Here is a 265,008-nt window from a genome sequence, read left to right as displayed (position 1 = left end):
TGAAAATGGCCATACTGCCCAAGGTAATTTATAGATTCAATGCCATCCCCATCAAGCTACCAATGACTTTCTTCACAGAATTGGAAAAAACTACTTTAAAGTTCATATGGAACCAAAAAAGAGCCCGCATCGCCAAGTCAATCCTAAGCCAAAAGAACAAAGCTGGAGGCATCACGCTACCTGACTTTAAACTATACTACAAGGCTACAGTAACCAAAACAGCATGGTACTGGTACCACAACAGAGATATAGATCAATGGAACAGAACAGAGCCCTCAGAAATGATGCCGCATATCTACAACTATTTGATCTTTGACAAACCTGACAAAAACAAGAAATGGGGAAAGGATTCCCTATTTAATAAATGGTACTGGGAAAACTGGCTAGCCATATGTAGAAAGCTGAAACTGGATCCCTTCCTTACACCTTATACAAAAATTAATTCAAGATGGATTAAAGACTTATATGTTAGACCTAAAACCATTAAAATCCTACAAGAAAACCTAGGCAATACCATTCAGGACATAGGCGTGGGCAAGGACTTCATGTCTAAAACACCAAAAGCAATGGCAACAAAAGCCAAAATCGACAAATGGGATCTCATTAAACTAAAGAGCTTCTGCACAGCAAAAGAAACTATCATCAGAGTGAACAGGCAACCTACAGAATGGGAGAAGATTTTTGCAACCTACTCATCTGACAAAGGGCTAATATCCAGAATCTACAATGAACTCAAACAAATTTACAAGAAAAAAACAAACAACCCCATCAAAAAGTGGGCGAAAGATATGAACAGACACTTCTCAAAAGAAGACATTTATGCAGCCAAAAAACACATGAAGAAATGCTCATCATCACTGGCCATCAGAGAAATGCAAATCAAAACCACAGTGAGATACCATCTCACACCAGTTAGAATGGCCATCATTAAAAAATCAGGAAACAACAGGTGCTGGAGAGGATGTGGAGAAATAGGAACACTTTTACACTGTTGGTGGGACTGTAAACTAGTTCAACCATTGTGGAAGTCAGTGTGGCGATTCCTCAGGGATCTCGAACTAGAAATACCATTTGACCCAGCCATCCCATTACTGGGTATATACCCAAAGGACTATAAATCATGCTGCTATAAAGACACATGCACACGTATGTTTATTGCAGCACTATTCACAATAGCAAAGAGTTGGAACCAACCCAAATGTCCAACAACGATAGACTGGATTAAGAAAATGTGGCACATATACACCATGGAATACTATGCAGCCATAAAAAATGATGAGTTCGTGTCCTTTGTAGGGACATGGATGAAACTGGAAAACATCATTCTCAGTAAACTATCGCAAGGACAAAAAACCAAACACCGCATGTTCTCACTCATAGGTGGGAATTGAACAATGAGAACTCATGGACACAGGAAGGGGAACATCACACTCCGGGGACTGTTGTGGGGTGGGGGGAGGGGGGAGGGACAGCATTAGGAGATACACCTAATGCTAAATGACGAGTCAATGGGTGCAGGAAATCAACATGGCACATGGATACATATGTAACAAACCTGCACATTGTGCACATGTACCCTAAAACCCTAAAGTATAATAAAAAAAAATTATAAAAAAAAAGAAAATGTTTTTAGAAAATTATCATGTCGGGGGGTGTTGGGCAGGGGGAGAGAGAGCATTAGGACAAATAGCTAATGCCTGCAGGGCCTAAAACCTAGATGACAGGTTGATAGGTGCAGCAAACCACCATGGCACACTTGTACCTATGTAACAAACCTGCATGTTCTGCACATGTATCCCAGAGCTTAAAGTAAAATAAAAATAAACAAATATAAAGAAAATTATCACGTAAGCAAGCTTATAATTCTGGTATTAGTTGACATTTGTTAATAGTATCTCTCTCCTTTGTTCTCAAATCTTAAAATCTTGAAATATTTATTGTGTCACTTATTTCTTTAAAAAACAAATTTCACAGTTTATTCAGCTGTATTGGAAAATGTCATTGTTTCATAATGGTGGGCTCTCTATTCTGGAGGCTACCGATGGAGAATACTCATTCTTAGGTTGATAACATTTTAAGGGGGTAGAATTGCATATTGCTGTAACTTGTATAACATTTATTTCAGTGTGAAGTTTAAGTCATAAAAATTAGCAGAGAAAGGCAACACTCATTAATGTTCTCTCGTAAGAAGTGTCTGTGTTACCATTTTCCAGACTGTGCTAACCTGATGAAAAAGTGTGTGCAGTGTCGAGCAGTAGTTGAACGAAGAGTGCCTTTCATTATGTGCTGTGGAGGGAAAAGTTCAGAAGATGCCACTGATGATATCTGTAAGTCGATTGTCTTAAGCATTTTCATATTTTGCTTTTTTTTGGGACTTGTATAAACACCTCTTCTACTGCCTTATGTCTGACTTGGATCCGCAGTGGAACAGGTATTGTTTTCTGGTGCTCTTATTATATACAAGAAACCTGAAGTTCTATTTTTCTGTGATTATAGAACTGTGAACATCAGTCTTTTGAGAAACCTGCATGTATGCTATAAAGAATATTGTTGTGTTCTTGCATAAAGAAAATTTGTGCTCTATTTTTAAGATGAAATTTAGTGTGTTTTGTCAAGGGGTGGGGCACCATATTACAATTTATTTTTCAGTTTACTGAAAGTATTAACCTGTTTCCATTATGCAACAGGTTTATTTACTTCATTTAAGTATTTTATGGAATGGTAATTATTTGGGACAGAGTAACTATAGGTAGACAAAAATGTAACAGTGAAAGGGTGGAAAAATGAAAAATAAATGATTTGCCCTCAACATTTTCAATAGTACAGTTGTTTCAAAGTATTTTTTCTCTTTGCGTTAGATATTAACTGAATGGTTTCTTTGATTTCTTTGTTCTCTGAACATGTTTTATGAGCAGATGAGGAAGAGCATTAGTGTGTAGCCACTTCTGTCTGAGGCTTTTGTCTTTGTCACAAATAGAGCAGAATAATAAAAATCTCAGGGACAGATTAACTAGAATAAAAGACCAAGAATCTAGAGAATAGGAAAAGTGAAATCAAAGATTTCCCTCCGTGTTTGCATACTACAGATGATGGCCTTTCTTGAGTTCCTCATCTCAGATCAGTAATAACAAGGAATTTTAGTCATAAAGAAAGGAGGCTAGATTTGTGTACGTCCTCATAAAAATCATCTAAGAGACTTTAAAATAATTATTGCTCCCAAAGCTGGCCAAAACCCTGCTGGTTACTTTCTTGGTTCATATGATACAGGAGCAGAGGAGGCAAGCATAAAATGTATTGAGGAGCTTGCCAAAGGAAGCACATAGAGCCTTGGAAGACCCAGAAGTCTGTCTGGATTGTGCTCTGGCCGAGATAAATATAATTAGAAATTAATGTGCAAACTGTTTCTTTTTGGAGTTCATATATGGAAAAGTGTAACAGAATGTCACTACTGTATCTGTTGTCCAAGTATGAGAAAAATTTTTGAAGAGGATTGTAATAATAGTTTTATGTTTTTAATAAACAAAACAGTAATATTTTATTTTACAAATGTCATTCTGTCAAAGCAATAATAACTGAAAATCTTTTTAAATCTATATTATAGCAAGTGGGAATATTCCAGTATTACAAAAGGACAAGGATAATACCAATGTCAATGCAGATGTGCAAAAGTTGCAGCAACAGTTACAAGACATTAAAGAGCAGGTAATAATGATTTCATGTAAACAGTGACGCTATGAATGGCGCTGAATATTTTCCCATAAAACTACTAGTGTTTCTGTAATAAGTATGGTTTATATTAGTGTATCACTTGTATTATTTGAATATTCGCAATGAGTAATAATCTGATTAGAGGGTTTAATCAAGTACTTTCCAAAACAGGTAACACACAAATGGCCAATTAATATGAAAAAATGGTCCAACCAGATTAGTGATCAGGAAATGAAAACTAAAACCACAAGGGAGTTCTTTTTCATAAGTATTAGATTGAGGAAAATGTTAAAGACTGTCAGTATCAAATGTTAGGCAGAATATGTAGCAGCCAAAACTCATACACTGCTGGTGGGAATATATATTAGTAGAAACACTTTGGAAGACAGTTTGTCATTATCTAATAGAATGGAACAGGTTATTGTTTGGGATATAAACTTGGAAAAAACCCATACAGTTGGTATTAAAAGTCGAAGGTAGTCCAGGTGCAGTGGTTCTTGCCTGCAATCTCAGCACTTTGGGAGGCCAAGGTAGGAGGATTTCTTGAGCCCAGGAGTTTAAGACCAGCCTGCGCAACATAGTGAGACCGCAACTCTACAAATAGTAATAAATTAGCTGGGTGCGGTGACCTCCCAACTACTTGGAGGCTGCGGTGGGAGGATCACTTGAACCTGGATGATCGAGGCTGTGGTGAGCTGTGATCATGCCACTGCATTCCACCCTGGGTGACAGAGTGAGACCCCATCTCAAAAAAAAAAAAAAAAAAGTCAAGGATAGTGCTTTTCTTGGCAAGAGATGGCTGAGAAGGGGCACAAGGGAAGAAGGGAAGTTTCTAGAGTCTGGATGCTCTGTTACTTGATCTGAGTACCAGATACGTGAGTTTGATCAGTTTGTGAACTTGTATTAAACTGTACACTTACGAGTCGTGAACATTTCTATATACATGTGATACTTTAATAGAAAGGGGCCGGGTGTGGTGGCTCACGCCTGTAATCCCAGCACTTTGGGAGGCTGAGGCGGGCAGATCAGTTGAGGTCAGGAGTTCAAGACCAGCCTGGCCAACATGGCAAAACCCCGTCTCTACTAAAAATACAAAAATTAGCCAGGCATGGTGGTGCACGCCTGTAGTCGCAGCTACTCTGGTGGCTGAGTCGGGATAGTCGCTTGAACCCGGGAGGTGGAGGTTGCAGTGAGCCGAGATCATGCCACTGCACTCCAGCCTGGGCAACAGAGTGAGACTGTCTCAAAAAAAAAAAAAAAAAAAAGAAAGGAAAAATGTGTCTGTACACATATACACCATAAAGAAAAGCAGGGGAAACATAATGCAAAATTCACAATAGTAGTCATCAGTGAGGGATACATGGAAAGGAATGGGGAGGATTTATAGAAGGGCTTCAAAAATAAGAGTAACATTCCATACTTTAAACTGGGTGTTGGTTATGTTGTTATGTCTTTTTTTTTTTTTTTCTTAGAGTCTCACTCTCACCCAGGCTGGAGTGCAGTGGCACAATCTTGACTCACTGAAACCTCTGCCTCCCAGATTCAAGTGATTCTCATGCCTCAGCTTCCCAAGTAGCTGGGACTACAGGTGCACACCACCACCCTCAGCGAATTTTTGTATATTTAGTAGAGATAGGGTTTTGCCATGTTGTCCAGACTGGTCTTGAACTCCTGGCCTCAAATGATCTACACACCTTGGCCTCCCAAAGTGCTGAGATTACAGGCATGAGTCACCATGCCTGGCTGTTCTTTACATCTTATATATATCAACAAATATACTCTTTTATTTCTACCTAATATTTAATAAAAGCAACAATAAGATAAAAAAATTAGCAAAAACTTGTAGGTTTGTTATGTTAAGTAAGACAGCAAGTATTTTTTCTTTCTGGCCATACCTTACCATTTGACCAAGTTACTAAATCTGATTCACAGGCTTGAGCAGTTCTTTAGTTTGGCCAACTTTAGTTTGGCCAATCACATCAGTATTGCCATGCAGTTGTTAGAATCATCACTCCTGTGTTTTCTATCTGAATTTATAAGAAAATAACATAATCAGTAGTTAGTGGCCCAGGATAACTAATGACCCTCGTGGTAACTAATTAAGAATTGGTCAGTTGCAGTGATGTGTGCCTGTAATCCCAGCTGCTCAGCATGCTGAGGTGGGAGAATTGCTTGAGGCCAGGAGTTTGAGATCAGCCTGAGCAACATAACAAGACCCTGTCTCTACAAAAATTTTTAAAATAAATCAGCGGACTGTTATGACACATGCCTGGAGTCCTACCTACTTGGGAAACTGAGGCAGGAGGATGACTGGGGCCCAGGAGTTTGAGGCTGAAATGAGCTATGACAGTGCCACTACACTCCAGCCCAGACGGCAGAGTGAGAAACCATCTCTTTGTAGGGGGTGGAGGGAAAGAATTGAATGTATGAATTTATTAGGCATTTAAACCCCCATCTGAGAGATGAAAACTTTGATTAGGCCAGTTTTTCTTTTGAAATCCAGCATCTAGCAATACTTGTTATAGAATGAATAAGTAAAGATCAATATGAATTCAATGGTTCTTAATGTTATTTGGAATATATTTGGCTAGTTCTAATTTAAAATAAAACAGTATATCTAATACATCTAATATAATACATCTAATATAAAATAGAAACATTTTTAAACATTTGAAGCTCCTAGCATCTTGATTCCTTTCCCATAAGACATCTACAGAATAAGCTGAATTTTGAACACATCTTCTATAAAAAACATTTTATATTCTAATTGTGAATTAAAATTGTTCTTAACGTGAAAAGTGACATTTATTGAACCCTGTATGGATCCTAAAAGAATAATTCTGCTCTACTATATCCAAAGTTTAGCATTCTACCCAAGTTTATACTTTCTTAAATAATCCTCATCGCCATATTTTATCACTAGAGTATTTAAACAGTTTTATCAAAACTCATCTTATGAGGAATGATGGGATTTCTTATAGGGACTCCCTTCAAGGTTATTAAAAAAAAAACAAAACAATCAGAAAACATTCGAATAACTCTCCTCATTTAAATCTCCAGTCTATTACCCCAGTGTGTCTTTAACAGATAAAATTTAATTTAACTTGGTATTAAGGATATACTAATCTCAAAGTATAACTTAACACAGGCTGCACAGATGTGTCTACTTTTGGAAATAGGAGTTATTCAATATTACAAAGACCTCCTGAAAATTGAATAGACATGAAATTATTAATGACATTATCAATCTATTTTGCTTTTTTTTTTTTTTTTTTGAGACAGGATCCTACTCTGTCTCCCAGGCTTGAGTGCAGTGGCACAATCATGGCTCACTGCATACTGAAACTCCTGGGCTCAAGCAGTTCTCCCACCTCAGCCTCCCAAGTTGCTGGGACTACAGGCATGTGCTGCCACACCTGGCTAATTTATTATTTTTTGTAGAGATGATGTCTGTGTTGCCCAGGTTGGTCTTGAATTCCTGGGCTCAAGCGATCCTCCTACCTCGGCCTCCCAAAGTGTTGGGATTACAGGCATGAGCTACCGTGCCTGGCCGGCTTTTTAAAACCTAAAAAGATGGGATTTTCTACAGCTTTGCTTCTCAAAACTTTAAGACAGAAATGTGACAGTTTGCTTTGGAGGAGTGGGGCTAACAATTTAGGCTACAATTCCTCTTACAATGATCTCTGGTATTCTCAAAGTTGGTAACAGTTGGTAACAACATGTCATATAGGCTTTAGGCCTAGTTTTTTAATGAAGACCTTTCTTTTTAATTATTTCATTTCCGTGTTATTTGGGAAAGCTATAAATCAGAAAGAAGTATTTATTATACATTAAGGCAAATATGATTTTATAAATGTAAAATGTGTTTTGTGAATAAATAGTATTTCAGACATATACCTGACATACTTTTACATTCTTTCAAGTTCATGAAATTTACATTTATTAATATGTAACTAAGGCTAATTTGTTTTAATTCAGGGGAATCTACATTGATAGTAATAAAACTCTTAGACACAGTGTCTAAGAGCAAGAACTCTGGGGCCCTGAGTTGATTCACTCTAGGGCTTGCTTTGAGGAAGGTTTTCAATCCCGCTGAGCCTCGTTTCCTCATTTTCCAAGTGGGAATGATACCAGGACTGAGATTGTATCCTATCTAAGCATAGTGCCTGACAAGTGTTCTCAGCTACTTCTCAGCACTGCTCCCCACCCTGCACCATGTATTGCATAATACATTGCCTTCTTTTTATGCAAGAGCAGCTGAGTACCTAGATTCAGGGAATTTCAGTTAGACTGAATGGAGCTATTTTCATCCATTTCCTATTACATTTTGGTTTATATAGGTTTTTTGTTTGTTTGTTTGTTTTGAGACAGAGTCTTGCTCTGTCGCCCAGGCTGGAGAGCAGTTGATGCAGGATTTTTCTCAACCCCTTTGTCAGACTTGCGACAGAGGTGCCCTGCTTACTTGGCCACTGTGCCCAACTGCTTGCGGGAGGGAGCACATGAACGAGCAATTGCAGGATCCATGCGGCGGCACCCAGGTGGGGGTGCCTGCGACTCCAAAGCCCCTGAGGGCGTGTTAGAGTGCTTAGTTCTGCTGTCCACAGACAGCGGTGTGTTATCAGCTCAGTTGGCCCCTTGCCTCATAGTGTGGGGTAGCTGCCCTCTGCCAGTGAGGGCAAAGGGCCAGTATAACAGCCTTATTTTGGGTACCCACACTCGGTGTGTCCTGAGCTCTTGTCCAGTGTTCAAGAAGAATGAGGTCACCTCGACACTTGAAGGATGGTGAAGACAGAGAGTTTTATTAAGTGATGGAAATGGCTCTCAGCAGAGAGGGGAACTGGAGTGGGGGTGGGACGGGCGGGTAATCTTCCCCTGAAGTCTGGCCATCTCTTCCCTGAAGTTAAGCCATCTCTCCTCCGAAGTCCAGTCATCCCTCTGAAGTCAAGTTGCCTCTCTCCCCTCTACCACCTGAGTCTGGAGTCTTTAAAGGCACAACATGGGAGGATTGGGCAGAGTGGGCTGTGGGTAGTTTTGGAAAAGGCAACAATGGATTGGTAAAAAGACATTATTTAGAAAGAACCAGTTGGGCTGGGCATGGTGGCTCATGCCTATAATCCCAGCACTTTGGGAGGCTGAGGCGGGCAGATCACGAGGTCGGAAGATCAAGACCATCCTGACCAACATGGTGAAACCCTGTCTCTACTAAAAATACAGAAAAATTAGCTGGGTGTGGTGGCATGCACCTGTAGTCCCAGCTACTCAGGAGGCTGAGGCAGTAGAATCACTTGAACTCGGGAGGTAGAGGTTGCAGTGAGCCGAGATTGTGCCACTGCACTCCAGCCTGGCGACAGAGTGAGACTCCATCTCAAAAAAAAAAAAAAAAAAAAAAGAAAGAACCAACTGGGAGAGAGTGGGCAAACAGGAATAGAAGTTCTCACTTTGGCCTGTGGGTTTCAGGCTTTTCAGCTCAAAGATTGGGTTTCACTGGGGACCTGCCCTTGTCTGCCTAGAATTTCTCTGCCTTCTGCCTCTATCATAGTGGCGCGATCTTGGCTCACTGCCAATCTCTGCTGCCCGGGTTCAAATGATTCTCGCACTTCAGCCTCTTGAATAGCTGGGATTACAGGCGTGAGCCACTGTGCCTGGCTGTGTTTTATATATTAATAGTTTTTAATCTTATGTAGTACCTTTTATACTATCCTGATAATACAACCAGTGTTTCTATAAGGATGACATTTTAATTATTTAAAAATGTTAAAAAATTATTTTTAAAAACCACCAAAATATTATTTGACTAAAACAACTAAAGAAAATTAATGATATATAACTGTCTGTCACTTTCCGAATATAAAGTGTCTAATTTATTACTTTGTTATCTCACATTACAGACAATGTGCCCTGTGTGTCTGGATCGTCTGAAGAATATGATTTTCCTCTGTGGTCATGGAACCTGTCAGCTCTGTGGAGACCGCATGAGTGAATGTCCTATCTGTCGCAAGGCTATTGAACGAAGGATTCTTTTGTATTAACTAAGACACACGGTGTATTTTGTTAGCTAATGTATCTAGTCATGAGATCTTAATAGGCTTTTGATCTAGTTGGAAGTTCTGATGAGTTAATTTCTAATATCATAGTTTCTTTACTAGAGTATAATTAGGCTGTAAATATACCAGAACAAAAAACCCTACAAAATGGTGTTGGAAATCGTGTTTTTTGTTTTTGTTTTAAATTTGAAACATCAAATTCTTGTAACTCATAGGATAATTTACCTTTGGCTTCTAAGAGGAAAGTCCTTTAAGGATATCCTTTTTTAAAAAATTGCATTTTTCTCTTATAATTTGTAAATTTGTTAGATCTCAAAAGACCTAATTCTTTGTGATCAGTTATCCTTCATTTCATTGTGGTTTTACACAGCGAGTTGATAACAGGTTCTCTGAAAAGTCATGCATCAAATAAAAGAGGCAGGTCAAACAATTATGTCACATGGTAAATTATAAAATGACAGTACAAGTTCCAGATAGTTAAGGGAATACCGAAGGGATGATTCTCTTTTTAAGATAACAGGAAGTTACCCACATGTTTGTTTCTGAATTCTTAGAGTAAATGGAAGCATAGAATGAGGGAATAATGACTTTGCATTTCTCTTATTTTCTAGATTCAAAAGTGAACTGATTCACTTGTTTAACATGAATCAGATTACCAGTTTCAAGATGACTGATAGACAAGAAAAGGAAAAATAAGCAATAATAGTGGGCAACTGAAGAGAAAAAAAAACAAGAGTATCTATTAACTGGCCACTAACAGTTACGTTTCTTATATTAATTTATACACTATTTTGTTCAGCCAGTGTTTTTAAAAAAATCTGTGAAAAGTGTACTTCAGGTTTTCTGTGATTACTTATCTGGGCTTGATCTGACCAGTGAAATGACATTGCCCTATTTGGACCTCTGAGGTTCTATTTAGCTTTGCTGATGTACTGAATAGTACCCCAGTGATCTGCAAAATTAATGCCTTTTCCAAGAAAAAAATCTTTTCTTCTTTGTATCAGTTAATTCTGACAGTGTTACTGATTCTGTCTTCATCATAGGCCTTATTTCCATTATCTCTTTCTTTGTAGTATTTTTTACTATAAAGAAAACAGTCTTTGTATACCTATAGATGAGAATATTATTTAAACTGCCAACAATATCCAAGACATGGTCAATAACCTAATTATAAATACTTTAGAAAGAGTGACCAGGACATGTATAGAAATGTCTGCTTACCTATAGACTTTAAAAACAACGACAAAAAACAAACAAAATTTTTAGAGCATTTAATCATTTTTTTTCTCCTTTGAATGATCTCCTTTGTACTCTTATTGTCTCCTGAGTAAATATACACATAAATAAGTGTTTGGGGGTTCATTGCTGCTAGATTATATCAGCTGTTTACATAGTGTCTACTATATGCTGTTGATAAGCTTTTTCCTAAAAATAGTTAACCTCTTTTGTAGTTTTTTTCCCTCCTTTAAATCTGGCTAGCTTTTCTTACTTCAGTTTTTATAGAACACCAACTAAATTTGAAAGTATGAAGTCTCTAGCCCTCGTAACACTGTTTCTGGCTGTTTAATCCTTGCTGCCTTTGCAAGTCCTGGTGAAAGCAATGGGGAGCTTTGCTAGCTGGTTTTGTAGTCTCAACAATTCCATGTCCGTGTTTAGCTGAGTAACTGCTACCATTTAGAACAGTAAAATTTTTATAGATTTCAAATTTGAAAATTTATATACACTCAGTTATCTAGTAAGGGGCCACTGACACTGATTTTAAAACTATTTTGAAGTTATAAAAAGGTAGAACATCTGACTGATGATGTTCACATAAAGAGACAGACAGACAATCTTGTTGCACACATGAAAACAGCATGTCGGGTTTTTCCTTCCATGCCATGGGCTACCCATCTCTTCCAACTAGATCACCTGGTGAGGAGGGAGCACCTGGCTGACTCATGCAGAGTTTGGCCAGTCAGAGAATTGTGTGGTCTCTAGCTCTACTTTCTTTAAATAAACCCTTTCTGTTTTCTGAGGTGCAGTGCTAAAACAGATCCCTAAAAGGTAATAGCATCTTCCAGACTAGTTTAATTACTTCCTTTATAAGAATATGACATAAATTTTTATTACAGAAATAATGTCATTATAATTTTAGTGCTAGTACTTGTGGGTTTTCTGTATTTGTATCACCTTGAAATTTGTTGCATGAATAGAAAATACTTCTTTATTCATGTTTTCAATCACCTAAAATTATTTTAAATTTATTTTGGGTTTGTGAGATAATGATTAAGAACTTCATCATTTCAGTGACTTTCCTCCAACTCTCTGAATCTGCTACCTCTTATTATATGTCCTTTAGCAGTACTTTTCCAGTTAGGTTCGTTACCCTCCTCAATAGCCAAACCTCTTTATCTTGTGCCTCAAAAGAGCTTTTACTTTTCTTAGAAACATTTATAAAAAAGAAAAAAACTGACATGCATTCATTCAAAAAAGTATTTATTGGGCTTCAGGGATTAGATACACAACAGTGAAAAAATGGCATCTTAACACACTCAGAATTTATTGTGCAGCAGTTGTGTATTTTAAGGAATCTGTAGTTAAAAGGAAGAGATCCAAAGGTCCTGATAACATTTCCTAATGTTTCAGAAGAGTTGTCATTGAGTAGTGTTTGGATTTCCTCTCTGTACCCTTCACCCTACCATTTTCTCCTTCATTCTTCTAAGATTGTTAGCGTTGTTACTCAAAACATACACATACAACATACCAGATGGTGCTATTCTAATGGTATTTGTTCACATAATTTAACATTCTGACTGCTTATACTATATACATATTTAATTTTGTTGGGAGCAAGAAGGTTTTCAAGAAAAGATAATTTTGTATTAGTGTAGGAATATATTAGACAAATGTTTAGTTGGTCAAATTATGCATAAGATATTTGTAACTTTAAACATTGCAAATTGACCAGCTAGCTATGGAAGCATAAAATTAATTGATAATTAGTGTTGGAAATACATTTCTTAAATTTATATTTTTATGGTGTTAGCCTGTAAGAGCATGTTAGCATATTGAAATGCATGCTGCTTAAGATGTGTCTGGTTCAAATATCAAAGCTTGCTGGGTCATTTTTACATAGTAGAAACGTACTGTCTATGTGTTGCCCAATTGCTGTTTGTCTGTTCTGAATTCTGGACCCTTTTTGGACTAGGAATTAGTTAAATTCATGAACTAAGAGAATTAGAGATGGGGTAGAGTAGGATCAGGACGGTGGGGTTACAACAGAGTGGAAAGGAAAGTCAGCATTTGAGTGTAGAGAAAAAAAGAGGATCATATAGATGTCATCAAATTATAGGCTTTAATACAGGTTGCTTTTTTTTAATACAAAAGGAAAAGCACTTACCCTGTCAGAATGTCTACCATGTTTTATAGTAGTAATTTGTGTAAAAAATTGAATTTTTGAATAGTTTTTTGTATTTTTTGTGATGAAAAACTCATAACAAAATTTACCATATTAACTGTTTCTAAAGAATACAGTTCAGCCATGTTAAGTACATTTACATTGTTGTGAATCAGATCTCCAGAACTTTTTCATCTTGCAAAACTGAAACTCCATACCCATTAAACAACTACAACTCCCCTTTTTGTTTTCTCCTCAGTGGAATAGAATTTTGACTCCATATAAATCAAGAAACACCTAAATTCTTTAGTTGTTTGTGTTTGCAAGACCTAAGATCATGGTAAACATTAAGTTCTTAAAATTTTTGGGAGGGACAGTGCACCTCTCCTCTGAATTGTTAGCAGTTAAATTGAGTAGGTTTTAAATGTCTATTAATTGGAAGGGTTTGTTATTTCATTTTGAGCCAGAGGGGAGAGGCACATTTTAAATATCAGAATTAGATTAGCTTTGAGTTTGTACAATTGGGAACATAATAGATTTTCATAAATTATGTGTGCCTTTTTGGAGATGTCAGCTGTCTTTATGTCTGCTTGTAAAAGTTTCAAAATATGTTTTCCCTCAAAAAGGCAACGTTACTTCATTTGCTTGAATATTATGATAGGAATGCTTACTGATATTACTTGATAGTCATATATAGCCTAGGAACTTTAACGTATATATAACTATAGCAGTATTAATAATGATAGTTGTACCTCTTTAAAACATTAAATTTGAGGAAACTTTAATGCTGTCTCGTGTACATTGCTTTACTACAGTGAGGGGGAATATCCTTTAGATTGAGCCTCAATTTACTGGTTAGTAGTATGTGAAACTCTGGTATAAAAACGTGAACTAGACAGTAGAGCCGATGAATTAAAATTGTAAATTGCTACATTGGCATTTTCTACCTCCTTTTCTGTCAGAGTATTACTTTTTCCAGCATTTATTCTTATTTGTGAGTAAAGAGGAAATGGGAACCTGAGGTTAAAATTGACATTTTTGTTCCATTGAGAATTTAAGCAGTAGGTACAGGAGAAGTGACTTGTCACATTAATTTGGTGCCTAAATCCGCAACTACAAGTTATGATTGACATGTACAAAATGTCTAAGAAAGGTAATATGCTGAATATTTTACTTTTCCTGTATAGTCTGCATGATTTGTTTCATAAACCCAGCTTATTTCCTCCAAAAAGCAAAATGGTCCTGTAATTTTTAAAGTAAAATAAACGTGCCATTTTGTCTGCAATCTATAATTTCAGGAAGTTTTTGAAAGTTCTGACTCAGGGCTTTTTAACAGTTCAAGCAATTGTCAGTTATATATTGGAAACTCCATCTGTGTAATTCTCCAGTGCCTTGAAAGAATTATTAACTTGGCAACACTATTAAAACTTTATAAAAGATGGTCTTTAGTGCACGTGTATCATTACATACACATTTTAAAGTCATATTGCTTAGCCTGTTAATAATGATTCTGCATATGTGCTGGGTTTGGGTAATTCTTTAAAGGAAGTTTTCTAGATTTGCACTTGATGTTTGTTTTTTAAAAACTGATTATTTATGGCCATGACACTGTTACCAGAAAAGTAATTCTAATTAAGTTATTATGCAAAGTCATCTATAAGTAGCATCTGGGAAGAGGGGATCGAGGTCACAGTTTGCTATTTTAGTATGAAAGGAGGATCTGTTTGGGAAACATAGATTGTCTTCCCCTCAAATGAGGGGAAAAAAAAGACCCTTTGTTCAAATGGATTCTGTTTTAAAAAATTATTTTTAAAGGAAATCACAAATTGCATGTCATTCTTAATGCCAGTCTTATAGACTAAATCCATAAAATTGTTTTTATGTTCAGTATGTTTATGTCATTCTAAATGCAGTAAATTCAATGATAGCAGTTCAGTTGACTCATAGCAGTGTTTTGTATTTTTTCTAATTCTTTAGCTTTCAATATTGGATTAAAGCCTTGTTTGTGAATATAGTTTCTGTATGTCAAATGATTTCTTGCTTATTAGCTTTTGTTAAAGAATGCTTAGTAAGAGCTAAGCTTTTAAAAGTAATGCAAACATTTATCATTAATAAAACCTACGGTGTAATATCATATAATGCTTTTCTTTGATCTTTTGAGAATTATTCTTTTATAGTAGTATACATGAATTTTGATTTTTAAAGCATTTAAAAACAAATCTCAATACATTAAAAAACTTGTTATTGTTAAAAAGGAAATTACCATGCCTTTAAGAAACAAGGATGTACATCTTCAACTCAGCATAAGTGTCCACATCTAGAAGGCTTTCATTGCAGTTGTTTACAATTAAGGTACCTCTATCTAAAGGGCCAAAGAAGCTTTTCATATTTTAACACCTCACATTCTTTCAGGATTAAGACATATGAAAATAGTCTGAATAGGATAAATTTGATAGGAAGTAAATTAACCAGTCTGGAAGATTCAGCTTTTTTCTATAAAAAGATTATTCCTCTTCACAACTCAGATGTAGATTTCATTTTCAAGAGGTAGACATTTTAAAGCAATGATCTATTTGATTTTTAGTTTTATGAGTAAATCATTAATTGTATGGTTTGGGGGTTATTTTATTTTCCATGTTAATATAAGCACTTATTTCTGAAGTTATTGAGCGGTCATCTAGCTCCAGTTCAAAAGATTATGTATATCTGATGTTTAAGAGGGAAGACATCTGAAAAATTATCTTTTGTTTATTTGAAAAAAGCATATATATTCCAACTTTAAAATTGTGAATTTATTTTGAGTAACCTCTAATTAACTGTATTTTTTCGTTTCTGTTGCTGTATAATTAGAAATTTCATGGCAATATTTTTTACTAAATTGAAACTGTATAGGTTTTAAAAATAAAGACATTTTACAAAACTTGCTTTATATTTTTTATTGTTGATAGTTTTTCATTGTTCACAAAGGTTAAAATTATTTGATAGTCTTCTAGCACAACATTTCCCAAATGTATTGACAATGAAAACATTCAAGGCCAGGCGCAGGGGCTCACACCTGTAATCCCAGCACTTTGGGAGGCTGAAGTGGGTGGATTGCCTGAGCTCAGGAGTTCGAGACCAGCCTGGGCAACATGGCAAAACCCTGTCTCTACAAAAAATACAAAAGTTAGCCAGGCATGGTGGCACACACGTGTAGTCCCAGCTACTTGGGGGGCTAAAGTGGGAGGATCGCTTGAGCCCGGGAAGTCAAGGCTGCAGTGAGCCGAGATTACACCACTGCACTTCAGCCTGAGTGACAGAGTGAGACCCTGTCTCTTAAAAACAACAACAGAAAACCCAAAACATGTAAAGGGTGCATAGGCGTTTATAAGATATAATGAGTATACAGATAAAATAGAACACCAAGAATAATTTCTCAGATAAATTATTTGTTGAAGAATTTCATTTGGCAAATACTTTTTCCCTTATTATAAAACTCGATGAATTCATTTTTATCTTATTAAGGCCAAAAAAATGATGATAGACCTTATCTGAAAATGGAAGACCAGACCTGTAAGAGATCATCGGTGAGGAGATGACGTGGGAAGGAGGCCATCAGGCAGTGCTGCCTTTGCCCATAACTCAGATGCGATGCATTCAGGCTGCAGGTACCACTTCATGCTAGGGCTCTGCATTTACAGTTAGAGCAGCTTTCTGAAAGGCAGATTTCCAACATAATATATTCATTATTTTTCATATATTTGAAAGTATTGTCTTCCCTCCTGTGTTCTTTCTTTCCACAAAACATTAATATTAAGAGTATGACACAGAAAGGGAAATACTTTTATAGGTGAGGTTGCCCTAATTAATTTAATAGGGAAACCAGAACCAGCAAGCATGACAAAGATTTTGGAATTATCAAAGGAATTTAAAACAGCAACAATTAATATGCTATGAGCTCTGATGAAAAAAGTGGACAATTCAGGTAATTCCAGCACTTTGGGAGGCCCAAGCAGGGGGGATTGCCTTGAGGCCAGGAGTTCAAGACCAGCTTTAACAACACAGAAAGACCCTGTCTCTACAAAAAAAAAAAAGCCATCAATTGTGGCATGTGCCTCTAGTCCTAACTACTCAGGAGGCTGAGGCAGGAGGATCACTTAAGCCCAGGAGTTCGAGGCTGCAGTGAGCTTTGATTGTGCTGCTGTGTTCCAGCCTGAGCAACAGAGCAAAAAAAAAAAAAAAAAAGACAGGTAATATAAGCAGAGAAATGGAAGCTCTAAGAATCAAAAGATTTTTGAAATAAAAAATGCTACAAATGGGAATACCAGAAGACTTTTTAAATATTTTATTTATTTTTGGAGATGAAGTTTCATTCTTGTCACCCAGGCTGGAGTGTAATGGTGTGCTCTCCACTCACTGCAACCTCCACCTCCCAGGTTAAGCAATTCTCCTGCCTCAGCCTCCCGAGTAGCTGAGATTACAGGCGCCCACCACCATGCCCAGCTAATTTTTGTATTTTTAGTTGAGACGGAGTTTCACCATGTTGGCCAGGCTGGTCTCAAATTCCTGACCTCAGGTGATCTGCCTGCGTCAGCCTCCCAAAGTGCTGGGATTACAGGCATGAGCCACCACGCCCAGCCAGATTAAAAAAATTTGAAGCAATAGCGACTGAATATCCCAAAGATAATGATAGACACCAAACCACAGATCCAGGAAGCTTAGAGAATATCAGCCGGGATAAATACCAAAAGTCAAAACATTACCATCTCATATTCAAAGTACAGAAAATCAAAGACAGAAAAAATCATGAAAGAACTCCAGGTGGGGTTGGGGTGTTGGGGAGGGGCCTTGTTGATAGAGGAGCAAGGATAGGTATTATATTGAACTTCTCCAGAAACTATGCAAACAAGAAGAGTAAAAGGAAATAATTAAAAGGTTGAAAGAAAAAAAGTACCAAATAAGAATTCTGTATCTAGTGAAATTATCCTTCAAAAGTAAAGGAGAAGTAAAGATTTTCTAAGAGAAACAAATATTGAAGGGATTTGGTGCTAGTAGATTGGCCTTAACAGAAGTGTTAATAGAAGATCGTCATAGAAAAAAACATTTTTAATTTTTGTTTATTCATGTTTATTTTAATTTAGCAATAAATTAAAACATATGGCCAGGTGCAGTGGCTCATGCCTATAATCCTAGCACTTTAGGAGGCTGAGGTGGGTGGATCACGAGGTCAGGAGTTTGAGACCAGCCTGGCCAACATGGTGAAAACCCATCTCTACTAAAAATACAAAAATTAGCTGGGTGTGGTGGCAGGCAGCTGTAGTCCCAGCTACTCGGGAGGCTGAGGAGAATCACTTGAAACCGGAAGGCAGAGGTTGCAGTGAGCTGAGATCACGCCACTGCACTCCAGCCTGGGCAACAAGAGTGAAACTCTGTCTCAAAAAAAAAAAAAAAAAAAAAATTTTAACCAGAAAGAAAATTAACCACAAAGAAAGGAAGAGAGGAGTTATAAAACAACCAGAAAACAAAGAACAAAATGGCAACAGTCAGTTCTTATCAATAATAACATGGAATGTAAATGGACTAAATTTCCCAAAGAAAAGACAAACCAAACTCAAAATTTGTAGAAGGAAAGAAATAATAAAGATCAGCACAGAAATAAATGAAATTGGGACTAGGAAAAAAACAAAGTTGAATAAAATGAAAAGTTTTTTTTTGAAAAGATAAAATTGACTGACTTTTAGCTAAACTAAAAAAAGGGAGAGAAGACCCAAATAAAATAAGAAATGAGAAAGGTAATATAACATCTGATACCACATAAATACAAAGGATCACTGGAGAATATTATGAATAATGATATGCCAACAAATTGGAAAACCTAGAAGAAATGGGTAAATTCCTGGACACATACACCCTACCAAGATTGAGCCATAAAGAAGTAGAAAACCTGAACAGACCAATAACAAGTAATGAGATTGAAACCCCAATAAAATCTCCCATCAAAGAAAAGCCCAAGGACCTGATTGCTTCACTGGTGGATTCTACCAAACATTCAGAAGAAATATTAATACCAATTAAACTCTTCCGAAAATTGAAAAGGAGGGAATACTTCCAAACAAACTCTATCAGGCTAGCATTACCTTGTATATTAGTTTGTTCTCACGCTGCTATGAAGACATACCCAAGACTGGGTAATTTATAAAGCAAAGAGGTTTAATTGACTCACAGTTCCGCATGGCTGGAGAGGCCTCGGGAAACTTAGAATCATGGCGGAAGGCACCTCTTCACAGGGTGGCAGGAGAGATAATGAATGCTGAGCAAAGGGAGAAGCCCCTTATAAAATCATCAGCTCTCATGAGAACTCACTCATGATCATGAGAACAGCATGGCAGAAACTGCCCCCATGACTCAATTATCTCCACCTGGTTCTGCCCTTGACACATGGGGATTATTACAATTCAAGGTGAGATTTGGGTGGGGTCACAGAGTCAAACAATATCACCCTGATACCCAAGCTAGACAAGGACACAATAAAAAAAGAAAACTGCAGGCCATTATCCCTGATGGACATAGATGCAAAAATCCTCAACAAAATATTACAAAATACAACACCACATTAAAAAGATCATTCACCATGGTCAAGGGATGCAAGGATGGTTCAACATATGCGTCATGCCAGACCCCTACTGACTCCAAAAGAGATGGCATCGTGTCTGAGAGGCCCAGAAGAGACCTGGAGCCAGTAAACGAGGCAGGGTTTACAGAGGACTTATATACAAGGCAGTCCAGAGGTGACAGGGTGGACAGGAGCACTGCTACTGTTTGTAAAAAGCATACAGTTTATATGGCATTTTCACGTAGCAACACCAACCTAGCAAACTTCATTTAACCCAGAAAAGGGGCCTTGTTTCCTTGCACGTCCTGTGTTCCAAGGAATGGGCAGAGGGGTTCAATGTCCTTCATAAGAAGTGAATCTCTGGATTAGCCACTACTAGATTCCTTAGCTTGGAACTCTGAGCACACATTCTTCTTAGACCACAGGGTCATTCTCAGGGTATGCTTAAGTTACTGCTGTCAGGTGCATCTGCCATACAATACACAAGTCAATAAACATGATACATCACATTAACAGAATCAAGGATAAAAATTGTGATTATTTTAATAGATGCTGAAAAAGCATTTGATAAAATTTAACATCCCTTTATGATGGGTATTAAAGGAACATACCTCAAAATAATAAAGGCCATCTATGACAAACCCATGGCTAAACATTGTACTGAATGGAGAAAAATTAAAGGCTGAGCAATTAGGCAAGAGAAATAAATAAAGGGCATCCAAATTGGAAAGGAAGACATCAAATTAGCCTTGTTCACAGGCGACATGATCTTATACCTAGAAAAACCTAAAATCTTCACCAAAATGTTAGAACTGATAAATGAATTCAGTAAAGTTGCAGAATACAAAATCTACATACAAAAATCAGTAGCATTTCTATATGCCAACAGCAAACAAACTGGAAAATCAAAAAAGTAATCCTATTTACAACAGCTACAAAAAATATAAAATACCTAAGAATCAATCTAACAAAAGTAGTGAAAGATCTATATGAGGAAAACTATAAAACTGATGAAAGAAATAGAAGAGGACACACATACGCACACACAAATGGGAAAACACTCCATGCTCATGGGTTGGAAGAATATTTTTAAAGTGACCATAGTACCCAAAGCAATTTACAGATCCAATGCCATTTCTATCAAAACATGAATAACATTCTTCACGGAAATAGAAAAACAATCCTAAAATGTATATGGAACTACGAAAGACCAAATAGCCAAAGAAATCCTGAACAGAAAGAGCAAAGCTGGAGACGTTACACTACCTGGCTTCAAAAGTTATTACAAAGCTATAGTAATCAAAACAGCATGATACTGGTATAAAAACAGATACATAGACCAATGGAACAGAATAGAGAACCCAGATATGAATCCATACATTTACAGCCAACTCATATTCAACCAAGATGCCAAGAAATTACAATGTAGAAAGGACAATCTTTTCTGTGAGTGGAGCTGGGAAAACTGGATAACTATATGCAGAAGAATGAGACTAGGCCCCTATCTCTTATCATACACAAAAATAAAACAAAAACGAATTAAACACTTGAATCCCAGACTTGAAACTATGAAACTACTAGAAGAAAGCATTGGGGAAATACTCCAAGACATTGGCCTGAGCAAGGATTTCTTGCGTAACACCTCAGAAGCACAGGCAATCAAGGCAAAAACATACTATTAGGATTACTTCAAGCTAAAAAGCTTCTGCAGAGCAAAGGAAACAGTCCACAAAGTGAACAGACATCAACAAAATAAAACATTTACAAACTATACATCTGAAAAGGGATTAATAACCAGAATATATAAAGAGCTCAAACAACTCAATAGCAAAAAACCAAAAACAATTTCATTAAAAGATGTGCAAAAGATCTAAACAGACATTTCTCAAAATAAGACATACAAATGGCCAACAAGTATATGAAAAAATGCTCAATATTACCAATTATCAGAGAAATGCAAATTAAAACCACAATGAGATATCATCTAACTCTAGTAAAATGGCTTGTATAAAAAATACAGGCAATAACAGATGCTGGTGGCTGGGTGTGATGGCTCAGGGCTGTAATCCCAGCATTTTGGGAGGCCGAGGTGGGCAGATCAATTGAGGCCAGGAGTTTGAGACCAGCCTGAGCAATATGGTGAAACCTCATCTCTACTAAAAATACAAAAATTAGCCAGACTTTGCGGCATGCACCTGTGTCCCAGCTACTCAGGAAGCTGAGGTGGGAAGATTGCTTGAGTTCAGAGGAGGTTGTAGTGAGCTGAGATCATGCCACTGCACTCCAGCCTGGGTGACAGAGCGAGATTCTGTCTCAAAAAAACAAAAAATAAATAAATGCTGGGAGAAAGGGGAAGCCTCAAACACTGTTGTGAGAATGTAAATTAGTGCAGCCATTATGGAGAACAGTATAGAGGTTCCTCAAAAAACTAAACACAAAACTTTGATATGATTCAGTAATTCCACTACTGGGTATATGCCCAAAAGAAAGAAAACTAATACATATCTGTACTTCCGTGTTTATTGCAGCACTATTCACAATAGTCAAGATATGGAATCAACCTAAGTACCCATCAATGGGTGAATAAAGAAAAGGTGGCATATATACACAATGAGCTATTATTCAAACATAAAACAATGAAATTTTGTCATTTGCAGCAGCATGAATGGAACTGGAGGCCGTTATGTTAAGTGAAATAAGCCAAGTACAGAAAGACAAATATCCCAATGTTCTCACTCACATGTGGGAGCTAAAAAAGTGGGTCTCATGACATAAGGAGTTAGATTGGTGGTTGCCAGAGGTGGGGAAGGGGAGGTGAAAAGCGGGGTGATGAAAGGGAAAAGATATATAAATATACTATTACCGCTGAATTATACATGTAAAATTGGTAAAGATAGTAAATCTTATATGTATATTTTACCTCATTTTTTCTTTTTTTTTTTTTGTGAGACGGACTCTCGCTCTGTCACCCAGGCTGGAGTGCAGTGGCGTGATCTTGGCTCCCTGCATCCTCTGCCTCTTGGGTGCAATTCTCCTGTCTCAGCCTCTCCAGGAGCTGGGACTACAGGTGCACACCACCACACCTGGCTAATTTTTGCATTTTTAATAGAGATGGGGTTTCGTTATATTGGTCAGGCTGGACTCGAACTCCTGACTTCAGGTGATCCACCTGCCTTGGCCTCCCAAAGTGCTGGGATTATAGGCATGAGCCACCACGCCCAGCCTAACTTTTTTTTTTTTTTTTCAAAAAAGAAATGGAGCCCAGAAATAGACCCACCCAAATAGTCAACAGATCTTTTTTTTTTTTTTTTTTTTTTTTTTTGTGACAGAGTCTCCATCGCCCAGGCTGGAGTGCAGTGGTGCGATCTTGGCTCACTGCAACCTCCACCTCCTGGGTTCAAGCGATTCTCTTGCCTCAAGACTCCCAAGGAGCTGGGACTACAGGCACGCGCCACCACGCCCAGCTAATTTTTGTATTTTTAGTAGAGTTGGGGTTTCACCATGTTGGCCAGGATGGCCTCACCCTCTTGACCTTGTGATCTGCCTGCCTCAGCCTCCGAAAGTGCTGGGATTGCAGGTGTGAGCCACCACACCCAGACTTTTTGTTTTTCTTTTTAACTTTATTTCTATGAACTCTGCAGAGAAGTATAGGCAACAGGTCTTTAACAAGGAGCAAAGACAATTAAATGGAGAAAGGATAGTCTTTTCAAGAATGGTGCTGAAACAACTGGACATCCACAGGCAAAAAAAAAAAAAAAATTTAGACACAGGTCTTACACCTTTCACAAAAATTAACTCAAAATGAGTCATAGACCTAACTGTAAAATGCCAAGATATAAATCTTCTAGAAGATAACACAGGGGAAAATCTAGGTAACTTTGGGTTTGGTTATGAGTTTTCAGATACAACACCAAAAGCATTATCTACGAAAGAAAAGCCTGATAAGTTGTACTTCATCAAAATTTAGAAGTTCTGCTCTGTAAGAGGCATTGTCAAGACCATGAAAAGAGTCTGGGCACAGTGGCTCATGCCAGTCCTAGCACTCTGAGAGGCTGAGGATCACTTGAGACCAGGAGTTTGAGACTAGCCTGGACAACAGAGCAAGGCCCAGTCGAAAAAAAAAAAAAAAAAAAGGTTAAAAAGAATAAAAGGAAATTAAAAGATAGCCATAGATTGGAAGAAAATATTAGCAAAATTCACTTAATAAAGACATCCAAAATGTACAAAGAACTCTTCAATCTGAATAATAACAAAATGAAGAACCCAATTTAAAAAATAGGCGGCCAGGTGCAGTGGCTCACACCTTTAATCCCAGCACTTTGGGAGGCTGAGACGGGCAGATCGCTTGAGGTCAGGAGTTTGAGACCAGCCTGGCCAACATGGTGAAATCCCATCTCTACTAACAATACAAAAATTAGCTGCATGCAGTGGCGGGCACCTGTAGTCCCAGCTACTCGGGAGGCTGAGGCAGGAGTATCGCTTGAGCCCGGGAAGTGGAGGTTGCAGTGAGCTGAGATTGCACCACTGCACTCCAGCCTGGGTGACAGAGCGAGACTCTGTTTCCAAACAAAATAGGCAAAAATGTTTGAACAGACAACCTCCCTAATGAAGATATAGACATATATATATCTATATATATGACAAAGAAGTGTATGAAAAGATGCTCAGAACCAATGTCATTATGGAATTGCAATTTAAACCATGAGATAGTACCACCAACCTATTAGAATGGCTGTAAAATCCAAAAAATGAACAATACCAAGTGCTGGCAAGGAAGTGGAGCAACAGAAACTCTTATTCATTGCTGGTGGGAGTGCAGAATGGTACAGCCTCTGTGGAAGACAATTTGGCAGTTTCTTATAAAACTAATCACAATATTACCATACAATCTAGCAATCATATTCCTGGATGTTTACCCAAATAAACTGAAAAACTTACATCCACACAAAAACCTGCACATGAATGTTGGTAGCCCCCAAAACTAAAAGCATAATTGCCAAAAACTAGAAGCAACCATGATGCTCCTCAATAGGTGAATGGTTAAAGAAGCTGTAGGTGCTAGCTTCAGCAGCACATATACTAAAATTGGAAAGATACAGAGATTAGCATGGCCCCTGTGCAAAGATGACATGCAAATTCGTGAAGCATTCCATATTTTTAACATAGGGTTTTTATACAAGAAAAATAAAGTGAATTAAGCCTGAAAAAAAAGGAACTGTAGTAAATGTATAGGATGGAATATTATTCAGAAATAATATTCTTAATTATGTGAGAATATTATTTTGTATTCAATTATTTTGTACGCATTAATCGACCTTTTTTTTTTTTTTAAACCTGTCTTCACCTTCCCCTGAAAATACATTTAGTTAGAAGAAATAAGACCTGGTATTCGGCCAAGCATGGTGGCTCACGCCTGTAATCCCAGCACTTTGGGAGGCTGAGGCAGGTGGATCACCTGAGGTCAGGAGTTCGAGACCAGCCTGGCCAACATAGTGAAACCCCGTCTCTACTAAAAGTACAAAATTAGCCAGGTGTGGTGGTGTGCACCTGTAATCCCAGCTACTCAGGAGGCTGAGGCAGGAGAATCGCTTGAACTCGGGAGGCAGAGGTTGCAGTGAGCCAAGATCACACCACTGCACTCCAGCCTGGGCGACAAGAGTGAAACTCTGTCTCAAAAAAAAAAAAAAAAAAGACCAGGTATTCAACAGACTAGTAGGGTGGCTATACTGATAGCAGGGTTAACATTAATTGGTTGTACATTTCAAAATAACTACAAAAAAGCTGGTCGCGGTGGCTCATGCCTGTAATCCCAGCACTTTGGGATGCCAAGGCAGGAGGATCACCTCAGGGCAGGAGTTCAAGATCAGCCTGGCCAACATGGTGAAACCCCATCTCTACTAAAAGTAAAAAAATTAGCCGGGCGTGGCGGTGGGCACCTGTGGTCCCAGCTACTTGGGAGGCTGAGGCAGGAGAATGGCTTGAACCCAGGAGGCGGAGATTGTAGTGAGCCAAGACTGTGCTACTGCATTCCAGTCTGGGCAACAGAGCAAGATTGCATCTTAAAAAAAGAACAACAACAACAACAAAATAGCTAGAAGAGATTAACTCAAATATTCCTAGCATAAAGAAAAGATAAATATTTAAGGTGATGAATATTCCTATGTAATTATATGAAAGTATCCTGTTAGCATATGCACCTTGAAAATATGTATATCTAATATGTATCAATATTTAAAAATAAATGTCAGAGGCCGGGCGCGGTGGCTCACGCTTGTAATCCCAGCACTTTGGGAGGCCGAGGCGGGCGGATCACGAGGTCAGGAGATCGAGACCACGGTGAAACCCCGTCTCTACCAAAAATACAAAAAATTAGCCGGGCGTGGTGGCGGGCGCCTGTAGTCCCAGCTACTCGGAGAGGCTGAGGCAGGAGAATGGCGTGAACCCGGGAGGCGGAGGTTGCAGTGAGCCGAGATCGCGCCACTGCACTCCAGTCTGGGCGACAGAGCAAGACTCCATCTCAAAAAAAAAAAAAAAAAAAAAAAAAAAATGTCAGATTGAAAAAAGAGTTATCAGGCCATAAAAAGACATGGAATGGCTGGGTGTGGTGGCTTAGGCCTGTAATCCCAGCGCTTTGGGGGGCTGAGGCGGGCAGGTCACGAGAGCAGGAGATCGAGACCAGCCTGGCCAACATGGTGAAACCCTGTCTCTACTAAAAATACAAAAATTAGCTGGGTGTGGTGGCGCGTGCTTGTAATCTCAGCTACTTGGGAGGCTGAGGCAGGAGAACGGCTTGAACCCGGGAGGTGGAGGTTGCAGTGAGCCAAGATCACACAACTGCACCCCAGCCTGTTACAGAGCAAGACTAAAAAAAATAAAGACATGGAAGATTGTTAAATACATATCGTTAAGTGAAGGGCACTAGGTTAACAGGCTGCATGTGGTTCTGATTCCGATTATATGACATACTGGAAGAGGTAAAACTATGGAGGCAGTAAAGAGACCAGTGATTGCCAGAAGTTCAGGTAGAAGTAGGAAGGGATGAAGAGGCTGAGCACAGAGAAATCTTAGGGCAGTGGAACAATTCTGTGATACTGTAATGGTATCAGACATACCATACAAGACATCATGCGTTTGTTAAAACCCATAGAACTGTACAACATAAAGAGTGAAGCCTAATGTAAACTATGAGTGTTGGTTAATAATAATGTGTTCATATTGGTTCATCCATCGTAACAAATGTACCACACCCATGCAAGATGTTAATAATTTAAAAAACTCTATGTGGGGAAGGGGATAAACGGTAACTGCTCAATATTTTGGTAAACCTAAAACTGTTCTAAAAAAAACCAAAGCCAAGCATAGTTTGAACCATGCTTGGCTTCTTGTATAACATACCATACACAGCAAGCATTTTTTTCTGTTCTTTAGCAAATTGTTATACTCCTTTCTAAGTCTGATCAGCTTCCAACATGTCATCTTTGTGCTTTCAATGTCATAAAATATCTCCCAGAGTCCCTTTAATGTGAATTTTTTTGCCTTCATTGCTTTCTTCAGGTCACTTTCATCCTTTTTGTCACACTACTTTCCTCGTTTATGTTGATCAGGCCACCTTCACTGAGTTCTTCTGGCTGTCTATAGTTTCTCTTACGGTGGCAGTGTCAATGTTCCCATGGTCATGCATGTGGGGGAGGAGGTAAATGGGAACTCCATGCTCACCTATTTCTTCTATAACCCCATTTATATTCTATTTGATTTTCACTTCCAGCATTATCACTTTTCATTGCTTTAGCGAACTTTTATCTTAGAGGCTAAATTACCTGTTTCAATTATCCATTTTTGTAAAGCGTCACTTGGGTTTACCACTGGGAGACGAGGAGGCAACAAAATGACATTCTTTGCTGTCTGCATGTGAACTGAGTAACAGATCTGCTTTGGCCAGTCACTAGTAGAGTTGGAAAGAAGGATGTAGAGTGTCAGTAATCATCATATGCCTGTTATTTATGTATTGATTTGTAGACTGGAGAGATAGCTGCAAAGTTTGTATTTTATGCAATCACTTACAGTTAATATGCCACGGTAACAGAAATCTAAGCCATGATGTTGTGGTATTGGTGTATTTAACTAAACCGTGCTAACTGAAACGTGTACATATAGTAATTGTGCAAAACACAAACCGTAGTTCTTTTATAAAATCCCATCTACAAATTAGTCTTTTAGTTGGAACACCTAATCTATTTACATTTAATGTAATTGTAGATATAGTTGAATTTATATCTATAATCTTACTGTTTTCTATTTAGTCCTGTATATTTCTTTTTCTTACTTCTTTTGAGCTAATTCAATATTTTAAATTCCATTTTCCCCTTTGATTAACTTGTTATGCATTATTTTATAGTTATATTTTAATGGTTACCCTAAATATTATAATATGTATTTTTGAAGTTTTAAAGTCTTTTTTTAAAAATTTTATTATTATTACACTTTAAGTTTTTGGGTACATGTGCACAACGTGCAGGTTTGTTACATATGTATACATGTGTCATGTTGGTGTGCTGCACCCATTAACTCGTCATTTAGCATTAGGTATATCTCCTAATGCTATCCCTCCCCCCTCCCCCCACCCCACAACAGTCCCCAGTGTGTGATGTTCCCCTTCCCGTGTTCATGTGTTCTCATTGTTCAATTCCCACCTATGAGTGAGAACATGCGGTGTTTGGTTTTTTGTCCTTGCGATAGTTTGCTGAGAATGATAGTTTCCAGTTTCATCCATGTCCCTACAAAGGACATGAACTCATCATTTTTTATGGCTGCATAGTATTCCATGGTGTATATGTGCCACATTTTCTTAATCCAGTCTATCGTTGTTGGACATTTGGATTGGTTCCAAGTCTTTGCTATTGTGAATAGTGCCGCAGTAAACATACGTGTGCATGTGTCTTTATAGCAGCGTGATTTATAATCCTTTGGGTATATACCCAGTAATGGGATGGCTGGGTCAAATGGTATTTCTAGTTCTAGATCCCTGAGGAATCGCCACACTGACTTCCACAATGGTTGAACTAGTTTACAGTCCCACCAACAGTGTAAAAGTGTTCCTATTTCTCCACATCCTCTCCAGCACCTGTTGTTTCTTGACTTTTGAATGATGGCCATTCTAACTGGTGTGAGATGGTATCTCATTGTGGTTTTGATTTGCATTTCTCTGATGGCCAGTGATGATGAGCATTTTTTCATGTGTTTTTTGGCTGCATAAATGTCTTCTTTCGAGAAATGTCTGTTCATATCCTTCACCCACTTTTTGATGGGGTTGTTTTTTTCTTGTAAATTTGTTTGAGTTCATTGTAGATTCTGGATATTAGCCCTTTGTCAGATGAGTAGGTTGCAAAAATTTTCTCCCATTCTGTTCACTCTGATAGTAGTTTCTTTTGCTGTGCAGAAGCTCTTTAGTTTAATTAGATCCCATTTGTCAATTTTTGCTTTTGTTGCCATTGCTTTTGGTGTTTTAGACATGAAGTCCTTGCCCATTCCTATGTCCTGAATGGTATTGCCTAGGTTTTCTTCTAGAATTTTTATGATTTTAGGTCTAACATTTAAGTCTTTAATCCGTCTTGAATTAATTTTTGTATAAGGTGTAAGGAAGGGATCCAGTTTCAGCTTCTACATATGGCTAGCCAGTTTTCCCAGCACCATTTATTAAATAGGGAATCCTTTCCCCATTGCTTGTTTTTCTCAGGTTTGTCAAAGATCAGATAGTTGTAGATATGCGGCATTATTTCTGAGGACTCTGTTCTTTTCCATTGGTCTATATCTCTGTTTTGGTACCAGTATCATGCTGTTTTGGTTACTGTAGCCTTGTAGTATAGTTTGAAGTCAGGTAGCGTGATGCCTCCAGCTTTGTTCTTTTGGCTTAGGATTGACTTGGCAGTGCAGGCTCTTTTTTGGTTCCATATGAACTTTAAAGTAGTTTTTTCCAATTAAGAAAGTCATTGGTAGCTTGATGGGGATGGCATTGAATCTACAAATCACCTTGGGCAGTATGGCCATTTTCACGATATTGATTCTTCCTACCCATGAGCATGGAATATTCTTCCATTTGTTTGTATCCTCTTTTATTTCATTGAGCAGTGGTTTGTAGTTCTCCTTGAAGAGGTCCCTCACATCCCTTGTAAGTTGGATTCCTAGGTATTTTATTCTCTTTGAAGCAATTGTGAATGGGAGTTCACTCATGATTTGGCTCTGTTTGTCTGTTATTGGTGTATAAGAATGCTTGTGATTTTTGCACATTGATTTTTGTATCCTGAGACTTTGCTGAAGTTGTTTATCAGCTTAAGGAGATTTTGGGCTGAGACAATGGGGTTTTCTAGATATATAATCATGTCATCTGCAAACAGGGACAATTTGACTTCCTCTTTTCCTAATTGAATGCCCTTTATTTCTTTCTCCTGCCTGATTGCCCTGGCCAGAACTTCCAACACTATGTTGAATAGGAGCGGTGAGGGAGGGCATCCCTGTCTTGTGCCAGTTTTCAAAGGGAATGCTTCCAGTTTTTGTCCATTCAGTATGATATTGGCTGTGGGTTTGTCATAGATAGCTCTTATTATTTTGAGATACATCCCATCAATACCTAATTTATTGAGAGTTTTTAGCATGAAGGTTGTGGAATTTTGTCAAAGGCCTTTTCTGCATCTATTGAGATAATCATGTGGTTTTTGTCTTTGGTTCTGTTTATATGCTGGATTACGTTTATTGATTTTCATATGTTGAACCAGCCTTGCATCCCAGGGATGAAGCCCACTTGATCATGGTGGATAAGCTTTTTGATGTGCTGCTGGATTCGGTTTGCCAGTATTTTATTGAGGATTTTTGCATCAACGTTCATCAAGGATATTGGTCTAAAATTCTCTTTTGTTGTGTCTCTGCCAGGCTTTGGTATCAGGGTGATGCTGGTCTCATAAAATGAGTTAGGGAGGATTCCCTCTTTTTCTATTGGTGGGAATAGTTTCAGAAGCAATGGTACCAGCTCCTCCTTGTACCTCTGGTAGAATTGGGCTGTGAATCCATCTGGTCCTGGACTTTTTTTGGTTTGTAAGCTATTGATTATTGCCTCAATTTCAGATCCTGTTATTGGTCTATTCAGGGATTCAACTTCTTCCTGGTTTAGTCTTGGGAGGGTGTATGTGTCGAGGAATTTATCCATTTCTTCTAGATTTTCTAGTTTATTTGCGTAGAGGTGTTTATAGTATTCTCTGATTGTAGTTTATATTTCTGTGGGATCAGTGGTGATATCCCCTTTGTCATTTTTTATTGTGTCTATTTGATTCTTCTCTCTTTTCTTCTTTATTAGTCTTGCTAGTGGTCTATCAATTTTGTTGATCTTTTCAAAAAACCAGCTCCTGGATTCATTGATTTTTTGAAGGGTTTTTTGTGTCTCTATTTCCTTCAGTTCTGCTCCAATCTTAGTTATTTCTTGCCTTCTGTTAGCTTTTGAATGTGTTTGCTCTTGCTTCTCTAGTTCTTTTAATTGTGATGTTAGGGTGTCAATTTTAGATCTTTCCTGCTTTCTCTTGTGGGCATTTAGTGCTATAAATTTCCCTCTACACACTGCTTTGAATATGTCCCAGAGATTCTGGTATGTTGTGTCTTTGTTCTCGTTGGTTTCAAAGAACATCTTTATTTCTGCCTTCATTTCATTATGTACCCAATAGTCATTCAGGAGCAGGTTGTTCAGTTTCCATGTAGTTGAGCGGTTTTATGTGAGTTTCTTAATCCTGAGTTCTAGTTTGATTGCACTGTGGTCTGAGAGACAGTTTGTTATAATTTCTGTTCTTTTACATTTGCTGAGGAGAGCTTTACTTCCAACTATGTGGTCAATTTTGGAATAGGTGTGGTGTGGTGCTGAAAAGAATGTATATTCTGTTGATTTGGGGTGGAGAGTTCTGTAGATGTCTGTTAGGTCTGCTTGGTGCAGAGCTGAGTTCAATTCCTGGATATCTTTGTTAACTTTCTGTCTTGTTGATCTGTCTAATGTTGACAGTAGGGTGTTAAAATCTCCCATTATTATTGTGTGGGAGTCTAAGTCTCTTTGTAGGTCACTAAGGACTTGCTTTATGAATCTGGGTGCTCCTGTATTGGGTGCATATATATTTAGGATAGTTAGCTCTTCTTGTTGAATAGATCCCTTTATCATTATGTAATGGCTTTGTCTCTTTTGATCTTTGTTGGTTTAAAGTCTGTTTTATCTGAGACTAGGATTGCAACCTCTGCCTTTTTTTGTTTTCCATTTGCTTGGTAGATCTTCCTCCATCCCTTTATTTTGAGCTTGTGTGTGTCTCTGCACATGAGATGGGTTTCCTGAATACAGCATACTGATGGGTCTTGACTCTTTATCCAATTTGCCAGTCTGTGTCTTTTAATTGGAGCATTTAGCCCATTTACGTTTAAGGTTAATATTGTTATGTGTGAATTTGATCCTGTCATTATGATGTTAGCTGGTTATTTTGTTTGTTAGTTGATGCAGTTTCTTCCTAGCCTTGATGATCTTTACAATTTGGCATGTTTTTGCAGTGGCTGGTACTGGTTGTTCCTTTCCATGTTTAGTGCTTCCTTCAGGAGCTCTTTTAGGGCAGGCCTGGTGGTGACAAAATCTCTCAGCATTTACTTGTCCGTAAAGTATTTTATTTCTCCTTCACTTATGAAGCTTAGTTTGGCTGAATATCAAATTCTGGGTTGAAAATTATTTTGTTTAAGAATGTTGAATATTGGCCCCCACTCTCTTCTGGCTTGTAGAGTTTCTGCCGAGAGATCAGCTGTTAGTCTGATGGGCTTCCCTTTGTGGGTAACTTGACCCTTCTCTCTGGCTGCCCTTAACATTTTTTCCTTCATTTCAACTTTGGTGAATCTGACAATTATGTGTCTTGAAGTTGCTCTTCTCGAGGAGTATCTTTATGGCGTTCTCTGTATTTCCTGAATTTGAATGTTGGCCTGCCTTGCTAGATTGGGGAAGTTCTCCTGGATAATATCCTGCAGAGTGTTTTCCAACTTGGTTCCATTCTCCCCGTCACTTTCAGGTATGCCAATCAGATGTAGATTTGGTCTTTTCACATAGTCCTATATTTCTTGGAGGCTTTGTTCATTTCTTTTTATTCTTTTTTCTCTAAACTTCTCTTCTTGCTTCATTTCATTCATTTCATCTTCCATCACTGATACCTTTTCTTCCAGTTGATCGTATCGGCTACTGAGGCTTGTGCATTCGTCACGTAGTTCTTGTGCTGTGGTTTTCAGCTCCATCAGGTCCTTTAAGGACTTCTCTGCATTGGTTATTCTAGTTAGCCATTCGCCTAATTTTTTTTTCAAGGTTTTTAACTTCTTTGCCATTGGTTCGAACTTCCTCCTTTAGCTCGGAGTAGTTTGATCTTCTGAAGCCTTCTTCTCTCAACTTGTCAAATTCATTCTCTGTCCAGCTTTGTTCCATTGCTGGTGAGGAGCTGCATTCCTTTGGAAGATGAGAAGCGCTCTGATTTTTAGAGTTTCTGGTTTTTCTGCTCTGTTTTTTTCCCCATCTTTGTGGTTTTATCTACCTTTGGTCTTTGATGATGGTGATGTACAGATGGGTTTTTGGTGTGGATGTCTTTTCTGTTTGTTAGTTTTCCTTCTAACAGTCAGGACCCTCAGCTGCAGGTCTGTTGGAGTTTGCTGGAGGTCCACTCCAGATCCTGTTTGCCTGGGTATCAGCAGCGGTGGCTGCAGAACAGTGGGTATTGGTGAACCACAAATGCTGCTGCCTGATTGTTCCTCTGGAAGTTTTGTCTCAGAGGAGTACCCAGCCGTGTGAGGTGTCAGTCCGCCTCTACTGGGGGCTGCCTACCAGTTAGGCTACTCGGGGGTCAGGGACCCACTTGAAGAGGCAGTCTGCCCATTCTCAGATCTCAAGCTGCATGCTGGGAGAACCACTGCTCTCTTCAAAGCTGTCAGACAGGGACATTTAAGTCTGCAGAGGTTATTGCTGCCTTTTGTTTGTCTGTGCCCTGCCCCCAGAGGTGGAGCTTACAGAGGCAGGCAGGCCTCCTTGAGCTGTGGTGGGCTCCACCCAGTTTGAGCTTCCTGGCGGCTTTGTTTACCTACTCAAGCCTGGGCAATGGCGGGCGCCCCTCCCCCAGCCTCGCTGCTGCCTTGCAGTTTGATCTCAGACTGCTGTGCTAGCAATGAGTGAGGCTCTGTGGGCATAGGACTCTCAGAGCCAGATGCGGGATATAATCTCCTGGTGTGCCATTTATTAAGCCCATTGGAAAACTGCTGTATTAGGGTGGGAGTGACCCGATTTTCCAGGTGCTGTCTGTCACCTCGTTCTTTGACTAGGAAAGGGAATTCCCTGACCCCTTGCGCTTCCCAGGTGAGGCAATGCCTCGCCCTGATTCGGCTCATGCATGATGCGCTGCACCCACTATCTGGCACTCCCCAGTGAGATGAACCTTGTACCTCAGTTGGAAATGTAGAAATCACCCATCTTCTGCGTTGCTCACGCTAGGAGCTGTACACTGGAGCTGTTCCTATTCGGCCATCTTGGCTTCACCCCCGAAACTACTTTTAAAGTCTAATGTGAATTATGACTTCACTTTTCTAAAATAGCTATAAACTTAGAAATGTAAAATTTCACTTTACCCTCTTCTAACCTTTTACATTGTTATTGTTACACATTTTAGTTGCACATGTAATTTAAATACCATATGATATTACTTTTTTTTCTTTTTTTTTTGAGACAGAGTCTCACTCTGTCGCCCAGGCTGGAGTGCAGTGGTGTGATCTCGGCTCACTGCAAGCTCTGCCTCCCAGGTTCACACCATTCTCCTGCCTCAGCCTCCCGAGTAGCTGGGACTACAGGCACCTGCCACCACACCCGGCTAATTTTTTGTATTTTTAGTAGAGATGGGGTTTCACCATGTTAGCCAGGATAGTCTTGATCTCCTGACCTCATGATCCGCCTGCCTCGGCCTCCCAAAGTGCTGGGATTATAGGCGTGAGCCACCGCACCCAGCCTGATATTATTTTCATTGTTTTGTTCAGTTAATACTCATTTATATTTAGTCATATATTTACCTTTCTGGTGTTTGTCATGATTTTTGCATTTTCACATTTCCATCTGAGATCGTTTTCCTTCTGGGAAGGAAAAGGGATTATAATTGTATTTTAAATGCAAAAGAAAACTGCTGGAAGCTTTTAAGCAAGGGACTGACATAATCTAATATTTTAAAAGATCATGTTGGGGCCAGTGGTGATGGCTCATGCCTGTACTCCCAGCACTTTGAAAAGCTGAGGCAGACGGATTGTTTGAGGCCAGGAGTTCAAGACAAACCTGGGAAATATGGCAAGGCCTTGCTGCTACAAAAAACAATTTAAAAAATTATCTGGGCATGGTGGCATATGCCTGAGGTTCTAGCTACTTGGAAGGCTGAGGCAGGAGTTTGAGTTCAGGAGTTTGAGGGTGCAGTGAGCAATAATTGCATCATTGTACCCTAGCCTGGGTGACACAGTGAGCCCCCAGCTCTTAAAAAAAAAACAAAACTAAAAAGAAATCATGTTGCTTGCTGTGTTGAGAATGAATTGTACTTGAGAAAAATGGAAACTGGAAGATCAAATGGAAGACTATTGAATCATTCTAAGTAAGAAATTACAGCAGCTTGGCCGGGCACGGTACTCATGCCTGTAATCCCAGCACTTTGGGAGGCCGAGGCGGGTGAGTCACTTGAGATCAGGAGTTTGAGACCAGCCTGGCCAACATGGTGAAACCTTGTCTCTACTAAAAACACAAAAGTTAGCTGGGCATGGTGGTGGGCGCCTGTAATCCCAGCTAGTTGGGAGGCTGAAGCAGAAGAATCGCTTGAACCCTAGAGGTGGAGGTTGCAGTGAGCTGAGATTGCGCCATTGTACTCCAGCCTGGGTGACAAGAGCAAGACTGCATCTCAGAAAAAAGAAATTACATCAGCTTGGATGATGGTGATAGCAGCGGAGTTGGAAAGAAGTAAATGCATTCAGGATATGTTTTGTATAATAAGTGGAGCAGATATGACTTGTCATTGAATTAGATGTAGGGTATAAGGAGGAATTAACAATGACTAGAGTAACTGGGTAAACAATGGTGTCATTTAACCAAAATGGTGAGTGGTGGGAGAGGAACATGTTTGGAGAGTGACTGAAAAAGGATTAAGAGGAAAAATAATGAATTATATTTTGGCTACATTTGGTTTGAGATTCTTCTTAATATGCAAATGGCCCAAGTAGAAGTTGTATTTAAGATCCTGATGTCAAGGGAGATGTCTGGCTGGAAAAATGTACTTAGAAGTCACTCTGGTATAAACAGGAGTAGTCCAAGTTTTGAGGAGTCTGAAACATACAATTTTGAGAGCCATCTTTAAAAAATGTAAATTATGAATAAAATTTAATACAAAAATGAATATCTAAAAGAGAAAACTAACCACAAAATAATTACAGAAGCCTTAGAGATTCAGGTTCTTTCTTCTGAAATCTCTTTAGGCAATTGGCCAGAAATGCTTTCTAATTGCTACTTGGCTACCCATCCCTCACTAGTACATTCTGCCAGCACCTCTAACTATTCACAGAAGCCTATGCAAGCTTAATATTCATTAACATCATGGTAATTTTGTAAATCTTCCTCTGAATACAAACATTTTGGGAAAGAGTTTGGCATTATATATTAAAGTTGAAGATGAATACCCTGAAATCAAGAAATTTCATTCTTAGATAAGTAACTAACAGAACTGTGTATACACGTGTAGCAGGATGCCAATGTACAAGAATGTTAGAGCAGTATTATTACAACCAAAAGTTTTAAACAACTCAAATGTCCCTCAGCAATTAAATACCATTAAATGATGGTAAGCTCATGCAAGGGAATACTATGCAGCAATTTAAATGAATGAATTACAGTAAAATGTCCTAGAAGAAAAAAGAAAAAAGAAAAACATTTTGAAGAAATAATACCCCATACTTCCCAAAATTAATAAAAAAATTAATCTATGCATGCAATAAACTCGATGAAATTCAAGTAGAATAAACCCAGATAGGATAAATTCAAGCAGTAGAGATGCACAATTAGGCACATCATAAACTGTCGAAAGCTAAAGAAAGAGAATCTTGAAAGCAGGAACACAGAAGCTACTCATCATCTGCAAGGGAGTCTTCATAAGATTAACAGCTAATTCTTCAGCAGAAACCATGGAGTAAGGCAGTACAGTGACATAGTCAAAGTACTGAAAGAAAAAACCTGCCAACCAAGAATTCTATATATGGCAAAACTATCCTTCAAAAATTAAGGAGAAATTAATAAATTAACAATTGAATGAAAACAGATCTCCATTGTATGGATATACTACATTTTGTTTATCAATTCATTAGTCAATAGAAATTGGATTGTTTGTTGTTTCCACTTTTTGGCTATTATGAATAATACTGCTAGCATGTTAGCAATATTTGTGAAGATGGAGGTTGCAGTGAGCCGAGATCATGCCATTGTACTCCGGCCTGGGTGACAGAATGAGACTCCGACTCAAAAAAAAAAAAAAAAAAAAAGAGCTGCATGCCACAAGACTTCCTCCACTTCAGATGCTAACTGTAAGTCTTGGCCTCCCATATTGCTGACCAACAGGCTATAACTGGCAGTTCCAAATCTTCTCCTTGGGTTTAATAATTTGTTAGAATGGCTTACAGAACTCAGGGAAACACTTTACTTACATTTTACTGGTTTATTTTAAAGGATATAGAGAAACAGCCGGATAGAGGCACATAAGGCAAGACCAGGAAAGGTCCTGAGTGGAGTTTCTGTCCATGTGGAATTGAGGTGTGCCACCCTCCCAGCACCTAGATTCATCCATCAACCTGGAAGCTTGTTGAATCTCTTAGTTCAAGAGTTTTTATAGAGCTTAATCTCCAGCCCTGCCCCACTTCTCAAAGGTTAGTGATTAGGGCTGGAAGGTCCAATCCTCTAATCACTTGATCTTCCTGGTGACAAGCCCCGTCCTGAGGCTATCTAGGGGCCCACCATAAACCACCTCAATAGCATAAATTCAAAAACAAAAGGGGCTCATTATGAAAAACAAAAAGCAGTCTGATCACTGAGGAAATTTCAAGGGTTTTAGGAGCTCTGTGCCAGGAATGGGGAATAAAGATCCAGTGTATTTCTAATTATACTACAGTTTCCAATTATTTTAGGTATGTAACTAGAAGTGGACTTGTTGGGTCATATTCACCATTTGTTTAACCTTTTAAGAAATTGCCAGACACAAAAGGCCACATATTATATGATTTCATTTATATAAAAACGTACAGGCCAGGCACAATGGCTCATGGGTGTAATCCCAGCACTTTGGGAGGCCAAGGATGAGGTCAGGATTTCGAGACCGGCCTGGCCAACATGGTAAAACCCCATCTCCACTAAAAATACAAAAATAAGTCTGGTGTGGTGGCACACGCCTGTAATTGCAGCTACTTGGGAGGCTGAGGCACAAGAATCATTTGAACCTGGGAGGTGGAGGTTGTAGTGAGCTGAGATCGCGTCACTGCACTCCAGCCTGGGCAACACAGTGAGACTCCGTCTCAAAAAAAAAAAAAAAAATTCTGGAATAGACACACCTATTCCATACAGACAGAAAATAGGTTTCAGTAATTGCTGGTGGCTTGGGGGAGAGGTTAACGGGAGTGACTGCTAGTGGGTACAGGATTTCTTTTTGAATTGAGGAAAATGTTCTGGAATTAAATAGTGACAATGATTGGACAACTCTGTGAGTTTACTAAACCTCACTGAATTGCACACTTTAGAGTGGTGAATTTTATAATATGTGAATGGTACTTCAACTTAAAAAAAGAAAAAGAATATTAATGACCTTCACAAGTATCGTGCTGAGTCTGTCCCTGTCAAGGCTCCTATTGAGAAAATTTAAAGTTTGGCTTGGGGCTCCAAGTCCCATCTTCACTTGATGCACTTGTTAACCAGGATTTATTTAGTTCCTCTCTTCTCAGCATCAGAAACAGGGCCTGTGTCTGGTCATGGTCTGTCTCCTCCAAAGCCTTCACAGCAGACATGGAGCTTTGCTTCTGTATGGTATATTCACTCCTTACCCCTGCTAAAGGAAGGCAGGAACTGGTTTTTTTTTTTTTTTTTTGAGACCGAGTCTCGCTCTCTCACCCAGGCTGGAGTGCAGTGGCGCAGTCTCGGCTCACTGCAAGCTCCGCCTCCCGGGTTCACGCCATTCTCCTGCCTCAGCCTCTCCGAGTAGCTGGGACTACAGGCGCCCGCCACCACGCCCGGCTAATTTTTTGTATTTTTAGTAGAGACGGGGTTTCACCGTGGTCTCGATCACCTGACCTCGTGATCCACCCACCTCGGCCTCCCAAAGTGCTGGGATTACAAGCGTGAGCCACCGCGCCCGGCAGGAACTGGTTATTTCTTATGTATTTATTTATTATTTTGAGACAGAGTTTCGCTCTGTCACCCAGGCTGGAGTGCAGTGGCTGCAATCCTGGCTCACTGCAACCTCTGCCTCCTGGGTTCAAGTGATTCTCCTGCCTCAGCCTCCCGAGTGGCTGGGATTACAAGCGTGCACCACCACGTCTGGCTAATTTTTGTATTTTTGGTAGAGACAATGTTTCACCATGTTGGCCAGGCTGGTCTTGAACTCCTGACCTCAAGTGATCCGCCCGCCTCAGCCTCCAAAAATGCTGGGATTAAACCGTGTCCAGCCATTTCTTATTTTATTGATTAATGAGTTGGTCTTTAGCATCTTCCAAAGATGACCAATATGTTTTTTAAAAATAACAGTACAAATCTAAGGATTTAAACATGTTTTAGATGTTTCAATGCATTTCAGTTCTTGTCTTCACTGATGCTCACATTGCCCATCTTTGGCTAGCAGACACTCATTCAGCAGTCCTATTGACACAAATCTGTTCATCTTTGATGGCTTTCTTGTTTTTGAAATGCCTGACCTGAAATAGAACATTGCTCCAAGAAGTCCTGATTCTGTTTAAGGAAATGACATTTAGAGACCACAATGTGGGTATCAGGGGTGTCAGTGCTACTGGGCTGGTCATTATTTCTCAGACTCTCTTTTCAGTGGAAAGAGCTAAGAATGTTTTCTGTTTGTTTGATTTTTTTAAAGAGACAGAGTCTTACGCTGTTGCTCAAGCTGGAGTGCAGTGATGCAATCATAGTTCACGGTAGCCTTGAACTACTTGGCTCAAGGGATCCTTCTGCCTTAGCCTTCCAAGTGGCTAGGACTATGGGTGCGTGCCACCATGCCTGACTAATTTTTTATTTTTTGTAGAGTTGGGATCTTGCTGTGTTGCCAAGGCTGGTCTCAAATCCCTGTCCTCAAGCAATCCTCCTTCTTTGGCCTCTCAAAATATTGGGATTATTGGTGTAATAAAGCCACCAAACCCAGCTGGCTAAGAATATTTTAAAGAAAAAAAAAAAAGTGAGTTCAAACTGAACATTGCAATTCAAATTCAGGACTGCTTACAACCTTATTGATTTTTTTTTTTTTTGAAACAGAGTTTTGCTCTTGTTGCCCAGGCTGGAGTGCAGTGGTGGGATCTCGGCTCACTGCAAACTCTGCCTCCCAGGTTCAAGCAATTCTCCTGCTGCAGCCTCCTGAGTAGCTTGGATTACAGGTGCCAGCCACCACTCCCCGCTAATTTTTCGTATTTTTAGTAGAGATGGGGTTTCATCATGTTGGCCAGGCTGGTCTCAAACTCCTGACCTCAGGCGATCCACTTGCCTTGGCCTCCCAAAGTGCTGGGATTACAGGCGTGAGCCACTGCACCTGGCCACCTTATTGATCTTATACCTACATTTCTTTTTTAAAAATGTTTTAAAAATTATTTGATTTATTGTACAATAATGATATTAATGTTATCAACAATATGATTTCTGAAAAGTTGAATTTTTTTGTTTGGCTCTATCATTAGGGTGTATCTAACTAGAGACAGACCATCAAATTATCGTGTTTTACAGTCCGTTGGTATAGTATCTGTGTAGTTATGCTATCAACTGGGTGCAGAAGTTTAATTTTACTTTTGGATTTTAATAATTATTTTATTAATTCATTTATTAATTTCATTTTAAATTATGAAAAATATGCACACTGTTCCAAAGTCAGTTCTCCAAAACAGTATATTCAAAGAAGTCTATCTTCTTATTTTTCTTTCTTTTTTAAATGATGATAATGATTATTACCCAGACTGCTCATCTGCAAAGAAGAAGTCTCTCTTCTATCCGTGTTCCTTCCACTCAGCTCCTTATTCTACTATAAACAATAGTATAGTTTATTAATTTTTTAGTAGAGACAGTGTTTAATGTATTTTTAGTAGAAAAATACATTGTTTTTATTTTAATATTATGAAATACACACATGTATATATTGGTATCTCCTTTCTTTTTAAAAACGTACATATAGCATACATGATGACCTCATGTAACTTTTCACATTTTAACAACAATGACTTTTTTTTTTTTGAGACAGGGTCTCACTCTGATGCCCAGGTTTTGCTCTGTCGCATTCTCTGGAGTGCAGTGGCGGGATCTCAGCTCCCAGCAGCCTCAACCTCCCTGGCTCAAGAAATCCTCCTACCTCAGCCTCCCAAGTAGCTGGGACCACAGCGTGTGCCACCAAGCCCGGCTAATTTTTGTATACATACATACATATATATAATACATACATATGTTATATATATATATATAAAATATATATACATATATATATTTGGTAGAAATGGGGTTTTGCCATGTTAGCCAGGCTGCTCTCAAACTCCTGGACTCAAGCTATCTCCTGCTTTGGCCTCCTAAAGTTTTGGGATTACAGGCGTGAGCCACTGCGCATGGTCAATAATGACTTTTATTATCGTACTATACATAGAAAAACTTATTTTTTCTATTGCTCTGTAGCGGGAGACAGAAAAAGGAAAAGTCGGAGATGCTGCCATTCCAGAGCGGGGGGAGCTTGGGAAGGAGGCCCGGGAGGTCACGATTCTGGGCTGCACTGGCTTAATAAGCAGGGAGGTCAAGCGGCCTAGAAAGGTGTGGGATTCACTCCAGGGGTCTGGCCAAGTGGTTCCAAGCCAGGCAGTTCGTTTCCCTCTAACCCAGTCTCTCCAGTTTAGTTGTGTCTGTTATCCTTCAGCCCCATCTCCCCTCCCCTGGGGATGAAGGGGAAAAGAGTGAGGAGGCATTGCCCAGGCCCCTGGTACCTGCCGTGGAGGGAGCGAAGCCGGCCTTGTGCTGTCTTCCCGCGCCCCTGCTCTCCATCTAACCGTGGAACCGCCCTGCTCGGGACTCCGCTCTACCCTGGAGGGCCGAGGGCTTCTTAGGCCAGAACATCGGAGGCTGGATAAATGGGAATCGTCTCCTTCCAGTCGCAGCAAAGAGAATTTACTTGCGTAGGACCCTAGGCATTTCCTACGGGAAAAGAAGCGAAGACACACGCCCGAGCCAGGCTGCCTCGCCCGCTCTACAGAAGGGGTGGTGCTCCCCGTGACCCCTCCGAACCCTCCCCCGCGCGGAATGGCCTGCACGAGGTAAGCCAGGCTGCCTGGACAAGAAGTGGTTTTCATCTGTGTATACTGTCAGAGACTATGTCAAGCCTGGTCTCTGCTGAGGAAATTGTTCTTTTAAAAGAAACTTCTGTTTTTTTCTTCTTTCAAAAGATGTGCTTTATAGTAGTGTGAAGTAACTGCCGAATGAGTATCATGATACTGAGTAAATATGGCAGCATCATGTTTAACGATAACAACAGACACTTATTTAGCGTCCGCTGTGGGCTGCGCACGGGCACTTTATATACACCAGCTGATTCAATCATTAGCATTATGAGTTTCATTTCACCTGTGAGGATAGGGAGGCCCAGGGAGTTAAACAGTTTGCTTACAGTCTTTCATTTGCCAGTAGCTGTGCTAAGATCCAAAAATTTTTTTTCTTATCTTTCCTCCCTCCCTGCCTGCTTCCCTGCTCCCTGCTTTCCTTCCTTCATTTTGTTTTTGAACACCCAAAGCCCATATTCCTGACATCAAACTCCTCCTGCCTTTGATGAGAACTCTGAAGAGTGTCAGGAAAGAAGTTGATCTGAGAGGTAACTGTAAATAAGAGTTTCGAGTTGAATGGGAAGAACTCGGGCAGTTAGTAACCTACCTCACCTTTCTGTTGTTCCTTGAATTTTTCGGGTGAAGGACTATAGGAAAACATGTTCCCCAAACTGGGATCTTTATTGGCTGCACCAACCTCTTCTCCCACAAGGGGTCAGTAAAATCCCCTTAGTGAGTAGAATGAAGCCCTGCTCCTCCCTGGCTTAATGTTGGGGCAATGAGGATCATTGCATTGGTGAATGGACCTCTGACCTTTACACGTTCTCCTCTCCATCACCTGGCTTTACTCAAGCTGAATTCATCCAGCGCTTGCACTCCATCCTCATGCTACCATGTGGTGGGAAACAAAGGGACAGAGAGCTCCAATTCATTCTTTTTTTTTTTTCCCTTAGGGTTGGGGTCTTGCTTTTTTGCCCAGGCTGGCATGCGGTGGCATGATTATGGCTCACTGCAGCCTCAAACTCCTGGGCTCAAGCGATTCTCCTGCCACAACCTCCCAAAGTGCTGGGATTACAGGTGCGAACCACCATGCCCAGCCCTAATTCATTCTTTACTTTAGAGTGGTGTTTCAGTTAAAAATTGCTGTACATAAAATATAATCACAAATGATTTCTCAAAATTCTGTATCTTGCAATTATTGTAACTGAATAAGGGTTTAGAACAAGAGAGGACATGTCTAAGTCTAATAATAATATAGTGAATATTTACGAAGTGCTATGAAGTGGCACTTTCTAAGTGTCTTATAAATGATAGAAACTGTGGGTCATGCTTTACGTGGCATTTGAACTCTGGCTTTCTGGTCCCAGAGTTCCTGGCCCCTAAGCATCATAACATACTGCCTGTCTACCAGAGAAACAACAATCAGTGTTTTCCATGGTCCTGGCAAGGATGATTATCAGATCTATAAGCTAATATGGACATTCAGGAGGTGGATCACGGTTTTGTGAGGCTCGGAGTGTATATAATTTGGGTGTCCTCTTTAGGAAGATAATAGAAAATGACAAATACAAATGTATATGTGAAAATAAATTTTTATTTAGAATGAGAAAATAAATCACAACAGATCACAATCAGAAAAAAGACTACAAATGTCTCCAAATCCAGAAAAAATGCACATTTTTATTACTGAGCCCCCTAACGTATCTAATGCTTCTTTCCCCCATATCTTTAGCTTTATACTCTTTGATTGTCTTTCAATGTGTCTGCAATTTTCTACAATCATTTTTAATAGAGAAAATAGAAATATAATTCAGCTGTTCCTATTAGCGTGGTTGCTTGGTAATTATTATTGATGGTTGGGATGCATAACATATAGGATTTCACACATGACTATAACTTGCTGTTTGTAGTGCTTCTGCAGTTTTATCCCATACCTATAGAGAAATTCTGAAAATTGTATTTTGTGTGATCCCCTTCAAAAAGAAAAAAAAGCAAAGTTTGTTCATAATTGTATGTGCCGTATTATCAGGTATATTCTTTTTTTTTTTTGAGATGGAGTCTCACTCTGTTACCCAGGCTGGAGTGCAGTGGCACGATCTCAGCTCACTGCAAGCTCCACTTCCTGGGTTCACGCCATTCTCCTGCCTCAACCTCCTGAGTAGCTGAGACTACAGGCGCCTGCCACCACGCCCGGCTAATTTTTTGTATTTTTAGTAGAGACAGGGTTTCACCATGTTAGCCAGGATGGTCTCGATCTCCTGACCTCATGATCTGCCCACCTCGGCCTCCCAAAGTGCTGAGATTACAGGCGTGAGCCACCACACAAGGCCAACATATTCTTCACAGGAGAGAAATTCCATTTTGATAAGTTTTTTCTTTTAATTTATTTTTTTAAATAGAGATGAGGTCTCACTAAACTGCCCAGTGTGGTCTTAAACTCCTGGGCTCAAGCAATCCACCTGCCTCGGCCTCCCAAAGTGCTGGGATTACAGGTATGAGTCACCATACTCCGCCATTGACTAGTAGTTGTTAATGGAACCTTTGGCTTACCATTTTCCATGTCTGACAGTTGGAAGAATTTTTCACAGACCACCTTCTGGCTTGATTCATTTCAAACCTTCTTTTTCCTCCACAGTCTATGTACTTCTCATGCCAGATGCTATAGGACACAGTGTATAGGGATAGCCCTGGTTCTTCCCGTCATAACACTAGGCAGGGAGTGAGATGAGGGTGCTCCTAAGATGGCTTAGTAATAAGTGATAAGTGAAGAATTCACAGAAGTAATTGCAAGCCACATAAATGTATCCAACAAAACCCCGAATAAATGTACCCTCAATGCATTCTCATCTGCCTCAATGTACCTTCAGATATGGCCACGGCTGGTCCATCCCACCTGGCACAGGGAAAGAGTGGAGAAAGGAAAGTGAGAGTAGAAACAGAAAATAGTCATAACTGATGGCACATAACTGATGGCAGTTAAATATATTATTTTTGGCGGGGTGTGGTGGCTCACACCTGTATTCCCAGCACTTTGGGAATACAGCTGAGTCAGGAGGATCCCTTGAGCCTAGGAGTTTGAGACCAGCCTGGGCAATACAGTGAGACCCCATCTCTATATATATATAAAAAAAAAAATTAGCCAGGCATTGTGGTGTGTGCCTATAGTTCCAGCTACTTGGGAGGATGAGGCAGGAGGACTGCTCAAGCCCAGAAGGTTGAGGCTGCAGTGAGCTGAGATAATACCATTGCATTCCAGTGTGGTTGACAGAGTAAGACCCTGTCTCAAAAAAGAAAAAGACAATGTAATCATGCAAATGTGAAAACACTGCTGGACCCTTCCCAAGCCTTGGAGGGCCTGTGCAAATGAGGGCCCTGCAGCCTAAGCTGCATTAGCTTTAGGGCCAGTCCCTGTATGGAACATCCTTAGAGACCTAACTCACCCACCAGCCTGAGGCAGCTCCAGGGGAGTGCCAGCAGACAGCAGAGCAATGATCCCACACCCATGGCAAACAAGGACACGTTGTCCACCCACTAACAGGACCTCACCACCTGTAGGCCGGCAGATCCCAAGGTTTCCTGATATTCCCTACTGCTGCAGTCTCTGCTTGGGACAAAGTGCATTGCTTTCACCATGAGTCACTGTGCCAGTAAAAAAGGTTAGGGGACATTCATGTCACAAAAGCAAGCGCTCAACTGGGACCTGAGAAGAGACAGCCTTCTTGGGTCACAACTCTCCACTTTCTCCAGGTGATATGGTTTGGCTGTGTCCTCACCCAAATCTCATGTTGAATTGTAATTCCAGTGTTGGGGGAGGGACCTGGTGGAAGGTGATTGGATCATGGGGTTGGGTTTCTCCCTTGCTGTTCTCGGGGTATGAGTGAGTTCTCACGAGATCTGGTTGCTTAAAAGTGTGTGGCACTTCCTTCTTCGTGCACTCTCTTCCATGCTCTGCCGTGATAAGATGTGCTTGCTTCCCATTCACCTTCTGCCATGATTGTAAGTTTCCTGCGGCCTTCCAGCCATGCTTCCTGTGCAGCCTGTGGAACTGTGAGTCAATTAAACCTCTTTTCTTCATAAATTACCCAGTCTCGGGTAGTTCTTTTTTTTTTTTTTTTTTAGAGACCGAGTCTCGCTCTGTCGCCCAGGCTGGAGTGCAGTGGCGTAATCTCGGCTCACTGCGAGCTCCGCCTCCCGGGTTCACGCCATTTTTCTGCCTCAGCCTCTCCGAGTAGCTGGGACTACAGGCGCCCGCCACTACGCCCGGCTAATTTTTTTGTATTTTTAGTAGAGACGGGGTTTCACCATGGTCTCGATCTCTTGACCTCGTGATCCACTCGCCTCGGCCTCCCAAAGTGCTGGGATTACAAGCGTGAGCCACCGCGCCCGGCCGGGTAGTTCTTTATAGCAGTGTGAGAACGGACTAACACACCAGGGCTCGGGGATGACGAAAGCTTAGCTCATGCTCTTCCCTTTCTAAATCGTCCCCATCCAGTGCACATCCCCATTCTGACCCCCAGCCATGAAATCTTCCCAGCAGCTCGGAGGCCCATGGATCTCTCCTGCATCTGAACGCTTACAAGTTTTAAAAAAAAAAAAGAAAGAAAAAGAAATTCTGAAACACATATTTGTTAAGCACCCATTCTGGGCTAGCCTGCAGTTAAATCTTACTGAATTGCTTACAAAGCTTTTTGCGTAAGCAGATCTCTGTTTAGTCAGATTATAAACAAATTGGTGACAGGGACCAGAATTTCTTGCTGGCCGATCCCAGTTCTGGGCTTGTGAGCACTGAATAAATACTGACTTGACTGATGTAGCTTTGTCTCCTCTCTGAGGACCAAAGCTCTTGGCAGCTTCCTCCTAAGTAGGCTGGGGACTCCCTAACTGGGTGGAGAAGGTAGGGTTATCTCCTGCAGAAATTCGAATGGAGTTACCCCAAATCTTGCTAATGGGTTCTTGGACGCTCTGCAGCCTGTAGTGGAAGCAGCTTTTCTTCTTCTTCAGTAAACTGATTAGAAATTTGGATTTTTAACCAAAGTAGAAGTCCAAATCTAATTTACTGACCCCCTTCAACCCCACCCCAAATTCCTTACTTTGTGAGGTAGCAAGGTTTGAGAATGTTTGGATCAAACTGAGTATCCCATAATGCAAGCAGGCATGGAGCCTCCTGGCTGGCTTTATCTTCACTTGTCTTGCTCCCATTCCAGGGGCCAGTGCAGAGAAGGGGAAAGATCAGGCTTGGGTCTCCCTTGACCTGGATTCAGTCAATACTGGCTCTGCACCCACAAGCTGTGTGAGACCTTGGCCTAAGTCATGTCACCCTCTCAGCCTTGCTTTCCTCTGCTGGAACCGGGTGTGTCACAGAACCTGCCACATTGAGTGGCTGCGGGATTTATTTTGTAAGGATTTAGGAGGACAGTGAGGATGCGGCTGATGAGTTTGTTCCCCGTTTGTGCAGATTCTCTTCTCTGGCTCCCAAAGCCAGTAGGTTTATTTCATCTCAACAAATGCTTGAAGCAAACACAAGCATTTGTTTCTACCCTAAGCTTCAGAGCTCTTAAACTTTCTTTTTTGAGGCAAGGTCTCTCTCTGTCACCCAGGCTGTGGTGCAGGGACGTGATCACAGATCCCTGTAGCCTCCAAACCCTGGGCTCAAGTGATCTTCCCACCTCAGCCTCCCAAACAGCTGGGACTACAGGCATGTGCCAGCACACCTGGCTAATTTTAAAATATATACATGTGTTTTGTAGAGATGGGGTCTCACTATGTTGCCTATGCTGGTCTTGAACTCCTGGGCTCAAGCAATCCTCCCGCCTCACCCTCCCAAAGTGTTGGGATTACACACATGAGCCACCAGGCCCAGCCATATTTTCTTGTTTATTATTTGTCTCCCCCAACTGGAACACACATCCTGTGAGACTAGGGGTTCTGTCTCTTTTGTACACGCTTGTATTTTCAGTGCTCAGAAGGGTGTCTGGCATATGGTGGTAGGCATTCATTAAATATGTGTTAAACATTGGACTAGGTGAAATAACATGACATTTATGAAATTCCTATCATAAATCAAAGGGACTGTGTGAAAGTGGGTTGCCACCCATGCAACAATAGCTAACAATTATTATTTACTACAGCTAATTATTGTTGTGTTAAGGGTTTACCATACATCATTATCTCATTGAATCCTCATAACACCAATGAGAGAAAGACCTATTAGTATTTCTCATTTTATCTATTGATATTTGTTTATTTGTCTATTTCTATTCTTATTTTTGAGACAGGGTATTGCTCTGTCACACAGGCTAGAATGCAGTGGTATTATCATAGCTCACTGCAGCCTCGACCTGCTGGGCTCAAGTGATCCTCCTGCCTCAGCCTCCCATGTAGTTGGGACCACAGGTGTGCACCACCATGCCCGGCTAATCTTTTTATTTTCTGTAGAGGTGGAGTCTCACTGTGTTGCCCAGGTTGGTCTCAGACTCCTGGGCTCAAGCAGTCCTCCCACCTTGGCTTCCCAAAATGCTGGGATTATAGGCGAGAGCCACTGTGCCAGCTGATACTTATTATTTTTAGTAAAAGAAATTATTTTTATAGTAACTAAGGTGCCAGTGAGAAAGACTGAAAATAGAATTAGCTGGTTAGAATGTTACAAACCTTGCCTAGGTGCAGTGTCTCACATTTGCAATCCCAGAGCTTTGGGAGGTGGAGGTGGGAGGATCACTTGAGCCTGGGAGATGGAAGCTGCAGTGAGCTGTGATCATGCCACTGCACTCCAGCCTGGGCAACAGAGCAAGATCCTGTCAAGAAAGAGAGAGAGAGAGAGAGAAAGAGTGACTTGTCATTTTTTTTAAAATGGCACTGCGGTGTCAGCATTGCGTCTGTTTCCCCAAGCCTACTTCTATGAACGAGGCTGGGCTGGGCATGAGGACAAGATGTTGTGTAACGTGAATGGTCCCCTTGCAAATATGCTGGCCTCTTGTTCACTCATCTCCCTCTCCTCCTAATCTTCTAATAACTTTATTACTGGGAAAAAGGCCAACTAGGGAAAACCCCACTGGCGGCCTGAGGATTCTTGATCTGAAGGGGGCCTTTGAGATCACGGGGCCTGCCTCCTGCCTTTGGTGTGGGAAGAAATTCAGCCCTCAGGAAGGCAGTCTCCAGATGGGACAGCATTTCTTTAATTAACCAAACTCCTTCTCCACAATCAGATGAACCATGCTCTTCATCTGTGTAACCTGAACTTCGTAAGCTGCTTGATGACTGTAAGGGCCGGGGGGCCATGCTACCTCTATTTTAGCTGACCTTTTGCTGCAAGCCTCACCCAGGTGTTTTACTTGGATCCTTTTAAAAAATATCTGGAATCCTATTGTTTTCTTGAGTGATACATGGGTGTCTGATCTGATGACAGCAAAATCATGGCATTCTTGGTTAAATGAAGTGATGGAGTTTCACCGTGCAGTATAACGGCACCTCTTCCAAAATCCTGCTGCCAGAATCTATTATCATGAGTCAGAAATCCCAGCCTGGTGTGGAAACCAGTTTTAAAAAGATTTGTAGGCAGCAAGTAAGACGGCTTTGTTCAGGAGAGGGGCGCATCTTCTTTCTCATTTGTGAATTATATGCAAGAAGGGCAATGAGGAAGAATGGAGAGAAAGGTCTCAAATTACTTTTTTCCTTCTTCATTTTTATTAGCTCAAGAAATATTGTTTCATTTCAAAACGTGTGCCTGCTATTGTTTTTGCTGAATAAATGAAAGCAATGATAAAATGTCTCTTATGTCTTTCCAGGATTCTCTCTGATTGTCAGGAGCAGGAAAAGATCTGAATTTCCCATGAAATGCCAGTGTCAGCATAACATGGTGGTACCACACAGTGCCACTCTGTCAGGCATATCCTGGGCCTCTCACAAAAATATTATTTTTAAAAGATACTCAGAAGCTTCTGGTGCCAAGTAGGTGCAGCCTGGATACTCTGTGATGATGATGAACAGCCTTCTAAGTGCGTGTACTGAGTTTAAGAAACATAACACCACAGCACGTAAAATCCCGTGCCAGATCTCACACAGCCGCCAAATCACATCTGCCTGTATCTCTCTGGATGATCCTTCTCCAAAATCAAGGCCTGGCACCTTGCCCTGAATATCAGCCAACTGGACATTAGCAGACCAGGACGGAGAGGGAAATCCAGTTATGTTCCCCTATAAATCTCAACCAAAGCCAAACCTTGATTGTCAGTGTTTGTGGGCAGTGGAGGAAGGGTGCCCTGGGGATTGAGTAGGTGGAATTTGCAGATAGACTCAAATCTTATATTTTGCATTATCGAACAAAAAATACATTGTTTCTACCGTCTCTGCTTTTGAACACATTGATGAAAAGGGCTAATACATAACAACACTTTTCTATCTTACTGAAAGTTGACTTTCTGGGTGAGGGGCTCATGAATGAGAAGTGAAATGGTCAAAAGAGGGGTATCCAAGTAGAGCTGAAAAAGCAGGGGGGCCGAGGAGTTCTCTGATGAGGAAAATGAATCCCTGGATAATTGAGAGTTAACTATAGAACTGGTTTCTTTTATAATTACTCCAAAGTCAGCTTCTACCGGGCAAAGGGTGTAAGCCAGCTGCAGAGATGAAATTCGTATCCAGAGGTTCAAGTTAATATTTAAGTACCTCAGGCCGGGTGCGGTGGCTCACACCAGTAATCCCAGCAATTTGGGAGGCTAAGGTAGGTGGATCATCTGAGGTCAGGAGTTCAAGACCAGCCTGGCCAACATGGTGAAACCCCGTATCTACTAAAAAATACAAAATTTAGCTGGACGTGGGGGTGGGTACCTGTAATCCCAGCTACTCAGGAGGCTGAGGCAGGGACAATTTCTTGAACCCAGGAGGTGGAGGTTGCAGTGAGCTGAGATAGCACTACTGTTCTCCAGCCCGGGCTACAAAGCGAGACTCCATCTCAAAACAAATTAACTGCCTCAGCTTAGATACCTTAATCCTTAAGTAAGGAATTGCGTGTTTAAAAGGCAAATACGGCCGGGTGCGGTGGCTCATGCTTGTAATCCCAGCACTTTGGGAGGCCGAGGCGGGCGGATCACGAGGTCAGGAGATCGAGACCACGGTGAAACCCCGTCTCTACTAAAAATACAAAAAATTAGCCGGGCGTGGTGGCGGGCGCCTGTAGTCCCAGCTACTCGGAGAGGCTGAGGCAGGAGAATGGCGTGAACCCGGGAGGCGGAGCTTGCAGTGAGCCGAGATTGCGCCACTGCACTCCAGCCTGGGCGACAGAGCGAGACTCGGTCTCAAAAAAAAAAAAAAAAAAAAAAAGGCAAATACTATATACATATGTGTAAGTAAATGCCCAGAACATGGCCTGGCGGGACAAACACCAAATAGCTGACAGGGGTTACATCTGGGAAGAAAGGTGAGGCTGGTTAGGGGTAGGTGTGGGAGGGGGCAAAAGAGGGTGCTTTCAAAAATAAAAAAAAAATTATAATTATTATTTTTTTAAGAGACAGGATCTCACTCTGTCACCCAGGCTGGAGTGTAGTGGCACAATCATAGTTCACTCCTGGCTTGAGCTCCTAGGCTCAAGTGATCCTGTTGCCTCAGCCTCTTAAGTAGCTGGGACTACAGGTGTGCACCGCCACACCTGGCTAATGTTTTTTTTTTTTTTTTTTTTTTTTTTTTTGTTTTTTTTTTTTTTTTAGTTTTTAGTTTTTGTAGAGATAGGGTCTCAGTATGTTGCCCAGGCTGGTCTTGAACTCCTCGTCTCAAGTGATTCTCCCACCTTGGCCTCCCAAAGTTGGGGTTATAGGTTTGAGCCACCGTGCCTGGCCTGTTTAAATTTTCAAATAAGAAAGTATTCATGTAAGAAAGATTTTGACAATTTGTTATGAAAGTGAGGTATCTTGAATGGAAACTTCTAGAGGGCTGGATGTTTCCTGTATACTCAAGTCCTGGGCACGTCAATATACATGCGCTGACCCAATCTGAAAGCACACTTTAGAAGTTTCTTTTTGCAATTATCTTTGTCTAGCTGGGATAATTTTATTTGCTGAGAAATCATTTGCAGTATCATTTGTGATTTGACATTTACGGAATTCTTATTTTCTGATAGTGCTTTTAGTTTACTTTCTGTTTCGTTAGTTTTGAGAGGAACATATATAGGCTTTTCTTTTTTTTAATGGGTAAATAATTATGACAAAAAGATGAAAAAGATCTTTTCGAGGTCTTATGTAACTGCAATTAGTTAGCAAAGAGTAGAAATTATTGCTTATGCCTTTACCTTTCTCCTAATGCTTTCCTTCCCGATCTGACTCCTTCCCGATCTGACTCAATGCAAAATAGTGTCTGACTGGATCTCCCTAAGTTGTTTGTTTCCTAAATGTTTGGGAATTTTAAAGTGACACCTCTTCACTAGTCAGGACTTGGGATGGATGACTAGGGAGGTGGGTCTTTCCTTTCTTCCAGTTTCTTTTGAGAAAGTTTCCCTGTGAGCTCCTCAGTGTTCCTCCACCAGAGACTGACTCAGGGCCTAGCTACATGTGCAACTATTAGGATGATGCTTGGGATGGGGCAACATGGGTGACATGGGTGACAGAGGGTAACCATATTCAGGAAAATGACTTCTGCCGAGGAGGATCTTAGAACCTGTTGAATTTTTGGAGGGGCAAATTGATATGTCTCATTTCTTGACAATGTGGACGTTGCTTCTCTCTCTGACCCAGCTCAGACTTCATAAATTCTGAGAAAGGACAATGGCTCTTATAAAGTGAGAGGAAACTGAGTTGATATGTTTTCCCCTCAACTAAGCGGCCTGTGTTTTCTTTTCGATATGAATTAGGATCTGGAATAATATGACAGTAATTATAATATGCAGAAGAGATTATGCCAGTCAAATGAAGATTCATTTTCCCCTTCTTTCTTTATTCTTTTTATTGTTGTTATTTCTGCCCCATTGGAGAAGAGGAGAAAAATCTCAACAGAGAGGCTTTGACAGGTACAGTATAACTTATCAGGCTTTAAAGGAACTAGCTGAGGTTAGCCTTAGTTCAGATATGTCAGAGCTGTCAGAGGCCAGCCCCGAAATCTGTAAGACATTACAGACTGAAAACTCAGCGAGGACGGCTGAAGGGCTCAGCGGGAATTCCAACACACACGAGCCTGGAGTGTCTCCATGCCTCAACCTGACCCTGGATAATACTTAGAGTTTGCTTCTTGTTGTTGTTGTTGTTGTTGCAGGATTACTAAGTTCTTTGGGTTTTGGCTCTTTGGCTCCTAAAATTGGTCCATCACACTTGGGGGACAATTCATCATTGCATAGGGGGAGTGAGGATGGCCTCTGTGGACAGTCCACCCGGGGCAGCTTGAGTGTTAGGGCTTAGCAAGCAGAGCCAACGCAATCCTCTGGGTTAGCAAGGGAGAGGATGAATGTGGGCACGCAGAGATAGCATCTGCAGATACTTCAAATGGTTAAGATGGTGTCAGAGATGTCAATGCAAGCAAACTCATGGGAACAAAGCAGAGCTTTTTGAAATATGGTTTCTTTCTCTATCTCGCCCACCCCGGGGTGAGTGAGAGCATGGAATACCCACTAAAGAGGCAGAAAAAAATACTTTAGTGGAAAGAAATGGGATTTAGAATAGGAACTATGTGCTGAATTTACCAGAAACCACTTAACCCCTTTGACCTCTGGTCTTCCTATATGTATGTATATTTTTGTCTTGGCTCAGCATGGTGGCTCACGCCTATAATTTCAGCACTTTGAGAGGCTGAGATGGGAGGATTGCTTGAGCCTAGGAGTTTGAGACCAGCCCTGACAACATAGGGAGACCCTGTCTCTACAAAAAATTTTTAAAAAATCTCTGCAAAAAATTTAAAAATTAGCCAGGTATGGTGGCATGCACCTGTATTCTCAGCTATTAGGGAGGTGGAGGCAGGAGGATCGCTTGAGCCTGGGAGGTGGAGGCTGCAGTGTGCCCTGGTCATGCCATTGCACTCCAGCCCAGGCAACAGAGCAAGGCCTTGTCACAAAAAAGAAAAAAAAAATTGTCTTTAAAAAAAAAAAAGAAAGAAAATCCTATGGTGCAATGTGATGGATTTATTTCCTGTCTGTATAATCTTGGCTTTCTCACAGTTGGTCTATTTCTAAATAACACCCCAGTTCATGTAACTTCTCTTAGAGAGAGAGCTCACATTGCATGAGACCATGCTTTTATTATTATTTTTTTAATTTAAAATCTAATAATCTTTGTTTCTGTCTCTCTCTCTTTCTCTGTGTCTCTTTCTGATTGTTGTTCTTTTATTCTTGTTTATCCAAAAGTCAAATTTAAGATTCCAAAGTGCTGCTTCCAGGCTGGCCCTGAGAATTCACTGCTGGTTTTGTAAGGAATACAGCAGAGGTCAGGAGATAGGAAGGGTGAAGTGAAAGGAATTTGCTCAGATCTACTCTTGTTTTATTTTCCATGGAGTTTCACTGCAGTTTGTGTTTTGAATACAGTCAGTTACACAAAGCTCCACGAAGTGAGGATATAGGTTGGCTTGCTTGTTTATGTCTAGGAAGCCATACATTTTGTACTTTAAGATAAAAATTTCCCCTTTTTTGGATGAATGTGCTCTTTCAGTAATACATCCAGGCTACAGAGGACGTGTGAACTACCATAAAATAAAACCAATTTGCTTTACTTTTAAAAGTCAATTAGTTCATTCTTCCATTTGTCCCCCATCCAAAAATGCACTGACATTTCCTTCTTTGCATCATAGAAGGCCCAGCTTCTTTCTATCTACCCTAGTCCCACTATCCTTCACAGTCCTAGCTCCATGAAGCCATCTTGCTCCCAACCAACTCATGGAGCTCTTGTTATAATACCTGGCACATAGTAAACATGGCAGAAAGCTCAGCTGTTACTCTATGACTAAGTATTGTAAAGGACTGACAACTTAACTCCTGTACCATTCACTGGCACAGGAAACACTTTTATTAATGTCTCATTGAGTTGGTAAGTAGTAAGGTCACTGCTTTAAAAAATCTCCATACAATTCTCATGTGTAGTCAGGGTTACTAAGCACTGATTTTTTTTTTTTTTTTTTTTTTTTTTTGAGACAGAGTGTCACTCTGTTGCCCAGGCTGGAGTGCAGTGGCGCGATCTCGTCTCACTGCAACCTCCACCTCCTGGGTTCAAGTGATTCTCCTGCCTCAGCCTCCCGAGTAGCTGGGATTACAGGCATGTACTACCACAACCGGCTAATTTTTGTATTTTTAGTAGAGACAGGGTTTCACCATGTTGGCCAGGCTGGTCTCGAAATCCTGACCTCAAGTGATCTGCCCACCTCGGCCTCCCAAAGTGCTGGGATTACAGGCGTGAGCCATGGTGCCCGGCCAGCACTGATTTTTAAAAGTACTCATGTGGTTCTTCTCACTTCCAATTGTGAATGTCTTCCCTCCTCCATTCACTGTAAAATACCCAAAGGCAGAGAGGTATATTGTTTATGCTTCCCTGTGTCTTCCCCAAAGTCCTGCGTCTGGAGGCCACTGTCAAGCTGAAAGGACAAGGTGAGTGTTCTGTGGAGTCACCTACATTTATAGGGAGAAAAATCACTCTCCATGAAATGGTTAAGACAGAAATGGGGGACAGGGTGCGGTGACTCGCCTGTAATCCCAGCACTTTGGGAGGCTGAGGGGGCGGATCACCTGAGGTCAGGAGTTTGAGACCAGGCTGACCAACATGGGGAAACCCCATCTGTACTAAAAATACAAAAGTTAGCCGGGCGTGGTGGTGCATACCTGTAATCCCAGCTACTCGGGAGGCTGAGACAGGAGAATCACTTGAACCTGGGAGGCGGAGGTTGCAGTGAGCCAAGATTGTGCCACTGCACTCCAGCCTGGGCGACAAGAATGAAACTCCGTTTCAAAGAAAATAAAAAAGAAACAGGTGGCTGTTATTGTTTGCAGTAACACACAGCTCTGACTCATTTAATCCCACAACAATCCTGTGCTGTCGTTACTTTATGTCCCCATTTGATGGATTAGGAAAGTTGAAGCTCAGGGAAGCTAAGTGCTGCACCCAAGGTGAAGCCAGATGTCCAATCTCTCTCGAGGATCACTAAACTTACTACAGGCTCTCTGAGGGGACCTGAAGATATCACACAGTAGGCACTCCATTAATATTTGTTGAAGGAAAGAAGAAATAAAAATCATAATAGTCTAGACCTGGACATATTGAATTTTCAGAGAAGCAGCAAATCTGGAAAAATGATCTCGGTTGAATTGCATGGAACATGGCTTCTAAGAGATAGGATGAATGTTACGGGGTTCCTTAGGGTGTGGATTAGGTGACCAGGTGTCCTGTTTGCCTGGGCCAGTCCCAGTTGGTTCCTGTTGGAATTAGAAAAGAGTTCTCTTTTCATAGTCTGTGTTTGGATGATAAGTTATATGGTCGCTCTGAGTCTAGAAATGGTGTGGAAAGAGGCAGGGTCTCTAAGTGCAAAGGGGAACACAGGGAAGTAGTATTAGATTAACTGGCGCTTCCCTGAGGTCAACTTCCTTCCCTTTGTGATGCATGAGTATTAGGATGGTTCAGTGCTGTGTGAAGACATGGTCTCTTGCCTCTGCTCTGCGAAATGGATCCCAGGCGTCTTTTCTGGGAGCTTCCCAGGAACTCTGATAGGTTTGGTGACTGCGTGAGATTGCCTCAGGCAGTTGAGATTTCAGCTATGCTGCCTCATCACCCTCAGAAGCACACCAATGGTCATCATCACATCTCCTGCTGGTTTTAGGTCTGAAAATACACACAGTGTACGGATGTGCTTAAGGTTATCACCCAGAAAACCAGAATCCTTGCCTCAGTACTTACTAGTTTTGTAACTTTGCTTGCTCTCACTCTCTCTGTGCATAAAACCCCTTCTTTGTAAGAAAATTGCAAATAATATTAACCATAGTGATGTTGTAGGGATGTTGACTTACAGTAAAATGATGGGAAACCACTTTACAAATAATATTCCACGTAAAGTTTCAAGGGCAATTGCTGGCATGGAGCATGTGCCAGGTACAGCTCAAAAGCCAGGTTATTATCCTAAAGCCTAATTTCCCTAGAGATGACCATGACCTTGCTTCCCATTTACTTCCTGGGTCGAAAGAGCTTGAGCTCTTTTGCAAACTCATCTGAAGATATATGTCCCCGAACATCGCAGAGGCCAGGTGTTTTCCACAGATCAGTGGAATTCCCCAGCTGCAAAACTTCCTTCCACTACCGTTCTGCCACAGCACTAGGTTGCTGACCTTCAGGAAGACATCTTAGGGATCTCTCTTTGCCCTCATTGGCACATCCAAGGTGGGAGAAGAGGGGAGATTTTATTGTCATCCAGGTGTTAGAGGCTATTGTGAAAAATCTCTATCTCATTGATGTCAGAAATGACATACTGTGTATTTCAGCCTGATCTATATAAGATAATTTGTTGTAGTAATTAAATTTTATTTTAAAATTGCAGAGAATATGAAAAATTCTTTTTAGTAGACTCATTTGACTTAATTTCATTTTTTACTTTCCAAAAAAAATTATTTTTTAGAGACACGGTCTCCCTCTGTCACTGAGGCTGCAGTGCAGTGGCATGATCATAGTTCACTGCAGCCTCCAACACCTGGGCTCAAGCAAGCCTCCAACCTCAGTCTCCAGAGTATCTGGGACTACAGACTTGTGACACCGTGCACAGCCTAATTTAATTTTCAAAAATTGTATATTTTCAAGGTGTACAGCATGATGCTTTGATATACATGTCCATAGTTAAATGGTTCCAACAGTCAAACCAATTATTAGGTTGGTGCAAAAGTAATTGCGATTTTTGCCATTGACCTATCAGAGCTGTTTCTGCTGCAGCAGGGGAAGTGGGTCTTTAGCCTGCCTCCACGGAAGCCTGTGTGTCTTGCTACTAAAACCAGCCTGCCAGTTTCCTAGAATCACAGCCTCCCACACCAGTGACCCTGGCTGCTGCAGTCTGTGGGGGTCGCTGTGGGCTCTGTATTGGGAAGGCTGGAGGGGATGGGATTTGGAAGAAGCAAGTAGTGATTGGAAGTGGATAGTGCCCAGGGTGTGCTAGGGCCAAAAAAGCAAAGGACTAGGAGGATCCAGACTTCAAGCTGATTGGGAAAATCCCATGTCTCCCTTCTCCTTTTGGATGTCTGTACCTTTCACTCATTTATGATGCTGGTAAAAAGAAAACCCGAGCTGGCCATTCCCAAATCCTTTACAACTGCCCCTCCTGGGTTCTTTGTGTTTGCAAATGTAAATGCTAAAGGTCAGTAGGGTTTAAAGCACCTTTTTACCTCCAGCCACTTTCTTGCCCCTTAGAGGCCCAAGCTGGTTCTGAAACAAGTGTCCAGCAGGGAAAAGCCTGCACCAACCTACCCACCATCACCCCAAATAAACGAGGGCCCAGAGCTTTGCATTGCTTGCAGCTTCTTTGCCTGACAGGCCTGCACTCTGGGTTTTGGAGAGGCCTTGTTTCCAGCTGGTTACTAAGGCTGGTGCTGCCTCCAGGTGTGTTATCAGGAGGAGGACAGTTTAAACAGGGCTTATCACTGTGTATTCAATCGAGGTTTATGGGGACTGATAAAGATGTCACCTAGTTGCTTCGTGTGTTCATTAAAACACTATTCCCTGGTGGGGATAGAAATGCAGGGGGGTTTGTTTTAAAATTTTTTAAACAAAAATTTTGGAATAACTACATGTTGTTCTTTTGATAAAGATGGCGCTGTGGTGAAGCCCATCTGTGTGATCAAAGCCACAAAGGAGTGAGGACAGTCCTCTCGGGCACAGTGCATTTGACCTCCACCTTCTCTGACAATACAACACTGTCTTTATACCATAGGTTATCATAACTGCTTATTTAAGAATTCAATGAACAGCACCACCCTTGGCCTAGGTGCAGCAATAAGCCATTGTGTGCTTTTAATTTTGTGTCTTTTTATATTACTGGATCATTATAACAAAAAGATATTTGCTTTAGTGTTTTATTTTAATAAAAGGTTTCTAACCAAATGTGTTTGCCATAGTCCCCCTTTCATAGTCCCTCTTACTCTTCTATTAGATAGAAAAAAAAGCAAAATAGCCCATGTTTCCTTTACTAAACCTGTAAGTTTGTACATCTAACTAGAGCTGCAGGGAGCATAGTGCAAGAAATGGGTGCTGCTCTGAATGGCTTTGTGTTCTGTGAGCCTAATTGCTGCTTTATAATGAGACCCAGCATCTCTCAATGGCTCATTGAATATATTTTCTGTTTAATGTTACTAAAGAAGAATTGCAGAATGGAGAGTAAAAAATGTTTTAACTTTTCAGGGTTTTTTCCCCCACCTCCAGTTCAAAAGGCACCATTGCTTGTTGACATCTTCTATCTGCAAACCTAATAACCCTACGTGACCAGTTAAAGATAGGGATTTGCTAGCAGGCTACATGTAGACTTTACCTGCATTCTGAACATTTTTTTAAAACAATGTTCAAGTTTACTAAACAAATATTTAAAAGTATTATAATTTTCTTGTTGAGACAGTCTCACTCTGTCACCCAGGCTGGAGAGCAGTGGCATGATCTCAGCTCACTGCAACCTCCGCCTTCCAGGTTCAAGCGATTCTCCTGGCTCAGCCTCCTGAGTAGCTGCAATCACAGGTGTGTACCACCACACTGGCTAATTTTTGTATTTGTAGTAGAGATGGGCTTTCCGCATGTTGGCCAGGCTGGTCTTGAACTCTTGATCTCTGGTGATCCACCTGTCTCAGCCTCCCTAAGTGCTGGGGTTACAGGTGTGAGCCACTGCACCCGGCCCATAAAATGTTTAACTTTCATCAGCTTCAAGGTTTATGTTTCTTCCAAATTTTGCATACAGCTGAACTTTCAAATCTGCTGACACCCGCTGAATTGATTCCACTCTGGATTCTAAGGTGTCAATTTCCTCTTGCATGTTTCTTTGCTTCTTCTAACATTTCTTGTGTTTCTTCTTGAGAATGGCTAATGAAAACATCACCAATTTGATAAGGTATCATTAAACAGTCATCATCTGCAAGCATGAGGTCATCACAAGCATCTTCTAAGTTTTGGAGTTGCTTCTTTTTTACTTCTGATGAATGTTTTTGTTGTTTTTGTTGTTTTTGTAGAGGCAGGATCTTCCTGTGTTGCCCAGGCTGGTGTCAAACTCCTAGGCTTAGGTGATCCACCTGCCTGGCCTCCCAAAGTACCGGGATTACAGGTGTGAGCCATTGCACCTGGCCTTCTCTGATGTATGTTGACCATTAAATATAAGCGTCTTGGGGGATAAAATTACTTGCTCGTTTAATATTATTTAAATTTAATTATTTTTTTCTTGAAACTTGTGGACATGCCTTATCTCCACCACTGGGGGTCAGGATCAGTATGGGGAATTTCTGCTCATACCATCCCACAATGCAGTTCTTGGGGGCAGCAGAGGGAAGAAGAGTTAAGTAGACTGAATAATGAGGAATGATGGGAGGTAGAGATGGTGGGATGGGGAGGGGTTGAGAGAAGCCGAGAACTCAAAGGGAAGACTGGGAGAACTGGGAGTGCAGGGAGAAGTTAGGAGGGGGTAACATTCTGGTTCAGACCCCAGGAAAATCCTAATGTTGAGGGGAGGGTTGCTCATGACTTTTTTGTGTCAGACAATGGCCAAATGCTGCAAGGTCCTTGATGAAATTGCTAATTCTCTTAGGTTGCATCTCCCCAGAAACAAGGATTTCAGTGCAAGTTGTTTTGGGGAGACTTCAAGAAGCATCAGGGTCGATCCCAGCACTTTGGGAGGCCAAGGTGGGAGAACTGCTTGATCCTAGGAGTTCGGGACCAGCCTGGGCAACAGAGTGAGACCTCATTTCTACAGATAAAAAAATTAAATTAAATTAAATTAAATTTAAAAATAGAAGCATCAACAAGAGAGTAGAGAAGAGATACAGGGGAGAGATGGAAGCAGTGGATGATGTGATCTTGAGCAGCTCCTGTTGTGGGTGACTGGGCCTCAAGCCCCCTGGGGAGCTCTCAGAATTGATGAAGAACCAGCCTCAGAGTCCCTTCCTTGAAGAGTGAGGAAGCTGAGGCATTTGATCTCTAACTCCTTCTAACTTGTCTTCATCATTGGCTGACAGCTACTCCCAGGGGTAGCAGCTCCCTGGAATTTTTGACTTGCCCTGTGAGCAGCATCGGTTGCCTGTGGGTTGCAGGAGGAGTACAGGGGACTGTGGGCACGGCACTGACGGCATCCGCAGCACTCGTGTCACCTTCTACTGAATGCATTTGAAAACACTTGCCATCACTTATTAATATGATTTATTTATTGTGAATATCATACTGTATTTATTAATTCTAGGATGGCTCTCCGCTTAACACTTCTTAAATTAGAACACCTCTTATAATTCACAGGACATCTTTCAATGGCTCCTGGCCAACTGGCGGCAGAATTTTCCCTTCCTGTGCGTGAATGACCTTGGATATTATTCTTGGTGGCATGACTGGACACCTGCAGCCTCTCGATGTTTTCAGTCAAAAAGGTATTTAAGAGCCATTTGTCAGGCGGACAATTTGAGCCCACGCGTTTGAGGCCAGCCTGGGCAACATAGTGGCACGCTGTTTCTAAAAAGCAAAACAAAAAACAAAAACAAAAACAAACAAACAAAAAACGAAAGAAAGGAAGAAAGAAAGAAAAAAGAGCAGTAATATCTTGATCATTGGTCATTGGTCATTGTCTTTAAAACAACTTTCCATTGATATCTTCTGGGGAGAACAAGAGAGCACTAGTGTCAAAACTTCAACCAGCTTGGAAGAAAATTCTGGAGATAAGAGAGCAATAATTTTTTAGGTTGAATCACATAAGTTTGCCATCCTTTGGTCAAAAACAGTCTAATGAGCAATTTCACTTGGTTCCACTTACAAGAAAAGTTCCATCTCCAACACTCTTGATGGGGACTGTGTGCAGAAATAAGGGCATTGACAAGTTGGAATTAAAACATAATCTAGAAGGGTTGCATTCTGAATATAAAAAGTTTTAGGAATATTTAAACCAGTTTGTTTTACTTATATTTTCCTTCTTTATACATATGACAAGAATAATATTTTTTAAAAAATTATTTAAAGCCCTATTCATAGCTTGAAAAAAAGTTCTTGCAGTAAAAGCATTTGCAAAAGTATGAAATAAAATTTGACATGACAAGGAAGCATTATATCATTAATTGGCAGCTTTTCTTCCTTAGCGACGTAAAATAATGACATCATAACAATCAAAGAGTGTCTCAGATTTGGTGAAATATGATTTATCCACCCATGGACCTCAGAGGCAGAGAGTGAGGTTAATCATAATTCTTGGTTTCAGGTCATATTTTCACCAATGGTTTGTGCTAGACCTATCTCTGATTTTGTCATTGAATATTGGGTGATAATTATCTCAGCCATATAGATAATAGAAATGAGAAATGGGGATAAGAGGGAAAATTAGGGTGAGATATTCTAAAACCTTCTTGGTTTTAGACATTGCAAATGTCTTCTCCCATTTCATCTTTTAACTTCATCTATAGTATATTTTGTTAAACAAAAACTCCTAATTTTTATGTAATTGAGTTTTTTAACATTGTTGCCTGAGAGCTCATGTTTTTGAAGTTTTGTTTAAGGAGTCCTTTTCCTGTAGGTCACAAAGATTTTCTTCAACATTTTCTTGTTTTGACTTTATAGTTTTATTTTTCATTCCTAAATTTTTTAGTCCATCTTGAGTCCACCTTTGTTTGTGATGTTATGTGGTGATTGAGTTTTATTTTTCTTATAGTAAAAAAGTTTCCCCCATGCTTCTGCTAAACAGACTTTCCACCATTCACTTATGGTGCCACCTTTATCATATGCTAAATTCCCACATATGCATGAGGGTATATCTGAAGTCTCCTTCAGTTCCATTGGTCATTGTCTGTTTTTGAGTACGTTACCACACTGCTTTTATTATTATAGCTTTTAAATATATCTTAATATATGCTAGAGTATGTCCCCCTCTTCAGTCTTTTATAAAGTCAATTAAGACTTTGGGAGGCTGAGGCAGGCAGATCACTTGAGGCCAGGAGTATGAGACCAGCTTGGACAATATGGTGAAACCCTGTCTCTAACAAAAATACAAAAAATTAGCTGGGCATGGTGGCACATGCCTGTGGTCCCAGCTACTTGGGAGGCTGAGGTAGGAGGATCCTTTGAACCTGGGAGCCAGAGGTTGCAGTGAGCTGTGATTGCACCACTGTACTCAAACATGGGTGACAGAGTGAGACCCTGTCTCAAAATAAATAAATAAACAAACAAATAAAGTTAATTAGGTATTTTTGGTGGATACTTCTTCCATATAAATTTTAGAATGTGTTTATTGAATTTCTTTAAAAGTCCGATTGGAATTGCACTAAATTTGTAGATTAATTTGGGGGAGAACTCAGGGAATCCATCCAAGAGCATGGCATAGCTCCCCACTAACTCAGCTCATTTTGTACATCCTTTGTTACAGTTTAAAATGTTTTCCATCAGAGGATTTATAAATTCTTGACTTAGTAACTTTTCAGTTACTATATATTTTTTGTTGCTGTTATGAATAATACTATATTTTAAAAAGTGATGTTTCCTAGGCAGTTATCATTAGTTTAGAGCAGAGATAGGCATGCTTTTTCTGTAAAGGGCCAGATGGTAAGTATTTTAAGCCTGGCAGCCATGTAAGGTCTCTGTTACATATTCTTCTTTTTCTTTTTCTTTATTTTTTTACAACCCTTTAATAAATGTAAAAACCATTCTTAGCTGGTGGGGGCCTTACAAAAACAGGCCTTAGAGGGCGTTTGGCCCACAGCATCTTAGTTTTCCAGTTGCTAGTGTAGAAAAATGGTATTGACCTATGTACATTTCTCTTTTAGTCTGTGGTGTTGCTGAGCTCTCTTATTAGTTCTAATGATTTGCCTGATTGTTCTGTTAGTTTTTCTACATAGGTGAATAATACAATTTTTATGTCTTCCCTTTTAATTCTTACCTCTCTTACTTCTTTTTCTCTTGTAGGGTTGGCCAGGACTTTTCCTTGTAATGTTCAACAGACGTAATGACAGTGGGCAGTCTTATGTTATTCTTATCTTAAAGAGAATATATCTAAAGTTTTTTCTTAACTATAATGTTTACTAAAGGCTTTGGTGTATTACTTTTACCAAGTTAAGAAAGTTTCCTTCTATTCCTAGTTTTCTAGGGATTTTAAAAAAAATCATAATTAAGTGGTGACTTTTATCTGAAACTTTTTCCATCATTTGAGAGAATGCAATTTACCTCTTGTAGCCTACTAGTGAGGTAAATTGATTTGATAGATTTTCACAGATTGAACCATCCTTGCATTTCTGAGATAAACTTCATTTGATCAGGATTCAGTTAGCTATTGTTTTATTTAAGAATTTTATATCTACATTTCTAAGGGCAAGAGACCTGTAATTTTCTTTTCTTATCAGGTTCTTATCTGACATTGAAATCAAGATTACATAGGTCTCATAAAATAAAATGTAAACCTGTTTTATTTTCTGGCACAACTTGTATAATAATGTAAGAGTTAACTGTACTTTCAAAGTTTGCTAGACTTCCTCTGTAAATTATTTAAGGTAAAGTTTTCTTTTTGTGAGGGGAGGTTTTGTTGACTACCTTTTCAATTTCTTTCATGCTTATTGGCTTATTTAAATTTTCTGTTTTTTCTTGCACCAATTTTGTCATTTTTTCCCCTAGGAATTTATCCACTTCATTTTGGCCATAAAATGTATTAGTGTATAATTGTTAATAATATTTCTATAATTATTTTCTAATCTATTATATCTATTCTTTTCATTATTTTATTCATTTAAATATTTTCTTTTTCTTCATCAGTCATGCAAGATGTTTGCTACATTATTAGTCGTAAAAGAAAATAGCCCTTTAGTTTTGTTAAGTTTCTCTTATTTTTGCCCCTTACTTCATTAATTTCTATCTACCCTTCTCTGTGTAATAATTTCCTTCCTTTTGGCTTTTAAAAATTTGTCCTGTTATAGTTTACTCAATTTTTTGAGTTGAATCTCACTGGTATATAACCTTTCTTGCTTCTTGGTAGAATTGTGTGGCCAGGTGCAGTGGTCACACCTGTAATTCCAGCACTTTGGGAGGCCAAGGTAGGTGGATAACTTGAGGTTAGGAGTTTGAGACCAGACACCAACATGGTGAAATCCTGTCTCTACTAAAAATGCAAAAATTAGCTTGGTGTGGTGGCGCATGCCTGTAATTCCAGCTACTTGGGAGACTGAGGCATGAGAATTGCTTGAACCCAGGAGGTGGAGGTTGCAGTGAGCCAAGATCATGCCATTGCACTCCAGCCTGGGCAACAGAGAGAGATTCTGTCTCAAAAAATAAAAAAAAGACTTGTTTAAAAATATAACTTTTCCTTTAGCATTGCTTTAGCTGTGTCCTCCAAATTTTGACATGTATCCCTGTTAACATTTAATTCCCAATATTTATTAATTTAAAAAAATCAAGTTTTAAAATGTTATTTAGTTGGAAAACAGTATTATTTTGTAATATGCTTTTTAGTTTTGATGCATATAGTATTTTTAAGCAACTATTTTGTTTTTAAGTTTTAATTTGTTATGAATTTATTGAGGCTACCTTTATGGTCTAATAAATCATCTTGTTTTGTAAATGTTCTACATGCACATGAAAAGAATGTGTTTCCATATTTGTTGAATGTAGAGTTTATCTATTTTTTTCTTCTTTTTTTCCTTTTTTTTTTTTTTTTTTTTTTTTTGAGATGGAGTCTCGGTCTGTTGCCCAGGCTGGAGTGCAGTGGCATGATCTTGGCTCACTGCAACGTCTGCCTCACAGGTTCAAGTGATTCTACTGCCTCAGCCTCCCAAGTAAACTGGGATTATGGGCACCTACCACCATGTCTGGTTAATTTTTGTATTTTCAGTAGAGATGGGGTTTCACCATGTTGGCCAGGCTGGTCTCGAACTCCTGACCTCAGGTGACCTGCCCACCTTGGCCTCCCAAAGTGCTGGTATTAAAGGCCTGAGCCACTGTGCCTGGCAGAGTTTATATATTTCTAAAAGTTTGAGGTTGTTAACTGCATTGAATATCTCTTATTTTCTTTTTTATTAATCTATTAGTTCCTGAAAGTAGTCTGTTAAAATTTCCAGCTATAATCTGTTTTTCCTTAGAGTTAGGTCAATTATTTATTGCTTTACATATCTTGAGATTGTATTGTTAAGTGTATATGTGTTTTGATGGTTATGTCTTCTTTTCTTTTTTTTAATTTTATTTTGGCTGGGTGAGGTGGGCTCACACCTGTATTCCCAATAATTTGAGAAGCTAAGGTGGGAAGATTGCTTGACCAGCCTGGGAAACATAGTGATCCCAGTCTTGGACTCAAGTGATCCTCCTGCCTCAGTCTCCTGAGTGGCTGTAATTACAGGTGCACAACACCATGCTGACTTTTATATCTGCTTTTCATTTTCCTCCTTTTCAGTTTCTATGTTTTTTCCTGTTCTCTTTTGATACTTTTTTCAGAAATTGATTTTCTCTGTATTAAGATAGCTATATCTGCTTTCTATTGGTCCATAGCTACCTAGCATGTGTTTATCCGTTCTTTATTTTTCAATGTTTCTGTGTCTTCAAGTATGTCTTTTGTGGCCAACATATTATTTATAATTTTTTTAATTAAGTTTTTTTTAGAGATGGAGTCTCACTCTATTGTCCAGACTGGAGTGCAATGGCACTATCAGAGCTCACTGTAACCTTGAACTCCTAGGATCAAGTAACCTTCCAGACTCAGCTTCCTGAGTAACTAGTACCACAGGCAAGTGCCAACATGCCTGGCTATTTTTTTTTTTTTTTATTGTAGAGGCAGGGTCTCGCTATGTTGCCCAGGCTGGTCTTGAACTCTTGGGCTTAAGCGATCCTTTTGGCTTGACCTACCAAAGTGCTGGGATTATAAGTGTGAGCCATTGCACCTGGCCCAACATATTTTGTTTGTGTTATTTTTCAAATCTAACCTTAGAGTCTGTCTTTTAATTGGTGAGCTAATTTGAAAAAAATTCTAAAATATTTTTCTTCATAATTTATTCACATATTCCCTGCTTTTGTTTTAAAAAGTCTCCTTCTGGGACTCAGATATTGATATGTTTTCTGCCCTTCAAATCTTTTAACTTTTAAAGCACTTTTAATGTGTCCTTATGCTTTCCTGCTGCCTGCTAGAGAGTTCATCTAATTTTGCTTTTTGTCTTCTATTATTTTTTCTTTTTTTTTTTTTTTTTTTGAGACGGAGTTTCGCTCTTGTTGCCCAGGCTGGAGTGCAGTGGCGCAATCTCGGCTCACTGTAACCTCCGCCTCCTGGGTTCAAGTGATTCTCCTGCCTCAGCATCCCAAGTGGCTGGGATTACAGGTGCATGCCACAATGCTCAGCTAATTTTTGTATTTTTTGTAGAGATGGGGTTTTAACATGTTGGCCAGGCTGGTCTGGAACTTCTGACCTCATGTGATCCATCCACCTTGGCCTCCCAAAGTGCTGGGATTACAGGCATGAGCCATGGCACCTGGCTTTCTATAATTTTCTATTATTTTTTCTATCTATTGTGTTATTTGCGTCAACTTTTATGTATTCATAGTCAACTTTTCTACCTTTTTCTTACAGTTTTTAATTCTCAATTTTTGGTCCTAAAATATATAACCCCTTGTTTATATATATAAACTATATATATATAGTGTTTATTTACAGTTCTTGGTCCATCTGTTTCCATTTTGCTTTAGCTGGTATCTGCGTTTAGCTCACTGTTTGTCTGTTAGAGACGTTCTCAGGTATCTAGTTATTTGTGCCTGTGAGCTCATGTTCACCTGGGAATAACAGCTGCTCTTTCTGGTAATGTGTTTGGGGAAAGGGATGAAGGCCAGACCCCGGGCCAAGTCTCTCTGAGTATTAGGGAGAGGGGAGTAGGAAGTCCCAGTGCAGAGAGATTCCCTCAACTACTGTTAATTATTTCTTTTTCAGGAGTAATATCCACAAGACAACTCTGCTTCAGGAATGCTTCTTTAAACTCTTTGAAATAAGCAGCTCTAGTAGAAGCCAGTTTCCTTAGTTTGTAGTACCCCAGCCATGGGCAACTGGTGTGTGGGGGACCATCAGTCCAGGCCTGTTTTTATTAATATCTCACTCCAGCAGGACTTTTGTGCTGCCCTGATATTACCATTCTGACATGGGACAGGCTTGGGGCTGTTGCTGTCAATTTCTCTGGAGATGGGTGAAATATGTATTTTTATTTTAATTTGGATTCCTTGATAATAAATGAGGTTGAACTATACGTACATATATATATACACACAGTATATATAAATTTTACAAGGATTTCTTTTATGAATTGTTAATTCACTTTGCCCATTTTATTATTTATTTATTTATTTGTATTGATTGATAAAATGTCTTTGTATGTGATAAATAGTTTTTCTTATGTAGCTTTCATATTCTCTTTCAATGAGTTGCCTTTTGTAACTTTATTTATGATATTTCTTTGCTAAACAGCCTTGTTAATTTTTATATAGCTAAATATGTCTTTTATTTTTCATTTATGACCTCTGGGTTTTATGCCTCTACTTAATTTTAGTGATGCAAATAAAACCCCTGACACATAGACAAATGAGGATTTTAAACAAATCTGTTGCTTATTAAATATTTATTTTTTACTTTTACTATTTATTTATTTTAGGGATGGGGGTCTCCCTATGTTGCCCAGGCTGGTCTTGAACTCCTGGCCCCAAGCAATCCTCATGCCTCTGCCTCCCAAAGTGCTGGGATAACAGGCATGCACCACCATGCCTGGCTTAGTTTTACTTTTTAAAACTTGCTGTTCTTTTCTAAAAAATGAGATCTTGCTATATTGCCCAGGCTGGAGTGCAATGGCTAGGTGCCCAGGCTGGAGTGCAATGCAGGTGACCACAGTGCACTGCAATCTTGAACTCCTGACCTCAAAGCAATCCTCTCGCCTCAGCCAAGTAGGTGTGTGTGCCACCATGCCTAGCTGTTATTAGATTTTTAAATTTAAAAAGTACACACTTGACATAAATAAATTAAGCAATTTGAAAGGCTATAAAGTTAATATTCTTCCCCTCCCCCATGATCAATCTCTGAGATAACTAATGTAAACACTTTTCTCACAAATGTATACACTTATAGAAGCTTCTATCTCTCAAATCATTACTCTGCAAGTTCTTTTTTTTTCTTTTTTCCCCGAGACGGAGTCTTGCTCTGTCACCCAGGCTGGAATGCAGGGCCTGATCTCAGCTCACTGCAACCTCGGCTTCCCGGGTTCAAGCGATTCTCCTGCCTCAGCCTCCCGAGTAGCTGTGATTACAGGCATGTGCCACCATGCCCAGCTAATTTTTGTATTTTTAGTAGAGATAGGGTTTCACCATGTTGGCCAGGCTGGTCTCGAACTCCTGATCTCCAGCAATCTGCCCGCCTTGGCCTCCCAAAGCGTTGGAATTACAGGCATGGGCCACTGCAACCGGCCTTGCAAGTTGTTTTTAAAAAGAAAGCATGGTATTTATAGCTATCGCATCAGACCAATATTTATAATTTAATTCCTTATTTTCTTAGAAAAATAATATTTTGGCTGGGTGCAGTGGTGTGGGCCTGTAGTCCCAGCTACTCAGGAGGCTAAGGCTGGGGGATCCTTCAGCCTAGGACTTTGAAGCTGTAGTGTTCTATGATTGCACCTGTGAATAGCCACTGCACTCCAACCTGTGCAACACAGTGAGACCCTGTCTCGAAAAATAATAATTAAAAACAACATTCTGTGATATGGATGTTCTACAATCTATTTATCTATTCTCTTACTGATAGATATGCTCATTTTTTCCAGCTTTTGTGACTATAAATAACAATAAACAAGCAACAAATATCCTTGGATCAGTGGAAATGGATAGTCCAGAAATAGTTCAAAGAATATAGAGCAACTTGATTCATCACAGAAATGACATTTCAATTCAGTGAAAAAAGGCCAGGTGCTGGTGGCTCTTGCTTGTAATAGTAGCACTTTGGGAGGCCAAGGAGAGAGGATCGCTTGAGCTCAAGAGTTTGAGACCAACCTGGGCAACGTGGTGAAAACCCATCTCTAAAAATACAAAAAATTAGCTGGGCGTGGTGGCGCATGCCTGTAGTCCCAGCTACTTGTGGGGCTGAGGCAGGAGGATCGCTTTAACCCGGGAGGTTGAGGCTGCAGTGAGCCAAGATTGTGCCACTGCACTCCAGCCTAGGTGACAAAGTGAGACCCTAAAACAAAACAAAGATGATTTATTTAATAAGTAATGCTAGCATAACTAACAATTTCCACCTGGGACAAAAATAACACTTCTTTTTTATACCATGTATAGAAATAAGCTCCAGATACAGTAAGACTAAAATGTAAAAAATTTGAAATATTAGGAGACAATTTAGCAGACTATTTTTATATAATTTCAGAGTTGGGAAATTTTTTCTTTTAGAAATTTTGGAAGCCTTGAAATCATAAAAGAAAAAACATGAACAGATTTAAATGTATAAAAAATTAATGTTTTATGTCTCCACATGACTCAGGTAACACTAAAGGTTTTTACATGTAATTTTAAGGACAAATACATGTTCAGGTCTTGGATTCTGTCTGATGAAAAATGGAATTTTATTACTACAAAGTCTGCATAAATATATCTGTACATAACTATCTGTGCATAACTATACCTAACTATATATCGATACGTATATAACTATATCTGATATGTTGTAATGGGATTTTGTTCTAATGATTATATTTCTCAAAATTGCATCTCTAAAATCTGAAAATGTAACAGTACTTCTTTATTGGGAATTCTTGTGAGGAAAAGAGTTACATAGTTTATACCACTCCTCATTCTACAATATTTATGTATGTGGATGTGAGCTGAATTTTCTTCGAGAGGGGATTTTGGAAATTTTGTTAAGTAAGTGATGAAACTGGTATGATGGCTGAAGATAACTGAAGGGTAATTAGAGTTCTTTTGTTTGGCTTTTAGGTGGCAAAAAGTTTAGCTGTGGCTGACATATAAATATACAATTGGATATTTCTTTTAAAAAGTTGACTTTGCTAACAGACACCAGATTTTTTTTCTTTGTTCTGGATGATGAGTTGTAAGTGGATCAAAAAGAAGTATTGATTTGTTCCACTGGCACACTAAAGGAGCATTCAGTGTTTTAAATATTTAACAAGACATTTATTGCCCTAATCACTAAAATCAGTGGTTATAAATTAGGATGTTTCCTGCAAAGTTAGGTTTATAACCAGCTTCTTGTTTAACTGGGAACTTTAAAGATGATCCAGTTTTAGTCCCATCTCATCTGTGAAATGAAGACACTGGGGCCAGAGGGATTAAGTCACTTCTCAGAGTTAATGAAGAGCAAAGCCCGGACTAGAACCCTCCCACTATTTTTAACTCTTCTTCATAGGGAACCAGGGATGCCAACAACAGGGGGCAGAAAAAGACCAGTGGCAAAGGCATTTGAATTGGGAAGATAATAATGTCTCCCCAAAGATATCCTGCTGCTGTAGCATACTGTATTTTATGGGCACTGTCCGCTCCTGGACAATTTCTGTTGCTTCTTTGGAGAGGCCACTGCAAGCAGATGTCTGCAAGGCAGCATCCCGACTGTGCATGCCATGAGTCCTGACTCTTCAAATGCCCATGCTTCTGTGCCTCCAGACAATTGTGGAGTGAGCAGACAAGGCAGGGAGAAGTGACTTATAGGACGTGATTCAGCAACATAAAAAGAGGGGCTTACTTATTTCATACGTTCATGATGAACCCATCCTAACTGGATCATTAAATTATTGACTTAACTTCAATAATATAATTATCTCAGTAGAATCTACTTGGGCTTCTGAATCAAGGTAAATTGTGATTTTATCACACTTAAGTGGAAAAGATATGAAATGGAGGTGAGCAAATGGACACCTTTAGGAAAGACACTTGGTTGTGATGTCTTGTGGGGGGATGACCAGGGAGAGATGTGGGTTTGCATGGGGGCTGGAAGGAAGCAATTTATAATGTACACAGGGCCCCCTACAAATGGCTCTATTTTTTCTTGTAGGGATATGCATTGGTCAGATGTTCTCAAATTCACATGATGTTTGGGCCAGATGATAACCTGTTGACCCATTAATATCTGTCCCTTGCTTTCTGTTCCCACTGCTGCATTTGGGTTTTAGCCATTCATTATCTCTTGCTTGGAAATTGTCAATGGTCTTCTCTTTAGTCTCACTACTAGTGCCAATCCCCTTCCTAGCCATTTTCTATGTGACTTCCAATGTGACCCTTTTGAAAGCACAGGGAGATATTGCTTCACACCTATTAAAATGGCCAAAATTAGAAACCAAAATAAAACAAAAAAATCATGTGGCTGAGGGGGGAGGATTCCTTGAGGTCAGGAATTTGAGACCAGCCTGGGTTAACATAGTGAGACCCCTGTCTCTACAGACAAAAAGTAATAATTTAAGGGCCAGGTGCGGTGTCTCATGCCTGTAATCCCAGCACTTTGGGAGGCCAAGGCGGGTGGATCAGCTGAGGTCAGGAGTTCGAGACTAGCCTGATCAACATGGTGAAACCCCTTATCTACTAAAAACCAAAAAAATTAGCCAGGCATGGTGGTGGGGACCTGTAATCCCAGCTACTCTGGAGGCTGAGGCAGGAGAATCCCTTGAACCTGGGAGGTAGAGGTTGCAGTGAGTTGAGATCACGCCACTGCACTCTAGCCTGGGCAACAGAGCAAGACTCCATCTCAAAAAAAAAAAAAGTAATAATTGAAAAAATCAGCTAGGTATGGCGGCATGCACCTGTAATCTCAGTTTTTTGGGAGGCTAAAGTAGGAGGATTCCTTGAGCCCAGGAGTTTGAGGCTGCAGTGAGCTATGATCATATTACTAAACTCCAGCCTAGGTGACAGAGTGAGACTTTGTCTCAAAAAAAAAAAAAAAGTTTTTGTGTGAACGTAAGTTTTTACTTCATGTGGGTAAATATCTAAACATGTGATTGCATGGTTGAATGGTAAATATAAATTTCACTTCTTTTTTTTTTTTTTTTTTGAGACAGAGTTTCACTCTTGTTGCCAAGGCTGGAGTGCAATGGCATGATCTCAGCTCACGGCAAACTCTGCCTCCCGGGTTCAGCAATTCTCCTGCCTCAGCCTCCCGAGTAGCTGGATTACAGGCATACACCACCATACCCAGCTAATTTTTGTATTTTTAGTAGAGACTGGGTTTCACCATGTTGGCCAGGCTGGTCTTAAAATCCTGACCTCAAGTGATCTGCCTGCCCTGGCCTCCCAAAGTGCTGGGATTACAGGCGTGAGCCACTGTACCTGGCCACAAAAACCTTTATGCAAATGTTTAAACAGCTTGATTTGTGATTGCCCCAAACTGCAAACAACCCAAATGTTCTTTAAGTGGTAAATGGTTCTACAAACTATGGTACATCCACGATGTGAAATTTACTCAGCAATAAGAAGAAATGAACTCCCCATACCTGAGGTAACATGAATGGATCTCAAATGCATTACGCTAAGTGAAAAAAGCCAGGCTCTAAAAGTCGTGTACCATATGATTTCATATTTATGGCTTTCTGGAAGAGGTAAAACTACAGGAACAGAAAACAGATGTGGTTGCCAGAGGCTGGGTGGGGATAGAAGAGTGATTGATTACAAAGCCTGGGGAAATATTTTGGGTTGATAGAACTGTTCATTTTTTTTTTTTTTGAGACAGGGTCTCACTCTGTCACCCAGGCTGGAATGCAGTGGTGCCATCTTGCTCACTGCAACCTCCACCTCCCAGGTTCAAGTGATTCTCCTGCCTCAGCCTCCTGAGTAGCTGGGATTACAGGCATGCACCATCATGCGTGGCTAATTTTTGTATTTGTAGTACAGTCAGGGTTCCACCCTGTTGGCCAGGCTAGTCTTGAACTCCTGACCTCAAGTGATTCTCCCACCTCGGCCTCCCAAAGTTCTGGGATTACAGGCATGAGCCACCATGCCTGGTCTGATGGAACTGTCCTATATTTGGGTTGTGCGAGTAGTTACGTGACTATATCCATTTGTCAGAAGTCACAGAACTGCATGCTAAACTGCATAAATTTTAATGTGTGTAAATTATATCTCAATTTAAAAAAAGATCCTTGTTTAGGTATAAGAACCAATGAGATGTACCTGTTGAATTTCAGCTTCTTATCATGCCTCTGCCATTCTGCATTGAGCTGTATTGTAGAGTTGGGAACATCTTGGGCTGTGGGGTTACGGTGGCTTCCACTCCTCTCCTCCCTAGGGGAGAGGAACATTTAGCCAGCTAAGAACGAAACCACATATTCCTACCCAACTTTCTCCCTTCCAAGTATAAGCCACACCCAACCCTGCTTAGCTTCTGAGATCAGACAGGATTGGGTGCTTTCAGAGTAGTGTGGCAGTAGGCCCTCCCCAACTTTCTATCCATAGAACCCTGCCCCCTTTAGGTTCAGGAGCCTCTTGATTAATCTAGTGGGTCATTCATCAAATATGAATTGTAGGTTCATTGGTTATTTTTTCTTTAATTCCACAAAGTGAGTAGTTCAGATTATTTTAGGGATTACACTTTGTTTTGCGTACAAATGGATGCTTGAAGGGAAATTAGCTTCTCTGGGCCCTGAGCTTACAGCATCCTTCATTGCTCTTGCTGGGCTGCCTGTTTCTTCTTTGGTGTCCTGGTCTGTACTGAAGAGTCCAGGGAAAAGACCTCGCTGATCAGAGAATCATTCATTGCCTTACTCTTCTGTCCTACTGTCAGGGGACGGTTCTGATTTTTGCTTCAGGACGCGTGATCATCCTAATTGTAGCCTCCAGAGGTGTCAGGCTCACTAATGGTTCTGAGGCCATCTTGATTCCAGAGCAAGCAGCTGATTTGTTTTTTCCTTGACTTCCTGTTCCTGGTGACAGGTTTGATCATACTAGGTGTTAGAAACCCAGTAAGAAATGAATGAAAATACAATTCAGTGACACACATTGGCAAAACATTAACATTTCCCAAGTCTCTTGATTATGATGAAAAGGGGGCTTGTTCTTGGACTCTAAATTATTATTATTACTTCTTGTTTTAATTTTCTTGCTTTAATCAAGTGGAATGTTAATCCATTTTCTCGGAGCTGAATTTAGAATTTCCCAGGACGCATCTGGATCCAGTTCTACTGACACAAAATATTTCCAGTCTTAATTCTTTCTACATTGAAGATAAGAACGGCCAGGTGCGGTGGCTCACACCTATAATCCCAGCACTTTGGGAGGCCAAGGTGGGTGGATCACTTGAGATCAGGAATTGAAGACTAGCCTGGCCAACATGGTGAAATCTCATCTCTGCAAAAATACAAAAATTAGCCGGGCATGATGGCATATGCCTGTAATCCCAGCTACTTGGGAGGCTGAGGTAGGAGAATTGCTTGAGCCTGGGAGGTGGAGGTTGCAGTGAGCCGAGATTGCACCATTACACTCCAGCCTGGGTGACAGATCAAGATTCTGTCTCCAAAAAAAAAAAAAAAAAAGACCAAGATTTCTCTGTGAGAGTAAACAAGAGTGCTCACCATCTATGCAGCACAGAAGAGAAAGCAGGGGCCTCCTTGCCGCCCCCCGGTTTAATGACATGGAAGAGGAGGAGTGGGGCAGAGGCCAAGATGCAGCGTTTCCTGGAGGCCCAAGCCCTCATTGGAGCACTTTCTCTTCCTGCAACGAAGGCCAACATTCTTCCGCAACTCCACAGATGACCCTGCTACACAGATTTATTTTTCCTGAATCTAACGTGTCAAAAAATTCCAGGGCCAGGACCCTTGCTATTTCCAAGCCAGCCTTTCACCCTGGAGTTTCCCAGTGATGTTCTTAAGGAAGTGAGACATTTGGTTTGCTTCATACCAGCTGACTAAACTGACCCGGGAAAGGTTGCAGTTAATTCTTTTTGTTGTTGTTGTTTGTTTTTTTTTTGAGACAGAGTCCCTCTCTGTCACCCAGGCTGTAGTGAAGTGGCGTGATCTCAACTCACTGCAGCTTCTGCCTCCTGGGTTCAAGTGATCCTCCTGCCTCAGCCTCCCGAGTAGCTGAGACTACAGGTGCGCACCACTACACCCAGCGAATTTTTGTATTTTTAGTAGAGACGGGGTTTCGCCATGTTGGCCAGGATGGTCTTGAACTCCTGACCCCGGGTGATCTGCCCGCCTCAGCCTCCCAAAGTGCTGGGATTACAGGCGTGAACCACTGTGCCCGGCCTGGTTGCGGTTAATTCTGCAACTGCTGCCTTGCTGGGCTACTGTGGGAAACAGTGTTTTTTCAACTAAACCAGTAAGATGGCAGCACCAAAGGAACCCCTCAAGCACCCACCTGAGCACTGTCTCTGGTCCCCTGTCGTCCCAATGTCTCGAGGCTAGCTTCATGTCATCTTTGCCAAGGATTTTCTCTAAGCCCGGCTTTTCATGTGGTTGGCATGTTTCTCCCATAAGGCCTAGTTGTATTTCTTTGGAAACCTCCCATGGTGCCTAATGCAATCCCTAGCACATATATTGAGTTACATACTTGGGGCTGTTCTGCAGTCTGCCTGGGGCTTGGAGCTGGTTTCATCTTTTTTTAGAGCATAGATCCGATTGTGGGCAGGTAGGTGCCTTTCAGCCTCAGGGGCTCTAAGCTCTCTGTGAGGATTGGCTGGGTGTTTCTAGATGTTCGCTGTCACTACTGGTGGGTTTTCTTTGCCTGCTTGTAACTGTCTCTGCCTCCCCTAGTTTTGCCACCATTTAGTGATATTGACAATGAAAATGACAATGGCATCAAGAGGACTGAGAGGCAGTATAGAATAGTGTGGATTCTGCAGGCCGACTACCTGGGTTCGCATTCTATTTCTGCTGCTTACTAGTTGTGTGACCTTGGGCAAGTTGCCTAACCTCTCTGTGCCTCAGTTTCTCATCTGTAATAGTCTCTATTTCATGTGGTTGTCATGAGTCAGAAGTGAGTAAATATTTGTAAATTCTTAGAACTTCACATGTCATCTGTTATTTTTATTGTTAGTACAGCTACCATTTATTGGATGCTCACTAAATGTCAGGCACTATTAAAAGTATCTCATAGTTATTTTATTTAAATCCTTACAACAACTTTGTGAGAGGAGTATCGTTATACCCATTTTAAAGGTAAGGACACTAAGGCTCAGTAACTCATTCGGATCGTTCCACTAATGAGTGGTAGAACCAGGATACAAACCCAGGGCTGCCTGCATCTGATGCCTTGCTCTTTTTTTTAAAAAAAGTATATATATATATATATATATATTTTTTTTTTTTTAAGACAGGGTCTCACTATATTGCCCAGGCTGGTCTTGAACTCCTGAGCTCAAGTGATCCTCCCGCCTCAGCCTTTCAAAGTGCTGGGATTACAGGTGTGAACCATCACACCAGCCTGATGACTTGCTCTTAATCAGTTTGCTAATATATCTTCTTATACTGACGTGGCCAATCACAAATATCGTACATTAGCTGTTGTATCTCCTTTCCTTTTCATCTGCATCTGGAGAGACATGTCGTGACTCTATTTTTTTCTCTTCCATGATCTCTTTTCTTCCACTATGGTTGGCAAAAATACCTTGCCAACGTTTTGGAGTGACTGAAAGCTGAGGTAACCATCTCAGCCACAGCTTCTGAGGTCTTCAGGATGGCTTGGTTCCTCAAGGAGTCAGGCATTTGTGGTCTATGCTGCCCGGGGCTGGAAGAAATTTTGGATGACAGAGAAGGTTTGTGGTTATACTTTTGTCTTTATTTCCAAATTGCTTCTATGACGGGTTGATCAAGTGGTCTAGATTCCGAGGCTGCAGACCTACCCGATGCCCTTGTTTGTGGTCTCATTAGCTTGCGGTACCTGATATAGGTTAGATAGATCTAGGATCTTTCCGCACTGTTGGGCAAGCCTACAAAGTCATTTAACCTCCCTGCAGTTCTCTGAAAAGAAAAAGACTAACACTTGATTTATCAGGTTGGGAGGGAGTTAAAAATATATATGTAGAAGCTCTTAGCAGGCACTGCAGAAGTGTTTACTTCTCTAGTTCCAGTCTGTAGCTACAAATGTTGGCAAGAATTTTACAATGAATAACAGAAGGATGTTTTATGTATCAGACTTAGCCATTGTCACTAAGTAGAAAACATTCAGTGTGTGCCCTCCAGGCCCACACTGTGATGATTGAGCACTAGCCAGGGGCCACTATGCTGGATGAATTAAATGCTTATTGATTCTCCTAGCTCCCACGTAAGAGACGGATTTTCTCTATTTTGCACATGAGAAAACGGGTTCAGAGAAATAAAAGTTTCCCAACATCATACAGCTAGTTAGGCTCTAAAGAAGTACCATCTTTATATGAAAGAAATAGAACAAATGTTATTCATTTGTCATGTTTGTTGATCATTTGATATGTAGTTGGCACAGATTTAGGTGTTATGTGTATAAAGCGAAGAGATATACATGGCGACTTACGCTTTAGTTGAAGAGATCACACAGACATTGCAACCTTAAAAGCCTGAACTCTGCTGGCCTCTCATTACAATACACTTGAAAATTCTGGGCAGAGCGTGGTGGCTCATGCCTGTAATCCCAGCACCTTGGGAGGCCAATGTGGGTGGATGACCTGGGGTCAGGAGCTCCAGACCAGCCTGGCCAACGTGGCGAAATCCCGTCTCTACCAAAAATACAAAAATTAGCCAGGTGTGGTAGCGTGCAACTGTAATTTTTTTTAAAACAAAGGGGTAAGCTAAAGCCTAAGGTGAAAATATCCTAGGAGAGAAGGTATTGGGATAATACAATTCTCCCTGTACAGAATCATGTACAATTTGGTGCTTAATACATAATTTTCTTTGGAGAGGGAGAGAGGGATGTGATGCCCATCGGTCAGCCCCTTCAGAGAATTCTGTGTGGCATTTTGTCAGCTTCATGAGGTCATCTTCACCCCTCTCAGATTTACCATAACCACAGTGACATCTAAAGGAAACTCTCACACTTGGTGAGAACTGTCCAACTACCCAAAGACAGATTGGCATCAAAACTAGGAGTGTAAGGGTTGGATGCTGTGGCTTACTCCTGTAATCCCAGCTACTTGGGAGGCTAAGATGGGAGGATCTCTTGAGTCCAGGAGTTTGAGACCAGCTTGGGCAAAATAGACCCTGTATCAAAAAACAAAACAAAACAAATCTAAGACTCTATTTATCCCACAAATATCTGTGAGTGCAGAGTTCTGTGCTAGAAGCAGCATGTTTACAGGTGAGAATGAGCCCCTTTGCCTGGAGAAGCCATCATTTCTCCCTGCTGGTTGGGCTGTCATTTCCACTCTGCAGCCAGGGAGAGCCAAAGAGGTTGAACCTGAACAGAAGAAAAGCCCGGGAGGATTTGCCTGTGCTTCGGTCTGCGTGCTCTAATCCAGCTTCCTTAGGTCCTTGGCAGAGGAGGTAAAATGAGCAGTAGAGATGTGAGAGAATTGGGGCCCCCGAGTTGGGTCCAAACTACTAAGAGATGCAAATTGATAAATCAACACTAAAACAATGAGGCTCTGCTAATCCTCTGACAAAGGACAAATTGCTAATCTAACCTCACTGCCAGGAAACCTGCCTCAGTTGAACAAAGGCCGCATTTTCAGCCGCTGTTGTATATGTAAACTGGCCGCGCTGGTCGGTTAAGTGGATTTACTCTCACCCGCCTCCCGGGGGAGGGGTGGCAGGTAATCCTTCCTTTCTCTAAACGTCTCAGCGAAACGGTCATCTGATCTGACCAGGAAAGGCCTGGGAGGATGTACCAAATTTTAGCCACTTTAGAATAACTGCCAAATTGCTCATGGACAAAAGGGCCAGTGTACAAAGGGGCAGGGGCTGGCAGTGGCAGCCCTTCCAGCTCAGGATTCGTAAAAGGCCTTGGGTGTCCCAGCCTCTCTCCAGCTGCTCACCCCAGGGTTTGAGGCCTTCTCTGGGGAGAGGTGGTTGTCAGCGCTCCTGGGTGCTAGTGATGTTCTGACAAGGTGTCTGTCACCCGGGGCCTTGCTGTGGGATGCAGCCTGCCTCCCTGTGGACTCTCTGCCCTCCCCCACTTCCCGGTGAAGGCTGTCTCCCACTCAAGGTGTCAGCTCATTCATTCTTCCAAGACCTGCAGAGGAGAGTCTGGCGCTGAGATGACACCTTCACAGACAGAGTGGGCCCAAAGCTAATCACCTGGGAATGTCGCAGATAAGCCCCAGTCTCAGTGGCCTCTGGCCTCCTTTACCTTCTCCTGGCTCTGCCTCCCGTCAGCCCACGTCCTGCTCCTCAAAGGCACCCTTCTGGCTGGGCTAAAGCGTGGCTCCCTAAGGGAGGAAATGGCAGTTTTTCCTGGAGCAACTGGTGCTCTTTAGACACATCCTGCTGTGATTTCACACACAGAAGTCTTGCTCAGGGGGACACAGCCTGGGTCTTTTTATGGCGTCAGAATTCCAAAGCATCTTCACACTCCCAGGTTTGAGGCCCAGGGAAGACCTTTGAAGTCATTTCTGGAGATGCTACCAAGGAACGGGTGATTTCAAACACAGATTCAGAATTGATGAAGAATAAGCACAACTTAGACCTGACAGGGCCTTTGAGAGGGTGCCTGGGTGATGTTTGGAAGCTCCCCACATTCAGGGATGGAATTCTTTCTGCTATGCCCCCTTCCATGTGGGACTGCAGACACAGACTCTTGGTTCTGTGACCAGAGACTCTTATGTTAAAAAGACTCATGACGAATTTTCTGTCTGTTTGGCCGGGCGTGGTGGCTCAAGCCTGTAATCCTAACAGTTTGGGAGGCCAATGTGGGTGGATGGCTTGAGCCCAGGAATTTGAGACCAGCCTGGGCGAAATGGAGAAATCCTGTCTCTACTAAAAAACAGAAAAATTATCTGGATGTGGTGGCACATGCCTGTGATCCCAGCTACTCAGGAGGCTGAGGTGGGAGAATCCTTTGAGCAGGGAGGCATAGACTGCAGTGAACTGAGATCACACCACTGCACTCCAGTCTGGGCAACAGAGGGAGACCCTGTCTCAAAAAAAAAAAAAAAATTCTGACTGTTCAGGCTCAGATGCCTACTTTATGGTCCCAGTTCAAAGGCTGCCACTTGGGACAATCTCCAGGGGACTGTCACAGAGGTGGAGGGTGAGGGTGGGTGAACGGGTGAATAGGGCTGAGCTGCTGAAAACCTTTCTTGGTTTTGGTCTGAGGCTCAGCTCACAAAGCCCACCTCCCTCCATGAGGGACACTCATTTGCTCCTGCTGGCTTTTTTGGAGTGTGCACTCTTGAAGGCTCCCCTGTCATGCCTTTTGGAGGATGATAGTTATACTGGTTCTGAATCCCATGCCCCTGACATTGCTCTTGTCCAGGTCCTCCTCCAAGTCTTTGTGGCAAATCCACCTTCCAGCCTCCATCTTAGCGGCAGCACTGGCAGGCTGGTCTCTTGCCCTTTGGCCCTGTCTCTCTCCTGGCTTTCTGGGCCGCACACTCTGTGGGTTCTCCTCCCTCCTCCAGGCCGTCCGCCAGCTCCTGCTCCTCCCTCGTCCTCACTCGGCTCCTATACATCCTTCAGGGCCCAAGTGGAGCTCCCTCAGAGAGGAGTTGCCCAAAATCTCTGCATCTGCTCTGGTCCAAAGCATGTTCACTGTCTTATTCTCTTATTGCATCCTGTTCCTTCCCTCCAACAAGCTTCCATTGGTCATTCGCTCATACTTATATAGATATACTGTCTGCTTCCCTCTTTCAGACTAAACTCCATGATGGAGACCATGTCTATGTTGTTCAGATGCTATAGCGATGCCTTGCACAGGGCTTGGTGCATAGCAGGTGCTCAATAAATACTTGTTGAAAGAGTGAATGGATGGCTGAATGCATGCTTACAGCGTACTGTGTGATGCTGAGCGATTCTATATATTATCTTATTTATCTATATATTATCTATATATTATCTTATTATTTATCTATATATTATATATCTATATATTATCTATATATTATCTTATTTATGCCTCATGTAGATCTTATCGAGCAATTGTTATGATCATTTTACAGGTGAAGAAACTGAGGCTTTGAGAAATTAAGTGAATTCCTTAAGGTCACAGTTGGTGTCGGTGCTGAGATTAGAACTCAAATCTCTCTGACCCCAAGCCTTAGACTCCATTTCTTATAACTGCTCACTGGGGAAGGTGGGGTTGCATTCCTCCATCATTGTTTCCATCTTATCAGTTTCTTACTTTCTTACTCAGGAACATTGGTGGTTCCCTATTATTCATTGTATCCCTACCCCTCTCTTTGCCTAACCTTCAGGGCTGGACACTGATGACTGTGATGGCTCTTTACTCTTTAACACAGAACTTAAACTTTAGATAAGCAAATTAAGGACCGTTTAATTATGGTAAGTTTCTATTTTCTTCATGTTTGCTTAGGCAGCTAAGCATGCAGATTCTAAATCAATCAGTCTAGGGTTCAATTCCGGCTTCATCGTCCCTGTGATCCTCCCTCTTTTGTCTTTGAATTTGAGAGGCTCTTTAAAAACTACCATTTCTTAATCTTATCAAAAAATGTGTCTTACTTAAGAATGTAATGCACATTTTAGTTGAAAGGCGGGGAGGTAACTGGTATTTCTTAAACCCTTCTCTCTCTTAATTCTTTAGTACGGAGGCTGATTTTACTTTTTTTTTTTTTTTTTTTTTGAGACAGGGTCTTACTCTGTCACCCAGGCTGGAGTGCAGTGAGATCATGGCTCATTGCGGCCTTGACCTCCTGGGCTCAAGAGATCCTCCCAGCCTCCTAAGTAGCTGGGACCACAAGTGAGCACCATCATGCCTGGCTAATTTTTAATTTTATGTAGAGATGGGGTCTCCCTATGTCGCCCAATTTTTCTCTTTCTAATTGTGATGCTATTATAGTTAGGAATTGAAATAGGATCATGAGAGAAATGCAAGTCAAAACCAAAATAGATACTTCTTCCCTTCCATTAGGATGACTATTATAGGAAAACACACACATACACATAACAGAAAATAACAGGTGTTGGTGAGGATGTGGAGAAACTGGAACCCTTGTGCATTGCTGGTGGGAACGTAAAATGGTGTATCCCCTGTGAAAAACAGTATTTTGGGGATCTTCAAAAAATTAGGCCAGGCGCAGTGGCTCACACCTGTAATCCTAGCACTTTGGGAGGCCGAGGCAGGCGGATCACGAGGTCAAGAGATTGAGACCATCCTGGCCAACATGATGAAACCCCATCTCTACTAAAAATACAAAAATTAGCTGGGAGTGGTGGCACGTGCCTGTAGTCCCAGCTACTTGGGAGGCTGAGGCAGGAGAATTGCTTGAACCCGGGAGGCAGAAGTTGCAGTGAGCCAAGATCATGCCACTGCACTCCAGCCTGGAGACAGAGTGAGATTTTGTCTCAAAAAAATAAATAAATAAAAATTAGACATAGGCTGGGTACGGTGGCTCATGCCTGTTATCTGTAATCCCAGCACTTTGGGAGGCTGAGGTGGATGGATCACTTGAGGTCAGGAGTTTGAGACCAGCTTGAACAACATGGTGAAACCTCATCTCTACTAAAAATACAAAAATTAGCTGAGTGTGGTGGTGCATGCCTGTAATCTCAGCTACTTGGGAGGCTGAGGCAGGAGAATCACTTGAACCTGGGAGGCGGACATTGCAGTGAGCTGAGATAGCACCACTGCACTGCACTCTAGCCAGGGCAACAGAGTGAGACTCTTTCTCAAAAAAAAAAAAGTTAGACATAGAATTACCATATGTCTCAGCAATCTGAATACGTACCCTAAATAATCGAAAGCAGGGACTGGAAGAAATATTTATATACCCATGTCCATAAGCAGCATTATTCACAAGAGCCCAAAGATGGAGACAGCTCAAGTGTCCATCAATAGATGAATAAGCAAAAGTGATACATACATGCCATGAAATATTATTCAGCCTTCAAAAGGGATGCAGTTCTAATAGATGCCATGACATGGATGAACTTCAAGAACATTATGCCAAGTGAAATAGCGGGTCACAAAAGGACAAATTGTATGATTCTACTTATGAGAGACACCTAAAATAGGCAAATTCATAGAGACAGAAAGTAGAGCAGAGGTGACCAGGGGTTGTGGGGAGGGGCAATGGACAGTCATCGTTTAATACACACAGAGTTCCAGTTACGGATAATGAAAAACTTCTGGAGATGGATGGTGGTGTTGGTCACACAACCGTGTAGATGTACACACATAATACCACTGAGTTGTGCACTTAAAAATGGTTAAAATGGCAAATTTCATATTATGTGTATTTTAACACAATTAAAAAAGGAATCAATATAGGAAATTACTACATGCCAGGCACTATTCTAAGTACTTTATATGCATTAACTCTTTTAATTTTACAACATTCTAGGCAAATAATAATGAGCTGTAATAATTAGCATATTATTCCTGTGGTAATAATAATTGAACTATCTGGGCCATCTTAGGATAAATGCTATTTGGGCATAATACTCTATAATGTAATATACTCCTTTAATTCAATTTTCTAAGACTTCATTTAGAATTTTCTTATCTCCAGCAGAGTGATAGGTAAATGTGAGCAGGCTGGGCATGGTGGTTTGCCCCTGTAATCCCAGCACTTTGGGAGGCCAAGTGGGGAGGATTGCTTCAGGCCAGGAGTTCAAACCAGCCTGGGCAACATAGTGAGACCCCATCTCTACAGAATTTTTTTTTTTTTTAATTAGCTGGGCATGGTGGCATGAGCCTGTAGTCCCAGCTACTCAAGAGGCTGAGGTGGCAAGATTGCTTGAGCAATGAGCTATGATGGCACCACTGTACTCCAGCCTAGATGACGGATAAAGACCCTGTCTCAAAAAAACAAAACAAAACGTGTGTGTGTGTGTGTGTGTGTGTGTGTGTGTGTGCAAATCACTTCAGGGCTGACATTTGTGTTGGTTCCTGAATTTCATCTGTACTGCATAAGCTGGAGTCTATTCTTTGAATCTCCTGGAATCTACTCTTTGAACTGCAATTAACTCTTCCTTTGACAACTATGTGCTTAAATCATACTAATTTTTTCTGGGTTCTCTGAGTATGTTATCTTCCTCCATACTAATGTGTTTTTGAAAAGGCTATTTTCTTTGCCTGAAAACCACCTTTGTCCTCAAGTCTTGCAAAAGTCTTGCTCATCCTTCAAGTTTCACCCAGAGGTCACCCCCTTGTGTAGCCTTCCTTCTCCTCCCCAGCACAGCTCCTCGCTCCCTCTCTGTGCTCTTTTAACCTCCCAGGGACAGTACTTATCACATCGTGTGCAACGTATTTGCTCCAGGTCTTTCTTATCCATTAACCCAGTGGCTTCCAAACTGGAGCTCGAGCTTACCAGGGTGTAAATGCAAGAGGATTCATAGTGGGGGGGATTTTATAAATTCTATTTATATTGTTTATCTCCTCCATTTCAATGCATTTTATTTTTATATTTGTATATTTTTATATTTGTATATTTTTATATTTGTATATTATGTAATACAAAAATATGTTAGTATACTTTTATTATATATGTGTATATATACACACATATATACACATATATTAGATCACTATTATATATTATAGGCTTTATATATATGATTAATACATAAATAAATTTACATATAGAAGGATATCTGCTCAATTTTTTTTCACTGATGGGACAAATAATAAAAGTCGTTGGAGACCATTGCACTAGACAAGGAGATTCTTGACAGTGAGGTCTTATTTTAGCCTCAATTTATATCCACCAATATTACTGTAGGTGAGGCAACATATATACCCAATATATATTTGAAAGGTTAAATGAGAAAGTATGGAAAAGGTAGAACTCTTTAATACAAGAGTAATAAATAGTGAATTATATAGTGATCCAACTCAAGTTGTGGTTACTAAGGTTGATTTTTATTTTGTTTTTTAATATATAGGGTCTCTGTCTCTCTGGCTGGAGTGCAGCAGCACGATCATGTCTTACTGCACTCTCAACCTCCTATGCTCAGGTGACCCTTCCACCTCAGCCTCCCAAGTAGCTGGGACTACAGACATATGCCACCATGTCTAGCTAATTTTTTGTATTTTTTGTAAAGATGGAGTTTCACTATGTTGTCCAGGCTGGTCTCGAACCCCTGGGCTCAAGTGATTCACCTATCTCAGCCTCCTCAAGTGTTGGGATTACAGGCGTGAGCCACCGCACCCAGCCAAGGCTGATTTTTTACAAGAATAAAAGTCTCCAAAGGGAGAGGAAATGAACCATTATGACCAGGTTCTTCTCCATATGGCTGAGTGTCCATTTAAGCATCCAGAGCCAGTTCCACAGCAGGTGACAGGTGATCCCAGGTAAGTGTCTCTGCACCAGGTCTGTGGGTTGGTGCCACATCCCTGGTTTCTCTATATTCTCCCTGCCCTGACCCCACCATTCATTCCCCACTATCCTATCCCCAATTCAACCTTGATGGTCCCACTGGCTAAATAGTAGGGTTGCCAGGTAAAATACAAGATGTCCAGTGAAATTTGAATTTCAGGTGATCAGCGAATAATATTTTAGTATAAGTATGTCCCAAATATTGCATGGTTTTTATCTGAAATTCAGATTTCATTGGATTTCCTGCATTTTTATTTGGTAAATCTGGCAACCCTACTTAATAGACTCAGGGGCATGCTCCAAAATAGTCAACAGTAGCTACTATTTGAGGCTTCCTCCCTGTGCCAGGTACAGTTGCTATGCACTTTGTGTACAGCATCTCTTTTAAGCCTTATATTACTGATCTGAGGCAGGTATAATCATCTCTATTTTTACAGCCAGGGAGACTGACAACAGCCCAAGGTCACCCCGTAGGAAGTGGAGGAATAATAATTTGAACTTGGGAACTTGGGTCTGTCCAACTCCAAAGCCTATTTCTTGTAGGGATACAGATTTGAGTTAAACATGTAGGGCACTTTGGACCAGGTAAAAATGCCTGAAATAGGGTTTGGGCATCATGAATTGTGGTGAGTCTCCTAGCAGGGGCTGGAAGCAGGGATGTTGCTGGATTCTTTAGCTCCAGACATAAGATTTGGATCAATGTCTTCGGAAGCCTTTTATTTTCTGTTCAAGCTGAAAAACTCCTTGCACATTATTTAAGGAATTATACATACATGTGTGTATTTTGCAATGGAAATGGGAAAACAATTTTTTTTTTGTTTTGAGACTGAATCTTGCTCTGTCTCCCAGGCTGGAGTGCAGTGGTGCAATCTCGGCTTACTGTAACATCTACCCACCGGGGTTCAAGCGATTCTCCTGCCTCAGCCTCCTGAGTAGCTGGGATAACTGGCATGTGCCATCATGCCTGGCTAATTTTTGTATTTTTGTAAAGATGGGGTTTCACCATGTTGGCCAGGCTGGTCTCAAACTTCTGATCTCAGTTGATCCACCCGCCTCAGCCTTCCAAAGTGCTGGGATTACAGGCGTGAGCCACCGCACCAGACCTGGTTTGTTCTTTTTAGACACAGAGTCTCACTCTATCACCCAGGTGGAGTGCAGTGGCACAATCATAGATCACTGCAGCCTCAAGCTCTTGGGCTCAAGCGATTCTCCTGCCTCAGCCTCCTGGGGAGCTAGGACTACAGACACGTGCCACCATGCCCACCTAATTAAAAAAAATTTCTCACTATATTGCCCAGACTAAGTGACTTATATATAACAGATTTGTCATTAAGATTACATAAGCTTATATTAGACAGATCGTGACCTTTGGGATCTCAGTGTTAAGTTCTGCTACCTAAAATGGCAACAAGAATTATTTAAGATCTTTATGCAGTGCTTTCTGCAATGAGGGATTTATTACCATGTTTTGATAGTGATTCATCAACAATTGCAGGAAATACCCAGCTGCTGAAACAGCATGTGCATATGAAATACAGCAGCTTAGACTGGCACGTGGTGGTTCATGCCTGTAATCCCAGCACTTTGGGAGGCCAAAGTGGGCGGATCATGAGGTCAAGAGATCGAGACCATCCTGGCCAACATGGTGAAACCCTGTCTCTGCTAAAAATACAAAAATTAGCCAGGCGTGGTGGCAGGTGCCTGTAGTCCCAGCTACTTGGGAGGCCGAGGCAGGAGAATTGCTTGAACTCGGGAGGTGGAGGTTGCAGTGAGCTGAGATCATGCCACTGCACTCCAGCCTGGCAACAGAGCGAGACTCCATGTCAAAAAAATAAAGAAAAGAAAGAAAAGAAATACAGCAGCTTGTATAACAACAAGAACAATCTCTCCTGGGGATTATCTGTAGAATTACTGCAGAGATGGAATCTCCCCGGAATTGTGTCCACATATTTTACAGCAGAAGCCCATGGGGCATGACGGTAGGGTGCAGAGGCCATGGGACTGGACAGACCTGAGACGTATCCCGGCTCCATCACTTACTAGCAGTTTGAACTTGAATAGAACACTTGACTTCTCTCAGCCTCAGTCTTCTTCACTTGTAAAAAGGGGATGATAAAACCTCCACCACTGGGCTGTAGTGAAGATTAATTGAGACAGAATGTGTGAAAACCGGCTGGGCGCGGTGGCTCTCGTCTGTTATCCCAGCACTTTTAGAGGCCGAGGTGGGTGGATTGCTTGAGGCCAGGAGTTTGAGACCAGCCTGTCCAACATGGCAAAACCCCGTCTCTACTAAAATACAAAAATTAGCTGGGCATGGTGGTGTGCCTGTAATCCCAGCTACTCGAGAGGCTGAGGCAGGAGAATCACTTGAACCTGGGAGGCAGAGATTTGCAGTGAGCCGAGATCACGCCACTGCAATCCAGCCTGGGCTACAGAGTCAGACTCTGTTTCAAAAAACAAACAAACAAAAAAAGGTGTGAAAAGCCCCTAATACATTGCCTGACACACAGTGGATAACATCAATCAGCAAGCAGCAAAAAGCCCAATACACACCAGCTTAAATAACAAGGGAATTGATTGCTTCGTGTTGTTGGAAATCCAGAAGGCAGGCTTCAGGGCCGTTTTAACTTAGTTGCCCGATTACTGTACCAAGGCCCTTCGAGATGTTGACCACAGCTTCCCTCCTTCTTGCGAGATGAATGCTTTTCCTGTGCAGGAAGATGTGCATCCTCATCAATGTCAGGAAGAGAGGCTGTCTCTCCCTCCACCATGGATTGAAAATCCTGGGCTTCCTTCTGATTAGGCTCTACTTGGTCAGGTGCTGTCCTTCCTTGAACCAGTGGCTGTGAAATGTTAAGTGCTGATTGGCTAAGGTCTGCATTGGGTTCCTATCCTTGGACCAATCATTGTTGCCAAGCGTATGAAATAACTGATTTGCTTGGACCAATTAGGGTCCACACCTTGATCTAGGGGGCAGGTTAATCCTTTCCAAACTTCATGCCTAGAAGAGGGCATGTTACTGAGACAGCCACAGGCGTACTGCAGCAGGTGCCCGATAATTATTGCTATTATTCTTATCAATAACAAAATTCCACATTGTGGATAATACATTTCCTTAGGGCTCATACTGAGTATTACCTCCCACTATGGTCTGAATGTCCGTGCCCTTTCACCCTCCAAATTCATATGTTGGAACCTAACATCCAATGTGATAATCTTAAGAGATGGGGCCTTTGGGAAGTGAGTAAGTCATGGAGGCTCCACCCTCATGATTGGGGTTAGTGTCCTTCTAAAAGAGGTGGAAGGACCCTCCCTGCTCCCTTCCGTCATGTGAGGACACAGCAAAAAGTTGCCATGTGCAAAGCATGGAGCAAGCCCTTACCAGAAACTGAATCTGATGGTGCCCTGATTTCCCAGCCTCCGAACTCTGAGCAATAAACTTCTGTTGTTTCTAAGATATTTTAGCATAGCAGCCCAGATGAACTGACACTCCCTTTATTTTATTTATTTATTTATTTATTTTTAATCTTTTTGAGACTCTGTCGCCAAGGCTGGAGTGCAGTGACTCGATCTTGGCTCACTGCAACCTCCACCTCCTGGGTTCAAGGGATTCTCGTGCCTCAGTCTCCTGAGTAGCTGGAATTACAGCAGCCATCACTCCTGCTTAATTTTTGTATTTTTAGTAGAGACAGGGTTTCACCATGTTGGCCAGGCTGGTCTCGAACTCCTGACATCCAGTGATCCACCGAATACCTGGAATTATAGGTGCACGCCACCACGCCCACTTAATTTTTATATTTTTAGTAGAGACGGGGCTTCACCATGTTGGCCAGGCTGGTCTCGAACTCTTGACCTCGAGTGATCCACCCGCCTCGGCCCCCCAAAGTGCTAGGATTACAGGTGTGAACCACCGCACCCAATCTCTGCACCCCCTCTTGTCTTTTGGGTTCTAAAAAATATTATATTGTTTTATTCAGCCCTATCCCCCAGTCATAGATCTACATTCTTCAAGTGCTTCTTCAATGAATTTTAAGTGAATTTTTAGGTTCATAGTTGACCTAGAGCCAAAGTGTTTTTTTTTTCTTTGAAGGTGATGATAGTGATGGTGGTATCCTCATTCGTCTGAAGCTAGAACAAGCTGGAAAAAATGTATAGGTCATTGGCTATTTGAACCTGCTACCTAGCCTGCAATTGGATCATTTATCACGTGGAGTTACACACCGGGGCTAACTCCACGAAGTGAACACATTACACACAGCAGATGAGAAGCATGTTTGGGGCTTTGAAAGAGGATGCACATGAAGCAAAACCACATGCAGACATTTCAGCATGAGTGACCTGTAGGTGGACGGGTGCTGTGGTTACAGTGGAACTCTGGGAATCAGGTAGGGAGGAGGAATGCCATGGAGGGCAACTTGTAAACTTCTTCTTCTTCTTTTTTTTTTTTTTGAGACAGAGTCTCACTCTGTCTCTCAGGCTTGAGTGCAGTGGTGTGATCTCGGCTCACTGCAACCTCCACCTCCCAAGTTCAAGTGATGCTCCTGTCTTAGCCTCCCGAGTAGCTGGAACCACAGGCGCATGCCACCACGCCTGGCTAATTGTTGTATTTTTAGTAGAGACAGGGCTTCACCATGTTAGTCAGTCTGGTCTTGAACTCCTGACCTCAGGTGATCCACCTGCGTTGGCTTCCCAAAGTGTTGGGATTACAGGCGTGAGCCACTGCGCCTGGCCAACTGGCAAACTTCTCAGTCTTGCAGCTCCCGCCCGAAGGTAACACCAGCAGTGGGGATTAAAAAAAAAAAAAAAAAAAAAAAAGCCTGTTGGCTTTGACTTCTGTAGACCTTGCTCAGCATCTGTAAAGGGTAATGACGTCTTACACGTTCACAAGACTTTGGAGTCCTGTCTGTCATGTACATGTATCTAACAAGAGTGACAGCTCAGCATTTCTCTGGAGGGGTGTGTGTGACATGCTGGGTTGCTTTGCCATCGATGTTTTTACACCTCATGGGACAACACAACTTTGCCCCTTGTGGTTCATTTCTCCTCCCCTCAGGGATTTAGGAGACATGCAGCACTCAGCTGTGCTTTCTGAGAGTGAGCATTGGTGAGGCAGTTATCAGGGGATGCCATTTTCTGGAAGAAGCAGGACGTTCATGATGGGATTACTTTCTTATTGCTGCTGTAACAGATTTGAAACCACAAATTTGATGGTGTTAAAACCACACAAATTTATTATCTTACAATTCTGGAAGTTAGGAGTCCTAAAACCAAGGTGTGTGCAGGGATGCCTTCCTTCTGGAGGCTCCAGGGGAGAATCTGTTTCCTTGGCTTTTCTACTTCTAGAGGCACCTGCATTCCTGACTCCAGGACCACTACCTCTGTCTTCCAGGGCCACAGTGTAGCATCTTCAGCCTCTGTCTCTCTCTCTCTCTGACTCCTGCTTCCCATCATCATGCCTCTTTTTCTGACTCTGATCTCTAGCCTCACTCTCATAAGGACCCTTGTGATGATATCAGGTGGACACGCATACTCCAGGGTAGTCCCCTCACTTTAGGCTCCTTAGCCTTAATCACACCTGCAAAGTCCTTTTGCCAAGTAAGGTAACCTATTTACCAGCTTCAGGAGTCAGAATGTCGACATCATTGGGGGGCATTATTCTGCCTACCATAGTGATCTAGTTTCTCCTCTTGTACCTGATCTTTATATTTTTCCTTTTAAAATGGACTTATTTTAAAATTTCAAATAGAAAATATATTCATAGGGTTCTCAAAGAAAAACAAACCTAAGAAGATATACAGCCAACAAGTCCATGGAAAAAAATCTCAATATTATTAGTCATTAGGAAAATGCAAGTAAAGAAACCACAATTAGTGCTATGGTTTGAATATGCCCTCAAAAAGCATGTATTGCAAACTTAATCACCATCATAACAGTATTGGGAGGTGGGACCATTAAGAGGTGACTAGGCCATGACGGCTCTGCCCTAATGAATTGATTAATGCCATTATCGTGGGAGTGGCTTCTTTCCTTTTCTTTTTTTTTTTTTTTTGAGACAAGGTCTCTCTGTGTCACCCACACTGGAGTGCAGTGGCGTGATCACAGCTCACTGCAGCCTTGACCTACTGGGTTCAAGCAATCCTCCCACCTCAGCCTCCTGAGTAGCAGATGGGGTTTCACCATGTTGCCCAGGCTGGTCTTGAACTCCTGAGCTCAAGCAATCCTCCCACCTCAGCGTCCCAAAATGCTGGGATTACAGGCATGAGCCACCATGCCCAGACTGGTGGGTTCCTTATAAGAGGATGAGTTTGGCCTCCTTTTTTCTTTCTCACCCTCTCTTTGCCCTTCCACCAGGAACCAGCATGAAGGCCCTTGCCAGATGAAGCATCCTTAGTCTTGGACTTCCCAGTCTCCAGAATTGTGAGAAATGAATTTCTGTTCAGTATAAATTACACAGTCTTAGGAATTCTGTTATAGAAGTGCAAAATGAACTAAGATGATGAGATAGCACCTCATACTTACTAGGATGACTATAATAAAAAATACAGAAAATAGCAAGTATTGGTGAGGATGTGGAGAAATTGGAACCCTAGTACATTGCTAGCTGGAATGTAAAATGGTGCAGCCACTGTGGAAAACAGAGAGGTTGTTCCTTGAAAAGTTAAATGTGGGATTACTATATGACCCAGTAATTCCACTCCCAGGTACATACCCCGAAGAATTGAAAGCAGGGACTCAAACAGATACTTGTACACTAATGTTCATAGCAGCATTACTCATGATAGTCAAATGTGTATTAACTGATAAATAGGTATGTAAAATGTGGTATATCCGTACGATGGAACTTCAGCCATAAAAAGGAATGAAGTACTCCTACGTGCTGCAATGTGAGTGAACCTTGAAAACATTATGCAAAGTGAAAGATGCCAGCCACAAAGGGACAAATAGTGTTGGATTTCATTTATACGAAATATCCAGAATAGGTAAATTCATAGAGAAAGCAGATTGGTGTTGCCAGGGGCTGAAGGGAAAGAAAAATGAGGAATCACTGCTTAATGTGTACAGGGTCTTCTCTTGTGGTATGAAATGTTTTGGAACTTGATAAAGTTGGTGATTGCACATGTTTTGAATGTATTAAATGCTACAGGCTTGTATACTTTAAAGTGGTTAATTTTATATTATGCAAATTTCACTTCAATTTTGTAAAAAAGGAAAACAATAAGCAAGGTATACATTGAAAAATCGTGCTCCTACCTCTGTCCCTATCTGCCCCAGGTAATTACTTAATATTTAAATATTTTTAGAAACAGGGTCTCTGGAGTCTTACTATGTTGCCCAGGCTGGAATCAAACTCCTGGGCTCAGTGAATCCTCCTGCCTCAGCCTCCCAAGTAGCTGGGATTAACAGGCTCATGCCACTATATCTGGCCTAATAATTACTTTTATTAGTTCATTGTGTATCCTTTCAGTGTTTCTTATATAGAAGCAAGCAGATGTGAATTATTCTGATTTTCTCACATCAAAGATAGCAAGCTACATAGGATTTTTACTGTTTTTCACCTAACAATACATTCAAGAGTTCTTTCTACATCTTCAATATTTTCATATCTGGATGATATTCCACAGTGTGGGTGTAACAGAAGTTATTTAATACAAGCATTGATGCTATAAATTTAAGCAATGTTTTAGTTGCATTTCACAAATTTTGATATGCTGTATTTTTATTATCATGTAGTTCAGTATATTTTAAAATTTCCCCTGAGACTTTCTCTTTGATCAAATTGTTGTATAGAATCATGTTGCTTAGGGGGCCGGGCGTGGTGGCTCATGCCTGTAATCCCAGGACTTTGAGAGGCCAAGGCAGGTCAATCATTTGAGGTCAGGAGTTGGAGACCAGCCTGGCCAACATGGTGAAACTGTGTCTCTACTGAAAATACAAAAAATTAGCCAAGCATGGTGGTGCACGCCTGGGATCCTAGCTACTGGGGAGGCTGAGGCAGGAGAATTGCTTGACTCTGGGAGATGGAGGTTGCAGTGAGCCGAGATCACAGCACTGCAATACACCTTGGGCTGTCACAAACAAACAAACAAACAAACAAACAGGTATGTTGCTTAATTAAGTACTTGGATGTTCTTTCTGTTTTTTTTCCTTTGGTTATTGATTTCTTGTCTAATTCCATTATGATCATAGAACATACTTTGTATGAGTTTAATTCTTCCCATACTTTTCCTTTTATCCTTTTTTTCATTATTTAAAAAAACCCTTTTTATCTAGAGGTAATTGTATGTTTACAGGTAGTTGCGAGAGGTAGAGAAAAACCATGTATACCTCTTATGGGTTCAATTATTTCCCCTACAAAATTCATGTCAAAGTTCCAACTCTGGTGCTTCACAATGTGAGGACTTGGAGATACGATCTTTATAGAGGTAATCAAGTTAAAGTGAGGTCATTAGTGTGGGCCCTAATCCAAAATGACTGGAGTTCTTAAAAAGAGGAAGTGTAGACACAGAAGCACACATAAAGGGGGGGTGATGTGAAGAGACAGGGCGAAGACGGCCATCTACAGTAAGCCAAGGAGAGAGGCATGGGACCGATTTTCCCTCATAGCCCTCCGAAGGAACTAAATCTGCTGCCACCTTGATTTTGGACTTCTGGCCTCCAGACCTAAGCCACACAGCATGTGTTACTTTCTTACAGCAGCCCTAGCAACCAACACAATAGCTTTAACCCAGCCCCGCCCCCACCACCTCCCACCAATTGCAACATCTTGCATAATTACAGTACAATCACAACCAGAAAATTGACATTCATACAATCCACTGAGTTCCTTCAGATTTCACCGATATGACCTTACTTAGATGTATGTGTATTCATTTGTATGTGTATATATATGCATTTAGTTATGAGAAAATACATACATATGTATGTAGATGTATGTAGATATGTATGTACAAATGTAGATTTATGTGACCACCACTATAGTCAAGATACAGGCTGGGTGCGGTGGCTCACGCCTGTAATCCCAGCACTTTGGGAGGCTGAGGCAGGTGAATCACCTGAGGTCCAGAGTTTGAGACCAGCCTGACCAACATGGTGAAACCCCATCTCTACTAAAAATACAAAATTAGCTGGGTGTGGTGGTGGATGCCTATAATCCAGCTACTTGGGAGGCTGAGGCTGGAGAATCGCTTGAACCTGGGAGGCAGAGGTTGTAGTGAGCTGAGATCGCGCCATTGCACTCCAGCTGTGGCAACAAGAACAAAACTCCATCTCAAAAAAAAAACAAACCAAAAAACAAAAAACAAAATTGCTCCATCACAAAAATCCCTTGTGCTATCTTCTTATAGCCACAGCCACCCCTTTCCTTCCCCACTCCTTATTAACCCCCGAGTACTGCGAATCTGCCTCTGTCTCTATAATTTTGTTATTTCAAGAGTGCTATATAAATGGAATCCTGTAATACGTAACCTTTTGAGATTGGCTGTATTCACTCAGCATAATTCCCTTGAGATCCATTCAAGATGTTGGGTGTATGAATAGCTGGTTCCTTTTATTTGCTGAGTATTCCAAGGTATAGGTGTACCGTAGCGTGTTTAACCATTCATTGGTTGAAAGACATTTGGATTGTTTTTAGTTTGGAGTGATCACAAATAATGCTGCTATAAACATTCATGTACAGGTTTTTGTGTGGATATAAGTTTTTATTTCTCTGGAATGTGCTACATCCTTTTACTTTCAACCTTCATATAAAATTTTAAGCTAGTTTTTTGTAAAACAACATATAGTTTGGTCATTTAAAAAGTCCATTCTGCCAATCTCTTTCAATTAATTTGTTCAGTCTATTTACATTTAATGTGATTATTTATATTTGGATTTAAGCCTACCAGTTTATTATTTGTTTTCTGTTTGTTTCCTCTGTTTTTTGTTCCTCAGTTTCCCATATAGTGCCTTCTTTATGGTCATTTGAATATTTTGTAATATTCTATTTTATTTATTTTGTGTGTATGTGTGTGTTTTACTATATCTCTTTGTATAATATTTTTAGTGATTGCTCTAGAGATTACACAATACATCCTTACCTTTTCATGACATTTTTAAACTTTTATTGCCCCCAAATAGAAGCTACCTTTTCATGACATTTTACCACTTTGAGTAGAATGCAGAAACTTTACCGTCATATAGGGCCCTTCGTTTTCCCCCCGGTTCATTTTGTCATTATCGTACGTGTTACACCTATATACATTGTACCAAACGATGTTACACTTTTGGTTTTCAACCATCAAGCCTTTATGTATATCTATATCTAATCTTTATCTATATGTATCTATCTATATCTATATCTATATCTATATCTAATCTATATCTATATTTTGAGACAGGGTCTTGCTGTGTTGCCTAGGCTGGAATGCAGTGGCACAATCTCAGCTCACTGCAACCTCTGCCTCTTGGGCTCAAGTAGTCTTCCCACCTCAGCCTCCTGAGTAGCTGGGACTACAGGTGTGCACTACCACGCCCAGCTAATTTTTGTATTTTTAGTAGAGATGGGGTTTCACTATGTTGGGCAGGCTGGTCTCAACTCTTGGCCTCAAGTGATTTGCCTGCCTCAGCTTCCCAAAGTGCTGGGGTTACAGGCATGAGCCACCACACAAGGCCCATCAAGCATATTTTTAAGAACCTGAGAGAAGAAAAATAGTCTATTACATTCATCTATATTTACCACTTCTATTGCTCTTCCTTTATTCCTGGTATTCCAAGTTCCTTCTGGTATGATTTCCCTTCTTTTTGAAGAATGTACTTTTAGAGCAGCTCTGCTGGCAACAAAATTCTATTTTCTTTGTTCTGAGATGGCCTTTACTTAACCTTGTATTCCTGAAGTATATCTTCACTGAATATGAAATTCTGAGTTGATAGTTTTCTTTCAGCATTTAAAAAATGCTGTTCTGCTTTCTTCTGACCGCCATGATTTCTGTGGGATATCTCCAAGTTATTTGAGTTATTGTTCCCCTATAAATAAAATGTCATTTTTCTCTGGTTTCTTTTCTTTTCTTTCTTTTTTTTTTTTTCGACGGAGTTTCATTCTGTCACCCAGCTGGAGTGCAGTGGCATGATCTCAGCTCACTGCAACCTCTGCCTCCCGGGTTCAAGCAATTCTTCTGCCTCAGCCTCCTGAATAGCTGGGACTACAGGCGCCCGCCACCATGCCCGGCTAATTTTTGTATTTTTAGTAGAGACGGGGTGTCACCATGTTGGCCAGGCTGGTCTTAAACTTCTGACCTCAAGCAATCCGCCAGCCTCGGCCTCCCAAAGAGCTGGGAATTACAGGCGTTAGCTACCATGCCCAGCCCTCTGGTTTCTTTTGATATTTCCATTTTGTCTTTAGTTTTAAGTAGTTTGATTATAATATTGGGGGACATGGATTTTGGGGGGGGGTTAGCCTCTTTGGGGCTTGCTGAGCTTCTCAAATCTGTAGGTTTCATGTGTTTCACCAAAGCTGAGAAATTTCCAGTCATTATTTCTTCAATTTTTTTTCTGCACTGCACTCTTTCCTCACTCCTCTTAGCACTATGAGGACACAAATGGTCAGCCTTTTGTTGTTGTCGCCCAGGTCCCTGAGGCTTGTCTATTCTCTTCCTCACTTGTCCATCTTTCTTTTTCTTTCTTTCTTTCTTTCTTTCTTTCTTTCTTTCTTTCTTTCTTTCTCTCTTTCTTTCTTTTTTGGTTGTTTGTTTATTTTCTTGTCTTTTTTTCCATATAGTGAAGTTTGTGGTAAACCATCTTTATTCTTTCTGTTATTTAGATTGGGGAATTTTTATTGATCTGTCTTCAAGCTCGCTGACTCTTTCCTCTGTCATCTCCATTCTGCCATTCAGCCCCTCAGTGAGTTTTTACATTTCAGTTATTGTATTTTTCAGTTCGAACACTTCTATTTGGCTTTTCTTTATATTTTCTATTTCTTTGTTGGGACTATCTATTTTTCCATTTATTTAAAGGAAGTTAGCCCTTACTTGTTGGAGCATTTTTGTAATAGTTGCTTTTAAGTCTTTGTCAGCCACAGTAAAAAATGATAAGGGGAATATCACCACTGATCCCACAGAAATACAAACAACCATCACAGAATACTATAAATATATCTATGCAAATAAACTAGAAAATCTAGAAGAAATGAATAAATTCCCGAACATATACAACTTCCCAAGACTAAACCAGGGAGAAGTTGAATCCCTGAATAGACCAATAACAAGTTCTGAAATTGAGGCAGTAATAAATAGCCTACCAACCAAAAAAAGCCAGGACCAGATAGATTTACAGCTGAATTCTACCAGAGGTGCAAAGAGGAGCTGGTACCATTTCTTCTGAAATGATTCCAAACAATTGAAAAGGAGAGAGTTCTTCCTAATTCATTTTATGAGGCTAGCATCATCCTGATACCAAAACCTGGCAGGGATACAACAAAAAAAAGAAAACTTCAGACCAATATCCCTGATGAACATTGATGTGAAAAGCCTCAATAAAATACTGGCAAACCAAATCCAGCAGCACATCAAAAAGTTTATCTACCACCATCAAGTTGACTTCTTTCCTGGGATGCAAGGCTGGCTCAACATATGCAAATGAAAAAATATAATTCATCACATAAACAGAACTAAAGACAAAATTACATCCGTATTGAGGCATGATTATCTCAATAGACTCAGAAAAGGCCTTCGATAAAATTCAATATCCTTTCTTGTTGAAAACTCTCAATAAATTAGGTATAGGTGGAGCATATCTCAAAATAATAAGAGCCATTTATGACAAGCCCACAGCCAATATCATACTGAATGGCAAAAGCTAGAAGCATTCCCCTTGAAAACTGGCACAAGACAAGGATGCCCTCTCTTACCACTCCTATTCAAGATAGTATTGGAAGTTCTGGCCAGCGTGATCAGGCAAGAGAAAGAAATAAAGGGTACTCAAATAGGAAGAGAGGAAGTCAAACTGTCTCTATTTGCAGATGACATGATCCTGTATTTAGAAAACCCCATCGTCTCAGCCCAAAAGCTCCTTAAGCTGATAAGCAACTTTAGCAAAGTCTCAGGATACAAAATCAATGTGCAAAAATCACAAGCATTCCTATACACTAACAATAGACAATCAGAGAGCCACATCATGAATGAACTTCCATTCACAACTGCTACCAAAAAAAAAAAAAAAAACCTAGGAATACAGCTAACAAGGGAAGTGAAGGACCTCTTCAAGAACAATAAATCTTTAAGGAAATCAGAGAGGACACAAACAAATGGAAAATCATTTCATGCTCGTGGATAGGAAGAATCAATATTGTGATTCTTACTGCCCAAAGTAATTTATAGATTCAATGCTATTCATATTAAACTACCATTGACATTCTTCACAGAATTAGTAAAAAAAAAAACTACTTTAAAATTTATATGAAACCATAAAAGAGCCCATATAGCCAAGACAATCCTAAGCAAAAAGAACAAAGTTGGAGGCTTTACACTACCTGACTTCAAACTACACTACAAGGCTACAGTAACCAAAGCAGCATGGTACTGTTACAATAACAGACACACAGACCAATGAAACAGAATAGAGATCTCAGAAATAAGTCCACACATCTACAACCATCTGATCTTTGACAAACCTGACAAAAACAAGCAATGGGAAAAGGACTCCTTATTTAGTAAATGGTGCTGGGAAAACTGGCTAGCCTTATTCAGAAAATTGAAACTGGACCCCTTCCTTATATCTTATACAAAAATTTAAACTCAAGATGGATTAAAGACTTAAATGTAAACCCAAAACTACAAAATCCCTAGAAGAAAATCTGGCCACTACCATTCAGGACATAGGCATGGGCAAAGATTTTATGACAAAACACCAAAAGCAATTGCAACAAAAGCAAAAATTGAAAAATGGGACTTAATTAAACTAAAGAACTTTTGCATAGCAAAAGAAACTATCATCAGTGCGAATAGACAACCCACAGAATGGGAGAAAAGTTTTGCAATCTCTCCATTTGACAAAGGTCTAATATCCAGAATCTACAAGGAACTTAAACAAATTTACAAGAAAAAAAATTAAAACATGTGCAAAGGACATGAACAGACACTTCTCAAAAGAAGACATTTGTGTAGCCAACGTATGAAAAAAAGCTCAGCATCACTGATCATTAGAGAAATGCAAATCAAAACCACAGTGAGATACCATCTCACACCAGTCAGAATGGTGATTATTAAAAAGTCAAGCAACAACAGATGCTGGTGAGGCTGTGGAGAAGTAGGAACGCTTTTACACTGTTGGTGGAAGTGTAAATTAGTTCAACCATTGTGGAAGACAGTGTGGCGATTCCTCAAAGATCTAGAACCAGAAATACCATTTGATCCAGCAATCCTATTACTGGGCATATACCCAAAGGAATATAAATCTATTATAAAGATACATGCACACATATGTTCATGGCAGCACTATTCACAATAGCAAAGACATGGAATCAACCCAAATGCCCATCAGTGATAGACTGGATAAAGAAAATGTGGTACATATACGTGATGGAATACTATGCAGCCATAAAAAAGAACTAGGTCATGTCCTTTGCAGGGACATGGATGGAGCTGGAAGCCATTATCCTCAGCAAATTAACACAGGAACAGAAAAGCAAATACCGCATATTGTCACTTATAAGTAGGAGCTGAACAATGAGAACACATGGACACAGGGAGGGGAACAACACACACTGGAGCCTGTTGGGGATAGGGGTGGGAAGAGGGAGAGCAGCAGGATAAATAACTAATACATGCGGGGCTTAATACCTAGGTAATGATTTCATAGGTGCAGCAAACCACCATGGCACATATTTACCTGTGTAACAAACCTGCATGTCTTGCACAGGTATCCCAGAACTTAAAATAAAATAAAAACAAAAACAAACAAACAAACAAACAAAAATAAAGTCTTTGTCAGCTAATTCCAACGTCTCTGTTACCTCAGCATGTTAGTTGAGATTTTCCTAGTTCTTCATAGGGTGAGAAATTTTGTATTGTATTCTGGACATTTTGTATGTTATGAGTCTCTGGGTCTTGTTTAAAATTCTGTGGAAAACATTTTATTCCGTTTTTTAACGTTAGTGGGTTATAGGTATGGTTGGGTTCAAGTTGTAAGTTCTGATCAGCCTTCAGTGGTGTGTGGTTTCGATGTTCCACTAACATGCACTGCTATTCAGAGCAGTCCTGCATGTGCGCCACCTGGTGGCCAGTCTAGGAGGTGGGACATGGTTCACCTCATAGTTTACAGTTGTATCTCAAAGCTTTTGATATAATGTTTAGGGTCAGATTCATGAATGTGCCACTTGTGGATAAACCCAGGGATTCTTAAACAACTTTATCAAGTCCCTTTCCCTAATACCTCCCTCTCTATAATGTTGCTAATACTTTCTGAGTCCTGGGCTCCCCTTTTCAGTCCTCCAACCTGAAGAAAAACAAAAAAGAAGATGGGGGATTTCTCCCTCTCCTTTGAGCATTAGGAGACCACGCCCTTGAGCCAGAACCAGAGGGTTTCTCTTGGACTTCTCTCCATTCATGCAGACGCCCACGTCCAGGTTCCACACTACCTTACACCTAGTCTGGGCAACACTGAGGCTAAAAATACAGTAGACTCACCACCCATTCAGAGGTACTTTAAAGTCTGGTCTTCCTTTCCAGTCTATCTGCTACTAGATGCTCACAGTGCCCAAGTCATTGTGCTGTGCATTCTGTCCAGGTTTATCGCTTCATCCGGTGGGGGGATAGGGTCATCATAACTACGTGACTCAAAATTCAGCCCCATCTTACCTGAAACCTGGGGCTGAGTTTTGAATCATGTAGTTAATCTAATTAATACTGATTAATGGATACTTGGGCGATTCTTCCTGCCTTTTAAATTGTCGTGTTTCTGGAATCTGTTTTAATATTTTTATCTTATCCCTTCATAACACTGGTTCTCAACTTGGGTTTTCATTAGAATCACCTACACAGATTAAAAAAAAAAAAAAAAGTTAATGTCCAGGCTACATCCCAGCCAAATTAAACCAGAATCTCTGGGAATAGGATCCAGGAATTAATACTTATATTTAAAAAGATATATTTCACACCCCTTACCCCATCCTCTAATCCTCCAAACCTGTTCTTCCTATAGTCTGCCTCATTTCACTTAATATTGTCACCATTCTCCAAACTCCCAAGTAAGACACCTTGGAGTTGGCCTGAACTCAGCTCCAGGATTTTTGCATTCAGGCTACCCTCTGCCCTGTCATTGCCAACTCAGAAATGTCTTCAAATGTGGCCCTCATCTCTATTCCTTTTTTTTTTTGTCACAAGATCTCACTCTGTCACCCCGGCTGGAGTGCAGTGGTACAATCACTGCTCACTGCAGCCTTGACTTCCTGGGCTCAAGTGATCTTCCTGCTTCAGCGTCCTGAGTAGCTGGGACCACAGGTGCATGCCGTCATGTCTGACTAATTTTTTTATTTTCGGTAGAGATGGTGTCTCACATTGTTGCCCAGGCTAGTCTCACACTCCTGGGCTCAAGTGATCCTCCTGCCTCGGCCTCCCAAAGTGCTGCAATGACAGGTGTGAGCCACCATGCCCAGCCATCTCTATTCTTTTAATCAAGCTCATGTGGCATAGCTGTGTCATTGGTTTCCCTGTCACTGGGCTGTCTTGGCAAACACTCTCACTGCTGCCAAAGGGATCTTCCTAAAAGAAGACTCTGTCAAGCCCCTTGTAAAACCTCCCTAGCACCTCCTGGCCCCCAGCCTAGAGTCTAAACTCCTGGGCAAGGCACACGAGGCTTGCCATACCAGGCCTAGACTTCTTCTCCTAACTCCTCCCTCATCACCCATACATCTCTTTTTCCCACCTCCCAAAGACACACAGACATTCCCGAAATACCCCCAGCCCTGGAACACCTTATTGTTATCCTACTGAAATACTCACTTCCTACTTTGATGTCTGGCCATCTCCTTTTCAACCTATAAGAACCAACAGAAATGTGAACCACTTGCCAGTGCTTCCCAGCTGATGTCATTACTGATCCTCCAGCTTTGGCCATAGTGTATTGTCACAGTCACAGGCCGGGTGTGGTGGCTCATGACTGTAATCCCAGCACTTTGGGAGGCTGAAGTGGGTGGATAACCTGTGGTCAGGAGTTTGAAACCAGCCTGACCAACATAGTGAAACTCTGTCTCTGCTAAAAATACAAAATTAGCTGGGCATGGTGGTGCATGCCTGTAATCCCAGTTACTTGGGAGGCTGAGGCAGGAGAATCGCTTGAACCCAGGAGGCTGAGGTTGCAGTGAGCTGAGATCGCACCATTGCACTCCAGCCTGGGCAACAAGAGTGAAACTCGGTCTCAAAAGATAAATAAGTCATGGTCACAAAACTCCACTGAAACTGTTTGCATGACCGTCTCTCCTACTAGACTGGGGGCACCTTGAGGGTGGGTAGTTATTAACATTTGTCTTTCTGGGAAAGCACACAGTGCCTGACTCACAGCAGACCCGCAGTGGGCGTTCAAACAAATAAATGAATATAGAGCAGACAGGGGCCCAGGAAGCAGCTCTGTGAGATTAGAGAAGTAAAAAGAAAGAGGATGAAATGTAGGTATTTAAACACAGCATGAATGTTTGCAAAATGGAACAAGATTGCCAAAGTTTCTAAGCTCAGACAAAGTAGTCATTTCTGGTTTAGGTCCAGGTATTGATACTATTTCAAAACCAGCCTGGGTGTTTTCTTAGCTGAAGGAAAAGGAGATGCCAGGGAAATACAATGAACCTGCGAAACAGGTATAAAGCCAGGCTCCAAGGAACTGAGGAAACGTCTCTGATGTGGAAAGCAGCATCACTTGTCAAACTTGAATTCAATTCCCAGCTCACTGCCTGCTGCTGGGGAAACATGGGCAAGTTAATTAACTTTGTTGAGCCTCAATTTTCTCATCTGTAAAATGGGTACAATATTTCCTACCTCATAGGATTGTGTTGAGGATTGAATGAGTTAATTCACATTTCTAGTATGTAGTTAAGAGCCTGATAAATAGTGTTATTTTTATTTTCTGGTGATTTAGGGAATGAGTTGGCAGAAGTAGATGAAAAGAGGCATATGTGTGTTTCAGTTTGGGTCTTTATTGTCTTCAGCTCCTTAGAGGAGAAAGCCTTTGAATTCCCATGTCCTCACGTCTAGGAATGGGCTGACAGCCCAGGTTCCTCCTCTGGCTTTTGGCCACCACTCTTGGTCCAGTGGCCCACTTCCCCGCTCAGAGCCACGGAGCAACAAGGAGCCAGCACTGTCCCTTCATCTAGGGAAGTGCCTCATTCCTCATCCAAGTGTCCTTGACTCCTGAAATAACAGGGCAATATTTGAACATCCTATACCTGGACAGGCCCTATTTGCCAAGGACATTCTAAAAATATACTGTTGGGATTAAAAAAAAACTTGCTGATTCTAAAGATCTCTGGAAATGGTACCTTCTAAATTCATGTGCACAGAAGTAGCCAGGCCTTGAGATGTCCATTCAAGGTATATGAGGGTGCAGTGGCACGTGTCCAGAATCCCAGTTACTTGGGAAGCTGAGACAGGAGGATCACTTGAGCTCAGGAGTTTGAGACCAGACTGGACAACATAGTGAGACTTTGTTTCTATAAAAAATATGTACATGACACATTCAGCCACAAACATCACTAGATTATCTTTGGGTGAGTAGCTCACTAAAACATTAAAAGCCAGGCAATCAGTGTTCCTGAAGATTGTAGCTGTCCATCTGTCATCTCTCCTCTTACTGGGCACTGAATTCATGCCAGCATTGTGTGTGGAAAATACCTCAGTTTCAATAGGAGAGGAAAGAAGGACAGAAGGAAAGAAGGAAAACTGACATTGACCGAGAGTCTACCACGTGCAAGGCATTTTCTATATCTTCTCATTTAATCCTTGCAAAAATTATACAGGAAAACTTGTTCCCATTCTTACAGGTCAGGAAGTGGAGACTCATATAGAAATGACTTGCCCAGGTTCACTCATGCAGCAAGCGGCAAAGCTGAGATTTGCATCGAAACCAGGCCACTCTAAAACCAACTTTCAGCCCAGCGCCCAGGCAGCAAGAGTTGTCAGCTGAAGCACATAGCAATTGAATTTTCACATACTTCTCATTTCCCCTTTCCAACCCTTTTCCACCTCCACCTTCCCCACTCCTTTCTCCCTTCTGCAAGCTTCTCTGTGACGTTCCGCTGTAGAGTGATCCTCCAACTACAATGAGCAATGTAGCCATAGGAATTACTGAAGGGCAGGCAGGGCTGGTAATACATGCAATCCATTTGTTGACTGCACTTGAATGTACCTGGAAGTATGCGAGTGCAGGGAGGGCCCTGGAGGGAGGCACACATCTATATTTCAGATTAGCAAGTCAGTCACAAGTTACAGCTCCATGCCAGGGGCATTTTTAGATAGCCAGATACACAGATAATGAAGGCACAGATTAACTGCGTCTGACTGTGCATAACTTAAAGCTCTCAGCCTCTATGGCCAGTCCATGTGGTGAAACAAACATTCCTCCAGCATATGGTAAGTTTTAGTAGAAAGCTTGCAGTAAGAAGTGCGGGTCCCTATCAGACGGGTGAAAAACATGTGGTTGATATTAGCATGCATTCACCTCTCAGACCCACTGGATTCGGCCCATTTTCTCTCCTTTTCCCAGGGTCACTTCTGTTTTTTGGAAAATAGGGACAAGATGTCACTGTGTTGCCCAGGCTGGTTTTGAACTCCTGGGATCTTCAACTCCTGGCCTCTTGAAGTGTTAGGATTACAGGCATGAGCAACTATGCCTGGCCCAGGACAGGTACTTGACTGGCTTCTCTGCACTGAAAAAAAATAAAATCTCCACTCATGCAGTTCTGAGAATGTAACTATTTCTTAGAATTTTCAATAAATTAAACTATTGAGTTAAATAGTAGCAAAGTGCTTAAGATTGGGAACAAGGAGGCCAGATTCTCATCCCCCACCCGCCTTGAATGGCCTTGGACAAGTCACAATGTTTTCGTCGAGTATGAAATATTTTCTTTTTTTGTTATTTTTAAAAAAGTCTTTTTCTTACTTAAAAGCAGTGGCTCACGCCTGTAATCCCAGCACTTTAGGAGGCTGAGGTGGGCCGATTGCTTGAGCTCAGGAGTTCGAGACCAGTCTGGGCAACATGGTGAGACCCCTGTCTCTACCAAAATACAAAAAAATAGCGTGCCTGTGGTCCCAGCTACTTGGGAGGCTGAACCTGGGTTGGGGGAACAGAGGTTGAGCCTGGGTCAGGGGAGCAGAGGTTGCAGTGAGCTGAGATGGTGTCACTGCACTCCAGCCTGACAGAACAAGACCCTGTCTCAAATAAATAAATACATACATAACATATTGTTCGGTTGAAATTTTTTAACTTTTATTTTTTTTTTCAGATGGAGTCTTGCTCTGTCACCCAGGCTGGAGTGCAATGGCTCAATCTTAGCTCACTGCAACCTCCACCGCCTGAATTCAAGCGATTCTCCTGCCTCAGCCTCCTGAGTAGCTGGGATTACAGGCACCTGTTACCATGCCTGGCTAATTTTTATACTTTTAGTAGAGATGGGGTTTCACGATGTTGGCCAGGCTGGTCTCAAACTCCTGACCTCAAGTCATCTGCCCTCCTTGGCCTCCCAAAGTGCTGGGATTACAGGTGTGAGCCACCATGCCCAGCTAACTTTAATTTTTTTGAAATGAGTATTTTCTGAAAGATCACCTCCAGCTCTGGAATGCATTGATTCTAATCGCTAGCATCAGAAAGAGCAAAGCTGCCAGGGCTGGACATGTGAATTCCAGGCTCTTCCTAAGGAGACAGAGGCCATGGAGCAAACCCTTTTGACTTCATCACCTCTCCACCTGCCTTTCCTGTATCCCTTCTCCCATCCTTCTTTGAAATCTCTAACAGGTGTTCTCTATCCTCTCAAAAGCTGGTTCATATGCTAGAACGGGGCTCCTCAAACCACCCAGGCATCTTGTTAAAAATGAAGATCCTGGTTCAGGTGATCTGGAGTGGGACCTGAGATTTTGCATTTGCAACAAGCTCCCAGGTGAGGCTGATGCTGCTAGCCCTGGGACCATACTTTGAGTAGTGTTTATTAGTCAGTGAGGGGCACCACAGCAAAATGCCACAGACTGGGTGGTTCAAACAACGAAAACTCGTTTTCTCACAGCTATGGAGTCTGGAAGTCCAAGATCAAGGTGTTGGCAGGGTTGATTTTTGGTGACATCTTTCTCTTTACCTTGTGGACAGCAGCCTTCTTGCTGTGTCCTGATGTGGCCTCTCCTCTGCATGGGCACCCCTAGTGTCTTTTCCTCTTCTTGTAAGGACATGAGTCCTCTCTAGTTAGGGTTCCATGACCTCAATGACCTCTTTAAAGGCCCTGTCTCCAAATACAGTCACATCGGGGGTTAGGACTTCAACACATGAATTTTAGTGGGACACAAGTCAGTCCACAGCAGGTAGCAAGGGTCTAAAGCAGGTCTGGCCAAGTCACACATATAATTTAAAATTTTCTGAGAGCCACATTTAAAAAAAATAAAAAAGAAACAGACAATTGGTGACATAAAATTGTCACTAAAAAAAAGAAACAGGCAATATTAATTTTTATGATCTATTTTATTTTACCCAGTTGACCTAAAATGTTATCATTTTAGCATATAGTTGATATAAAAATTATTAAGATACTTTATATTCTTTTTTACACAGAACCTGTGAAATCTGGTGTGAATTTCACTCTCAGACATTTCTCAGTCTGGACTGGTCATATGTCCATGCTCGGATGGCCACATGTGGATGGTGGCTACTGTACTGGACAGCACAGGTCTTAATCTTTTCCTACCTCTTAATGCCATGATGTCCTTGGTATGGGGCCTAGGAGGAGATAAACCTGCCAGAGGTAGATCCTAAGAAAGGATATTTGCTGATTACAGAAGACCTACCTACACCAGCATCATGGAGTGTTCACAGATCTGCCCCTGTGTCCCTGACCTCCTTCCTGTCCTACACCTTTTCCCTCTTACCCACTGCACACTGGACTGTTCCAACACACACCAGACCAGGGCCTCGTTGCCTTTCCAATTCGCTTCAGGACTTTATTCAGATAGTAAAGAGGCTTTCTCTGGGCACTCTGGCTTAAATTTCAACTCCCACCCTCTGCTTTCTATTTCATTCCCGTTTTTAATTTTATTCTCAGCACTCATCGCTAGCTAACATACCATGTATTTTACTAATTTATCTTACTTGTCATTTGTAAATCCCACCAGAATACACATCTTGTGAGGGCAGGGATCCACCTCTGTTTCGTTCACAGCTGTATCTCCCTTCAGTGCCTAGAATGATATGTGGCACAGGAAATGTTTCTGACTGAGTGGAGGAACATCAGAACCACGTCATGGGTCAAAGGACAGCTGGCGTTCAGGTCCTCTGCTCCTGCACTTGCCACCGTTTCTGAGGAAGTGCCTTAAGCCATGTGTCATCAGGTGAAAAGGAGGGATTGTGTGTGGTCTCAGTCCTTATGGGAACCTGTGTAGAAGACAATATCTGAAGAATTAAGAACAGAAATGGCACCTACAAACAAGACACTGGGAAAGGTTCCAAGGTTTTAAAAAAGGAAGTAGTGAGGCTGGGTGCAGTGGCTCATGCCTGTAATCCCAGCACTTTGGGAGGCCAAGGCAGGTGGATCACTTGAGGTCAGGATTTCGAGACCAGCCTGGCCGACATGGTAGAACCCCATCTCTGCTAAAAAATACAAAAATTAGCTGGATATGGTGGTGCATGCCTGTAGTCCCAGCTACTCGGGAGGCTGAGGCAGGAGAGTCATTTGAACCCAGGAAATGGAGGTTGCAGTGAGCCGAGATCACACCACCCACTCCAGCCTGGGTGACAGAGCGAGGCCCTGTCCCTGCCTCCACAAAAAAGGAAGTGATATATTGAAAAAGGCTAACATATAAACCTCTAGAAAATATATTAAGTAAAATGCTTATTGATCTCAACAATTGACTTCAAAGATGCTGCTGATATTTTATGTGTCTACTTGGCTAGGGTATGGTACCCAGTTGTTTGGTTAACAACCAGTCTAGATGTTGCCATGATACATATTTTTAAATGTGATTAACAATGAAATCAGTAGACTTTGAGTAAAGCAGATTAATCTCCATAATGTGGATGGGCTTCATTCAATCAGTAGAAGCCCTTAGAATACTGAAGTCTACAGAATAAAGAATTCTGGGCCAGTCACCATGGCTCATGCCTATAATCCCAGCACTTTGGGAGGCTGACATGGGAGGATCGCCTGAGCCCAGGAGTTTGAGATCAGCCTGGGCAACATGGCAAGATCCTGTCTTAAAAAAATAATAATAAAAAAAGAGAAATAATTCTGTCTCTAGCTGGGTGTGGTGGCTCATGCCTGTAATCCCAGCACTTTGGGAGGCAGAGGCGGGAGAGTAGCTTGAGGCCAGAAGTTCGGGACCAGCCTGGGCAACATAGTGAGACCCTGTCTCTACAAAAAATCAGCCATGTACAGTGGCATATGTCTGTAGTCCCATCTACTTGGAAGGCTGAATTTGGAGGATCACTTGAATGCAGGAGTTGGAGGTTAGAGTAAGCCATGATCACTCGAATGCACTCCAGCCTGGGTGACAGAGAGAAACCTTGTCTCAATACCCACCCCCACCCCCCCCCCCTAAAAAAATTCTGTCTCCAGACTGCCCTCGAACTCAAGACTGCAACGTCAACTCTTGCTGGAGTTTCCCGCCTGTTTCCAGCCTGCTCATCTGTCCTGCAGGTTTTAGATTTGCCAGCTTCCATCATCACATGAGCCAATTCCTTAAAATCGATCCCTCTCCCTATACACATATCCTATTAGTTCTGTTTCTCTGGAGGATCCTGACTCATACAAGCAGTGCTTCTCAAACTTTAGTGTAACTACGAATCACCTGGAGATTTTGTTAAGTCACAGATTCTGATGTAGTTCTGGGGTGGGACTTGAGATTCTGCATTTCTGGGTTATCAGAGGATGCTGATGATATGGGTCTATGGGTGACACTTTGAGTAGCAAGAGCATCTTCCCTGGGTTCTCAGAGCATCTGGGCTTCTTGAAAGGAGTAGGGACAAGTCCTCTCAGAATCTTCAGAAATTTAAGGAGTCCGTAGTTAGTTCCTTCCTCTAAAGCAGGGGTTATAGCCAGGTGTGGTGGCACGCACCTGTGGTCCCAGCTACTTGGGAGGCTGAGGTGGGAGAATCACTCAATCCCAGGAGGCTGAGGCTGTAGTGAGCTGTGATTGCACCACAGCACTCCAGCCTGGGTGACAGAGTGAGACCCTGTCTCAAAATAATAAATAAATTAATTAATTAAAAAATGAAAGCAGGTGCCAGCAAACATTTTCTGTAAAGCGCTAAATAGTAAATATTTTAGGCTTATGGGTCATATGGTTTTTTTCAAAGCTACTAAATTCTGCCATTATAGCATGAAATTAATTACAGACAATGAATAAACTAGGCTGGGTACAATGTCTTACACCTATAGTCTTAGCGCTTTGGGAGGTGGAGGCAGCAGAGTCACTAGAGAACAGGAGTTCAAGACCAGCTTGGGCAACACAGCAAGGCCCCATCTCTACAAAAAATTAAAAATCAGCCTGGTGTGGTGGGACACACCTGCAATCCCAGCTACTCAGGAAGCCGAGGCAGTAGGATCACTTGAACCCAGGAGTTTAAGGTTGATTATGCCACTGCACTTTAACTTGGGTGACAGAGTGAAACCCTGTCTCTTAAGAGAAAAACCAAAACAAAATGTGAACTAATGTGTATGGCCGTGTTCCAGTGAAACTTTATTTATTTATTGAGACATAGTCTTGCTCTGTTGCCCAGGCTGGAGTGCAGTGGTGCAATCTGGGCTCACTGCAACCTCCATCCCCTGGGGTTCAAGCGATTCTCGTGTCTCAGCCTCCCAAATAGCTGGGATTACAGGCGGCCGCCACCATGCCCAGCTAATTTTTGTATTTTTATTAGAGACAGGGTTTTGCCATGTTGGCCAGGCTGGTCTCAAACTCCTGACCTCAAGTCATCTGCCCTCCTCAGCCTCCCTAAGTGCTGGGATTACAGGCGTGAGCTGCCGCGCCCAGCAAAACTTTATGAAAACAAGCTGTGACTGGATTTAGCCTGTGGGCCATAGTTTGCCAACCACTGGTTTATAGAATCACTTGACAGTGAGGTTCTCCAGGACAGGGTTCTTATTCATTTTGGCAGTTTCAGGACCTCATGCATCAGAGGCATTTAATAGAGGCTTAATGGAAAAAAAATGAATATATTGAATGAGGCCATTAAGATTTGGCTGCCTATAATCTGCAAAGCACAGATTCTCAGTTACCAAGTAACTATCCTTTTTTTTTTTTTTTTTTTTTTCTGAGATTGAGTCTTGTTCTGTCGGCTAGGCTGGAGTGCAGTGCTGCGATCTCGACTCACTGCAGCCTTTGCCTCCCGGGTTCAAGCGATTCTCCTGCCTCAGCCTCCCAAGTAGCTAGGACTACAGGTGCACGCTGCCACGCCTGGCTAATTTTTTTTATTTTAGTAGAGACGGGGTTTCATCGTGTTGCCCAGGCTGGTCTTGAACTCCTGAGCTCAGGCAATCCACCCGCCTCGGCCTCCCAAGTAACTATCTTTTATTGTCTTTTCAGTTTCTGTTTCAGATAATGAAATAAGGATGTGTCATAATTTTTGTATAAGTGAAATTTCTGGCTCCTGCTTTCTTCCTTCTGCCGTCCTATTCCTTAGGCCAGAGATACATAGAGAGAATACATAAGAAGGTAGATAGGAGAATTCAGTATATGATATGGAAATGTGTAATGAGACTATCATGGTCAAAAAAAGGAAAAATAACAGTGCAAGTATAGCTAATGCATACAAACAAATTCTTAAATTTGTTGTGAAATATTTTACACATATAAAATGAATAACATTATATATGTGGCATAAAAATTGGCATGCATCTGTAGTCCCAGCTACTCGAGGGACTGAGGTAGGAGGATCACCTGAGCCCAGGATTTCAAGGCCAGCTGGGCAACATAGTGAGACCCTGTATCACACACACACTCACACACACACACACACACACACACACACACGCAAATACAAATTTAATATAATGACTACCAATGCAAGTGATTTTTATGTGTTAAAAACAATATCAAGGCCTAGTGCGGTGGCTCACACCCATAATCCCAGCACTTTGGGAGGCTGAAGTGGGAGGATTGTTTGAGCCCAGGAGTTTGAGACCAGCCTGAGAAACATGGTGAGACCTTGTCTCTACAAAAATTAAAAGAATTAGCGGGGGGGGCCGGGTGCAGTGGCTCAGACCTGTAATCCTAGCACTTTTGGAGGTTGATAATGGGCAAATCACATGAAGCCAGGAGTTTGAGACCCTCCTGGCCAACATGGTGAAACCTCCATCTCTACTAAAAATACAAAAATTAGCTGGGTGTCGTGGAGCATGCCTGTAATCCCAGCTACTCGGGAGGCTGAGGCAGGAGAATTGCTTGAATCCAGGAGGTGGAGGGTGCAGTGAGCTGAGATTGTGCCACTGCACTCCAGCATGGGCAACAGAGTGAGACTCCGTCTCAAAAAGAAAAAAAAAAAAAATTAGCCGGGCATGGTGGTTCCAGCTGCTTGGGAGGCTGAGGTGGGAGAATGGCTTACGCCCAGGAGGTCAAGGCTGCAGTGAGCCATGTTTGTACTACTGCACTCTAGCCTGGGTGACACAGTGAGACCGTGTCTCAAAAAAAAAAAAAAAATTCAAGAAAATGCATTTTATATTATATATATCACATGCTCATTTTAGAAAACAAAATTTAAAAAAATCTGTATAATTTCACACGCCAAGGATCAGTGAAAAGACTGTGAAAATTGAAACTTAGAGTGGAATTTGGAAGCCCCTATATTGACATTATTGGATGAGAGAATGTATTGTTAATTGAGGCAGGCTGCTCAGTGCTCAGTGGTTTTATATATATATGTGTGTGTATATATATATATATGTGTGTGTATATATATATATATATATATATATATATATATATATATGTCACCTGGGCCCACCTTTTTGAGATCAGCTATTAGAGGTCATGCTCTTTACCCCACTGTCCTTATTGCTACAAGCTCTAAGCTCAAAGGAGAGTCGAGGAGGATGTGGGGTGGAGCCCGTGCAGGCCCATGGTCTTAATGCCAACCTTTTGGATGGCAGGTTCTTAACACCATGTTCAGGTGCAGTGGGCTACATGCCAGCCTTAGCACTATGGCTTCTCATGTAGAATAGCAAATTTAATTCTTACGCTTAGCTAAATGGAACCACTATTTCCCAAGAGCAAAGTAGGTTTGGCCTCTATGGTTACATTCATATTTGCATATAAAATTGGCTCCCTCCCTGTCCAAATACTTCATTTCCACATACCAGGTGATGGTTATTGATGATGGAAAAGACCTATTAGTAAATGATTATAAAGTACTTGGCTAATCAAAATGAGAGTGAAATAGCCCTCTGATAAGGCAGGGCCATGGCAAGCATTGATAACCCGGACCTCACTGGCCCTGGAGTTCTTTGTGAGGTCTAGCCTTGGCAGGCCCCACATGATCCGTATTGCCTCTGAGTCCCAGCACTCCACGTGGATTGGGTGTGTCCTGGGAGCTGAGCACTGTGCAGACTGTGCAGAACCTGGACAGTGCGTGGTCCCTGTGTCCTAGCTTAAAACTGATCCCACTGTGATGGCATGACCTAGCTTGGGGGGTCAGTTTTTACTAGCTTGTCACATAGGCTCAAGGCAGTTTGTACACTGCAGGAACACATAATTTTAAATGTTTGAAAACACCGCTAGACAGATATTTGCACACCCATGTTCACAGCAGCGTTATTCACAGTGGCCAAAAGATGGAAACCACACAAATGTCTATCGGTAGATGAATGGAGAAACAAGATGTGGTATGTACATACAATGGAGTCTTAGCCTTAAAAAGGAATGAAATTCTTTAAAAAAAATTTTTTTTTTTTATATTGGAGACAAGGTCTCACTATGTTGCCCAGGCTGGTCTCAAACTCTTGGGCTCAAGTGCTCCTCCCGCCTCAGCCTCCCAAAGTATTGGGATTTCAGGCATAAACCACCATGCCTGGCCTTCTCCTCTTGAATATCAATATATTTTCTTAAAAGAACGGGCCCTGAGGCCGGGCGCAGTGGCTCATGCCTGTAATCCCAGCACTTTGGGAGGCCGAGGCAGGTGGATCGCCTGAGGTCAGGAGTTTGAGACCTGCCTGGCCAATATGGTGAAACCCCATCTTTATTAAAAATACAAAAATTAGCTGAGCGTGGTGGTGGGTACCTGTAATCTCAGCCTTTCAGGAGGCTGAGACAGAAAAATTGCTTGAACCCGGGAGGCAGAGGTTGTAGTGAACCCAGATTGCACCACTGCACTCCAGCCTGGGCAACAGAGCGAGACTCTAAAAAAAAAAAAAAGAATAGGGCCTGCAGTTTCCTATGTATGTATGTATGCATTGGAAAATTTGTGCCTGCATTTGTTGTTCTTCCCTCACTATTCAGAAACCTCTGGAAATTCAATGTTTCCTAATAACTGGAGCTACAGTTACCACTTCAGTTGCAAAATGAGTTGGGTAGGAATCTGAACTTGCTGTTCTGCTCTCACCGGAAGCAACACCAAACATTTAGGTGCTGAGGGCTCCTGGCAGGGTGCTGTAGGAAGTGCAGGGAAGCCCCTGACACAGGACCCCAGGGATGTGCTGCTGCCATAGGGAGCGGGCAGGAAAGGGGAGGAATTGGACACAGCTGGTCTAACCTTCCAGCCTCCCCGCTGGCCCCACCTGCCTCCTCGAGTCTCTGACTGCTTAGGATTTCATGCTCGACCTTTGCTGAACTCCCTCTCTCCAAACCAGCCTCTTAGAATTTTGTCTGTTCCTTTGATAGGTAGAAATGGATTGCATTTTAAAATGTCTCCCTCCTCATTTATATAATGGCAAGTAAAAGAAAAAAAAGTTTCCCCCTCAGCCAAGTGCAGTGGTGCACCTGCAGTCCCAGTGACTGGGGAGGCAGGAGAATCACTTAAACTCAGGAGTTCTGGGCTGTAGCGTGCTATGACTGTGCCTGTGAATAGCCACTACACTCTAGCCTGGACAACACAGCAAGACTCTGTCTCTAAAAAAATCCAAAAACCAAAAGCAAATGGTTTCCCCTGGAACTTTCATTTCTGGTATCAGCAAGACTTGTTTAGCCAAAAACAACTTAAGAAAAAGACATGAGTAGGCATGTTGTAGAAAAGAAAATATATGTGATTATGATACATGTAAAGAGACACCCAGTTATCAGTAATCCACAAAATAAAAATCAAGGCAATTGTTGGCATACCATTTTGCATCCTTTGATTGGCAAAAAGCAAAATGTCTGACAATACTAAATGTTGGAGATGATCATCTTACACATGCTAGTGGGAGTATAATTTGGTATAGCCACGTTGAAAAGTTGATTGGCCCTAGTTCCTAAAGTGGAATATTTACATACCTTATGACTGAACAGTTCCACTCCATGGTATACACCAAAGAGTGATTTCCGCACCATCACAACAACAACAACAACAATAATAACAATAAAAGGGGTATGTACAAGAATGATCAAACAGTACTGTTCACAATAGTGAAACACTGGAAACATCAGGAGAATGTGTAAGTAAGTATTATGTAGCAATTGAAATGTATGGACTAAGCAATATATAACAACGAGAATGAATTTTTGCATATGTTAAAAGTCCCAGAAGATTAGTGACAGCATGGTACCACTTTTTATAATTAAAAACAATGTTGATAATGGTATTCTTTAAAATATACATATAGACTCAATACAACTATTTACAAAGGAAAGCCAGGGCAGGATGAACAGGAGATTCAAGCAGCTATGAAGGAGGCTAGGATGGAGCCACATGGTTTAATGAGGGCTATTGCCCAGTTCCTTGCTTTTATTTTGGGTGGTGAGTTTGAGGGTGCTTATTGCATTATTAAAAAGAAGTAACTAAATAATGGCAGGTGCAGAAGTCAATGAAGATGGCCAGGTGTGGTGGCTCACACCTGTAGTCCCAGCACTTTGGGAGAGGCTGAGGTGGGCAGACTGCTTGAGCTCAGAGGTTTGAGACCAGCCTGAGCAATGTGGTGAGACTCTGTCTCTACTAAACAACAACAACAACTACAACAACAACACAAAACCCAGGTGTGGTGGTGCCCGCCTGTGGTCCCAGCTACTCGGGAGGCTGAGGTGGAAGGATTGCTTGAGCCCAGTGGGTGGAGGTTGCAGTGAACCGTGATCATGTCACTGCACTCCAGCTTGGTGACAGAGGGAGACCCTGTCTCAAGAAAAGTCAATGAATAGAGTCCCATGAGCCAGGATGATGATTCAATCACAGTCTGACACTATGTTCCTGAGAGTCCCTTGTCCCTCTTCCCTGTCTCCCAAAAACAAACCAAAGAAGCTTAGTTAGCAGTCAGCAGAACAGCAGCTCCTTCCGCCTTGTGGTTTCTGCATCATAGGGGTGCCTCTTATCCCCATTAAAGCCTCCCTTGTCCACCTGAGGATATCTGCAAATGCCACTCTTCCAGATTCATTTCTTTTTGCTTCAGTTCCCCTGCCTTCTCTAAAAAAGCATACAGTGTTACTGCAGGGTGGCAGAGTATGATTCATTAGTCATGAATGTGTATTTTTAGAACAATCTCAATGATCTTTTCATGCCTCTACACAGAGATTTATTTTAATATAGAGACGGGGGTCTCGCCATGTTGCCCAGACTGGTCTTGAATTCCTGGGCTCAAGTGATCCTCTTGCCCTCAGCCTCCCAAAGTGCTAGGATTGTAGGCGTGAGCCACTGCGCCTTTTAACAACGGCATAGATTGATCTGCCCCATCATTTATGTAACAACTCTTTTATTTGTGAGCATTTAGATTGTTTCTAGTTTTTAATTTCACACAGATGCTACAGTAAATAAAATTGCTGCAGGGAATATTCTTCTGCACTTGGGTGAGCATGCTGGTAGAGTGAATTTCTAGAAGCAGAATTGCTGAGTCAAAAGAAATATGTATATTTACATTTTGGTGGCCACTGCCAAATTGCCTCCAAAATGGTTCTACCTATTTCCAGACCCACCACCAACACGCCGTAGCAGCTATGTTAGGAAGCCGTGTCTTTATGGTTTCTTTTGTTTTCCCTGAGCTGGCCTGGGAGTTGGGGTGGTTTTAGGACTGGGGACCAGGGAGACGCAGCGCTTACCTCCCCACCCTTAGCATCTCCCCTCTGTGTCCTGGTTGCTGATGGGCAGCAACCAAGTTATTCTTCCGCTTGGCACTGGCAGGGCCACTGTGTCCTCTCTGCCTGTCGCTTTTCCCTTGCAGTCAGTGAACGGGTTGGCCTGGCCTGGCAGTGCCTGGGTTGCTAGAAAGTGGTGAGAGCACTTCTCCTCACCTGCCTGAGGGGGATGTGCTTAGGACTGGTGAAAAGTCCATTTGGGATGAAGGCGGCAAACATCTATATAAATCCAAACTTTAAAATAACGGGACTGGGGAAGTGTCAAAATATGTTACAAGATCAACAAAAGCCTGTTGTCACTCATTCAGAAACCTGACATCTCTTCTTTTGGATTCAGAATCCCAAGGTTTGGTTTCAAGGTGACTACAACTTTCCAACTAAGCCTCACATTTATTTGTTCTGCCATGTCTGCAGTATGTGGCAGAAAAGAAAAGAAAATCTTTACCTTTTGCTCTTCCTTTTATCATTTTCATCAAGGTCCATCTAGCATGCTTAGCATGCAGTTAAGTCTATTTTTAGGAGAATTTTTTTTTTTTTGAGATGGAGTCTTGCTCTGTCGCCCAGGCTGGAGTGCAATGGCATGATCTCGGCTCACTGCAACCTCTGCCTCCCAGGTTGAAGCGATTCTCTTGCCTCAGCCTCCTGAGTACCTGGGATTACAGGTGCGTTGCCACAATACCTGGCTAATTTTTGTATTTTTACTAGAGACGGGGTTTTACCATGTTGCCCAGGCTGGTCTCGAACTCCGGACCTCAGGTGATCTGCCTGCCTTGGCTTCCCAAAGTGCTGGGATTACAGGTGTGAGTCACTGCGCCCAGCCGAGAATTTTTAAAAATTTATTTTTATTAATTTTTTTAAATAATTTTTTTTTGAGACAGGGTCTTGCTCTGTCTCCCAGGCTGGAGTGCAGTGGCATGATCTTGGCTCACTGCAACCTCCACCCCCCGACTCAAGTGATCCTCCCACCTCAGCCTCCCAAGTAGCTGGGACCATAGGCACATGACACCACACCAGGGTATTTTTTTTTTTTAATAGAGATGGGGTCTCGCCATGTTGCCCAGGCTGATCTCTAACTCCTGAACTCAAGCAATCGCCCACTTTGGCCTCCCAAAGTGCTGGGATTACAGGCGTGAGCCACCACACTCACCTGGCCAAAATTTTTTTTATAATACAAATAAATAGCTATAGGGGTCTTGCTCTATTGCTCAGGCTGGTCTCAAACTTCTGGTCTCAAGTAATCCTCCTGTCTTGGCCTCCCAAAGTGCTGGAATTACAGGCATGAGCCACTATGCCAACCCAGAATATGTAATTTATTTATTTGACTTTTATTTTAGATTCAGTGGATACATGTGCAGGTTTGTTACCGGGGTATATTGTGTGATGCTGAGCTTTGGGGTATGAATGATCCCATCACCTAGGTACTTAGCACAGTACCCAATAGTTAGTTTTTCAACCCTTGCTCCCCTTCCTCTCTCCCCCCAGGGGAATATTTTCACAAGACTTTGGGTCAAACTGCTATCCAGTATCCTCACTTCACTGAGTTCATATGACCCTTCATGAGGTTCTGAGTCCTTTGGTCCTGGAGGATGTGAGCCACAAGTGGGCTCTTTTAGAATTCAATTACAAACCAGAGCCAGGGTATGAGAACCACTTTTCTAAGCCTAGAGGCCTGTGGTGAAGATGGTGTGAGGTTAGGGTCTTGTCAAAGAAAACTCAAATTGTGGCCGGGTGCAGTGGGTCACACCTGTAATCTCAGCACTTTGGGAGGCTGAGGCTGGTAGATCACCTGAGGTCGGGAGTTTGAGACCAGCCTGGCCAACATGGTGAAACCCTGTCTCTAGTAAAAATACAAAAATTAGCTGGACGTGGTGGCTCACACCTGTAATCCTAGCTACTCGGGAGGCTGAGGCACGAGAATCACTTGAACCCAGGAGGCGGAGGTTGCAGTGAGCAGAGATCGCGCCATTGCACTCCAGCCTGGGTGACACAGCAAGACTCCGCCTCAGAAAAAAAGAAAAAAAAAAAGAAAAAGACCCAAATTCTGTCCCTAGCTGACTCAGACCTTTAGTTTCTTTAGCTATAAAATGGTGTCTAGAATTGTTCTGGTCTTGAGTATGATAAGGATTTGAATTAAAGAGATGGCATGCATGAGGACTTTGAGTGACATGGAAGAGCAGTGAGTATTCTTTGGTATTAAATGCCACCTTTCATTTGTGAGTGTAAAAGCCAAATGTGATGAGGGAATAATCCCTTAGAGTAGCACCAATTTAGGATAGTATTAAAAATGTTAGCTTGATGGCCGGGCAAGGTGGCTCAGGCCTGTAATCCCAGCACTTTGGGAGGCTGAGGCTGGTAGATCACCTGAGGTCAGGAGTTCCAGACCAGCCTGGCCAACATGGTGAAACCCCGTCTCTACTAAAAAATACAAAAATTAGCCAGGCATGGTGGCAGGCGCCTGTAATCCCAGCTACCTGGGAGCCTGAAGCAGGGAGAATTGCTTGAACCCGGGAGGCGGAAGTTACAGTGAGCTGAGATTGGGCCACTGCACTCCAGCCTGGGAGATACAGAGAGACTCCATCTTAGGAAAAAAAAAAAAAAAGAATGTCATCTTGATGATCTGATTAGTTTTTGCATTAAGTATACAACTGTATATATCATGCTATTTTAGTTTAAAGGTTTTAGTTTATAAGATATAAGTTACAAGCATATACAGCTCAGCCTTGAATAACGAAGGTTTGAACTTTGGGGGTCCACTTATTTGTGGATTTTTTTCCTCCTCTCCACCCCTGAGACAGCAAGACCAACTCCTCCTCCTCCTCCTCCTCAGCCTACTCAATGTGAAGATGATGAGGATGAAGACGTTTATGATGATCCACTTCCACTTAATGAATAGTAAATATATTTTCTATTCCTTATGATTTTTCTCAATAACATTTGCTTTTCTCTAGCTTACATTATTGTAAGAACATAGTATATAATATGTAAACATACAAAATATGTGTTCACTGACTGTTTTTTTTTTTGGCAGAGTTTTTGAGGCAGAGTTTTGCTCTGTCGCCCAGGCTAGAGTGCAGTGGCACAATCTTGGCTCACTGCAGCCTCTGCCTCCCAGGTTCAAGTGATTCTCCTGCCTCAGCCTCCCAAGTAGCTGGGATTACAGGCATGTTCCACCACACCTGGGCTAATTTTTGAATGTTTAGTAGAGACAGGGTTTCACCATATTGGCCAGGCTGGTCTTAAACTCTGGACTTCAAGTGATCCACCCGTCGCGGCCTCCCAAAGTGCTTTGGTTACAGGCGTGAGCCACTGCACCAGGCCTCATTGACTGTTTATGTTATTGGTAATGCTTTTGATCAAGAGTAGGCTGTTAGTAGTTAATTTGGGGGAGAGTCAAAGTTATACTCAGATTTTTGACTGAGGAGGGAGTTGGCGCTCCTAATCCCATGTTTTTCCAAGGATTAACTGTACTATAATACTGAATGATTACTATACCTCTGGTACCAGAAAGGCTTATGGCTATTATTTAACTTAATCCACAAAAAGTCCTATGAGATAGGCAATAAAATTTATCCACTTTGGCTGGGCATGGTGGCTCATGCTTGTAATCCTAGCACTTTGGGAGTCCAATGTGGGAGAATTGCTTGAAGCCAGGAGTTCAAGCCCAGCCTGGGCAACATAGTGAGACCCTGTCCCTTCAACAAATTAAAATATTAGCCAGGTGTGGCAGTGTGTGCCTGTGGTCCCAGCTACTTGAGAGGCTAAGGCAGGAGGATGGCTTGAGCCTGGAAGGTCAAGGCTACAGTGAGTCGTGATTGCACTACTGCATTCCAGCCTGGGCAACAGAGTGAGACCCTGTCTCAAAAAAAAATTACCCATCTTTATATATTATGCACATAGCAGAGGTCAATAAATATAAGTACAATAACAATAATAAATTACATGTATTATTTTTTATATTTAGGGAGCTAAGCTAAGCACCTTTACATTATTTCATTTATTCCTCCTAATCCTGTGAGGTAGAGAAGATTATCCCTGTGATCCATACAAGGAAAATAAGATAGGCAGAGGTTAAATAATGAATGTAACTAAAGCCAGTGAACTACTAAAAGGCTGGGGGCTGAGATTTGAAACATACAAATACACAGGATAATACAAAAGCCATTATGCAGTTAAAGCAGCAGGAAGCTTTATTCTTCTTTGAAGTAAAAGAAGGATAATTTTGTTTCCATTTCCATTGGATTCATAAATATATATGGCAAAAATACCATGCAGGTCAACATTTTATGTTGGAGGGAGCTACTCTATGTCATAAAGCGACCTATTGTAAAGTAAATCATATTTTCCCATAGGAGCAATGTTGTAATAAAGGGCCTTGTTCTTGGCTGAGAATTTCACATCCAATAAATCAAACCAATGACTAACAATATGGTGGAAAAGCAGAACCAAACAATAAACTTACACTTCAAAGTCCAAGGATTTCAGAACTCAAAGGGACCTCAGAGACGATAGAGTAAGTAGCTTTAAAACTTTCTAAAGCAGAGAAACCTCTTCTTCAGCAAAATCTTATTAGTCCATATATAAAACAGTTGAAAAAGAGGCCACAGCATTTGTACAAGAAGGGAGATTTTATATATATTTATGTTTGCGATGCCTTGGGAACGTGTCAGGGAATCCAGTAAAATGGTGATGAGGAAGAATTGTGGGGATCGTGGCCAGGTGTGAAGGGATCCTTATATGTCACTCTACTCCTTTAAATGGTTGATTTTTTTTTAAGATTATACTTTAAGTTCTAGGGTACATGTGTACAATGTGCAGGTTTGTTACATATGTATACATGTGCCATGTTGGTGTCCTGCACCCTTTTTTCTTTTTTTTTTGAGACAGGGTCTCGTCTGTCGCCAAGCTGGAGTGCGAGTGGCGTGATCTCGGTTCACTGCAACCTCTGCCTCCCGGGTTCAAGCGATTCTCCTGCCTCAGCCTTCTGAGTAGCTGGGACTACAGGGACACGCCACCATGCCCAGCTAATCTTTGTATTTTTAGTAGAGATGGGGTTTCACCATGTTGGCCAGGATGGTCTCGATCTCTTGCCTCATGATCTGCCTGCCTTGGCCTCCCAAAGTGCTGGGATTACAGGCTTGAGCCACCGCACCCAGCCTTTTTTTTTTTTTTTTTTTTTCCGAGACAGGGTCTTGCTCTATTGCTCAGGCTGGAATGCAGTGGCGTGATCATGGCTCACTGCAGCCTCGACCTCCCTAGCTGAACCCATCCTCCCACCTCAGCTTCCCAAGTAGTTGGGACTACAGATGTGAACCCCCATGCCTGGCTAATTTTTGTATTTTTTGTAAAGACGGTGTTTCACCATGTTGCCCAGGCTTGTCTCCAATTCCTGGGCTCAAGCGATCCTTCTGCCTTGGCCTCCTGGCATCACACCTGTAATCCCAGGTGTGAGCCACCAAGCGTGGCCCCAGATGAAATTAATTTGACTAATATATTTTATTTAATCGAATGCATCCAATATACTATCATTTTAACGTGTAATCAATATAAAATTATTACTGAGATAGTTTACATTTTTTTCATACTAAATCATGGAAACCATTGGTGTGCATTACTCATAATAGCACATCTCAATTCGGGCCAGCCTCATTTCAAGTGCTCATGAGCGCTGTGGCTGGTGGCTACAGTGCAGGTGTGCAACACGCTAGGTGTACTGCCTGAATTTCAGTGCACACTGAATGAATGCTGGCTGTCATAAATTTTCTCCCTTTGCTCATGCTGTTACATCTCCTCCTCCTTCTCTGTTGAAGTCTTGCTCCTACCTCGAGATTTGGCCAATTGGCCACATCCCCAAAGCCTTCTCCACACATCGCGTCAGAACAGATCCCCTCCTCTTTTTCTGGTTCCCCAATGCCTATTTCTATTGTAGATATTTTGTCTACCTTCATAGAATTTAAGATCCTAAAGAGTTATAACCCATTTTTGATTCTTTATACCCTGGGTCCTAACTCAATGCCCGGCCCGTGGGAGGGGTGAAGTATGTGTCACGTGAACGCATAGAGGGATAGGAGAATTGCTTGGGTGGCAGGGCAGGCGGTTGTGGGCTGCTTGTTTGTTTCTCTTTTTGTTATTTAATTTTTACATACTGGTGGGCAGAGCCAGCTCCCTCTTTCTCTCTTCCAACTTCCTCTCAAGGTCATTTCCCCAAGCTGGGTCTTGCTACAGAAAAACTATGATAAGAAAAGCAAATGTCTTCGTTAAACAGCGGCCCCGAGGGAAATCACGAAATGTAAGCAGGGGCACCCAAAGGCACAAACAACACCTTTCACGCGCTCTCTTACTTAGATGTTCTAAACCTTTGTGAAGTGGAAAGAGAAACTGCCCAACCTCCACTTCTGACAGGAATTTGAGCCCGGGAGGAAGAAGGCCCAGCAGATGAGGGTGCAGGAGAAAGGGGCACGTTCTCTGTGAGGTTCTCTCCGTGGAGCAGCCTGTCTGCTCCGGGTGGGGTGGGGGGTCACCGGCACAGGAGGGGCCACGTCACAGGGCAGCTGGGGGTTCTGGAGCAGGGCCGCTCTGTCTGTGGCTCACATTCTTTTATCACTGCTCTTTAGCCCAATTCTCAGTATCTGTTTTCCTCCTGGTTTCTGCCCCTGAGAGTGAAGTTGGGGGCAGGGAGGGATACTGAGGCATTTTTAAACCCAGGGCTCATCTTTCACCTTTTGTCAAAGCTGTGCATCAAGTTTGGTGGGCCCCAGCCCTAGTGCATCCCTGTCTCCTGTAACTTTAAGGAACTGCGGAGTTGCTGCGTTTGATGTGTCTTAACTTTTAACATAAAGCACACCAGGGCTGGTTAATGATCATGAACTGTCATGGCAGCCACTCTGCAAAGGTGACATTGATGGATGGAGCCTGCAGCTTTGAGGGAGGCGGGTGGGTGCAGGGGCAGAAGGTTTATTTAAGCCAAGGCTGATAATAGAGGGGCCTTGTGAGTCACTGACCAGCAGGACTTTAATGGGATAAAGAGAAGGGGAGAGTCCCCTTTCTGCACTGCCCTCTGAAGGGGTAGTTCTCATTCTCCTCATCTTGTCTACCAAATAAAAGCATTCCTTGAAGGTTCAGATCTATTTAAAATCTTCTGCTAAGAGGAGGAAGAAAAGCCCACCTCTGTAATCAACCTTGTCATCTTTCTTGGTTTGGCCTCATTTATTTAGAAGTTCATGTTTACCTTACTTAGCCATTTGAAAAAGGCATTCTTAAAGACATTATGTAGGGAGGGTCTAAGTAAGAATGAATTCAATCTTCCAACTAGCCATAATCCCCTTGGGATTACCGATGAAATGTGAATAGGAGTACAATTGGGTTTCCTTAAGTGATTGTATTTTTCAAAAAAAAAAAAATTCAGGCTGCATGTGGTGACTCACACTTATAATCCAAACACTTTGGGAGGCTGAGGTGGGAGGATCACTTGAGGACAGAAGTTCGAGACCAGAAGTCGGGCAATATAGTGAGACCTTGTCTCTACAAAAAATTATCCGGGATTACTGGCACATGGCTGTAGTCCTACCTTCTCAGGAGGCTGAAGCAGGAGGATTCCTTGAGCCCAGGGGTTTGAGGCTGCAGTAAGCTACGACTGTGCCACAGAATTCCAGCCTGGGTGAAGAGGAAAAAAAAAGTAAAAATTTGATTTCCATTTTGCTCGGAATTTGTTGATCATCACTCCCTCCAGTGCCACAACTTAGGAAGCATCTGTCTCTCTTTAGGTAAATATCAAGATGTCACTCTCATTTGTAAACAGTGCCCATGGTACTGTCAGACAAGCTGCTTTTCATCATGCACTCAGGGTTAGAAGCTAAAGCTTCTTTCTCGCCTTAGATATAGCTGTGTCACGTAAGTTTCATAAAAATAAGCTCTTGGTTAGCCGGGTGTGGTGGCACGTGCCTGTAATCCCAGCTCCTTGGGAGGCTGAGGCAGGAGAATTGCTTGAACCCAGGAGGCAGAGGTTGCAGTAGGCTGAGATCACACCACTGCACTCCAGCCTGGGCGACAGAGTGAGACTCCGTCTCAAAAAACAAACAAACTAACTAACAAAAAAGCTCTCAGGAAAATGGCCTGAACACAAATCTCTCCTTTGGATGGAGATGCCAAATTTGGATCTCCAGGGGACCTCTAATTCCTGAGGGTGGAGGCAGAGAGGCACACTACTGGGGTCCCCTGATAATTTTGTGGGCATGAGGGCTGATGCCCACTGGAGACGTCTAGTTGGCTCCTTGCTTACTAAATTCAGCAGCTGATGGCCCGTACTCATTGCTGGACAGCATAAACATCAGGTTCTGGTAAATAAACTCAAGCTATCATGCAACTGCACAACATGCACTTAAGCTGTGACTGACAGTTTGCTGGGGGTGGACTTAGAATCTAGGGCCAAAGCTTTTGGGTGCAGAGCCTCCAAGGTTCCAAGATAAACAAATCTGTCGGTGAGAGTGACCAGAGTGTTAGGTCAGTCCAAGGGTCACTTATAGGTCATCCTGCTGGGAGCTTGGTCTCTGCTTTGTGTTTATGCTGGGGAGAAAAGCAGGAGGGGCCGGAGGGTTGGGTCTCCGCTGGGAAAACATCCCTGGCCTGCTCATCAGAGCCTCTGGAAGTGGATTGGTATCCCCCCTGCTCCCAGGAATCCAGTAAAGGGTATGGGTGCAGGCTTGTATTTTTTACAGGAGTTGATGAACAAGTTATTTTGGAAATATAGATTGCAAGATGTGTGGGGCCAGCTCACCCGGACTGCAGAATGAAGCAAGGGTGTTCCAGGGCCTAGAGTGAGGTAGTAGATCACTGTGGGGAACTGGCAGCAGTCAGCATTGGAAAAGACAATTGAAGAAATGGAAAACTTTCCCTGTCCCTCTCCCTCTTATGGATCTTACAAATTTTCCTGGAAAATATTTTGCCAGGTTTACATTCCTTACCAGCTAGGGGCTTTTTTAGAGAGTGATCCTAATCTTGCTTTTTTCTTGTGCTTGGCTCTCTAAGATTGATAGAGAGGGGAAAGCAGGGGTATGTTTTATAGCCTCCTTAGTTGACTTTTAGCAAAGTGAAGATTGTCCTCCCCCGTGGACCCCTTGGCTTAGCCATCTCCCAGTTCTCTCTCATTTGAGGACAGTGTGGGGCAGAAAAAAGATGCAACCTCAAAAGAAGAGCTGGGCCGGGCGTGGTGTCTCACGCCTGTAATCCCAGCACTTTGGGAGGCCGAAGTGGGTGAATCACAAGGGCAAGAGATTGAGACCATCCTGGCCAACATGGTGAAACCCCGTCTCTATTGAAAATACAAAAATTAGCTGGGCGTAGCGGTGCGCACCTATAGTCCCAGCTACTTGGGAGGTTGAGGCAGGAGAATTGCTTGAACCTGGGAGGTGGAGGTTGCAGTGAGCCGAGATCATGCCACTGCACTCCAGCCTTGGTGACAGAGTGAGACTCCATTTCAAAAAAAAAAAAAAAAAAAAAAAAAAGAGCTGATGACATTTAAAATTTCATTATTGCTTGCTATGGAAAATAGCCCAATTTAATAAAAGGTCTAAAGGAGCTAATGTCTTCAGATAAGCCAGAAGCTGGAAGTACTCACAAACAAGCCCTTGGGGTTACTGGTAGGCCACATTGAAATAAATCCAATTTACAAAATATATAATACATTAAAGATACATTTAAAGATATGTGTAAAGATGCATCATTAAAAGGGCCGGGTGCAGTGGCTCCCGCCTGTAATCCCAACATTTTGGGAGGCCGAGGCAGGCGGATCACAAGGTCAGGAGATTGAGACCATCCTGGCTAACACAGTGAAACCCTGTCTCTACCAAAAATCCAAAAAATTAGCCAGGCATGGTGGCACGTGCTGTAGTCCCAGCTACTTGGGAGGCTGAGGCAGGAGAATTGCTTGGACCCGGGAGGCGGAGGTTGCAGTGAGCCAAGATCGAGCCACTGCACTATAGCCTGGGCAACAGTGAGACTCTGTCTCAAAAAAAAAAAAAAAGATGCATTAATGATATATGTAAAGATACATATAAAGATATGATTAAAAGAATTGAAATTGTACTGAGGGCGTGGTGGCATGCACCTGTATTCCCAGCTACTTGGGAAGATCGCTTGAAGCCACAGTAATGTGAGGCTGTAGTACGCTATGATCACACCTGTGAATAGCCTCTACACTCCGGCCTGGGCGATACAGCAAGATCTGATTTCTAAAAAAAAATAAATTAAATTAAAAAAAAGAAAGTCGAAATCATACCGAGTGTTTATGACCACAATGGAATCAAACTAGGAATCAATACCAGAAAGGTTAACAGGAGAATCTCCAAACCCTTGGAAACTAGACATAAAGAGGAAAGTCTTTTTTTGGAAGTATCAAGGGAAATTAAAAAACATATTGAACTGAATGAAAATGAAAATAAAATATACCAAGATTTGTGGGATACAGCTAAGGCAGTGCTGAGAGGAAAATTTATAGCATTAAAGGCTTACACTAGCTGGGCACAGTGGCTCATGCCTGTAATCCCAGCACTTTGGGAGGCCGAGGCGGGCGGATCACGAGGTCAGGAGATCGAGACCATCCTGCCCAACACGGTGAAACCCTGTCTCTACTAAAAATACAAAAAAAGTAGCCAGGCGTGGTGGCGGGTGCCTGTTGTCCCAGTTGCTGGAGAGGCTGTGGCAGGAGAATGGCGTGAACCTGGGAGGCGGAGCTTGCAGTGAGCCGAGATCGTGCCACTGCACTCCAGCCTGAGTGACAGAGCAAGACTCCATCTCAAAAAAAAAAAAAAGCTTACACTAGAAAAGAGGGAAAAAAAACCTATGCCAATCAGAGGGAAGGAAGCAATAAAGATAAAAGTAGAAAGCAGTGAAATTGAAAACAGAAAAACAATTAAGAAAGTCAATGGAACAATGGTTGGTCTTTAAAAAGATCACTAAAATTGACAAACCTCTAGAAGGAGAGACAAACCAAGGAAGAGAAAAGACACAAATTACAACTATCAGAGGTGAAACAGGGGCTTTCACTACGTGTCTTGAAAACATCAAAAGGACAATAAGGGAATACTGCAAACAACTCTGCATCCATAAATTTAGATCTCAGATGACTTAGATAAAATGTACTGATTCCTCAAAAAACACAAACTACAGGCTGGGTGTGGTGGCTCACACCTGTAATCCCAGCACTTTGGGAGGCCGAGGGGGGCAGATGACGAGTTCAAGAGATAGAGACCATCCTGGCCAACATGGTGAAACCCCATCTCTACTAAAAATACAGAAATTAGCTGGGCTTGGTGGCATGTGCCTGTAGTCCCAGCTACTCAGGAGGCTGAGGCAGGAGAATCACTTGAATCCGGTAGGCAGAGGTTGCAGTGAGCCAAGATCACACCACTGCACTCCAGCCTGGAGACAGAGCGAGACTCTGTCTCAGAACACACACACACACACACACACACACACACACACACACACACACACACACACACACACACACACACACACACACACACACACACACACACACACTACTTCAACTAATCTGAGTTGGAATAGATAATTTCACTAGCTCTATAGTTATTAAGGACATTTAATTCATAATGAACCCCCCCGCACACACACACACACACACACACACACACACACACACACACACAAATCTTTAGACCTAAATAGTTTTGCCAGAGCATTCTATCAAATGTTTAAACAAGAATTAGGCTGGGTGTGGTGGCTCACACCTATAATCCCAGCACTTTGGGAGGCCAAGGTGGGAGGATCACTTGAGCCCAGGAGTTCAAGAGCAGCCTGGGCAACATAAGGAGACCCCCATCTTTACAAAAAAGAAAAAAAAATTAGCCAGATGTGGTGACACACACCTGTGGTCTCAGCTACTCAGGAGGCTGAGGTGGGAGGATTACTTGAGCCTGTGAGGTCGAGGCTGCAATAAGCCATGATTGTGCCACTGCACTCTAGTCTGGGCAACAGAATGAGACCCTGTCACACACACACAAATTTAAAAAAAAAAGAAAAAAGAAGTAACACCAATTCCACACAATATTTTTTCCAGAAAATAGAAGAGGGAACACTTTGTGATACATTTGATGAAGCTAGTATAATCTTGATAACAAAACCAGAAAAAGACTGACAAAAAAGAAAACTACATAACAATATCGTTTGGGAATACAAATTCAAAAATCTCTCTTTTTTTTTTTTTTTTTTTTTTTTTGAGAAAGGGTCTTGCTCTGTCAACCAAGCTGGAGTGCAGTGGCACTATCATGGCTCACTGCAGCCTCAATCTCCCAGGCTCAAGTAACCCTCCCACCTCAGCATCCTGAGTTGCTGGGACTGCAGGTGCATGCCATCACACTTGGCTAGTTTTTGTATTGTTTGTAGAGACGGGGTTTCGCCATGTTGCTCGGGCTGGTCTCAAACTCCTGGATGCAAGTGATCCTCCTGCCTTGGCCTCACAAAGTGCTGGGATTACACGCAGGAGCCACTGCACCTGGCCTCAAAAATTGTTGATAAAATAATAGCAAATAGAATTCAGCAATATATGAAAATAATTAAACACCAAGACCAAGTGGTATTTATTGTAGGATGCAAGACTGGTTCAAACTTTGTAAAATGAACCAATCAATGTAATCCACCATATTAATAGGCCATAGAAGAAAAATAACTTGATTATATTAACCCACTTGTCATTAAATGCATTTGACAAATTTTGTACCTATTCCTGATAAAAAAAAAATTTCAGAAAAATAGGAAGAGATGAGAAATTCCTCAATTTGATAAAGAACATCTATAAAATATCCACCACTAACATTATACTTAACAATCAAAGACTAACACTGGGGAGAAGGTAAGGATGTGTGCTGTCACTGCTCACATTCAACATAGTTCTGGAAGTTCTACTCAGTGCAACAGGGCAGGTGAAGGAAATAAAAGACATACAGGTTAAAAAGAAAAAATGGAAACTGTCTTTATTTGCAGGTAACATAATTGTCTACATGGAAAATCCCAAAGAATTAAAAAACAAAAACAAAACAAAAACCTCTAGAACTAAAACAAATTAGTTCAGCAAAGTCATGGGCTACAGGATAGACACATGAAAATCAATTGTATTTTTATATACTAGCAATGGAAACGACAACAACAAAATACTACACCATTTATAATCACTCAAAAAAAAGAAATAGGCTGGACGCGGTGGCTCACACCTGTAATCCCAGCACTTAGGGAGGCCAAGATGGGCAGATCACAAGGTCAGGAGTTCGAGACCAGCCTGGCCAACATAGTGAAACCCCGTCTCGATTAAAAATACAAAAATTAGCCAGGCATGGTGGCGTGCGCCTGTAGTCCCAGCTACTCAGGGGGCTGAGGCAGGAGAATCACTTGAACCCAGGAGGTGGAGGTTGCAGTGAGCTGAGATCGTGTCACTGCACTTCAGCCTGGGCAACAGAGCAAGACTCTGGCTGAAAAAAAAAAAAAAAGAGAGAAAAATATTTAGGAAGTCTGAAAAAACATGTATAGGATTTGTATATTGACAGCTACAAAATGCTAACGAGGGAAATTAGACAAGATCTAAACAAATGGAGAGAAACGCCACACTCATGGACTAGAAGACTCATTTATAGTAAATGTCAATTTTCCTCAAATTGAAGTACAGTTTTTTTTTTTTTTTTGAGATGGAGTCTTGCTTTGTCACCCAGGCTGGAGTGCAGTGGCGTGATCTCGGCTCACTGCAACCTCCACCTCCCGGGTTCAAGTGATTCTCCTGCCTCAGCCTCCCAAGTAGCTGGGACTACAGACCCGTGCTACCGTGCCTGGTTAATTTTTTGTATTTTTAGTAACGACGGAGTTTCACTGTGTTAGCCAGGATGGTCTCAATCTCCTGACCTCATGATCTGCCTGCCTTGGCCTCCCAAAGTGCTGGGATTACAGATGTGAGCCACCGCACCTGGCCTGAAGTACAGCTTTAATGTAATTCCTGTCAAAATTCCAGCAGGATTTTGATTATTTTAAAACTTATATGGAAAGACAAAGGACCTAGAATAGTTAAAACAATTCTGAAAAAGAATAAATTGGGAAGAATCAACCTACCTGATTTTAATTTTATTTATTTTTTATTTAAAAAAAATAAGCCAGACATGGTGGCTCATGCCAGTAATCCCAACACTTTGGGAGGCTGAGTCTGGCAGATCCCTTGAGGTCAGGAGTTCGAGACCAGCCTGGCCAACATGGTGAAACCCCATCTCTACTAAAAATACAAAAATTAGCCAGGCGTGGTGGCATGCACCTATAATCCCAGCTACTAGGAAGGCTGAGGTAGGAGAATCACTTGAACCCCGGAGATGGAGGTTGCAGTGAGCCAAGATTGTGCCACTGCACTCCAGCCTGGGCAACAGAGCAAGACTCTGTCTCAAAAAATAAAAAGTAAAAATAAAAAGAGAAAAAAATAGAGATGAGGTCTTGCTATATTGCCTAGGCTGGTTTTGAACTCCTGGGCTCAAGTGATCCTCTTGCCTCAGCCTCCCAAAGTGCTAGGATTACAGGTGTGAGCCACTGCGCTGGGATCAACCTACCTGATCTTAGGACTTAATATACATAGTAATCAACATTGTGTAGTTTTGGCAGAGACATACGTACATAGATCAATGGAACAGAGAACCCAGAAATAGACTCACATGAATATACAAAACTAATTTTTAACAAATGTACAAAAGCAATTCAATGAAAGATAGCCTTTTATAAACAGTGCTGGAGCAATTGGACATCCATAGGCAAAAAACAAAACAAAAGAAAACAAAAAGAACCTCAAGTCTCACACCTTATATAAAAATCAAAATTATAGGAAAAATAAAAAGTTGTAGAAAAAAATTTTAAAATTAAAAATAAAAAATTGTTTTTTTAAATTCTAAAAAATATACCCAACTACTTTAAAAAATTAGTTGGGTATATTTTTTTAACTTGATAAACTGTACTTCATTAGAATTGAAAACTTTTACTCTATAAAAGACCATGTGAAGAGGATGAAAACACAAGCTAGAAGCTGGGACAGAATATTTGCAAACCACATATCTGGCAAAGGACTAGTATCTCGAATATATAAAGAACCCTCAAAACTCTACAGTAAAACCATCAAACAATCCAACTGAAAAATGGACAATCAGAAGAGACATTTCTCTAAAGAAGGCATACAGATGGCAAATAAACACATGAAAGGATGTTCAACACCATTAGCCATTATGAAAATACAAATTAAAACCAAAATGAGATATCACCATACACCTATCAGAATGTTTAAACAAAACGTTGTGATAACACTATTTCTGCAGGTGAAGATGTGCTGAAGACCAGCATGCTTTGCTGATGGGAATGTAAAATGCTTCAGCATCTCTGTAAAGCAGTTTGTCAGTTTCTTCAATAACTAAGTATGCAATTATGATGTGACTCAACAATTACACTCCTGGGCATTTATCCCAGGGAAATGAAAATTTATGTTCACACAAAAACTTGTACATGGATATTTGTAGCACCTTTATTCCTAATAGCAAAACTGAAACAACCCAGATGTCCTTCAACAGGTTACTGGTTAAACAGACTGCGGTTCATCAATACTATGAAATACCACTCAGCAATAAGAAGAAACAGAGGGTGGAGACACACAACAACTTGGATGGATCTCAAGGTATTGGGGAAAAAAGCAAATCTCAAAATGATTCCATTCATATGATATTCTTGAAATGAAAAAATTACGGAAATGAACGACAGATTAGTATTGCCAAACATTAAGGAAGTAGTAGGGGTGGAAGGGAAGGGCAGTATGAGTTATCCTTGTAGTGATGGAACCATTCTATTCTATGTCTTCTCTGTAATGCTGTCAATATTCTGGTTGAAATACTGTGCTGTAGTTTTGCAGGATGTTATCAGTGGGAGATATAGCATTTTGATTCTTCTAAAATATAGATGGAAAGGAAAAGGAACTAGAATAGCTAAAACAATCTTGAAAGAGAATAAAGTGGGAAGAATCAGTACCCAAAATACTGGCTAGAGAGTACCCAGGATCTCTTAGCATTATTTCTTACAACTGCATGTGAGTTTACACTTATATCAAAGGTTTAATTAAAAATATTTTTCAGCCGGGCATGGTGGCTCACGCCTGTAATCCCAGCACTCTGGGAGGCTGAGGTGGGCGGATCACCTGAGGTCAGGAGTTCGAGACCAGACTGACCAACATGGTGAAACTCTGCCTCTACTAAAAATACAAAATTAGCTGGGTGTGGTGGCGCATGCCTGTAATCCCAGATACTCGGGGCGCTGAGGCAGGAGAATTGCTTGAACCCGGGAGGCAGAGGTTGTGGTGAGCCGAGAACGCACCATTGCACTCCAGCCTGGGCAAAAAGAGCGAAACGCCATCTCAAAAAAAAAAAAAAAAAAAAAATTTCAGATATATCAGGAATTGTAGTCGAATACCTTTAAATTATGAGCTTGTATATATTTTAGGTAGTTGCTCAAATTAATATTTAACACATCTGTTTTATTTACATACGCATCTGTTTGTTTCCACATCTGTTTCATTTATCCAGTATTCTGGAATGAGCTGCAGTATAAAGTAACCTACACTTTTTTTTTTTTGAGACGGAGTTTCACTCTTGTTGTCCAGGCTGGAGTGCAACGGCACAATCTCGGCTCACCGCAACCTCCGCCTCCTGGGTTCAAGTGATTCTCCTGCCTCAGCCTCCCGAGTAACTGGGATTATAGGCATGCGCCACCATGCCCGGCTAATTTTTTGTATTTTTAGTAGAGACTGATTTTCCCCATGTTGGTCAGGCTGGTTTCAAACTCCTGACCTCAGGTGATCCACCTGCCTTGGTCTCCCAAAGTGCTGGGATTACAGGCGTGAGCCATCGCGCCTGGCCAACCTACACTTTTACTCACCAAAACTCCATGTGTGTCTGTCCCATTTGTTCTGTCATAAAACTTCTCATCCACTCCCTCAATCAGTGATTTATTCATTCAAACATGTTTGGTGTGCAAAGGATGAGTGAGGCTCAGTGCCATCTTGGTGACGCACCATTAAGCCAGACCTTTCTATCCATATTTGTGGCTCTCAGATATTGTAGAAGTGACATGCTGAAGTCTGATTTAGATTCCTTTGTGAAAACCACTTTTGGAGTGTCAGTTTTTGGGCTTTTGAAAAGCCTTCTTCAGAATTTGCAACCCAAAGAAGGTACAAAAGTCTTCTGGTTTCTCCCAAGATGTCGCTCATTAGATCAATGGACTTTTCAAATAACATGGAAAGTGAAGAAGCCCTTTCTTTTCTTCTTTAGGGTTTTGTAGACCAAATACATTAGTTAATTTAAAAAATATGAATAAAAGTGTAAAGAATGAGTGGATGGAAATTTTGTTTTTCTCTCAATTCTCCTGTCAGACCCTCGGCAGAAATGGGTCTGCCAACATTTGATCCCAAGAATTCTTAACCGAAGTCCCTGGATAAGTCTGGGCACTGGCTGAAATGGCATGCCATATTTTGGGATATGTACATTCTTCTGGAGAGGGAATCCACAGCTTCCAAGGATTCCCTTGAAAGGGTCTGTGAACCAGAAAATGTAAGAATACCTGTTTTAATGGCTGAAGGATCCAGAGATGTAGAAAGAACTAGAAATATGTGGGAAGAGCCTATCCATGGCCTGATGATGGAGCTGGCTTTCATCTTCACCCTTCCTACCGGTTCAAGGGCTGACTCAAACACCTCCTCCCTGTGAAGCTTTCTCTGATCAGCTCACCTCCTCACAGCCAGAAGCCATCTCTTCTCTGAGCTTCCAGAGTCTTTGCTTGCTCTTCTTTTAAGACACTTACCGGCCAGATGTAGTGGCTCACGCCTGTAATCCCAGCACTTTGGGAGGCCAAGGTGGGAGGATCACTTGAGGCCAGGAGTTCGAGACCAGCCTGGACAACATAGGGAGACCCTGTCTCTACAAAATAAATAGATAAATAAATAAATAAATAAATAAATAAATAAATAAATAAGACACCACTTTCTATCACATGTGAATCTAGATATTGCCTCTATTCGCTGCCCCTGTACCATTATGGATTTGTTCTAAGTGGATGATCTAGACATATTTGTTGGGCGAGTGATGGTCCTTACAGGTTTGGTGGCAGCCCTTCAGAATTGGCCTGGAGATAAGAACGGTTGGTTCTTTTGCTTTTCAACAAAAAATGTAAGGCATTGGGCATTAACGGGCATTTTACATGACGTGAACTGCCCAGTGGGGAAGGCAGTCAGTCCTTCTGCAGGGACTGAATGCCTGCTCAGTGAGAAACTGTAAGCAACCCTTTCATCTTTTTTTTTTTTTTTGAGATGGAGTCTCGCTCTGTCGCCCAGGCTGGAGTGCAGTGGTATGGTCTTAGCTCACTGCAAACTCCGCCTCCCGGGTTCACACCATTCTCCTGCCTCAGCCTCCCGAGTAGCTGGGACTACAGGTGCCCGCCACCACGCCTTGCATCTTCTAAATCCAGCTCAGCTGTGGCATTATAAATAGCACGCTGCCTTGTCCCAGCTGTCTTATTTGTGAAATACTTAGAAAAACTCCCCCAACCTCCTGACTTCACCTTTTCTTTAGGGTAAATCTATTATTTTAAGGGAGGGTGGGAGTGGAGAGAGGGACTCAAGTATTCCTTGTTCCAGTGGAATTTGTCCCAACCTCCCACAGCATTGCCTCCAGCCCCTGTCTTGCATTCTTGGCTTTTGAAGAGGCGGGGCAACCCCCTTCTTATCTGGGATTGCCTGCTTAAACAAACTCAGTGGTGTGGAGGTATTGTCCTTTGGAAACTTGGCCTGGGACACTTTACCAAGTGTCTGCAAACATTTAGACATGGAAAACTACCCACTGTTAACCCAGAGCCCATTGTCTCTTTTCAGGGCTGCTCTTCTCTGAAAGTGGCTTGTGGTTGGGGGTGGAGGTGGTGAGAGTTGGCCCAAGGGAATCCCTCAGTTGGGGCTCTGGGCTGGGGAATTGTGCTGCTGTTTGTTTAAACAACCTGAGTGTAATTGGATTGTTTGAGATGCCCAAGATGTTTGGGAAAGTGGGGGAAGGGAGGCAGCTTGCTGGGGGAGAGAGTCACCAGCAGGGACTTTGACGGGTGGCAGGCTGGGTGGTTGTCAGCCTCCAGATTGCAAAGCCAGTGGGAAGGATGGCCCTTCCGGCTTGTCCGTGGGCACATCAGGACCTGGGTCAATAGGTCGGACCACGTAGTCTATAAAATATTAAAGCTAGTACTCGAGGGGTGGATCAGGATATGAGGAATATTTAACTTAAAATCAATTATCCCTTTTTAACCATAACAATCTAAGGATAGCACAAATGCACGGTTACATGTTTGCTTGTTATTTAGATCTGATTTTTTAAAATCCCACAAAAATAGTTGTAATGACCAACTCAGGTTTCACTAGTAAGAATGCTGGGTGGGAATTCTTAAGGAGTTGCTACATCATTCCTTGGGACAGAACAGGGGTTGTCGGGCAGTATTTGACAGGCCTAAGGAAAAAATAAGTCTGTGCTTTATTGTAGGGATCATACCCTTCCGTTTGACCTAGGGAAAAGGGCAAAGAGTGTTAAAAAAAATGAGAAGAATTTGGGAATAATAGAAGGAATCTTTGCAATGCTGGGCCTGGCCAGCACCGCCCTGTGAGATCAGACCTCACGTGAACCATGTTCTTACGTCACCTGAGGCATGCAGGTAGACTCCACAAACCAGGTGTGAATACTTATTAGGGATGCTTACCACGTAAGAAATAATTAGAAAAGGTAAGGGGCTCCTATTACATGGCAGGCTCCCAAATTTGTAATTTTACTTAATCACTGCTGGAACCTGTGACAGAGGTTAGTAGAAAAATAGACTGTGGCTCAGAGGGGTGAAATGAACTTGCCCAGACCACAAAGAGGGAAATGGTTCAATCTGGATTTGCATTAAGATCCTTCTGTTTTCAAAACGCTTTCTCTTTCCAATACACTATATTCAAACTACTCCCTCCCCTGCAAAAAAAAGAATAAAAATGCAGAAGTAATCACCGTGCAGGTTCAAAAACAACCCTCTTTCGATATGCCAGTAGCATATCACACATATAGGCCTTCAGCGAAATAATCAATTAGGGAAAGGATAGAAATGTTAATATTGGTAAAACGTACTGATCTTCTGATTGGGAATACATTTTAGATTATTTGAGGATGGAGTGCTTGTCATCTTCATTTTAAGATGGCTATCAGTTTTTGAGGTTAGCCCTTAGTTAAAATAAAGTTATTGTCAAGTATCTTGTAACATTTAGTGGAACAATACCTGACAGGGTACATTTACCCTTTCACCTTTTTTTTTTTTGAGACAGAGTTTCACTCTGTGGCCCAGGCTGGAGTATAGTGGCATGATCTCAGCTCACTGCAACCTCTGCCTCCTGGGCTCAAGTGATTCTCCCACCTCAGCCTCCCAAGTAGCTGGGAAGCGCAAGCCACCACACCTAGCTAATTTTTGTGGGTTTTTTTTTTTTTTTTTTTTTCTGTGGAGACAGCGTTTCGCCATGTTGCCCAGGCTGGTCTCAAACTCCTGGACTCAAGGGATCCACCTGCCTCAGCCTCCCAAAGTGCTGGGATTACAGGTGTGAGCCACTGTGCCTGGCCTAACCTTTGACTCTTAACATGATTATCTCTGTAACAGAAAAATAGCTTTGTAAAGGCGTTGTCTTTTTTTTTTTTTTTTTTTTTTTCTTCCTTTGTCACCCAGGCTGGAGTGCAGTGGTGCACTAATAGCTCACTGCAGCCTTAAACTCCTAGGCTCAAGCAATCCTCCTGCCTCAGCCTCCTGAGTAGCTGGGACTATAGGTGTATGCCACCATGCCCAGCTCAAATTTTTTAACATTTATTTTTAATTTATTTGTTTTCACTGTGTTACCCAGGCTCATCTTGAACTCCTGGCCTCAGGTGATCCTCCCACTTCAGCCTCCCAAAGTGGGATCATAGCTGTGAATCACCATGCCCAGCCAGCTTTGTAAAGTTTAAAAGATTCATAACAGTATTTTGACAAATACTTCAGAATATTGTTTTCAGAGAAAAGGGCTTTCTGTACTTCCTGAGCAGCTCAGTTTTGCACAGGCTCCAAGCAGCAGCTACTTCTGTTGCTTGGCTGGTGGGTGTCATTTCATGGGCATAGAGAACCACTGTGCAAACAGTGGTGTAACAGACAGCCTGGTGTAACATAGAACAATTGCTGTTTCTATGCCATTTGGCAACTCCATTCTCCTAGACTCTGAGGGCTTCTTAAGGTAAGAGCCAAGGGGCTTTTCAAAATCACACCATGACCACACTGGTTTCGTGGGAGCTGATAGCTTCTTCTAGCACTCCAGGTCCTTGACACCAGAAGGCTGCCTGGCTCCAAATACTTAAAAATTGAAGGTGTTGGCTGGGCGTGGTGGCTCACGCTTGTAATCCCAGCACTTTGGGAGCCGAGGCGGGTGGATCGCAAGGTCAGGAGTTACAGAACAGCCTGGCCAACACAGTGAAACCCCGTCTCTACTAAAAATACAAAAATTAGCCAGGCATAGTGGCAGGTGCCTGTAATCCCAGCTACTGGAGAGGCTGAGGCAGGAGAATCGCTTGAACCTGGGAGGTGGAGGTTGCAGTGAGCCAAGATCGTGCCATAGCACCCCAGCCTAGGCGACAGGGCTAGACTCCGTCTCAGGGGGGAAAAAAAGAAAAAAAGAAAAAAAATGAAGGTGTCAGCTAAGTAAAGGGAATATTTACAATATAAAGGAATGGAAGCGCAGCGAGACTGGTGGTGCAGCACTGGAGGGTCAGGCAGTGTCTTTTTATCCTTTGCAGTTTGCAGAGGATGCAGCAGGTGAGTCCTGTAGACATCAGAGGGGCTTCGACGCTGCACAGCTGCCACTCCGGGGGACACTGCTGGCCTTAATCACATCATGGAGACCACAAGGATGCTGGGAATGCACTTCCCATTGTCCGAGCTGAGGATATGAGCAGGCTATGGTGAGCCAGGGTTTCCATTTCTCTTCCCGCCATGAGAATTTCATGCCAGTCAATTTTAACATAATAATTTATTTTGCATTTTGCTGTCCTCACTAAGGTATGCATGGATTGTTAAAGATTGGGAAGTTTGTTCTTTGATTGGATTCTTTGATCGGATGGATAGGATCCTTCCATCTCTTTAAGAATGCCACCTCCTCCTCCAGCCCCAATCCTGGCTTCCCAAATTCCAAGCTCCCAACACTTGAAAGGCCCAAACCTTGTTAGGTTTGATGATAGCAATTTACTATTAACAAATACGTTGGTAATGAGTGTTCTTTTCTGTAGGTTTGTTTAAAAGTGAAAACAATGTGGCTAGTCATAAAAGTTTCTCTTTGTTTTAGGCTGGATGGCTCACGGGTTCAGAGGAGGGACAGCACTTGTTGCAGAGAATGAGATTTAGTGTGATGTGTATAAAGGTGTTTCATGGCTAACGACCAAACAGAGACTAGTGTCTCCCACTCAGGAAGAATAATCACCATGCTAATGGATTCAAATTCTGTTACATAGAATAATCACAGGTTTAAATAAGACTCTGCTTGCTTTATAATTATCAGTATGTGAAAATACATTGAATCAAGGCTGGGTGTAGCGGCTCATGCCTGTAATCCCAGCACTTTGGGAGGCTGAGGTGGGAGGATCACTTGAGGGCAGGAGTTCAAGACCAGCTTGGCCAATCTGGTGAAACCCTATCTCTACTAAAATACAAAAATTAACTGGGTGTGGTGGGAGGCACCTGTAATCCCAGCTACTGGGGAGGCTGAGGCAGGAGAATCGCTTGAGCCCAGGAGGTGGAGGTTGCAGTGAGCTGAGATTGTGCCACTGCACTCCAGCCTGGGTGACAGAGTGAGTCTCTGTCTCAAAAAAAAAAAAAAAGAAAAAATATATATACAAATCAAGATGACTCTTAGATATTTGGCTAGAGCCACTGGGTTGATGGGTGATGTTAGTTCTCAAGGAAAGGACCTGGGACAAGTTTATTTGTCACATTCTCTGTTTTGATTATTTCCAAAATGATCAAGACAGGAAATAGGGAGAACAGGTTGGGTGTGTACGTATGTGTATTGAATCCGTGCTTAAATTCACATGCTCTGAAGTCAGAGTTCATGTGTCCAAATCCCAGTTTCACCACTTACTACTTGGGTGATCTTGGGCAAGTGTGTTTATCTCTCTGTGTTTTCGGATCCTAATACAGAAAATAGGTATAACCTGGGAGCAGCGGCTCACGACTATAAGCCCAGCACTTTGGGAGGCCAAGGCGGGCAGATCACTTGAGCTCAGGAATTTGAGACCAGCCTGGCCAACAGGGTGAAACCCCGTCTCTACTAAAATACAAAAATTAGCTGGGTATGGTGGCGTGAGCCTGTACTCCCAGCTACTCGGCAGGCTGAGGCAGGAGAATTGCTTGAACCCGGCAGGCAGAGGTTGCAGTGAGCTGAGATTGGGCCACTGTACTCCAGCCTGGGCAACAGAGTGAGACTGTCTCACAAAAAAAAAAAGGTATAATTATAGGGTTAAATAAGACCATATATTTATAAACTCATGTGCTGAGCACAACGTAGAAACTCAATATGTGAAGATCATTTATATTAGTAGTAGTGGTAGTAGCAGTAATATTTCTTCTGGGAATAGCACAGGAGCAGTCTAAGGAGGCAACAGTGGGTGCGTCATGATGGGCAAACAGTAGGAAGAAATGCCTGTGTTGGTACCATTTCCCAAACTGTGAAAACAGAGCCAAGAAAGCTTCGACTGACAAAACTCCCAGAAGCCTCAAGGCAGGCTCTTGCAGGGAAGAGGTCATTGTGGCATCTTGGATAAAAACAGTGGGCTGGGAAGGAATGAGACCAAGGATTGAATGCTGGAGCTGTGGCTTACCAGCTCTGAAACTTGGATCAAATTCTCTGAGCTTAATGTCTTCATTTGTAAATTGTGGATTAAAAATACCTAAATGACAGGGCTGTTGTGATGATAGATAGTGTTCTTATGTTAAAGTGTCCCACTTGGGTGGATATGCAGGAAAGGTTTGTTTTCCAAACAGCATCTGACTTCTTACTGAATAATGAATCCTTGAAGGCACACAGTCCTCTGAGCTGGAGGCCAGGAGTACCTTTTGAAATCACGCCGGAAGGGGCGGCCCTGAGCAGCTGCGGGTCCCTCCCAGGCCGACTCAGACCTTTCACCCAGGCGGCCTTTGGGCCTCGTGCTTTGGGAGTCAGGAACCCCAGACTCAAGTCCTTTCTGGCCCAGCCCTTTCTTGGGCTCATTGTTCTGGGAGGCCTTGCACTATTTGTTCATCTAATCTGTAAGCGAAAAGGCAAACTAAATATCCTTCATTTGGACCTTTGACTCATAGCCCACAAAGGACAGAAGTGTCCTACCCGGGGTGGCTAGTGGCACCCCTGTCTTTGTTACTGTCTGGCCTCCCTAAAAGGCCCTGGGCAGAGAGCTGTGACAGGTGCTTGGGAAAGGGCCTGGTGTCTCTGCCTCTCCAGGCCTGTTTGGACTTGATTCCTATTCTCTGATGCCAGGAGGGGCCCTAGAAAAGCCCTGGGACAATACCTATCAAGCCCAAGTAACAAATAGAGGTACCTAAAGTTCAAACAGGCGTGTCCCTTCCTATTTTGTACCTATTGCGGAGTGAAGCCAGGGTCCAAAGCCACTTTGCCTGGCTGTAGATGGCCTGTCTACTACTTACTCCCTGACCTGCTGTCTCCCTCAAGTCATTCCCCGACTGTGTGATGGACACACTCCCTGGCCAGGTAATCAACTCTCCACTAAGCAGGCCGCCCACCCAGATTTCTCTGCCCTGTCTCATGGGCAGGGATCCCTCCCACCTCCACTCCATCCTGAGAATACCCTGGTTCACTCCCCTATCTCCTGGGACTCTGTCTGGGTGGCCCATGACTTCCACCTGGAATGCCATTATTTCCAAATCCCATTCTCCCTTCAAGTCCCAGCTGAAGTCCTGCCTCCTCACGATACCTTCCTGTCCATCCAGCTCCCGGGAGCACCTCCTTCAGCCTCCTATGGCGTCCACTCTCCCCTCACAGGAGAGCTGCCCAGTAATCATCTTTTGTGTGTTTGCTGCTTCATTTTGTGTGTTTTCTGTTTAATTTGTATCTTCCTGTTCCTCCTTCCGACCCTACACACATCTTTCAACTGGGTTACAGGGCCCTGAAAAGGCAGCCAGTGTTGGACCGGCTCATGGCTGCCGCAGAGGAGCCACCCTCCTTGGAGAAGCAAGGCTGCATCCCCCTTTTTTTGCTGACTTAACAACATCCTGTTTCTACTTCGTGAGATGGCAGTGACTCACCACTAATGGTGGCTATTATTCACACCCTTACTTTCATAATTCAAACTAATTAGGAAACACATATCTGTCAGGTTCTCTATGGGACTGGATTGCTAGAGGCAAAAAAAGTGCTAGAGTCAATAAGTTTAATCAGTAACAGAAGTGAAGTATAGAGTCCCAAAGGAAACCTTTAGGAAAGGTCTTCATGAGTCTGCTTATAAGCTAAGGAAGAGGCCTCCCAAGCAACAGGTCCCAGACATTCCTACTCCACCTACGGACTGAATGCTTATTAAGTTCTGACAACATGCGGGACTGAAAATTTCCCCAGGCATTTATGAGGGTCATGCTATTAAAATGAGATAAAGAATGAAATATGTTTGATATCATTATACAGACGTATACATAACTGTGTGTGTGTGTGTATATGTGTGTGTGTGTGTGTGTGTACTCTTTTTTGTTTTCTTTTGTTTTCTATTTTGTTGTATGGAGTCAGAAAGATCTAGCTGGGTTCAGATCCCAGCTTTGCTACCCACCGGCTCTGGGACCTTGGATACATCTCTTAACCTCTCTTGCCCATTGATCATTTATAAAATGTGAGCAATATTCCTTCCTTGAAGGGGTGTTGAGAACTATAACTGAGATAAGGGTGTGGTCTGGGACTAGCAGCATCCAGGGAGCTGTCAAAATGCAGAACCTCAGGCCCCACCCCAGAGTAACCTAAGCAGAATCTGCATTTAATGAGATCCCTCAGTAATTTGCATGTATGTTAACATTTAAAATTCCTGTCCTCGAGGAACAAATAATCAGTGTACGGATCTATATGGAGAGGATAATAGCAGCAGCTTACATTTGTAGAGTTCTCCGGCCTTTCTGAAGTGACTTTGGACTCCAAGTGAGGGGTGTTGCTGGTCGGATTTGGGTCTTGATAATGTTGACAGAAATAGCCTTGAGGACTTGGCGGCAGATGGAATGCGCCGCGGGTCTGGGTGTAGGGATGGCAGGGGGAGGAGGGGAGGTGTGGACACTGTTGGCAGAAGGGGGAAGTTAGGAAGGCTGGGAGCCTGTAAGAAGGAGATAGTGTGCTGGACATGGAGGAAAAGTTCTTTCAAGGCTTTGGGAGCATGGAGCCAAGAGACACTGAAAGAAATCAGCCTATTTACATAGAATTTGCTAGAGCCAAGTCTTTTATAAAAGTCACAATAGCTTTCTTTATACATTAGACTCCATCCAAATAGAATAAATTCACATATACGGCAGATGGTAATAAAGCAAAACTATTACTAATTTAAAATAATAGATGATGGTGCTGGGTGGGAATCTTGGAGATCATTTTCAGTCTAATCGTTTCAGCCCCTGAGGCTCAGCTAGTTTAGGGATTTCTCTCATCTGCCACTTCCAGTGTGACCTCCTCTCACTAAACCTTTTTTCTTGGCTGTGAAATGGGACAATAAATAACTGAGTTTACAGGTTGCTATGCGGATTCAATGAGATAATTCATGGAAAGCACTTAGCACAATGCCTGACTCTAATTAAGTAATAACATATAATATTATCGAATTGCTACTGACCCATAGGAGGTAGAGAGGGACACATTTTTTATCAAGACTACTACAATTATTAGTAAAGATTATGGAAGTAAATTTGAGATTCAAGGAGCTGAACCAATTTTTTGTTGTTCCCAGTATGAATAACGATGATACCGTATTACAATAATAGTAAAACCACCAATAACCACAACAATGATTATACTAAACACTAACCATAGCTAACATTCCTTGGATGCTTATCATTAGATTGGTGTGAAAGCCATTGTGGTTTTTGCCGTTAAAAGTAATTGCAAAAAGAGCAATCACTTTTGCACCAACCTGATATATGCCAAGCACTAAATAAAGCACTTCACTTGGATTATCTCATTTGATTCCTCAAACGTGTATGATCTGTATAATACTATCACCAGTTTATAGATGAAGCAACTGAGGCCTAGTGAGATTAGGTATTGGGCCCAAGGCCTGGAGCTTGTATCTGGAACTCACATTGGAATCCAGACTGCCTGGCTCTCTAAATTGCTCTCCTAACCACTACACTAGCTCTCACATGAATATACCAGTGAACAAAATGCTCTTTCCATTGGTGGCAAATTAGGTGCTATTTGTTTTCTGGCCTGATGCTGTGATATATTTTAAAAGAAAATACACGGTGCAGGATGAAAAAGAGACAGTAGCTTGAAAACAAAAGAAAGGAGGATTGGAAAATCTGTTAACCCCCTGTGTGCTGTGCCAGGGACCATCGCATGCATGAACTCAATAACCCTTTGTGGATATGACCTACATAGTCATGGCGAGCAAACCTTAGCCTCAGAGAAGTTAAGTCATGTGCCCAGGATACAAGCTAGTAAGTGAAGGGGCTGGGATTTGAGCCTGAGCCCAAAGCCCAAGCTAGCTCAAAAAAGATGCGGAGACATGACTTGTATTTTGATCCAAAGGAAAATTAGATCTCTCCCAATTTCCCAAAGTCCCTAAAACCTGATACCACTGACAAATTCCTCCGCCAAATTCATCATAGTCTTAACACTGTTTGCAGGACTTCCTGTAGAACTGTTTGAAATTCTGTCCTAGAAGGGCATGTAAAGCTCCTTTCTAGAAGTATTTTACTTTGGACTTATGGCTCACCCTTTTCCAGTATGAATTATAAGCAGCTCAACAACTACACAACTGTACCACAAGAAAACAGAAAATTTAGGTAGGAAGGAGAAATTTAGGCTAGGAATAAGGTTAATTTCCGAAATATATGCCAATAGCCCTGAATCACGTCAGGTAGGCCGTGCGGCATTTTTAATTGGAGTAAAATACTGCATTTACTCCCAGAGGGACTATAGGCAGCAAAATCCAAGTAACTTCCTCATGAGTCCCTGGGTCAGGTGAATTACTATAGAAAATGGGAGATACTTCAAGGCATGGTCTGGCCTTAGAGCTAAAGTTCTGCTTGAGGAACAGGCCCTTCCTTAGTCTGTCTTGTAGGCCCCAGGGTGAGACAAGTGTTTGGCTTGTCTCACCATAGGCCCCCTCTCTGCAGCAGTTCTCAAGTTCTTAGTGCCTTTTCTCCGTGGTACTGTTGCATGTGATCTTTCACTAAGACCCCTTTCCTTTTCTTTCTTTTTTTTTTTTTTTTGAGACAGAGTCTCGCTCTGTTGCCCAGGCTGGAGTGCAGTGGTGCAATCTCAGCTCACTGCAAGCTCCGCCTCCCGGGTTCACGCCATTCTCCTGCCTCAGCCTCCCGAGTAGCTGGGACTAGAGGCGCCCAACACCACACCCGGCTAATTTTTTTTGTATTTTTAGTAGAGACGTGGTTTCACCATGTTAGCCAGGATGGTCTCAACCTCTCGACCTCATGATCTGCCCACCTCGGCCTCCCAAAGTGCTGGGATTACAGGCGTGAGCCACCGCGCCCGACTTTTTTTTTTTTGGGGGGGAGACCCAGTCTCTCTGTTGCCCAGGATGCAGTGCAGTGGCATGATCTCAGCTCACTGCAACCTCCGCCTCCCGGGTTCAAGTGATTCTCTTGACCCAGCCTCCTGAGTAGCTGGGATTACAGGCGTGCACCACCACGCCCGGCTAATTTTTGTATTTTTAGTAGAGACAGAGTTTCACCATGTTTGCCAGGCTGGTATCGAACTCCTGACATCAGGTGATCCACCCACCTCGGCCTCCCAAAGTGCTGGGATTACAGGCGTGAGCCACCATTCCCTGCCTCTTTTTTTTTTTTTTTTTTTTTTTAAGCAGAGTCTCCCTCTGTTGCACTGCAATCTCTGCCTCCCAGGATCACGCGATCCTCATGTCTCAGCCTCCGGAGTAGCTGGGACTACCGGCACACGCCATCACGCCTGGCTAATTTTTGTATTTTTGGTAGAGACGGGGTTTCACCATGTTGGCCAGGCTGGTCTCAAACTCCTGACCTCAAGTGATCTGCCTGCCTAGGCCTCCCAAAGTGCTGGGATTACAGGCGTGAGCCACCGCGCCCCGCCAAAACCCCTTTTCTTTGACGTGCTCTCGTTGCACTGAAGGGGAAAGCTGAGCTCTTCCCAGGATGCAAAGAGCCTCCTTCCCCAGCAAGATGGAACTCCCAAGCTCCGGGCAAAGGGGCCTGTAGAATTTCTCTCATTTATGGCTATCAGAAAAATAGGGCGGGAATCAGCCTCCATTACCCGGACCCAACCTTGTGTCAACAGCCCTCACAAACAGAGGGGCCCAGCAACCACCTTTTACACCGCCTGGTACTGTACACGGGCACCAGCTCACACGCTCAGCGAAAGGAAAACAAGCTGTGGCCCCGTCCCGCCGATAACGCCCGACCCAGCGGCAGGGGCCCTTGTTCTCTCCCTGCGCCTTCCCGCGCCCTGCGGGCAGCCCTGATAAGTCTGCGTGGTGGGCAGGCTTGTGTTTGAGTTGGGGTTGTCAGACCCATTACTCAAAGGGAGGACGTGGACTTGCTTTGAGAAGGACGAACTCTGGTCTGGTCTTAAGGACTGGGCGAGGACAACCATGATTTATGATTAACCCAGTGACTCCACTGTTAAGCGTGGTCTCAGTGACCGCCGTTTGAGTCATGACTTTTTTGTGCAGTTGCTGTGCCTCCATCCAGGTGTGAGTTGAGGGTGACCACAAAGAAGGTCGAGAGAGCAAGAAATGAGCACGTTGTGGACAGTAGGCAGGCCTGCATGTTGCCACCTGCTGAAGGAAGAGGGACTCTTTGATTTTCCATGAACCGGCTAAGCACAAGTAATACCTGGATGGGTACACCCGGGTTAGATCCTGTGCCTGTCACTGGCAATGTAGGGAAATTTATTGATTTTTCTTAAAAAAAAAAAAAATAGAGATAGGGTCTCACTATGTTGTGCAGGCTGGTCTCGAGCTCCTGGCCACAAGTGATCCTCTTGCCTTGGCCTCCCAAAGTGCTGGGATAACGGGCGTGAGCCACCTCGCCTGGCCAAGGGAAACATTTGTGAAAGTGAGTGAGAATAACATTCCTCTTAACTCTCTCCACAATCAAAACTTGGGGCTTCTTTATGCACTTGAGCGAGTTATTGAAGAAGAAACAAGAAGTACAGTGTTTTTCCCAGTTATTTTTCCAGCCGGTTGTTAGGCCAAGAGATGGGGGCAGGCAGTGGTGTGTTGGGTGGGTACAGGACTTGCCAATTACTCTGGGACTGTTACTTATTTCCTTCTGTTTTGGCCCCTTGGAGGATGTTAAAGTCTAAATAGTTAGGTTTTTTTTCTCCCTAAATTGGCAACAGAATAAAATGTGTGAATGTATTTAAAAAACTAAAGTATTACAGAAAAGGAAGGCGGTATTATTAGTTCATTTAGCGCTCACCATGACTCTATAAGGTTGACTTATTAGAGATCACCGTCCTCATTTTTAATTTGATTGGGTTAAGGAGTAGGTAAATGAGGTTGCCAGGTCCAAAGTCACCCAGTTGGTAAGGACAAGCCAGGAGCGGGAGCAGTGTGCTCTGTTGCGTCTCGGAAGAAAGGGCCAGCCCAGCCGGCTGGTGTGGGAACCGTACAAGATTAAAGCCTTAGGAGGAAATGTATTAGGAAAGATATAAATTTGACTTAAAACTTTCTTTACCATTTAAGAAATTAAATAGGCTTTTTTTTCCAAATTAAAAATCTCTGATCTAGAAATATCCTAGAAATATCTTACACATGAGAACCACCAGCCTTGTTCTCCTACTAGCACCCCCCCGAAAAATAATTGTCCCTGAATGGACATGTTCTACTGCTTGGGGTGTGTGTATATGTATTTTGTGTGTGACTTTCTCCCAAGTTCCAAGTTCCATCTCCAAGTGAGATGGAATTCAGAACCCCTTTTGCCTTGAAGACACTATCATAAGTTGATTTCCCACGATAGCCTTTGTAATTTTACTTCAAGCATAAGCCACAAGTAAAACATAATTTGGGACAGACGCGGTGGCTCACGCCTGTAATCGCTGCACTTTGGAAGGCTGAGGCGGGCGGATCACAATGTCAAGAGTTCAAGACCAGCCTGACCAACATGGTGAAACCCCGTCTCTACTAAAAATACAAAAAAATTTAGCTGGGCATGGTGGCACGTGCCTGTAATCCCAGCCACTCAAGAGGCTGAGGCAGGAGAATCACTTGAACCCTGTAGGTGGAGGTTGCAGTGAGCAGAGATCATACCACTGCACTCCACCCTGGGCAATAGAGGAGACTCCATCTCAAAAAATATAAAATTAAAAAAAATTTTTGACAAAAAGTTATTTCCAATATTATAGATTTTCCTTGCAAATGCACATACGATATTTAGGAACTTTATTAAATAGACTTTGTGAACTAGCACAGGGACTTAATCTCCACTTGTAACACCATTTCTTTTTCTTTTTCCTTTTTTTTTTTTTTTTTTTTTAGAAGGAGTCTTGCTCTGTCACCCAGGTTGGAGTGCAAAGGCGCAATCTCGGTTCACTGCAACCTCCATCTCCCAGATTCAAGCGATTCTCCTGCCTCAGCCTCCTGAGTAGCTGGGATTACAGGTGCGTGCCACCATGCCTGGCTAATTTTTGTATTTTTAGTAGAGGTGGGGTTTCACCATGTTGGCCAGGCTGGTCTCGAACTCCTGACCTCAGGTGATCTGCCCACATCGGCCTCCGAAAGTGTGGGATTACAGGCGTGAGCCACCACGCCTGGCTAACACTGTTTCTATCACAAAAGGTGTTATTGGCCGGGTGCAGTGGCTCACACCTGTAATCCCAGCACTTTGAGAGGCCGAGGTGGGTGGGTTACTTGAGGTCAGGAGTTTGAGACCAGTCTGGCCTACATGGTGAAACGCTGTCTCTACTAAAAATACAAAAATTAGCCAGGTGTGGTGATGCACGCCTGTAATCCCAGCTACTCAGGAGGCTGAGGCAGGAGAATTGCATGAACCTAAGAGGCGGAGGTTGCAGTGAGCCAAGATCACACCACTGCACTCCAGCCTGGGCAACAGAGTGGGGCTGTGTCTCAAAAGAAAAAAAAAAAGGTGTTGTTGGTTCCAAAACTCCAACTCACACATTTTAAGAATGCTGACCAATTGTCGATGGGAAGTCTGTCATTGACTGTCCTGATAACTGGTCTCCGACAACTGATGTTCCTTATTAAGTTCCTTATTACAAATTTCTCTAGTATGTGAAGACATGATCAGGCTAGAGTGTGCCAGAAAATTTATGCCAAAAGATGGGCAACAGGAAGACACATCAAATGTAAAAAAAAATGGAAGATTCCAAACGTACTGAAGTCGTGTTCCTGATTATTCTAAAGGAGTCTCTTGTTTTCTGTGCTCCTGGCACCCTTTTCTAATCTGCCAGCACTTTAGACAGCAACCACAAGCCCTGTCTGGACTGTGGTCCTGAATCCTCTGCAAGTGAGGAGAAGAAAGAGTTCCCAGAAGGCATATCCATTTAGGAATCTCAGAGTGACACTCAGAAGCCAGATTGTCAGGGCAGTCTCCTCACTTCTCCATCTCTGTCTGGTTCCCCTGCAACTTCCCACCTCGGGGTGAACTCTCCCAGACCTTAGCACTAGCTGTGCCTCAAGCTGGCATGAGCAAAATATTAACGGGTGGAGATTTGTCTGTATGTTTGAAACCTATCAACGCAGTTGCTTTCTCAGATTTTGCTGTGTAGGCTGAATTACAAAACCAGGAATCAAATTTATGTAGTTGTTCACATCTGACTTGAACAAATAAACACAGATTTGAGTTATGGCTCAGCTAGCTAACTTGAGACCTGGATTCATCTTCCCATCATAATTTTCCCTTCTGCTTTCTTTGTGAGCCCCCTCCCCCTTTGTCTTCCTTTCATTGTTGCAAACATTTTTTTACTCTTACTTGTGAGCCAAGAGCCTATTAATTAGGAGCTGGTCTGTAGGCCCCAGCGGGAGCTTGTTTGGACTCAGCTCATGAAGCATTCTCACTGTACTTGATTCATGATGGGGCTGGAGGCCAATGGCTCAGTTTTGTTGTAGCCTTTCTGTGAAGGAGACCAGGCCTGGGAATGGGGAACACGCCTGGCTTTTGGCTCTGCTGAGACTTCCTCATGAGTTTGTAAATCTTTTGAGCCCTGTAAGTAGCCATGCTTGCTAGATAGCTGAAGCACAGACCTGGAAATCGGCCACTCTCCAGTCCTAATTTTAATATTTCTCATCCAGGCTTGCGTGTGCCCATTTATAAAATGGCTATTAAGATTCCTTCCTCTCCAAGGTCCCTGATTAGGTATTTTCATATGGAATCACTCTTTGGGACCAATCCTCTTGTGGAATAACTTTACTTGATTCTCACAAATCTGGCATTTCAGGGTCTTCCCAGTCTGAGTCCAACTCATTTCCCCTGTTTTCATGCCTTTATATTTTGTGCTGGCCAAAAGAGACTTTACATGATTCCTTGAGACTGCTCTTTTCTGGCTCAAAATCTTGACTCTCTGGGATCTGGACCTTTTGACTTAGTGTCTAGTAAGTGCCTTCTAGAGCCACAGGCTGTTAGAGATGGCAGGGACCTGGAAGGCCAGAAAAAGCTCTGGGAGTCTGGGTGGAAGGCTCAGAGGTCATGCTTTTCAGATCTCTTTCTGCTCTTCGAGGGCTTTTCTTAGGCCAGTACCACAAACTGCTTTGGGGTGTACTATTATCAGTGGCTCTGTTTTTGTCTTTTGGGAACGTGTCTTGTCTCTCTGCCACTATGCTATAAGAATCAAGACATGTTATGCTTATATTTTAAAGCCATGACTTCTAAAACAAAAATATTTTCTCTCCAGAGAGGTCTAAATCTTTAAAAGTATGAATGAAGTAAATGTGATATTTATAAAACCCTTTGGGATGAAGGGCCTTTCAGCAAACACTCAATAATGGAAAAATCAATGAAAATGTTCGTATGAAAAGAAACTGGCCAATCTGTCTTTGTGAGCGTCACATTTCTTTGCGAGCGTCACATTTCTTTGCTCAAACAGCTTGTCTTCCATCTGATAGTTGCAAGGTCCACTGTTGGCAAATGTAACATTAAGATGGCAGAACAGTTAAGGATTTTTCAGCTTTGTCAATCACTCGTTTTATCTGTCAATAGATTTCCATGTTACTGTGTTTTTGATGATTACGTCTATATCATTAAGTAAATTTTTGCTGATGAGGAATTTTAGAGCGTGATCCCATAAATATTAAATTGCTTGTTAGTTACTATTCATTGGGAAGATTACTTTACTAGGCTGCTGCAAAACAATCTCAGTCGCAGCCCATGACCAAGTCAAAGACAGAAAAAGGTGCAGGTCCACAGAAGGTGTAAAATGAATTTATAAACGGTGTCCATTAAAGTGAATTAAGTGTCTGAGAGCAACTTTATTGCAACTGCAGCCCACGCACACTGATTGGCACCATCAGTCTCTCACTCTGGCCTCAATTTTGGTTGATATCATGCCAAATTGACAATACGCATCAATTATAAAAACATTTACTCTTGTGCAAGTCCATTTTTGTAGGATTGTATAACATAGCAAACTTTCAAAATAATCTAAATGTTCATCAATAAGGGTCTAATTAAACAGATAGTAATATAGCCACACAGTGGGATACTATGCAGCTATTAAAGAAAAAAAAAGGCTGTCAGGCGTGGTGGCTCACGCCTATAATCCCAGCACTTTGGGAGGCTGAGTTGGGCGGATCACGAGGTCAGGAGATCCAGACATACTGGCTAACACGGTGAAACCCTGTCTCTACTAAAAATACAAAAAAATTAGCTGGGCACGGTGGTGGGCACCTATAGTCCCAGCTACTCAGGAGGCTGAGGCAGGAGAATGGTGACCCAGGAGGCAGAGCTTGCAGTGAGCTGAGATCGCACCACTGCACTCCAGCCTGGGTGACAGAGGGAGACTCTGTCTCAAAAAAAAAAAAAAAGAAAGAAAAAAGAGGCACACTTTGGGAGGCCAAAGCGACAGGATTATTTGAAGCCAGGAGTTCAAGACCATCCTGGGTGACATAGCAAGACTCTGTCTCTATTTTATCAAAATTTATAAAATATAACAACCCCAAAATGCAAATCTTTATATATTCATATGGAAACTTTTCCAGGATATATTGTGTAGTTAAAAAAAAAAGCAAGATGTTGATCAGTGGGTATAGTACATGATCTGTTTTTTTTTTGTTTTGTTTTGTTTTTAGAGACAAGGTCTTGCTCTGTCACCCAGGCTGGTGTGCAGTGGTGCAGTCATAACTCACTGAAGCCTCGATCTCCTGGGCTCAAGCAATCTTTGTGCCTCAGCCTCCTGAGTAATTGGGACTACAGGCATGTGTCACCATTCCCCACTAAAATTTTTAAAAATTTGTGTATTTATTTTTGAGATGGAATCTCACTCTGTCGCCCGGGGTGGAGTACAGTGGCATGATCTTGGCTCACTGCAACCTCCTGGGTTCAAGCAATTATCCTGCCTCAGCCTCCCGAGTAGCTGGGATTACAGGCTCCTGCCAGCATGCCTGGCTTATTTTTGTATTATTAGTAGAGATAGCGCTCACCATGTTGGCCAGGCTGGTCTCGAACTCCTGACCTCAGGTGATCTTCCTGCCTCGGCCTCCCAAAGTGCTTGGATTACAGGCGTGAGCCACCATGCCTGGCTTAAAATTTATTTTTAATTTATTTTTTCTATGTTGCCCAGGCTGGTCTTGAACTTCAGGGCTCAAGCGATCCCTCCACCTCAGCCTTCCAAGCATTGGGATTACACAGGCCTGAGCCACTGTTCCCAGCCATATGTGATCTTTAGTGTAAAATAAAACACATGCTGGATATTTGTATATATTTGTATTTGCATAGAATGTTTCAGGGTGAAAACATAAGAAACTGATACTGATAACAGATTGTTTGAAGGCAGGGAAATGGAGACACTAAGGTGGGAGGGAGACATTTTTCAGTGTGAACCTTTCTGAATGGATGGCAGCTTTGTAGTATGTCACCTTGGCTAGGCTGAACTTCCCCGAATTCCCTGCCGTGTGCGTCTCCAGTTAGTGTAGGCAAAGAGAGGACTGTGTGAACTGGGAGGGTGGAAGTGAAGCAAAGATGTTTTGTAGCTCACACAGATTGTCACTTACCTGCCTGCTGCCCTTGTTGGCGTGGGCAGCAGCAAGGCTTGCAATGGCTCCGCCTTCCCTTGGGTCCTTTTTCAGCTTTACTAACTTCTGGGCCAACTCTGACTCCTGTGTTCAGTTGCATGGTGACGGCACCAGCTTCTCCTGCAGGACACTAATGTCAGAGGTGGCAAAAATCAACACATTTCAGTCCATCCTCCTGGATTCTAGTGGATACTTGTGGGTCCTGTCTTGTCCTTGCTCTTCCCTACTTTATATCCATCTTCCTGTGGACTTGAAATTCTAGCATTAGATAGTAAAACAATAGCCTTATGGAGACTGATTAACTAGCTCCTGCAATTGCATAATTGCATTTAACAAATCTCTTATTGTGTGTGTTTGTATGTGTGTGTGTGTGTTATATATGTAATAACCTACTAATGGTTCTTCTTTTCTGAGTGAACCCTAATACAAAATTGTTAGATTTTTAAAAACATATTCAAGGCATGCTGTTATGCCCTTGTGACAGCCAGATCATCCCATTTGTATCAGTTAACCACTGTGGTAGAAACAACCAGCAAAATTTATTGGCTTAAAATAACAACCATTGTATTTGCTGATAATTCTGTGCATCAGTAATTTTGGCTGGGCTCAACAGGACGGTTCTTCTGCTGGTCTCACCTAGACTCACTCAACAGTGTGGCTAGAGCCACATGGTCTAAGATAGCCTCACTCACATATCTGCTGATTAGTGCTGGTTGTTGTTTGGGTCATGTATCTCTAGAAGATTAGCCTGGCCTTATTCATATGATGTTGTGTTCCAAAGGCAGCGAAAGAGAGAGAGACCAAGCCTCAATGCACAAGCAAGCACCTTTCAAGCCTCTGCTTGTATTATGTTTACCAGTGTCCCATTGGCCAAAGCAAAGCACATGTTCAAGCATGTAGAGTCAATGTAGGAGGGGATTACCCAAGTGTATGGATATAGGGATGCATGATTCTTTAGAGCCTATCCTATAACAATTCACTGCATCATCCAATGGCTGGTAAAAGAGTTTATTGTACTTTGTATCACTGAAGGAAAATGTAAATGAGTGAGATTGATGGTAAGCTTCTTTAACTTGTTTTATACTTTGTGTCCCCCATGTAATGTTTAGCCCAGGTCCTTGCATAAAATGGGTATTCAAAAACTATTTGTTACTTTAATATCTGTAAGTCTCAACCACCACTAGAGTAGCAGAAGGCTTAAGTGAGACCACCTGTGATTACAGTCTGACATCCACTGATTTCCAGATGGCATAAGTAACTGGAGAAGAAACACTCTTGGGTTTGGTTTTTGGGTTTATGTGCTTTTGTTGAGGTCATTATGTTAGCCTGTACCTCGACCTCTCTACCTAGAAATTATGAGCAAATAATATCACACTTACAATTAATTTGCCTTTCCGGGTAGAATGTCTTTTTTCCCTTGTTTTTGTACCTCATCACTTTTTTTTTTTTTTAAAGACAGGGTCTCACCTCGTTACCCAGGCTGGAGTGCAGTGGTGTGATCATATCTCACTGTACCTCTCTAACTCCTGGGCTCAAGAAATTCTCCTGCCTTAGCCTCCTGAGTAGGTAGGACTACAGGCATGTGCCACCACACCCAGGTTTCTTTCTTTTCTTTTCTTTTTCCTTCCTTCCTTCCTTCCTTCCTTCCTTCCTTCCTTCCTCTCTTTCTTTCTTCTTTCTTTCTTTCTTTCTTTCTTTCTTTCTTTCTTTCTTTCTTTCTTTCTTTCTTTCTTTCTTTCTTTCTTTCTTTCTTTCTTTCTTTTTTAGACAGGGTCTTGCTCTATCACCAGGCTGAAGTGCAGTGGCATGACCTTGGCTCATTGCAGCCTCGACTTCCCAGGCTTAAGCACTCCTCTCATCTCAGCCTCCTGAGTAGCTAGAACCACAGTCAAGCATCACTATGCTCAGTTAATTTTGTTTATTCCTTGTAGAGTTGAGGTCTCACTATGTTGCCCAGGCTGGTCTTGAACTCTTAGACTCAAGTGATCCTCCTACCTTGGCCTCCCAAAGTGTTGGAATTATAGGCATGAGTCACCGTGCCTGGCTTTATCCAGCTTAAAAAAAAAAAAAATGTAGGCTGGGTGTGGTGGCTCATGCCTGTAGTCCCAGCACTTTGGGAGGTTAAGGTGGGAGGATCACTTGAGGTCAGGAGTTCCAGACCAGCCTGGCCAACACGGTGAAACCTGTCTCTACTAAAAATACAAAAATTAGCTGGGCCTGGTGGTGGGTACCTGTAATTCCAGCTACTCGGGAGGCAGGAAAATCACTTGAACCCAGGAGGCAGAGGCTGCAGTGAGCTGAGATTATGCCACTGCACTCCAGCCCGGGAGAAAGAGCAAAACTCCATCTCAAAACAAACAAACAAACACACAAACAAACAAACACACAAACAAACACACAAACAAACAAACAAACTTGTAGAGACAGGATCTTGCTCTGTTGCCCAGGCTGTTCTTGAACTCCTGGCCTCAAGCAGACTTCCTGCCTTGGCCTCCCCAAATGGTGGGATTACAGGCATAAGCCACCCCACCCAGACTCCTCACAGTTTTTAAATGCCTCGAAAAATGATAAAGGACAAGAGCCAGCTTATAAAGCACTCCCAGAACCATTCATTCAGTTTCTAAAAATGTATTTTTTAGCACATTACAAGCAAATGGTTTAAGATTACAAATAGTGTTAAAAAGGTTTACACGAAGAACCAATAGTTCCTCTTTTCCTCTGTCTTTTCTCAGAGGCAACCACTTTCTACTCTTTATGCTCATTCTTCTGGTAATTGCATCATATTTCTGTATGTTATATTTATCTAATAAACATTATACAATTGCTCTTTTTTTAATCCAGTTTGTTAATCTCTGCCTTTTAATCTATTTACATTTAATGTAATTTTTGATTTGGTTGGCTTTAAAGCTAATGTTTTGCTATTTGTTTTCCATTATCCCATTTTAAAGAATTGTTTTCCTTCTGTCCTGACTTCTTCTGGAATAAATTATATTTTTAAGTCCCTTTTTTTGTCTCCTCTATTGAATTTTTAGCTACATATCTTTGTTTTTGTTTTTTTTTTTTTTTGGGTGGGGGCATCCTTAACTTGTCATACCTTGAATTAATACAGTATTAATACAGTACCACTTTATGTATAATGTAAGAATGTTTCAATAGTAGTAAACTTTCATGTGCCCATCTTTGCTATTTACTATACATTCACTACATGTATTACACCTCCCATCTTTGCTAGTTACTATACAGTTACTACATGCAAAGACATGTTTTACTTCTATGTATGCTACAAACTCATAATTGATATTATTTTTGCATTAAATAGCCAATTGTATTTTAAGGAAATTTATTTTTTATTTTTATTTTTTTGAGACAGAGTCTTGGTCTGTCACCCAGATTAAAGTGCAGTGGCATGATCTCAGCTCACTGCAACCTCTGCATCCTGAGTTAAAGCAATTCTCCTGGCTCAGCTTCCTGAGTAGCTGGGACCACAGGCACGCATCACCATGCCCAGCTAAGTTTTTGTAGTTTTAGTAGAGACGGGGTTTCACCGTGTTAGCCAGGATGGTCTTGATCTCCTGACCTCGTGATCCACCCACCTCAGCCTCCCAAAGTGCTGTGATTACAGGTGTGAGCCACTGTGCCCGGCCCCAAGAAATTTTAAAATAAGGAAAAATGTATTTTATATTTATTCACGTAAGAGTCATATATTTACTATTGCCAGTGCCCTTTATTCCTCTGTCTAGATCTGTTTCCATCTGGATAACTTTCTTCCAATGTGAAGAACTTTGACATTTTGAGCTGGGTGATTAGAAAAAGAAAGAAAAACTAAATGTGAAGGACTTTCTGTATTTCTTGTAGTGTAAGTCTTCTGGTCATAAATTCTCTCAAATTTTGTTTGTCTGAAAATATTTTACCTATTTTTTAAAGGATATTTTCACTGGATATAAAATTCTAGGTTGTCAGGTTTTGTCTTTAAGTGCTTTATTCCATTCCATTGTCTTCTGAGTTATCTTATTGGTTATGATAAATTGTTCACCCTTTGTTATCATGTATCATCTTCCTCTCCCACCCTAGTTGCTTTTAAGATTTTTTTCTGTATCTTGAGTTCTTAGCAAATTGATCATGATGGACCTAGGTGTAATCTTCTTTGTTTTTATTCAGATTGGGGTTTATGGAGATTCTTAGATATCTAGGCTGACATTTTTCACTAAATTTAGAAAGTTTTGGCCATTCTATATTCAAAATTTTTTTTCAGGCTGGGCATTGTGGCTCATGCCTATAATTCCAGCCCTTTGTGGGGGTGAGGTGGGAGGATTGCTTGAAGCCAGGAGTTCAAGACCAGCCTGGGCAACATGGCAAGAACCTGTTTCTACAAAAAAAATTAAAAAATTAGCTGGGCATGGTTGAGCACACCTATAGTCCTAGGTACTTGGGAGGCCGAGGCAAGAGGATTGGTTGAACCCAAGAGTTCGAGGCTGCAGTAATCTATGATTGCACCATTGTACTCCAGTCTGGGTGATACAGTGAGACCCCCATCTCTTAAAAAAATTATTTCTTGATCTTTCTTCTATAGCCAAGGCTCCAATTAGCTAACTGTATGTTAGATCACTTGGTATTGCCCGCAGGTCATTAAAACTGTGTTCATGTCTTTCAGTCTATTTTCCTCTGTTTTGTATTGATAGTTTCTATTGACCTATCATCCAGTCACTAATACCTTACGTTGTAGTTTCCAATATGCTGTTAAGCCCATCCAGTTGAGTTTTCACTTCAGAATTGATATTAATTTCTTTTCAGTTCTAGAATTTCCACTTGGTTAACTTTTATAGTTTTCCTTTTTTATACTGTAATTTCACCCATCTGTTCATTCATTGTGTCAATCTTTTTGTTTATAATCTTTAAACATATCTATAATAGCTATTTTAAAAAGATTTGCCTGCCATTTCCAACATCTGTGTCATCTCTGCATTTGTTTCTGTAGATTTTCCTCCCAGATTATGTGTCACACTTTCCTGTCTCTTAACATATCTCATAACTTGATGATTTACGGGTATTATGTACTGTATTTATTGATAATCTGGATTTGTTATTTTCTTTTAAAGTGCATTGAATTTTGTTCTGGAAAGAAGTTATTTTCTGGTGGATCAGTCTGATCATATTAAGGCTTACTTTAAGTTTTTGTTAGGATAATCTTAAGGCTAGAGTAGCCATTTTTCCTATGGCTTTCTGGAGTCTCAACTGAATACTTGGGATTTAAGTGAAATACCTCCAGTCTGGCTGGTTAGAACTCTAATTCTTCCCACACTGTCCAGTTTCCAGAACTTCTCTGACTAGTTCACATATTCCCAGAACTGTTCTCTGCCATACTTGGCAAAATCTTTCCCTGTGCATGTATGACTTAATATTCAGCTGAAGATGAAAGGAGATTCCTATGCAGATTTATGGAGCTTCTCCTCTGCACAGTGGCTTCCTCTCTGTTAACCTTCCAAGCAAGTCCTAGTTGCTGCCTCAGCAGCCCTGTTCTCCAATCTGTTTCCTTCACCCAGAAAGATGGTTGCTTTCTATTTGGCTCCACTTCCCTTGGCCTTGGGTTGGGAAGTATTCCCAGGCAGAAAACTGGGATGAATGTGGAGCTTCCCTTGTGTATTTCCCTTCTCTCAAGGACCACATCCTTGTGATATTGTTTGTCTAATACCTAGAAAGAGTTACATCATATATTTTGTTTATTTTTATAGTTTCATAAGACTATAGAATAAGTCTAAAATTTTTTATTCTGTGTGACAGAACTGGAAGTCTGTTTTTTACATTCATATTTCTAAGTAATATGAATATCCTCAATTCATCAATTTTAAACATTAACTATTGGCTTCTTATGGAATAATAGCTCATTTAAACTCCTCTTTCCCTCTCTTTATTCTCATAATTACATTCCTATTCTGATAATATTCATTTTCAGATTTTTGTTTTTACGAATTTGTAAACCCTGTTTTCTGCTAAGCCAAATTGTGTACTCTGATCATGTTGCCTTTCCTGTCCAAATTTTGTTTTTCCTGGAGTTAATATCTGATTGGTGTATTCTATCTGCCTAATTCTTAAAAAATGCCTAAGTTGGCTGGGCGCAGTGGCTCACACCTCTAATCCCAGCACTTTGGGAGGCTGAGGTGGGCAGATCACCTGAAGTCGGAAGTTCAAGACCAACCTGAGCAAAATGGAGAAACCCTGCCTCTAGTAAAAATACAAAATTAGCCCGGCATGGTGGCGCATGCCTGTAATCCCAGCTATGCAGGAGGCTGAGGCAGGAGAATCACTTGAACCCAGGAGGCAGAGGTTTTGGTGAGCCAAGATCGTGCCATTACACTCCAGCCTGGGCAACAAGAGTGAAACTCAGTCTCAAAAAACAAACAAAAAAAAGAAGCCTAAGTTTTCTTTCATTCATTCACTTTTTTTTCTCTCTTCATTTCATACATAGGAACCTTATTCCCTGTCTTCTATGTGTGTCTCTTGATAATGTTTTCTATTAGAGCCTTTGACTTTCTGCTTCCATCTGCAATGATTACTCAGTTGGCCTGTGATTTTATAGCTGATGTCCTGGAGCTCCTCATGACTCTCATCCTGAGACTTTCCTTCCTCCTCTTCTCTGCTGGATTCCCTGCTTGTTGGTTCCATGTTTCACTTTATTTTGATGTACTTCTTCAGTTTTGTGGAACATAACACTCCAGTACCTTCCCAAGAAAGGGTGCATAGGAAGTAGGTTTGTTTTTTAGTCTCCTTAAACATCTAACTAAAATATGTCTTTATTTTACTCTTACACTTGATTAGTGGTTGGCTACATATAAAATTCTAGGTAGAAAATATACTCAGAATTGTGAGGTTATTACTTCACTATACTCCAGCATCCAATGATGCTATTGAAAATGTTGATTCCAGTCTCAAATTATTCCTTAAATATTACCTATATTTTCTCTTTCGAAGTTTTTAGAATCTTTTTTTCATTTATTAGTGAAATTTGATGATAATGTGTCCTGCTGTGCATCCTTCTTCATTCTTTTTGCTTCTTCTTTTGTTTATTTATTTATTTTTAAACAGTAGAGATGGGGGCCAGGTGCGGTGGCCCATGCCTGTAATCCCAGCACTTTGGGAGGCTGAGGCGGGCAGATCATAAAGTCAGGAGTTTGAGACCAGCCTGGCCAACATGGTGAAACCCTGTCTCTACTAAAAACATAAAAATTAGCTGGGTGTGGTGGTGGGCAACTGTAGTCCCAGCTACTTGGGAAGCTAAGGCAGGAGAATTGCTTGAACCCAGGAGGCAGAGGTTGCAGTGAGCCAAGATTGTGCCACTGCACTTCAGCCTGGGCGACAGAGCAAGACTCTGTCTAAAAAAAAAAAAAAAAAAGTAGAGATGGGGGTCTCTCTCTGGTGCTTAGGCCAGTCTTGAACTCCTGACCTCAAGTGATCCTCCTGCCCCAGCCTCCCAAAGTGCTGGGATTACTGGTGTGAGCCACCACACCAGGCCTTTCTGCCTTTCTTCATTCCTTGTTCTTTTTTTTTTTTTTTTTGGAGTCTCACTCTGTCACCAGGCTGGAGTGTGGTGGCGTGATCTCGGCTCACTGCAACCTCCGCCTCCTGGGTTCAAGCGATTCTCCTGTCTCAGCCGTCTGGGTAGCTGGGACTACAGGCGAGCATAACCATGCCCAGCTAATTTTTTTGTGTGTATTTTTAGCAGAGATGGGCTTTCACCACACTGGCTAGGAAGGTCTTGATCTCTTGACCTCATGATCTGCCTACCTTGGCCTCCTAAAGTGCTGGGATTTACAGGTGTGAGCCACCGCACCCTGCTGGCACTGGATTTTTTTAATCCAGAGACTCATGTCCTTCAAATTTTCTTGTATTATTTCTTTGATAATTTCCTCCTTTCCATTTTCTTTTTTAACTATCTCTGGACGTCCTTGTATTTGGAAGTAGAACTTCCTGGATAGAGCTTCTTTTGTTTGGTTTCTCCAGAAAAGAAATCTCTAGTTTCATCACGAAGAGTGATCAAGTAGAGGTATGGTGATGGTTTGCCTGACTGCAGCGTAGAGGTTGGGACTCGGCTATTTCTTACATAGCCTTCCAAACGTAGCACTATTCTCTTACACCTATCTCTTTTTTTTTTTGAGACGGAGTTTCCCTCGTTGCCCAGGCTGGAGTGCAATGTCGTGATCTTGGCTCACTGCAACTTCCCAGGTTCAAGCAATTCTTCTGCTTCAGCCTCCCAAGTAGCTGAGATTACAGGCACCTGCCACCACGCCCAGCTAATTTTTGTATTTTTAATAGAGACAGGGTTTCACCATGTTGGCCAGGCTGGTCTCAAACTCCTGACCTCAGGCAATCCACCCGCCTTGGCCTCCCAAAGTGCTGGGATTACAGGCGTGAGCCACTGCACCTGGCTCTTACACCTATCTTCTGTATTAATTGCTGCCTATATTTGAGCATTTCAGGAATTTTGCAAAATAAATGGACTGTGTCTGATCTTATTTTCATACCCTACTAATAGTTAGGTTGACCTTCCTCCATTGTTTTGAATCAGTTATCATTTCTCCATCAGTTTTAGTTCTTCCTACATTTGGGGAAGGGGTTTCAGATATTTTAGTTTCATTGAATTTCTAATTTTGTGTTAATTTCTTGTTTTCATTGTTTTGGAATTTTACTTATTTATATTTTGAGAAGAGCAGCAAATGGAAATGTCTTTACTCTGCCACCTTGGAATCCAATTCTTTTCTTTTCTTTTTTTTTTTAGACAGAATCTCGCTCTGTCGCCCAGGCTGTCATGCAGTGGCATGATCTTGGCTCACTGCAACATCTGCCTCCTGGGTTCTAGCGATTCTCCTGCCTCAGCCTCCCGAGTAGCTGAGACTATAGGCGTGTGCCACCATGCCAGCTAATTTTTGTATTTTTTAGTAGAGATGGGGTTTCACCATATTGTCCAAGCTGGTCTTGAACTCCTGACCTTGTGATCCACCCGCCTTGGCCTCCCAAAGTGCTGGGATTACAGGCGTGAGTCACCGCGCCCAGCTGGAATCCAATTCCTTAAAACTGGATTGTATGAATTTCAGCCAGATGTGGTGGCTCAAGCCTGTACTCTCAACACTTTGAAAGGCTGAGGTCGCCTGAAGTCAGGAGTTCGAGACCAGTCTGGCCAACATGATGAAACCCCGTCTCTACTAAAAATACAAAAATAATTAGCTGGGTGTGGGGGCATGCATCTGTAATCCCAGCTACTGGGGAGGCTGAGGCAGAAGAATCGTTTGAACCCAGGAGGTGGAGGTTGCAGTGGATCCGAAATTGTGCCACTGCACTCCAGCCTGGGTGACAGAGCAAGACTCCATCTAGAAAAAAAAAAAAAATCTATGAATTTCTCCCCCTGCCTCCTTCCTGCTTCTTCCTTCCTCCCAGATCTCAAATCCTAGTGATCAAATTACTCATACCCCTCAGTTCTTCATTGTTTGTGTAAGGCCTCTGTCTTCACATTGGTGAAGCGTGATGGTGGAGACAGAAGAAACCAAACAAATTAACAAACAAATCAATATCACATTACAGAAACCAACACTATGAAACCAATGAACTCGATGCTGTGAAAAAGAGCAAAGGGGGCGGGTTGGGAAGTATTTAGATAGGACAGCCAGGGAGGGCCTCTCTGAAGAAATACCATTGACCCTCAGACTTGAAAAGGAGTTGGCCCTTTGAAAGAGGAAGAAAGCATGTTTGAAGAACAGAGAGGAAGCCAGTGAGGCTGGAGTGTAGTCGACAGGGAGAGTGTGGCTCCGACGAGCCTGTGGAGAGGTGGGCAGGGGCTCAGCTACACAGGGGCTTTTAAGGCCGCTGAGAACTTGAGCTTTTATCTGAAGTGCAATGGAAAGCCACTGGCAGTGGTGGTGGGGTGGCGGGTGGGGTGGTTAAGTGGGGGAGTGACATTGCTTCTATAGTCATAGTTTTAAAAGTATCCCTGCACATGAGGCATGCAAAGCACATTGCGGGGTGCAGATAAGAGTTGAAGTCAGGGAAACAGACAGGGGGATCTTGCAGCAGTTCAGGTGGGAGATGATGGTAGCTCTGACTGAGCAGGGGTGAAGCAGTGAAGATGGGGAGAAATGGATGCAGTCGGGATTTATTTTGTACTTTATTTTTTTAATTTTTAATTTTATTAATTTATTTTCATTTGTAAAGATGGGGTCTCACTATGTTGCCCAGGCTGGTCTTGAACTCCTGATCTCAAGTGATCCTCCCAAAGTGCTGGCCTCAGCCTCTCAAAGTACTGGGATTATAGGTGTGAGCCACCACAGCTGGCAAGGATTTATTTTGGAGGTAGACCAAGCAGGATTTGGGATGGACTGGATGTGAGGAGTGAGGGAGAGGAACGGAGGAATTTATAGACAGTGTGCACGTGAGCCTGTAATCATCTTCCCAGACCCCTGCAACTAACATCTGAGATATTGGTTTCTTTGCACTATACTCTGAGATGGCTGTCCTAGCATAGCATCCACATGTATCTGTGCTGAGGGGGTGGCGGCTCTCTGAAGTTCTTAGACAGGAAGTGGGATTTTTGAAGAGGCCTACACTTGTTTCAGGCCATTTCTCCCAGGTTGTGGGAAAAAAAAGTGACAATAGTTAAAATGAAGATGATAATTAATAATAACAATTACAGCTAACACTTGCTGAGCTCTTATTATGAGCCGGGCACCCACAGCCACCCTATGAGAGGCCAAGTATCTTGCCCTAAGTCACACGGGTAGCAAGGGGACAAGGCAGGACAGGCCCCCAGCTGGCCTGGCCCTAGAATCTGCTGTTTTTACCACTGTGCTATTTAGCTGGCTCTGAATGTAGGCAGATGCCCTTTGCTGGGCATTGCCATCCAGCATACTTTTTGGATGCAGAACCAGTAAGGTGTACTTCAGGTACAATCAGTGTTTGAGAAAGAGTTTAGGATTTTAGAACCTTCGTTTTTTTTTTGACGGAGTTTCGCTCTGTCACTCAGGCTGGAGTACAGTAGCACGATCTTGGCTCACTGCAGCCTCCACCTCCTGGGTTCAAGCAATTCTCCTGCCTCAGCCTCCTGAGTAGCTGGGACTAGAGTTGCGCACTACCATTTATTAGAGACAGGGCTTCATCATGTTGGCCAGGCTGGTCTCAAACTCCTGACCTCAAGCCATCCACCTGCCTTGGTCTCCCAAATTGTTGGGATTACAGGTGTGAGCCACTGCTCCCGGCCCTAGAACCAAAACAACCATCAGGCCAACACCAAGCAAACAATAAAAGCTTGAAAATATGAAAAAGGGCCTACGCTGGCCAGCCTAAGAAGTGAGGATGCCTGTGACAGGCCTAAGGTCACCACTGGCTCTTCTTGAGCTGGATAGGTCACTTAGCTCATTGCTGTAACTTCAGCTCGGGCACTTCTCCTGCCTGGGACTGAGAGGAGTCAGCTCCTAAACCTTCACGCTGGAAGCTAATGATTAACTGGCTCTATTTCTGCCCCTCCTGGGCCTTACTCTCTACCCATACTCAGACACAGGACAGTCTGGGACACCACCAACCTTGGACACCACCAACCTATGGCAAGGCTATACGTTTTTAATTACAAGGAGATACCTTTATCTCTGGCCAGTCGTTTTCTCCATTAATTTACACCTTCTCTTATCTTTTGCACCTATTGTCTCCCTGCAACGAACGTCTATCCAGCATGTGCCTGTGCTGCCACTGCCTCTGCAGTCCCCTGTCCCTCGGCTGACCCCTCGGGGGCCTCATTTATCTCCCTGCTGGCCCTCCTTATGCCTGACCCTGTCCAGGCTCGCTTTGATCTGTCCCTTGCTCCTCTCTGCCTTCACCTAGGGTTCTCCTTTCTCCTTTTCAGGCAACGCCCCTGCCCATTCCAGGAATTCTCCTGACTCCAGGGCATGGTGTTTCTGGGAGCTGGGCCTCTTTGTCCCTCCAAGAGAACAGGAAGGCAAGCAGGGGAAGTGGCCGTTTGCATAGCCAGAGGAATGGGACTAGAGAAAACAAGACAGGGCGGGTCTTCTGGGTTCCCAATCAAAGGAAAAGAGGGTCAGAGCAGGGAGGCAGGAGGCCAGGGGCTCTGCGGGGCTGGCTCTGTTTAACTTACTCCTTCTGCAAGCAGTCACTTATGAGGTGCCTACTGTGTGCAAGGTGTGGCATGATGGGGCTGAGATACAAATTTGGAGACCTGGTCTGATGGCTGGCCAACCCCTCCCTGACCCTGGACACTGCAATGAGCTGAGGCAGGGGAAGAGACTTGGCCTTGGCAGGTGGAAAGCTGCCTGGGCCCCCTTGGTGGTGGCCCTTGGTGGGGGCAACTGGAACAGGAGGGATCTGACATGTAAAGGAGCCAGCACCAGATGCCCAGCTCTGTCTGGTTAAGGCAGATGTTTTCTTTCCTGTTTTTCTTTTTCTTTGATATGGAGTCTCGCTCTGTCACCCAGGCTGGAGTGCAGTGGTGCAATCTCGGCTTACTGCAACCTCTACCTCCTGGATTCAAGTGATTCTCCTGCCTCAGCCTCCCGAGTAGCTGAGATAACAGGTGTGTGCCAACACAACTGGCTAATTTTTGTATTTTTAGTAGAGACGGGGTTTCACTGCTTTGGCCAGGCTGGTCTCAAACTCCTGACCTCAAGTGATTCACCTGCCTCGGCCTCCCAAAGTGCTGATTACAGGTGTGAGCCACTGCACCCGGCCTGGGCCGACATTTTCTAACCTGGCTCTGTCTTGGCCTGAGCTAGCCTTCCAACACTTCTGTTAACCTGCCTGTTTTCAGCCTGCTGCTAAGCATAACTGTTGAAACCCACAGAGATTTCTGTGTCTCCTTTTTTCTCTAGGTGTCTCTTCAGGCTGGAATTTCTCCCCAAAATGCTAGCACTGGGCTGGTCCTGGGCATTCTGCCATCTACAGCAAATAGAAAAAGAAAATGTGTCCTTACTGTCGCCACCAATGTTTGCTGTGGCCCTTGGGGGAAGGGCGGGCCCCAGCGGCTGCCGGACACACCTGCTGGATAGAGGGAGGAGTCCAGCGCTCAGGTGGGGGCCATCCAGGTGGCCTTCCCAGACCAAGCGCCAGATCCTCTTGCTGGTGCATGAGGAAAGGCAGGCACTGCCAAGGCTTCTGAGGACTGCCAGGCAGCTTTGCAAGGCATCCCAGGACTCATTTGCAGGGAAAAAGCTTGAGAATAAAAAAACAAAAACAAAAACTGAACTCTGGAAAGATACAAACACAATTGTCACCAGTGGATGCCTTAGAGGAGGTTGACAGAGTGGGTGGGAGGCGGTGCAGGCCTTTGAGAGGACTTTGACTCTTGTTTTGTGTGAACAGGGGGACGTGGGGAGGTTTTGAGCAGAGGAGTACACTGTCTGTCTTGAATTAACTTCTTTCTTTTTTTTCTTTTCTTTCTTTTTTTTTTCGAGGGAGACAGGGTCTCTCTCTATTGTCCAGGAGTGCAGTGGTGTGATCACGGCTCACTGCAGCCTCGAACTTCCAGGCGCAGGTGATCCTCCGGTCTCAGCCTCCCAAGTAGCTGGGACTACAGTCATGCACCACCATGCTTGAGACTAATTTTTGTATTTTTTGTAGAGATGAGGTTTTGCCTTGTTGCCCAGGCTGGTCTCGAAGTCCTGGGCTCAAGTGATCCGCCTGCCTTGGCCTCCCAAAGTGCTGGGATTACAGGCGTGAGCCACCGCGCCTGGACTGATTTGACTTTTAAAAGAACTGCTCTGGCTGTTGTTGGAGAACAGAGTGAGGGGGAGAGGGGTGGAAGTGGGAAGACCATGGCCCTAATGTAGGAGGGGGATGGTGGCACAGACCAGGCAATTCCTGTGGCAGTGGTGGTGAGAAGGGGTCAGATTCTGGGTGTGTGTATATGTGTATATGACAGAGTCTTGCTCAGTCAGCCGGGCTGAAGTGCAGTGGTGTGATCATGGCTCACTGCAACCTCGATCTGGGATATATTTTAGGGAGTAGAGCTGACAGGCTTTCCTGATGAAAGGGATGTGCCATGTGAAAGAAAAAGGGAAAGAAGTCGGGGATGACTCCAAGGACTTTGGCCTGAGTAACTGCAAGAATGGAGCTGCCATTTGCTGAGAAGACAAAGATGTCAAATCCTCTCCTTTGCCTGGCCTGTATCCCCTCCTGAATCTATGGGAATAGAAGCCATGGAAGGGAAGGAGTTGCCTTTGGTGCCTGGCGTCAGTCCTCCCACATTGTCAACAAACCATGTGGAAGGAATGGAAAAAAGGGAAAAAGAAAAGGAGAGCAAATATTTGCCTAAAGGTATCTGAGCAGCTCTTGGGCTTCTGAGGGCCAAGTGGTCTCTACAGTTTGGGAAAGTGGGTCAAAGAAGTGTTGGGGTCGTCACGAGTGCCACGATTCCTGTGGATTCTCATCTTGGCATCTGGGGTCTCTAGCCTCATTTTTAAAGTTGTAAAGCTCTTATAACAATATAAAGCTTTTATAAAACGACTAACAAGAGTGTATCACAGAGATGTAAGGATAAAGAAGGTGCTTTAGGTGTGTGTTTCTGAACAAATTCTAGGATAGGTGCTATACAAGAGTAAGGTACTATTCCAGGGGCCAAAGCCACCTCAGTGAGCCAGCTTCATTTTTTCGGCCGTCTTAGCTGTCTGAACTCTTCTTGAGGACAAGGAAGTCAGCAAAGAAAGGACACCCAGTAAGGCCCAGAAGCCTTCCTAATTGGAGAGCGTCACAGACCCTGACCTGGAGTCTAGGAATTCTTAGTTTAGACATATTTGTAACTGGCTGGGCGCAGTGGCTCAAGCCTGTAATCCCAGCACTTTGGGAGGCTGAGGCAGGCAGATCACCTGAGGTCAGGAGTTGTTCGAGACTAGCCTGGCCAACATGGTGAAACCCCATCTGTACTAAAAACGCAAAAATTAGCCAAGTGTAGTAGTGGGCACCTGTAATCCCAGCTATTCGGGAGGCTGAGGCAGGAGAATAGCTTGAACCCAGGAGGCGGAGGTTACAGTGAGCTGAGATCGCGCCACTGCACTCCAGCCTGGGCAACAGAGCGAGACCCTGCCAGGCTACAACAGGAGCCAGTACAGCAGTATGGTTGAGCGTGAGTTCTGAATTTGGATAGCATAACGTTCCCTCATGCCGCCAGCTGTGTGAACGAGGGCAAGTTAATTGATCTCTCTAAATCTCTGTGTCCCTCTCTGTAAATTTAGATAAAGTACTACTTTATAGGGACTTTAAGAAGAGTTAATAAAGAAATATTTATGAAGTGCTTGGCACCATGCCAAATACATGGAAACTTCCTAATAAGTAGCAATTTATTTATTTATTATTTATCTATTTATTTATTTTTGAGACAGAGTCTCGCTCTGTCCCCCAGGCTGGAGTGCAGTGGTGCGATCTCAGCTCACTGCAAGCTCTGCCTCCCGGGTTCACGCCATTCTCCTGCCTCAGCCTCCCAAGTACCTGGGACTACAGGCACCCACCATCACGCCCAGCTAATTTTTTTGTATTTTTAGTAGAGATGGGGTTTCACCATGTTAGCCAGGATGGTCTCGATCTCCTGACCTCGAGATCCACCCACCTTGGCCTCCCAAAGTGCTGGGATTACAGGCGTGAGCCACCACGCCCGGCCAATTTATTTAAATTAAAAAAAAAAAAAACTTTGTAGAGGCAGGGTCTCACTGTGTTGCCCAGGCTGGTCTCTATCTCCTGGCCTCAAGCAATCCTTCTGTCTCAGCCTTCCCTCCCATAGCTCTGGGATGACTGTTGGTGAGCACTGCACCCAGCCCCAGACATGTGTTAATATTTAAAAGGATAACAAATAAGGGAGTTTTTAATATTTTTTTAGAGACAGGGTCTTGCTCTGTTTCAGAGAACTGTTGTTCTCAAAAAAAAACCAAAAACCAAAAAACAAAAAGAACTCCCTTATTTGAAAATTTCCAGGGATTTGCCCTAATGATGACTTGAAAAATCATTTATGGTGGGATATGATTATTTTTGAAAGAATATACTTTTTTTTTTTTTTTAAATGAGACTGGGTCTTGCTCTGTTGCCCCAGCTGGAGTGTAGGAGTATGGTCATAGATCACTACAGCCTTGAATTCCCCGGCTCAAGCGATCCTCCCACCTCAGCCTGCCAAGTAGCTGAGACTACAGGCACATGTCACCATGCCCGGCTTTTTTATATATATATATATTTATATATATTTTCCTATATATATTTTAATATGTATTTTTATATATTTTCTTTTATATATATATATATATATATATATATATATTTTTTTTGTAGAGATGGGTGGGCGGGTCTTACGATGTTGCCCATGCTGGTCTCCAGCTCCTGGCCTCAAGTGATCTGCCCGCTTCAGCCTTCCAAAGTGTTGGGATTACAGGCATGAGCTCCTGGCTGAAACACAACACAACACAACACAACAAAACAAAACAAAACAAAACAAAACAAAACACTTAATGTACTTCATAATCCCCTTACATATAAGCCAATGAGGTTGTTTCATTTTTTAAATATGTCAGGTGTAGAACCCTCACAACTTTACACATCCACAGTAGGTTTCCAACTAGATGGATGAAATTAGTGGAAAGTGTGGTGGATAAACCTCTCAGGGGGTAAGTCAGAGACAGGACTGGTTAGAGGTGGGAGATTTTCAAGCATATTAACAATACACACACACACACACACACACACACACACACACACACACACACACACACAGTCATATGGCATCCAATTCAGGAAGATATATTTTCAAACCAAAAATCAGGATAGATAGTACAAGAAATACAAATGGCCGTGGGGAACAATGTAATAGAATCTTTACCACGTGGAACTGCCTTGGACTCTCCATGGCCTCTTGACATTCTCCCCTGGCTGTGACTCCCATGTTTCTGAGTAGATCTTGGGCTTCTGAGGGCCAAATGGTCCCTGTGGTTTGAGATCTTGGGCCTATTTCTGTGGGTTTTTTTTTTTTTTTTTTGAGACAAGGTGTCTCTCTGTCACCCAGCCTGGAATGCAGCGGCATGGTCTCAGTTCACTCCAACCTCCACCTCCTGGGCTCCAAAGATTCTCCCACCTAAGCCTTCCCACTAGCTGGGACTATAGGCACAAGCCACCACATCTGGCTAATTTTTGTATTTTTTTTTTTTTTTTTGTAGAGATGGGGTTTCGCCATGTTGTCCAGGCTGGTCTCGAATTCTTAGGCTCAAACCATCTGCCCACACTGGCCTCCTAAGGTGCTGGTAGGTGTTAGCCATGGCGCCCAACCCCATTTCTTACTCTTAGTCTATTCCAGTAGCTTCTTCCTGGTCCTTGGGTAGGTTACCCATTGGGCTCTGTCTACTAAAGCAATCACAAGTTAGTTCTTTAGCGGAACACGTCTAACTCCTCTTCAAATCCCCCAGCTCCTAGTATAGGGTTTGATCCAGAACAAGCAGTCAATCAGTGTTTGTTGAATGAGATTGAATTAGCGTGGGTGAGAATTAGCAATGTTCTCCTACTTCCTGAGCCACCTGGATCAATACCTCCTGGAGTGCCTCAGCCCAGACAACCAGGCTGGCCCTGCAGATGGCCTTAGCCTCCTGTCCCTGTGGGTGCGTGGCTGGCTGCCTTCTTCCCCACGTGGATGCAGGCCTGGCTTTGGGAAGTGTCCAGCCGGGCCCTGCTTGAAGGCCGCGGCTCCACTGGACACATGTGGATTGCCCTGAAGCAGCATTTTCCCAAGGTTTGGCTGTGCTAATTATTCCTTCCCCTCCTACTGTTAAAACCTTGGACTAGAAAATGAAATCAGGGAGGGGGCATGGAAGGGCAGCTGGGAAGGAAAGGAGTTAATAAGCAGAACAAGGTCACCCATCTGCTGCCGCTTTCCACACTCCCTTATCTGTGACGCCATCCGCTTCAAGGTCCCCTCTTTTCATTAAAACTGTTGAATTACCCAAAATGATAAAATTAACTAAATTTTTACTGGCCTTCTGTCTTAGACATAACAGAGCTTTCTTTGATACTGCAGCTGTCCTGATGGGCTGCGCTTCTCTCCTCCCTGCAGCTCCTAAGAGGAAAAGCAGCGGCTGGTGGAGAGGCTGTGGGACCAATCTGGCCCCCGTCCCCCACCTGGGCAGGCAGACTGTGAGTGTCTGTAAGTGTCTGTTTCCTGGGCAGGTGAGAGACAGGCCTGCCAGCTCCTGCTCTCTGACAGGGCTGTGACAATACCTTGTCATTCCACACCTCTGCAGGGGAGAAGGGATGAGATGGCCAGGCTTCCCAAAGCCAGGAAGCCAGAGCGTCTGGAAGATCATGTGGCCTCTGTGAAGCCCCTGCATCGTCTGTGTACCAGGAGGAGAAGCAGAGGAATGCACAGGCAAACCCTGCCCTTGACAGAGGTGCTGGGCTGGAAGGGAAAGAGCATATTGCCACTGGGTCAGGTAAAATCTAGTTGTTGTGTGATCCTGAGCACTGAAATTCAGTGAGTCTCAATTTCTTCAGCTGTGAAATAAGAACAGTAACCACTATGTCGAAGGACTAAAGGAAATAACTTATTAGATTCTAGCTCCTCCTTGGCAGATAGTGGGTGCTTAGGTAATGTTTGTTTGACCAATTATTCCTAAACAGACCCACCATATTAATGTAACCACCAAGGCCACAGCAAGAAACCAAAACAAAAAGTAAAAGTAGGGGAAAGGCTGATATTTAAACTCCTTCAGGATACTTTAAAAAACACAAATGAAAGTATTATAAATGCTGTTATGAGTTTTCTACTTTTCAATCTAGTGATATGTCTTGGAGATCATTTTAAATTAGTACCTGGAGATTTGCCTCATTCTTTTAAAAAATCGACTGCATAAGCTGGATGCTGTGGCTCATGCCTGTAATTCCAGCACTTTGAGAAGCCGAGGTGGGTAAATCACTTGAGACCAGGAGTTCAAGACCAGCCTGGCCAAAATGGTGTATTTTTGTCTCTACTGAAAATGCAAAAATTAGCCAGACGTGGTGGCACACACCTGTAATCCCAGCTACTTGGGAGGCTGAGGCACGAGAATCACATGTACCCGGGAGGCAGAGGTTGCAGTGAGCCAAGATCACACCACTGCATTCCAGTCTGGGCAACAGAGTGAGACTCTGTCTCAAAAATAAAAATAAAAATAAAAGACTGCATGACAGTCTATAACCTGGGCATACCAGGCCTCTATTGACCAACAGATGCATATGGTATTTTGCTATGTTCAATGTTGACCCCATGAATATCCTTGTACCTACTTCTTGGAGCACCTGTGTCAGTGTACCTATAGCCCTACACCTTTCAATACCTTAATAAACAACTTGGGTAAAAATATGGAAGGCACATTTTTCCGTTTTGCTGAAAGGGAGCACTAGTACAATTGGTGGACAGAATTCTATGTGTATCTCCATAAGACTATCATTCATATAGTCTCATTTATATACAAATTATATTTATCACTTACATATTGAGCACCTACTGTGTACCAGATACTGTTGCAGGCACTTGGTATCCATCAATGAGCAAAACCAAGAAAGATACCTGCTTTGTGGAGGTGACAAACCAGCAGGAGAAGACAGCTAATAAACAATAAATAAAGAAATTACATAGCATGTTAGAAAGAGATCAGTGATGTGGAAAATGGGGAAAAGGCAGACAGCGTATAGGGAGTCTAGAGTCCTAGGGCAGGGGATGAGCTTGAAGCTCTCTAGGTGTCGTGATACATGCCTGTGATCTAGATTGTGGCATGGATGGCCAGTGATACATTTCAGTTGGATTGAACAGAATTCGAATGAATTAGAAGTTCTCGCTGGGCTCAGTGGCTCACGCCTGTAATCCTAGCACTTTGGGAGGCTGAGGTGGGCGGATCATCTGAAGTCAGGAGATTGAGACCAGCCTGGCCAACATGGTGAAACCCTGCCTCTACTAAAAATACAAAAATTAGCCAGGTGTGGTGGCAGGAGCCTGTAATCCCAGCTACTCAGGAGGCTGAGGCAGGAGAATCGCTTGAACCCAGGAGGTGGAGGTTGCAGTGAGCAGAGATCGAGCCACTGCACCACAGCCTGGGCTACAGAGTGAGAATCCATCTCAAAAAAAAAAAAAAAAAAGGTCCTCTACTTGGCTAGGTTTGCAGACCCTCACTGTCTTGACTACCCTCCTCTGAGAAAACTCTAGGATGCTGGCTGGGCGCAATGGCTCACGCCTATAATCCCGGCACTTTGGGAGGCTGAGGCGAGCGGATCACGAGGTCAGGAGATCAAGACCATCCTGGCTAACATGGTGAAACCCCGTCTCTACTAAAAAATACAAAAAAATTAGCTGGGCGTGGTGGCGGGCACCTGTAGTCCCAGCTACTAGGGAGGCTGAGGCAGGAGAATAGCGTGAACCCGAGAGGCAGAGCTTGCAGTGAGCCTAGCTCACGCCACTGCACTCCAGCCTGGGTGACAGAATGAGACTCCATCTCAAAAAGAAAAAAGAAAACTCCAGGATGCCAACATCTCGTCTACACAGTAGGACAGAGGAGGCAGTTGCTATTTGTGTGGATGGTGATGTCACCCTGTTGTCACATAGTGAGTTTACAGTTGTCAGAAACCCCTGGGGTAAGTGGGTTGCTTGTTTTATCAGGAATAGCTATTAAACCAACTAATCCTTATTCTGTTCTACATAAGCTTATACTTTTCAACCTCAGTGTAGGGCGTTCGTGAGTTTTTCCCAAAATAGCTATTAGGAATAGCTATTAAACCAACTGATCCTTATTCTGTTCTACATAAGCTTGTACTTTTCAACCTCAGTGCAGGGTGTTTGTGAGTTTCCCCCCAATAGTTTCCTTTCTTTAGTTTCACTCAGTGTTTTACTCTGTTGAGATGCTGATTCCTAATTCTAAATAATCGGAGTTTGGGGGTCCTCAAGACATTTTTTTCCCAAACTAGGGAGTCAGGACTTTATTCTGAAGGCAATGGGGAGCCACTGAAGGGCTTTAAGCAGGATAATAATAACAGATTTTCCTGCTAGAGATATCACCTAAGGAGCAGAGGTGAGGATTAACTTGGCAGCTGCAAGATACCAGGTACAGAGATCATGTTGGACCTCGGAGAGGAGACTTGGGGAAGGCCTCCTCCAAGTCAGCAGCAGTGAGAGCCGAGAGAAGGGGGTGGACAGAGGATACGTGGGGAGTGGAAGGACGGGAGTGTGGAGCTGCTGCGGATGCCCCCAGGGGTGACTAGATGAAGCCTTTTACCAAAATAAAGAAGCTGGGGAGGAAGAGGTGGGTGAGCCTGACTTCGAGTGTTATGGTGGCGAGGAGTGGTGGGATCCCAATGAAGCTGTCTCCTGGGGCCTGGGAGACAGGTCTAGCCTGGGACCTCGTGTGGAAGTTATCCGCTTACTGAGGGAGCTAGGAAGAGTGCACACATGAAAGAAGGATATGACAGCAGCTTCCAGGTGCTGCCATGCAGAAGAGGACACAGACACACCTGTGTAGCTCTGAGGCCAAAACTAGGATGAAGTGTGAGAGTTGTAGGGATGTGGCTTTCAGGGCAATAACAGAGGAACTTTTCAACAGGACCATTGCAGTCCTATTGCGGGCAGTGGCTGACAACCTCTGGGCACTATGTGGGAGGGATCGTCTACTGAATGGCCAGAGATGACAAGATGAGTTCCTGCCCGCAAGGAGTTCATGATCGTTAGGGGATTTCAGAAGGGAAATGACCATTGACTGAACTGTTCATCACTAGGAGCTCAGAAAAGGGAAAGATTGGCATGAACTAGGAAGGAAAAAGGGATGACCTCCATCCGGATGGGTAAAAAAGAGGAATTTTCTAGATCTCTGGAGCTGGGAAGAAGAGACCAGCTGAAGGCCAGTTTATAGCCTGGTCATGGCAGGCTACCCTCTGCTTCGACCCCTCTAAACGCTTCTCATCTCACTCAAAGTCAACTCCAAGACCTTTCAGTGGCCTGTAGGCTCCACAGGGCCCGTTTCAGATCTTGTCTCCACCGCCCTCCCCAAGCCTGCACGGTGCCAGCTGCACTTCTTCCTACATCCCCCTCAGCAGGCCAGGCACCCTCCTGCCTCGGGGCCTTTGAAACTATTGCTGGTGCCTGAATGTTCTTCCCAAAGATTTGCACAGGTCTGACTCCCACCTGCTTTTTGGATTTCTGCTCAAGTGTCGCCTTCTCATGGGGAGCCCTGATTTCCCTACCTAAACCAGCAACTCCACCACCTTCTCTCTGCTTGATCTTCACAGCGTTCATCACCTTCTTACATATTGCAGTATTTATGTGATTATTGTCTGTCTCCCGCAACTAGAATAGAAGCTCCATGAGGGCAAGGACTTTATCTGTTTTGATCACTGCTGTATCTCTAGTGCCTGGAACTGTGCCTGGCACAGTGGGGAGAACCCTGTAAATATTTGTTGAGTGAATGAATAAACAAATGAATGAACAACCTCATGGTCCATATCGAGGGGTTCTAGAAGATGAGGCTGCATGAGTACAGTTGTCCAACTGTGGAAGTTCTAGTTCTCTGGCATGGAAGCTTGGACTAATATGGTTCAAAATATGGAGACCTTTTGTTTTTTTCCCTAGAGAGACAAAATGAAAATTGTGGTTTAGTAGCAGAAATCCATCAAGAAAAAAATGTAATTTCTCCAAGGGGAGCTGAATTAGACTCTCTTTGGTCTTGGAATAGCAAATGCATTATTTATTTATTTATTTATTTATTTATTTATTTATTTATTTATTTGTTTTTGAGACAGAGTCTCTCTCTGTTGCCCAGGCTGGAGTGCAATGGCACGATCTCGGCTCACTGCAACCTCTGCCTCCTGAGTTCAAGCGATTCCCCCACCTCAGCCTCCCCAGTAGCTGGGATTACAGGCACCCATCATCATGCCTGGCTAATTTTTGTATTTTTGTAGAGATGAGGTTTCACTGTGTTGGCCAGGCTGTTCTCGAACTCCTGACCTCAGATGATCCTCCCACCTCAGCCTCCCAAAGTGCTGGGATTATAGGCGTGAGCCACCATGGCTGTCCCAATTACAACATTTTCTAAGGGCCTGCTGTTGCTCAGACTCTGCTGAGTTTTGTGGGAGGTCCTAGCATGTAGAGGAGTGGTATAAACCTTAAGGAAATAGTTGGCACAGCACGTGACCCCCACACCCCACACCCGCTCCCGAAGCTCTGGACAACTGTGGACTTTTAATATTGCTTGTTAAAGGAATGAATCAATGAACAGACTTGTGATTTTTTTGGGGAGACAAAGCAAACATGCGTTAAAAGGACTTTATTAACTGACAAGCAACAAATGGAGTGAAAATTAGTACTGTGCTTCAGAGGAATAAGGATGAACTTTGAAATTGTATCTTCAAAGGCAGCAGTGGCTAAGAGCATAAACTCTGAAGCCAGACAGCCTGGGTTTAAATCACAGCTCTCCTGGTATTAGCTGTGTGACCTTGTCCATTTAATCTCTCCTCCTTAGTTTATTTGTCTATAAAATGGGGATAATAACAGTACCTCTCTCATAGGATTCTTATAAAGATTAAAGGAATACAGATGAAGCACTTAACCAGCGCAGCATCTAATAATTGCTGTACAGTTGCTGACATTTACAACTAGATTTGGGTGGGTTTCAGAGTCTGAACTTTAGACAATTTTTCTACCCTAGCTTTGACACAGCTTCTGGCAAATTCTAGGAGTTCATTAAATAGACACTTTTTCTGCCCTTTGTGAGTTTCAGTTTTCTCATCTGTCAAACAGTCATAACAAGACTGGGGTAGAATTTAAATAAAATTTCTTGCTTCAGTGCATAGCACATGATATGTGCTAAATAAATGTGTTTTGAATGAATGACATGTGTGAATCACTACCTGTGGTGAATTTGGAGTGAGTGAGCCTTCAAGGAATGTTAAGTAAGGGAGTGATCGGAGGCGGGTAGGCGTGATTTAGGTGTTTGCTGAGTGACCATTATGAGTCAGATTTTGAAGGAAGAACAGATTACAGGTTGGCTGAAAAAAGAGAAAAAGCATTCTTGGTAGATGAAATAGCGTGGAAAATCTCCAAGAAAAGCTGAAAGGAGAATGAAAATAGAGTTAATGAGATGGGAAGACCAGTTTTTGCCACACTTTGAAGGTCAGGAGTTTTCCTTTGTACTCATAGCCCCCAGTGAATATTCCTGGGCTGTGATGTGCCTCCTGTCTTAGCCAATTGGATCATAACATGAATCTGTCACCAACATTTGCCGTTTAGGATTGGGAGAATGGACCTCTCAAGTGGTTAGGGTAATTCCAGTATCACTTCCTAAAGTCTACTTAGAGTTTTCAACAGTACTTTTTGGGGTAAGAAAAACCACCTTAAAATTGCGGACAAACTTCTGTGATTCTGGGAATATGTTTTTCTTATTGGTCAAAATTCCATGAGAAATACCAAATCCAGGATAGGCAAATGAGCCTGTTCCCAGCTGCAGTCATGTTGCCAGGGGAGTCTGAAACACTTTTCAAAAAGCCCCCAAAGTCTTTCAACATGAACACAGGCACTTTGCCGGGAGCTTGAGACCTAACGCTCTGGGGAAGTAGAAAGGGATAATGTGAGGAAACTGAAAAAGAAGTGGAAGAACCCGTTTCAGATGGAATCGAACAATGCCCCACTGGCCCCCAGCCCTTACGCTCCTGCCGCAGGATTCTTCACTTCACTTGCAAGATGCTGCTGGGGAAATGGAAGTGATTAGAATATGTCTCCCAACCTATTTCTGTAGTCTCTTGCCTGTGGGTGCCACCACCCTTTGAGAACTGGAAAACACATGTGCCCCCACCTCCAGGCAGAGCTCCAGGCCTGCACATGCACACTTTGCCTATAATATTTGCTGGTCACAGAACAGGGGCCCATACCGTGGCCTCAGTTAAAAACCCACACTGCTGAGACAGCTATTTCCTTTATCTTGTATTGTTGTTTACACGTTTGTCTGCACAATAGATTGCAAATTTGTTGACAGTGGCACCAGGTCTTAAGTTATTTTGGTATTCTCCCTAGCTTTTTTTTTTTTTTTTTTTTTTGACAGGGTCTCACTCTGTTGCCCAGGCTGGAGTGCAGTGGCATAAACATGGCTCACTGCAGCCTCGACCTCCTGGGCTCAAGCGATCCTCCCAAGTAGCTGGGACTACAGGCATGCACCACCATGCCTGGCTAGTATTTTCTTTTGTAGAGACAGGATCTTGCTATGTTGCCCAGGCTGGCTTCAAACTGCTGGGCTCAAGTGGTGGTCCCACCTCAGCCTCCTAAAGTGCTGGGATTACAGGCGTGAGTCACTGGGCCTGGCCTTTCCCTAGCATTGATACAGTTTCTGGCAAATTCTAGAAGCTCATTAAATATTTGTTGATGTGAATCCCTACCTTAGTGACTGGTGCAACTGCTTTCTTTTTAGTGTAATGAAACAACTTTTTCTCCAAATGGAATTAGTAAATCTCAAAGAGAGAAGAATCCGGGTCTGCAGCCCAAACCCGCATGCCTTTGGGGGAACACGCACAACAAGAATGCCTTATGCCTTGGCTTTTCCAGACACAGCCTCAACACAAGGAAACAGCAAGCACAGTGGAAGTATAACAGGGTGATCTTGAGATTTTTTTTTTTCTTTTGCCCCAACCCTGATCTGTGGCACTTGAACAATCCTGGTTTCCGGAGAACAGACTACTGTAATGATAATCCAGGAAGTAAATTGCCTTTTGAAAAGCAAGGAAGAAACCAATGGACTAAGTATTTATTTATATTTAATGCTCCAGGGCTTCTGTTTCCAGCTTTGAAGAGTTCCTGGCAAACGCTTTGTGAAGTCATTAATCTTCGGGGCAAATCTAAATGTCTTGCACAGCTAGGTGCGGTGGCTCACGCCTGTAATCCCAGCCCTTTGGGAGGCAGAGGCAGGCGGATCACTTCAGTCCAGGAGTTTGCAACCAGCCTGGGCAACATAGTGAGACCCTGTCTCTATAAAAATGAACAATAAAAAAAGAAATCTGAAATAATCCTCTTTCTCGCAGATAGTCATGCTTTCCGCATTTCACATGCACACACACACATAAACGAAAAGGTGTTATTCTATGCATATTGGTAGCCTGTTTTCCTCACTCTAATGATATTTCATTCATTATGGATCAGTAAATACATACCAGGAGCATTGTTTTGAATGGCTGTATATAGTATTCCATTGTGATTGTACCAAAATCTATTTAACCAATTGCCCTATTTGGTAATTTAATAGCTGTATTGGTTTGCTAGGGCTGCCATAACAAAATACCACAGATTGGGTGACTGAAATTAACAGAAAGTTATTTCCTCACAGTCCAGATGCTGGAAGTCCAAGATCAAGGTGTCAGCAGATTTCATTTCTCCCGAGGCCTCTCTCCTGGGCGTACAGATGGCTGTCTTCTCCTGTGTCCTCACATGGTCTTCCCTCTGTGCCTGTCTGCGTCCTGATTTCTTCTTATAAGGACATCAGTCATATTGGATTGAGCCCACCTTAATGCCCTCATTTTGACTGAATTACCTCTTTTTTGTTTTTGAGATGGAGTCTTACTTTGTTTCCCAGGCTGGAGTGGCTCAATCTTGGCTCACTACAACTTCCGCCTCCCAGGTTCAAGGGATTCTCCTACCTCAGCCTCCCAAGTAGCTGGGATTACAGGTGCCCAACACCACGCCTGACTAATTTTTGTAGTAGAGACAGGGTTTCATCATGTTGGCCAGGCTGGTCTTGAACTCCTGACCTCAGGTGATCCACCCGCCTCGGCCTCCCAAAATGCTGGGATAACAGGCATGAGCCACTGCGACCAGTCTGAATTACCTCTTTAATCACCCTGTCTTCAAATACAGTCACATTCTGAGGTACTGGGGACAGGGCTTCAATATATGAGTTTTTTGGGCAGGGGACACAATTCAACCCATAACAATAGCCAGTATTTCTTAAAGCCTTACTATGGGCCAGGAACTGTGCTGATTGCTTTACATAAAGCATCTCATTTAACTCCTTAACAAATCTAGGATGTAGGTACTATTATTGTCTCCATTTCACAGATAACAAAACTGGCACAGAGAGGTGTGGTAACTTACCTCAAGGGCACCCAGCAAGTAAGTGGTAGAGCTGGATCCAAACCAGGCAGTCTAGCTTGAGTCTGTGCGTTTAGGCACTTTGATGCCATTATAAATCACAGTTTTTTTTACTATATTTACTATTATTTCCTATGCACTTGCTAGTTCCCTAAAATAAAGTTAAATTTCTGGGTGAAGCCAAGCATGGTGGCTCACACCTGTAATCCCAGCACTTTGGGAGGCCGAGGCGGATGAATCACTTGAGGTCAGGAGTTTGAGACCAGCCTGGGCAACATTGTGAAACGCTGTCCTTACTAAAAATACAGAAAATTAGCCAAGCATGGTGTTGTGTGCCTGTAATCCCAGCTACTCAGGAGGCTGAGGCAGGAGAATTGCTTGAACCTGGGAAGTGGAGGCTGCAGTGAACCAACATTGCACCACTGCACTCCAGCTTGGGCAACAGAGCAAGACTCTATTAAAAAAAAATTCTGGGTAAGTATATTTGAGCATTTGTAGTGCTTTTCATACAAATTACCCATCCACCAGAGCCTATACCCATTCACATCTCCAACAGCAGTGCACGAGGGGCTGGTGGATGCAAAGCCTCTGTGGGGTGTGTGTTGAGTGTGTATGTGTGTGTGAGATAAAATGATTGACTGAGGTGAGGCACACACCTAAGAAAAATGAACTCTAATTAGGGTTGTGTGGAGTTCATCTCTCAGACTTCCATTCTTACTTTGTCCATCCTGTCATGCAAAGAAGAGCATAAAGCTGACTGATCCAAATGATGGAGCCAGCTTGGTGAACAATGTATATAAACACATTATCTTAGAAGTGAAAAGAGAAATCCCATAAAAATGATTTTCTTTTGGTGCGTTATTTTTCTTAAGACAAGTTTATTGAAATATAACTTACTTTACATAAAGTTAATCGGTTTTTGTTGAAGAACCATCTTCTCCAGTGTCTTCACACTGGTCCTCTCAAACAACAACAACAACAAGAACAACAACAACAACAACAACAACAACAGGAGAAGGCTGGGCGTGGTGGCTCATACCTGTAATCCCAGCACTTTGGGAGGCTGAGGTGGGCTGATCACCTGAGGTCAAGGGTTAAAGATCAACCTGGCCAACATGATGAAACCCTGTTTCTACTAAAAATATAAAAATTAGCTGGGTACGTTGGCACCCGCCTGTAATTCCAGCTGCTTGGGAGGCTGAGGCAGGAGAATCACTTGAATCTGGGAGGTGGAGGTTGCAGTGAGCTGAGATATATAAGCCAATATCATGCCACTGCACTCCCGCCTGGGCGACAGAGCCAAACTTTGTCTCAAAAATAATAATAATAAATAAAAATAAAAAATGGGAGAATATTTAATCTATTCCAAAACACACATCAGGAAATGAGGGGAACCACAGGAAGATCCTCCACCTATAACAAACAGAGCGAGGTTACTGGCTTTCTGCTTGCTCCTAGAATCTAGAGATGTGATATTTGGAAGAAATTCTGTATCCTTCAGCTACTCCCCGATATTCAGACATAAGTTACACACATCTGGAGAAGAGTTCTGCCCTGTTGAAGCTAGAAGGGTGCTCAATGGGAAAGAGAAACGAGCATCAATCTGCAAAAAAATGATCAACAACAGCAACAAAAAGAAAAAAGAAAATAACAAATGATTTTTCAAAGTGGCTGGGCCATTTTGCATTCCCACCATTGATGTGTGAGAGTTCCAGTGCTTTGCATTCTTACCAGCACTCGATATTGACAGGGTTGATTTTCTTTTCTTTCTTTGGTTTAGTCACCCATGTAAGTGTGCAGTGACTACTGACTACTGATGCTGAACATCTTTTAATGTGCTCATTTGACATCCATATCTTTTCCTTGGTGAAATGTCTATTCAAATACTTACCCATTTTTAATCGAGTTGTTTGTTTTCTTATTATTAAGTTGAGAATTCTTCTTTTTTTTTTTTTTGAGATGGAGTCTTGCTGTGGCCCCCAGGCTGGAGTGCAGTGGCTCGATCTCGGCTCACTGCAACCTCCGCTTCCCAGGTTCAAGCCATTCTCCTGCCTCAGCCTCCCAAGTAGCTGGGATTACAGGCACCTGCCACCACGCCTGGCTAATTTTTATATTTTTACTAGAGACCGGGTTTCACCACACTGGCCAGGCTGGTCTTGAACTCCTGACCTCAAGTGATCCACCCGCCTCAGCCTCCCAAAGTGCTGGGATTACAGGTGTGAGCCACCTCACTGGCCAGATTTATTTTCTTTTTGTTCATTTTTTACTTTCTAATTTCTAAGTGTGAGAATTCTTTATAGATTTTGGATATTATCCTTTATCAGGTGAACTTTTACAAATACTTTATCCCAGTCTATGACTTGACTTTTTATTTTCTTAAGTGCATCTTCAGGAGAGCAAATGTTTTCAATTTTAGTAAAGTTCAATTTATGGACTTTAAAAAATATGGCTGGGCATGGTGGCTTATGTCTGTAATCCTAGCACTTTGGAAAGCTGAGGCAGGAGGATTGCTTGAGCCCAAGAGTTTGAGACAAACCTAGGCAACATAATGAGGCCCCATATTTCCAAAAAAAAAAAAAAAAAAGAATTAGCCAGATATGGTGGCTCACATCTGTAGTCCCAGCTACTTGGGAGGCTGAGGTAAGAGAATTGTGTGAGCCTGGGAGATTGAGGCTGCAGTGAATTCTGATTACGCCACTGCACTCTAGAGCCTGGATGACAGAGTGAGAACCTGTCTAAAAAAAAAAAAAGTTTGTGCTTTTTGTGTTCTATCTTAGAATTTTTTGCCTATCCCAAGATCACAGAGATTTTCCCCAGTGTTTTATTTTTGAAATTTTGTAGTTTTAAGACTTACATTTAGGTTTGTGATTCTTTCCAAGTTAATTGTTTTATATGATGGAAGGTATAAGTCAAAGTTAATTTTGTTTTATTTCTTGGCATAGGAATATTCAGTTGTTCTAATACTGTTACTTGAAACATAAAGGCATCTTAAAACTTCCAATACTTTTTTTTTTTTTTTTTTTTTTTGAGACAGAGTCTCTGTCGCCCAGGCTGGAGTGCAGTGGCACGATCTCCACTCACTGCAAGCTCCGCTCCCGGGTTCACACCATTCTCCTGCCTCAGCCTCCCGAGTAGGTGGGACTACAGGCGCCCACCACCACGCCTGGCTAATTTTTTGTATTTTTAGTAGAGACAGGGTTTCACCGTGTTAGCCAGGAGGGGATGAGGCATGGAGGGGGCTGCTGAGAGGCTCTGGCTCCATAGAAGGTGTCTTGAGAGCCTACCCCTATTCCTCGTCTAAATGGTGCCCACTGCGGGCTGCTGAGAGGAACGACCCCCACCAAGCCTGGGTCTCATGGTTTGGCTTTTTAAAGATGGTGCCTGAGCAGGAGCTGACTTTGAGATTCAGCGATACCATCAGGGCTGAGTGAGCACTGCTTTGGTGAGTTATCTTCAGTCCTGCTTTGGGGGCTTGGAACAAGCATTTGCAGCTCTTTCTGGTGAAAGATATGGCTGAAGCTTTTGGTGGGCCTGGGACGCTCTCTTATGTGAGGGAAACCTCAGGAGTAGGCATTCCCCGATACCCCCCAGTTTCTGTGCATCCTAGAGTCATACACAAATCTGCTGTTCCGTTTTTTAGGTAAAGACTCTGAGGCTGAGACACTTGCTGAAGGTCATGCAGTAATTTAGTCCTCCTGGCCCCAATTTTGTTTCTTGCAGGCTTGAATATCCAGCTGCCTCCCAGGCCTTCCATTGATGGGACTCTCAGCTTCTCAAATTCATCATATCCAAATTGGAATTCATTCTTCTCCTTCTTGCACTTCATCTCCCCACCTCAAACTGCTTTTTGTCTTGATCTCTTCTCTTGGTAATATTTCACCAACCACCCTGTTACCCAAGCCAGGAGCCAGAGAAGTATCTCAACATGCCGCTCTCCTGCATCTCCAGTATCAGATCAGTCCCTAAGCTCCGTTGATTCTAGCTTGCAAATAGCTCCTAGATTTGTGCTTTGCTTTCTGTCCCCTCCTGGCACCCCTTTGGTTCAGAATGTCAACATCTATGATAAAGGTAGATCTAGATAAAGCTTGTCCAACCTGCAGCCTGAGGGCCACATGCAGCTCAGGACAGTTTTGAATGCGGCCCAACACAAATTCGCAAACTTTCTTAAAACATTATAAGTTAGCCAGGCATAGTGGCATGCGCCTGTAATCTCAGCTACTTGGGAGGTTGAGGCATGAGAATCACTTGAACTGGGAGGTGGAGGTTGCAGTGAGCCAAGATCACACCACTGTGTTCCAGCCTAGGTGACAGAGACTCCATCTCAAAAAAGAGAGAGAGAGAGAGAGATTATTTTGCGATTTTTTTAAAAGCTTATCAACTATCTCTAGTGTTAGTGTATTTTATGTGTGACCCAAGACAATTCTTCTTCCATTGTGATCCAGGGAAGCCAAAAGATTGGACACCCCAGATCTAGATGTTTGAAATGTCCTTTTGGCTGGTCTACTATTTCCCAAATCTTCTTTAACTAAGCTATCATCAGCACAGCTGCCAAATAGATCTTTCCAGAATGCGGTCTTGATAATGTCACTCCTTAGCTTCAAAACTAGTGGCTCAACATTACCTTCTAGATAAAGATCAGACTCTCCGACTTGGCACCAGGTCCCTGTGTTGGCTTGGGCCACATGCCCCTTTGCCCTTTGTACTTTAGCAATAAAGAGCTCTTATTTTATGTCCGGCTTTTTCTCCTATATGATGGCAATCTCATTATAACAATTTGTTTACACACCTGCCTTCCTCGCTAGACTATGAAGCACTTGAGGGCAGGAACTCTGTTTAGCTTGTTGCGGCCTTTCACACAGGGCCTGGCGTGAAGTCCGTACAGGCATTCATTTCATAAGCATAAAGATAGACGGGAATATCTCCCATCACGTGCCAACATTCTTGCATATATTAAAATGTGATGTTCCTTTGTCAGAATCTCTTAATAATTTTAAACTGGCGATCAGGAGTACCACATTTTAGGACAATACTGAATGCTGACCACCTGGGAGTTGCTTTCCAAAGTGAAGAATGACTGTAAATTAAAATGTCGGCATCTGGCCGGGCGTGGTGGCTCATGTCTGTAATCCCGCACTTTAGGAGGATGAGGTGGGTGGATCGCCTGAGGTCATGAGTTTGAGACCAGACTGGCCAACATGGTGAAACGCTGTCCCTACTAAAAATACAAAAATTAGCCAGATGTGGTGGCGCACACCTGTGATCCCAGCTACTTGGGAGGCTAAGGCACGAGAATCTCTTGAACCTGGGAGGTGGAGATTGCAGTGAACCTAGATGGCACCACTGCACTCCAGCCTGGGCAACAGTGCAAGACTCCATTTCAAGAAAGCAAATCAAAACAAAACCAAAAAAATGCTGACATCTGAAACGCTTACATGAAAGTAAACCTGTTTCATGCTCGGTTGTCCATTTTGCTCTTGGAACATGAGATAGATCAAGTGACAAGGCTTTGGGGGGTCGTTTAGGCTGCTGCGAGAGGAGGATAAGGAGACCGGCAGTGAGAGAAAAGCTTGTCCAAAACAGAATTCATGGTTTTGCCACCATCTTCTTGACCCACCCACGGGCCCCTTGTCAGTTAACAGCATCACAGGAAGTCCAGTCTCCTCCCAGCTTTCTCCCCTCACACCCTGTGTGCCAGCCCCTCAGAACTTTCCTGAGTTCATAAGAGCACCCTGGACACCATCATATGTCCCTGCTTTGGTATGGATCAGCAATGTTCTTCCAATGACCCTTGATTTGGTGGGTTCTGCATTCCTCTTTACTGTGTGTGTACACAGCTGTGTGTGTGTGTGTGTGTATGTGTGCATATCTGTGTTTTTACCCTCCTTGATCCTGATCAACTGCCTCCTCATCCATGGAGTTTTCTCACCTCCTCCAGGAAGAATCAGTCCCTTGTTACTGTACTTTGTTGAGAGAGTTCACATGCTGATTATTTGTCTTTGTATGAACTGTGGGTCCCCACTGCATGGGGGCTGTGTTTACTTTTTCTTGAAAGGTGCCCCCCATCCTAGCACAGTGCTTGGCACAGAGTATGCCTTAATCACTACATAAATGTTGGTGTTGAAACCACTCACTCACTCACTTACTCTGCTCCTTCATTGGATCAGCCACTACCAGGTGGCTGGTATCCATTTTTCCTAACCTCCCTCCCCATCCAGTGAAAGGACTTTGCAGACAGAAACCCTTTCTTTTCTTTCTAATTTTTTAATTTTTTTTTTTGAGACGGAGTCTTGCTCTGTTGCCCAAGCTGGATTGCAGTGGCTGCGATCTTGGCTCACTGCAAGCTCCGCCTCTCGGGTTCACGCCATTCTCCTGCCTCAGCCTCCCAAGTAGCTGGGACTACAGGTGCCCGCCACCAGGCCCAGCTAATTGTTTTGTATTTTTAGTAGAGATGGGATTTCACCGTATTAGCCAGGATGGTCTCGATCTCTTGACCTCATGATCTGCCCAAAGTGCTGAGATTACAGGCCTGAGCCACCGTGCCTGTCTCTTTCTAATTTTTTTTAAGGTGGAGTCTCACTCTGTCACCCAGGCTGCAGGGCAGTGGCACAATCTCAGCTCACTGCAACCTCTGCCTCCTGGGTTCAAGTGTTTCTCCTGCCTCAGCCTCCTGAATAATTGGGATTACAGGCACACGCCACCACTCTCGGCTAATTTTTTGTATTTTTAGTAGAGAGGGGGTTTCACCATATTGGCCAGGCTAGTCTTGAACTCCTAACCTCAAGTGATCCTCCCGCCTTGGCCTCCCAAAGTGCTGGGATTACAGGCTTCACCACCGTGCCTGGTCAACAAACAGAAACCCTTTCTGAGGTCTGTGCCAGGCCTAAAGTATTATCTCTCCTTGCTTGCCATCAACCCCTACGTTCCTTCCTGAACGTTCTTTTTCCCTCTTTCCTTCTTTAGAACAATGCCCCTGTCTATCTTTCTATTTGGATTACCCCTGTATAAAAACCTGGTGTGCTCTGAGGGTGTTCTTTTGGAGAAGGATAATCAAAACTCTCCAAGATGAGCTTACTGATGGTGTCCAAGACTATGGTCTCCATATTAAGAAAAAAGTCTCACTGGTTCTATCTTTCATCCTGTAGTAGCATCTCTTCCTCAAAGATGAGTCAGCCATCATTTGAAGAGGAGGAAAGACTGGATTGGGGAAGAATCTGGGGCAAAATGAAGCCAAATTGAGAACGCGGAGAAAAGGAGATGCTAAGGCCGCAGATAAGGAGGTCTTGAGTGTTACCGCTCTTCTCGAATTTGTCTAGCAGGCTTTCTGCTTTTTATTGGAAAGTGCCCCCCGCCGGCAAAATAAATAAATAAATACATACATAAAAAAGAAAGATTTAAAAAATAAAAGAGAAAGAAGGGCCTAGGAATTCTGACTGCTCAGAGGACACCCAGCTCTGAGTTCAGTAGCCTCCGATGAAGTGCCGCTTCTGCTTATGGTTGTCCCTTCCCATCTATCTTGGTTTTGTTTATCCTGCCTCATATCTCTCAGGATAGTCAGGGCAGCTAGGGCAGCTTCCCCTGTTCTCTTGCCACTGGCTCCAACATCCTGCCTGTCACACATTCTATCTTCGGCTTCTTCCAAATATCTCTAAGATTGACTCTTCCTTTCCGCTGTCCATCAAGTTCCATCTCCCAGGCTGATCCGGCTCCTCTGCGATGGGTTCTGCAGATGGTCCTGTGTGGTCCAGTCTTCCAAATGCACCTCTTCAGGGATGCCCATCCTCAGTTAGAGAAACGTGAGTGACCTTGAGGCCCTGCAGGGGGTTCTTCCTTCTGACTCGGCATACTTATTTCTCACTGCACCCAAAAATAAACCCCTCAATGCAGTTTTTGGAGCTGTCTCCAGTCCCCAGTCTCTTCCCGACCCTGCATTCCTGCACTGGCTGAGATAAACCTTTCTCCTCCTCACTTAATCTGCCACTTAATCTGCATCCTGCCATCCATGAAAGGACTCCAACCCAGGCTGAAGTCTCCTTCTTTGCTTGCATATTCAATGAGCCTGCCATTGCTGGGCATGTCTCTATCCTCTTGCTGGTTAAAATGGTGTTGCTTTCAGCCAAAAGCCTTTGAAAACTTCACAGAGCCATGTCATCTGTCACATACATTGCAAAGAGCAAAATGGGTCAAAGTTAAAGCAAATTTAGTCGTTTAGCATAGGGTTGTTTTTGAATGATCCCAGGGATGTTAGTTTTGTCCCCCCACCTCCCAATTTGCTACTGCTGCTGGGGTGTCTGTGAGCCTCTAACAGTGTGTTATTTAGGGCTGGGCTCAGGGGCGGGGGGAGACACTCACTACACACACGCTAATTGACTTATTGAGTTAGTCATTTGGTCTTTGACAAACATTTATTTACTGCCTACAGAGAAGGCTCAGGTCGATTTTTACATATCTTCCCAAATGGCACCAAAATTCAACAAGAGCCACCCAACACCTAGAAAAGGACTTTGACCAACGAAAGCAACTTGAGAACAGGTTTTGCTGCCTTCAGCTCACCTTGAGCAGGGGCCAAGCTCAGTGCATTGGGAACAGGCACGGAGAGCTCACTTGCTGCATGCTGTTTGTTCAGAAATAGCCTTCCTGAAGCATGAGTCTATTGGTGAGAACTCAGCCTTACAAAGTCAACACAAGGCTTCTGGCTGATGCTCCAGGACACTGGGCTGCTGATGCCTTCCATGCAGATCCAGAACATCTCATCCTCTGGGTTCCCAATTTCACAGCACAGGGAGTCAGTCCTGGCTTGGCCTCTCCCTCTCACAGACCTGTGGTCAGGGTTTGTGGCCAACTGTAGGGCTTCCTTAAGAGAAGGGGCTTGTAAACCCATTTCTCTAAGTGATCTCCTCGAGCTGCGACCTTGGGGCTCGTTCTCACTTCTCTGCATGGCTGTAGCTCCCTGGGGCTGAACATGGAAATGACATCCCAGTAGCCAAGTGGACAAGTAGACTCTGAGAGGTGGCTATTGAGGCAGAGTAAGGGACTAGTGGGAATCTCTATAGGCAACAGAAATGCAAACGTAACTTCAGTTCAGGTTTAAAGGCCTAGTCAATGATTACATATTTTTATTATTTACCTAGTAAAAATTCCCTTGAGAAGGAGAGAGAGAGAGAGAGAGAGAGAGAGAGGTGCTTGATTCTCCACCTCCAAATTTTAGGGTCTGTTCAGAGCTTTTGTGGCCATGTGGGTACATCTGTGATCTCTGGCTTCTGGGCTGGGCTCACTCAGAGCAAGGCAATCCAATGGTAGGCCTAAGCCTTGTAGACCTTAGCCTGGGAGAGGTTCTGCTTGAAGCAGAAAGTGTGGAGCCACAGGGAGGTTGCAGCTCAACAAGGTAATTCTCCCAGCCTCCAGATGACAAAGGTTGCATTTACACCTGGCCAGGAGGTTTAATCATCTACCTTTTCCAAACACAGCAGGCTAACAACCGGCTGGGCCGAAAATCATAAATTAAAAAAAAAAAATCACCAACAAGAGACAGTACAACGGGAAGGAGGAGAAAAATGGCTCAGTGTCCTTGCTCTAGAGGAGGAACCCCTAGGTTTAACCCTAGGTGGGACCCCTGGGTGGGGAGCCATGAGTGAGGGTCCCGGGTGGGAGCCTTTGATGAGAGACTGAGCCAGTGTTCCCCACGCCAGCATGAACAGCACTGTTGCCACGAATCCCATGAAAAAATGGCCCCCTTTGGGCCAGGGTTGTCTGTCTCACCATGGCTGTGGAGAAAGAAGTCTCTGCCATTAAAATCTTCCCCTGGGGGCGTGCAGGGAGGACTGTGCCGTGTTACCAGTTCTTTTATGTCTCTGCTTTCTTGTTAGAAGAGACCAGGCTGTCTTTTTGTCACCAAATCAGGCAGACCGGCATAGCAGTTACATGCTTCCACCTCCTGTCAGACTACCTGGGTTCAAATCTCAGCTCCATCACTCACCTGTGGCTTTGGGCAAACAGCCTCAGCTCTCCATGCCTTGGTTTCCCCATTTATATAATGGGGATGGTAATAGTACTTGCCTTATAGAATATTGTCGGGGTTAAATGAGATAAAGTATCAGTATTATTATTTCATGGAAAAATGCATTTCAGGGGACTCAGAGATAGTTTTAGCTGTGGGTTGTGTCTGGGTTTGATGCATTTTAATCAGAACGATGACAAATTTATGTGTAGCAGAGACTTGGGGACGCTGGTGTCCACAGGACGGTGGTTAAACATTAATTTTTCACATATGAATCTGATCACACCAAGAAAGCCACAGAACCCCATCAATGAATAGGATCTTCATAATAAAGTTTTTATGGCAGCGGCAAGATCAATCCTTTAGGTAATTAGCAATAAATAGTATTGGATATCTATACACAAGACACTCTGGTCAGTGCAGGGGACCTAGCAGAATTGGATCCAGGCCCTCCTCCCTCAATAAATTTACCATCTTGATAGGGAGACAAGACATACATGTAAATAGATAGCTAACAGCTCAAGATAACATATGTCAAATGCCAAATGAGTTGTATTGTAGAGCAAACGTATTTGTGTCTTATCTCTTCCACTCACTCCCTGAAGACAGAAACCACATCTGTCTTGCTCATGATAAGTCCTCTGCACACATCTGCATTATTGCTGAGGCTTCCTGAAGACTCACTTTGGCCCAGGCACCGTTCTCAGTGCTTCATAGGCATTAGCTCTTTTAAGCTTATCACATAGGCTGTGATGTAGATACTGTCATCAGCCCATTTTCAGGATGGGAAAAGTGGGTGAGAGAGAAATGCAAAAACTTGCTCAAAGGCACATGGGAACACCTGTTACCACTCTACAGTGTCCATTGCACATACTAGTAACTCTTTCCCCAGCTGCCCCCTCAAGTGCCTAGTGCTGTACCTGGCACAGGAGATGGGGAAATGCATTTCTGGGGAGCCTGCCAATGTTCCAGACACTGCTAGGCACTTAACGTGGGCCTTCTCACTTCATCTTTACAAACTCCATTGAGGTAGGGACCACGATGTTCATATGAAGGAGGAAGGGGGTTCTGAGAGGCCAAGGATGTATGCAGGGTACAGGCTGGCAAAAAATGCTTCCTGGGGCAGGCACAGTGGCTCATACCTGTAATCCTAGCACTTTGGGGGGTGGAAGGATCACTTGAGGCCAGGAGTTCGAAACCAGCCTGGCCAACATGGCAAAACCCTGTGTCCACTAAAACTACAAAAAACCAGCTGGGCGTAGTGGCACATGACTGTAATCCCAGCTACTTGAGAGGTGAGGCAGAGAATCGCTTAAACCCAGGAGGTGGAGGTTGCAGTGAGCTGAGACTGCGCCACTGCACTCCATCCTGGGTGATGGAGTGAGACTCTGTCTCACACACACAAAAAGCTTCCTGAATGATTTACAAACCAGTAGACTGACTTGAACTGGGACAAGTTTGGAGCTCAGAGGACTGGGGTGGCGAAGGAAGTCTTTTCCAAGAAGCAGTGTGTCCACTGGATTATGAAGGGATTGGATTTGGGTAAGCAGGAAATGTGGGAGAGAGATGGAACTGGAGTGGGAAGGCTGCACAGGAGCCTTGGCAATGAGCTTATGCCAGCAGGCTGGCTGGAGTAAACAATATGTGCAAACAGGCTGGAACAGTGAGAATGGTAGATCAGGGACAGATTATAAGAGGACTTGGGTGCCAAGCAAAGGAGGAGAGACCCTGAAGGAACAGACTCCGCAGAAATAAGCTGGCCGTGTCTTGAATGCTTAATGTTTCTGGATCTTTAACTGGGTCCAAACATTTGATAAGCCTGGCATGGCCTTTCATTTCTTCATGCTACAATTATATTGAATTACATAACATCTTTCATCAAGGCCACTGGAAAATTACACAAAACATTTGTTCCATACAGCATGGGAAAGTTTAAAAGTCTTGCAGGAAAATGCCAGTATCCTTCTTTTCCTGTACTTTTGAGTTAAAGGGACACTTTGAGGTCGTACTGCCTCATTGTTGAGGAAATGGAGTAGGCAGTGAGGACCAAGGCATAGACCCTGCTATAACCTATCAAGAGAGTTTAGTGCTGCTCCCAACTGTTCATTTCAGTGCCAGGTGCCCTGGGGTGCCAGATCCACAGCTATCTGTATCACTGCCACCAGTTTGGGTTTCTGGCTGTGTGTGTGACTTTTGACACAGCTCCTTACCACTCTGATTTCTGTTTTTCCACCTGTGGAAAAGAGGATCATAATGGTTCCACTTCCTTTGCTTACCTGGCTATGGTGATGAATGTGCTGGTGTTTGCTGAAGGCCAATGGGAACCTAGACATCACATAAGCACCTGTGCTCTGACTCTGGGTAGCACCCAGATGGTGGTGGCGGTTCTCTATTTGCTCTCATTACAAAGACAGAATCTCATTCAATGCCCAGTTCCTTTGCTTTGTCCCATTGTAGTGAGGCCAGGATTATGGACGGGGGTGGGGGGATGATGGTGGTGTGGTAGAGAAAATAAAGACACCAAGATGGTTGTTTGTTTTTCATTGGTGTTTCATATTTTGTCAGCTGTGATTTCTGGACATTGGAAAGTTGTAAAGAGTTATCTTCAGTATCTTGCAAGTTATACTTCAATTATAAGTATATAGTGCACTGGCTTACACCTGTAATCCCAGCACTTTGGGAGGCTGAGGAGGGAGGATTGCGTCAGCCCAAGAGTTTGAGCTCAGCCTGGGCAACACAGTGAGACCCCATTTCATGAGGGGAGAAATAGGCATATATATATACACACATATACATACAAATACACATAAACTTTGCCAAAGTTGAAGGTTGGAAGATGAAAGAACCGGTATTTAGTGCTGTAATTTAGAATATAGTTCTTTTAGTATGTAACTCTTCTTTTTTCATTCATTTTGGGAAAAGATGCTGGCTTTTTTTTTTTTTCAAGGAGAAAGACAAAAATAGCTCCTTAAACTTTCAGAAAGTATTTGTTAAAAGGTCCTTTGAAGCTATTGTAGAATCTTCTTTCATTGGTTCTAAGCCTCAAAGAAGTAAAACCCCAAGTAAACAGTGTGTTAATTATTGGTCATGTGGAACTTAGAATGGAGCACCAGACTCCTCTGAAAACATTTGGGATTTTCCTCAAAATTCCATGTATTTTTCAAATGGATATTGGAAACCTTTGATTAAGCAAGCCAGCCTTCTTGTTTTCCTGTCCTCTATCAAGATTCAGACTCAGTTGGCCACCCACTGATATGAATCTGTAAATAGATTAAATCCTCCTTTGAACACACTGGTCCCTAACTTGCTATCTTATGAAAATGTTTGGGAGATGACAACATCAGACCAGCACTCAGCACAGACCAGCATGTCTGCCCTTTGCTAAGGCGACCTGGGAGGCTACAGGTCTTTTGGAGAGAAAAGGGAGAGCCAGAGAATGATAGAACAGAAAGTAGGCCTGCACAGAGTCTAGCATCCCTGACCTTCTGACCATCATTCCATGTGTGAATGCACGTGTGTGTGAATGTTGGGGTGGGGATGCTGATTCCACAGGGATCCCACCATATTTCCATTTAGCCTTGTGCCTTGTGGTAGGCGAGAGGAATGTGGAGAACAGGGTTTTAAAAAATATGTATTTTCATAACATATGAGACCCTCTAATCAATACCTGTGCCTGGCGATGCGTGTCTGCCTATTGTCTCCAGCTACCTGGGAGGCTGAGGCAGGAGGATTGCTTGAGCTCAGGAGTTTGAGCTGCAGTGAGATATGACTGAGCCTGTGAATGGTCACTGCACTCCAGCCTAGGGAGCATAGTGAGATCCCCATCTCTAAAAGAAAACAAAACAAATACGTATTTTCATTGTCTCATTTCTAAAACCTAATCTGGCCAGGCGTAGTGGCTCGCGCCTGTAATCCCAGACTTTGGGAGGCCAAGGTGGGTGGATCACCTGAGGTGAGGAGTTTGAGGCCAGCTTGGCCAACATAGCAAAACGCTGTCTCTACTAAAAATACAAAAATTAGCCGGGCGTGGTGGCAGGTACCTGTAATCCCTAGTAGGGAGGCCCAGGCAGGAGAATCACTTGAACCCAGGAGGTGGAGGTTGCAGTGCGCCGAGATTGCACCACTGTACTTCATCCTAGGCAACAGAGCAAGATTCTGTCTCAAAATAATAATAACGATAACATAAATAAAATAAAACCTAATCTTTCTGCCTCCTTCCCTCACCTTCTAACATTCCATATTTTCTCTCATTTATTTTACTTTTTTCTTTAAATGAATCCCTTCTGCTCTCATCTTCCTTATTTTTCTAACATAATCTCCTTTTTGTCTATTTCCTGATTTTTACTTTTTTCCTATTTATTTTAATTCTATTATTAAACTTCCTCCTCTTATTTGTTTTTCTCTTGCTACTCTCCCCAGGGGCTATAAATCAGAGAACTTGAACTTGATCCAGAGCATGGCCAGACACATCAGCTATACCCTACATCACGTTTCTTTAAAATAAAGCCTGCCAGCACAAGAGGCTTGTAGAGTTTGCCACAGTACATGTACCCAGGGCTCTGCTTTTGTTTGCAATTCTGTATTCACATTGTGATTTTAATAGCTGCTAATGAAAGAAAGAGGCTTTCTAATCATTGGTAAGCTGGCAAAGAGCAAAACAACCAAATGCCTGACAAGCAGCTGGTGAGGAGGTTATGCTGGAGAAATAAACAAGCATTTGTCTTCCCTTCCACAATTCAGGCCGACTTGTATTCTCTTTACCTGGTAGTTATAACAGAGATTCCCGGAGTTTCTAAACTGGAAGTGAGCCTTTAGAAGCAATTTGCAAAGATGCCATAGCTGCAGAAAACTAATGAAATAACCAGGTTGGGGGTACGAGAGTCTGGAGAAAAGAGGAGAGCTAAGCTAAGAACTGTCTGAACGTTTTTTCCATATTCAACCTTCATCACCCCTGAAGCCCACCCCAGTTCCCTATTTGTCCCCATACGTGTATTGCTGTTCCCAGTAAAACAGGGGCTCTAGCACAGTGGTTAAGGCCTCTGGAATGAGACTAGGTTTGAATTCCAGCAAAATAACCTCCTGAAGGCTCAGTTACCTTGACTGAAAATAGGTACAATAGGACCCGTTGTTAAACTAGATGATCCAAGTCGAACAGTTGGCATGGGGTCTGATGCTAATAAGCACTCAAGTTGTTGTTCTTACCCTTGCCCACTATTGAGGAAGTCCCAAGCCTCAAAAAAACTAAAAACTTAATGGAGAGCTACATGTGCACATAGTCCTCCCTCCCTCCCCCAGGGAGAGGCAGGAAACTCAAACCCCATACCAGCGCACAGCAAGTGCCCTGCCACCAGGCCCAGCTCCTCCTAACTTCACCTACTTCATAGTGAGCCAGAAACTATTTTAAAGGAAGGTGAGAAAAAAATCTTTTACTGTTGTGATAAACATTTCCCTCTAATATCAGTTATCTACTAATCTACTACTGTGTAACAAATCAACCATAAAATGTAATGGCTTCAAACAACAGCTTTTTTTTTGAGACAGCATCTTCTTCTTTTTTTTTTTTTTTTGAGACGGAGTCTTACTCTGTCACCCAGGCTGGAGTGCAGTGGCGTAATCTCAGCTCATTGCAACCCCGGCTCCCCGGGTTCAAGCGACTCTCCTGACTCAGCCTCCTGAGTAACTGGGATTCCAGGTGCCTGCCACCGCACCTGGCTAATTTTTGTATTTTTAGTAGAGACGGGGTTTCACCATCTTGGCCAGGCTGGTCTTGAACTCCTGACTTTGTGATCCACCCGCCTCAGCCTCCCAAAATGCTGGGATTACAGGCGTGAGCCACCGTGCCGGGCTGAGACAGCATCTTACTCTGTCTCCCAGGCTGGAGTGCTGTGGTGCAATCAGAGCTCTCACTGCAGCCTTGACCTCCTGAGCTCAATCCATTCTCCTTCCTTGGCCGCCCAAAGAGCTGGGAATATAGGTGTGAGCCACTGCGCCCGGCCACAACAACCATTTTTATTTACTTATACCTCTGTGGGTCAGCAATTTGGGTTGGGCTCAGCTGAACAGTTCTGCCTGTCTTGCCTGGGTCAGTTGGTGGGCCGGCTGGGACAATGGCTTTCAGTGGCCTCACTCACATGTCTGGCATTTGGTGCTGTCTGTCAGGGCTGTCTCTCTCTGTATCTGGTCTCTTATCCTCAAGGAGGCCAGCCAGTCTGGGCTTTTCACAAGGTGGTGGCATTCCAAGAAGACACACACAGAAGGTCTGGCCTCTTGAAGCCTAGACTCGGGCATTGCACAGTGTCACCTTAGCCACAATCCACTGCAGGACCCCTCAGCCTCAAAGCATAGGCAAACAGACTCTACCTCTTGATGTAGAGGTTTTCACCAACATAGTGAAACCCCGTCTCTACACAGCAAAGTCATACTGCAAATGGACATGCATGTAGGAATGGGAGAAATTATTCTACCTATCTTTGCAAATAATCTACCAAAGTCCACCTCTGGCCATAATAAATCACGTCCTTCTTTCATGGGCAATACTTATTCCCCAAAAGCTTATCCCATTAGGGCATCAGGCCTTGAAGTCCAGGATGTGGTCTTTAGTATTAGATCCAGATCTGGATGAGGCTCCTCTAGTAAATCGTAAAAAGTACCATAGTAGGTTTAGAGTCAGAAAGGTGACGAGAACTTGTATTTTTAGTTCACAGGAATCTGCACCAGGGTGCGGTGGCTCATGCCTGTAATTCCAGTACTTTGGGAGGCCGAGACAGGCAGATTGCTTGAGGTCAGGAGCTGGAGACCAGCCTGACCAACATGGTGAAACCCCATCTCTACTTAAAATACAAAAAATTGGCTGGATGTGGTGGGCAGGCACCTGTAATCCCAGCTACTCAGGAGGCTGAGGCAGGAGAATCATTTGAACCTGGAAGGTAGAGGTTGCAGTGAGCCCATATCATGCCACTGCACTCCAGCCTGGGTGATGGAGCAACACTCTGTCTCAAAAATAAAAAAATAAAAAAAGGAAAGAAAAGAAAAGAATCTGCACCATTCTGCCCCTAAACATACTATGGCACTAGAAGGACCAGACGACCACTGTGGACATTCCCATTCAGAGACTCACAGCAGTCACTGGTCCATGACAATTCTGAAATCCAGCTGGGTGCATTTTTTTTTTTTTTTTTAATTTAGATGGAGTTTCACCCTTGTCGCCCAGGCTGGAGTGCAATGGTGTAATCTTGGCTCACTGCAACCCTCCCAGGTTCAAGCGAGTCTCCTGCCTCAGCCTCTCGAGTAGCTGGGGATTACAGGCATGCGCCACGACGCCCAGCTAATTTTTCTGTATTATTAGTAGGGATGGGGTTTCACCATGTTGGCCAGGCTGGTCTCGGACTCCTGAACTCAGGTGATCTGCCCGCCTTGGCCTCTCAAAGTGCTGGGATTACAGGACGCGCCCAGCTGGTGCATGTTTTTAGATCTCTTTACTCTAAGAGCAGGGAATTTTCCTTGATTAGGGCCCAGTTTTGCTAACTGGAAGTGGTTTCCTAGTCCATTGCTCTCCTTGACTCTTGGTTTTGCCCTCTGGGCTCTTCGCTCCACTCTCTAAGAGGTCCTATCCTTTTTCGCTAGGAACAGCCTGTTTTCAGATAAATAGCTTTTTCAACCTGCTTCCTGCCCATGGAAAATTGGGGACCCAGAAACCTTTTTCATTTTGAACAAACTCTGTCCCCTTTAGTCTCATATATCTCCCTTAAAACTGTATGGATTTCTAGTAAATCAAATTATAGTCACCTCTAGTAGGTAGACCTCTTTTTAGTTTGAGTAATGAGTCAAGCAGCTACAGGAAAATGCCTTTGAGATTTGTGGAGCTCTTATCCAATGAGAGGACCTACTAGGCTTTCTGAGGTGTTGATCAGAGAGTTTTAAAGCCACACCTTTGATTTTATCTTTTTCTGAAGCCCTTTCTTTCTCTGATAATATTTTGCTAACTCAAGAGACTTGGAGATGAAAAATGGTTTTATTTTTCAATCAAGCGCATACTAGACCTTCTAGAGTCCCTCCAAATTCTGCTTGCAAACTGAGTAGTCCCTTCTTTAGCTTATCCTTCTCTCTCCAAACAGAAATCTTCTTACTCAGTTCCATAGTTCATTAGGTACATTTTCTATCTTCCAAGCTACTGCAGATGACATTTTGCCCGTTGTTCTGTCACTACATAAAACAGATTGCAGCCAGGCTCGGAGGCTCATGCCCGTAATCCCAGCACTTTGGAAGGCTGAGGCAGGCTGATCACCTGAGGTCAAGAGTTCAAGACCAGCCTGGCCAACATGGTGAAACCCCGTCTCTACTAAAAATACAAAAATTAGCTGTGCGTGGTGGCAGGCGCCTGTAATCCCAGCTACTCGGGAGGCTGAGGCAGGAGAATCGCTTGAACCCGGGAGGCAGAGGTCGCAGTGAGCTGAGATTGCACCATTGCACTCCAGCCTGGGCAACAAGAGGGAAACCGTGTCTCAAAAAACAAAAACAAAATAAAACAAAACAAAATCCAAAAAACCAGATTGCCTTTTCCCCCAGTCTCCTATTGCAGTTTCCTCACAGCATTTCCAGCGTCCACTAACAATTTCCTTATCATTGGCCAGGCTCATGCTTATAATCCCGGCACTTTGGGAGGCCGAAGTGGGCAGATTACCTGATGTCAGGAGTTCAAGACCAGCCTGGCCAATGTGGTGAAACCCCATCTCTACTAAAAATACAATAATTAGCTGGGTGTGGTGGCGGGTGCCTGTCATCCCAGCTACTAGGGAGGCTGAGGCAGGAGAATCTCTTGAACCTGGGAGGTGGAGGCTGCAGTGAGCTAAGATTGCACCACTGCACTCCAGCCTGGAGTGCAGAGTGAGACTCCAACTCAAAAAAAAAAAAACTTCCTTATCATTTTTCCAGCTTATGCCCTCCACCTGGTCCTAAAGCCAATGCCACTTGTTTTAGGTTATTTATGGTGGCACCCCACTTCCAGTATCAATTTCTATATCAGTTGTTTATTGCTGTGTAACAAACCTTCCCTAAATGCAGTGGCCTTAAATGATAATGATTTAGCTGGGGGTGGTGGCCTGCACCTATAGTCCCAGCTACTTGGGAGGTTGAGATGGGAAGATCACTTGAGCCCAGGAGTTAGGTACCAGCCTGGGCAGCATAATGAGACTCCAACTTAAAAATAAATAAGTAGATAAATAAATACCATTGATTTGCTCATAGTTCAGTGGGTCAGCAATTGGGGATGGCCTCAGCTGGGCAGTTCTCCTTTTGCCCTCACCTAGGGTCACTCATGTGACTGTAGTCAGGTGTCAGGTAGGCTGGGACCGGCTAAGCCTATGGCCTCACTCACATGCCTGGGACTGGTGTTGGCTATCAGCTAGGCCTCTCTCTCCATATAGTTTCTCATTCTCAAAGAGGCTAGCCTGGACTTCTTCAGAACAGCAGCATTGCAAGAGGGCAGGAGGGGAACCTGTACAGCCTCTTGAGGCCTAGGCTCAGAAGTCATACAATACAATTTTTGCTACATTCGACTGGTCAAAGTTAGACACAAGGTTGGTCCACAGGTAGAGATAAGGAAATAGATTTTACCTCTCAATGGGAGGAGGGGTAAGGCCATTTTAAAAAGGGGCATATGAACAGGAATGGGAGGAGTTATCTCAGTCCATTTTTCAAACAATCTACTGCAAACATAGTCTTGAACATGATGTTCAAAGCCTGTCTATCTCCCCACAATTCTATATATCACATGAAATATTACTCCTCCTCACATTTTTTCCATTTTAAAAATTGTGGTAATATAAACAAAATGTACCATACCTCTTCATAGTTATTAAACTATTTTTTTTTTTTTTGAGACAGAGTCTTGCTCTGTCACCCAGGCTAGATAGAGTGCAGTGGCGCTATCTCGGCTCACTGCAAGCTCCGCCTCCCGGGTTCACACCATTCTCCTGCCTCAGCCTCCCAAGTAGCTGGGACTACAGGCGCCCACCACCACGCCTGGCTAATTTTTTTTGTATTTTTAGTAGAGACGGGGTTTCACCGTGTTAGCCGAGATGGTGTCGATCTCCTGACCTCGTGATCCACCCGCCTCGGCCTCCCAAAATGCTGGGACTACAGGCGTGAGCCACCGCGCCTGGAGTTATTAAACTATTAATGCATTATTAGTGTAATTAGTGCACGCCATTGGTGTAATGGTGAGTATACCACTATCTGAGCTTCTTCCATCCCACCCCCTTATTCAATTACCCATTGGTTGCCACGCTAAAAGCATTCAAGCATCAACTTAAAGCGAAAACCCCTCTGTGTCTCTCCTTATTCCACGCCTCTCTCATGAAAAGCCAGGAAAAAGGTGAGGCTTTGCTGTAGTAAATTCTCTTGTAGACACTCCTGCCTATTTTTCCTAAGACTCTAAACACACAAGTCACTGTTTAACTTCCCGAGTATTATATTTTACTGTCTGATGTCTTAGTTATTGCCAGCATCCTGGGAATAAAGTTGAGAGCAGGTAAGAATTATTATCCCTGACATACTGCCGAGCCTGTGGCTTAGTTATAAAGAAAACCAGCTATTCCCTCACTGCTCATTGTCGCTTCCATTTGAGTTAGAATGTGAGTATATTGTTGTATTCAAGAACTGCTTCAGGCCGGGTGCGGTGGCTCACGCCTATAATCCCAGCACTTTGGGAGGCTGAGGTGGATGGATCACAAGGTTAGGAGTTCGAGACCATCCTGGCCAACATGGTGAAACCCTGTCTCTACTAAAAATACAAAAAATAGCTGGGTGTGGCGGTGCATGCCTGTGATCCCAGCTACTCGGGAGGCTGAGGCAGGAGAATCATTTGAACCTGTGAGGCGAGGTTGCAGTGAGCCAAGATCGTGCCACTGCACCCCAGCCTGGCGACAGAGCTAGACTCTGCCTCAAAAAAAAAAAAAAAAAAAAAAAAAAAAAAAAAAAAAAAAAAAAAAAAGAAAGAAAGAAAGAAAGAAAGAAAGAAAAGAACTGCTTCAGCATTTCGGGGGTATTCCGATAATTATAAAGTTGCTCAGCCAAGCAACTTTTTATATAGGTGGTTTACACTGTGAAGCCATTTTCTTAAGGTATAAAAACAAACTAATTATTATCATTAAAAATATGTATTTAAAAGTCCTCTTTCATACAGATTAAATAACGTCAAACCTTAGAAGTGACCAGAAATTAACTAGGAAATTTGGAACATTGTGAGGGAACAATGAAGAAGTTGTCCAATTTGACTATAAATTAAACTATTTTGCAATTTTCCTCCAAAACAAAAACAAAAACAACCCCCCCAAAATACTTTCCACCCCAAGCAACTTCGGTAATGCTATTTTTCTTTGCACCCTGACTGTCCTTGGTCCACATTCCCAGCTGCTTTTTATGTTCCAAATGTCTGTTTACTTCCAGAAGAAACAAACAAAAGGAAACACTGAAGGACACCTTTCAACATTGACCTTCAGTGAACATTTTGGCTCATTTAATTCCTCCTCTCCTTAGAACCAACTGGATACTCAAACTCTGTAAAGGGCTGTGGAGGAGGCAACAGGAGTGAGAATCATCTGGGAACAGCCCTGTGCCACTTTTAACAAGTAGTCTTACAACTGTACAAAGCAAAGCAACTTTGTTCTTGGTAGTTGTTGAGTTCGCCTCTAACATTCCCAGGCTGCAGCACTCCTGTTTGTACAACGTGTAAGACGCAACACAGTGAATGAGTCAAGTCTGGACTCAGGATCCTGAATGCCTGGGTTTGAATCTGGCATCACCACTTACCAGCTGTATAATTTTGGGCAAATTACCTAACTTCTCCTGGGTCTCAGTTTCTTCATTCGTAAAATGGGAATAATAATAGACCCTCCCTCTTTGGGATATTGTGAGGACTAAATGATTAAAAGCATGCTTGCTACTCAGAAATGTTATATGTGTTTAAGAAATTAAGAATAAGGCTGGGTGCAATGGCTTATGCAGCACTTTGGGAGGCAGAGGCAGGAGAATCACTTGAGCCAGCAGTTCGAGACTAGCCTGGGCAACACAGTGCGATCTCATCTCTACAAAAAAAAAAAAAAAAAGAAAGAAAGAAAAAAGAAGAAGAAGAAGAAATTTAAAACAGGCCAGGCATGGTGTCTCAAACCTGTAATCCCAGCACTTTGGGAGGCCAAGGGGGGCAGATCACGAGCTCAGGAGTTCAAGACCAGCCTGGCCAACATAGTGAAATCCTGTCTCTACTAAAAATGCAGAAATTTGCTGGGTATGGTGGCGCGAGCCTGTAATCACAGCTACTAGGGAGGCTGAGGTCAGAGAATCACTTGAACCTGGAAGGCAGAGGTTGCTGTGAGCCGAAATTGTGTCACTGCAGTCCAGCCTGTCTCAAAAAAAAAAAAAAAAAAGAATAAATAATAAACTTGGCCGGGCCCGGTGGCTCACGCTTGTAATCCTAGCACTTTGGGAGGCTGAGGCGGGCGGATCACGAGGTCAGGAGATCGAGACCACGGTGAAACGCCGTCTCTACTAAAAAAACTACAAAAAATTAGCCGGGCGTGGTGGCGGGCGCCTGTAGTCCCAGCTACTCGGAGAGGCTGAGGCAGGAGAATGGCGTGAACCCGAGAGGCGGAGCTTGCAGTGAGCCGAGATTGCGCCACTGCACTCCAGCCTGGGCGACAGAGCGAGACTCCGTCTCAAAAAAAAAAAAACAAACAAACAAACTTATTTGATGGCTCTGTGCATACAAAGGGAACATTAATGCATTAAAATATTCCATGAACTTGAAGGGGTGTTGTAAGGAGAGGCTTTGTCTTTTCAGTGTCCTTAATGAGAAAAAACCCTTGTTTTCTGAGGCTTAAGATAGGACTTTATAACCATTATAGTAATTATAAAATATTATTTGTAATATATAATATTTTAGGACCCTCTTTGAGGAAAGTCTTTATTACTCTTTTTCCTCAGGTATTCCTACCCTCCTACCCCTACTCCTGCATGAGAGACAGTTTCATTTAGTGTTTAAGCGTGTGAACTTTGGAGGGAGGTAAAGCTCTGTGACCTTTGATTGGAGGGAGGTAAAGCTCTGTGACCTTTGATTGGAGGGAGGTAAAGCTCTGTGACCTTTGATTGGAGGGAGGTAAAGCTCTGTGACCTTTGATTGGAGGGAGGTAAAGCTCTGTGACCTTTGAGTGGGTTTCAGTTTCTTCATCTTTAAAATGGGTGTGGGATTTAGTGTGAAAATCAGAACAGCTAAACAAGTAAAGCACTTAGCACTTGGATGAATAAAGATTATTATTGGTGGGGGCTGGTGGGTTGTGCCTGTAATTTCAGCTCTTTGGAAGGTCGAGGAGGGTGGATCACTTGAGCCCAGGAGTTCAAGACCAGTCTGGGAAACATACAAGACCTTGTCTTTACAAAAAAACACAAAAATTGGCCGGATGTGGTGGCTGGTGCCTGTGGTCCCAACTAACTCAGGAGGCCGAGGCAGGAGGATTGCTTGAGCCTGGGAGGTCAAGGCTGCAGTGAGCCATGATCGTGCCACTGTACTCCAGCCTGGGTGACAGAGTGAGACAGGTCTCAAACAAAATTATTTCTATTATTATTATTAAAAATATTTCCCATAATCCCAGATCATATTATCCAGACTAAGTCCCTAGGAAAGTGAAGATTTTATCTGGCTCCTACAAATGTCTCTATGACAATCAGCAAGTGATAGTCACCGATAATATAACAGCAATTAACCCCAAAATTTCTGGAAGCTTTTTGGAGGACCAAAGAAATAACAAGAAAAATCTTGGCCTGGAATATTCCAGAAGATACATTCTGAGGCCGAAAAAAAGAATTGGAGGAAGCCTGAACTTTCCATATCCAAAAACTCCTTTGGCCAAGAGTCCCATTTTTAGGGCCGGGTGCGGTGGCTCATGCCTGTAATCCCAGCACTTTGGGAGGCCGAGGCGGGTGGATCACGAGGTCAGGAGATCGAGACCATCCTGGCTAACACGTGAAACCCCATCTCTACTAAAAATACAAAAAATTAGCCGGGCGTAGTGGCGGGCGCCTGTAGTCCCAGCTACTTGGGAGGCTGAGGCAGGAGAATGGCGTGAACCTGGGAGGCGGAGCTTGCAGTGAGCCGAGATTGCGCCACTGCACTCCAGAGCGAGACTCGGTCTCAAAAAAAAAAAAAAGACTCCCATTTTTGGTTTTGCCCCGGAGTCACTGGGAAAATTATCTGCCTTCTTTCGTGTCCTGGTTTCCTCATTTAAAAATGGATCTTACGATATAATGTTTACAGGCAAGAAAAAAATTGAAAAAAGAAAGTAAAAATGGAGAGGTTACCTTGAAGATCCTCTTTACCTCTGAGATGTTTGGGGAAGACCTCAGATGGAACTGGTTTCAGCCAGGTCATCCATCCATTCACTACCACAAAGGAAACCAAACAGAGCCGAGATAAGAAATTCCCTTTCAACAAATATCTTGTTATTATGCTGATTTTCAGTCACATAATCAGTCTAAAAGCAAATCCCATCTCAATGGAATTTATAAAAGGATTAGGAAATGGAAAAAAGAGGGATATGTTAGCAAACTCATTTGATTAAATGTAAGCCCATTTCCCCTCATCCTTTACTTTTTTTTTTTTTTTTCAACCGAAGAGGGTGGAGAGCACAAACAATTCACTGGCTCTCATGCTTGTATTTTAGGCTTCTCTATTCATGGCTGGCTGTGTAACTGACCTGCTTTTAAGGGGCTCATTTCTTCGGTCATAATACTGAAGGAACATAAACAATCTCTTTAGGTGTGGCCTCTCTTGATGTTTCAACAACAAGAAAAACCTAAGTTAGGGCAGGACACAAAGACTCAGTCTCAGTCCAGAGAAAGAACACGTGTCACTTGGACTTGGAGTAGAAGCTATGGGCTTGATAGCTAAAGCTGTTTTCTGCTTTGCTGTCTTGTTTTATTTTTGTAGATTACTGCTAGTTCCAAATAATTGAACTGTGTCAAATGAAATTCCACTCAATCTTTTTTTTTTTTAATGGAGTTTTACTCTGTCATCTAGGCTAGAGTGCAGTGGCATGATCTTGGCTCACTGTAATTTCTGTCTCCTGGGTTCAAGCGATTCTCCTGCCTCAGACTCCAGAATAGCTGGGGTTATAGGTACGTGCCACCATGCCTGGCTGATTTTTTTTTTTTTTTTTTTTTTGTATTTTTAGTAGAGATGGGGTTTCATCATGTTGGCCAGGCTGGTCTCAACTCCTGACCTCAGGTGATCCGCCTGCCTAGGCCTCCCAAAGTGCTGGGATTACAGGCTTGAGCCACAATTTGATTAGCATTTAGAGCAGTTCTTTTGACTTCTGTTCTCCTAGATTGAGCAGATTAAATATATTAAACGGTGCTGTTGTCTATTATCAAATGGCCACATCCAAATCTCTGCCTTCAGATTTGGCCCAACTCTGGGTCAAGTTCTCCTGTATGGTAGTAAGGGATTTTGAAAGGGACAATGTCTAAGTTTTCGTCTTCCACTTTTTGTTTTCACCTTGGAGAATTTGAGGAGGTAGGGTGTTAATTAATTTTACAGTGGTACAGACGTCTGTGTAGCCCCTCATAATGTTGAAGCACCCTCACAGCCACAAAATAAATGTATTCTCCCGACAGTTCTTTGAGGCCTGTCCTGTGAGCATCCTTCTTGTTTTATGTTTTTTGAGCCGGGGTCTCACTCTGTCACCCAGGCTCGGAATGCAGGGGCACCACCATGGCTCACTACAGCCTTGAACTCCTGGGCTCAAGTGATCCTTCCCCCTCAGCCTCCGGAGTAGCTGGGATTACAGGTGTGTGGCACCACACTCGCCTCATACTTCTTTTTCTGACAACTTATTTGTGTGTGCTTTATAATATTCAAACTGCAATTTTAATTCTCCCAGCAAATTCGTAATTTTAGTGTTATCATCATGATTTAAAAAAGAATAGGCTGGGTGTGGTGGCTCACGCCTGTGATCCCAGCACTTTGGGAAGTCAAGGCTGGAAAATCAGCTTGAGGCCTAGAGTTGGAGACCAGCCTGGGCAACATGGCGAGACCCTGTCTCTACCAAAAGAAAAAAAAATTGAACATGGCTCACACTTGAGCCCGGGTGTCGAAGCTGCAGTGAGCCATGATTTTGCCACCTGCACTCTGCACTCCAGGCTGAGCAACAGAGCAACACCCTGTCTCAAAAAATAAATAAATAAATAAATAAAAATAAATGGAAATTTCCTGTTTCAGTGGCTTCTCCGAGGCTTCCTGCCAGCTAAGGTCTGCCCACTGTGGACCCACTTCTCAACCCCAGCTCATAGGATGATCCTAAGTAGTTCTGGCTCCACATGACTCCAGCTCTACCTGTGATCTGCTTCTGAGCCTCTGGACCTCAACTGCACTCTCTACTGTACATTTCCTCACACCTTGCCAAAGAGCTCACCTTAGAGTATTTCAGCAGCTTGCTTGTCTGCCAGTCTCTCCTCTAAGTTTGTGAACTCAAGGGCAGGGACTGCCTCCCTCTTTGCTTCTCTAATGCCCAGAATAGTGCCTGACACATATGGGCACTTGGTAAGTGTTTGTCAATGAATGAATCAATAAGTTCACCTCACTAGGCAGATTCCAAAGCTTATAAAATATTTCACAGGTACTGCAATTTTTGTATTTAAATATTTTGGTATAAATTAGCATTTTGACGATTCCTGATAAGGAGAATTAAAACCATTCATGTTTCCTTAGACAATGTTGTCCATTCACTCCCATCTAAAGTCTTGGAATCTTATCAATGAACAAATATTTGAGTATCTACCATGTTCAAGGCACTGTGCTAGGCTCTGTAGATGAATCAAAGAAACACCAAAGGCGAACCCTTAAATAATTTACAGCTTTATGGCAGGACTGAGTATTCTTTGTCCACTCAAAGGTCTTTCTGTAGAGTTTAGAGTACAAATAATAGTCATGGGGTGACAAGAACCATGAGAGAGTGTGCATGAAGAAGTTTTGCAGAACGCCATCAAATTGTCCATTTAGAGTCTTCAATTTCAAGACCCTCAACTATGGCTGGTTAGGGAGATGAGCATAACCTTTAGAAGTTAATTCTCCAGATAAATAAAAGGGACACTGCAGAAGTTTACATGTTACAAAATGCAGGAGACAGGGAAGTGTGTGGCATAGTAACCCTTTCATCTTCAAGGCGAGAAAAATATGGCATGGTCCAAGACAAACAAGCTATAAATTTCAGGCTTGAGCCCCACCAGATCTGCCTCCTAAATATGGCCCAAATCAAGGCTGTCAGGACTGAGTCACTCGCAAGTCACACAACATGAAAGAGGAGATCTCTACAGCCAGTATCAGCCCTCAAGCTCCCAAGGGCTGGTCCTGTCTCTCCCAAATCCAACTTAAACTCTCAGGGCTCCAGCATTGGAAAGTGACAAAGTAGAAAATCTGCAGGGGCAGCCAAGAACACCTTACAAGCCAGGGGGAATGGGGTCTTCTTGGAGCCAGAACTGTTGGTTGTAAAACTCTCAGAGCCAGACAGAGGGAAGGGAACAGATTTCTTTGGGGTTCTGTTGTTTATACTTAAGTGTTTGGACTTAGAAGACCACAATCGGCCTGTAAAGGCCTTGTCATTAGAGATTACAAAGACAATTACTTTGGTGTAGCCAGACACATCTTCTGTTTTTCTTTCTTTTCTTTTGAATGTCTTAACTTTTCTATTTGAACAGTGTCAGAAATTGCTTGTATGGTTCTGCAGGCTCTGCCCTTATATGTAGTTTAAACAGTGACAGCCAGCATTTACTAAATGCTTATTACTGCCAAGCACTGTTCTAAATGCAACAACCCTGGAGGTGGGTACTGTTATTATGACTATTGCAATTCCCATTTTACAGATGGGAAAACTGAGACAAAGAGAAACTGAATACAGCTGGTAAGCAGTGAAGTTGAGATTTGAACCCAAGCTCATGTCTCCAGAATCTGCCAACATAACCTCTAAGTTCTGATGGCTCTCAACAGCACAGCTGGGGCAGGTTCATATCCATAACAAAGAGAAAACTAAACCACGCTGTAGACAATTCTTTCTGAAGCTATACTTGGAGACTCAGCTTCTGAGGGCACAAAGCCAAAATACATTCGTGGGCCAGTTCTGATCCTGCCTGTCACCATCCAAGCTGTCAGAGGGAGGAAGGTAGCCTGTTCTCCCAACCTCATGTCTCCAGTTGCAACTTGCCTGGCACAGTCATGGAAGAATGGAGCCCACTTCCAGAGGGACTGAAAGGGCACTGGGGTGTTGTGTGGTGGTGGGGAGTAGAGGCAACTGAGGTGTCAAATGCTCTCGGAAGAGATAAGCCAACATTGGTGGGTGTAAGCTATGGAATTCTGTCCAGTGTTTAGAAGCAAGGAATTTGATATAGATACACCAGCATGTATTCAAAAAGTATATGGCTGGGTGCAATGACTCATGCCTGTAATCCTAGCACTTTGAGAGGCCAAGGTGGAAGGATCGCTTCAGGCCAGGAGTTTGAGACCAGCCTGGCCAACATGGTGAAACCCCATCTCTAATAAAAATACAAGAAATTAGCCAAGAGTGATGGCACGTGCCTGTAGTCTCAGCTACTCAGGAGGCTGAGGCAGGAGAATCGCTTGAACCCGGCAGGCGGAGGTTGCAGATCGCGCCACTGCACTCCAGCCTGGGTGACAGAACCAGACTCTGTGTCAAAAAACAAAAAGAAGTTCTGAGCTTACTTTGTTACTCTGGAGCCTTTACAGCTGTTAAGCTACTAAGTAACTGAAAGTCAAGTTAGGGAGCCCAACTACGAACGCTTAAGTAGCAGTGGCGTCCTTAACAGTGGGGGTGAGGATATCAGGAAGCAAATGCATGCTGAGAGCCAGCCAGGTCAGAGGTCTCTGAACAGAGAGCTGATGGAGGTGAAGAAGAGGGGTGGAGGGGTGGAGTGAAGCCCAACACAGGAATACAAAGGATCTGTCCTGGGTCCACCAGAGAAAGAGGTCTATGGGGTGCCCAGCCTTGCCCCATTTCTTCTTTCCCTCCCTTTTCTTCCTCCTCTTCCTCCCTTCTTGACAGGTCCTTCTCGACAGGGGTTTTGCCCAGTCTGGTCTCAGACTCCTGGCCTCAAGTGATCTTCTTGCCTCAAGCTCCCAAGCAGCTGGGATTCCAGGCGCTCTGCTATGCCCTTGCCCCACTTTCCGATAAACATGGCCATCTCATCCCCCACCTCCACACTCACTGCTAGAGATACTGCTCTACTCCCCCAAACTGAGGTGGTCCCTGGTTATTTTCAGTGGATCTCCATTAGCCAAGATGTTATCAAAATTTTCTTCCTGTAATTTATATTGGACCAAAATAGGAGTTTGCTTTCATTTTCCACATATGAAATGATCATACTATATTTTTCAAACTACACCCACCCCTCCCCGGAAATTCTGAACCTCCTCCACCCCAGCCCACCTACGCCCAGCTGTGGGCCCTGATTTCCCCTGGACCATTGGTTGCAAAATAAGTAGTATGGGTGGGTGGGTGGAGGAGATAAGATCCTCTGGGAGGTAGGTTAGAGCTAGATAACAGAGGGCCTTAAATGTTGCCTCAGTGGCTGGGCGTGGTGGCGCGGGCCTATATTCACAACAGTTTGGGAGGGCCGGGTGGGAGGATCCCTTGAGCCCAGGAGGTTGAGGCCCGCAGTGAGCCATGATCATGCCACTGCACTCCAGCCTGGGTGACAGAGCAAAACCGTTTTAAATAAATAAATAAATAAATAAATGAATGAATGAATGAATAAATAGAATGTTGCCATGGCAACCGCTGTCACCTGAGGCACACATTCTTCTTACATGAGGTGGGCAAAGGAGGGTCATTTAGGATGGCACAAGAGTGAAGTGAGCACACCTCCAGGGGACCCTCTTCAGCCCGGTTCTTGTTGAGTGGGGAAGAGGTGGTCTGATATAGGAAAAACCTTGCTTTGGTCAACCCCAAAGCTGAAGAGATGGGTTTTCCATGAGATCTGTCTCTGAGCCCAGTGGCTTTTCTTACCCCAGAAAAACCAGGAGAAAAGGATCTTTCCCATATTGCAGGCTCCCTCAATATCACTCCTGTAGGAGGAGCTGATATATGGTTTTTAGTTCTAACTTGGTATCTGCAGGTAGTGCTGGGGGGACAGAGGTGGGAGCACCTTTCTAAGCCTTTTTTTTTTTTTGAGACGGAGTCTTGCTCTGTCGCCCAGGCTGGAGTGCAGTGGCGCAATCTCGGCTCACTGCAAGCTCCGCCTCCCAGGTTCACGCCATTCTCCTGCCTCAGCCTCTCCGAGTAGCTGGGACTACAGGCGCCCGCCACCACGCCTGGCTAATTTTTTTTGTATTTTTAGTAGAGACGGGGTTTCACTGTGGTCTCGATCTCCTGACCTCGTGATCCGCCCGCCTCGGCCTCCCAAAGTGCTGGGATTACAAGCGTGAGCCACCGCGCCCGGCTCTAAGCCATTTTTATATTACAAATGGCAAAACAAAATTAATGCGTTGACCTGAAATAAGAATGCATGAGTTATAGAAACTCAGGGCTGGGTGCAGTGGCTCACGCCTGCAATCCCAGCACTTTGGGAGGCCAAGGCAGGCAGATCACCTAAGGTCAGGAGTTCAAGACCAGCCTCGCCAACATGGCAAAACCCCATCTCTACTAAAAATACAAAAATTAGCTGGGCATGGTGGCACATGCCTGTAGTCCCAGCTACTCAGGTGGTGGTGGTGCACACCTGTAATCCCAGCTACACAGGAGGCTGAGGTGGGAGAATCGCTTGAATCCGGGAGGTGGAGGTTGCAGTGAGCTGAGATCATGGCACTACACTCCAGTCCCTGGGTGATGAGTGAGACTCTGTCTAGAAAGAAGGAAGGAAAAGAAGAAAGAGAAAGAAAGAAAGAGAGAGAGAGAAAGAAAGAAAGGAAGGAAGGAAGGAAGAAAGAAAGAAAGAAAGAAAGAAAGGGAGAAAGAAAGAAAGAAAGAAAGAAAGAAAGGGAGAAAGGAAGGAGAAGGGAAGGGAAGGGAAAGGAAGAAGAAGGGAAAGGAAGGAAGGAAGAGAAGGGAGGGAGGAAGGAAGGAAGAAAGAAAAAAGAAAGAAAGAAAGAAAGAGAAAGAGAGAAAGAAAAGAAATGAAACTCAGGTTCTTTGCTTTGGGCTTGAATTCTATCTACCCAATACAGTGACACTGGTCATCTATGCTGATTTCAAAGATGCATTACTTAAATTCAGTTTATACTGGGCACAGTGGCTCCCGCCTATGGTTCCAGCTACTTGGGAAGCTGAGGTAGGGGAATTGCCTTGAGGCCAGGAGTTCAAATCAGCCTGGGCAACATAGTAAGACCTCATCTCTAAAAAGTTTTTTAATTTAAAAAACAATAAAAAATACAGTTTGTTTGGTGGACAGGATCTTCCAGTATGTTAAGTCCATAGATTAATAATGATATTGACAATAATAAAGATAAGTAGTCCCCTTTTCTAAAAGGCTTGTTGAATAACCAAGAGGAGAACCAAGTTCTGCCAGGCAAGAAGGAATAAGGACATGGGAGAGTGACATAAGCCTGGCAAGGCTGCCTTCTACCTAGGAAAGCACCACAGTCAAGGTCACGGAGTCTGGGAGAAAAGAAGGTGAGGCAGTGGTGTTCTGTCACTTGTCTCCACTTGTTGCTGAGTGGCAGCCATCAGTTACAACTAACCTTTGGAACACATCCTGAGTCTCTATCAGGTTTTCTATTCAAATTTGGCATTAGTTGGTATCTACCTGTTGATACACAAGTAGTACTGTGTTTGTAAGGAGCATGAAACCCACTTCCCTATCCCTGCCCCCTACTCCCCTCCCAACTCAGAGAAACCACATTCAGCTTAGCCCTGTGGAGGAGTTAGCCTTTAATCTCATTAAATGTCAATGATAGGAAAGACTTTCTTCATCCACCCAGTTTCCCATCCATTCATTCAACACATCTCCATTGTGCAAGGTATTGTGGAGGATGTGTGGGCTTCCATCTCTGAGCCCAAGGTCTATGAAGCTGAAGTTAGCAATACCAGGCCAACGAGAGTAGTGGGGATGATGATTGACACCATGACGATTTCAATGATGAACTGTAATTAGCCACTGTTTGGAGGAGGCTGGTGGTTAGAAGCCTCCTAAGCCTGCTGGCTAGGAGAGGAGCCAGGCAGGTATGGCGCCCAAAGGAGACAAAGCCTGAACAGGGCTGTAGCCAGGAAAGATTAAAGAAGCAGTATACCTGGGTGTGATGGCTCATGCCTACAATCCTAGCACTTTAGGATGCCAAGGCAGGAGAATCACTTGAGCCCAGGAGTCCAAGGCCCTTCAACATTTAGCCTTCATCCTCTAAAACCCCCAAGGGCAACATGCTGAAACCCCATCTCTACCAAAAATACAAAAATTAGCTGGGCATGGTGGTACACGCCTGTGGTCCCAGCTACTGGGGAGGCTGAGGTGGGAAGATTGCTTGAGTCCAGGAGGCAGAGGTTGCAGTTTGCTGAGATTGTGCCACTGTACTCCAGCTGGGGTGACAGAGCCAGACCCTGTCTCAAAAAGAAAAGAAGAAGAAGAAGAAAAGGAGAAGAAAAGAAGAAGGAGAAGGAGAAGGAGAAGAAGAAGAAGAAGAAGAAGAAGAAGAAGAAGAAGAAGAAGAAGGAAGAAGAAGAAGAAGAGGAAGAAGAAGAAGAGGAAGAGGAGGAAGAAGAAGAAGCAGAAGCAGCAGAAGAAGAAACAACATGATCATGATTAGCCACTCCAAGGGGTGGACCTCCCTACAGCTTCTGCTTACACACCTGAATATGGGTGTCCTCCCATCTCCTTTTAAGAAATGGGTCAAGCATGGATCAGGAGTGCATGGCATCCTTATGCACTTTGCTTTTCTGTGCTGTGTCTCAGCTGGTCATATTTAGGGGGCCAGAGATCCAAGGGCCCTTCAACATTTAGCCTTCATCCCCTAAAACCCCCAAAGTGTGGGAAACTGAGCTCCTGACAGGTGCTGCCTGCCAACGGAGCAGTTGCCTGGGCTGTTGGGAGAGTCGGAGGTGGGCTTCCTGGTGTCAGCTAACCTCAGTGCTTTCTAAGAGGCAGTGAGTGAAAGTCAGTGCACTTGGCTGAGCACAAGTCGCTGGGTTCTCTGAGCCTTAGCCAATGGGCCAGCCAACCGGAGGCCTATAGACAAGTGCTGCTCTTGGGTGAGCAGGAAGGAAAACGGGCCCCATTGAACACCTCCCAAGCTTGCTCCCACTTTGGCACCTAAAATAGTCAATTTTAGCTGATCAGGTTCATTTCACAACTCGGTTATGTGATTCCCAAGCATTACCTCTTATCTCGAAACAGAGGTGTGAAAACAGAACCAACTTGGCACAGATGGGCCGCCTGAAGGAGGGTCTTTGTGTGAGGCTCAAGACTTGTATGGTGGAAAAGAACACACAATGCCGGCCCATATCCCCCCCACTTCCATTCATTTGTCTGAGACCAGACCCTGCCCTACCCACATTACAGAGTATCTCTGGCCCCTGTAGAGAGAAAAGATAGCATTTGTACCACTATGTGGGGGACTTTGGCCCCTGCCTGGGGTGAATCTGAAGCCCCACACGAACAACTCAAATAGCTCGTGGATGTTTCCCAAATGTGTAGTGAGGCTTATTGCACAAATATGCAGGTGGCACCATGGCCCTGCCCTCTTGGGAGAGAGAAGCAACATGGCGCCATGCCAGCAGCCTCACAAAGTGGCGTTGTTACCTCTCCTTTAGATGTTCCTGTGTGGCTTCATTGGCGCAGAGGAGGATCTGTTTACGCCGACTGGCTCATATTGATCCTTTTGGGGGAGGGGAACGACAATGCTGGCCTCTGTTAGTCTCCGGAATATGCTGGAAGTGCTCGGCCCACCCCAGAGGGTGTCCTGTGATCCCTCTTGGTTGGCGCGATACTGAATTACACCCCTGGAGGGTGAGCTCATTCCTGGGCTCAGAAAACAAGTTTCTGACCACGATTGGGGTAAAACTCCAGGTATTGGGTTCTTTGAGAAGCCCATTGTCTCCTTGAAGTGAGTTGAGGGCACGTTTTCAGAGTTGGGTCTCTGGAAAACAGGAAAGTCCACAGGCTCATTTAAAATATACATGAAATGTCTCCAGGGATATGTTGGAAAAAATTTTTGAAATATACGTAACAGTGAAATCTGTGGGGTTTAAATGTAATGCATCTTTTCCCCAAATCCTATAAATCATAGTCATGGTCTCTTATTTTGAAAAACTTCAGCTGTCATTCTGCTTTAGTTTTTGTTTTTCCTGTTCAGAAAGACTGTGGGCATTTCGGGCCCTGTGTCCTGCTAAAGAGGTTACGAACTGAGTAAAGGAAAGCAGAGAGGGCCGTCTGCTAGGTCAGGAGACAGGGCCCAGGACAGAGAGGGCCTTGGGAGCAAATGCCCTGCAGGGCCTCAATTGCCAAGTCAGACTTGTGCCTCCTAGGGCTCGTCCTCACCCCAGGGCGGAGCCCTAGCGTGTGCTCCCTGTCACATTCTTACAATACTTTCTTTTCAGCAGACTGAGGGATCTACTATAACTCTTCCCTGACCTGGCTTCACCAGTACATGACATTAGCAAAATCAGTCTATTCTCCAGTAACCTTCAAGAAACTTTTTTTCTTTTTTTAATAGAGACAGGGTCTTGCTAAATTGCCCATGCTGGTCTTGAACTCTTGGGCTCAAGCAATCCTCCCACCTCAGCCTCCCCAAATGCTGGGATTACAGGCATGAGACACCATGCCTCTTTATCCCCACATCTCTACCTGCTCTGGCCTCACCTCCTGGTAGAATAAGTCACAGAATCCACACCATCCTTCTGCCTTGAACATTCTCCAATTTGGCTTCAGAAACCCATGCTGAGTCCCTATATGCAGAACCCTGGGACAACTTAGCCTATATCCTTTTCTTTAGTCAGCTTCCTTTCAATCCATTCTCCACCCTGTAGCCAGAGCGAGTTTTCTAAAATGAATAACTGCCTGTCATTCTCCAGCTTAAAGGGTTTTAATAGCTTTCTAGAGTTTCTGAGAAAAAGTATGAAGCCTTTTGTGTGTCATTCAGAGTCCTTCAAGATCTGGCATCTTCTTCCCTCTCTCTCTCTTTCCTTATCATGTGCACACCAAGTTTCTTCCAGCCAGATCTGCTCCATGTTTCTGGCTGGCTTTGCACTCTCCCTAGGCCCTGCACAAGTGTCCTACTGTGCCCAGTCTCTGCCTCTTCTTCCAGGCTGTGAACAAGCAGGGACATCTTATTTGTCTTCCTATCCCCAGAACTTCACCAAATACAGGTGGCAAAATACAGGGGCTCAGAAATTGTTTGCTGAGTCATTTTGAATTAGAATCTCTCCTAACATGTATTATGTACCTTTTTAAACAAAGTGAGCTCAACAAAATGTAATTTTTTTTTGTCTGGCTTAGTTGCTTTCCTGCGTAGACTGTGTAGTCCTCATGTTCCAGACTTGGGAAGTAAAGGAAAGCATATTTAGAGGGTGATTTTGTATTAACTAACAGCTTTTACAAATGAGTTGGATCAAATGGTTCCATTTCTAGGGCCCTATATTATGGAAATGAAATACTGGAACTAATGGTTAAAAGGCCCAGCCACATTGATACTGCAGAAAACTATATAGCTGTTGGGCAGGGCACAGTGGCTCATGCCTGTAATCCCAGCACTTTGGGAGGCCGAGGTGGGCGGATCTCCTGAGGTCAGGAGTTCGAGCCCAGCCTTACCAACATGGTGAAACCCCATCTCTACTAAAAACGCAAAATTAGCCGGGCGTGTTGGCGCATGCCTGTAATCCCAGCTACTCGGGAGGCTGAGGCAGGAGAATCACTTGAACCCGGGAGGCAGAGGTTGCAGTGAGCCGAGATCGTGCCATTGCACTCCAGCCTGGGTGACAAGAGCGAAACTCTGTCTCAAAAAATAAAAAAAGAAAACTATATAGCTGTTATTAAGGGAAGAGTAGATTTGTATTTCTTTTCTTTTCTTTTTTCAAGAGACAGGGTCTTTCTTTGTTGGCCAGGTTGGAGTGCAGTGGTGCAATTCTAGCTCACTGTAGACTGGAAATCCTGGGCTTAGGAGATCCTCCTGCCTGAGCCTCCCAAGTAGCTGGGACTACAGCCGCGAGCCACCACGCCCAGCTAATTATTTTATTTTTTGTAGAGATAGTGTCTCGCTTCGTTGCCTAGGCTTGTCTCAAATTTCTGGGCTCAAGCCATCCTCCTGCCTTGGCCTGCCAAAGTGCTGGGATTGCAGGTATGAGCTGCCATGGCATGCTTGGCCAATTTGGGTTTCTGACATGGAGGATGTCTATGGTATCAAGTGGTGAAGAAAGTGAATTGGAGAAAAATTGGACAGTATCACCCTCGAGCATTCATGTGCAATTTTTTTTGTACGTATAGAGAAAGATTTGGAAGGTTATGCATGACATGGAAGGCCTTGTCCATTCCTGGGACTGGGATATAGAAAAGAGTGGGAGGAATTGTTGATTTTTACATATTTTTCTGGAGTGGCCTCAGTGCTGAATTACAATGAGGTTCAATGAGGGGAGCATAGGGTTAGGGTCAGTGACCTCAAAGCTCTAACATTATGTTTTTTTCACTGTATTTATTTATTTATTTACTTATTTTTTGAGACCAAGTCTTGCTCTGTCACCCAGGTTGGAGTACAGTGGTACAATCTCAGCTCACTGCAACCTCCACCTCCCGGGTTCAAGTGATTCTCCTGCCACAGCCTCCCAACTAGCTGGGATTACAGGCATGTGCCACCATGCCTGGCTAATTTTTTTTTGTATTTAGTAGAGATGAGGTTTCACCATGTTGATCAAGCTGGTCTTGATTCACCTACCTCAGCCTCCCAAAGGGCTAGGATTACAGGCATGAGCCACCACGCTGGGCCAAAGCTCTAACATTATTAGCACTGACATGGTTGGTTCTTCTTTCCACCTTCTGCCTGTTTTCTGTTTGCCAGAGGTCAATGTCCTGCCTTCTACAGACCCTTCTTAGGGCTACTTGAGTTTAAATAGGGGATCCTGGAAGATGGGCAAGGTTTCTCAAGAACCCAGATCATGGCTTTTGCCAGTGGTGAAGGAGACTCTTTTGGTCAAGGGACTTCCCTGAAATTACCCACGGGGTTGGGCCAGCATGGATCCGAGTTTCAACAGCTCTCAGCTGAGGTACGTTGAATCCTGCAGCAGCAGCACTTTGCCCTGTCGATTATGCTGTTGGAGAGTAAGCCTGGGTTAGGGTTCAAGTGCAGATACGCAATGGGGAGGAGGTGGAGGAACAATATAAATGCTAATAGCCACCATTTACTCAGTGTTTATTGTGTCAGCACTGGGCAAAGTACTTTATAAACATTCCCCCATGTGACTGATGATTAAATTATCTCTGTATAAACTCTAGATTTATTTTATTCTCTTTATTTTTTTCCCCTGACTCGAAAATTAAAGCTTGCAGGTGATAAGTGATGAGGGCAGGATTTGAACCCAGGGAGTGGAGAGTGAGGAAACAGTCTAGTTACTGTAGCCACATCACATGGGAGACTCATATTTGAAGATGCCTCCAACAGCATAACCAGAGCAAAGCGCTGCTGCAGGCTCCACCACACTTCAACCAAGAGGTGTTCAAACTCAGACCCACACTGGCCACCCTTCACCATTGGCAAGCCATGACTCGGGTTGCTGGAAAACCTTGCCCATCTTCCAGGAACCTCTATTTAAAGAACACAAAGGGACAGTGTCACATATTGAAAAGAATACAGACCTCAAAGACTGATGTCTGGTTTAATCCCCATTCTGTGGCTTGGTAATGACCCAGGGCAAATTGCCTCCCTGAGCTTTAATTTTGTCATCTATAAAGTGGAGTGATAATCCCTATCTCACAGAGCGGTGGTGAAGAATAAAGGAGTTGGTGTATGGCGGGCAGGAAGCCCTCTTTGGCACTTAGGATGCTAGCTGCTGGTGGTGAGGATGTAGATAGGACTTCATGCTCTAATAATCATGAGCAAGTGTCCTAGAGCACCAATCACCAGGTCCTTGTGCATGCATTATCTCATTTGACCCTTACCATAAGCCATCAAGCTATCTCTCTACTCTCTTTAATTGCGCTGCTTGGGGCAAGAGTTGTTTACATTCAACCCTGTTTCCTTGCTTCCATTTACACCTCAAACCGCTGGAATCTGGCTTGATCCCACCACTCTGTGGGCCAAGGTCTGGACAAGGTCGCCTATAGTCTGCTCCAGGCAAATTTGAGCTGAGCAGACACTTTTCAGTCCCTAGCTTCTTGGATTTCACATTTGGGCATTCTTCCCTTCACTTCTAGGGTTTTCATCCTGCTTCCCCAGGTGCTTCTCTGTCTCTTTTATGGGCTTCTATCCCTCTATGGCACCTTCCTTGTTCTTAATATTTTTGAAACTTGCCACATTCTCTTCACTCAGCTGTTGGAGTAGTCTTCAGATCTGATGATGTCATTTCCCTGCTCTGTGAAACCACCCTTGGCTCTTGGCATCAAGACCACAGTCAATATGGCCCTGAGGCCCCTGCCCTCATGTGCCTTGCATCTCCAGTCTCATTTCAAAAATGAACTCATCCTTGGAATTCTCACTTCCATCACAAGTAACTGAAATAGGTCACTCCCTTCATCCTCGGTCAGGTTTCCTATGCTTTGGCTCTTGCTGCCTCCTCTGCCTGGAATGAATAACCCCCTACCCTCCAGCGCACCCACCACCATTTGTCTGGCTACCTGGTCACCCTAGCCCAGCTGGGATGTGTCTCCTGTGTGTCCCAGCGAAAACCGTGTGCTACCACAATCCCAGTCCTTTTCCCATGAGAAGCTGTCTCCTCTACTGGATGGCCTTGGGAGCAGGGCCAAGACTTACTCAGCCCTGTGTTCTCAAGCCCCTAGAACACAGTGCCAGGGCACCCAGGACAGATGCGCAATACATTTTACTAAATGGAGACCTACCTGCTTTGCACAGTCTATGGCTTACAAGTTAAGCCTGATATAATTTGAATGGTTGGCCTTTAATATCAGAGAAATTAACTGGTTCCTCTAGAATATCGATTAACAGCCACTCCAAAGAGAGGATATATGCTCTGTCATGTATTATTTGTTGGTGGAGGGTTGCTAGGGTGGTGGATCAGAGGAAAAAAATGTTTTTTAAGATACCCATCTCCCCAGCTTTCCTCTAATTCATGCTATTTCTCCTCTTGCTAAGATAAAATGAAACCTTTGCCTTCTCTCTACTCTCCTTATTATCTATGAGTGCTGGTTGGAAGGATTTATTAGAGAAAGTGGTGAAATGCCCTACGCAATCCCAACATAGGACTCTCTCTAGGTTTAAGATGTGTAAAACCATTGCTCTTTTGTTGCCTGTCCTAAACAGCAGGGAGATTCATTTAAGGAGAACAAGGCCTCCAGTACTTGTGGACTGAATCACAGGCACCAAGGCCTGCTAACTGCTAGGTGTCCCCCAATTCTGCAGGTTCTGCCTCTCCCTGCCCACCTCCTATGCCCCAAATTTCCAAATGGTACAGCTCATTCCTCCCCAAAAGTCCCCAGTCAGCTCCCTCTCTATAGAAGTAGTTACCAACCCAGGCTGTGCTGTAGAATCATCTGGGAGTTTTGCGGGGTTTTGTTGTTGTTGTTGTTGTTCGGTTTTTGTTGTTGTTGTTGTTGTTTGTTTTGTGAAAGAATCTTGCTCTGTTGCCCAGGCTGGAGGCAGTGGTGCCATTATAGCTCACTGCAACCTCTACCTCCTGGGCTCAAGCGATCCTCCCACCTCAGCCTCCCAAGTAGCTGGGACTACAGGCATGTGCCAACATGCCCAGCTAATTTTTAAATTTTTTTGTAGAGATGAGGTCTTGCCATGTTGCCCAGGCTCACACCTGGGATTACAGACATGAACCACTGAGACTGGCCTCTCATGGTAGCTCTTTATGGTTATTGGTGACGTAAGTCCCCTAGTAGACTGTCTGCCTCTGAAGGTCTATGCTACATAGACCAAAATGGCCACAGCATTGTTCTTAGTAACTATTAGTTAGATTGAATTCAATGGAAACCTCAGCTGCTTCTGGATTCTCCTGGGTTGTCCAGGAGTTGAATCCATCCTTTCCTCCTCCATGCTGGGCACCTTTCCTCTTTTGCCCTGATAACTCACCCTTCATGAGGTGGGCCACACCAGCTGCAGTAGGTCCAGTTTGGCTCAAACATTAATTACAAGATTGTTTTGTGGGCCTACGAATGCACTTGGAGTGGTTCAGGCCAACATAGATGAGAATACAAAAGCCATGAACTGAACACTGCTTTGCAAATAGATTGATCAATTGATGGACCTCATAGGTTTTGTTTTAAATTTTTTATTGATACATAATAGATGTACCTATTTTGGGGAGTACATATGATAACTTAATACATTCATAGAATTCGCAAAGATCAAATCAGTGTAATTGGGATATTCATCACCTTGAATACTTTTCTTTATGCTAAAACATTTGCTTTATTCCCTTCTAGCTATTTCAAAATATACAATAGATTATTGTAAACCATAGTCACCTTACTGATCTATTAAACACCAGGTCTTATTTCTTCTATCAAACTGTATATTTGTACCCGTTAATCAACCTCTCTTTATCCCCCCCACCTCCTCCCCTTTCAGCCTCCAGTAACCACCAGTCTATTCTCTAACTTCATGAGATTTACGTTTTTAGCTTCCAAATATGAGTGAGAACATGTGATATTCGCTTATCCATGCTTGGCTTATTTCATAACACAGTGACTTCCAGTTCCATGCCTGTTGCTGCAAATGACAGGATCTCATTCTTTTTTATTGCTGAATAATATTCCATTGTGTATACATCACCTTTTCTTTATTCACTCATCCACTGATGGATACTTAGATTGATTCCATATTTTAGCTATTGTGAATAGTGCTGCAATAAAGGTGGGAGTGCAGATATCTTTTCCATATATTGAAACTTACAGACGTTATCCTAAAAAGTTAAAAGTCTCCCCTCAGTCTGAACTGCTTTGACATCTGGAACTTCCTTTTTCAAACCCAAAGCTACCTGTCATAATCCCAACTGATTCCTACTGCTTGTCTTTAAATTTTCCATCCCAATAGGCCACCAGCCCTTCTATAAACTTGCACGTTCTTTTTTTTTTTTTTTTTGAGATGGAGTTTTGCTCTGTTGCCCAGGCTAGAGTGCAATGGCCCAATCTTGGCTCGCTGCAACCTCTGCCTCCCGGGTTCAGGCGATTCTCCTGCCTCAGCCTCCCAAGTAGCTGGGATTACAGGCATGCACCACCATGCCCGGGTAATTTTGTATTTTTAGGAGAGATGGGGTTTCACCATGTTGGTCAGGCTGGTCTTGAACTCCTGAACTCAGATGATCCGCCTGCCTCAACCTCCCAAAGTGCTGGGATTACAGGCATAAGCCACCACGCCCGGCATACTTGCACATTCTTAAGTCCCTACTCTTTCCTGGCATTCCTCCCTTACCTAGGATGGGTTTCTCATCACCGAAAGCATCCTACCCACTGTTCAAGGTCAAATTCAAGTATCAACTCCTGGGTGTCCCCAGCCAGAAATGATTCCCTTCTCATTTGTGCTTCTAAGATAACTATATGTGCCTGGTTCACTTATCCATCCTCTCACTCCGTATGCTATTTTTTTTTCTTTTTTTCTAGAAACAGAGTTTCATTTTTGTTGCCCAGCCTTGAGTGCAATGGTGCAATCTCGGCTCACTGCAACTTCTGCCTCCTGGATTCAAGTGATTCTCTCATCTCAGCCTCCCGAGTAGCTGGGACTACAGGCACGTGCCACCACGCCTGGCTAATTTTTGTATTTTTAGTAGAGACAGGGTTTCACCATGTTGGCCAGGCTGGCCTCAAGCTCCTGACCTCAGGTGATCCACCTGCCTCGGCCTCCCAAAGTGCTGGGATTATAGCGTGAGCCACCACGCCTGGCCACTCCATATGCTACTGTAATTATTTGGTTCTTATATGAGGGCAGGAGATGAATCAGTCTTTCTTTCTTTCTTTCTTTCTTTCTTTCTTTCTTTCTTTCTTTCTTTCTTTCTTTCTTTCTTCTTTCTTTCTTTCTTTCTTTCTTTCTTTCTTTCTTTCTTTCTTTCTTCTTTCTTTCTCTCTCTTTCTTTCTTCCCTCCTTCCCTCCCTCCCTCCCTCCCTCCTTTCTTTCTTTCTCTCTCTCTCTTTCTTTCTCTCTTTCTCGGAGTATTGCTCTGTTGCCCAGGCTGGAGTACAGTGGCAGGATTTTGGCTCACTGCAAGCTCTGCCCCCCAGGTTCATGCCATTCTCCTGCCTCAGCCTCCCGAGTAGCTGGGACTACAGGCACCCACCACCACGCCTGGCTAATTTTTTCGTATTTTTAGTAGAGACGGGGTTTCACTGTGTTAGCCAGGATGGTCTCAATCTCCTGACCTCATGATCTGCCTGCCTCGGCCTCCCAAAGAGCTGGGATTACAGGTGTGAGCCACTGTACCCGGCCAAATCTTGTTTCTTTTTCTATCCCCGCCCCCAGCCCTTTTTTCTAAGAGCAGTGCTTTTCATATGGTTGTGTGCAACAATGTGGTTGACTGAATTGCGTGTTGTTGAACATGGTCTTGGCAGTGTGAATTGCACACACGTTTTTTTCTGGATATGGGTAATGGTATTTATTTTGACCTATCAAGGCTCTGTAAGGCACGACACCTACAGAAGTTTGGGAAGTGACTTCAGAATGAAGGAAACCTCCAGTAAGAACACAGAATGCCACCCTCCAAATCCTTCCAGCAACGCCTACAGTGGATGAGAAACGCCTTCTCCAGAGTCCACCTCAGACATGAAGATCTGAGTTGTTTGGTCACCAATCACGATGACTTTGCTACTGTCCTGCCTCCGCTTTCCACTCACCTCATGCGAATTGTGTGTGGCTCTTCCTGCCAAGGTCAATGCTCTACCCGAACACACATTGGCTGATGTTCTTTTTTTTTTGACAGAGACTTGCTCTGTTGCCCAGGCTGGAGGGCAGTGGCGCAATCTCGGCTCACTGTCATCTCTGCCTCCTGGGTTCAAGCAATTCTCCTGCCTCAGTCTCTGGAGTAGCTGGGACTACAGGCCCGTACCACCACGCCCAGCTAATTTTTGTATTTTTAGTAGAGATGGGGTTTTGACTGTTGGCCAGGCTGGTCTCGAACTCCTGACCTCAGGTGATCCACCCCCCTTTGGTGTTCCAAAGTGCTGGGATTACAGGCATGAGTCACCGTGCCTGGCCATATTGTCTGATGTTCTGATTTGAGTCGCTGGAGTGTTCCCCACTGGACTTGTGTGCACGTGTGGAGCATGGGCGCAGCCCTCCACAAGTCTGTTCCTGGGACGGCTGAAATCCCCCCAGACTTTCTTGCCAGACATCTCCCGTGGATTACCTCTGCTTGTCTTTCTCTTGACCTTTTGCTGGTCATCAAAGGGTTTTCTGGCAAGGTGTTTGCTTTCTCAGTGACCAACTGAGAGCTGCTATTTGGTTTCCTGAGAACTAGATTAGGATTTTTCTAACTTTTAGAAAGGACTCCCAAGCCCGTTTTTTCTGAAAGGCTAAACAGAAATCCCTCACTAACACTGATTTCAAATTCAGAACACAACAAATTGCCAAGCTCCACACCTTTCAAGAGGTCTGTCTCACGTTTACAAGAGCAAGCTCTGTCTTTTTCTTTGGCCACTTGGATAGCACTTTCAGCCCTATCAGGGACTTGTCAAGGTGAAGAGAATGAAAGATTGAGTGAGAGACATAGTGTGAAACTATAACAAAAGCTGGGAGAAACGGAATGTTGCTGAAGGGAAGGCGGCTTTGTGCAAAATGTAATTGCTGTGGGAAACAGTTTTTACAAAGTCAAGATGAATTGGTGTGTTAGTACAGAGATTTTTTTTTCTTTTACAAATGATCAAGGAAAATGGATTTTTAAAATGTAAACATTCCCTTGTAGTATTTACAGCTTCTCTAATATAGGAGGACAAAGGTCTCAGAGCTTAAAGTAAAAAGTGCAGGAACAGGGAGATAACAGCTCTTTTACAGTTTGATTGTGATCTAAATATAACAAGAAAATCACTCTATACCTAAGACATCGTGATGAATAAATATCTGGGTAAGGAGATTATTGAGTCTTTTTCTTTTTCCTTACTTTTTCTTTCCTAAGGAGTTTTCTTTCTTTGAGAAAGGCCTTTGGTGATGAAGATAAATAGTGGTTGAATGAAAAGCCAATGTTGGGCTTTGCTGACAGAGGGTTTTGGGGAAATGATTTGTCAGGGCAGAGAAGCTAATAGATGAAATGTGAAACCTCAGAGATCACCTGGTTCAATCCTTCATTTTACACATAAGAGCACTGAATCCAGGCAGGTATGATTTGAGAAGGTACAAAGCCTCATCTCGTGACATTTCAGGACCCACCTCTGTCCTATATGACACATAAGAAATACACTTATTTTTCTACCAAACTGGTGTCCTAATTAAAACCTCCTATGGGCCGGGTGTGGTGGTTTATGCCTGTAATCCCAGCACTTTGGGAGGCTGAGGCTGGCATATCACCTGAGGTCAGGAGTTTGAGACCAGCCTGGCCAACATGGCAAAACCCTGTCTCTACTAAAAATATAAAAATTAGCCAGGCATGGTAGCGGGTGCCTGTAGTCCCAGCTACTCGGGAGGCTGAGGCAGGAGAATTGCTTGAACCCGGGAAGCAGAGGTTGCAGTGAGCCAAGATGGCACCACTGCACTCCAGTCTGGGTGACAGAGACTCTGTCTCAAAAAAAAAAACAAAACACCCTCCTAGGGAAGAAATCCTTGAATTACTTCCATAATGACTTCTACTGTCTTTGAGACCAGCCTGACCAACATGGAGAAACCCTATCTCTACTAAAAATACAAAATTAGCTGGGCGTGGTGGCGCATGCCTGTAATCCCAGCTACTCTGGAGGCTGAGGCAGGAGAATCGCTTGAATCTGGGAGGTGGAGGTTGCAGTGAGCCGAAATCGCGCCACTACACTCCAGCCTTGGCAACAAGAGCGAAACTCCATCTCAAAATAAATAAATAAATAAATAAATACATACATACATACATACATACATACATACATACATACATACATACATAACAGATTTTTCAGTTTGCCAATAGAAAATCTGTTATTCAGGGAAGGTCATTATTGCCCTGGGCATCTAGTTTCATGTTTAGTGAATTTTGGCTATGCTGGTTCTCATTCTTGTTGATCCTTGAGAGGTTTCTGTGCCTTTAGGTTTTGCTCCCAGCCCCTAGTCCTTTGTCTTAGTCAGTTTCAGCTGATTTAACAGAGTTATCCCATACACTGGGTGGCTTATAAGCTACAGAAATTTATTTCTCACAGTTCTGGCCACTGGAAAATCTGAGATCAAGGTGCCAGCAGATTCGGGGTCTGGGGAGGGCCTGCTTCCTGGCCCACATCTGGCCTTCTTCTCACTGGATTCTCACACGGTAGGAAGTACTCTCTGGGCCCCTTTTCTTCTCTTTTCTTGTTGAGAGGGAGTCTTGCTCTGTCACCCAGGCTGGAGTGCAGTGGCATGGCCTGGGCTCACTGCAACCTCTGCCTCCTGGTTTCAAACGATTCTCCTGCTGTAGCTGGGATTACAGGCACCCGCTGCCACGCCTGGCTGATTTTTTGTATTTTAGTAGAGACCGAGTTTCACCGTGTTGCCCAGGTTGGTCTCGACCTCCTGAGCTCAGGCAATCCGCCCCCATCGGCCTCCCAAAGTGCTACTATTACAGGCGTGAGCCACCACCGCTCCCAGCCACTAGGCCCCTTTTCTAAGGGCACTGATGCCATTCATGACCAAATCACCTCCCAAAGGCCCCACTTCCTAATACCATCACATTGGGGATTAAGATTTCAACATACAAACTTTGGGGAGGCACAAGCACTCAGTTCATTGCATTGCCCCTCCACAGGAAAGCAATTGGCAAGCGGTTGTGTGGGGCAGTGCTGCGGAGCGGTGGGTTTTCTCTGTGCGCAAGGCACAGGTCTACGGGCTCAGGCTCCGTTCCATAGTCAGACTTCTCCCTGCTCCACTTGGCTCTGTGGCTGCTGACAAGCTCTGTCCACTGGCGCCAGCTCCGGCCTCAGCAGTTGTTAACACTGTTGGGGTGTCCTTTATGAGAAGAGTGAGCTACCGCAGGCCCAGGAGGCCCAGTGGTGAATCAGCAGCATTCTCCTTCCAGGGAGGGGATGCCCAGCCATGCTCCCTACTCCTTGCACGGACTGAATGCACCAATTCTTTCCTAGCTGCTCACTTGTCAGCCCCCCAACCCACAGAACTCTTGAAGGCAGTGATTGGGTCTTATTTATTTATTTGTTTATTTTTATTTTGTTGTTATTGTTGGTTTTTGGGCTTTTTTTTTTTTTTTTTTTTGAGACAGAGTTTTACTCTGTCGCCCAGGCTGGAATGCAGTGGCTCAATCTCGGCTCACTGTAACCTCTGCCTCCCGGGTTCAAGCAATTCTCTTGCCTTGGCCTCCCAAGTAGCTGGGATTACAGGCGCATGCCACCATGCCCGGCTAATTTTTGTATTTTTAGTAGAGATGGGGTTTTGCCATGTTGGCCAGGCTGGTCTTGAACTCTTGACCTCAGGTGATATGCCAGCCTCGGCCTCCCAAAGTGCTGGGATTACAGGCATAAACCACCACACCCAGCCCATAGGAGGTTTTAATTAGAACACCAGTTTGGTAGAAAATTTTGTATTTTTAGTAGAGATGGGTTTTCACCATGTTGGCTAGCCTGGTGTTGAATTCCTGACCTCAAGTTATCTGCCCCCCTAGGCCTCCCAAAGTGCTGGGATTACAGGCGTGAACCAGTGCGCCCGGCCAATGTCTGATTTATTTCTGCATCCCTGTATTTAACCAAAGGTGAGTGTTTAAGAGATGTTTGTTGCATGAAGTGATGCTCAGTGGCCATTTGCATCTGTAAAAAAACAAAACAAAACAAAACACTTGCCTTTCTTTCTTTTCTTTCTTTCTTTCTTTCTCTTTCTTTCTTTCTTTCTCTTTCTTTCTTTCTTTCTCTTTCTTTCTTTCTTTCTTTCTCTTTCTTCTTTCCTTCCTTCCTCCCTCTCTTCCTTCTTTCCTTCCTTCTTTCTTTCTTTCTTTCTCTCTCTCTTTCTCTCTCTTTCTTTCTTCCTTCCTTCCTTCCTTCTTTCCTTTCTTTCTCTTTCTTTCTTTCTTTCTTTCTTTCTTTCTTTCTTTCTTTCTTTCTTTCTTTCTTTCTTCTTTCCTTCCTTGCTCCCTCTCTTCTTTCTTTCTTTCTTTCTTTCTTTCTTTCTTTCTTTCTCTCTCTCTTTCTTCCTTTCTTTCTTCTTTCTTTCTTTTTTTTTTTCGAGATGGAGTTTTACTCTTATTGCCCAGGCCAGAGTACAGTGGCTTGATCTCGGCTTATTTCAGCCTCTGCCTCCCGGGTTCAAGTGATTCTCCTGCCTCAGCCTCAGCTGGGATTACAGGTGCCCACCACCATGCCTGGCTAAATTTTTGTATTTTTAGTAGAAACGAGGTTTCACCGTGTTAGCCAGGCTGGTCTTGAACTCCTGATCTCAGGTGATCCACCCACCTCGGCCTCCCAAAATGCTGGGATTACAGGCATGAGCCACCGCGCCCAGTCAGCACTTGCCTTTCACATCAATCATTTTTAATGAAGCAGTCATTGAGCCCATCCTATGGGTGGGTGCCAGAGTAGTACTAGACATGCAGTCCCCACTCTCAAGGAACTTCCAGTTAACTAATATGACAAATAGAATTGGATAACTTAATAAAAGTGTGACGACCAGTGGTGGCCTCACGATGGGGACTGGACCTTCATCTTCATCAGAGGCACACTGGGAGAAAACCAATGCATGAAAGTCATGTTGGATGTTGTGGCCATTGATAAAGTACAGTTAGCATTAGGTACAGTGCAGGTGAAAAATAATGGTTGGTCTAGCCATTCAGTGCCTAATTATGTTATATCCTTTGTGTATCTCAAAGCATTTTTCATACAGGGGAGAAAAAGACTCAGAGCTTTCAAATCAAAGAACTTGGCATCTCAGACACTTTCCCAATATCTCCCCTTGGTTATGAAGACAACTTCTTGTCTCCTGAGTCCTTCTCTGTTAACAATCTTCAATAAATTGTCTAAACGAGTTGCCCGGGATGTGGGTGTGATGGCTGGGGAGGTACGTGAGTTTATGTCCTCCCGAATAGACTGCCCTTGACAAGAGATGCATTGTGTGACACCAGCAGCTAAACTTGTAAAACGTGTTCGAAGCTCAAAATGTATCATGTTTTACCTGAGAAAATAAGCAATGGTATGAAATGTGTTGGAGAATGCACCCTGCTGCCTCTGCAAAACAGTAGAGTGGAGAGCGAATTCTGTCCATGCCTTGCCAGCTTTCAGGAGGGAGATGCAGGCAGGGGGTTCTTTATTTGCTCAGCACCTCACGCCAGGCCGTGCCCGTGACAGCCCGAAACGCGACTGTGAATAGCAAGTCTATCACAAGGGTTCTCAAATACGAAAGTCGAGTTGGAACAAAGAGCAGGCACCAGCCAGTCTTCCTCTGTTAAAGATTATCCAACGCGTCACCTGGGTGCCAACATTCCCATAAATCCCAGCAGCTATAAGCAGCTCTGTCTCACCTAGTGTAACTGAACGGCTTTGAAACCCTGCCGGGGACCTCGTGGCATTCCATGAAACGACCTCATCACAGGGGAATGAACTTTATCTTGAAGCCTGTAAGTGTGTTTGCTTGAAAGATGATTTACCACGCTGAACAATGACCAAATTTCCTAAATTAAACCTGATCCTCGTGTTATAACTCTGAATTTCACAATCTTATCGAGAGGAATAGATCAGCTAGGGAAGTGTAAATCTCTCTGGGATGGCCTTTCAGTGAATCGGAAGGCTGATTCCCAGTTGGGCAGAAGCAAAGACAGGAGGGTTTCACACTGGGGACAAGCAGAAAGCGGTGCCTGTCAGAGTGACAGGTTGAGGGAAGCTCCCTCCCAAACTCTGTTCCATCTTCCCCCCTCTAGGTCCTAATTTTTTGTCTGTTTTTCTTTTAGGAAGTGAGGCTTTCAAGGGTTCATGATTTGTGATAGAGAACATTAGCACCCCTTTCTCCCTTTTTTTTTTTTTTCCTCACTCTGTTGCCCAGGCTGGAGTGTAGTGGCAGGATCTCGGCTCACTGCAACCTCTGCCTCCCAGGTTCAAGCAATTCTCCTGCCTCAGCCTCCCAAGTAGCTGGGACTACAGGCACGCACCACCACGCCCAGCTAATTTTTGTATTTTTAGTAGAGATGGGGTTTCATCATGTTGGCCAGGCTGGTCTTGAACTCCTGACCTCATGATCCACCTGCCTCGGCCTCCCAAAGTGCTGGCATTACAGATGTGAGCCACCACGCCCAGCCCCCCTTCTCCCTTTTCTAGGCCAGTAGGAGAAGCCACTCACTGTGGGCAGCAACTGCACGGACTTCTTAGAGCGGCCAGAGCCCTCCCCAGCTCCGTCTTCCTTACTCTCTTTGCTCAGTCCCCAGTGGCTTCCAAACATACAGCCTGGTTCTGAGAGGAGAATGGCCCACATCCCTTGCTGAAATTTCTTCCCTTTGCTCTAATTTCTCCAGGGCACTTACAATCCTGTTAAAGGATAGGAGCTAATCCACGGAAACCATTTCGGAACACATAGAAGACAACAGAGTTCAAAAGAGGTCAGGAGGCAGGGTGCTGACATATTCTGAAAGACTGTGCAGAGGGTAATCTTTGAGACTCTAGCAGTGAGTATGGCTTGGACAGGCAAAGAGGAGGCGTTTTAGATGAGGAACATGTCATGCCGTAGATAGATGGCAGGTACATGCTAGTTTTCTAGACCTCGATCTTTTGTGCTGTTTTTTGAAACTTGTGCCAGAGCTGGGTGGTTTAAAAGTAAGGGTTGGGCATGGTGGCTCATTCCTATAATTCCAGCACTTTGGGAGGCCGAGGCCAGCAGATCACTTGAGTCCAGGAGTTTGAAACCAGCCTAGCCAACATAGTGGAACCCTGTCTTTACTAAAAATACAAAAAATTAGCCGGATCTGGTGGTGCATGCCTGTAATCCCAGCTACTCGAGAGGCTGAGGGAGGAGAATCACTTGACCCTGGGAAGTGGAGGTTGCAGTGAGCCAAGATTACACCACTGCACTCCAGCCTGGGTAACAGAGGGAGATTCTGTCTCAAAAAAATTTATATTTATATAATAAAATAAAAGGCCAGGTGCAGTGGCTCACGACTGTAATCCCAGCACTATGGAGGTGGGTGGATCGCTTGAGGTTGGGAGTTTAAGACCAGCCTGACCAACGTGGAGAAATCCCATCTCTACTAAAAATACAAAATTAGCTGGGTGTGGTGGCGCATGCCTATAATACCAGCTACTCTGGAGGCTGAGGCAGGAGAATCGCTTGAATCTGGGAGGTGGAGGTTGCAGTGAGCTGAGATCATGCCACTGCACTCCAGCCTGGGCAGCAAGAGCAAAACTTCATCTCTAAATAAATAAATAAATAAATAAAAGACCTCATCTCTACAAAATCAGCTGGGCATAGTGGTGCGCACCTGTTGTCCCAGCTACTCAGGTGGCTCAGGCAGGAAGATCACCTGAGCCCAGGAGTTTGAGGCTGCAGTGAGCTATGATTATGCCACTGCACTCCAGCCTGGGCAACAGAGCTGGACCCTGCCTCAAAAAATAAAAGCAAAGAAGAAGAAGAAGAAAAGTAGAATCAAAGCCCTGTGCTTCTGGAACTGGGCAGCCGGTCTCAGGGAGAAGCTGGTCTGAGGACCACAGAGGTGTCTTCCAGCTCTAGAACCTTCAACATGCTAGCCGTGAGTGTGAGTGGACCCTGGGTGCCCTGTGGACATTCTACTGACCTGAGGTCATTTACCTTTCTCAGCTGGTGAGGTTGTTTGTTACAGAGGACAGCAAGGATTTCAGAGTCAGACACAGCTGGGAGGAAATTCTGACTCTACTCTTACAAGCTTGTGCTATCTTGGATACGTGACCAACTTAAATGCTTTGCAAAATCGGAATAATGATGCCCTTTTTCCAGAGTTAATTTGCGGGAAAATATGAGGTAATATATAAAATTCCAGGGGCTCCATAAATGCTGGTTTCCTTTTTTCTTCCCGTTTCACTCTTCTGGAGGGATTTTTTTCCTCCTCTAAACCTTTACTTCGCCTAGCTGGAACTTCCTTTCTCACTTCCCCCCCCCCCCCCCCCCAATTGTCCCTGGTCTCCGTCTGAAGGACCCAAATGTGTGTACGGAAAGATTAAGCTGCCCTTTTTATAAAGGAGAAATGTATTCAAAATGGGGCACATCAAAAGTAAATGTAGGTGACAAATGTTTATATTTGGAAAGTGTTTCTGCTTTGATCCTGGTTTCTATTTTTTTGAGAGTTTGACAAATGTGCCCTCTGGGCCTTGGCGTCAAACATCTTCAGTCAGCAGGGCACTTTACTTGACGGGAAACTCATTTGATCCTGCACTTGCTTCTCCCCGCAATCTGGGAGATTTGAAGTCACAGAATAGAACTCCCCTTGTCTTCCTGTCGCGCAGCCCAGAGCCAGTGTGGCTGGGCCAGGGATAGGCCATGCCTGCTTCTCTGAAGTCTTGCTCTTGGGACTGCAAAGCCAGAGACTGATGGAGGCCATCCCTGGCTCCTTTCTCCGAAGTATACTTGGCCATCACGAGTGGTTCCCTGACATCCTCTGCCTCCCTGCCTCCTCCGTGAGCTCACATTGAGCTTTTTCTGAACAACCTCTGACCCAGCCACTTTGGAAGATGCCAAAGGTGATTTCCCAAGGGGAACTTCAGGGGTGGTTACATGGCATTGAATGCTGAGGAAAGTCTCCATATAGTCAGCTACTGAACTGATTTTTCCAGGGTTTCTTGCCACGTCTTGCCCAATCCTTGCAGGCAGGTTATAAAGAGGCTCCATGTGTGCGGTGGCTCAGCGTGGCAAGGGTGTGCCACAGCCTCGTGTTGTTTTCAACACTCCAGTCAGGAGGACGTGTGGCCAGCTGCACTGCTGATTTTCACTGGGAGGTCTCCTTGTTCACAGCGTGGTTTCTTTCAGTCCAGACTGATTTCCTCCTACTTTCGGACCTGTGGACTGAAAACAGGAAAGAAGGCTACTGGGATAGTATCCACTATTTCTGCCAGGGTCACTGTCCAACCAAGTAAAACAGGACCCACTCTGAGTATTTCCAACAGAGGGACTGCCATGCCAGGAACTGGTTATGTGGGTGAAGAAACGGCTGAGAAGCCAAATGGGACAGTGAGACAACAGAGAGGTTGGCTGCCATAGGAAGTCACTGCCACGCCATAGGAAGCCACTGCCACGCAGGCTGGAGGGACAGAGGAGGAGGTTGTACTACTTGGGTGTAGGCACTGGGGTCACCTAGCAGAGGCTGGGACCGCCATGGGTCCATCTCTCAGGAGCTTGAGCCCTGGACAAGATGCATCCTCTACAGTGGATGAAGGTTCCTCCTTCTCCTCCCTATCTCCCACCATTGGGCATTGCTAAATCTGGACAGAAGCTATTGATACAAGTCCTGGGAAACAGCCTGCAGGGGCGGCCACTCACTCCCCAAACAGCAAGGAATGGTGAGGAGGTTTTTTGGTCCCCCTGGTGCTTAGAAGCCTGCTCTGGGACTTCTTCCTTCTCTGAAACCAGAAAGCAGTAGTAGGAGAGGAGAAGGCTGGGATTCTGCAAAGAAAATGGCATAAATGGCCTGTGTGCAGCACAGTCAGAGCTACCCTCTTATGTGGGGGTGTCTGGCAGGCCCCGCTGTTCTCACAGCACCGCTCATTCCTAAATGACTCTGGGGCTGTCTCACCAATAGCTGTGGCCTACTGCTCCTTTCTCCGAAATGCTAGCATAAGCAGGTGGCATTTCCAAGAATGCTCTGGGCTGGGATTAACAGGCTATGAATTCCCTCAGGGGTCATGGAGAAATGTGCCTCTTACATGCCTCAATAACTAAGAGCTTCCCTTGTTTGGCTCCGTAAGGTACATGCTAGGTTGTGGTGATGCTGTGGGTATGAGAACATGGCTGATTCTGGAAATCTCCAGCTTAGTCCACAACTCTTACATGATTGCTCTTATGCGGCTTTACAGACACTGCCTTCTTATCTCTATGCGTCTTGTGAGATTATATTTTCTGAAAATTGGAGGTTGCTAAGCAACTCTCTGGAAATGTGGGCCTGCAGATTTTATGCTTCTGGGTCACCTTGGGAAAGATGTGCCGCTGCTGTGGGCCTTGGTTCTCTCTGACAGACGGAAGAGTTATAGAAGATTTCATTTCTTCACGTGAAAAATGGGTTGTGGTAATGTAAAATGAGACCAGAGATTTCAAAATATTTTGTAAATTGCTCATGCTTTTTTAAAAAATTTGAGATGGGGTCTCACTATGTTGCCCAGGCTGGTCTTCAATTCCTGGGTTCAAGCAATCCTCCCACCTCAGCGTCTCAAAGTGCTGGTTAAATGCCAATGAATAAATTAATGAATGAACGCATAAAATATCTGCCCTCAGGAAATAGTCTAGTGGGGGTGGCAGATATGTAGATAGACAAAAGCAGAATAAGGCTCCAGGTCTCATCCCATCTCCTAATCCTCATACCGGGCTAGGCCCTTGACACACGTGCTAGGTCCATATGGCATCTGATTGAATGGGTGCATTAATTATTCCCATTCTTTCTTGCAAGCAGCTTTGCAACCACTCTTCTATTAATCTTGTGATGGCCTTGAATTGTGGGTAAGCAGACAGAAGGTAGGTTTTTGCATGAAGAAACAGAGACCTTACTAAGCTAAATGGATTGCCCAATTCACAGCAAATTGAGAGGGAGCCAGGCTGCCGGCTCAGTCTCCTCACCTTGACCAGAGCCATTGTCTTTGGTTAAATAACCAAAGTAACAAATGTTGGCTATAAACTCTCCTAATATATTTGGTTAATTATGTAAGTTGCCAACTAAGAGTAGCATCAAAAGTGTTTGACACTTTACTGTTAACCTCTTTTGAGAACTCATTTTTGGAAATAAGATGTTAAAACCCTCAGTGGCTAGAGAGAAGAAAAACCAGCTGATATGCAATCTGTGCTTAGGTATTAAAGCTTCTCTTCGTACCTGCCCCCTCTCCACTTTTCTTTTTTTGATGAACAACACATAAATACCAGTAGCAATATGTCTAGGATTATTAAGTCAATTTTCTATGATAAAAGAAGCATTAAAAAAAAAACCTGGAAGATAGTTTGAGCAAATAGAAGTGTTAACTTCATGAGGAAAGAGGTCAGTGGTAGTTCTAGGTCTCTACTAGGGGAACTAGTACATCCTTGTTATAAGGAAAAGCAAAAGGAGAATCAAGTTGTGACTGTGCAGCCAAAAGGCCAGAGCTTGTAAAAAAAAGCAGAGGAAGCAGAATAAACCAGTTGTCCTAGGTCTTAGAAAAGTGTGCTGGTGGCAAGAGAGAGAGAAAAGAAAAGAATAAAAATCTACTGTCTCTGTAATTTTTTTTTTTTTTGAGAGGGAGTCTCACTCTGTTGCCCAGGCTGGAGTGCAGTGGCGCGATCTTGACTCACTGCAACCTCCGTCTCCTGGGTTCAAGCGATTCTCCTGTCTCAGCCCCCTGAGTAGCTGGAATTATACGCACGCGCCACCACACCCAACTAATTTTTGTATTTTTAGTAGAGACGGGGTTTCATCATGTTGGTCAGGCTGGTCTTAAATTTTTTTTTTAAAAGGCTGGGCACAGTGGCTCATGCCTGTAATCCCAGCACTTTGAGAGGCTGAGGCAGGAGGATCACTTGAGGCCAGGAGTCTGAGAACAGCCTGGGCAACATAGTGAGATCCCATCTATATAAGTAATACTACTAATATATAAATTGTCTATACTATCATATATAACATATAACATGTAATATAAGATGTGATATATATCTTATATAATATATGTTATATATGAACTTGCCAACCAGGTTGTGTGTGTTTGTGCACTGGCATGTGGATGGGGGGCTGGACGGTGCTGTGGGGAACAGGAAGCCTCTTTAGGCTGAGTCATTCTTGGTTCAGGGGACTTCATATAATGAGGTCATCATCACTGTACTTTCTGAGATTCTCATACAGGCTGGAGAAAGTTTCAAGGGATGAGGCTTCCTTTTTAATCAGGAGTATGACAGCTTTGATGGGCATGACTCTATACAACCATATTATTATATGTTATATTTTAATATTATATAAGATATGTATTATGCTATATTATATGTCTTATAATATATAAAACATATTGTTAATATTGTATATTATTGTCTTATATATGAAAATTTTTTTGTTTGTTTCATAGTAGAAAAGTAAGTGGCAATAGAAAGACTCATACATATGAATGACTCAGAATTTTGGACAATAATCAGGAAGCATCCCCGTGTCTGGTAGACAATGGATAACCAGTTGCCTAGAACAGCTGAGTTGTTCATTTGCTCACCAGCAGTAGCAGGCTGTTCTACCCCATCCTGGAAATGATTCCAAGGGGAGTCAGCAGCCTTGTGGCCATGGGGACCTCATCACTGTTTGCCTTTTTATTATTAGGTAACATTATGGCCCCCATTTTACAATTGGTTCTGGTTCTCAGATCTAATAGCTGTGCTTTTTGTGAGAAAAAAAAAAAAAAAGTTTAACATCTTTGTTTGTGGGAGGGGCTGCGAAATGAACTTTCAAAATGGGGATTGTAATACAGAAAGGCCGAGAAGCTTTGCTCTGTGGTTTTGAAGGTAAACCTTTCACTTCTGCCCTTAAGTCTGCTCTTTTCCTTTTCTCTCAGAAGTTCTGCTGCCTGAGAACTAGTCAGATGGGTCAATACCCAACACTCGAGCATAAGAGACACAGGTTTGCAAAGAGGATTCTTCACGGTGGTCAAAGGAGAGGAGGCTTGATCTTTTCTCTGCTTTATCAACTTGAGCTGTGTCTGGAATGGATGGGAACACTTTTCTCAGTGGGATTGGGCTGGGGGAAAACTAACTCTTCCCCATGCTCCCGCCCCAGGAACGCTAGCAGGGAAAGACTAAGGACAACATGGTTCCCATGAAACGAAGCTCAGCTCTAAGCTGGTATTTTACAACTAAAACCTATTTCCATTCTAGCTTTGTATCTCTTCTCAAAAGTCCTAAGGGCTGTTGATGCCTCTTTGTGTGTTTGTGCGTTGAAACATGGATGGGGGGCTAGCTGGCGCTGGGGTGGGGAACAGGAAGCCTCTTTAGACTGGTCATTCTTGGTTCAGGGGACTTCATATAATGAGGTCACCATCACTCTACTTTCTGAGATTCTCATACAGGCTGGAAAAGGCTTCAAGGGATGAGGCTTCCTTTTCAATCAAGAGTATGACAGCTTTGATGGGCATGACTCTATACAACCTTTCTTTGACTCACTTGAGCTTTTGTAATAATCCCTTTAGATCACACTGACTCTATACGACCTTTCTTTGACTCACGTGAGCTTTTGTAATAATCCCTTTAGACCAAACCACCAGCAATGTGGTAGACTGACTTATACACAGGTTGACACCACTGATTTTTATCCTGGACAGCTTATGATGGAATCTTATGTTCCAGAATTAAAACTTAAAAATGAAATTTCATCACATTCTTCCAACCTACTGAGGAAAACTGGCTTCTTTTCTGGAGTTATTTAAAAATTTTCTTTGATCTTATTTTGTGTCTGGAGATATGAAGTATTGTGTGTGAAATTCAGTTCTTCACCCCTTCGCACTCCCCCACCATCCATAAGACGGAGTCTCGCTCTGTCACCCAGGCTGCAGTGCAGTAGCATGATCTTGGCTCACTGCAACCTCCGCCTCCTGGATTCAAGCAATTCTCCTGTCTCAGCCTCCCGAGTAGCTGGGATTACAGGTGTGCATCACCATGCCTGGCTAATTTTTGTATTTTTGGTAGAGATGAGGTTTCACCATGTTGGCCAGGCTGGTGTTGAACTCCTGGGCTCAAGTGATCCACCCACCTTGGCCTCCCAAAGTGCTGGGATTACAGGCATGAGCCACCAGATTTGGTCTGAAATTCAGTTCCAATGAAAGATGCTATCCAGTTAAAAAAGGGGAAGATAATGGTAGAAATCCTCTCACTTGTATAGTTATTTTTGGCGAGGTCTTTCTGAACTTTCTAGCCTATCAAAAAACCAACACCACAAGAAGAAAATACCTAGGAACCTCTTGCTTCTTGACATTTAAGCCCGCTGTCTCTTTGGTGGTAATTCCTGTTGAAATTTAATAGTGTGATTTGGATCCCTGGCTTTTCTGTGAGTTTCATGCATACCAGGAATGGGGCTATGGAAACCCATGTGCTGAAACACAATTGTAGACAAGTTGGGTTGGAGAAGCTCTGGAGCAGAAAGTCCTGGTTAAAAAAAGCAAATAACAAAAAATCCTAGAGATTTAAATTCTCTTTTCCTTCATGGAATGGTGTGGGTGTATGGGTGGGAAAAAGGTGTAATAGTGGGGAATGGGTGGGTATCTAATAAGTAAGTTTAATTTGACCTTTGGGAATTTATTAACTTCTTATTGGGTTGAAGTTCTAAGCTGAGATCTAAGAGTCTTCTTCAATAATATGCATGATTTGGGGGCGGGTGAGGTGGGAGCTCCATTAGTCATCCGATTCAGTTATCAAGAAAGCTCAGAATTGGGCAGGGAACAGCATGGGGCTCTGTATGTAAGTGTCTTCTGCTATCTGTCCGCCTGACATTTGGACTTTCTATTGTTCTCCTTGTGAGATTACACCTTCTTGCCCACCCCAGATCACTTTTAAGTTTCTCTGTTCTCAAATTCCTCTGGAAATGAGGTTCCCAGAGGGACAGGCAGACAGCTATGATGTCTGGATAGCTTGCCTCCACGTTCTCCACACCAGAAGGTGGTGGAGATAAGAGCGGTGGCCACCCACCCAGCCCTGCCTTGTGGAGCCGGCCAGACTTTGTTGGCTGAGGGGACAGCTGGCCAGTGTCTGACAAGAACAATAAGGAAGAGGTAGATCAATCGGGTCGTGCAAGCTCTGACCTGCAGAACTCTTTACCGATTGCTCAACTCTTCCCTTTCTTCCACTCCAAGGGACAAAAAGTTTAGGCTTTTCATCACAATATTCCCCTCCAGTGGGTCTCTACCCCCAGGTCCTCTTTATACAGCTGTGGAGTCTCCATGAAGACCCAGAGAGATGTTCCCTCTGGTTTCCATGTTTATGACTTTTCTAGGGACTGCCTCCCTTGTAGAGACTGCCTCCCTTGTTGACAAGTCTAATACCCATGCTGGGTGGAGGTGAGGGGCAAAGATAACAGGGCCAGAGAGAATCCCCCAGAGCCCTTGGAAACAGCAGCTCGCAGCTCAGTGAAGGAGGGAGTTGTTAGCAAAAGCAAGGCCTTGTGAAGGCTCTGGGGGTATTTGCCAGATGAAAGGTGCAATGTTCAAAAGGGATTTCATCCTTAAGCAAAAAGCATTTAGCAGCCGTCTGACTGATCATTTGGAGGAGGGGGAGATATTATGCCAATTAAGTCAAGACAATAGCATCTTGTTCCCCTTGCAGTGAGCCCTGATAAAATTGCCTGTCCAGGGGAAGGAAAGTATTTCATTATTTCACCTTTGAAAAAGGATAATCCTTTCTGTATTTCCTCTCTGGGGGAGGGCGTCCTTTGTTCTTTTGCCTCTGACCCATAGCTACTTCTCACATTCAGTTTCAGGGGAAAGAACTTAGAATTTTTTTCAAGTGCGTGATTAAATGACTGAGCTATTAGACAAGGGAGGACCAATCTCAGGGATTCTGTAATTAATAAAACCAGGAGTGATACCATGGGGACCTCACAGGATCCTCATTCCAGGCTGGGGTTGTGAACACACTGGAAGTTCCCTCCTGTCCCTGAGGGATTCCTGGGTGGGCCCCTCAGCACTGAGTCTTTTTTTTTTTTTTTTTTTTTGAGGCAGAACCTCATTCTCTCACCCAGGCTGGAGTGCAATGCCACGATCTTGGCTCACTGCAACTTCTGCCCCTACCCCGGGTTCAAGTGATTCTCCTGCCTCAGCCTCCCAATTAGGTGGGATCACAAGTGTGCGCCACCACCACGCCCAGCTTATTTTTGTATTTTTAGTAGAGATGGGGTTTTACCATGTTGGCCAGGCTGGTCTCGAACTCCTGACCTCAGGTGATCTGCCTGCCTCAGCCTCCCAAAGTGCTGGAATTACAGGTGTGAGACACCGCGCCCAGCCTCAGCACTGACTCTTGCTCAGCATTGACTCGTGGGCAGACATGAAACTCTGGAGAAGACCTTTTAGATTCAGGAGGCCACCAGCTACCACTCTGATGCCCTTACTGCAGGATAGAAAGTAGTCAGGGAAGTCATTGCTTTCCAGAATCACTAAACTTGGAAACTGGGAAGGATCTCAAAGCTCATCAAGCCCAGTGTCTCCATTTTACAGCTGAGGAAGCTGAGGCTGGAGCCGCCTGAGTGACTTTCCCAAGGTGGAACCACGAGTCAGCTGAATGAGTCTAATACACCTCGCAGCACACCAGGGTACATTCCCCATATGTGGCAGGCTCCACTGGCCAGGCACAGTGGCTCACGCCTGTAATCCCGATACTTTGGGAGGCTGAGGTGGGAAGATCTCTTCAGCCCAGGAGTTTGAGACCCACTTGGACAACATAGTGAGACCCCTTCTCAGAAGAAATAAAAGTGTTACAGGGCCCAGGAATGTTAGAAAACAAAAGGGAAAGAGGCCGGGCACAGTGGCTCATGCCTGCAATCCCAGCACTTTGGGAGGCCAAGGTGGGTGGGTTGCTTGAGATCAGGAGTTCGAGACCAGCCTGGGCAACATGGTGAAACCCTGTCTCTACTAAAAATCCTAAAATTAGCTGGGTGTGGTGGTGCATGCCTATAATCCCAGCTACTTGGGAGGCTGAGGCAGGAGAATTGCTTGAACCTGGGAGGTGGAGGTTGCAGTGAACCAAGATTGTGCCACTGCACTCCAGGCTGAGTGACAGAGAGAGATTCTGTCTCAAAAAAGTAAATAAATAAAAGGGAGAGTTAGAAACCCTGCCTCACATAGTTCCCCAAGTCATTATGTTCTTAGCCTGGTCAGGAAGTTCCAAGCATCCTTTTACCAGTCTTCAAAGTTGTTTTAATCATGAACCATCTTTCACTGAGGAATGAAAGCCTTCCTTGTACTAGTGAAGAATGCCTATTTTACTATCCTCCTCCTCTGGGGTGATCTTTTCTTTCAAGGAACTCACCTTTTCTTAGAAGGGTCAATGATGAAGAGTGTCTTTTCCCGACTTTGGTTATCACCTTGCCGGTGTCTTACTTCCGAAGGAGTGGTAGAATCAGGCTTCAGGATTCTCTGCTGGCCACCGGTTCTCCTCTCATCATTCTGGGCAGGGGGGGCAGGTGACCCAAAAGGAAAAATGGAAGCTGGTTCTCATCACACTGTAGAGGGAATCTTTTCTGGGAACAGACTGGGTATATTTTGCCCACTATTGATATTTTAATGGGAGCAACAGCTTTTCTGAGGACCTGACCATAGGCATCAGTGTCAACTATCACTGTGGTGTGAGTGTCCAGAAAGGTTAGTTTTTGTTTGTTTGTTTTGAGATGGAGTCTCACTCTGTTGCCCAGGCTGGAGTACAGTGGTGCAATCATAGCTCACTGTAGCTTTGAACTCCCGGATTCGAGTGATCCTCCCACCTCAACTTCCCAAGTAGCTGGGACTACAGGCATGTGCCACCATACTCAGCTAATTTTTGTATTTTTTGCAGAGACAAGGTCACTCAACGTAGCCCAGGCTGGTCTCAAGCTCCTGGGCTCAAGTGATCCTCCTACTTCAGACTCCTAAAGTGCTACAACTATAGATGTGAGCCACTGTGCCCAGCCAAGGTTGATTTTTGAATATGCAATTGATTGGGAGGCTTAATAATACTAGTGAGGGTGCAGTGTGTGCGTGCGTGTGTGTGTGTGTGTGTGTGTGTGTGTTTAGTGGAGAGTAGGGAGGAGGATACTGGCCTGGCTCTAGACTAAATCTGTTGGGAAGGACATTTATTGGAAATGTTAGTGGGATGCGTGTGGAGCTTATAGAATTCCCTGTCTAATAGTGGAAGTTCTTTGAGCTGGCAAGCCTCAGAAATCAAGTCCCTAGCGCTGCCCCACTCAGCCCTCAGTACTTTAGTCACAGCATGCTTGCTGCCTACGATTTGGAGAATATTTTGAGCCCTCCTAGATTATTGATCTACTTCTCATGATTCTGTCTGGCAGTGCACACTTATGCATTTCCTTGTCCCGGGGTCCTTCTCCTCTGTTTCTGAGATGAAAGGGGGACAGGGGTTGTTAGGTCGTGAAGACTTCCCCATCTTTTATTCTTTACAGTTCTCTCTCATCAAAAAATGATAAAATATCAGAGATCCAAATTTTACTTTTATTTGGTGTTAAAATAATTTTGATACTTTTGATATTAAGAGGATAGTAAAGAATAAAAGATGGAGAAGCCTTCTTCCTCCAAATTCCCAGATCCCCTTTTACCTCAGAAGCAGAGCAGAGGGACCCCAAGACAGGGAAATGGGTGAGTATGCACTGGCACTGCCAGGCAGAATCACAGAGCTGGAGGGAACATGTGCGTGACTGTCCATTCATCATCCTAGCCTTGACCTCTTCATTCCTCAGACTTCTCCAGAAAGGAAAACAGTGGTAGTGGGAAGGGCTGAGGGGAGGTCAAGGGGCAGTTAGGGAAGGGGTTATGAGGGCTATTTCTTGGACACTCCTAGCACAGGCAGTGGCAAGAGCACCAAATCGCTCTGAAGTATGGATCGAGCTGTTACCATTCATTAGAGGCCTGTGTGAGGATCCAAACAGCCTAACTGGAGTTGATTGACTCTCCTGACAGATATAACCACTCCAGTTTTCTTTCTTTTCATTCTTTCTTGAGAGTTGGGGTCTCCTTCTGTCACCCGGGCTGGAATGCAGTGGCGTGATCATAGCTCACTGCAGCCTCAAATTCCTGGGCTCAAGCAATCCTCCCACCTCAGCCTCCTGAGTAGCTGGGACTACAAGTACATGCCACCATGCCTGGCTAATTCATTTTGTTTTATACAGAGACGAGAATCTGTCTGTGTTGCCCAGGCTGGTCTCCAACTCCTGACTTCAAGCAATCCTCCTGCCTCAGCCTCCCGAAGTGCTGGGATTACAGGCATGAGCCACAGTGCCCAGCCCCACTCCCATTTTCTGAATCTTTCAGAATTTCAGATTGCCTTAAACTGCCCAAAAAAGCTGCTGTAAAACTTCGACATATCACTGCTGCGAAAAACCACCCAAACCATCTTCAGCCCTCTGCCCTCTGGCATGTACTGGCCTGCATTTCAGGAGGTGAAAGATCAGACCTTTGTTATTTGTTAAAGCACTCAGCAACCCAGAACTAAACATGCACCCCGATGTTGATTTGAGAACTAAAGGATATCTTTCAAGTCCAATAAATGTGATAAAAATAAACAACATCCTTTCATAAATTTAATGGAGCATGGCTCTGTGTTTATCTTGTGTCATGTACTTGAGATTACCCCATTGGGGGAAGAAAACACTTGATTAATGCAGGTAGTCTATTTTGTAATCTGCAGTGGTTGGAAAATATTTTCCTACTTCCTACCATGCCCTTTTTTGGCTTCTCTAAGGAAGTTATTAATGGTGCACTTTACAGTATTAGAATGCAGCAGCTTCATGAGAAATCCAAAAGATTCCTAGGTTGCAGCCACCCTCCTACATGGTAGCTGCTTATAAAAGGATTCCATGTTCTTTTTTCTTCTACCCAGTGGCTGAAGAGTTTTACTTGGGGTATTATGATATCTGAGAATAACAACAACAGTAGTAATAACAAAAACAATAATACTAACCAATACATCTAACACATATCGAAGTGCTAGACAAAGCACTTTTTAAAACTTTATTTTTTTAAGACAGAGTCTCACTCTGGAGTGCAGTAGCATCATCTCGGCTCACTGCAACCTCTGCCTCCTGGATTCAAGCGATTCTCCTGCCTCAGCCGCCTGAGTAGCTGGGATTACAGGCGTGTGCCGCCACGCCTGGCTAATTTTTGCATTTTTAGTAGAGATGGGGTTTCACCATGTTGGCCAGGCTGGTCTCAAACTCCTGGCCTCAAGTGATCCGCCTGCCTCGGCCTCTCAAAGGGCTGGGATTACAGGCATGAGCCACTGCGCCTGGCCTTTATAAACTTATTTAGCCACACAATCTTATGAGGTAGGAACCGTTGTCATTCTCATTTTACTCATCAGAACCTGAGACTCTGAGGTTGTGTCTTGTTACAGGTCATACAGCTGATAAACAGTGGAAGATGGGGTTTAAGCAGTTCTTACTCCCTTGATTGAATGAATACATCAGTTGTGACTCAGTTGTGAAGCACATTCATCTTATCCATTCATCTGTTGAGCTTGAATATAAAATGTAATAGAGCATCTACTGGAATTGGGTATTGTTCTAAGCACTGGAGATACTGGGACAAAGCAGACAAAACCCCTGCCCTGGTGGAGCTTACAGTCTAGTGAGGTCTAATGAGATGAAATCTAAACTCAACAAAACAAAGATCAACTAAATATCAACCAAATGGTGGAGATGATATGGTGAAAAATAAAGAAATGAACATAGAGGATATGACAGCAGGAGCTGCGATTTTAAATGTGGCAGTCCGAGGAGGCTTCATTAAGAAGGTGAGATTCCAAGAAAGAGCTGAAGGAGGTGAGGGAGTGAGCCATATGGCTATCTGGGGGCAGAACCATCCAGGGCAGATAGAACATGCAAAGGCCCTGGGGTAGGGCTATGCTTGGCATGTTGGAGGAACCACAAGGAGACCAGTGTGGCTGCAGAAGGACCGAGCAAGGAGGAGCACAACAGATGAAGGGAGAGAGGCTGGAGGGTACAGAGCCTTTCCTTGTAGGCCCTGTAGAGGCTGCACCTTTTCTCAGGATGGGGTCGGGGGATTGGAGGGTTTCGAGCAGAGAAATGACATGATCTGACCTAAGTTTTATTTATTTATTTATTCATTTATTTATTTTTCTGAGATGGAGTTTCACTCTTGTTGCTCAGGCTGGGGTGCAATGGCACAATCTCGGCTCACCGCAACCTCCACCTCCCGGGTTCCCGGGTTCAAGCCATTCTCCTGCCTCAGCCTCCCTAGTAACTGGGATTACAGGTGTGCACCACCATGCCTGGCTAATTTTTGTATTTTTACTAGAGACGGGGTTTTGCCATGTTGTCCAGGCTAGTCTTGAACTCCTGACCTCAGGTGATCCGCCTTGGCCTCCCAAAGTGCTGGGATTACAGGCGTGAGCCACCGCGCCCGGCCTAACCTAAGTTTTAAAAGGGTCACTCTGGCTGCTGTGTGGAGATGGACACCAGAGGGACAGAGTAGAAGCCAGGAGCCCAGTTAGAAGACTTGCAGAAAACCAGGTAGGAGCTAGTGTGGCTTGGACCAGATCAGGAATGCTGCAAGGGATGAGGAGTAGTTGGGTTCAGAAAATAAATAGAAGCAAACTCGAATTTGCTGATGGGTTTGTGAGGTGTGAGATGGAGAGAGGTGATACAATGTCTCTGAGGTTTTCATTTTAGGTGAATCCAGGACAGGGGTTATGAGGAATGACTTAAAATCAAACTAGGAATGTATTTTACTGAGGAAAAGATCATAGAGGCTTGAGAAGGGAAAAGTGGAGAGAGAGCACCCACACTTCTATTTCTAATCAGTCTGAAAAACGAGCTTTTAGGAAATTCTCAACACGATGAAAAGATAAATGTTTGAGGTGATGGATATACCAGTTGCCTTAATATGTTCATTACTCATTGTATGCAGGTATCAAAATATCACACGTGCCCCCCATGTGCTTTTTTTTTCTTTTTTTGAGACAGACCCTCACTCTTTCGCCAGGCTGGCGTGCAGTGGTGTCATCACAGCTCACCGCAGCCTTGACTTCCCAGACTCAGGTGATCCTCCCACCTCAGCCTCCCAAGTAGCTGGGACCACAGATGTGTGCCACTACACTCAGCTAATTTTTTGTAGAGAGGGGGTTTCACCATGTTACGCAGGATGGTCTCAAACTCCTGGGTTCAAGTAATTGGCCCGCCTTGGCCTCCCAAAGTGCTGGGATTACAGGAGTGAACGAACCACTGTGCCCAGCCAGTACAACTCTTACATGTCAATTTTTTAAAAAAGAAATGAAAATTGAGGCTTCCATGAGCAACTTTTAACTTTTACCCATGCAATCAGCTCCCTGACAAGCAGGAGCTCCTGAAGGGGCATGTCCAACAATGTACATGGTGGATGCAAAGGAACAAAAGTTTATCCTGCATGATAGAATATTCTACAAAAATAAGGTATTTTTCTAGTCTATTTTCTTCTGGAGAAAATCTTTTCTAACCTAACCTGAGGGAAGAACATTTGTCATAAACCATCATTTTGCAGGAACCTACAATTGTGACTGAATGGGGACAGGCCAGTTAGTGGATTATGGAGGTGAATATTCCAAGGGTGAGGGTGGATCCTGAGATATGCAAAGTCTGGCTTCTAATGCAGATATGCTTATCAGACCGGAATCCTGCAGGTTCCGAGAGGAAGTAGAAATAAGGGATAAGGAAGAGTTAGTGGTCTCTGAAGGGGGACAGGAGGTGGGGGGTATTGTTGTCTACTCTGGGAGGCCTAATCTAGGGGCCACTGATGACACTACAGATGAAGACTGCAAAAAACCAAGGCCTGGGGTGAGGGAGGGAGGGCCAGCATCCCCATGGACCAAGGTCGTTTGGGGATTAGAAAATGAAATCAATATAGGATTTCCAGGAAATGCTCTTCTCCTGTCCACACTCCCACCCTCACCTACCAAGGTGCGCTAGACTGTCATATTGTTGTTAAAATAAATTAACCTCTTTGAAGTTATTGGAAGAATTCATTCCTTGACACTTTGTTGGGATAATTGCAAAACTCCTCCGGGGTTTGGAAATCTCTGGGAAGACCAGTGGTCTTGAGTATAATGATAAAAAGAACACATCTTTACAGAATGCTTGTTATAGACCAGACTCGGGGGCAGGCAGCGGAAGTGCACTTTACAATGTAATCCTCACACAATGTCAGGAGACAAGTACTATTATTATCCATATTTTGCAAATAAAGAAATAGAGAACCAGGCACAGTGGCATACCCCTGTACTCCCAGCTACTTGGGAGGCTGAGGTGGGAGGATCGATTAAGCCCAGAAGTTTGAGGCTGCAGTCAGCTATGATCATGTTACTGCACGTCAGCCTGGATGACAGAGTGAGACTCTATCTCTAAAACAAACAAATAAATAAATATGTACATAAAATAGTTTTTTTAAAAAAGAAGAAGACGACGTGAAGAAACGGGTAATTTGCCCAATCTCACTGAGCCAGTGAGAGGCAGATCTGAGTGCCTGACCTCCATGCAGTTGACTCTATAACCTGTCCTCTCAGCCAGTGTGGACACCAGGCAGGGGACACATAAAAGAGGGACCAAAGGGCTTTTTGGGAAGGAGGCATTTCTTTGTCCTACATTCTCAGAATTGAGCCACAAAAGGCTGGCAGCCAGTTAATGTTGATTTCAAATTAAGGAGTCATTCGTTTTCTCAACCTCTCACTTACAAACAAACACCTACATTCTTCCTTCTTGAAGTAATTTGATTTTCACATTATACTTTAAGGGATATCCTCTATTTACCCAATGCTTTCCTGTTCAGTCTTTTCAGACTATGAATCTTGTATATTTTATATACACAAAGGTGACTTTTCCTTCCTTTAATGACCAATGCTTATCAGCTCAAGCAACCGATACTGAGCTCATAAATATGTCACTCTGAGTTCAGTCCCAGCCCTTCTCCTTTTTAAGAGGAATTTTTGCATGGCAATTTTTCTCCCCCACTCTTTTCCTAACCCTGTGCAGATTGCACTTCTGCCCCAGAAACACCCTTGGACTATGTTTTGGTTTTGCTCCCCCTTGGCAAATATAAATAAGTGACGGACTGGTGCTTACACACCAAAATCATTTCAGCAGAAGCCTGTAGACAATATAAAACCAGGCCCGTGGAGCCAGCGCCTTCCGATTCCAATTAAATATTTCCTGTAAGTCAGTGCCAATTGTGCATCTTGTAACAACATTTGAAAGCAGAAGTTTGAACTCACAGGGACCCCGTTGCCTTAAAAACCTGTTTCCTGTTTGACAAGACTTTACTAGTAGGAGCTAAGAAGCATATTCAGCAACTAAAGTCATTGTTAGTGGCTCAGATGTGCAAAGGTGGTGGTTTCCTTTCTTGAGTGCCCATCATTACAGCCTCTTTCAGTTGTAGATTTCTCTCTTCCAGATAGTCTCTCTGAACATTAGAACTCTTTTGCTAAGGGCCCTAATGACATTTCCAGGGTTACAGGAAATATTTGCTTATCTCCCTATCAGTAGATCCCCCGCTCCCTGCCACCCCACCCCCACCGTGCGGTCTTGTGAAGTTGCAAAATCTCTCTGAGACAACCCTTGTAGGTATTATCTCCATCTTGCAGATGAGGAAACTGAGGCTCAAGGTCCACATCTTCTTCAGCTTTGTCTAGAGCACAGTAGATTGTTAGGGACCAGGTGTTTAAGGGTCTGCTCTGCCTCTTGTGTCATGTCTTGGCAAAAGTTATTGAAACAAGTGCTTGTCTCAGTGTCCCGATCCATAAAATGGGGCAAATGTCAGCAGGAAATGGACATCATAGATACGAAATACCCTCAAGTTGGTCATTAGAAGGGCACTATATTGTAATAACATTGGTGCACCTTGAGGACAGTATGTGAGATGACTTAGGCCAGACACAGAAAGACAAATACTGTATGATCTCACTTGTAGGTAGAATCCAAAAACGTGCAACTCATAGAAGTAGAGTAGAATGGTGGTTGCCATGGGCTGTGGGGATGGAAAAATGGGGAAATGTTGGTGAAAGGGTACAAAGTTTCAGCTAAGCAAGATGGATAAGTAATGGAGATCTAAGATACAATACAGTGACTATAGTTAAAAGACTGGATTATATGCCCGAAATTATCTGAGAGAGCAGTAGATCTTAAATGTTCTCACCACAAAAAATAAAAATAAAAAGTATGTGAGGTGAAGGATATGTTAGCTTGATTGCGGTGATCATTTCACAATGTGTATGTGTATTGAAATGTCACATTATACACCTTAAATATACAGTTGTTCCTTGTTTTCTATGGGGGATTTTTTCCAGGACCCTCCAACCCCCACCAAAGATATCAAAATCCACAGACGCTCAAGTCCCTGATATAAAATGGTATAGTCTGGCCGGGTGCAATGCATCTCCCTTTGTGTACTTTATTTTATTTTATTTTATTTTATTTATTTATTTATTTTGAGACTAAGTCTCACTCTGTCACCCAGGCTGGAGTACAGTGGCGCGATCTTGGCTCACTGCAACTTCCGTCTCCCGGGTTCAAGTGATTCTCTTTCCTCAGCCTCCAGAGTAGCTGGGATTACAGGAGCCTGCCACCAGGCCCAGCTAATTTTTGTATATTTTGGTAGAGATGGAGTTTCACCATGTTGGCCAGGCTGGTCCTCCCGTATACTTTACATCATCTCTAGATTACTTATAATGCCCAATACAATGTAAGAGCTATGTAAATAGTAGTTATACTGTATTGTTTAGGGAATCATGACAAGAAAAGCAGTCCGTACATGTTCAATATAAACATAAATGTTTTTCCAAAAGTTTTTGACCTATGGTTAGTTGAATCTATGGCTGTGGAACCCACGGATACAGAGGGCCTACTACATACAGTATTTATTTTTATTATTTAATCTACTCTATACTTCAATGGATGCAAGACTGTATAAATTTTTTTTTTTTTTGAGACAGGGTCTCACTCTGTCACGCAGGCTGGAGTACAGTGGCGTGATCTTGGTGCACTGCAACCGCCACCTTCCAGGTTCAAATGATCCTCCTACCTCAGCCTCCCAAGTAGCTGGGACTATAGGTGCACTCTACCATGCCCAGCTAATTTTTGGATTTTTTGTAGAGATGGGGTTTCACCATATTGGCTAGGCTGGTCTTGAACTTCGGGGCTCAAGTGATCCACCAGCTTCAGTCTCCCGAAGTGTTGGGATTACAGGTGTCAGCCACTGTGCCCAGCCACTTGTATACAATTTTTTTTTAAAGTTTTTGAGATAAGGTCTTCTACTGTCACCCAGGCTGGAGTGCAGTGGTGCAATAATAGCTCACTGCAACCTCAAACTCCTAGGCTCAAGCGATCCTCCCACCTCCACCTCCCAAACAGCTAGGACTACAGCTGCGTGCCACCATGGCTGGCTAATTTTTAATTTTTTTGTAGAGATGGGGTCTTGTTATGTTGCCCAGGCTGGTCTTGAACTCCTGACCTCATGCAATCCTCCCACTTTGGCTTTCCAAAGCACTGAGATTATAGGCGTGAACCACTGCACCTGGTCCTGTATACAATTTTCATTTGCCAATTACACTTCAATAACACCGAGAAAAATAAAGGCACTATATAATATTATTATTACAGTTTCATTATCATCATTTAAAAAATAACAACGGACAACAATCTTAGGACTAAAAATCAAAGTACTCTGTGATCTGGCCCTAGTCTGTCAGGCTTTTTTCCAGCCATGACTCCCTCCTTCCACTCTCCCCTTTTACATACACACATACACACAGACACACACACAGACACACACAGACACACACACACACACACACACATATCTTTGAACCTTTTTCTCTGGATTTTTGTCTACATGATCCCTTCTATCTGGGGCACTCAATTCTCCCTACTTGGTCGCTCTGCTTCCATGTGGCCATTTCAGCTCCCTTGGGGGTTAGGCTGGTGCAATAAAGATTGTTGGTGTCAAAACCAGAAAGGCCTTCATTCGAAGCCTAGTGTACTATCAGTGTGATTTAGCTAAGTTATCTCACCTCTCTGGGCCTTAGCGTGCTCATCTCTAAAGTAGGTTAACACTCTTTTTTTGAGATGGGGTCTTGCTATGTTGCCCAGGCTGGTCTTGAACTCCTTGGGCTTAAGCAATACTCCTGCCTCAGCATTCCAAAGTGCTAGGTTACAGGTATGAGCCCCCAGGCCCGGCAACATTCTCTATCTCACCATATTATGAAGACCAAATGAGCTACCCCCAGCCCAGCATGGGTACAGAATAAACCTGCATTCCTGCTTCCCATTCCCTCAAATAAAATTCATCTTGTGCTCTTTTGCACCATCAGTGTATTTGCTGGTATCTCTACTATAACATCTGCCAAATTCCAGCTTGTCTTGTTGTCCTTTGTATATGTCTCTACTGCCCGCATGAAGCTGTGAGCTCTTTGAGAGCCAGGAAAACACCTGACTTATGTTTGTATCTACCATTGTCATTGCCTCATAGTAAGCCTTCAGTGTTTTGATAGAACTCCAGGAATGTTATCAGCTGGCTCTCCTGGATCTGATTACCTTGTGGGCTGGGCTGGTGATTAATACTCACTGGCTAATTTGTGGAGCCTTGGAAGCTGAGCCATAGACTGGCTAAGTTAGTCAGCAATGAGGTGCTGTCATTCCTGAACTCACCGTGTGCTCTCCCTCCAAACTGCCTTCTCTTACCTTTCCAGCTTTGCCCAAATCTAATTAAGTATACTTTTGCACAACCATGTGATTATACTTTTATAAAGCAACATTTAAGCATTCACTTAACAAACATAATATGAATATTGTTGGTATTATGGATGCTGATGCTAATGGATAGGTACTACATTCTAGGCAGTATGCTAGGCCCTTATGCGTATAATATTAATCTCATGAAAATGCTGACGGGTAGTATTTTTTCCCATTTTACAGCAAAGTGGTGCTTAAACTGTCCTTTCAATATTCAATGCTAGATTCTAGAGGTATCCATTAGCAAACACCAAGCTCTTGGTTGTTAAGATCACAACGTAGTGGCAGGGACAGATGGGCAAACAAATCATTAAATGCATCATGAGACACATATGCTGATTAAAAAGTGGAGTCAAAGAGGGGAGAATAGGGCAGACGCAGTGGCTTATGCCTGTAATCCTGGCACTTTGGGAGGCCAGGGCAGGCGGATCACCTGAGTTAAGGAGTTCGAGACCAGCCTGGCCAACATGGTGAACTCTCCATTAAAAATACAAAAATTAGCCGGGCATAGTGGCACACGCCTGTAGTCCCAGCGACTTGGGAGGCTGAGGTACAAAAATCACTTGAACCTGGGAGGTGGAGGTTGCAGTGAGCTGAGATCACGCCACTGCACTCTAGCCTGGGTGACAAAGAGAGATCCTGTCTCAAAAAAAAAAAAAGAGAGGAGAATAATGAACATGATTAGGAATGATAAATTATTGTTAGGAAAAGAGGTATTAATAATATTTGAACAGAATCCTAAGGGATGAGAGGTCAGAGGACAGATAAAGGAGAAGGCAATTCTAGGAATGAGACAGTGGTTCTCAAGGTTATGGAGGAAAGAACAGGGCCTGCTTCAGTTGTGGTAGAAAAAGGAGTCAAAACTTAGGCTGGGGCAGGACCATGTGCTATACCAAAGAGCTTGGCCTTTTTCTGTGGGCAATGGGGAGCCATTGAGAGTTCTACACGGGGAAATTACTCTGGACAATGAGGATGCCCTGAGCCTGTTAGTTATAAAACTATTTCAACATTAAGAGTTACTCTAATGAAAATATGAATGGATTATCATCAACATTCCGGGACATTAGCAAAACTAAGCTTCTTCTATTTCAATGCTTATTTTCTTCTTTGGATAAAGTTAGGAGGAAATATGCTGTGTATCCAAATACTTCCTTTCCGGGGCAAAGGATTTCAGAGAAAGTTCACTGTGTGGAATGTTTTGACTCATAGAATGGTAATTGTTAATCTTTTCAATGACTGTTTCTTTCTTTTTAAAAATTTTTAAACTCTTTAAAAACATTTTTAAATTTTTTTAGAGACAGGGTCTTGCTCTGTTGTCCAGGCTGGAGTACAGTGGCACAATCACAGCTCACTGCAGCCTCCATCTCCCAGGCTTAAACGATTTTGCCTTAGCCTCCTGAATAGCTGAGGCTACAGGCATGCACCACCGCCACGCCTGGCTAATTTTTTGTAGGGGGTGGGGAGGTCTCACTATATCGCCCAGGCTGGTCTCAAACTCTTAAGCTGAAGTGATCTTCCCACCTTGGCCTCCCAAAGTGCTGGGATTACAGGTGTGAGCCAGCATGCCCAGCCTATGTAGTTTTAAAATGAGAGCAGGGAGGAGTATGTAGGGTGCTGGGGAAAGATAATCCGGAAACTTTAATTGAGCCCATTTCCAAAGATTTTCCTTGTGCTGCCTGGCCTAACTCCTACCCAAGCAAGGTCTTGGGCTGCAGAAGACCCTGGTGTCCACGGCTCCAGCACCTTTCTTTGAGGCCATGTGGAGAGAAAGCTGGGTGGTAGGGAGTTCCTGCCTCTACCATTCCCCTGTGGCTGTCTCACATGATGAACCCTGCACAAGTGTCCTTGAACAGCTTTTCTTTTAAAATAAACATCTAATTTCCTGGAAATGTCCTTAATAAAGTGAGCCACCAACAGATGGTGCTGCTGGGACTGACCCTCGCAAAAACATCCTCCTTGCCACCTGGAAGGTCTGGCCCCTCCCGACGTTCCCTGCCAGGCATAGAACCTGCCTTCAGTTTTTAAGCTATGGAGTTCCTGCCCATCTGTGTCTTCTTGCGGCAGGCCTAGGAGGGAAGTCACCATCTGTAGAGTATTAGGGCAGGAGCCCCCTGGGAAGGGGAATTTTCCAGAGTCACATTGGCAGGCTTGCTCCTCCTTGTGGCCCCCCTTCAAGCCCCAGTTTCCCCATGTGTGGCCTGAACAAAGCTTCATAAAGTTCTAGAGGTTTCTTCTGAGGATACCAGACATTGGCTCTGGGTCTGTGGAGCTTCCAGAAACTTGGGGTTCTGCCCCTTGGCCTGGTGTCAAGAACTCGCCTATCTTATGGGTAAGTGGGATCTGATGCAGGCCTGATGTCTCTACGTGGTGAGGGTGAGGAAGGACTTTTTTTTTTTTTTGAGACAGAGTCTCACTCTGTTGAACAGGCTGGAGTGCAGTGGTGCAATCTCGGCTCACTGCAACCTCCGCCTCTTGGGTTCAAGCTATTCTCCTGGCTCAGCCTCTCCAGTGCTGGGATTTCAGGCACACACCACCAAAACCAGCTAATTTTTGTATTTTTAGTAGAGACAGGGTTTTACCTTTTGGCCAGGCTGGTCTTGAACTCCTGACCTGGAGTGATCTGCTCGCCTCAGGGTCTCAAAGTGCTGGGATTAGCCCTGCCATGAGGAAGGCCTTTGAGGCGACTGACCACTGTGCTGGACATTGCCCCAGGGCACGTGGTCCCATCCTGGGGAGATGGGAGTAGGGCTCACTTGGAGGCGGTGAGGAACAGTCCTGCTGCTGGCCTGCTCCTTCACATGTCTACCTGTCTTTGGAGGCATCTCACTTCCTCCTGAAATGGAAAGAATGAAAGCTCCCCAGGGGCTGAGGCAAGAGCACCTCTGGCTTCACCCAGATACTTCATCTTCCTCAATTCACTTTGCCTTTTGTCAGCCACCATTACAATCAGGAATTACCTATAGAGAGGAAGGAAGAGGAAAGGTGCAAGTGTGCCATCACCTTAGGCTCTAGCTGCTGAAATAAGAACAGAGATGGGTCGTAGAAGCCTGGGTCCAGTTCCACGCTTTGGATGGAGGGAGCTGGAGTGGGTAAGAAAAGGGTGTCAACGTCCACAGGCAGAGTGGGAATCCTGACTTTTCTACTAACGAGCCCTGCAGCCTTGGTAAGTTCCTTGAGCTCTCTGAGCCTCAGTTTCCTTATCTGTACAGTGAGAAGGACAGCATTTTCCTCATTGATGTGTAGTAAAGATTAAAGGCAATGGTGGGCGGATCATTTGAGGTCAGGAGTTTGAGACCAACCTGGCCAATGTGGCAATACCCCATTTGTACTAAAAATACAAAAATTAGCCAGGCACGATGGTGCATGCCTGTAATCCCAACTACTCGGGAGGCTGAGGCACGGAAATTGTTTGAGCCTGGGAGGCGGAGGTTGCAGTGAGCCGAGATCGCCCCAATGCACTCCAGCCTGGCAACAGAGTGAGACTCCATCTCAAAAATAAATAAATAAATACACAAACAAAATAAAGGCAATGGTGGGTGTAAAGCCTCTGGTATATTCCTTCTGTCTCTGGTCCTGGCTCCAGGAAAATCTGGCTCAAAGTCAGCCAGAGCCTCTGAGGGCGTGGCTCACGTGGGGGTGGGGGGGTGGGGAGAGTTCCAACCTTCTCTGATCTGCCCCAGAGCATGACAAGGCAGAAAGGACTTCCAGGTCACCTAGTAAACCTCCTGCATTCTGTAAACTGCCCAAGTAACTTGCAAAGGAGCGGTCACAATCCTATTAGAAGGAGGTACCAAAGAGGCAGTTAGCAGCGGAGTGGACTGAACAAGCCCCGCGCTGGGAAAGCCATCTGTGTGATAATGAGGTTCTTGCTGAGGCCCAGACGGAGCATTCCCACCTCGCTGCAGGCCCTGAGTTCCCTCCACAGGGGAAATGGAGACTCTTTGCCGTGCTCTCCCGGATTAACAATTCAGAATTACTCTCACCCCCATCAGATCTTTCCCATTCCTCGGGGTCCTCTTCATCAGTGGCAGTGCCTTCTTTTGGCGGGTGTATCTTAAGCTTTTAAAGATCTAAAAGGCTTTTAAGCATATGAGTATATCTAAATGTCAGATGTGAATGTGTGTGTAAATTCAAGACAAAATTTTTTTGAGATGTGGTCTTCCTATGTTGCCCAGGATGGCCTCAAATTTCTAGGCTAAAGTGATCCTCCCACCCCAGCCTCTCAAGTAGCTGGGACTATAGACATACACCTGGCTTCAAATCTTTCTTAGCTAGAAAAATTGAGTGCAATTGACAGGATAAGAAAAAGACTCACTATTGCATTAGATAATTCATCTTATTTCTCAGAAACCCTAGTCGCTCAAGAGCAAAGCCTCAGTGATTGCTTGTGTAATCTTGATTTTTAATAAAAAGGCATTCAAGTTATAAGCCAATGATCTATAAATGTGTTTTTTATTAAAAAACAAAAACATCATTGCAATGCTTTGATGATATATAAATATCTTATGTGGAAACTGACTTGAACACATTCAAAATATGCCACAAGAAGGTTGTGAGAATAAGATGGGAAACCAGAGGAGCAGAATGAAAATGTTTTTGCCCAGGCAATTTAGATCTGGGGGATATACATAAACACATTCTTCCCCACACAGCGACCATCATTATCCACAGAGGAGGGTACAGCCAAATGTTCAAACCCAGAAGAGTTAATAACTGCTCTACAGGACCTATGTGATCTTGCTGTTCCTCTTGTCCTGAACATGTGGATTCTGTACCCAAGGAGAGAAGCATGATAGACAATAATAATATGACAATAAAATATGACATGATACATATATACATATATATATTTACATATATATACATGTGACAGAGCAAGACTGCCTCAAAAAAAAAAAGTAAACTAAAGAAAGAAGAAACTTTTATTTCTTAAGCACTTATTATTAGCACTTACTAGTTGTCAAGCACTTTAAATGATCTTATTTAAGCCTCATAACAGTCCTGAAATGTGGGCTTTCTCACTTCCATTTTATTTATTTAATTTATTTTTTGAGATGGAGTTTCACTCTTGTTGCCCAGGCTGGAGTGCAGTGGTGTGATCTCGGCTCACTGCCACCTTCACCTCCTGGGTTCAAGCGATTCTCCTGTGTCAGCCTCCTGAGTAGCCAGGATTACAGCCGCTTGCCACCACCTTTGGCTAATTTTTGTATTTTTAGTAGAGACGGGGTTTTGCCATGTTGACCCGGGTGGTCTTGAACTCCTGACTTAAGGTGATCTGCCTGCCTTGGCCTCCCAAAGTGCTGGGATTACAGGCATGAGCCACTGCACCTGGCCTCATCTCCATTTTACACGTGTAAAATGTCCAGTCCAGGACTCAGAGGGCTCAAGTAATTTGCATGAAGATGGTGAACTATAGAGCAGGATTTGAATACAGGCCTGCCCGGCTCTGAGGTCTGTGCTCTTTCATACCACCCTGCTGACAAGGCAGAATGCTGACAAAAGCGTCAGCATTTTGTGGGGTGAACCTGGGGACACAGGCGTTTTTCCTACCCTCAATGTCCTCAGATGGGGTTGAATTGAATACATCTCAAATTGTTTTCAAGACATAAAACTATTGCCTATGTAAGTCCTCAGTAAATGTTGAGTGAATCACATTGTATATATCCAAAACTCTATCACCAACGTTAGGTGAGATGGGCAAGGCCCAGGAGGCAGGGAAAGGAAATAACGAAATGTTGTCCATTCATGTGGATCTTAGCCATAAAAGTACTTGTCAGTTTTAACATATATTTGGTTGTTTTAAAAACACATTTTTACAAAAGTAGAGCTTTGGCATATTTTTCTATAAACAAATATGGTTGCCTCCTTTGTTATACTTTTTTTTTTTTTCTGATACAGAGTCTTGCTCTGTTGCCCAGGCTGGAGTGCAGTGGTGAGATCTCGGCTCACCACAACCTCCGCATCCAAGGTTCAAGTGATTCTCCTGCCTCAGCCTCCTGCGTAGTTGGGATTACAGGCGCACGCCACCACGCCAGGCTGATTTTTGTATTTTCAGTAGAGACAGGGTTTCACTATGTTGGCCAGGCTGGTCTCAAACTCCTGAACTCATTATTTGCCCGCCTCGGCCTCCCAAAGTGTTGGGATTACAGGTGTGAGCCATCGCGCCCAGCCTGTTATACTTTTAAATACATGTCTGGGGTTAACATTATGCATCAAACTAATCAGCAGTTTCTATTTCCACCAAGGATTAAAAGGTTTCTAGGCTCGTGTTGACCTGATCTTTAGTATTGTATGTGTGTACACCTGCTTTATAAATATGTTGGGAATTTCCCCATCTGTCTGAGATCCACGACTGTTCTGCTGGAGGCATTTTCTTCACTCTGCTATGGCTTACTGTATATGAACTGCTGCCACACTTATGTTATCTAGAGTTATCTGGAACATTTGGGCCTCCTTGATTTATGTGAGTGAATGAAAAAACAACAACAACAAAAAACTATGAGTATAGCTAAACAATAAAAAGATAGTGGGTGAGATAGCTGAGCCCAGTAGTGAAGAGACCTGATTCCTGCAGTGTTTCCTGCCTGTCATGAACACCCTGGAGGTGGCCCTGTGCCAGGGTGACCTGCCTCACCCCTGGGTCATCCGTCCAGGGCGCTCTGGGCGTGCAGCCTGAGGCTGGGGAAGCTGCTTCCAGCAGAGAAGCACTGAGAGGGCAAGTGGCTTTGTGGGACGTGGTGGCTCATTCTCTCTGCAGGGTTAAGTAGTACCTGGCTTCCCTGGGGTCTACAGAAGATCGCAATAATTATCTGGACTTTTGTCATTAAGCTTAGGAGGAAAAAATACACCAAAAAAGGAGAATGAAATCCTGAGGTTTCTTTGCCTGGTGGGTCATCTGAAACCCCACCCAAGAAGTAACCTAGAAAGGGAAAAGTCTGTGGCTCCAAATGATGGGTTCTCTGTAAAAGACCTACAACCTGTACACATGGTGTCGTCCTATAATAATCAACCCAGTCAAGGGGGTCAGGGATGGGAGGCAAACGCCCTTCTCTTCTTCAAACCTCCCTGGTGTGGTGGTGTTTTTCTGAGACACCTTTCCTCATTTGGCCAGTGTCCACTTTTAACACATTCAAGGGAAGGGGGGAGGTGGGTGCTCAGTGCCCCACTGGGGACAGCTGCCTCTTCACCACACTGGCCCTAAGGTTGGGAGTGAGTTTCCAGATGGTAGCTATTTGAATAAATCAAGGCATACGGACCGCTTTAGTGCTCTTTCATCAAGTATCTATAAAAGCCTTATTAATAGAATTATTCTTATTTGGTAGGTATAGATCAGTGGTTCTCAACTTTGCCTGTTAGAACCCTCTGGAGAGCTCAGAATCTCAGGGATTTTACCATTCTGTTGATGAACTGGAAACAGAAAAAGATGATTCTGACAGACTATTTCTTTCTGACACCAACCTCCAGGGCCTCTCTTTCCTTTCATTAATTTTATTGGAGTTTACCCAAATAAAAAACATATCTCATCTTATCCACCTCCCTTATCTGCAAGCTGCCCAGCAAGGAAGGTGAAGGTGTTTGGAAGCAGAAGTCAGCATCCTGCATACCTGGTGACATATAAACCAATGAGAGGAAGATGTTCTGACAAACCAGGAGCAGCACTGGGGATTCTTCTCACAGGGCCTGTGGTGCCAGTATTTCCCTCCTTCCTTCCCTCTTTCCTTCCTTCCCTCCCTCCTTCCTTCCTTCCCTCCCTCCTTCCTTCCCTCCTTCCTTCCTTCCTTCCTTCCCTCCTTCCTTCCCTCCTTCCTTCCTTCCTTCCTTCCTTCCTTCCTTCCTTCCTTCCTTCCCTCCTTCTTTCCCTCTTTCCTTCCTTCCCTCCTTCCTTCCCCCCTTCCTTCCTTCCTTCCCTCCTTGCTTCCTTCCTTCCCTCCTTCCTTCCTTTCCTCCTTCCTTCTTCTTTACTTCCTTCCCTCTCTCTCTCTTTCTTGCTTTCTTTCCTTCTTTCTTTTTCTTTCTGTCTCTTTTTTTTTTTCTTTGAGACAGGTTCTTGCTTTGTCACCCAGGCTGGAGTGCAGTGGCACAATCATGGCTCACTGCAGCCTCGAACTCCTGGGCTCAAGCAATCCACCTATCTTGGCCTCCCAAATAGCTGGGACTACAGGCACACACCACCATGATTTTTTTATTTTTTTGTATGGACAGAGTCTCACCATGTTTCCTGGACTGGTCTCGAACCCCCAAGCGATCCTCCCACCTCGGCCTCTCAAAGTGCTGGGATTGCAGGCATGAGCCACCATTCCAGGCCAACACTTAGGTCTTGAGAGAATGAGAAGCTCAAACAATTACTTTTTTATTGTTGATACTACAGGTTGTTTGTTTTACAGTTGGTCCATAAAAGAAGACAAGGGAATTTAAACTCTTACACTTCTAGTTTTCTGAACAGCCTAATTTGAGTGGCATTTTCGCTGCGTGGGAAGGCATAGCCCAGAGATAATATATGGGGAACGCTCTTTCTGATGTCCTTGGGATTCCTGTGTTGTGTGGGTTCTTTTTTTTTTTTTTCCACTCCAAAATATATCTGTTGTCATCCCTCTAAGTAACTGTAGTTTGATAGATGTTTTGGTGGTAATGTGATAAAGTAAAGCCTTAGAGACAAAATTTAGCATAATTGCTGCCAGCATTCATGTGTACAACATTTAGGAAAATCTTAATTTAAGTCACAACGAGAGTTTTATACCCTGTCCTCCAGGGCTGGCTGAGCCGATTATTGACAAGGTTTGATCTCCAACCATTTACAGAGATATTATAAAAAGAAAAGAAAAAAAACAAGCAAAACAAACAAAGATAAAACAGCAAACTTCAGAGTGGACTTTAGAAGGAATATAGAAGGGTTGCAGGCACTATAATCTACAGTCATGTGACTTTCCAGCTTCCGAAGTCTGTCCTTTGGTAGGAAGGAAGGGTTTGGTCAGGCGGAGGGAGAAGAGAGGAAAGGAGCGGGGAGCTGCTGCTCGTTCTGGGAACGGGAGAGGCTAGCCTGGCCAGCACCTCCTAGGCTGGGATGGGGGAGTGAAGATGAGACCCGGGTGCAGGCACAGGTGTTTGTTTTCTTGAAACCCCTGTACAGCACTCCTAAGTAGGGGATTCACCCTGCTACCTGTGTGAGGCAGGATCAGAAGTTCTGCTAGGAGACGGGCCGGGTAATCTGGACCTTTCTCAAAGATTTTCCAAGTTCAAAAATGAATACTTACCCCAGCTACTCAGGAGGCTGAGATGTGAAGAGTGCTCAAACCCAGGAGTTTAAGACTGCAGTGAGCTGTGAATACACCACTGCATTCCAGCCTGGGCGACAAAGCAAGACTCTGTTTCTAAAAAAGAAAAAAAAAATAGAGAGAGAATATTTTCAAAGATATATTAACACATTTGGGGGACAAAATTGAACTTTACTCTTTTAAACATGGTAACTTTGAGAAATGTATTACTATGATCATAGATGCAGAGGAAAGGTGGCCTTAAGAATCTTCATGAATCATTCAAAGTTATCATCTCTTGCTCTCTGCTTTACACTGGAAACTCTGTAGATTTAGATGGCAAGAAATATTAAATAAGGAAATCCATGAACCTCTTCAAGTGTTTAAGGTGGGGAATAGAACACAACAGAATTACTACATTTCTTAGCAGTAGGCAGCACAGTTTGCAAAACTCCACTAGGTCATATTGTCATATTAAAAAAAAAGAGATTTTCCAGGTCAAGGATACATTCTTAGAGCTATGAAGCAATCTAGGGAAATCGTTGTGTCCCCACAAAACAACTCCATTCCAAAGAAGAAGTAAAAATACCCGCTGGGAATGGCACAGGAAGGAAGCTGTGCCTTGGGTCCAAGCATAGACGGACAAGATGAGCATGATTAGAAATCACCGCTAAGGGAAGAGGGTGGCACACCACACATCCAGAGAGTTTCCATTTCCATTAGTTTTCTCCTCAATAATCGGACTTTCTTTTTCCGTGTTTTTTTTTTGTTTGTTTTTTGTTTTTTTTTGAGACAGAGTCTCACTCTGTTGCCCACAGCTGGAATGCAGTGGCATGATCTTGGCTCACTGCAACCTCCACCTCCCAGGTTCAAGCGATTCTCCTGCCTCAGCCTGCTAAGTAGCTGGGATTATAGATGCACGCCACCATGCCCAGCTAATTTTTGTATTTTTAGTAGAGACGGGCTTTCACCATGTTGGTCAGGCTGGTCTCAAACTCCTGACCTCGTGATCCACCCACCTCGGCCTCCCAAAGTGCTGGAATTACAGGCATAAGCCACTGTGCCTGGCCAATAATCAGACTTTCTAATGCATTTCAGGAAAGAAAAGTGAAAGTAGATGTTGCAATTAAATTCTTTTTTGTTTGCTTTTAAAAAATTTTTTTGATTTTTTCCTACATGATGAGATATCAAGCAACTAAATTATTTTCTTCTTCTTATTATTATTTTGAGATGGAGTCTTGCTCTGTTGCCCAGGCTAGAGTGCAGTGGCACGATCTTGGCTCACTGCAACCTCTGCTTCCCAGGTTCAAGCGATTCTCCTGCCTCTGCCTCTCGAGTAGCTGGGACTACAGGCACCTGCCACCAAGCCCGGCTAATTTTTGTATTTTTAGTAGAGAGGGGTTTCACTATGTTGGCCGGGCGGGTCTCAAACTCCTGACCTTAAGTGATCCGCCCGCCTCAGCCTCCCAAAGTGCTGGGATTACAGGTGTGAACCACTGTGCCTGGCCAATTAAATTATTTTAAACTCACAGTTCCATGCTCCAACTGAACGCTCTAATAGTGAAGATGACAAATGGGTTGATCCTGTGTTCTGACACAGGAGGGCTCTTACCCACTGGCTTGTCCTGAAGCTGCCACTCACTTTAGTTCCTTCTAGTCCCAAGAAGGACACAGTAACTTCCAGGCTTCCTGAAGCACCTGACCATCGTGTCACATGAGTGATGCCAACACGGGCCTCTTTTTTAGGGAAAATGGAGGAAGTTGGGAGCACCACAATCCCCCTAGACCGACGCCATCTGCTTTCCTTCAAGCTTCTCTCTTCCAGTTTATAGTAGTATCTCCGGAGCACTTTCTAGTGAAATTTTAGGGACACTATCTTAATTTATGTTTTCTACTAATAAGCATAGAAACTCTTTCATTTCAAATGATAAAATCAAATCTGATTCCTGGATTTTTTCCTTCTAACTTATCATCATCACTAATATATAAGGGTTTAATCGTTGATCTAATATACTTACTTTAATAGTAATTTTATTATTTTATAGTGAGAAATTAAAATTTAGGAAAATATGGCTGGGCATGGTGGCTCATGCCTGCAATCCTAGCACTTTGGAAGGCAGAGGCAGGCTGATCATCTGAGGTCAGGAGTTCGAGACCAGCCTGGCCAACATGGTGAAACCCCATCTCTACTGAAAACACAAAAAATTAGCTGTGTGTGGTGGTGCACCCCTGTAATCCTAGCTACTCAGGAGGCTGAGGCAGGAGAATCACTTGAACCCGGGAGGCAGAGGTTGCAGTGAGCCAAGATCATGCCATTGCACTCCAGCCTGGACTACAGAGCAAGACTTTGTCTGAAAAACAAAAAACAAACAAACTGAAATTTTGGAAAACATTAACAAGTAAAAATAAGAGGAAATGCCACAAATATTTCACTAATCAAAACGTCAATGAGCACTGTGATGTGTGCCTATAGTCCCAGCTACCTAGGAGGCTGAGGTGGAAGCATTGCTCGAGTTTAGTAGTCTCAGGCCAGCCTGGGCAACATAGTGTGATCGACCCCCATCTCTAAAAAATAAAAATAAATAAATGAAATTTTTTAAAAAATTTAAAAAATGATATTTTGAGGTTCTTTTAAAATTATTATTATTATTATTATTATTATTATAATACTTTAAGTTTTAGGGTACATGTGCACAACATGCAGGTTTGTTACATATGTATCCATGTGCCATGTTGGTGTGCTGCACCCATTAACTCGTCATTTAGCATTAGGTATATCTCCTAATGCTGTCCCTCCCCCCTCCCCCCACCCCACAACAGTCCCTGGAGTGTGATGTTCCCCTTCCTGTGTCCATGTGTTCTCATTGTTCAATTCCCACCTATGAGTGAGAACATGCAGTGTTTGGTTTTTTGTCCTTGCGATAGTTTACTGAGAATGATGGTTTCCAGTTTCATCCATGTCCCTACAAAGGACATGAACTCATCATTTTTTTTATTTTTTATTTTTATTTTTATTTTTTGAGACGGAGTCTCGTTCTGTCACCCAGGCTGGAGTGCAGTGGCGCGATCTCGGCTCACTGCAAGCTCCGCCTCCCGGGTTCACGCCATTCTCCTGCCTCAGCCTCTCCGAGTAGCTGGGACTACAGGCGCCCGCCACCAC

General features: G+C 43.3%; 1 protein-coding gene, 1 long non-coding RNA gene and 2 other non-coding genes across 4 annotated transcripts in view; all 4 read left to right on the top strand.

Annotated features, from left to right (window-relative positions):
* MIB1 (MIB E3 ubiquitin protein ligase 1) overlaps positions 1–10,009 on the top strand; it is a 138,655-nt gene extending 128,646 nt beyond the window's left edge. Inside the window, exons 19-21 of the mRNA XM_032152659.2 lie at positions 2,214–2,327; positions 3,602–3,702; positions 9,597–10,009. Of these exons, the coding sequence (XP_032008550.1) occupies positions 2,214–2,327; positions 3,602–3,702; positions 9,597–9,737 (356 nt within the window). The 3' untranslated portion in view covers positions 9,738–10,009. The remainder of the gene's footprint in view (positions 1–2,213; positions 2,328–3,601; positions 3,703–9,596) is intronic.
* A 14,769-nt stretch (positions 10,010–24,778) lies between these two features.
* Positions 24,779–24,882, top strand: LOC116469959 (U6 spliceosomal RNA). Its single transcript, XR_004248409.1, has one exon. It is a non-coding gene; the product is annotated as a U6 spliceosomal RNA (small nuclear RNA).
* A 36,867-nt stretch (positions 24,883–61,749) lies between these two features.
* Positions 61,750–185,596, top strand: LOC131383600 (uncharacterized). Its single transcript, XR_009213748.1, has 3 exons — positions 61,750–61,835; positions 140,046–140,210; positions 185,485–185,596. It is a non-coding gene; the product is annotated as an uncharacterized LOC131383600 (long non-coding RNA).
* A 3,450-nt stretch (positions 185,597–189,046) lies between these two features.
* Positions 189,047–189,110, top strand: LOC116470025 (U7 small nuclear RNA). Its single transcript, XR_004248462.1, has one exon. It is a non-coding gene; the product is annotated as a U7 small nuclear RNA (small nuclear RNA).
* Positions 189,111–265,008: the final 75,898 nt, after the last annotated feature.

The sequence above is a fragment of the Hylobates moloch genome, unplaced genomic scaffold, assembly GCF_009828535.3.
Source record: "Hylobates moloch isolate HMO894 unplaced genomic scaffold, HMol_V3 SCAFFOLD_5, whole genome shotgun sequence".
Lineage (NCBI taxonomy): Eukaryota > Metazoa > Chordata > Mammalia > Primates > Hylobatidae > Hylobates > Hylobates moloch.
The sequence above is the reverse complement of the archived record's forward strand: the minus strand, read 5'-3'. Positions and strand labels throughout refer to the sequence as shown.